Source organism: Lissotriton helveticus, chromosome 2_1, assembly GCF_964261635.1.
Source record: "Lissotriton helveticus chromosome 2_1, aLisHel1.1, whole genome shotgun sequence".
NCBI lineage: Eukaryota > Metazoa > Chordata > Amphibia > Caudata > Salamandridae > Lissotriton > Lissotriton helveticus.
The window spans coordinates 1,158,094,386-1,158,382,743 of record NC_136059.1 but is presented as its reverse complement, the minus strand read 5'-3'; the positions used below and the strand labels follow the sequence as shown (position 1 = coordinate 1,158,382,743).

General features: G+C 45.7%; 1 protein-coding gene across 2 annotated transcripts; it reads left to right on the top strand.

The window, feature by feature from the left end:
* Window positions 1-90,307: 90,307 nt before the first annotated feature.
* On the top strand, window positions 90,308-251,506 carry PLGRKT (plasminogen receptor with a C-terminal lysine). Of its 2 annotated transcripts, none has more exons than XM_078677452.1 (5): window positions 90,308-90,446; window positions 106,687-106,773; window positions 239,523-239,653; window positions 249,004-249,113; window positions 251,228-251,506. In XM_078677452.1, the coding sequence occupies exons 2-5, from the start codon at window positions 106,693-106,695 to the stop codon at window positions 251,347-251,349; spliced, it is 444 nt and encodes a 147-aa protein (XP_078533578.1). In that variant the 5' UTR covers window positions 90,308-90,446; window positions 106,687-106,692; the 3' UTR covers window positions 251,350-251,506. The 2 variants fall into 2 exon arrangements, with proteins under 2 accessions (XP_078533578.1, XP_078533577.1); XM_078677451.1 differs by having other exon boundaries at window positions 90,357-90,648.
* The last annotated feature ends 36,852 nt before the right edge of the window (window positions 251,507-288,358 follow it).

The window sequence follows — 288,358 nt, the reverse complement described above, 5'->3', positions numbered from 1 at the left end:
ACCAGTAATGATACAAGAGGAAACAATTGCAAATTAACAAATTACAAAAGCAAACGTTAAGTTACATGATCAAAAGTGACAATAGTGAGCAACCAAAATACATGAGGTAGCAATCGGTACATTACAGGAGAAAAAAGTGATATGTGTGCAGGTTACAAAAGCATACAAAGTACAAGTAGAGGTATAATACTGCAATAAATGGCAGACACTCCAGCACAAGAACAAACGTTACGTAGGCAATGGTGGCACTTGTGCAAGTATCTAAAGCAAACAAAATGTGAGAGGTAGCAAACAGTGTGTTACAAGAGAAAAGTGACATGTGCAAGTTACAAAAGGGTACCATAACAGGTACAAGGATAATACTGGAAAAAATGGTAAACATTCAAACTACCAGAACACACTCGGAAGGAACTTCCATAGTCCTGGACAATAGACTTTTCAATAATGGGAGGTCTTCCTTCAGATGATAGCGAGGGTGTGAGTTAGATTTGGAGGTGTCTTTGGAGGAGGAGTTGTAACGTAGTGGTTACCATAAATGAAGACACTGCAAGTGTAGAGGATTTGCGTCAGGTTTATTTAATTTATAACCTCTAAAGAGCGCCGAGCCGATGGTGCACCGCTCTCGGCTTTCGCGCTAATCCTGGCGCCTGTGCGCGCGCAGCCAGAACATGGCCGCCTGCACGTCACGTCGGTACGTGACGTGCATTAACTAGACTGCGCCACCACATAACTCGCCCTTTTTCCCAATACAGAAACTGTTAACTCACAGTCCGCCGTTCATGTCAAAGTCTCTGAACCAGGCTGTTTTGACCACCGCTCTCCCCCTCCGGGTCAGTCTCACCGGGGTGGATGGGGTACCTCCTTCCTGAGTCCTTTCATCGCTCCTTCCACTTCCAAATGCAGCCTCACTATTTTCTCTTCTATTCACGTTACCTTCACTCGCCAACGCTTGGTTGGCATCACCGGGTCTCTCTTCCTGCTGCTCTCGGCTCTTCTCATCCGGATGCATCTCAGAATGTTCTTGCTCTGCAGCTCCTTCCTCCTTGTCTTCCAGGTCTGCTCCAACCTGGTCCCAACGTAGCACTTTGTTGCATCTTGCCATGCGGTCCAGTGACCATACGTTTCCGTCACTTAGCAGAGCTGCTCTGCCCATCACTTCCTTGACCTGCATAGGCTTGCTATACTTGCTGTCTCCTTTCTTTTGCAGCGTTGCCAACTTTACTCGCACCCATTCTCCTTTTTCCAATCTTGTCTCCTTCACGTTTTTCCGGTTGTTGTAGTGTTTTGAGTAAATGGCTTGCGCCCTTTCAAAGTTGGCTCGCACCACTGCAGGGGACCATTCGCTCACTATGGTCTTTTCCTTCCACACTCTATTGTCTTGAGTGAATGGTTCGCGGCCTCTTAATATCTGGAAGGGGCTGTACCCTGTCCCTGTAGGGGTGATCCTGTACGCCCATACCAAGTGCCATATCTCCTTTTCCCAATCCTTGTTGTTGGAGATAGCTGCTTGAACGGACCCCATCACCACTCTATTAAATCTCTCCACCAGTCCGTTTCCTGCGGGGTGATATATTGATGTGTGCTTGACCAGTATGCCATTTCTCTGCATGAAATTGTTCCATTTCTCTGACCTGAATTGGGGACCATTGTCGCTCAGGATGGACTTAGGGATGCTTTCCCTCACAAATGTGTCGGCCAGGAACTTAATAATGGTCTCCGCATCCATCGCCTCATCTATTTTCAGCTCAGGCCACTTGGAGTACCTATCCATAAGAACACATACATACTTTTGGACTCCGTGTATGTCCAGTATCGGGCCCAGAATATCCGCTGATAACTCTTCCCATGGGTTCCTTGGGGGATCGAACTTGCCGAGAGCCGGGCGTAGTGGTTTAAGTGTCTTATCCGCCCCTTGGCACTGTGAGCAGTCCCTGACATGCCTCTCAGCCTTTACGTCCATCCCTGGCCACCAGTAGTTTTGCTTGGCTCTCAATTTCAATTTCCCTATCCCCAAGTGTCCTTCATGGAGAATGTCCAATAGTTTGGGGATGATTCCTGCCGGGGGGATGACTTTCTCCCCTCTGTATACAAACACTCCTAGGTCGTCCATCGACAACTCTTCTCTGACTTCGAAGTATGGGTTGAGGTCCCCACGGGTTTGTCTTTTGTCTGGCCATCCCTTCGTGATGTATGATTTTACTTCTTCTAGGATCTGGTCTTCTCCATATGCTTCCTTCCATTCCTGATGTTCTATGGTTTTCTCTTGGTCTTCTGTGAGTGCCACCATTTCTTCCGCCCCTGCTTGGTCTTCTCCACTCTGATCCATGGCCACTGCTCTACTCAGATAGTCTGCCACCCTGTTCCTACTGCCGGGGATGTGTTCGACATCGTATCTAAATTCTAGCAGTTTGAGAGTCATATTTGAGATTCTGGGCGTAGCACTTGCGTGTCCGCTGGACGTTAGTACCTTCAGTAAGGGTTTATGATCTGTTTTCAATAGGAAACGTGTGCCCCACAAAAACTGCCTGAATCTGGTCATGGCCCATACGACCGCTAGCATTTCTTTTTCAATTACGCTGTACTTCTTTTCAGTTTCACTCATTGCACGGGATGCGAAGCTGAGCGTTTCCATTCTCCCCTGACCTCGGTCTTGCATCAGGACGGCAACCAGCCCCTTGTCGCTGGCATCGGTGGTGAGCACTGTGTTACCTTGGGGGTCATATCCTTGGAGTGGTACTGCTCCTGCCACCTCTCTCTTGATGACTTCAAATTCGCCTTGCGCTTCCTCCGACCAGCAGAATTCTGTGTTGTCTCTCGTCAGTTGCCTCATGTGGTGGGTCTTGGAGGCGAAGTGCTGCACGAACTTACTATAATATTCCGCCATTCCAATGAACGATCGGACTTCTTCTTTGTTGGAGGGCGGTGGTGCTTCGCAAATGGCTCTCACGTTGTCTGCTTTCGGGGTAACCCCTCGCACCTCTATCTTGTGTCCTAGGTACGTCACGGACTCCATCCCTATCCGGCACTTGGTCCATTCAGCTGTGAGGCTCTTACCCTCAAGGATCTTTAGTACTTTTCCGAGTTTGTTGTCATGATCCTGTCTGTCCCATCCCATTACCAGGATGTCGTCCTGGAAGTATTGGACTTCATCTGTGTCTTTGAATAGTTGGTGCATCAGCTTTTGGAACACCGCAGCCGCTGATGCTAGCCCGAACGGCATGCGGCGGAACTGATAGCACCCAAATGGGGTGATACACGAGGTTAGTTTGCGGCTCTCCGGGTGCAGGGAAATCTGGTGGTAGGCGGAGGTCAAATCTATGGTTGAGTACCATTTGACCCCCCTTGTGCTGGCCAGCATTTCCTTGATCCTGGGCAAGGGAAATTTCCCCACCACAATGTTCTTGTTCAGTTCGCGTAGGTCGACACACAGCCTGACCTTCCCGCTTGGCTTCATCACTACTACCAAGGGCGTGAGCCACTCCGCGCATGTGATGGGTTCGATGATCCCTTTACTCTCCAGATCCTGTAGTTCCTCTTGCACTGCGTCTCTCACCGCCAATGGCACATTCCTCACCTTGTGGGCGACCGGTATGGCATCTTCCTTCAGGATTATCTTGTGCGCGAACTTCTCCATCCTTCCAACTGTGCCTCCGAAAACCTTAGGGTACTCACTTTTCCATTTGTCCAGGTCCGGCCATGTTCCCGGTTCCGTGAGTAGTATCTGTTCTTTGCCCCCTGGATCCAACTTGATGCCCAGGTCGCCTTGGTCAAGCCATCCTAGGACCGAGGGTCCTCTCTCTGATATGTAGAGTTTGCAGAACGCAGATCGGCCTCTGAACTCGAAATGTAATGGTCTGAACCCAGCCATGGGTATTCGGTCCCCATTGTACGTCACTGGTCGGAAGTCCAGCTTTTCCAGTTCTGGGCCTAGGTGTGGTGCAAAGCTCTCCTCCCATACTGCTCTCTGAATGATGGTGTAAGGTGAACCCGTGTCAGCCACCACGTTTATCGGTATTCCTCCAATCGACATCTCCAGGACGGGTTTCATTGTTCTCTTGCCGTCAACACTCAGCACTTGACCATCTACGCCTAGTACTTGATCCTCGATATAAATGACTGTGACGACATCTTCCTCCGTGCCCTCTTCTTGTTCTTCACTGTCCTGTCCGATGTATTTCACCACGCTCTTCGCGGCCTTTCTCCGACACACCTTCTCATAGTGGCCCACTATCCCGCAGTACATACATTTTGCGCGTAATGCTGGGCACTTCCTGTCGTGCGCCTCGTGGGACCAGCTCCCGCACCGGTAGCATGACTTCTTGTTGCTTCCCGCTTCTTTACCCGGAGGGCCTGGGTTGCCTTGCCATCTGTTGGGTCCCTTCGCCGCCGACCCCTTGTACTTGTGGTCCCGGCGCGGTTCCTCATCGTCTACTCTGTTCACCATGGCGGTGGGCGCCGTCTCCTTCCTCGTTGCTTCCGCACACCTGCGCGCCAGTTCTGCTCTTTTGACAATCACCATCACTTCCTTCAGGGTGGTGTCTCCGCTGGCCCACAGCTTGTCCTGCACTGCTGTGCTCATGGTGTGCATCACCACCTGGTCCTTGATGAACTCTTCTTCCCAATTATCGTACTTGCACGTGGACGCCAGTCTCTTCAGGGCTGCAACATATTCCTCCCCTGTCTCGCCTGGACGTTGTTTCCTCTGCTGGAAATTAAATCTGTCTACCGACACACACCGGGATGTATGGCATAATTACAGCACCAGGACGCCTCAGCGACCCATCATATTCAGAACACTGGTACTCACAACAGCAAGGAGGTAGGGAGAACGGTGGGACGGTAACTACTGCACACAAGTCTGTCTTCGTTTTGAACAAGAGATTGGCTTCTTTTTAGACAAGCAACCATCCTCAACTTGTCCCAAGTACAATATCACTCCTAATTGGAGTCCAAGGAGAAATAAAGTTGGTCGTGTCTCGGTTGCAAATTCGCAACCTTGACCGCCCCCCAAACTTGGGGGCTTATTTACAAGCCCCTTGCGCCACTTTTGCGTCATTTATAACATAGGAAAAGTGACGCTAAAGTGGCGCAAGGGGCTTTTAAATCTGCCCCTTGGTATTTAAGTCACCTGCACTTCTGTTGAATGTTGTAATACCTAAGAAAGGATTCTACTCTAATGTGAATTAAAATCTCCCGAGCTGATGCCGCAGCCATTCCTTTGAAGGGGAGGCTGAGGTCAGTCAGGAGAGCTGCTGGCTGCGCCTGGTGCCGCCTGCACAGCCAGTGACCGTAGCCGGTGCGTCGGACCCTGGCTCCCCGCTCCCCACAGGCCCCTCCCGGCGCGGCTCCGCTGCACTCATCGGTGTCCAGACGCACCACCTGGGGCAGCCGGTAGGAGCTGATTGTTGGTGGGCTGGTGAGCTGGTCCAGGGGCAGCGAGGCCGAATTCCAGCGCACCTCCTTGAGCGGGGGCACGGCGGCGGCGGCGGGCTCCATGCTCCCGGGCGGGGGAGAGGTGGCGGCAGCCCCGGGCTCCCCCCGTCAGCCGCAGTGGGACATGCTGCTGCTGCCACCGGTCAAAGCAGGGTCGCCTTAGCCGCGTCCGCCCGCAGCGCTGCCCCTCTGCTGCCTCTGGTAGGAAGCGCCATCGCAGCGCCTGCCAGAGCTGACTAATCACAGCGGCGGAGGAGCTCGCGCGCGCGACGGGCAACGTAGAACTGGCCCCACCCACACTTGCGTAAATGTGTGCACAAACAGGGGGTACAGTCCCTGATGGGCGGGGTAGTGAGACGTCATGAAAATTAAAATGCGCATGCGCACCATTAGTGTGCATGCGCACAACGATGAGGGGACACTGCCACATGGGGGACAGTGGATTATAGAACACCGGGCGACCATGTCTGAAGCGCTAAAGGGAGGGGTGGGGGGGGGTTGCAGGCATATTTTGTTCATGTACTTGGAGAGCATGGGATGTGCGTGTGTGAGGAGAAGTTCCTTAGACACGAATTTCTGCCAGTGTGACTGTGTGCTCCAGAAAGGCCGGGGGTGGCTGTAAACATCCGTGTTTTATTATTTATTTATTCATGCGTTTTTATATAGCGCGGACTTTACCCGAAGGCGTCGGAACGCTTCACAATAGGAACAGAACTGAAACATGAGGAGAACATTACACTTGAACAGATTACAAAAGCAGACATTAAGTTACATGAGGCAAAAGTGACAATTGTGAGCAAACAAAATACAAGAGGTAGCAAACGGTACATTACAGGAGGAAAAAGTGACAAGTGTGCAGGTTACAAGAGAAAACAAAGTACAATTAGAGTTATAATACTGCAATATTTGCTAGACACTCCGGCACAAGAACAAACGTTACGTAGGCAATGGTGGCACTTGTGCAAGTATCAAAGGCAAACAAAATGTGAGAGGTAGCAAACTGTATGACAGGCGGCCAATGGCCATGTCTGCAGCGCTGCGAGGTGTGGGCAGAACTGGTCCAGCCGCTTCCTATTCATGTACATAGAGAGTAAGGGTGGGTGGGGGGCTGTCTTAGGTGCGTTCCTGGCAGTCACCGGGAGCTCCAGAAAGGCATGGGTGGCTGTAAAACATTCCTGCAGGCCGGGCGGCCATGATGGCTGAACTGCTGGGTGGCGGAGGAGCAAGGGACCCGGCCGCCGTTTTGTGAGTGAGTCCACGGGGGAGGCACTGGGGCACTCTCGGGCTGTGTCCTTGTGCAGCTCGGTATTTCAGGGAGGTCACGGCAGCTTTAATCTCATTATTCACGGCAGAGAATCTCCTTGGACGGCGCTGGGATGGGTGGGCGCTCGGTGGGGGCATGGTTGCTTGTCATGTACTTGGTGGCCTGGCCGGGACGCGGGGCTTCTGGAGGCAGAGGGTGGCGGCGAGGACTGCAGCGGACCCCAGGGCCATGCCTCCAGTTTAGATGGTGTAATAATGCCCAACTGATCCCACACTACTCCGCTTCGGATAGATGGATTTCAAGACGGGAGTTTCTGGGCCCTGACAAGATGTCTACACAAAGTTATAGCTACACTGATAAGTCATGATTTAAGAAGGCCTGCAAAATTAAACCTCCTCACCTCCAAATAGCCTTGCACTCCGTCCTGACGCCACCAAAGACAGCGCGTGGTGTCATGCTGCGTCACTGCTGCACAGTACAGCGCGGGGGCGGCCAGGGCCGTCATTGGTAGCGCTTTCGCGCGCTACAAGATTGACGGCCCTGGGACCCACAGAAACAATAGGCAGCGCACCACCACACAACCACCACTAAGTTAGGTAGTGCGTGCATGCTGTCCCCTAGAGCCTTACAAGCATCACAGTGTCTACCTATCAAAGGTTTCAACAAAGTTCAGATGGCTGTTGTTGCCGCCATTGTAATGCTGCCCCCTAGAGCCTTCACCTGCTACTGCAGTGCCAGATAGTACTCGCCAGGCCGGTCAAGTAGGCCTTGAAACTGACTCGCCCTTCAGGAAATTCACTCGCATTTGCGAGCGGGCGAGTACATTTTACGACCCCTGCTAATGTTTTGGGCTGATTAAAACGTTACTGAATTTGAGCTTCAACTCGGGCACTTGCTTTATTTATATCTGTAAGTGCTTCCTGTTGAGGTTTAATTTTTGTGACAGAGGCCTCGTGCCAGAATGAATCCTGCCCTGCATAGTTATCCACGAAGATGCCACCGTTTTGTGCAATACCTCTACTCAACTGGAGTACTGTACTACTTTCTACTGGCTGATCAGTAAGTGCTACCTCGTTGGGTAAATGTATAGTGCTTTTCCTACACTGCAGCTGCGTAAAGGGCCAGATGATTTGTCTCCACTGACCATGTATGCCTGTAACTTTGCCACCGCGCCAAAAGGCGCCGAGGTCCCTTGAGTGAGCTGTCCATCATAGTTGGGAAAGGGTGGGAAGATGTTTGATACCGCTAGTGTGTGGTGCGGGGCGAAACGAGCGGGGCTTCTATGCGTGTCAACATGCCTCTTGTGTATAAAGGGTCAGAGAGCGAGCAGGGCAGCACGTGAGGAGAAAGCAGCCTCCTGGTCACAGGAACTACACGGGGTTGCGCTCGAGAAACTCAGGGATTTAAAGACCTCCCTCGAGTATGACAGCTAATTTTCTACGGCAGATATGGGGTTAAAGCACACTTGCCCAGCCTCGACCGTGCTCACTAATGTTTTGGGCTGATTAAAACGTTACTGAATCTGAGCTTCAACTCAGGCACCTGCTTTATTTATATCTGTAAGTGCTTCCTGTTGAGGTTTAATTTTTGGCCCACAGGAAGCACTTACAGAGTTAAGGCAGGTGCCCGAGTTGAAGCTAACTTTGTAACCATTTTAGAATGGCGCCGGCAAGCTGCCAGAGTTGCTTACTTGCAAGTTGCAACTCTGGCAGCTTGCCGGCGCCATTCTAAAATGGTTACAAAGTTAGCTTTCTTCAACTCGAGCACCTGCCTTAACTGAAATCCGCCCGCGAGCGGATTTGGGGATTTTTCGGCAATTTCGCGAGATTCGCGGATCGCAAAATTGCCGAAGATCCGCAAATTCCGTGCGCAGAATGGATTTTCCGCCCATAGTTAGTCTGAAATACCTTATAAGGACTACTCATGTGGGTGGCACAATCAGTGCTGCAGGCCCACTAGTAGCATTTGATTTACAGGCCCTGGCACACGTCAGTGCACTTAACTAGGGACTTACCAGTAAATCAAATATGACAATAAGGGAGAACCAATTGTTTTTTTCTTTTTAAAGTATTTTTATTGGCATTTTGTAATATATGACATACGAAGTATGAATTAGCAGACATCACAAGTGGAAACAATTTTGAAAATGGCAACGGTAAGCTGAGAGGTATACAACTCAATGTCCAGGAGCATAACCAAGGACTTGTTATGGCTATGTATCTCGCAGTCCATATATGTAACTGATTACATTCCAATAATTGTCCATCATATTACTGTTAGCCACAAGTGATGCCTATCTTTCCTAGTGCATGTTTCACTAAAGTTAGTCCAGAATAAATTACATGTGGGGGTTTTCACCAACGATCTCGAATACTAATATAACATTCGGAATTATCAAAGTGCTACTTCCTTTATTAAGAACAAACAATATAAAAAAAGAAAAGAGAAAAAAAATAACTAACGCAACTCAACCAATAAAAAAAAAAATAAACCTTGTGCAGAGAGGTGAAATATATTCCAGTTGATATAGCAGATGCATGGGGGAAGCGCAGCATGGCCGGGCCCCGGTAGGGACCGGAAAAGGGGAAGGGGGAGGAGCTCCTGGTTAACGTCGAAGCTACCATATCCATGCTGCAGGCAGTTTGTTCAGCGACCAGAGCTGTCTAAAGGTCCAATGGGACCCTCGCGCTGAAAGTTCTCTGGGCAGGGCCCCTGACCAGGATCCGAGCCTGTCGCTTGGGTCCTCAGGGTTTTCCCATGTTGCCATTACCTCCCTCCATTGCCCTGCTATTGGGTGTTTTCTCATGCCCTTAGACTCTTGCCAGCTGAGTGCTCTGCCTTATGCCCCAGCCCACATGATAACATCTCTATTCGAGGTCTCGGACAGGGGCCCACTCAGGGATTTCCATTCGATTGTAATTCTGCGCTTAGCCAGACCCAATGCGAGGTCTATCAACCTGTTCCCGACTTTACGCTTTGGGGGTCCGGAAAAAAAGGCCCAGGAAGCAAGTCTGCATGTGAGAGACAGCACTCTACCTAGCACTGCAGTAAGTTTTCCAAGCACAGTCTCCCAAAAAGGCAGCAGGCTCGGACACTCCCAAATCATATGCACAAAATCTGCATCCGGGTGCACGCATCTGGGACATAGATGGGCGTCTACCCCATAGGTCACATTAAGGCAGTGAAGTGTCATGTGGGCCATATGTGTGTAATTAAATTGTTTATACTTTAAGCGGGTATTGTGAGAAATCTTTTTCTGATAATGCAGGACCCTGCACCATTTCGCATCTGTTAATGCTCTGCCCACAATTCTATCCCATTTTGTCCCTAGTCTATTTGGGGTCCCATTGCTGCCGATAGCAGCACAACATAGAACCATTTCACCAGGTGTCCTGCCGTCCCTAGTGTAAACAGAGCATGCAACACTGGTTGAGTCTCTGACTCAGCTTTCTCCTAATTCTATAACTGCAGAAATGATCGTACTAAAGCCTCATATCGCAGGAACTGACCAGAAGGTAGACCACAGTCCTCTACAAGCCCCTCAAACTGGATCAGAGATTTGTCCAGGAAGCAGTCCCCAACATTCTCTAATCCTGCCTCTTTCCAGAGGACCATTTTCTCACACATGAATAGGGTCTGTGGGTCACCATGAGGCGATTCCTCGAGTGTTAGCATAGGGGTGTACTTGGTGATTCGCTGTTCTGAGCCCTGGCATCGCCTCCAAGTTTCGAAATCCGTACGCTGCAACAAGGAGCAGTACGGGGTGGAATTTGTCAGTATTAGTATTTTCGCCATCACTAGGTTAGGATGGGATTCAGGATGTGATAGGTATGTACCATCCTCAATCACCCCCTCCACCCATTGCGCCAGCCACTGCAGTTGAGCAGCAAACATATAAAATTCGAAATTCGGTACCCCAAACCCACCTTTGGACATAGGACGTTGCAACATTTGGAGTGACACCCTAGGACACCCATCGCCCCACACCAGGTCTTGTAGCAGGTCCTTCAAGGGACAAAACCATCTGCTGGGCATAAGGACCGGGAGATTGACAAAAAAGTACAACAAGCGCGGGAGCATGACCATTTTAGATAAGGAGATCCTAGCCATGACAGGTAATTGCAAAGTGCGCCAAAAGTGTACACAGGGGTGTAGCGAGTGCAGTGCTCTCCCCAAGTTGCCTTCATTTAAATCATCCAGTGAGTGAAATGTATGGATGCCCAAATATTTAAACTAATTCTGTGCCCATAAAATGTCCGGCATCAGTGTATTGGGCCTAAGCATTGGGCCTGCTATCGGGAAGAGATATGTCTTTGAGACCTGAGAGGCACACAAAATCATCTAGAATTTGTATGGCCACTGAGGTGCCTGCGACTGCATCCAACAAGTATAATAACAAGTCGTCGGCATAGAGGGAGACATGGTGCGTCCGCCCTCCGATAGGCAGCCCGATCCCATCACCTCCGCTGACGGAATCTGTCAGCAAGAGGCTCAATTGCCAAGGCAAACAGGAGGGCAGGAGGGGAGAAAGTGGGCACCCCTGTCAAGTTCCGCAAGATACCTTATACTGCCTAGAGATTGTTCTGCCCATTCTAACCCTCGCCGTAGGGGCAGCATACAGTAGCCACACCCATTCATCTCCCAGGCCCATGCGCAGCATCACCTCATATAAATAGTCCCACCCCGCCGCATCGAAAGCCATTTCTAGATCGACAGAAAGCACTGCCCAAACATGGTAAAGAATGGAGTAGAGCCTACGGAGATCATAAGAGGTGTTGCGAGAGGGGATGAATCCGTTCTGGTCAGGATGCACCAGAGTCTTCAAGTGTGGAATTAACCTACCTGCCAGCACCTTACTTAAAATCTTAAAATCCATGTTGAGCATGGAGAGAGGCCGGTAATCCTTAACACCTGTTCCAGATATTCTCGTATATGTAACCGGGTGGTCCAGTTCGGGGTCATGTATAACCGCTCATAGTATGTTAGGAAGGAGCCATTAGTCCCGTCCGGGTCGTACACCGCTTCTCCAGTTTGCAAGCTAATATGGGTGATTGGTGACCCCCTAATTCAGGTCTAATTAATCTCGCAAATAGCCGGCCTGCCTTTCCTTCCTCCCTCTGCACTCTGTCTAAATAGTCCTTGTAGTTATATAATTGCAGCCACCCCAGGGCATCATTATATTTGGCCCGCGCAGCCTGCAGGGCCACTCGTGCAGCGTCATCTGTAACCTGAACATTATCTAAACTACGGATGCTCCACTCCAGGTCTAATATTTCCTGACGGAGCTCCCTAAGGGCCCCCGCAGCCTGCCCCATGCAATGGCCCCATACTACCACCTTAAACGCCTCCCACTCCACCTGAGAGGAGGATGCTGTGTTGGCATTAATGGGGAAGTACGTGTCTAGGAGTGTGTGCAATTCTGTACGAAAAGGGGCATCATCCAGCAGTGCCGGATTGAGTTTCCAAGTAGGGATCGGAGGGCACCGTCCCGGCAGCAGATGTGTCATTAACAATGGGCTATGGTCTGACAGCTTACGCCCCAAATATTTGGTATGTGTAACAGTGCTATTAAAGGTAGGGGAGCACAAGAACATATCAAGCTTGCTGCACTGGCGAAAAGGAGAACTCCCTATCTGTATTGTTTTGCAACCTCCAGGTGTCTTCAAGGCCCCAATGTGCAATCCACATACGAAATCCAAGGGCTGTGCAGAGTGGCTGAGACCCTATCAGAGGAGGGTGCGAAAGGTCAGCGACAACATCCGCAACCCAGTTAAAATCTCCCCCTAGTATCAAGTTGCCCCGTAAGTTATCAGCAATACAGCGGAGAAGGAGTCCAGAAAGCCAATCTGGCCCTGGTTAGGAGCATAAACGTTGCCTAGAGGAACCTTTTGATCCGCCAGTCTCCCTGTAACCAGTGCATACCGGCCGCCTGCATCCAACCAGGACCGCTCAAGGGCAAAAGGTACCCTTGGATTAAGCCATATCAGTACCCCTCTGGCAAAAGCCGGACAGGTGGTCACAAAGACCTGGCCTCTCCAGCGTCTTTTCAGCCTCCCAGCTTCCTCACTATTCAAATGGGTTTCCTGAAGGAGTGCGATATGTATGTCTCAGCACCTCAAGTATGAATAAATATTATGGCGCTTTGAAATAGACCCCATTCCTCTGATGTTCCACGTGAGGAACCGTATAACACTACGAGTGCCCGCCATTCATGGTAAGTAGCACACAGCGCCTTATAGAAGTCCTCCCCTGTCACCCCCTCCGCCCCATCCCACGCCACCTCCCCTGCAAACATCAAAACATATAAAGCAAACAAAAGGACCTTTATGATGGTCAACTCCCCAACCCCAGGACAGTCCTACAATGGTCGACCGCCCAAACATCATGTGAAACAGGAAGTACTAAATGAGGCCCTAACCTAGAATGGCACTCAAGGGGGGGTTAGCAAAAAAAAGCTTAGAACAGGACGCTCCCACCAAGTAGAGCGCACCAGCCCCAAATAGAATGAAGCAGCGTGGGACCCAGGACAGTCAACTGCGAGACAACACCATTCTAAGTGGCACAGTCATCTCTTCTTACCAAGTTCTTCAGATAAGATCGTCCGCAATGTTTGGCGTCACCATCGGCATTTTCACACTGTCGCTGTGAGAGGTGTCCGTTTCATTGTCCGCAGTCTCTCTCGACGAGCCGGCCTCCACCTCCGGGGTAGGGCTCCGACCTTGCATGAGCGCCGCCACAGCTTGCAGCACTTCGGCCCTCTCCCTCTCTGCCTGTGATGAAGATGGTTTCTTCGAGGTCCCCCTGCGAGGCCGTTGTCTCTGGAATTTTCCAAGCTCAGTGGCCTTCTCCTCGGGAGCTCTGGGGCCCCTATCTCTTGGCATCTCACATTTGTAGGCCTCCAGCCAATCCCAGGCATACTTGGAACAATCAAAGTACTGAGTGTTGGGGGGCGTGGCTAGCCGAGCTGCGAAATGGCCGCTTCCTAAGCGAGCTCCGCCGGCTGGGGACGAAATCCTAAATTAATCCAGTACAAACGCTGATGTGGAGGTGTAGCTGCACGGCCCTGGGCTGACGTGACACCGGTGCATGAGGCGGTCTGTGTTTGATCGAGAGAGACGGAACGACTGGTGACCTGCGCTTAGCATTGTGTCAGCGGGGTAGAGGCGGTGCTGGGGTCTGGGAGTTGATCGGCTGGCATCAGACTCGCCCCAAAACTGAGCCCGTGGTCGAGGGGGCCCATGCCCGGAGGAGGCGTGCACTTAACGCATGGTCGGCCCGGACCGCGGGGGCAGGTGCGGAGCTAAGCTGCTAAGAAACGGTGGCTGATCGGATGCCTGGCATAGAGGCTGCTGGCGACAGGAAGCTGAAGGTACTGTTTTTGCACGCGAGTGAAACCCGAGCGAGGAGCGCCATTTTATGCATGTAGGTTTGGGTGCAGATGCGGCAGGCAAGCGGGACAGGACAGAGCGCGGAGAAGCCAAGAGAGTAGACAACGATTCACAGCTCCCCCCTCCAAATACCGTGCATGACGGTGCGAAGTGCCGTGAACATTAGCAGATACTGGATGGAGAGAGGGGTATATAGATGGCGAGGAGTGAATGAGTCGGCCCCACTCATGGCCGGATTGCGCTGGGTCTAACTTGCGCGCACTAGACACTTGCTGGCTGGCTGAGGTGCGACCGAGGGGACACGTTGTGACAGCTGAGGGTGAGGCCTGCTGCCCCTGAGACTAGTGAGGTTGCTGTGGGCGTTGATGGTTCCAGCCCGCTATCCTCTCTGACGGTACGTGGTGGTAAAAGGCCATTTCTGGAGGATTGGGTTGAGGACCTCTGCCGGCATTGGTTCCTGGGTGCAACCCCGGGCGGCTGTCGTTGAGCAGCGGTGCTACTTCTACAAACGGATAATACTCAGACATGCCGTAACGAGGGGACTGTGGTATATGTCTGAGTGGACTCTACATGGATTGCCCTGATTGCATATATCGCCCAGTAGCTTTAATGCGCCTTTAAGTGAGGTCCTTGGCCGTGCGCCTGCCCTGTGTGGTGGGGCGGGGGAAAGGTGCTAGCTGTGACCTGGAGGCGTGGCACTATCCAAGATAAATAGATCGTGGAGGTACCAATATCTGCGGTAAACGTCATCTGAGGAGACATACTGGACAGATCTGGCAAGTGACTCGCTGATTATTTGGGTGCACGACACGAAGCGCAGGCACCTTGTCGGGTGTCATTTGACCTCCCCTCTGAGAAACTACAGGTGACGGGCACAATGAGTAAAACCGACGCTAAGCAGCCTAAACTCACCTTTGAGAATAAGCGCAACACCAGGCAAGCCAATCAGGATCAAGATACCGTGGGCGCCGCGGGCCGGGATGCGACCTTGGAGGATCAGGGTGAGGACCTCCGCTCACTGATGTTGGAAATCGATCAAGCCTGAGGAATATTGATACGAAATTGGATGCTCTAACCTCACAGCTAGACTCTGTTAAAACCCAGGTGTCTACACACGAAACAAGGGTGGACTGTTTAGAAAATAGACACACTGAGTTCCATGAGTTCAGGATGGAAACAAACGAGCAGCTCTTGAATATGGATAAATTATTGACTGTTATAAGGGCAAATGGAGGTGTTTATTACGAACCTACTGCACAAACTCTTTGATCCGTACCTGTCTCCGGTGTTTGTGGTCGAACGGGCACACAGGGCACTCGGCCCGAAACTGCCGGTGGGTGGCACACCGAGGCCCATCCTGACCAAATTGCTAAACTACCAGGACAGGGACCCCGTACTGCGCTTGGCACGGGAGAAGGGACAGATAACTCATAAAGGAAACAATATCTCCTTTTACCCAGACTTCACCCCGGCGGTGCAGGCTGCGCGGAGGGTATTTATTCCAGCCAAATGCCTTTTAATGCAGGCGAAAATTCCCTACGCCCTTTTATACCCAGCGAAGCTCAAAGTTTCTCATGATGGTTCAGCCCATTTTTTTAATGATGCCAAATCTGCCCTTAAATTTGCAATGGTACAGACAAAGTGGTCCCAGAACAAAGTCAAGGATAATATGAACCATTCATTAAAAAAATTTACATCAAAATTTAAGAGTACGTCTACAGTGTTGTTTATTCACAATGTGCACAGATATTCAATAGTATAGTGTCTAGCAGACAGTCATTCAATTTAAACACAGTCAGTGCCCCAGATAGGTAAGGGAAGGGAAAGTGAAAGTGTGGGAGGAAGTGTCAGGAAGAAAATTTTTGACTTTTGCAATGATCAATCAATGATATTCATTAGCATTACAATCAATTGCATTTGCAAAAGGTGTTGAATTAATATCTCAAAGTATTAAACATAAAATGTATCATGCTTCCAAAGCTTTCATCAATAAATGATAAATATGGGAGGAAGCTGACGGGAAGAGACCTGTCGAGGTTTCGACCCAGTGCTGAATGCAGGCAGGTGCTGGCGCCTTGCTATAGGGTCTTCATCAGGACGGGTAGGGGCTTTTACCATGTGGTATAGGATACTCGGTACATGGTCTCTGCAGTCTCATAAACACGGTACACATCCAATGTGTAATGCCTGTAGATCAGGAGAGTTCACAATACAATAGGGGGAGGGGAGGATACACGTCTCCCGGTCATTCAAGTTCAGTGCGTTGAGGAAAATTGAATTTTGCCCTGCTATGTGTCCCCTACGTGTTCCCCATCATGTGGTATATGTGCATGATCTCTATGCATTTTCCATCCATGGCCGAAAATAAAGACGCATTTGCAGTTGCGTCCAACGTTAGTATGTCAGTTATCCAGTCCTCCGTGAAAGCAACGTGAATTAGGCTTTTAGGCCTATGTTGCCAACGTATTTACATGGTGCACGTTAAATCATCGAGATGCACCCGTTTCTAGGCTCCACGGGGCTCGGACACCAGATCCAGGCCTCAAGCCTCCTGAAAGATTCCGAGAGAAGCAGCCCCGCCCGCATCCCTGACCCTTCCCTTACTTCCTACCAAGCAACGCGGTGCCCGGCTCGGCCTGGCCTGCCTGCCAAGAATATGTTATGCCTACAGTTATCTGTTCAGCTCCCCGGATTCACATTCCTAGCTAACGAACAGGATAAACATATCCGTCTACAGTTCAGTCTTTCTGTCTCCATGCAAGTAATTTACTGAATTAGTATCCGTAGAAGATCCATAGACCACGCAATACATGAAGAAATATATGCATACACTAGCCTTTAGTGACAAGTAGCCTTTGCCCTGATGACTTTTAGAATCAAGCAAAATGTACTCCAAACACAAGATATCAGATACGCTATAGGTACAGGTCGTTCTGACATCCCAGACTTCAGTCTCCTCTACTAGTGCTAGAAGTCAGCGCTCCCCAGCCCTCCCCAGTTACACGTCATGACTCGTTTTGGGCGCACCAGTAGGTTAAAGGTTCCAGCTGCTCATGAAACCCCCTCCATATGTCCACCCACCTATGACACTTTCTGTGACGTCTACATCACACACCTCCGTGCACGCCCTGTGCACGCCTTCTTTCACGCCCATATGTTCTTATCTTTCTTTTTTTCACTTGTTACGCCTACTGTATTCAATGCAACTGTACAGTTCTACTATATATATTGTATGATGTTAATGAAATGTTGAATGTCCCTTCCTGAACCTTAGTAGGTGATGGAACCCGATGTCCATTGGCTCGAGCCACTTAATTAAAGCCCGTATGACTCAGATACCACGGACTCTGCCTCTCATTTATTGAGCTATCCTTTTCATTTAATGCATAGAAAAATAGTCCCGGTAATTATTATTTACCACATAATGGCGCCCGAATAGGGACGTCCCCTTCCCCACGCGCCGGCGATGTAACGCAGGCCCCCTGACCCCTTCTACAGCCGTGACGGACCCCTTCTGCGCACCTGCAGGTTTTCCTGCTAAACTCCCTCAGGCCCACGGAGGAGACGGAAACTGCGGTCCAGCATCCAGATGAGGCGGTGAGGAAGGCGGAGAGTCCCGACCAGAGCCCAAGCCGAGAGAGCAAGGTCCGAGGTACCTGGAGGCCCACCTGTTTCCGAAGCCCGAAGCGCATGCGTAGTGCGTAGCAGTAACCAGACGTCGTAGCAGTCCAGTCCAGTCCAGTCCAGTTTCCGAGGCCTTCAGTTTTGCTTCCCGGTGAGTACCATTGCTGGGAACGCATCTAGACGGGTTCATTAATTTGTGCCCGGTCCAGACGGGTCTGGGTACACAGATCCGGTCCGACGTGTTCACCTAGGTGGATACGGTATGACGTGTCTCTTTATGAGACCGGTATGTTCTGTACTGTCTGAGCAGTGCATCCAGTAATTCTGTTTTCTAGTATAGTTTCTCGAGATTTCCAGTATTATGTTTTCAATGTACTAGGTAGTATCTGTTCGAACTGTTTTTTAATGTGTTTTGATGTCGTGGTATGAATGATTTGTTTGCTATTTCATTACTGTGTTTACTGTGGTCATTGTGTTCAAGTTCAAGTACGTTCAAATATGCCTCTGTTTTCAAAGTTACGTCAGATAGGAACCAGAAAAGGGATACTCGAAGAATCAGTTCCTGTCCCACCTAGGGACAGTCCTGGACATTTCATGTATCATAAACATGGCTTAGATGCCATACTGTACTTAGACTTATGGGTAGATTATACCAAAAATCTGGAAGAGAAATATAGATGGCCTGTTTCAGGAACCTGGGATGCTGAGTGGATCATGAGAGTAGAAGAAGCATTATGGAGAAAGAAAGCCAGACAATCCCAGAAGGATGCCATAGAATTGTGGCGTAAAGAATCACATAAAAGAACAGAAAAAGAATTCAGGAAAGCAGAACTAAGTAGGGAAGCATCAGAAAAAGCCCAAGAAAGGGAACTACTAGAAGAAGGTGAACGAGTTAGAGCAGAACAGTTAGACAGACAAAGAAATGCCCTTGTTAAAGGCATGTATCCCCTTCTCGCCGAGGGCCTGCCTAAGGCGACCCCGGAAGCACCCTGTAATTTACCGCCACCATTGGTCCCGACTAAGCTACGTCATAAACCAACCGCAGCTGAAATTTTCCTTTCTTCCTATTTAGACGACACTGTCCCAGAATATACAAATCCGAATCCTCCTCCGCCTGCTCAACCTCACAACCCTGTTACTAACGCGATTACTGTTCCTCCAGCCACTGGTCCCGGGAATCCTTTTAATCCGCCAGTAACCCAGGACCAACCTACATTACGTATGCCTACTTTACCAGTCACACTACCAACAGCGACGGCACATCCAGTATTAGTTGATGATTCTGTTGCATGAGGAGCAGGGGGTGGTACCCCTATCACCCCGCCTCAAGTAAAACGAATGACGCTGAGAGACGCAGCATTACAACGCACGCCAAAAGTAGCTACATACGCAGCCCTCAAACAATACCCAGTGCCAGGCGAAGATCAGATGATATTATATTCCATACGTCTACGACATGTTACAAACTATTTGACTATCTTACCGGAAATGAGGGGACATTTAGACAACATATATCATTTCATCAGGACAGGGGAAAGACCAGAAAGTATTCACGAGGCTATGGCACACAGGAAAGTCGAGACTCAAAATATGATCTTGCAGTTTTTGATAAATTGTTTAATAAGAGAACAAGACCAGCCAGGTAAAAACAAGGACGAGATGAAGGTCCTGATAAAATGGAGTGACAACATAGCAGACGGAAAACACAGTAAACAAGGTTTTATAGAATCCATGTATAGAAAGATTCGTAAGGAAATTCTAGGCATACACGAAAGGGAGAAAGCAATAAGAGAAACCGAGAAAGAGAATGACACCTCTGACGAAGATGTAGACACAGAGAACCCAGATAGAATAGCGTACGTAGGTAGGGCGAAACCTTTTGACAGATCCACACGCCTAGAATGTAAGAAAACTTTTCTTCCTCCCGTACCAGAACAGTGTTCTCTTGAGCATTTATTCCAAACTACCGATAGAGTTTTGAAACAACGAATAGGTTACAGTGAGCTTAGTACCATGCATGAACAGGAACTAGCCCGATCAGCAGTTCAATGGACTAGTGATTCTAGCACATTTACAGACGAAGTAGTGGCCCAAACGTTTCTGAATCTTTCCCCAGACGAACAGCGACTGGTGGGTATGTACATGATCCAACACCTCATTACACTGTACGAAAGTCAGCATTCTGACCAAGGTCCCCTATATAATGTATTGGACGAGTTACTCCTAAACAAATGGAAAGGCCTAGGTACCGATTTGATTAATGTCGTTTTAGAACAACGCCACAAATACAGAACGTTCCTGACTCCACATTTTGTTCCTGTTCCACCCCCAGTAAGGAAGACATTTTACATAGACAGACAGAATCCCTTGCGAGAAGTCCATCCTGTTCGGACAGGGGGAGGTGCGCTCGAACGAGTATTTGTTTACACCCCTTTAACGAAAATAGAACTACTGGAAATGAAAAAGTTAGTGCCCTGTCACGATAAAGATCCAGCAGGGTTCCACCGTGAATTAAAAGACATGCTCCGCATGGGAGAATACACGTATCCCGATATCATTAAAATGTTAAAGGTCCTGTTGCCTGCGGGCATATATGAAAAACTTAAAGAAAAAGAATGGGAGGTGGGAGAGAAAAAGATTGACTGGGCAGAATTAGAAGACGAAGATAAAACACGAGTTCCTGGTACTGGTCTCGGGGAAAAAGCCAAAGCATTGCCCGAGTTGTTAATACAAGTCTTGCCAAGATTACTAACCACGAAAAAGGAAGACTGGGATGCCATCTCAGCCTGTAAACAGAAACAAGACGAAGACACTAGTGATTTTTATTCCAGATTTGAGAAATGTTTCATTATTAATAGCGGCTTGAAAACAAGTAGTGAGTCGTATCCACATCTTTTTGTTACCAAATTAGTAGAGAATTCCTTATCACAAGTTAAAAATCGAGTACTGAAAGTTGAAAGCACCTGGCAAGCTAATACCCCGTCCCAAATGTTACAAATGTTACAGTACCACCAGAACCGAATCAGAGAAGAGCAGGAACACGAAAGGAGACGTATGAAAGACACGAAAATGAAAGTACTAGTTGCACAGTCTGTTCCGGTGGATAGTCAGAAGAGGGGTACGACTCAGACCAGTCACTCTGCGGCTCCTGTAAAAGGGACATGCAATTACTGTAAACAGCCAGGTCACTATATAAACGAATGTGCCGTTCTGAAACACAACATAGCTACTGGTAAGACGAAAGAAAGACCGCGTCCTCCTAGACAGGAACATGTTCCACAAAACACGCAACCACCGCAGAACGCACAACAGACAGTAGCAGTACCGCAGCCTATAGCTGCCACACAACATGTTACACAGCAGATGTACCAGTACGCACAGTCAGATTATCCAGATTATCAGCAGTATTCATGAAACAGCCTAGAGAGAGAGGTTGGCTTGCCTCTTATCGAGGTTCCTGTAGATCAAGAGGGTCCCTATGTACACAGCCAGGTATTAGGGAAAGACAGAAAATTTCTGATTGATACAGGGGCAAGTAGAACTACCATCAGTCATGACGAGGTTCCAGGGGCCCCTCTCTCAGGCTCAAGAAATGTTTCCCTGGGATTTTCAGGAAAGCCTATTGTTAATGAAATATCGAAACCAGTTTCCCTAGAAGTTGGTCCATTGTCTCGAACTACAGACTTGTTACTTACGAAATCATGTCCAGAAAACTTACTTGGTATCAAAACATTGAAAGAATTGGGAGCAGTGATTTGTTGTTCTCCGGAAGGAGTGAGATTGTTTTTACGTGATTTTAAAGGACATTATGTGTTAAGAGATTTTGATCCAAGATTACTGAATGTACCACAGCATTTATGGGCGCAAGGTCCAACTGATGTAGGTTATATGCACATTACACCATATCGTGTCACTCTGAAACAAGGAATTATACTACCGCGAATCCGACAATACAAATTGCCACCTGAGGCTGTAGCAGCCTTATCGAAAATCATTGACAAGCTCATTGCTCAAGGAGTAGTTGTAGAAACTGACTCCAATGTATGTAATTCTCCTATCATTCCGATTCTTAAACGTACTGACCCAAATGCACCTCCAGTCTACAGACTAGTGATTGACCTTCGAGAACTTAATAAATGTATCATACCCCAGTACCCAGTGGTTCCAGATATCTCTTCCCTTTTGACTGCCATTGATTCCGAAGCTGCGTTCTTTACTGTTATCGATCTCAAGAACGCTTTCTTTAGTGTCCCCATCCATCCGGACAGCCAGTTCCTTTTCGGATTCTGTTTAAATGGACGAAGCTATAAATTTACACGTGCACCTCAAGGGTTCACAGAAAGTCCAAGTATTTACAGTCAAGCACTGAAACGACAACTAGATAGTATTCACATGCCAACTGACACTGCCCTGCTCCAGTATGTTGATGACCTATTGATTACAGCCCGTACAGAACGTGACTGCGAACGTGCGTCACTGACAGTCTTGTATTTTCTGGCAGAAATGGGGCACAAGGTATCCCCTTCGAAACTGCAATTCTGTGTCCAGCAAGTGGTATACCTTGGTCACTTACTGTCCAAGAGGGGTAGACAACTGACACCTGACCGTATCCAGTTAATTGCACATCTTCCACAGCCCAAGACACAGAAGGAGGTACGAGCTTTTATCGGCCTCACTTCTTACTGCAGACAATGGATCCCTCAGTACGCATATCTAGCCAAGCCACTGATACAGTTGACAACACAGGAGGCAGCGACATCGACTGTCCTCCCTTGGACCCAGGAACATACACTTGTTTTCGACGAATTAAAGAAAGCTTTATGTCAAGCACCTGTTTTAGCGACGCCATGCTACAGAAAACCTTTTACACTTTTTGTCACTGAACGTGATGGTACAGCATTATCTGTTCTCACACAAGATCAAGCAGGACAACACAAGCCTTGTGCTTATTTTTCTAGCACATTGGATCCAGTAGCCCAGGCTTTGCCTGCGTGCCTCAAATCAGTTGCAGCCACAGCTTTAGCTATCAGACAAAGTGATTCCATAGTGTTAGGACACCCCCTGACAGTACAGGTTCCACACTCCGTGGAGGTTCTTTTAAACCGAATACAGACTCAGCACTTGACCATAGCACGATTGACAGGATATGAATTGACACTGTTTCAGCCACACATAGAGATCAGACCCTGCAACATATTAAACCCTGCTACATTGTTACCCTCGATTACTTCAGACCCTGCAACACATGACTGTGTGGAAGTTATTAACACCATGACAAAGCCAAGACAAGACTTGACGGACATTGCATTACCTGACCCAGACCTGACACTTTATGTGGATGGTTCATGTATGAGAACAAGTACAGGAGAGTTAGTGGCAGCATATGCAGTGACTACTGAAACTGAAGTTATAGAAACACATCGTATTGACACCATGTCTGCCCAAGCAGCAGAGCTCATCGCTGTGACCCAAGCCTGCCTACGAGCCAAGAACCTGAAAGTAAACATATATACAGATTCACGTTATGCATTCGGAGTCGTTCACGACTTTGGAGTCCTCTGGCAAGAGAGAGGTTTTATGACCTCTCATGGAGCCAAGATTCAGCATGGCCCCCTCATTCAAGCTCTGTTAGAAGCAATACATTTACCTACAGCTATAGCCATCATGAAGTGCAAAGCACATACAAGAGTCACTGACACCATTTCCCAGGGTAACGACCTGGCAGATCGAACAGCCAAGCTTACAGCTCAGACTCCAGACATTCTAGCTGACTCGACAAAGACAGACGTTTCAGTCCTGACGACTTGCATGACAGTCAAGGATCCTACACAAGATGTACTAGACATACAGACACATGCTACTCCAGACGAAATCAAGAAATGGACTGAACAAGGAGGGGTCCAGACAGATCAGGGATGGTTGACGAAGGGAAAAGCCACATGGTTTCTCCCCGATTCTATGGTTCAAGTCATTATTAATACAGCACATAGTCCAGCACACTTAGGAGAAAAAGCCATGTTAGACAGCATCCAGAACCTCTGGTTTAACAAGCATTTACGAGCAGCAGCGAAGCAGAAAGTGCGTACCTGCATGATCTGTTGTCAGTTCAATCCAGGAAAAGGTGTTCCCGTGGAACAAGGTGGATTTCATCCTCCTGACCATCCTTTTGAAGTCCTCCAGATGGATTATATTCAGATGGATCGATGTCGAGGATTCAAGTATGTCCTCGTAGTTGCATGCGCTCTGTCCAGATGGACAGAAGCATATCCAGTCCCAGATTATACTGCCGTGACCACTGCCAAGCAGCTGGTTCGTGAGTTTTTCCCTCGATATGGTTTGCCCCGTGTCGTGTATTCAGATAATGGACAGCCATTCTCGTCCGAACTCATGAAACAGGTATCACTTCTGTTAGGGTACCAGTGGAAATTCCACTGCGTACGACACCCCGAGGCAGCTGGCCTCGTCGAGCGACACAATCAAACTCTGAAAACACGATTAGCGAAGGTCTGTGCAGAAAAAGGTGTAGATTGGATGGTAGCCCTGCCGGTTGCCCTCTTCTATATGCGAATGGTCGCCCACTCCAGATCTGGTTTGTCACCGTATGAGATTGTTTTTGGTCGTCCCCCAAACATGTGGGGTACACCTATGCCTCGTAAAATCACCGATGTTGACAGTAACATGCTGACAGATTACCTGGCTTGCTTGATGTCTGCACTACTCTCTTGTCGTTCACAGGTCGCGGCTGCCTTCCCGGACAACACCCAGGTGAAACCGCACGAGGTCGTTCCTGGAGATCTAGTTCTGGTACGAAATTTTGATCGCTCAAGCCCTCTGGAGCCCCGCTGGAAGGAGCCAAAACTCGTTCTGATGACCACAAGGACCGCCGTAAAACTGGAAGGAAGAAAAGGCTGGCTCCATTCCAGTCATATCAAGCGTTTCCATGGACCGTGTTCAAAGACTTTTTTCAAGGACTGCCCCGATACTGACTCTAAACTTCCCCTGTTAGAGAAAACTCCGCAACAGGAGTATAAAACCAAGCTGAGGTCTAGTAAGTCAGACAGCATTTAATTGTTTAAGTCCCCCTCGGGTGAAGCGGTTAGACAGGTTTCTGACATGTATGAGATAGACCCACATAGTGAGAGAGATAGACGAAACTTCAAGAAAATGAAATACTGTAAAAATCTCCGAAGCAGATGCATCGTTACATTATTGTTTATGTTTATTCTGAGTCTTACGATCACATGTATAAGTTGTATGTTACATGTATTTTTTCCTCCTCTTGGTTCACATTCACACCTTTCCTCTAATGATACTGTAGAGCACACATTTAGTGAACTACCCCCTCACGAGTTATCCTATCGACTTGCAATGCGCAACAATACTTTTATTCGTATGTTACACTATTCGCATCAGACCAGCAATGCCACTAATTGCTGGGTATGTGGCCGACTTCCCCCTTACCAGACACTGAAGGGAGTTCTGCCACTCTTTCCCTATCCGTTTTCACACAATGGTTCGTGTGGAGCAGGGTTTACATTGACGTCATCTTTAGACGACAAGTCCACTGTTTCCCTTCTGAATACAGTTATGAATAAAACTTGTTTCCCAGACAAGGACGGTCTTCCCCATAGGACAGGGATAGATCTAGAAAATGAAGTATATGATCTAGGTAATTTTTCCTCTAACCTCATGGTTTTGAATGTTCAGTCCGAGACTAATTCAGACTTGCCTTCTATAACAGTTCTACCAGTGAAAGGTGAATTATGTGTTAGAAAGAATGGTTCAGTACACCTAGGACACAGTGATTGTACTACTATGGTCGAATACAGTGACAAAGGGAAGTCTACTTTCAAAGCTTCACGTCATTCCTATTTTATATGCGGTCAGACCGCTTATGTACGTTTGCCCCTGGATTGGGATGGAACATGTTACATTGCATTCCTACTGCCACCAGTTTTCCTAGCCCCATCCGATTATCACCGAAATACCCATCTAGTACACATCAGACATAGGAGGGAGATTGAGTCCCCAATTGTCGATCAGACTGAAACTGCATTGGAACAGTATACGGATTTCAATAAAGGTTTCTTTTTCTTCATAGGTCCTGTCCAGAATAGTAAATTAATACGCAGGTTAACCAGAACCCTTGAAGCAGTAGTGAATGAGACTACTTCCGCCCTAGGTAACTTAACAGAAGAGCAGTCTGCTATGAGATTTGTTGTTCTTCAGAACCGCCTTGTCCTTGACGTCATCCTGGCCGATAGGGGCGGGGCTTGTAGAGTCATCGGATCTAGTTGTTGCGTTTTCATTCCTAATAACGCACCGTCTGTGTATTCAGCAATAACTAGACTTCATAAAATAGCTCATCAGCTACACCAGAATCCAGGCACCTGGACTTGGTCCGGCTGGCTCTGGAGTGTAATATCTGCATGGGGATGGAGAGTACTGTCATTCCTGGGAGTAATAGTAATGATCATATTCAGTTGTTGTCTCTGTTTACAATGTGGCCCGGCGATTTGCGGCTTGTGCACTACAGCCTGTATTCCACGTCCACGATCCCATACCCAAATGAAAAAAGACGAGCAAATGATGCTGTATGAACAGATAGATGGCCTCATGAATATTGATGTTTCCTGAAGGGAACGTAGGGAACAAGGAGGGAATGAGGAAAATTGAATTTTGCCCTGCTATGTGTCCCCTACGTGTTCCCCATCATGTGGTATATGTGCATGATCTCTATGCATTTTCCATCCATGGCCGAAAATAAAGACGCATTTGCAGTTGCGTCCAACGTTAGTATGTCAGGTATCCAGTCCTCCGTGAAAGCAACGTGAATTAGGCTTTTAGGCCTATGTTGCCAACGTATTTACATGGTGCACGTTAAATCATCGAGATGCACCCGTTTCTAGGCTCCACGGGGCTCGGACACCAGATCCAGGCCTCAAGCCTCCTGAAAGATTCCGAGAGAAGCAGCCCCGCCCGCATCCCTGACCCTTCCCTTACTTCCTACCAAGCAACGCGGTGCCCGGCTCGGCCTGGCCTGCCTGCCAAGAATATGTTATGCCTACAGTTATCTGTTCAGCTCCCCGGATTCACATTCCTAGCTAACGAACAGGATAAACATATCCGTCTACAGTTCAGTCTTTCTGTCTCCATGCAAGTAATTTACTGAATTAGTATCCATAGAAGATCCATAGACCACGCAATACATGAAGAAATATATGCATACACTAGCCTTTAGTGACAAGTAGCCTTTGCCCTGATGACTTTTAGAATCAAGCTTCATGTACTCCAAACACAAGATATCAGATACGCTATAGGTACAGGTCGTTCTGACATCCCAGACTTCAGTCTCCTCTACTAGTGCTAGAAGTCAGCGCTCCCCAGCCCTCCCCAGTTACACGTCATGACTCGTTTTGCGCGCACCAGTAGGTTAAAGGTTCCAGCTGCTCATGAAACCCCCTCCATATGTCCACCCACCTATGACACTTTCTGTGACGTCTACATCACACACCTCCGTGCACGCCCTGTGCACGCCTTCTTTCACGCCCAAATGTTCTTATCTTTCTTTTTTTCACTTGTTACGCCTACTGTATTCAATGCAACTGTACAGTTCTACTATATATATTGTATGATGTTAATGAAATGTTGAATGTCCCTTCCTGAACCTTAGTAGGTGATGGAACCCGATGTCCATTGGCTCGAGCCACTTAATTAAAGCCCGTATGACTCAGATACCACGGACTCTGCCTCTCATTTATTGAGCTATCCTTTTCATTTAATGCATAGAAAAATAGTCCCGGTAATTATTATTTACCACAGCGTGAGTAATGCGTTTGGATGCAAAAACACGGGTTACGCCGACAAATCGGGAATCTGTAGTGGTTGTGTCATCCACTGTGTCTGCGTATTCCGCCGGGCATCCGATCGGAAAACTGGTATGGGAAAACAATCCTCAATGTCGGGGTACGGTATGCGCGTCAGTCAGGAAACCGATTTGTGGTTGACTTCTTTGGGTTAACCCGTGTTTGCATAACACTTAAATTTGCAAAGCATTAAGGTTTTAGGGTGCACCACCGCAGACGCGTTCGCACTCCCAGCCACCCTGTGTCCACGGGGGTGTATGCCGGCGGCACCACGCCCTCACTGGAAGTTTCCCTATGTTTGTTTTCATCCACTTTAGTAGTGGTAATGGGGGGGATTCGACACAACCTGATTGGGGGGTTGGAGTGGGTGGGGGGTGGGAGGGGAAGTTCTGTTTGGTTAAAAGTTGCCAGTCTGCGCATTATATGCACAATACTTGGTTGAGATGGAAGGCTACTTATGCTTGGGTGTTGGGCGCTCATGCACCTATTACATGATTACTATAGGTACGCGCACGATAACATTTAATATCCTTACTTGGAATATCAGAGGACTCAACGATGGAAGGAAAGCTAGGCTAGTGCACGCCTATCTGGTGAGACATAATATAGATATTTGCTTACTGCAAGAAACGCACCTTAACGCACAACCTTCACCGAAATTGAGACACAGCAGGTGGGCGGGTATACTCTCTGCGGTCTACTCCAGTTATGCATGGGGAGTGGCAATACTAACTCAAAGGGGGCTGGACTGGAAGGAAGACGCGGTGTATACAAATCCCAAAGGGCGATGTGTGGTTCTGCGTGGCCGATTGGGGGGCAGGCCTGTGGTGCTGGCTGCTGTCTATGGTCCAAATGTAGATTCCCCTGATTTCTTTCGTGATGTCTGGTCAAGGATAGCCTCTACGAACTGCCACACGATAATATGGGGGGGAGATTTCAACGCAGTGCTAAATGATGGTCTGGATAGACAGGGTGCACCAAGACCTCTACATCCACAGGCCAGTTTGGCCCTGCGGGACCTCATATCAGAGGGCGACTTGGTAGACATTTGGAGAGTTAGACACCCCGGGTTAAAGGAGGGGACATACATCTCTAGTCAACATGCAGCCTGGTCGAGGTTAGATTATTGGTTGGTGTCATCAGGTATAGCCTCCTGGACGCTTGTAGTGTCTCATCTTGCACGTTCACTATCGGACCATGCCCCATGTCTCCTTACATTAACACTCCCAGACTCGCCAAAACGTGCCTTTAGCTGGAGGCTGCCCCCTCATGCCCTACTAGACGAAGCATTTCAAAGAAGAGATAAGAACTGATATTGTCGAATATTTTGACCTGAACTCTGGCTCGGTTTCTTCGGAAGCGACTTTATGGGAAGCCTTCAAGGTGGTCATAAGGGGAAAATGTATAGCGAGGCAGGCTGGAGTCCTGAGGGCCATCAGGGATACCATAGCCACGATTGAAAGCCAGATCAGGGACCTTGAGCAACGATTCTGCTCTGATACCAGTCCAGATACTGCGTCGGAGCTAAAGGGTAAGCTCTTGGAATTTGCAGAAGAGGCGCAGAGGGAACTTAAATTCCTAGGAAAATATGCTGAGGCCAGACGGTTTGGAGAGGGGGATAGGCCAGGTCGAACATTAGCGGGTATGATTCGCAAATCCAAACCCACTACATTCATTCATGCGATTAAAAACCCTGATGGAGATACCATTACGGGACAGACGGACGTCTTAAGGGAATTTGCTGCCTATTATTCTTCCTTATATATGGCCACTCATTCAACACATCTAGAGGGCCTGCAAGAGTTCCTAGAATCAGTAACATTAGTATGGTTCAGCGACACGCATAGGAAATACATGGACCTCCCCATAACAACAGACGATATCAAGCAAGTGATAAAAAGTTTACCGCTTAACAAAGTCCCAGGGCCCGATGGTCTGACAATTGCATTTTACAAAACTTATGGCGATGAATTGGCTTCGAAGCTGCTAGCGGTTTATGAAGAAGCATTAGAAGCAGAAATCCTTCCAGCCTCAATGCGAAAGGCACTGATCATAACTTTACTAAAGCCTGACAAAGAGGAAACGGAATTAGTCTCTTACCGACCACTGTCCTTAATCAACGTGGACGTCAAAATCTACGCTAAACTGCTGGCGAACCGCCTGCAGCCGCTCCTCCCAATGGTAGCACTCCCAGACCAGTCGGGGTTCATACCCGGGCGCTCCACGTCACACAACCTCAGAACACTATTCTCAGTCTTACACTACCTTCATCCCAGTGTCCAGGCGGCTGCCATATTTCTGGACGCAACGAAAGCGCTCGATCCACACGAGTGGCCATACCTATTTAGGATTTTGGCGCGAATGGGATTCAGCCCTCTGTTCATGAGACGCATTCAGTTGCTATATAATAAGCCACAGGCTCGGGTACGAGTGAACGGCCTAGTGTCTGAGATATTTGATGTAACTCGTGGCACCAGACAGGGGTGCCCGCTGTCACCTCTTTTGTTTGCCATCGCCATGGAGCCCCTTGCAGTCAGGATACGTCAGCACCATACTGCCAGAGGGATCGGCTTTAGCACTAGAAGCCTCTTGATAGCCCTTTACGCTGATGATGTGACTCTATACATCCTAAATCCCACAGTTAATCTGGACCCAGTGCTCCGCCAATTCATCAAATTCGGGGGCCTATCTGGCATCTCTATAAATTGGGCGAAATCTGTAATTTTTCCACTGACAGATGGCACTCCGGAAGTGTTGTCTGAATTCCCGCTGAGGTGGGAAGCAGAGGAAGTTAAGTACTTAGGAATCTGGCTCAGCCGTAGCTTGCAGGACATCTGGAATTTGACTTTTGGGCGAGCGATGGAGTGGCTTAAAAGTAAGGTGGCGATCTGGTCTAAACTACCTTTGTCTATCGCAGGGAGGGTGGCATTCGCCAAGATGGTCATTTTGCCGAAATGTTTGTTTTCGCTCCCAATTACTATCTCTGGTGTGGGCAAGGGGCCAGGTCAGAATGCCCTGGGCTCTTCTGACTCTGCCGTTGAGACAGGGAGGTTTAGGTGCTCCGGATATGCAACTTTATGCACTATGTGGGCAGGCTCAATTTCTGCATTTCTGGGTATACCAGTCGCCGTACCAGCCACATGTCGCAGTTGTGATAGACGCGGTAGCACCGACCCCGCTGAAGGTGGCGATCTATAAAAAACCACCGACCGAGGGAGGTCGTTGACACTGCAGAAACATTGAGATGGGCATGGCGTGAACTTCAGAAACGTGCTCACCTCCCACTACTTTACGCGCCGTCCGTACATTTGCGAAACAACCCGCTGTTGCCTTGTTTGGAAGACAGTGGGGGTGTGGTTGAAATCGGGTGCACACAGTTACTAACCTTTGCCGACCTGTACCCCGAAGGTAACTTCAGGCCCCCACCCATTGGAGTGGATGACCAGGAAGTGCCATTCACGGAGAGATTCGCTTATCACAGACTAAAAGCAGCATGCCATGCACTTTGGGAGGGTTTTCCCGAAGCGCCACCAACGCTACATGCTTTAGAAAACATTTTAGCGCGATACTCCCCACGTAAACTGGTAACTCGCCTATATACCACCATGCAAGATCAAGCCCCGATCACACAACCAAAGTCTTTGCAGTTATGGAAGAACAGTGGGACTTCTGCCGTAGGCAGCTACTGGAACTTTCCCCTAACTATAAACTGCGCCTAATCCATTTTAAATTTTTACATTGGTTCTATAGAACCCCTATCAGTCTCTATAGGATGCGCCTAAGAGAAGATGAGAGGTGCTGGAGATGTGGCTTTGAACCCGCATCCTTCTTGCACATGGCCTGGGACTCCCCTAAGTTGACAGAGTTCTGGAGAGACGTCTTTGACGCAGTAAACCAGATAGTTGAGAGAACTGATGATCCCTCCCCACTCTTGGGTCTCCTCGGCCTGGTTCGGGACACAGTGCCTCAAAAACGTAAATTACATGCCCTACTGTTGTTATATGCCCGGAGACAGATTGCTATTCGCTGGGGTAGGAGGTGGACAGCCAAATTTAAAGCGTGGCTAGCCGATGTAACTTACGAACACACTTAGCTGGGAACTTATTGGGAACTCATGCCACTGACTTCAAGACCCAAAAACATATGGGAACCCTTTTTGCAATGGTCGCGCGCCAGAGCGAGCACCCCCGCAGATAACACTAATATAGAAATCACTTGAACTCCGTATTCGCTATACTGTCCATGCCATACATGAAGCTGTTCCCCTACTGTTGTGCATTAGTTGACTATGTGGGTCTAGAAGTACCCCCCGAAAGAGGAAGGGTGGGGAGGTTCCTGCCTCTTGTGTTATCCGTTGAGTCTTGTGCGTTGCTCCAAAATTATGATGTGTGTCAACATGGCGCCCTAGACGTACCCATGATTACTTAATGATTCTATTGTACAGCAATAGCCTTTCTGTGATGCATATTATCTAACTGTGTGTAAAGTCGTTCTGACTGGCCTATGTTGTTCGTTTAAGTTTCTTTTTCTATTTTGCATTTTGTGAAATAGTATGAATAATGACTAAAACGGGATGCTATGTATCTACCTTGTTTTGATAAAATCAATAAACAAATAAAAAAAAAAAGTACTGAGTTTTCCCCTCAAGGATTATGCGCAACCAAGCCGGGAACATCATAGAGTATTGTAGGCCTTCCTCTCTCAATGCCTTCTTACTTCTTAACCTCAAGATATGAGGCTCGTTTTCTCTGCACCTCCAACGTGTAGTCTGGAAAAAGAGAAACCTTACTGGTATCCCTGGTGAGTGGGCCCTCTGCTCTCGCCTTTTGCAAGAGGAGGTCTCTGTCCCGGTAGTGAAGCAATCGGGCCACCACAGGCCGCAGAGGCCTCCTGGGGGCCAGTGGTCTGGCTGGCCCCCTATGAGCCCTCTCCAGGGTATAAAAGGTGGACAGGCCCTCCGGTGCCACCACCCTCCTGAGCCATTGCTCCAAGAAGGACACCATATCGTCGCCCTCTGACCCTTCCGGCAGGCCCAGAACTCTGATGTTGTTCCTTCTGTTGCGTCCTTCAGCATCTTCAGCCCTATGTTCTAACACGCACAGCCTGTCCGTGAGGGTCCCCATCAGCTGCTCCAATGCCTTTTGCGCTGGTGCCATTTCCGCAACAATAGACTCAGTCTCCTTAACCCTCTCTGACAATTTCTTGTGTTCTTCTCGCAATAGACCGAGTCCCAACGCAACAGTACTAATGTCTTGATGGAGGGTAGCCTTCGTGTCCACAATGGTCTCCAGTATTTTGTTGGATTGGCGAAGTTTAGCAATTTCAGGTCACTCTGCACACGATCCGCTCAAATGCAATTCCGGGAGCTTCCCAACTAGGTCGCTTGGTTATGACCCAACTTTGCGCGGGTTCTGCTCCACTGGCCTCCAAGGTCTGAACAATCCCCACCAACGCTGCCTGCCTCATTAGACGCGTTGGTAAGCAAAGAAATGCTGCTCCTGCTGACTACACCCAGCTCCACAACTCCCCGGTCACAGCGTCCGACATCAACCACAGACCAGGCAGGAGAGGGCACCACACCGTCCAACACCACTTCTTAGCTTGGCTCTCAGGGGCCCGGCCAGTTGGCCCACCACCAGGACCGTGAGGAGTGTCTCAGGCTCCGGCTCATTGAGTTCAGCGAGGGCCACAATCCCAGACGCTCCCCTCCCTGGGCATTCAGACGCCACACCAGCTTCAGAATGCAGCCCAATCCCGTAGAAGGCGCTCTATCATTGAAGCGCGGCTGGGCAGGGCACCAGTTACTACGTAGTCATTTGGCTCTGCAATGGCGGCCCTCCTGCATCCCCAAGGCTAGCGTCGGACTCACCCCAGGACCATAGCTTCTACCCCGCTCTCAAGGGCCGCCATGGCGCCTCCCTCTGCAAGTCTGATTAATGTACCACAGTGCGCAGAGGCGGCAGCAGTCGATCACTCCGGGCCAGTCACTCCACGCCCCCTAAGTGGAAGGTTCGCCGGGGAGGAGTCCACCTGCACTTCAACAGCAGTGTGCAAACCCACCTCAGGGCCACAGCGCTCCACTCCCTGCGGTCACCAATTCTTTTGCGGCCAGGGGCTGAGTAGTAGGACCTCCAGGGCCAGTCCACGGACACTCGCTGTCCTAGCCTCGCAATATCTCACCTTGGCTCTTCTCCAGGCAGCTCCGCCCAACTCTCCTGTGCTCCAGCCACCTTGGCCAGTAGAGAGTATAGCTCAGGGCAGGGGGGTCACCATGATGGCCCGTGCCACTTCTAGGCTCTTCCCACAGGGGCCCCGGTCAGACGCACCTCCGCTGATCCTGTGAGCAAGCTCTGGGCACCGGTGCTCTGTTCCGGACCGGGACCCCGGACTCAGAAGGTCCCCTCGCAGTGCGTTCAGTCAGGTACGTTGGACCCAGGGGACAGTACAGTACCGCAGAGCGCACCTCAGCAAGCGGATCCAGCCAGGTAGTCCGCCAGATGCTCCGCATTCCTGGCCAGCAGTGTCGTCAGGCAGAGCCTCTATGTGTCACACCAACGTCGTTAAGAGTTTGCCGCGAGGCCACAGCCTCAGCCCTGAGCTTGCAGACTTCTTCTGTACCTCTCACTGCCAAGCCGTACCACATACCTCGATGCACCGAGATAGCAGCGTTTGCCCATCTAGGACACAGCTGCAATTCTGGAGGAGCTCACGGGCATCGCAACGTTCTACACGACCGCCATTGCATCGGCCACAGCGGCATGCTCCACCCCGTAGATCGCCACTTTCAGCTGGAGCCTACAACGATCTCCAATCTCCTCTTGGAAACACCCCTCAAATGCACAGACCACTGAGGGGCAATTAAGCACTGTTTAGGCTGCCCCGGACGCCGATTTTATGAGGATTAACCGCGGGCTGGTGCGGATCTCTCGGCTCACCCGTCCGCTATGATCCTCAGCTAAGCCACGCCCCCCCCCAGGGAGAATTAATTGTAACAACACTTTACGCAGAGAGCACTTGCACTTTGACACTGATCAGCAGTGGCAAAGTGCCCAAAGCACCTAAGCCAGCACAGCATCAAAAATACAGGTGGTAGAGGCAAAAAGTCAGGGGAAACCACACCAAACATGGCAAGTCTAACACGTGTCCCCGCCAGCTGAAAGATGGGGAGAACTTCCCACCCTCTTGGGAGTTCTCAGCACTAAGGCGGAAGAATCTGGACAGACCATCTACATTGGCGTGTTCTGTACCAGGGGGGTGTTCCACCAGTAAAGTCCATTCCCTGTAGGGAGATGGACCACCACAACAGTTTTGGATTCTCACCCTTCATCACGGAAGACCGTTGTCTAAGCAACAGTCCACACAGTGTCACACATGACTTCAGTAAAGTCTTCTTGACTTCTTAAGAGAGATGTCCAATTACTTAAATTCAGTTTAAGAATGAAATGTCTGTAGGAATGAGATGCCATTGTGCTCCGGATTGATAGAGGCGGTTAATATATCTTTATTTACACACTCCAACAACGGGGATGAGTAGCAGCTTTGTTACCTTTGTGGTAAGATTTGCATGTAGCTCATTATTTTACTATGGAGCTAGCATGTACTTCACTCCACTAGCTGTTTATCACCACATTTGCAGACCTCTCTCTGGGCACTTTTACAAAATTAGAATTGATTGTGTTGTAAGCTAATGCTGTCAGTTTAATAGTTTTTTATTCGCAGGCCTACATTGTAGCTTATTAAGGCGGTTACTCAACATCACAGACTTTCAATGCAGGTTGGATTATTTTAATGCTACTTTCATATAATTTACCACCATTTACTGCAGAGAGGGCAACTTTAGTCCTGAAGAATGCCACTGACACCTCATCATAGTGTGAAATAGGCAGAAACATGTCAACCTTTACCAATGGGTAGAACTATTCCCCACTTTCTTTTAATTCTACCACTGGGAGGCCCAATAAAATTGTTTATTTCACCCAGGAGGTTGTTTTAACATTCATAATATCAATCCCTTCTGTGCATAACCTTCACATGCACCATCACATCTAGGGAGACCACATGAGTGGCATTGCGACAAACTTATTAAAATATCCCACAAGCTCCCCGTATTAGTAGATGAGCAGTAGCTAGCACAGAATTCCATAGGAAGGGTGCTAGGAGGGGCCCATTGATGAAGCATGCCATCCACTGTATGGGTGAAGAATGTTGTCATTAAGCATTACAAGTCCCAACCCTAGTACTCTCTATTTATTGAGTACTCTTCTGCACATTAGAGACACTCAGTTTGGGCGTGTATTGTGATGATTAGATAGGAAGTTTAACTGACAGCCTTGTCCCCTTTGTGTTAGATCATTCAGTGATGCTGACAGTGCAAGTGAGCATTTTACACAGCAGGACTATGTGTGTTTGTCACAGATGTGAAACCAGGTTTTATATCCTCATTAAGCCTTAGCAAAGTGACACTCATCCTTCTCCGGTGATGTCTTAGAACAAGTTTGTTGAGAAAACACTGTGTATTTGGTGCCCAATGAGCTGCGTATATCTATGCCGCAGTTTTCTGCCGATGGCAAGGTATTAATTAGTCCGCAGTGACTTCAATGCACGTTGGTTTGGATTCAAAGCTTGCCTTAAATTTCCTCATGGTTTATCAAATGGCTTTGAAAGATTTTGAAGTGCAAGTATGTGTCCAGTTTTCTCAGCAGCGGAATGTGAACAAGCAAAATGATAACTCCTTTCTAGCAGGAACTGTGTGACAAATCTCAATTCATCAATTAGGTGCGACTCAGGGACATTTTTAACACTATAATACACTGCATTTTAGGTCAAGATTAAAGGAGTTTACACAATGCCGCTGTTAAGTGTGCAGTTATCAGAATGTAAATAATCAGGAATCAGGAAGACACAGGGTCACAGGACAGACAGGAGTGATGGATTGCAATGTTATAGCAAGCGCTGTAGCAACTCGTATGACCAGCTTCATCTAAAGCACTATTTCAAAATATAGTCTAGGGGCGCAACTAGACCCGAACTTTGGGAGACGCAAACTGTTCAACCAAATTTGGGGCGAATAGTACTTTAAACAATCGGGAGGAGGTATCCTAGAGCTGACACATGAAAACAGAGTGATAAACGGTTCATTTTAAACATTTTGGTCAAACCAGATACAATTACAACAAACATGTTTTAGTGAATTTTAACAATGTTTATAGATTACTGCTAGAGATATTTGTAAAAATGGGAATGAGTGATTTGACAACTAAAAAACTGTTTCTATAGATTTCAATGAAAACACTTTAGAAGCAAGACTAGAACCCTTTTTGACATTCCCCAAAGCTTCTTTCTATGAAATGACAAAGAGCTCATGAAATATTTTAACTCCATTTTCAGAAAGCCACTTCTGTCCGACGGTTGACCAAAGATATGTTTTGCAGTCTGCTCATCGGTGGACATGTAGCAGTACGGAAGAGCCAAAATTAAAGGATCGCTTACACTTGGAAGCAATGCACAAGTAGCTTGGGAACTGTTTCATAGTCAGCTCCGTGGGCAAAGCAGAGCAACCTATAATGGATGCTTCTACAAACTGCAACCAGAGCAGCTTACAACGAGCCTCTGAGAACCTACCAAGTTTCCTTAATTTCATGACAAGCTAAGCTGCCATATTCTGATCACTTTAAAGCTTGTAAATAGCTGCATCAGGAAGGCCAACGTAGCGGGTATTGGCATAGGTCAATGAGGCAGGGTGAAGTAGGAGGCAGGATGAGACAAGTGGGAATGCCATCATTGTAATCTTGCCTTACTTCATTCAGTACAGCCACAGGGGTAGTATCAGTGGCTAAACCAAGCCTAAAACTCATCCAGCTAGCATCTAGTAACTGGTGCTCTTCAAGATGTTTAAAAAGCTGGTGAGCCAGAACTTCTCACTAATTTTAGTTGCTGCTGGCGAAAGAAAGATGAGCCGATAGTTAACTCTATGTTTGACTTCTCCTAAAGGAGCTTGACAACCCCTTTCTTCCATCTGTTAGTGTCAGTGCCTGAAACAGGTGGTAAGGGTGAAGGTAAAAGCAGATGTCACAATCGCAGATTAAGTTTTTAGAGTCCTGACATCTAGGCTATAAAGCCTATAAAGTTGCAGCAGTTAGAAAAATGGGCAAACTAGGTGTACTTAGTGACTCCAAACTAAGGGCCTGATTAAAAACGTTGGCGGAGAGGGTTCCTCCGTCACAAACTTGACGGATATCCCATATGCCAAATTACATTTCCATTATATCCTATGGACCTTGTAATATGCGCTGACGGGATATCTGTCATGTTTCTGACGAAGTATCCCATCCGCCAAGATCGCAATCGGGCACTAAGACTAAAATATTCTAAGTTTTATACCTTTTTGGCTATCATCATTATGGAAGCACAAAGACAGCTTTGGAGAATGGGGCTGTGGTTCCCAGTTATGTGGAATTCAGATGATAATTAGTACATATGATAACTGATGCTACCCTGGTGTGGGGTACTGGTTGGGTAATATGATTCACTTACCTGAGCTTCCCACCTCCGAATGTGGAATCTGCGATTTGCCTAGCTCTCTATTGCCATTAGTATGGTCTCACATTGCTTATGGGTTTGAGTACGTTGTATGTATTGTAGTTTAATCTACACAGTGTTTCATGCTCTTAATGAGGCACAATAGCGCATTTTTCACAGGAGTAGCACGCCACTTTGTAGAGTGTCATAGATAGAACAGTGCATTTGTCGAGTGGTTTATATAGGGAATTTTTGATGATGTACGTCAGGACCAGAACAATCAATTTAATAAGCTTTGATGCTGTGCCTCTGGTAAATTTGAAGAGAAAATGATTTCGGGATACATTTCTTTTTGTTTCAACATCTTTTTATTAAGTCTCATTCCGAGACACACATAATAAAAGGGTCACTTTGACACAGCGATAAGCCTACAACCCCCACGGGGCCGGCCGCGTTATATAACTCGTGGTGTGGACTCTGTGTGGACTCTGTGTGGGTTGGTACCCCCGATCATACTCGTCGACATGCACATCAAGGTCAGTCCAGATCCTCAGTAAGTCGCTCAAAAGGGGGGTCCATAAGTGCAGTCCATCACTCCCCAGTGATACCCCGCCTTATACATCATCCCGAGAGGCGGGCAGGTATGAACAATACAAACAGAAACAAACAACAGGCCTTAGGGGCCCAACACTCAACCAGAAGCCTATCAGAAGGCAGCGAAAAGAGTAGAGACAAAGATTAGAGGGAACAAAGAAGAAGAGCAGAGGGAGCTAGGGGGGACAGCCAGAGCAGCGAGGGCGGAAGAGCCCGGAGAAGGGGGGGCCGCAGTCATCGGATCATCCTACAGAAGGCCCATTCCCGTGTCACAGGTTGCGAGGGGTAAAGGGGAGCACTGCATCCTCCACCAATTGCAATGCTCGCAGCGCCGGGGGCATATTCCTAGCATATTCGCTCCTGCAAAGATAAGTCACTAGTGGTCGCCAAACCTTATCAAAGCGGGTCGTGCGAGATTGTAGCCTAGCCGAGAGTAGTTCCATAGTGATGACCTGCCACAATCTGCCAAACCATATAGCTAGAGGGGGAGCCTCCACCTTCTTCCAATACAGGGCAATAAGTTGCCTGGCGGCACCGAACATTTGCATCGCTATGGTCCAGTCACTGCGGGTCAGGGCCAGCAAGTCGACAGGTTTGATCCCCAGCAATATTGTACTAGCAGCATCAGGCAGAGGAAATCCCAGCACCCCCCGAATGTGGCTCAGCACCTCCTTCCAAAAGATAGCGATCACGGGGCAAGTCCACCAGATGTGTAAGAAGTCTCCAGGCACATGATGGCACCTCCAGCAACCGGGCGGCACAGAGGGGAACATCCTGTGCAGGCGCTGTGGCGTGTAGTACCACTGCGTCATTACTTTATACGAGTTTTCTTGTTGTGGCACGCTGCGATATATCTTAGGGACATCCCTCCAGAGGCGGGTCCATTGTGCATGATCGATATCAGTGCCCAGAGTCTCCTGCCATTGCCGCTGATACGGGTGAGCAGGGGGAGTATGTGGATGTTGCAGAATTCGATAGATTTTAGATATAAGGCCAGTCGTGCCCGCACCCGAGCGGGCTAGCCGCTCGAACGGGGTGAAGGCCCGGGTGGCCCCTGGGTATACTGCATCCGATAAGGCCCAATGACGCAGCTGTAGAAACTGCAATTCGGCCTCTGGGGGAAGATGGAACTCCTCCCGACAGTGGGCAAAGGACTTGACGGAGCTTCCATCAAAGAGATCCGTAAGGACTTTGCAGTCCTCTCGCGTCCACCTGCGAAAGGCGGGTGTGTGGTTGGCCGGCGGGAACCATGGGTTATCCTCTATGGGGGTGTGTGGTGAGGGGAAAGTCATCAGGCCTTTCCGTACCGCCACCTTGTCCCACACGTTCAGAACCGTCCTCGTAGGGACCGCCAAATAAGCACTAGGGGACCGTCCCGCCCTATGGGTCCAGGCCAGGTTCCAGATGGTGCGACCTGTGACCGCCCGATCCAGATGTAGCCACCCCTTCTCACTCCGCCTAATACCCCACTGAATCACAAACCGCAAGTGAGCGGCCCAATAATAGTCCACCAGATTTGGGCATCCCAGTCCTCCACGATCTCGCGGGGCCATAAGGAGTGCCTGAGAGAAGCGGGGTCTCCTGCCCCCCCAAATGAATTTAGTACAGTCCCTTTGCAAGGCTCTAATCTTCGGCAGTGGGATAGGCGTAGGAAGGCATTGAAACAGGTAGAGTATTTTGGGTAGTATAGACATTTTGATCGCGTTCAATCTACCCAACCAAGAGGGGATAAGAGGCTTCCACCGCTGCAGATCAGTGAGGACAGATTTGCGGCATTCCGCCCAATTGAGTGCCGACCAACCCTCCAATGAGGGAGTCAGGGAGAGACCGAGGTATCGGATATGTTGGTCCGTCCATCGGTAGGGGCACAGTCGCTCCAGGGGAGGAATATCGGCCTGAGGGATCGTTAGGTTAAGTACCCACGACTTCGAAGGAGCAGAGCACTGCATGGAGCGCCGGTAAGGACTGTCGGGGCTCCGTGAGAGTGAGGATGAGGTCGTCCGCATATAACGCCACCTTATGGACTTGCCCCCCCATCTGAACGCCATCTGAACGCCGCGAATGTCTGGGTTTCGCCTGATCAAATCCGCCAGCGGCTCAATCGCCAGGGCGAACAGCAGTGGCGAAAGAGGGCAGCCCTGCCTCGTCCCTCTGCCAATGGCGAACGGTTCTGTCAACCTCACATTCACCCTGACCCGTGCCCGCGGCGCAACATAAGGTGCCATGATCCTGGCAATCATCTTTGGGCCGAGCCCCATCTTACAGAGGACCGCTTGGAGGAACCCCCAGTCCACGCGATCAAACGCTTTCTCAGCGTCCAATGACAGGAGGCATGCCGGAATGTGCCAGTGATGCACCTTCCCCACCAAGTGCGCCAATCTCCGCACATTATCTGCCCCTTGACGGCCCCGAATGAAGCCCACTTGATCAGGGTCAACAAGGTCCGGCATGTGGGGATCAAGTCTTTTAGCCAGCACCTTCGTGTAAATTTTAAAATCAGTATTAAGCAGCGCAATCGGGCGATAGGACGAGCAGAGCGCCGGATCTTTCCCAGGCTTAGGGACTAGAGCTATTTCGGCCATTCCCATGTCCGGGGAGGGACCCTGGCCATTATCGAAGGAGGCAAAGAGTCTGAGAAGATAAGGACTTAATTGCCCCTGAAAAAGGCGGTAAAAGGAGAGCGGCAAGCCGTCCGGGCCCGGCGTCTTCCCCAAATTCAGATCTTTGATGGCCTCAGTCACCTCAGCAAGCGAGAGTGGCTCTTCTAACCTGTCCGCCGCTTCGGAATGTAAGCGCGTCCCACCATAATGCTCCAGAACCTCCTCTGATTGGGTAGGGGCCGGTGGAGCCGCCGCGTACAAGGAGGCGTAGTAGTCTCGGAACGCCTTCATTTTAGTCTCCATCGCCGTCGCCCGGGACCCGTCTGGGAGCATCACGTTTGCGATGTGGGATCTGGCCGCCTTGACCCTCAGTCGTCTCGCCAAAAGTTTCCCCACTTTATCCCCCCCGTCAAAGTGCAAGCGCTTTAGTGCCAAGAGAGATTTCTCCGCCCGATTCGCCCGTAGCATGCGCAATTGCCCCCGCAGATTAGCCAGGTGTCTCCGCGTCCTTAGAGTGGACTCCTCTTGATTCTGCGCCTCCGCCGCCCGCAGATCCGTCACCAGGCCCTCCTCCACTGCTCTCCTCTCCCGTGCCCTCGCAATCTCGAGGGAGGTGATATGTCCCCGAATCGTAGCCTTAAAGGCGTCCCACACCACCGGGAACGGCGTTTCCGGCAGATCGTTGAACTCAAAGTAGGAGGTAATGGCCATGCGGATGTCGTCAACCGACGCTGCATCTCTGAGGAGGTATGGGGGCAGATGCCATTTCCGTTCCCTAGGAGGGCCACTCCGCGGATCTCTAAGAAGCAGCTCCACATGTGCATGGTCCGAAATGGATATGTCCGACATTTCCACATCCATCACATCACAAAGCAAATCGTGAGATACGAACATATGATCGATGTGGGAATAAGAGGGGTGAGCACCAGAATAAAAAGAGTATTCCCTTTTTTCGGGGGAGAAGTAGCGCCACGCGTCGAAGAGACCCAAATCGCTTATCTGTTTGCGTAGAGCCGAGGACATCGCCCCTGCTCCATGAAAGGAGCCCGCACTTCAGTCCATCGTAGGGCACCATACCAGGTTAAGGTCGCCCCCTAGAACAATCGAGGGTCCACCCCGGAGGACGTGAGCACGCAGAAGATCCCGAAGGAAGCGATCCTGTGCCAGATTGGGCGCATACACATTGCACAGCGTAAGACGGCGGGAACCCACCTCGACCGACACCTTGAGGAAGCGACCATCACCACCCCGGAAGAGCTTGTCAGAACCCCGCCTGATGCCAGCTTTGCACAAAATTGCCACCCCTGCCGTTTTCGTATCCGCAGTAGCCCAGTATTGGAGGGGGTACCTAGGGTGCGCCATGCGCCTTGTATTCGCCTGGAGAAGGTGGGTCTCCTGTATGAAAATGATGTCTGGGTCATGTTGCAGGAAATAATGCCAGAGCTGTTGGCGCTTATTAGATGAATTAAGGCCTTTAACATTGAGTGATAAAATCTTAAGGGGTCTGGCTATATCACTCATCATCTTGGGGGTCCCTGAGGTTGGTACGCAAAGCTACGCGCAGCAGAGCACCCACCGGCCCAGAGCCCCACCCAGAGGGCCCACCTCCGCCCATCCCACCACCCCCCACCTCCAGCCCCTCATAATAGACAGAAAAAGGAAGGAAAGAGAGAAAAAAGAGAAAAAAGAAAGTCAAACGAAGAAGCCAAACTTTCAGCAGCCTGTAGGGCTGACGGCCTAGGCCGTTAAGGTGTGGCCAACTGGGCCAAATTACACTGTCCCCAAAGTAGGGCATCCTACACCCACAGGTTTGAATGTCCATCGGGATGTCACTCCCCAGGAGACAGTTCTGGTGGGACATGACTGGCCAGAAACACTAGGAGGCATGGAGCCCCCACCCTCCTAGGCCCAGCACAAGGGGATCAGGAGTCCAAGCAACTTCCCTCCCGCCCCACAACCATCCCCTGCCCTCCGGAGGGGTATAAGGGAACAGTACCTCGAGTAGCATGTCACATGTGCGCTGTCCATCTCACGGTGTAGAGGGCCGCTCCGCAGGGGAGCGTCCCGCATGGTCGATCTCCGCTTCCTCTAGCGCTCTAATGTGGGCGATGACATCCTGTCTGGCTTGGCTGGTTGTCGGTGCGTCAACAGGCGACGCTCGCTGTCTCCTTGGCACTGTGGTCCAGTCCGGGGCAAGCGGTGTCCTCTTGCTTGGAGGGTGTCTAGAGGGGCTCCCCGGAGGAGAGCCTGCAATGTTGAGGAGCCGCGCCGCCTCGTTGTAGGACCACAAGGATTTACGCTTCCCCTCCCATTGAAAGATAAGTGCAAAGGGATGGCCCCACTGATATGAGATGTTCATGGACCGCAGCTTCTCCGTTACTGGGCGAAAAGCGCGTCTTCGCTTCAGGGTGTTGGGCGCTAAATCTTGGAAGAGCTGAATCTTATGGCCCTTGTATTGCAGGTCCGGCTTGTCTCGAGCACGCTTCCAGATCTCCTCCTTCTCCACAAAGAAATGCACCCGCGTGATGATGTCCGGGAGAAGCCCTGATCTCCCCGCAGGCGCCGCCACCCGATGAGCCCGGTCTAGTGTGGGAGGTGATACATCCTCGTCGCCCCGCACCTCGTGGAGGAGTTGTGCCACAAAGTCCATTACGTCCTCCCCTTCTTCTCCGAGTGGCACGCCGCGGATGCGGAGGTTGTTTCGTCGACCCCGATTCTCTAAGTCTTCCTGCTTGATTTGGAGTTCAATATTTTGTTCCTCCAAGGCCGTTAAGCGCTGCCATAGATGTTCCTGGTCCTCGGTGCGCGTGTCCGCGGTTCTCTCCAGGCTGTCCACGCGGTCCCCCAGTTCCGTGACTTCCTTCCTGAGCTCAGTGACGCATGAGTGGACCTCCGTCCTCAGGGATCCGATCTCAGCCTTAAGGTCAGTCATGAAGGCGGCCATGAACGCTTGTGTGACCGGGGGGGAATCCGCCATCTCCGCAGGTGGGCCTCCACTGGCCGCTGGCACTCCCACTTTGCCCCACATGGCCGTCACCGGGTTCCCCTTGGGGGTCGGCGCTGGTTCCGCCTTGCTGTTCCTGTTCATGCGTGTCATCCTCCGTGCGGGCCAAAGAGTGCCGCCTAGGCCGTGCCAGGGCCCTTGCCCGATGTAGGCCGCGTGAGTGAAGGTAGAAGGGGGTGTGGGGGGGAGCACCGGCGCGAAGTCCCAACGCACCCAGGCGTTCCGGGCTCCGTACCGTCACTCCCCGCAGCAATGAGCCCCCAGCACACACCCCCCGTGGCAGAGCAGGCAGCCCAGGGATCTCCAGATCACGGTACCTCACTTTCAAACGCACCGACGTGAATCAGTCCTTCCGTATGCCTTAGGGATAGGAGGCCGGTCAGGCCAGGGAACAGACCCCTCTCAGCAGTGGGGACCCACGCAGCGCTCGTAGTCAGAGGAGGCCACTATCTCCCTAGGGCGGGGGCCAGCACCAGACAGTGCCACCCACAGCAGTCCCAAGCCTTCACTCACCCCCAGGGAGGAGCCGCTGTAGTGTCGCGCTGACACGGTGCCTTCGCGCGGGTCGTAGCTTGGCTGGCGCCGTCCGCTTTTCAAAGTGCCCCAGGGGCACCGTCCGCACCAGAGCTCCGCTCCGATCTTCCCCGCCGCAGTTCTGCAGTACCACTTCCCCTCTGCAGCACGCTGGGGAGGCGAGATCAGAAGTGCCTCCGACCCTCGTTGGGACCGGGTAGCGGGCCCCGCTGCCTCCCAGCTCCGCCCCGAAACGCGGGAGCCGGAGCGCACCAGACACAGAAGCTGCTCAGGGGTCCCAGCCCAATCACCCCGTCTCGCCGCAGCGGCCACAGGTAAGGGTGCGGTAGTTTCTCCGTGTGGGAAGGGCGGGGGTAGCTCCAGCCAGTGGCCGCCGATGTTCCCAGTGTCCGCTAGGCTCCGTAGTAGGCCGCTCCCTGCAGGGTCGCAAGATGGCGGACAGACCGGCCGGTCCCGCCCGGAGTGAGCCGACCGCTCGTTTCTGCCTTCCACCAGGCGGAGCACGGAGGTTTCACACCTAAAAGTACTGCCCAGCTGGTCAGGGGCACCGGGGAGGTGTGTGGCGGGTCTGGACACCCTGAAATCCGCTTTGATTGCCAAAGATAGGCCCAACGGCGGCGGGAGCTCCGCAGTCGTGCGTCTGCTCACATCGCCGGTCAAGCCACGCCCCCCGGGATACATTTCTTAAACATTCAATTCTAACTGATGGACAGAGGTGTGTGAGTGCAATTTGGCCGTGTTTCGGTGTGTGAATATAGCTAAAACTGTGTCATAAACAAGCATGTAACTATACTTAAAGATGGGTTTAGGAGAAAAGTGTGAGGATGGAGGTGGCCGTACAATCCAATACTTTGTATCTATTAAGTGGTCTGTGTGTATACAGTTCTAACCACATAGAATACAGGGCAAAGAAAGCAAACAGAGATGACAGGAGCTACCCTTAGGTGGTGCCGACTCAGGGTTTCAGGTTTGTACGAGGCCCAAGAGTGCCTTTAATATACCCCAAAACAGCATATACGAAAGGTGAAAGCAATATGAACTTTACAGTGAAACAGGACCCACAGCACCCACAATACATTTTGCTCTGGACAACAATTCATTGGGATCAGGAAAGGGGCAGGCTTTGGAAGGCTGGAACATTAATTAGGATGATTGCTAAAACCTGATGACAGAATATATCATTCTTACTTTCAGTTTTTATTTAAATAGTGTCTGTTGTTGTGAATGGATTCAAAGCATTTATAAAACAAAACAATTGTTCTGCCCCGTATGCACTTTGGGCCAGGAATGTGCAATACTGATGACCATGCAAAATGATATCACTGCCTGGCTCTATTACATTCTGATAAAGATGTGGTGGGATGTGATACCTGGGCCTTTCATCTATATTGATCAATCCTCAGGCACTTTAAGTAGCCCACCATGGCCCCAATTACAAGTTCCACAGTACTTGCAGGGTGCAAACTCGGCACCAGTAATTACTAGTACTGTGCGATAACACCCCACTATAACAGTGAAATTACGAGTTAAACCCCACAGAATGGGGAATTACTATGCGGACATGGATTTACCAAGTGGGACCCCACATGGTATTTTCTTTTCTGCAGGGTTTAATGCACATACTTACTGCCTGCTTTAAGGTAGGAGTCGGTGAGGATGGTGAAAAAAGGAGTGGAGAATGTTACCAGGCAGGGGGAGCATATAATGCTACCCCTCATGCCTTGACTGAGATTTGAGCAGGGGTCAGGGAAAGGGTCCTGGCTACATTGCAGCCTTTTCCCACAGTGAGTTTACTTGCTAGATTTTGCAGCCATTAAAATCGGATGTGTTGCTCTTGCCCACAGTAAATTCAGGTATAGCAACACTGAGCCTTTTATAGTTGTGTGGAACAGAATTCCACACTGGAATTGTTCTCCGTACACTTCCCCATTTGTGCCCATGTCTTTTATGGGCATCTTACAGTTGGGCTGTATAGGCGGAGTCATGTTAAGGACAACAAGGGGCTCCGAGTGAATCAGCATAGGACCTCGGGGAGCATATTTTATGAAACAACAGCGTCCATGCAAAAGAATTATATGTGAAACAATGAATATAGACAGAATCAATTCTATATTTGGAGCGACATGTCCAGCCGGACAGAGGTCTTCAATTCTTTACTAAATTGAACGTTTTATACAGAAGGAATACCTTCAACAAATCACCAGTGTGGGGCACAAGCCTGTACCCAGACACAATCAGATCAGTACAGAAGGTTGACAGAAGACAAACACAGGGCTTTTCAAGGCAAAAGCAACGATTTCTGTAAAAATTCGAGTGTACAGAAATATCAAGTAAGCACCATTACATATAACATATAAATCAAGTTTTTGTATAAGGTGCACAACAAGTCGACGGCGTTTCGGTCCCACTACTTAGTCATGGGGACCATCATCAGGACATTTAGTAATTGCCTTTAACATTATAAGCCTCTAATGCCTAGAGAAGGGAGGAAGGGAGAAAGTATACACACATTTAGGTTATGGACATGTACATAATAATATTTGCATATTTTAAGGTGGCTTAAGTGAATGGTGAGCATAATTACAGTGAAAACGCACAACGGGTTGTGCACCGCGTACGCTGGTAATTGGTGCGGAGTGTGATTCAGAAAAACAGGAAGCGTCGTGCTGACGATCGATAAACAGGGTGTTTTGGGAGCCAGCAGTAATTGGGGGACCTGCCAAGGCAATGTACACCTGTGTTAAGGTTCCTGTACTATAAGGGAACCGGCAGTGTGGGCGGCGCATTGAAAGTGAACTAAAAGCCATACCGTGCATTTGGTATAACGGCGAGATGTGTAAAGAGACAGGTGTGGAGATTCAAGGCTTAGTGGGGAAGTCTGAGTCCGAGGTGATTATTGTACATTAGACTAACCACGCATGCTGCATTCGGCACGAAGATTCAAGGCGCAGTGGGGGAGTCCGAATCCGAGGTGATAGATGTCGAATATACTAAACAAAACAGGCATGCTACATTCGGCGAGGTTCCGAAGAACGAGTGTGAGGAAACACGGCGCAGTAGGGGAATTAAAAGGTAGCTTACCGGGGTGGAATTAACCCGGTCGGTGCGTGCAGAGGCTAAGGAATTGGTAGCCTGGGGAAGCAACCCTGTAAGTGAAGGAGGGATGAAATTATTAAAACTGGGGAGGCCATAACCCAGAGGAGTGTTTGGGCGAGCGCGGTAGGGTTCTTACCGGAATCGGGCGCAATTCGGTTCGACCGCGCTTCAATGGTTAAAATCCGCGGTACCAGGAGTTAACCTGCAAGGGAAAACGGGTCATTAGGGAATTCAGCGAGGTGGAGGATAGGGGGATCCGTGCTCCAAGTGTCGCTTGACTTACCGGGTCAGTCGGTAGTAGGATCTGTTTCCTGGTTTCCTCGTGGGGAATGCCGGGGGAGGGATTAGAAGGGGTGAAAGGTTCCTGATTGGATGGCAGTGTCAGGGGAGTTCCAGAGTCCCAGGGCATAGAAATGGACAAGGGATTCAGAGCACAGCGGCCATATTGGGGTGGTAGGATCAGGGGAAGAGATGCTAGAGTGAAATAAGAAGTAGTGCATTGGTGCAGGTGAATAGTGTCCGGCGACAGTGAGCAGGTAGTTATTAGAAGAATCACAATTAATAAAACATAAACAAAATAAGGACAACGAATCATAGTATGATCAAGCAATTTCACAGGGCAACATTATGTACATCCGAGAAGCCCAAAGCAGAGGGCTTAGGTTGAGCACTCAATTGTTCAGTGGGTTAGAGCTTAGAGCAGGGCAGTCCAATCCTCTTGAAGGTTGAGTCCAGTGTTTAGACTGTCCGTTTTTTTTATCCTTTTTAGCTCTTCCTTGTTGAGCATCCGCGTCAGGTCACCACCTCTTGGTGGTATGATAACTTGACTGATTACAGTCCAACGTATGTCGTTTTCCGTATGCCCTTTGTTGGAGAAATGTTCGACCAAGGGAGCATTTGCTGTGCCGCATCGAATCCGGCTCCGATGTTGGGAGATTCGTAGCTGGATTTTTTGCTTGGTTTGGCCCACGTAAATTAAATCACAAGGACAAAAGATTGCATAGATAATGTTACAGCTATTGCAATTAGTAAAAGTCTTAAGTTCATTCTTCACATCTTTGAACACAAACTCCTTACAGTCAATGGAAAAGTCACAAACCACACATGACCCACACTTAGAATGGCCTCGGAGGGGTGATAGTGACCAGTGATCATTAAGTGTGGTATTCACTGGGGTTGAGGATGGAAGGGTTGCCCTGACTAACTGGTCCTTGAGGTTTTTGCTTTTTTTGAAAGCAAATGGGGAAATTCCCACTGCAGTTGTCCAGAGTTTAATATGTGCCAGTTCTTTTTTATACTTTGTTTAACACGGTTTGAGACGGTGGAAAAGGTAGTGACACAGACCATTTTGTCAGTTGTTTGTTTGGGTTTGGGTTCCAATAGAGTCTCACGGGGGCAGTACCAAGCCCTTTTCATTGAGTTTTTTACTAGGCGCCGTGGGTAGCCTCTAGTTCTTAATTTAGTAGACAGGATGTTGGCCTCAGCAAAATAGTCTTCTTTTTGGTAGCAGTTTCTCCTAAGTCTTAGGAATTGGGAGTATGGTAAGCTGTCTCTCAGGGCCCTGGGATGACAACTACCATAACTATGTAACGTATTTCTTTTGGTGGGCTTACGAAACAAGGATGTGTAGAGTATCCCATCTTTGTGTTGGATAGTTAAGTCAAGAAATGGGATATGGGTTTTGCTATGGGTAAGGGTGAATGTGAGGCCATTACAGTTGTTGTTGAGCCAATGCAGGAGGGCCGGAAAGGCATCTGGCGAGTCACCCCAAATGAGGAAAATATCGTCAATATAGCGTTTCCATGTTAGTAAACCCAGATGGAACGGGTTGCTGTCTGTAAGAATAGTATTACATTCTAGCCAGTCCATGTACAGGATCGCTAGAGTAGGTGCGAAAATAGCACCCATGGATGTACCACGGACCTGTTGGTAATACGGGGTGTCAAACATAAAGAAGTTCTGGGTGAGACAAATCTCAAGGAGTTGTACTATAAATAAAGTGGGTACCATATGTGGGCGTGGTCTGGTGTTAAGTATTGTCTCCATGACTAGAAGCGAGTCTCTCTGGGGTATATTTGTATAGAGAGACTCTACATCCAGGGTACATAGAGTCTCCTTTTCATGGTCGAAGGGATGATTCTCAATCAAGTTAATCATGTGCATGCTATCTCGGATGAAGCACTTGGTTTCAGGCACAAAATCTTTTAGAAAGAAATTGACATAGTGTCCTAAAGGTTCTAAAACAGAACCGCAACCAGACACAATCGGTCTGCCCAGGGGATTATCCAGTCTTTTATGAATCTTCGGGAGGGTATAAATGACTGGAGTTCTTGGGTTGGTAATGTTAAGAAAGTTAAACTCATGCTTACTCAGATAGCCATTCTCAAGGGCATCCGTGGTAAGTTGTTTAATCAGTGTCTGTATGCCTTTGGTGGGGTTACAAGGGAGTCTACAATAATGATAAGTGTTTGAGACTTGGCGTAGTAGCTCGTCTTTGTAGTTATCAATATTTTGCAACACTATCCCACCACCCTTGTCAGCTGGTTTGATAATCAGGTTGGTGTTATTTTTCAAAGTGAAGATGGCAGATTTTTCTCCCAGGGAGATGTTGTATGGTATAAACAGGTGTGTATTTGCCAAGTCTGAGGTCTCTGTTGTATGGTATAAACAGGTGTGTATTTGCCAAGTCTGAGGTCTCTTTAAGGATGACCTTTTCAAAGGTAATGATCTCTTTGGGGATCATGTTCGAGGTGGGCGAAAAGGTGGACGGGGGTCTGAAAGGTGTGACTACTGTTTTAGGCTCCGAGGGGTTAAGTTCAAAAAATGCCCGGAGTCTGAGTTTACGGAAAAAGCCCATTAATTCAGACTGGAGATCAAGGAAGTTGGGATAGGTAGTTGGAACAAACGACAAGCCTTTACTTAGGATAGAGATTTCTTGGCTGGACAGGGTGTGATTGGATATATTAAACACAGGAATGGTTTCAGTGTTGACACTCTCAACTACCATTGGTAAAACTTCTGTCTGGTTTGTCTCTCTCCTGGAGGATTGTGCCATCTTGATTGCTGTTTCACTCGTCCTCTCTTTGGAGGTTCGGAGTTGCCTCTGGCTAAAAAATGATTCTGATTAAGTGTAGGGCCGCTTAAACCCTCACCAGGGTCTGAGCTGTCAGATGATTCTGCCGAGGAATCGGTGAAGCCCACCACAGTGTTCCTTCTGTTGAACCGGCCCCAAGGTCTCGGGTCTGTTGATGAGAATTAAAGTTGCGGTTGGTATAGAAGTCTTTGTGCAGATAAGGGTAAGCACGTTCAAGAGTGAAAGATTTGATGTCTTTCTTCACTTTGTTTGACTTCTTGTTTTGTTCAATACGGTGGAATTCTTGCACCGTTTTCTCAACTGTCTCAAGTAGTTTTTTACCGTCAGGTACTGTGTTATTGTCAGTTATTTGTTTCTCGAGGTCTTTAATGATGTCGCCCAATTTTTTTAGTTCTTCACTTGCAGTTTCTATTCCTAGGACTAGCCAGTGCCTAGAGCAAGTGGTTCCTATACTACTGAATCCTGTGATGTACTTGGGATTATCGGTGAATACCCCCGGCATATTCCGAACTTGTAGACCTAGTGTACACTAGGTCTACAAGTTCGGAATATCCCGGGGGTAAACAGCAATCAAGATGGCACAATCCTCCAGGAGAGAGACAAACCAGACAGAAGTTTTACCAATGCTAGTTGAGAGTGTAAACACTGAAACCATTCCTGTCTTTAATATATCCAATCACACCCTGTCCAGCCAAGAAATCTCTATCCTAAGTAAAGGCTTGTCGTTTGTTCCAACTACCTATCCCAACTTCCTTGATCTCCAGTCTGAATTAATGGGCTTTTTCCGTAAACTCAGACTCCGGGCATTTTTTTAACTTAACCCCTCGGAGCCTAAAACAGTAGCCTTTCAGACCCCCGTCCACCTTTTCGCCCACCTCGAAAATGATCCCCAAAGAGATCATTACCTTTGAAAAGGTCATCCTTAAAGAGACCTCAGACTTGGCAAAAACACACCTGTTTATACCATACAACATCTCCCTGGGAGAAAAATCTGCCATCTCCACTTTGAAAAATAACACCAACCTGATTATCAAACCAGCTGACAAGGGTGGTGGGATAGTGTTGCAAAATATTGATAACTACAAAGACGAGCTACTATGCCAAGTCTGGGTTATGGCCCCCCCGGTTTTAATAATTTCATCCCTCCTTCACTTACAGGGTTCCTTCCCCAGGCTACCAATTCCTTAGCCTCTGCACGCACCAACCGGGTTAATTCCACCCTGGTAAGCTACCTTTTAATTCCCCTACTGCGCCGTGTTTCCTCACACTCGTTCTTCGGAACCTCGCCGAATGTAGCATGCCTGTTTTGTTTAGTATATTCAACATCTGTCACCTCAGATTCGGACTCCCCCACTGCGCCTTGAATCTCCGTGCCGAATGCAGCATGCATGGTTAGTCTAATGTACAATAATCACCTCGGACTCGGGCTTCCCCACTAAGCCTTGAATCTCCACACCTGTCTCTTTACACATCTCGCCGTTATACCAATTGCACGGTATGGCTTTTAGTTCACTTTCAATGCGCCGCCCACACTGCCGGTTCCCTTATAGTACAGGAACCTTAACACAGGTGTACATTGCCTTGCCAGGTCCCCCAATTACTGCTGGCTCCCAAAACACCCTGTTTATCGATCGTCAGCACGACGCTTCCTGTTTTTCTGAATCACACTCCGCACCAATTACCAGCGTACGCGGTGCACACCCCGTTGTGCGTTTTCACTGTAATTATGCTCACCATTCACTTAAGCCACCTTAAAATATGCAAATATTATTATGTACATGTCCATAACCTAAATGTGTGTATACTTTCTCCCTCCCTCCCTTCTCTAGGCATTAGAGGCTTATAATGTTAAAGGCAATTACTAAATGTCCTGATGATGGTCCCCATGACTAAGTAGTGGGACCGAAACGCCGTCGACTTGTGCACCTTATACAAAAACTTGATTTATATGTTATATGTAATGGTGCTTACTTGATATTTCTGTACACTCGAATTTTTACAGAAATGGCTGCTTTTGCCTTGAAAAGCCCTGTGTTTGTCTTCTGTCAACCTTCTGTACTGATCTGATTGTGTCTGGGTACAGGCTTGTGCCCCACACTGGTGATTTGTTGAAGGTATTCCTTCTGTATAAAACTTTCAATTAAGTAAAGAATTGAAGACCTCTGTCCGGCTGGACATGTCTCTCCAAATATAGAATTGATTCCGTCTATATTCATTGTTTCACATACAAGTATAGGCGGAGTCAGCATGAGAAGCAATTAAAAACAAGCAACACCTTCAATACCTATGAAAGTCTTTGGATGACCTCAGTGGCTTAAATGTGCTAGGTCTGTTAGGAATAACATTCTGAATCTTTTAAAATGTTACAATAACAGTTTCCATACTCTTTAAAAAAACCAATATGCTCCAGAACGGATAATGCGGACCTTCTAATGCTGCGGATTAAAAGGGAAAGGCAGGGGTCTCCTAAGCTGTGGAACTGATGGACAGACAGACAGCAAAAGCAAAAAGATTACTTCTCACCAAGATGTCTGCTACCTTAAAGAAATATATATGCCTGCAATTGGTTATTTTACAAAATTAAAGCCTGCGTGAGAGCCAGTACATGCTTTACTTGATAGAGCCATTCTAGGCCTTATGGTGAATAAACTATATTCTTTTTGAGTGGTAATGTAAGGGTTTTATCAGTGAAGTGTGTTCTTCTACAGAAAACTTATAAAAAGAGGTTTGTACTAGGCACAGAATGATTTTGTGTTGCTTAAGAAGTATATACTTTTACGACACATAAAAAAAAATCTTGAACACTAAGGGCCAGATTACGATGGCAGACGGACCTCAGTCCGTCCACCATTGCTTCGAATTTGGGACCGCCAGCCTACAAGGCGGCGGTCCCACGCGGAAAATTAGGATACAACCATGGGAGTTGCATTGCCCATGTTTTCTACTGCAGAGGGTGCTGGGCTCTGCAGCACCCTCTGCAGTACAAAACAAACACCCCACACATACCCCTGCACTATATGGCAGGCACCATGGTCAGGGATATGTAGGGGGGCACCATAGGTGCCCTCCAGGTCCCCTGTCTGTGGGCCAGGAGTAAAGGGGGCCAGCGGGCCCCCCAGTCTCCCTTTCCGCCAGCCTTTTCATGGTGCATTCACCGCCATGAATGGGCTGGCGGGAATGAGCATCATAATGCCTAAAACGGTGCCTGCTAGGTCCCGCCACCATTGTAGGTATTACTCAGCCTCCGATGGAACGACGAGCTCCAAGGATCCGTGGCGGTCTGTCTTTCCGACAGCCACACAGCCGCCCTCCATACATATGTGGTGAGCAGTAAAGTTGGTTAAAACGGCGGGGAGACCGCCATCAACAGCCTGTCGTTGGCGGTCTCTCCGCCGTTGTTATCGGACCCTAGATTTCTTATAATAATGTGTGTAATACAATTTTAAAATAATTATGCATATTCACAGTGCTTTCAGTCACAGTATACAAACTATTCCCCACTATACAAACCAGGATTCAGTTTTATGACTATTTGGTTAGACACACAGAATTCTGCAGGGAACATATTAGCCAACAAAGCTTTCATAAAATTTCCAATTGTTTACTTTATTTCAATTTTTTTTAATTTAATGTGTATGCGTTATATTTTGTTATGTATTTACCCGAAAGAGGAAGACCAACATACGTTTGGCTGAATATTTTGTTCTTTTTAGCCAAGTAACTGGCCTCATTGCACTCAAGATCACAGTTCCCAGGCTTCTTTAGGCTGATCAGCTGATGGATGACCTTCAAAATGCTTTATATGAGGTTAATATATGATTACATGATGAGGGAGCTAGCACTATGGGGCCGATTCCGATCCCGTTCGGAAGGGATACGAAACGGATTCGGGTTTCACGAATCCGACATGGAGCCCTTGTTTCCGACCGAATCGTACCCAGTTCCGAACGACCGATTACAATGCCCGGAAACCGTTAGGGCTGACCCAATTGGTTCCGAAAGGCATTCGTAAAGATCGAGCCTTTCTGAGCCGATTCGTACAGCTCTAAGTACATGGTTTCCGAACAAGCGTTTACGATGACAGATTCGGACAGCTGTTCCAATTCGGTTTGCCCAGAATGAAACGGCTGTTAGAATATGTCATTGGGGGCCCATAGCAGGCCCCCTTCACCCAAGGCCTTTGGAATGGGGGCAGTGGGGGTACCCATGGGACCTACCTTTCAGACAATGCACAGTGTGGCAAGCACCATGGGGTGCCTGCCACAGAGGTCATGATTTTCCCCAGACACCCCTTTCTTCCATGGGAGCCTGGAACACAGGCTCCCACTGAAGTTAATTGGAGTCCGACTGAATCGTATACAGATGCATCCCCCCCCGATCCGAGTCGTCCAAAAAGCATTCCGGAACCGATTCAGTCGGAATGATTTCTGGACGACATCGGAATCGGCCCCTATGTCTCTTTTTTGTGGATGACACCACTGCAGTTTTTTCTTTTTGGTTAATCGAGATTGGATGGGAAAACAGCAACTTTCACAACTAATCATGGACACTTAGGGCCTGATTACGATGTTGGTCAGAAAGGGGCCGTCTGACAGATTCTCCTAGACAGTGTCAGAACACATCCGCCGGCCCGGTCGGAAACATTTCTGAATGACCGATTACCATGCTTGCGGTCGGAAGGGGAACCGTTCAGTCAGCCCGAAACGATTCCGACCGGCATTTGGAGAATCTGAGTCGGTAGGAGTCGATTCATACAGCTCAACGGACAGCGTTTCCGACCGATTACAATGTCGGATTGCGACAGCCTTTCCGACTCGGTTTGTCAGACACCAAAAGGCTGTCGGAAACTGACAATGACGTCCAAATGACATCCCTGGACTCAAATTCAACAAAACCTGCGCCCATCTTGCATGACAGGGCGGGATGTCCGAGGGCGAACAAACAAGAAGTCAGGCAGACCAAAGAAAGACAATAGTACTAGTGGCCTGCTTGAGGCGGAGCAACTAGAGGAGGAGTCCAGGAACATTGAGGAGAGAAACCGAAAAATGAGGTATCACAGAGAATAGTAGACAAAACCCTATCACATAAGGATGCATTACTGATATACGAGCCATGGATGATAGATCGCAATTTTCATGTTACTCAGATGAATAATACTCTTCTCCAGCCCATGTGGGATGCCCAATTACTAGTTCTCAAAGAGTTCAAGGATCAGATCAAATTTTATGCTCATACCCATCTAGTGGCAGGTCATTCAGGGACAGAGAAAACAACTGGAGAAATCATTAGAAATTTCTTTTACCAAGTATTTTTGAAGACATAAACAAATACTGTCAGGAATGTGAAATTTCTCAATGAAAGAATTATCCACCCAAGGTCCCGCTACAACCTTTGCCTACTATAGGTATGCTGTTCGAAAGAATTGGAATGGATTTCATTGGCCCCCTCCTCAAATCATCCAAAGGTCAACAATTTGCCCTTGTACTGGTAGACTATGCTGCTAGATATCGTGACGCATTTTCCATACGTAGACCAGATACTAAAGCTATTGCACAACAGTAGATAGAGGTTTTATATCGAGTAGGATTTCCAAAAGGAATACTCACAGACCAGTGTACTTCTTTTGTTTCAAAATTAACGTCACTTATATGTAAGCAATTAGACATCAGGCACATCAAAACATTGGTATACCATCCTCAAATGGATGGATTAGTAGAACATTATAATTGTTCTCTTAAGCTTATACTGAAAAAGATGTTGTCGGGAGCAGATACACACTCTAGCCCGTTTTGTTTCGAGTTTTCAAGTGCAGAGTAGTTTAGGATGTTCTCCTTTTTAGTTGTTATATGGGCAGAAACCCCGTACCCTTTTTGTTATCACTCAGGAGCCCTGGGAAAATGACAGAATAAGAAACAGGTACTCCACTAGCATACATAAAACAGCTGAAGGACTGTTTTGCGAAATTACAGGAATTAGCCTACAAGAACTTAGACAAAAATAGGAAGGGACAAAAACAAGCACATGATAAGGGAAAGAAGTGGAGAATGTATCAGGCAGGTGATTGGGTACTTGTATTATAGCCTACATCAGGACACAAAATGAAGTCCGAATGGAAATGACGGTTTAAAATACTTGAAAGGATGGAAATATACATAGAAATTTAAAATTGATCCACAGAAAGAACTGATTTTTCATGTAAATCTTCTAAATAAATGAGTAGGTCCCATTCCAAAATCTGTACCAGTAATCTCGGGGAGAACCTACATACCACCCTCAAATGACTCCCTGTGAATGAGGACCACTCCAGAGCCAAAAAGATGAACTGAATAGCTGTACCACCCTTTTTCTCTGTTTTCTCCGACATACCCAGACTGAACATACTATCCATACCCAAGGAAAAGTGGTGAAACAAATACCTAGAGGATTCTGGCTGATAGAAGACTAGCCATCTGTACTAAAGAAGAGAAAATGGTAAAGATGGTAGTTATAGAACCCTCTCAGAGTAACTGGTCCTTTCCCATAGTTCTGGTCCATGAACCGGATGGGAGCATATGTTTTTGCATAGATTTTAGGGCTGTTATTAACATCTCTAAATTCGATGCAACACTACTTCCTATAATCAATTAATTGACTGAAAAATTAGGAGATGGCAAATATATAACCACTATAGACCTCACAAAAGGTTGTTGGCAGGTCCCCTTAAAAGCAGAAGATAGAGAGAAAACTGCCTTCTCTACGCCCTTCGGGTTATTCCAATTCAAAATACTTCCCTTCGGACTTCATGGTGGCCCTTCCAGTATCCTATGAATCAAGTATTAAAAGATCATCACGGGGGAGGAGCTTCACGTCGGACCAAGATGGCCAAGTGAAAGTCCAGCTCCGCCGGACCCGTCCCCCTACCCTAACATCCTGAGGCTAATTTTGGTTGTAGACCCTGCCGCTCATCAGCGGAGTGTAAGCGGTGCGCCTTCCAGCGACTCCGTCCCCCCTGCGACAACGGGGACTGGAGCTACACCTCCTGCAGATTGAGGCCTGACTGCTGGCGGGAGCCGGGGACTAGAGTCAGCGAGGGGGCCGGCCGCCAGTACAACAACACCGGGGCAGCAGACTGGAAGTCGTCGGTCGGGCCCCGGTACAGCTTGGCTGCTGCCCGCGATGTCAGCGGAGCAGCGGCAGACTCGTGAGCGGCAGATGGCCCCCCCTGCCTAAGACTGTCTGTGCGACGATGTGGCATTGTTTTTTTTTTTGTTTTTTTTTGGTTAAAGACTTTTATTGAGCAATCAGATAAGAAGTACAGAGATGGGCCTACAACCACACGGGCTGGCCGCTAATAGCAACGCACAACATAAGAAGCAAACGATCACTTCCGTGGCCAGGCACAAATCATATATCAATTATTGCTCAAAGCATAGGACAGGACATAACAATTTTCTGTATTAAACATAAAAACAACGAACTCTAAACAAGGCGAATGCACATTAATCAAGTCAGCCCAGAAGGCGGAGGGGAAAGCCACTAATCAGGAAGACAAAAGCAAATCAATGGGACTCGGCAAGGCCGGGGGGGGGGGGGGACAGCGGGGAGGACAGGAAAATCCTAAAACAGCATGAAAAATTTCGGGAACGTCAGCCTAGGGAGATAGGGTAACATCGGGAGTGTCAACCAAGGGAGGGGTACAAATATCTCCACGATATGCATTCCACTGACCCCAAATCTTCGTCCACGCCCTGGGTCTGCCCCTAGCCACATAGACGGTCTTCTCTCGGAACATGGACCAGTCCATGTTATCCTCCCACACCGAGACGTCGGGAGGTCTGGATGCGCCCCAGAGTTGCGCAATGTCCCGCTTCGCGACCATGTATCCCAAGGTCGCCCATCTGGTCTGGGCCACAGAATAGTCGGTGGGTTCCCACACGTTCAACAGGCATCGTCGGGCCTCAGGCCGCAGGGTAATACCAGTCACAACAGTCATCACCGCAAGCACATCGATCCAGTAGGCTGCTACCACTGGGCACTCCCAAAGAATATGCAGAATTGTAGCACTCATCCCACAACCACGGTTGCATAAGCCATCTGGGGAAAAACCCATTACAACCAGACGCGGACCAGTTACATACACCCGGTGGAGGATCTTAAGTTGAACCAAACGAAGACGGGCGGGGATGGCGACCTCTTTCGGAGAAGAGAGTGCCGACTGCCAATCCTCGTCATCCAAGTCCAATCCGTCACCGACCCAAACCTCCCTAAGTCGGACCAATAAGTCAGCGCGATTATTAATCAGTTTCTTGTAAATAAGGGAGATAGTGCTATCGGGCAGGTGTCCATCCAGTATGCGATCCTCAAGGGGGGAGGACTCGGGCAGGGTCACATCAGGAGTCAAAACTGAGGCCAGGGCATGCCGGACCTGCAGATACCGAAAAAACTCTCTATCACTCAAGTCATATTCTGCCTTAAGGGCCTGGAAAGACTTCACTCTACCCTTTACACAGACATCACCCACTTTACATATCCCAATCATATCCCAGCGGTCAAAGCCCTTAGTAGACCAGAGACACCCCAAACGTTCAGAAGCATAAAGCAGAGTCGCCATTGTCAGTCGATTCTCCCATCCCAAACTCACATTCGCGGCGCGCCACACATTGACTGCGATCCTGGACGGGCCCGTAAGATGGCGCCCGGCCGATCTGGAATAAAGCGCTCTATTAAAATCCCCTCCCGGCAGCTGGAGTCTATCCATCTCAAAGGCCGGATCTCGACCCGGGGAATACATAGAGTGGTTGATGGCAGACAGCTGGGCAGCCCAATAATATCTCTTGATGTCGGGGAGCGCCATGCCCCCGTCATACCAAGGGATGGTAAGTTTCGCAAGGGCAATACGTGGACGCCCGTCCCAGATCAGTTGCCTTTGAAGACTCTCGATCTCTCGGAAATAGGTAGCGGGAACGTCGTCATAAGAATTTTGAAGCGCGTATAGGAATCGCGGCAAAGACATCATTTTAAAAAGGGCAGCCCTGCCCAGAGGAGACAGGGGTAGCTTATGCCAACGGGCCACATCCAGTCGCAGTCTAAGAAGCGGGGGGAGGAGATTACGCTCGAACCGGAGTGAGGAGTCCAGCGTAATAAAGATCCCCAAATACTTGAAGCCAGACTGGACAACCTGGATAGGAAATCTGTCCGGTAATGGGGGCAAAACACCTGAGAGAACATACACACAGGACTTAGCCCAATTAATAACCAGACCCGAGTTAGCACCATACGAAGTAAGAACGTCAAATAAGACATTTAAAGATTTACGCGGGGAAGTAAGATACAGAAGAATGTCATCCGCGTAAAGCGAGACGCGGTCTTCAAAATCCGGTGACCAACGGATCCCTTTGAGTGAAGGTTCCCATTGAAGCCACGCAGCTAACGGTTCCAGGGCAAGCGCGAAAAGCAACGGAGACAAGGGGCATCCCTGACGGGTCCCCCTACCAAGACAGAAGGGGACAGAAACCCGACCGTTTACCACTACCTGTGCCAAGGGTTCGGCGTATAACAACTTCACCCAACCAATAAACTCAGGTCCAAAACCAAATTTCTCAAGAGCTGCCCAAAGATAGGGCCACTCTACCGTGTCAAAGGCCATCGAGGCGTCTAGCGAAGCCAAAATGTCCGGCTCCGTCAGAAGCCCCGCCCTCGCAACAGCTCCGTGGAGATGACGTAGGTTAAGAGCCGTGTTGCGATGCGGGATAAATCCGGATTGATCCGGATGAACCAAGCCACTAATGACCGTCAAGAGGCGGGTAGCCAGGAGCTTAGCCAGGACCTTGGGTTCAACATTCAACAGGGAAATGGGCCTATAAGACGAACAAAGGTCCCGAGGTTTACCTTCTTTGGGAATAACAACTATCGTAGCCAGACGCTGATCATATGGGAGAATACCCCGCTCCCGGGATTCCAAAAACATGGTACGAAGATAGGGCGCCACCCTGTCAGGACGTAGCTTGTACAATTCAATTGGCAACCCATTCGGGCCCAACGCTTTGCCCGAACGGAGTGAGCGAATGGCAGTCGCTATCTCGTCCGTAGTAAAAGGGGACTCCAAAGAAACTCGGTCTAAATCGGAAACACTGGGCAGAGCTATATCACGCAACAAAAGGCGAGAGTCATCAACATCCCGTTCAGACACGGAGGTATAAACCACACGAAAATAATCCGCAAAACATTCAACTATTCCAACCGGGTCCGTCACTCTCACACCATTCGAAGTCTGAATCACAGGCACCACACGATTCGCCCTCTCCTTCTTATCCAACCATGCCAGTAATTTACCCGCTTTGTCCCCCACATCATACAAACGACCCTGTTGCTCCCGAAACATCAGTTTAGCCGCATCTGTGACCAAAGACTTATAAGCAAATTGTTTCAGACCCAGGGCGTGGAGTTTATCAGATGTAACATCCGATTCTAGGTCAGCCTCTATCTCAGCAATCTCCCTCTCAAGGTCCACCACCTCCCGATTCCTCGCCTTTTTGGATTCAGCAATAAGGGAAAGGGCCTGCCCGCGAATCACTGTCTTAAAGGCCTCCCACAGGGATACCGCAGAGGAGACGGACCCCTCGTTGTCTAAAAAATAATTGTCCAAAGACTTAGTCAAGAGGTTGCGGGTCTCGGGGGAGGTGAGGTACCATGGGTTGATAGGAGCCACCCGGCCCGCCGCCTCCACCCCCATCTCAAAACAAAGCCAGAGCGGAGAATGATCGGAGATGCCCCGGGGGAGGTGTCTAATCTCACGAACCGCCGGCGACTGCGCCGCGGGCATCAGGAAATAATCCAGTCTAGACAGACTCCCATGGGCCCCAGAGTGGAAAGTGTATTGAAGCTGAGTAGGATGCATAAGCCTCCAGCAATCCACCAAGCCAAACGTATCCAGAAACCCACCCAGCCACTGTTGGGCCAAAGGAGTGTCCCTAGGGGGGTGACGATCGTGTAGACCGGAGAACACAGAATTAAAGTCACCTGCAATGAAGAGAGTACTATCAGGGAGGTTCAACAACACACGGCCCAAATCGGAAAAGGTAGAGGTCTGTAGACCCACGAGGACAGCATAACGCCCCCGATCATACAGGATCACATCATCAATAGCTAGGGGGAGGGAAGCCCGAACAAGGATACCCACCCCCCTGGAACCCGTGGTAAACCCCGAATGTGCGGCGAGGCGATAGCCCCACCTATTCATTGCACGACATGTATTGCCACCAAATGAGTCTTCTGTAGAAAAACAATATCTGGAGACAAACGTCGTAGACATCGCAACACCACACCCCGCTTAATACGATCCCCCAGACCATTAACATTCCACGAAATAAACCTCAACCCGCTACCCCCCATCCCACACAGCAACGCCGAAACCCCTCTCCAATGAGCATGACATCAAAAACATCATTAGCAAGATAGAATCGCCTTGAGAACACAACACACAAACATCAAACTTCCCATCCACCCACCCCCCAACAATCAAGGAAACACCCCCCACCCTGCACCCCTGCAAGAAGCTAAAAAGCCACCCCAACATGCAGTGTGCCTGTCGCCCAAGAACCCCCATTCTACAAAAAGACCCCGGAGGAGGAAAGGCTCTGGCCCACCCGCCACCCCGATCAAGACAAATAACGAGGAGAACACACAAACAGTAGAGGCACTTAGGCATAGAATCCCAGAAGAAGTTACTCTATACGAGGACCCGGGCAGAGACAAATTGTTCAGCTCTCTACACCACCCTCAGCACCACCCGGGTGGGCGGCGGACTCAGTCGCAGGAGGTCGGTCCGGCAGAGAGTCCAGCCAGTCATTCACAGAATCAGGCCGGTCAAAGAAAAAGGTTCGGTCATTGTACTCAACTCGCAGCCTGGTCGGAAAAAGCATAGCGTAGCGCAATCCCATGTCCCGAGACGCTTCTTGACTCCACGGAAGCCCATACGCTGTTTCTGGACCTGTTGAGAAAAGTCCGGATAAAAGTTCACCGTGGCATTCTCAAAGGCCACCGGGCCCTTCACACGTGATGCCTGCAGGATAGCGTCCCGATCCCTATAGTGGAAGAGTTTCGCAACAATAGGCCTCGGCGGGGCGCCTGGCTTGCCCTGGCCTCCCGGAACACGATGGGCACGCTCCACTGCGAAGAATTTACTCAGCCCAGACGGAGAGAGGTAGTTCTGGATCAGGTCCTCGACCAGGAGATCAACAGAGTGCGGTTCTGGATTCTCCGGAATGCCAACCACACGCACATTACAGCGACGTGCCCTGTTCTCAAAGTCCTCCAAGCGCCGGGTCATGAAATCGTTCACCCTACGGAGATTGCCAATCTCCGTCTGTATCTCCGAGACGTCTGCCGTGAGGCTGGATGACTTGAGATCCAATGACTTCACCTTCTCATTGGTTTTAGATAGGTCGGCCCGAATCAAGTTCACATCAATGGCCACGGTGTCGATTTTGTGGGCCAAAGCTTCATATTGTTGGCCTATCGTCTCCTTCATGCCAGAAATGGCGCCCATGATGTCCTGCAAGGACGGCTCCGTTGACGCGTCCACAATGTGGTCAACCGCACTTGGGCCAGGCAGGGCGGCTCCGGGGGACCCCTTCGAATGGGTGTAACGGTCCATAACGTTAGACTGGACCGGGCCCCCACGCAGGGGCGTCTTGGTCTTCCGTGTCTCTCGGTCCCCTCTGCCCGCCATGTCGGAAACCGCGTCACCAGGAGACTCACTCGACCCGATGGAAATGGCCACAGGAAAGTAGGGCGTCGGGACCAAAAAGCAGCTGCAAGGGTACCACTAGGATAGGACCAGCCTGAAAGGAGAATAAGCCAGCCAAAGGCCCGACAGCCGTCTCGTGCGCCGGACCCAGCCCAGGCTAGACTCCCCTGCCAGATGTCTCAGTCTGAGGCAGAATCGAAACCGAAACTTAAGAGGGGGACCCACAAGTCCAATCCCCCTGCCGCTGTTGTTCAACTCCGAGACGGCCACAGAGCCTCACCCAGTCCCGGGCGCACCTCAAGGGCGGACCCCGAAAGTTCGAATCGCCGCATCTTCGGCGCCCCGGGTCCAAATCAAATTCCAAAAATCCCAGGAAGATCAGCCCAGCGTCCTCTACACAAATCCTCGTGAAGAATCAGGATATGTTCAGGATATCATGCCGGGAGTGGCGGGGGTCCGGAGAGCGCTGTGCTCACGCGGCCATCACGGATGCCCGCCAAGCTCCTCCTCCGATGTGGCATTGTTGGTTCGGCAGGAAGAACAGCTGGCTTCCGGAGGAGCTGGGGCGATGCAGTGGTGGGGCTGAAGGCCCGGGAGCAACGCAAGGAAGTGTCTGGTGCCCCCAGCTGGTGTGGCCTGTGGCGGGTGCCTGTTTTTCTGCCTTTGCCCGGGGATCGCAGGTGGCGCTCCCCCCCCATCTACCAGAGGTGCCCCTTTTGATTGCAGGGCGCTTGTGGGGCCAGTGTGGCGGCTTGCTGGTCTTCGGGGTGGGGGCTGCTGCCTGAGTGCTCCGCCCTGACTGTATGCTGACTATTGGCGGCTTGGGGCCCCGCGGGTGAGACCTGCACATACCTCTGGTCCCTGACCCGGCGGGCACCTCAACTCCTGGTTCCTTGAGTGGCAAATGCCAACGTGGACGGAGGGAGTGGCACAGTGGCCCCATCAGGATACTGACTGAGTGGAGGAGCGCTCCCTCCCCTTGGGATATTTCTTTTGGGCATCTGGATTGTGGAGCTGACCCCTCCTGAGGCTGAGACATTGCGGGAGCCCCTGGCCATCCTTCGTTGGGCGTTGTGATCAGCTCGCTGGGTCTGGCCCCTGAAGCAGCTGTCCTGTGTGGGCGCGGCGGCACCTGTCTGCGCCGGCGGGTCCCCTGTGGCCGGAGATCGGATTTCCGGAGGTCCTGGTACTCCTTGGTGACGGTGACCTCGCGACTGGGCCTGTCTGGTGGCCCGTCCTGGGGGCTGGGACATTTGGTGGTGCTGTCGGGTTGCTCGTTGCTATTCAGCCGGAAGAAGCTGTGCGCCATTATTGTGCCTGGGTGAAGTGGTGTGGCCAGGGGTCCATTGAGGTGGCATCCACAATGGCATCTAAGCCCGAGACTGACAAGCAGCAGTCAAGAACCTCTAAGGGGTCACGACAAGTCCAGTCTAACAAACTGGATCGGTATACGATGCCTCAGGGGTCACCGCTAGAGTCGAAGGCGGATTCAGTCGAGCGGTGGAGGTCCTTCTGGCCAGCCTGCTGAACCAACGCTACTCAATGTGATGGCGGCAATAGACGGGGTCAAGTCTCACTGGGACAAAAGATGGAGATGCTGAACCACAAACTGAGTGCAAAAAAACGATGGATTTAGGCCCAGATCCTTGTACTGGGGTGAATGTATGACATTGTTCTACATTCTGTCCATCAACTGTGTTTTTTGCGAACCATAAACTAGACACTGTTACCATCTAAGTCAATCTCATACGGGCGGACCTTACCATAACAAGTGAGAAAGTCAAGTCTCTAGACATCAAGACCACCACTTTAACAGATGACGAGGCACAGCTCCAACAGGAACAGCGGGACCTTAAGGCCTCCAGTGTACTGACTAATCGGAAGTTGGACGATTATGAGGGACAGGCTCGCCGCAATAATGTCCGTATTATTGGCATTCCCGAGAAGGCTGAGGGCCTGGCCCCAGATCTGTTTGTCGAAGACATAATTCTCAATCATCTCAAGCCCAAGGGACTGGGTAACTTCTTTACGATTGAACGAGCGCATAGAGTGCCGGGGGGGAGACCCAGGCCTGGGGCCCCTCCTCGCCCAATGATAGCGAGAGCGTTAAACTTCAGAGCTAAGGACGCTATCCTGCAGGCCTCTCGGTTGGGAGGCCCCCTTAAATATAAAAACTATACTATCTCCTTTTTCCCGGACTTCACCCAGGCAGTCCAGAAACAGCATCATAGTTTCCTCGGAGTGAAGAAGAAGCTCAGAGATGGTGGTCTAAAGTATGCAATGATGTTCCCCGCCCGCTTGGGAGTGGAGACCGAAGGGAGGGTTTGGTTCTTCGATAACCCTGAGGTGGCTTCAGACTGGTTGGAAATTCGTCCCCCGAGTGGATCGGAGCGGCAAGACCGTGATGGAGGCGGTGGACTGGAGGAGCAGGAATGACGGCGGACACAGACTGTTTTGGGACTTTTGACATTTGTCAGGTAGTGGGCTCGACCCACGTGTATTTTGTTTGTATTGCTTCCCGAGTAGCGTACCGTCAAGGAAACATAATGAGGTGGATTAGATGGGATGGGGGTGGGTGCAGGGTCCTGGTTTCCTCCTCCTTTCTACTTTTAGTTAGTTAGTAGCTTAGTTTATGGGGCGACAGGCACACTGCCAGTTGGGTATGGGCGGAAGCCATAAGCAGGGGTGCAGGGAGGGGGGTGGGGGTTGAGGGTCCTTGCGAATCTGATGTTCAAGGGATTGTTGGTGATTGGTTTAGTTTCGTTAATGTCAGATGACGGGGGCTCAAGGGATTGTTTGTGTTTTGTTTGGCGTTGCTGTTCTCAGGTGACAAGACTGTGAGTGTATTCTTTCCATACCACCACGATGTCGAAAGTTACACAAGGATCGTGGATCAGTGTGCTTAGCTGAAATGTGATTGGCCTAGGGGACAAGATTAAGAGTGGGATGGTTAGTCAATTTATCCGGAGGCACTCCCCAGATGTGGCGCTGCTTCAGGAGACGCATCCTATTGGGAACCATTGTATGGCCTTGCATAGGGGGGGCTATAAGTTGGTGGCGCATGCGGGGTTCACTTCAGGGTCTAGGGGAGTTGGTATCTTGATTATAAACTCCTTTCCCCTGACTTTTCAGGCTACTTGGGTTGACAAGTGAGGCAGATACATTGGAATTTCAGAGCAGTGGGAGTGGAGGACGATTACCCTCGTACCCGTTTATGTCCCGCCAGCTTTGCAATCTGAAACATTTCGCGGTTTGGGTTCTATCTTCCTGACTCTACCCTTAGGCATCCTAGTCATGTGAGGTGACTATAATGCAGTCATGGACGGTGAGGTAGATCGAGAATCCGCCTGTGTGCTGCAGTCGGCACAGAGGTGGCTCCCAGATTTTCTCGAGACGACGGGGCTGGTGGATGGTTGGCGGGTACGCAATCCGATTGGGGCACACTACACGCATGTTTCCGCTGCACACCAAAGCCTGTCCAGGATAGATTACATGCTAGTACCAGCGGCTCAGGCTCACAATGTTCGAGAGGCGGGGCATCTGGGGAGAGGCATATCGGACCACGCGCCAGTTTGGCACCGGTTGGCGATAGACTGTTTACATGTAGGCAGAATTGCCCCCATTACTGCTTGGCAACTGAAAGACCCCGCCACTAAGAAGGAATTGATTAGTGTCACAGACATGTATTTTTAGGAAAACAGGGAAACGGTGGACTCTGCCCAGACTCTGTGGGAAGCATATAAAACGGTAGTCCGGGGAGGCCTTGTCCTTGATAGCCAAGAAGAGGAAGGAGCGTTTGGCGGATTTGGAAAAGGCGGAAGAGGAAGTGTTGAGATTGGAAAGAGAGGTGGTCGGGGCAGCCACACCGGAGGGCCTGCTCCAGTTAAAACTGTAGCAGGATGAGTTTAGAGGCCTCGCCAGGGCAAGGCCAAAGCACAGAATGAGGAGACACAGAGTAGAGAATATGAGCACGGAGATAAGGCGGGGAAGCTAATAGCCTGGCTTGAGAAGGGAGAGTGGGCGTCGCGGCTGGTACCGTAGTTGTTGATGGAGAATGCCTGTAAAATTACGCACCCGCAGGCAGTGGCAGATAGTTTTGCGGAGTACTATAGAGGGATATACACCTTTGAGGAGAGGTACACAGAGGCCGAGAATAGCGCAATGATCAGAGACATCAAATTACCCGAACTCTCGGAGGATGATAGGAAATATCTAGACTTGCCACTTACGGATGATGAGGTGGCGCAGGCCATAAGGGGTGTGCAATCAGGTAAGGCCATGGGTCCACACGGAATCCCTATAGAGCTGTACAAGTTGAGCGCCAACCGTCCCGCTCCGTTCCTCCGCTCTATGTATGAGGAGAGCAGAGAAGAGGGACTGCTCCCATACGACCAGCGAGTGGCCAATATTGTAGTCATACAAAAGGCGGGCAAATTCAAAACTTGTTGTTCATCTTACAGGCCCATCTCCTTATTGAATGCAGAGCCTAAGGTCTTGGCGAAGCTGTTGGCGACAAGGCTGATCGAAGTTATCACTTCCCTGATAAATGTGGACCAGTCAGGTTTCATGCTGTGTCGCAATACTGCCCTTAATTTGCGCAGCCTAAATGGGGAGCTGGGCAGGTCACCCACGATCCAGGAGCCAGCGGTACTGGTATCCTTGGATGCCACCATGGCTTTTGACAGGGTTGAATGGCAATACCTATTTGCGGTGTTGGGAAAGATGGGTTTTGGGTCTGAGTTTATTAATTGGGTGCGTCTCCTATATGCGGTCCCTCTGGCCAGGGTTGTTGTCAATAATCGAAAATCCTCCGACTTCCACCTCGGTAGGGGTACGAGGCAGGGTTGTCCCCTGTCCCCGCTTCTCTTTGCCCTGGCGTTGGAGCCGCTCGCGGCCTGGGTTCGGTGGGACCGATCGATTTATGGCCTGCGCTGGACAATGGATTGGGAGGACAAGATCTCTTTATACGCGGACGATATCTTGCTTTATCTTACTAATCCGAGGAGATCGCTGATATATTTCCTATATGTGCTTGCGATTTTTGGGAGATACTCAGGCTTCGCAATTAATTGATCAAAATCGGTCCTTTATGTACTCAGAGGGGATCCGCCGATAATTCTTCATACCTGTCCGATACGGATTGAGCCGGTTGGGTTTAAATACCTCGGCATATACGTAACGCTAGACCCGAAGCTACGATTTGCCAATAATTTGGGGCCCACCTGTCTCGGTTACGGGCGGATGTGGCGCGCTGGAAGGCGCTGCCGCTCTCCCTTCTGGGTAGAGCAGTGCTATTCAAAATGATGGCCCTTCTCCTGTTTTTGTATGCGCTCCAAAATGCTATGGACCCAGTCCCGGCCCCCTATTTTAAAGATATAGAGTCCCTACAGAGACAGCTATTGTGGGACGGAAAGCCCTGTATCACTTTCACTAAACTTACTCTTTCATGGTATGAAGGGGGATAGGTCTCCCAGACCTTTGTAAATATTATTGGGCCTCGCAGCTAGCCGCGGTGAACCACGCTATTTATGGTCCCCCTGGGGACCCGGGAAACGCCATGGACCGTTGGCAAGTGCCAGGGGGCAACTTCACGAGAGCGCTCTATGCCAGGCCCGATCGATTCCCCCTCGCGGGACCCACGGCACACGCTGTTCAGGTGTGGCACGCGACTAACAGATATCTGAAGTTGGAGGGGAGGCTGACACTCACCACCCCGCTGTGGAGCTCGGAGAGATTGGGCAGTCTGTGGCGGTGTAGGGGCTTCGATAAATGGGACCTTTTTGGGATCACACAGATCAAGGACGTCTGGGGTGGGGGCGCGGTGCACACGTTTCAATCTCTCCAGCAGCAGCACCACCTTCACGGCCGGGAACACTTTTGCTACCTTCACATTAGTCATGCATTGCGCACACATATTCCCAAAGATACATCGCTTCCCGACGCCTCCCCCCTTGAAGACCGGGTGTTGGATGGTCACCTCCCCGAGAAGACCATCTCTTTAATCTACAGGAAACTCATAAATAATATCGAGGATCCACTGATACTTATCAAGACACGCTGGAATGAGGATGGGCTGGAATTCGATGAGGACAGGAGGGAGGCGGTTTCCTCTCCACGGGTGGTTGCGATACAGATGCGGCTCAGGCTATCGCAATTTTTACACAGGTCCGTATGGGCCGTTCGGAGGGTGGGGAGTGCAGGAGTGGATGTGGGGAACTTGGAACGTTTATGTATATTTTGTGGCACTGCACAGGGGTACAGACATACTGGGAGAAGATCCACGATAGGATGCGGGAGGTCCTGGGGGTGGAGATGAGGCCGGAGGCCCGCAGATGCATTGTCAATGTCTGGGAGCCTACAGATTTGAATGCGCACAGGAAGCAGTGGGCAACATTGGCATACATGGTGGCGAAGCGTAATATTGCCCAGTTGTGGGGGGCAAGCCAGTCGCCCCAAGTAGAGAAATGGGCGGAAGACTTGGATTGGTGCATGTTTCGAGAACGCGCAGTATATGCGGCTAGGGGGTGTCCTGCAAAGTGGGGGAAGGTTTGGGAGGCTTGGAACCACTACCGTGGAGACATCTGTGACCCCCCGACGCGCCAAGAAGAAGATGAGGTGCACGAGTCCCCTTGATCTACTTTCACTATTCTGTATTCTATCTTCTGATGTATGGAAAGAAATGATGATGCCTGCAACAGTTTAAATTGTCACCTGATGTTTGTTTATTATTGATGGTTTAAATAAAAAGATTTTCAAAAAGAAAAAAAAAAAAAAAGATCATGAGTACTCATCAGCATATCTAGATGATATTTCTATTGTTAGCCTTACCTGGAAAGAACATCAAAAACATCTAACAAAAGTCCTGAATGAACTGCCAAGAGCCAATCTAATATAAACACAAAAATAAATTTAGAGCTTGTTTCAGTAAAGTGAAATACTTGGGGTATATCTTAGGAAATGGGGTTACTGAACCACAGTCAGAGAAAATTAAAGCTTTACTGAAGTCCTTTTTCCCAAAACCCCAAAAGAGGTCAGGGTCTTTCTAGGACTAGTGGGTTATCACCGGAGATTCATACCTCAATTTTCTACCATTGCTGCCCCTTTGACTGGTCTCTTAAAGAAAATAATCAAAAACTCAGATTTCCACCAACCACCCATTTAAGCAAAAGAAGCTATCCAAAACTGATGATTACATCTAGCCCGATATCCCCTGATTTTCAGAAACCTTTTCTACTACTAACGGATGCCTTCAATTATGGTATAAGAGCTGTTTTATTCCAAAGTAATGAAGAAGGTGTGGAGATGCCCAACTTGTACATCAGTCCCAAGTTATTCCCTCAAGAAATGTTCTATCCAACTATTGAAAAGGGGAGCTTGGCTATTAAATGGGCGGGAGAAAAGCTGCTTTGAGCGTAAGCAGTTCATTCTTTGTACTAATCATGCTACCTTAACCTGGTTGAGCCAAAATATAGGAAATAATCCAAGGGATCTCCGTTGGTTCCACTCACGGCAACCCTTCCAGTTTGAAGCCTGACACAAAAGAGGGAAGTACTTCCTTGCTGACTTCTTATTCCATTTTGTCCTTTTCCCCATTTGGGGAAATCCTGGGATGGGGTGTTTCACAATGCGGGAAACGAGAACTTAAGAAATCACGTCCCCAGACTCAAATTCAACAAAACCTGTGCCCTTCATGTTTTACAGATGCAAAAAGAACAATTGATGGACAGAATACAGAACAATGTCATACATTCACCCCAGTACAGAGATCTGGGCCTCAATACCTTGTTTTTTTGCTCCCCATGCCATTCCAGTTTGAACCCAGCCATATTCAAATCAGTCTTGACCCTGTGCCCAATCAATCAATCAGGGGATTGTAAGCGCGCTACTCACCCGTGAGGGTCTCAAGGCGCTGGGCGGGTGGGGTCCGCAGTTCTGTTCAGTCGAAGAGTCAGGTCTTAAAAGCCTTCCTGAAGGCATTCGGGGAGGGGGCGCGTCTGATGTCGATCGGGAGCTCTTTCCAGGTCTTGGACCCGATGTAGGAGAAGGCTCTTCTCCCTGATCTAGTTCTGCGTATGCGTGGGGTTTCGGTGAGGTTGGCGGAATGGAGGTTTCTTTTGGGTACGTCAAAGGTGAGTCTCTCGTTGAGGTAAGGGGTCCAGTGTTTTGGAGGCATTTGTAGGCGTGGGTGAGTATCTTCTGACGGGGAGCCAGTGGAGGTTCCGTAGGTGTTGGCTGATGTGTTTGTGTTGGGGGATGCCGAGGGCGAGTCTGGCGGCTGTGCTCTGTATCGTCTGGAGCTTGCGGAGTAGATACTTGTTGATGCCGGCGTACAGGGCATTTCTGTAGTCGAGTCTGCTGGTTATGAGTGCATGGGTGACTGTCTTCCTTGACTCGGAAGGTCCATTTGAAGGTCTTACAGAGGGTGTGGAGGGTATTGAAGCAGCTGGAGGCGACGGCATTGACCTGTCGGTTCTTGGAGAGGGAGGAGTCGAGAAGGATGCAGAGGTTTTTGGCGTGGTCCGTGGGGGTGGGTGGGGAGCCGCTGGCGGTGGGCCTGGAGCTGTGGGCGGTGGGCCACCAGGTGTTGTTCCATGCTGATGGGGTGTTTCAGAGGACGAGGACTTCTGTCTTCTCCGAGTTGAGCTTCAGGCAGCTGTTGCTCATCCAGGATGTGATGTCCTGCATTTCTTCCTGGAAACGTATTCTGGCGGTGGTTGGGTCCTTGGTGAGGGAGAGGATGAGCTGGATATCGTCGGCTTAGGATACTATGCTGAGGCCGTGATATCTGACGGCAAGGGGGGCCATGTAGATGTTGAAGAGGGTTGGGCTGAGTGATGATCCCTGGGATACTCCGCAGTTCATTTCCGTGAGTCGTAGCGGTGGATGGTCAGAGATCCAGGGTTCCTGTGCTGGTCGCAGATGGGCTTGTCTTTGGCACACCAGCGCACATCCGCGCAGCGGCTGCCACAAAATAGGGGAGGGGAGGGAAAGCGCAGCCGGGAGGCAGGAAGTGGCATGGGCCTGCAGGGGTAGCGGGGGGGGCGAGGGCTACGAGAACGGGCACAGGGGTACATGAAAACAGAAGCAGACGTCAACAATTAAAATGACAAAATAATCAAAAAATAAGTAACAAGGCAGGCAATACCGGCAGAGGACCAGGGGCAGGCAGAGAGCGAGTTGAGAGCGGTCTCAAACCCTGCTTGCACCAGGCAGCGGCAGCGATGGACAAGCGGAGCTGTGGGCAGAGAGAGCGGAAGGTCAGAGGACTCGCTCGATCATCCGCACAGCGGCTGCCATAAAATAGGGGAGGGGGAGGGAAAGCGCAGCTGGGAGGGGGAAACGGCAAGGGAGAGGGGCCGCAGGGTGGCAGCGCGGCAGGGGCTACGAGAACGGGAACAAGTGTACAAGAAAACAGAAGCAGATGGCAACAATTAAAATGACAAAATAATCAAAAGACAAGTAAAAAGGCAGGCAAGACCGGCAGGCCCAATGGGAACAGTCAGGCCCAAAATGCCAGGCCAGGTTCTGCCTGGACTGGAAATAAGCATCCTAGGACTGGTTTTGGGGTTTCAGCCCTCATCAGCCAAAATAGCTTGATTTCAGTGGCATGGAGAGCACGGGACCCACGTCTGGGCATACCCGTCCCACTCGGGAGACAAATGCAAAAAGAACAACTGATGGACAAAATGCAGAACAATGTCATACATTCACCCCAGTGCAGACATCTGGGCCTTCCAGTTTGAAACCAGCCATATGCAATCAGTCTTGACCCTGCGACCAATGGGAACAGTTCCAACGGTCCGGCAAAGCAAGGGAATGACAGGAGCACACACAAGCACAGCAGGACACCATATGCCTGAGTCAGTCCTCACAAACAAGAGCTGGCTTACATTAAACAAACCGGGCCCCGGACGTATGCTTCAAATCGATGGGGAGCTCAGCAGCGCCTCAAGCAGCTAGCAGGGTCCACAAGGGCCAGTGACTCCCTTTGCGTCATTCAGTGGGGCACACCGGAATTCGCCGTCACTAGAGCCATCCGACCTCACCCAAGGCCCCCAGACCGGCCCGAGCCGTCAAATATGCTCTGAGGCCTGCCCCCGGTCCCTCTCACCAGGGGGCCACCACAACCAACCCGGGCCAGTTTCGAGCAGCCCAGCAGGGCTGAAGGTATTATGTAGCAGGTGGGGGGGTACAAGCAAAGCGAGCTCACCTCAGGCGTGTGGAGCCCATGTGCTCCCTTCCTCCTTAAAAAAGATCGCTGGAATCTGCCTTGCATATTCGTATACGGCATAGCCCTGTCATGGCTGCGCCCCGCTGACTATGCCTGCCTCATGACTCGAAGGCCATCTCTGCGGTGGTCTCAGGCGCGCAGTTTCAAAAACGTCACTGAGTCATGTAGGAACCTTCATGGGGCCAGGGCAACCGTCTCAGGTGTGGTTGGGGCATGATGGCAGGATGGATGAAGTTTGCCGGGAACCCTGGCGGAGCCTAAATGCTGTGTGGCCATCTTGGTCGGCAGCTTGGCCACTCCCCACACTCTAAGCTCATGTTTGAAAACTATCATTTGGAATAAATACTTACTGAAGCGCTATTTTGAGACATATAAATGTAAAAGCTTCCATGTGTTAAAGAAATTCACTTTTTTAAATTTTATTTTACGTGATGTTTGTCGTATGTTTTACATAGCACACCTTTTCAGGGCTTGGCTTGTGCATGGGCTCTAAGAGTCAAGCCAGAGCCTTAGCTCAGCTCTACCTGTTAATGTGTCAGCTCTTCCATCTCTACTCCCACCTCGTTACCTTGAGAAATGGTGTCAGTAACTTTCGTATGTGCTTTGCACTTCATGATAGCGATAGATGTCGGTAAATGTATGGCATCTAACAGAGCTTGAATAAGGAGACCATGCTGAATCTTGGTTCCATGAGAAGTCATGAAACCTCTCTCCTGCCAGAGCACTCCGAAGTCGTGTACAACTCCAAATGCGTAGCGTGAATCTGTGTAAACATTAACTTTCAAGTTCTTGGCGTGTATGCAGGCTTGTGTCAGAGCAACTAGCTCTGCTGCTTGAGCGGACAGGGTGTCAATACGGTGTGTTTCAATAACTTCAGTGTCAGTAGTCACTGTATACGCGGCGACTAGTTCTCCTGTACTTGTTCTCATACATGAACCATCCACATAAAGTGTCAGGTCGGGGTCTGGTAACGGAATATCTGTCAGATCTTGTCTTGGCTTTGTCGTAATGTTAACTACTTCCACGCAGTCATGTGTGGCAGAATTCGGAGTAACTGATGGTAACAGTGTAGCAGGGTTCAGGATGTTGCAGCGTCTGATTTCTATGTGTGGCTGGAACAGTGTCAATTCATAACCTGTTAAACGTGCAATTGTCAAGTGCTGAGTTTGTGTTCGGTTTAAAAGAACTTCCACGGAATGTGGAACTTGTACTGTCAAGGAGTGTCCTAAGACTATGGAATCACTTTGTCTGATAGCTAGGGCTGTGGCTGCAACTGACTTGAGGCACGCAGGCAGAGCCTGGGCTACAGGATCTAATGTGCTCGAAAAATAAGCACAGGGCTTGTATTGTCCTGCTTGATCTTGTGTGAGAACAGATAATGCTGTACCTTCGCGTTCAGTGACGAAAAGTGTAAAAGGCTTACTGTAGTTCGGTGTAGCTAGAACTGGAGCTTGGCATAGGGCTTTCTTTAACTCATTGAAACTAAGTGTATGTTCAGATGTCCAAGGGAGGACAGTCGATACGGCTGCCTCCTGTGTCGTTAACTGTATCAGTGGCTTGGCTAGAAATGCATACTGAGGAATCCATTGTCTGCAGTAAGAAGTAAGGCCGATAAAAGCACGTACCTCCTTCTGGGTCTTGGGCTGAGGAAGACTCGCTATTAACTGGATACGGTCTGGTGTCAACTGCCTACCCCTCTTGGACAGTAAGTGTCCTAAGTAGACCACTTGCTGGACACAGAATTGAAGCTTAGAAGGGGACACCTTGTGCCCCATCTCGGCTAGGAAATACAAGACTGTAAGGGATGCTCGCTCGCAAGCACGTTCAGAACGGGCTGTGATCAGGAGATCATCGACATACTGGAGCAGGGCAGTGTCAGTTGGCATGTGAATGTTGTCTAGTTGTCTTTTAAGTGCTTGACTGTAAATGCTAGGGCTTTCTGTGAAACCTTGAGGAGCGCGTGTGAACATATAGCTCCTTCCATTTAAACAAAATCCGAAAAGGAACTGGCTGTCTGGATGAATAGGGACACTGAAAAACGCGTTCTTGAGGTCGATTACAGTAAAGAACGTGGCTTCGGAATCAATGGCTGTCAATAGGGAAGAGATATCTGGAACGACTGGGTACTGAGGAATAATACATTTATTAAGTTCTCGTAGGTCAATCACTAATCGATATACTGGGGGTGCATTTGGATCAGTACGTTTCATGACTGGAATGATCGGGGAATTGCATACATTGGAGTCAGTTTCTACAACCACTCCTTGAGCCATGAGCTCGTCAATAATTTTGGATAAGGCTGCTACAGCCTCAGGTGGCAATCTGTACTGTCTGATTCGTGGTAACACCACACCTGGCTTGAGAGTCACACGATAGGGTGTGATTTGCATATAACCAACATCAGTTGGACCTTGCGCCCATAGATGCTGCGGAACATTAGACAATCTGGGATCAAAATCTCGTAATACATAGTGACCCTTAAAGTCACGTAGGAACAATCGTATTCCCTCTGGGGAACAGCATATAACTGCACCTAACTCTTTCAGTGTTTTAATGCCTAATAGGTTTTCTGGACATGACTTAGTAAGTAACAGATCAGTAGTGCGGGACAATGGACCTACTTCTAGAGTAACTGGCTTTGATATTTTATTTACAATGGGTTTTCCTGAAAATCCAAGGGAAACATTTCTTGAGCCTGAGAGCGGAGCCCCTGGAACTTCGGCGTGACTAATTGTGGTCCTACTTGCCCCTGTATCAATCAAAAACTTTCTGTCTTTCCCTAATACTTGACTGTGAACATAGGGACCTTCTTGATCTACAGGTATCTCGATGAGAGGCAAGCCTACCTCCCTCTCTAGGCTGTTTCATGAATACTGCTGGTACTCTGGATACTCAGACTGTGCATACTGGTACATCTGCTGTGTAACGTGCTGTGTTGCAGCAATAGGCTGCGGTGCGGTAACTGTCTGTGGTGCATTCTGTGGCTGAGGAGTCTGTGAAACTTGTTCTTGTCTAGGCGGACGTGGTCTTTCTTTAGTCTTACCAGTAGCTATGTTGTGTTTCAGAACTGCACACTCGTTTATAAAATGACCTGGCTGTTTACAATAATTGCAGTTCCCTTTAACGGGAGCTGCAGGATGACTGGCTTGATTCGGACCCCTCTTCTGACTGTCTTGAGGAACAGATTGTGCAACTAGTACTTTCATTTTTGTGTCTTTCATACGTTTTCTCTCGTGTTCTTGTTCTTCCCTGATCCTATTCTGGTGGTATTGGAGCATCTGCAACATCTGGGACGGGGTATTAGCTTGCCAGGTACTTTCAACTTTCAAAACTCGATTTTTAATTTGTGGACTGGAATTCTCGACTAATTTAGTAACAAAAAGGTGAGGGTATGACTCACTACTTGTCTTGAGGCCACTGTTGATGCTAAAACATTTCTCAAATCTGGAATAAAAATCACTAATATCTTCGTCTTGTTTCTGTTTACAGGCTGAGATTGCATCCCAGTCTTCTTTTCTAGTTGTCAATAATCTAGGTAAAACTTGTATTAATAATTCTGGTAATTCTTTACATTTCGCTCCAAGACCGGTACCTGGTACTCGTGCCTTGTCTTCAGCTTCTAGAACTGCCCAATCGATCTTTTTCTCTCCCACCTCCCATTCTTTTTCCTTGAGCTTTTCATACACCCCTGCGGGCAGCAGAACCTTTAACATTTTAATTATATCTGGATACGTGTATTCTCCCATACGGAGCATGTCTTTTAATTCTCTATGGAACCCTGCTGGATCTTTATCATGACAGGGAATTAATTTCTTCATCTCTAGGAGTTCCATCTTTGTAATCGGAGTGTAAACAAACACTCGTTCTAGTTCGCCACCCGTTCCTCTAACTGGGTGGACTTCTCGTAACGGATTCTGTCGCTCTATGTAAAATGGTTTACTTTCTGGGGGTGAGACATGAACAAAATGCGGGTTCAGAAACGTTCTATATTTGTGACGCTGTTCTAGAATGACACTAATTAAGTCGGTACCTAAACCTTTCCATCTATACTGAAGTAACTCGTTCAGGATATCATGTAACGGGCCTGGATCAGAGTGCTGACCCTCATACAATGTAATGAGGTGCTGAATCATATACATACCCGCCAGTCGTTGTTCGGCTGGGGGCATTTTCAGAAACATTTGTGCCACTATTTCGTCTGGAAAAGTGGTAGAATCAGTAATCCATCGGACTGCTGATCGGGCTAGTTCTTGTTCATGCATGGTACTCAACTCACTGTAACCGATTCGTGATTTCAGAATGTGATCGGTAGCTTGAAACACTTGTTCTAGAGAACCTTGTTCTGGTGCTGGATGATGGAAAGTTGACTTGTGTTCTAGGCGTAAATGGCGATCTGGAAATCTAGATTTTCCTACATACGCTATTCTGTCGGGATTCTCGTCGTCTAACTCTTCAGGATCAGAGTTACTTTCTTTCTCGCTTACTTGTGCTGCTTTACGCTGTTCGTGTAACTTTATTATTTCTTTACGGATTTTCTTGTACATACTCTCCATAGCACCGACGGTCTTGTGCTTACCCTCGGCTATATTATCACTCCACCTTGTCAGGGTTTTCATTTCAGCCGGATCTTTAGACGGGTAATCTTGTTCTCTTATTAGACAATTGATCAGAAACTTTAATATCATGAGCTGGGTCTCAGCTTTCCTTTGAGACATGGCCTCGCCAATGCTTTCTGGATCATCCCCTGTACGGATGAAGCGATATATTCTGTCTAGATCTTCTTTCATATTCGGTAAGGTGACTAGATACTCGGTCACCTTTCTTACGCGGAATGAATATAAAACCATATTATCCTCGCCTGGGACTGGATCATAGCCGCATTCGGCAAGGGATTTTCTTATTTCTGCTACAGTCTGATGTCTGGGCGTACGCTGTGATGCTTGCATATGTAATTCGGCTGTCGTTAAACGCTTGTGTGGCGGCGGGGTTTGAGGAGTACCTCCCCCTGCGGCCCCTAAACTAGAGTCGTCTACTGAGGCTCTTCGTCCTGGCAGAGTGGGAAATGGAAATGTAGGCTGGACTTGTATGGCGGGCTGGACCGGGGGTACCGTAACAGGTACTCCGGTGTCTGGAGGAGCGGGAAGAGCCTGATTTACAGGGACTGGCGGAGCGCGAACAGGATTTGCATATTCTGGGACTGTGTCGTCCAAATAGGACGAAATAAAAATATCAGCTGCGGTCTGTTTGTGACGTAGCTTGGTCGGAACTAATGGTGGCGGGAAATTACTGGATGCCTCTGGGGTCGCTTTTGGCAAGCCCTCGGCAAGGAGAGGATACATACCCCTAATAAGGGCATGCCTCTGTCTGTCTGACTGTTCGGCTTTGACTTGTTCACCTATCTCGATTAGTTCTTTTTCTTGTGCTCGTTCTAAGGATTCTCTACTTAATTCTGACTTTCTGATTTCTTTTTCAGTTCTTTTATGAGCTTCTTTGTGCCATAACTCGATGGCATCTTTCTGTGACTGTCTGGCTTTCTTTTTCCATAATGCCTCTTCTACTCGCATGATGCACTCGGCATCCCATGTACCCGATACGGGCCATCTATACTTTTCTTCTAACTGTTTGGTATAATCTACCCATAAGTCTAGATACAAAATGGCGCTTATGCCATGCTTCTGATACATAAAATGACCTGGACTGTCCCTAGGCGGAACTGGAACTGCTGCTTCCAGCAGACCCTTTCTAGTTTTTAACTGTCGTAACTTAGAAAACAAGGGCATGACTGGACTGTAATCTAGACACAATACAATACACAATGAACACGATACTTATTCCCCATTCATACCACGACATTAAAATACATGAAGAACATTTAAAAATAACAGTTCGAACAGAATACTACCTGGAATACGGAACACAGAATACATGAATTTCCTCGAGAACAGAACTGACTGGAACAGAAACTAGGTGCACTGCTGAAACAGTACGAAACTTACCGGTCTCATAAAGAGACACGTCAGGACCCGCATCCACCGAAGTGGACACTTCGTTTGTGGGTCTGTGTACCACCAACCCACGGACCAGAGTCAATTAAATTGACCCTGTCTAGATACTACCCCAGTAACGGTACTCACCGGGCAGCAAGAACGGAAGGCCTCAGACTGGACGGGTCTGCTTGGACGCCGGACGGACAAACTTCGGACTTCTGTTACAGGTGGGCCTCTGGATACCTCGGACCTTGGACTCTCGGCTTGGGCTCTGGTCGGGACTCGCCGCGTTCCTCCACCGTCTCGTCTGGATGCTGGACCGCCTCCTCCGTCTCCTCCGTGGGCCTGAGGGATACTTGAAGCAGAAATATCTGCCGGTGCGCAGAAGAGTTCCGTCACGACTGCAGAGGGTCAGGGGGTCGGCGTGGCTTCACCGACGCGTGGGGAAAGGGCAAGTCCCTATTCGGGCGCCATTATGTGGTAAATAAATAAATAATACCCTATTTTTGAATGAATAAATGAATAACAGATAGCTCAATAAATAAGAGTCAAGATTCGAGGTAGTAGGAGTTTTGCAGGTTTAATACAGCAAATACAGGAATAGGATGGCAAGGCCCAGCAGCGCTGCCGGGGTCAGGATCGGGACAAGGGGAATAACTTTTAATAACAGTGCATGAGCATATATACATAACGCAAACACATAGCATTACATTGCAATAGGCGTAGCAGTGGGTGGAGCAAAAGGCGTGACGCGTAGCAGTCGCGAAAGATAAGGGTGAAAAGAGGTGTAACAGGGCGTATACATAGACATGTGATGCAAACGTAACAGAATATGTCATGAATGGGGCGGAAACCATGGAGGGGGCTACCTGAGGAGCCGGGACCTCTAACCTGATGGTGCGCGCAAACTAGCAATGACGTGTTACTAGGAGAAGCTGGGGGCTATGAACTCTGTGCTAGGAGCAGAGACTGAAGTCTGGAGAGTCAGGGCGACATGTACCTAAACAGCATCTAGTATCTGATGTTTAGAGAACATGTTGATATAAACTAGAAGTCAGGAGGGGAAAGGCTAACTTGATTCTAAGACTGGATCATGCATTATTCTACATGTAGTGCGTGATGAAGAATATTAAATGACCATTAAATGCAGTATTTCTCTAACGTGGAGACGTGAAGGCTAGACAATGACGGAAACTATCGATGCGATTCAGTAGCTTTAGGAATGCAGAGAAGGAGGACTGAACTGATAACTGGAATCATAACATATTCTTGGCAGACTCAGAGGCAGAGCCAGGGTGAGCCGGGCACTGCGAGGCAGGAAGTAAGTGAAGGGTCGAGGATACAGGTGGGGGCTGTATCGCTCCTCAGCGAGGCTTCAGGAGACAGGAGCTGAATCTGGTGTCCGGGCCCTTTTGAGGCCTAGAAACGGGGACTTTTCAATAGAATAACGTGCACACTGAGAAACGTGGCAACGTAGCTTTACATAGGCCTGATATTCGTAGTATTCACGAGAACTGGAAACTGGCATACTAGAGGTGGACACAACTGTAATTGCGTCATTAATCGAACATAGGGAATGCATATGCATATTTAATCATGCACACATAACATATGATGGATGACACGTAGGGACACAGAACATGGCAAAATTTACTTTTCCACAGACGTGAACAAGATCCTATTCCTGTATCTCTGCCTGTACTTCTGGTCAACTACCCGAATGCCTGTCCTTGAAGCCTGACTCTAAGATGGTGCCCATACCAGAGTTGATCTGAACAAGCAGTCTGCACTTAGCTCTGTTAACTAGGTCTCTACTCGTGTACAGCTATTGCGCAGAAACCTGCTAAAGGTACATGACAACCCTCAATGGTATCTATAAAACACCATTCTGCTCATCGAAACTAATAAGTGCCTGGGGTCTGCATCTACAGACTCATGGCTGCAAAATGACCAACCAGGAATGCTAGTTAACCAGATTTGAGTTGCACATGAGAATGTCAGTAAAAAAACGAATCTAACTCAGCTTACCTGGTGCCATTTTAGGGTGACCAAAACCAACGCAATCTCAGCGCAGTCCCAGGGTAATTCCACTGCTTCCACGATCATCTATAGTACCATCCTCAGTTGCTCACATCTCTAGCTCCTTTAGTCTCACAGCAGCAGTAAAAAATGGTGGAAAAGGACAATAAACAATCGCTAAAATGAGTGAAAGTGGACCGTCTGCACCCAGACTCTCCAGTAAAAGCTAAACAAGACAAACTCAACAATGGAAATAATCCTAAAAAAACTTGTGGATGTTCACGACTTGGTTAAATCGACATCTTGCAGAATGAAATCACAGCCATTCGTCAAGACATGAAGCAAACAAGCTCCAGAAAGGGAGGGGCGGAAAACAGGATCAGCCACCTAGAAGACAAGAGGAATATAATAAAAAAGTCCATTCAAAATCTCTGTAACGCTTCTCGTTCTTTAGCTAAAGATATATCAGAATTAGAAGACAGGAACAGGCGAGGCAACCTAGGTATTTTTGGCATGCCGGAAGGTGAAGAAGATTCAACCCACTCCTGCACTGCCTTTCTAGAGAAATGGTTCACCCAGGTTACCAACTTAAAGTTTGACAAGGATCTGGAATTTGATAGGGCCCACAGGGTCCCAACGCGGTTATCTCCAAACCACAAATAACCTAGACCAATAGTATGCAAACCACTAAGATATCAACATGTGGATCTCACCCTGAACCATATCAGGAAGCACAACCACATACTATGGAAAGGCACACACATTTTCATCTCTCAGGACTACTCAAAGTTGACTGTTGAAACACGCAATGGTTTCTTAAACCTAAGTCCTAAAATGAAAACAGCAGGAATACAAGGTTAATTCATTGCTCCAGCAAAATTCTGACTTATCTCACAAGGCATCTCTCACGCGTTCACGGATCCAGCCCTGCTCAACAAGTTCCTAGAAGAGAAAGGAGAAATGCAAATGGATACGTCGGTTCCCAAGGACTCGAACCCTACTACCGTCCACGACCGCTCTATCTCTTGAATGTGCTGTCTATTCTTGAACCTGTCTCTAACAGAACGTATGTTAACTGATAACAAGTAAGACTATGTATCTTGCACCGCTTACCCCAACATATGTCTATCTCAAACTGGTAAGGTGTTGATTGTCTGTTAATTAATAATAACTCTTTTTACCAACACTTGCCACCAATAACCAAGAATGTCATGTATCAACAAATAGGATAGTTGAGGATGGTGTCCCCCACAAGGTAAATTATCATGCTCCTACTCCTATACTAATCTCTGATTTGATAGGCACGAATAATACCTGTGTACATATACATATAGGTCACTATCCACAACGTTGCCTCTCTCAGTAATTGATGAAACAAAGTAACTAGTTTACATGCGTTTGTTGCTGATGGGTAGATAACCCCACTACACATACTGCACAAGGTTTTGTATGTCCTTCGCACACATTTATTACACACACTTTAGATTTTACTTGGAAGCATATGCACATGTACTTATAGCTACTCATTTTCACCGCAAACACCTGCTATGTGCGGTTATTACTTGTACACTAAATATGAGGACTACCCCTCTTATCAACTATATTATTAGCATATTGCCCATGACCCTAACAGAATAATTTTTTTAAAAGGTTGCCAAGACCTTTAGTAAATTCTTATGGCAGGGCACAAATCCCTAAATCTCTATGAAAAAGCTCAAGCTGGCAAGGACAAAGGGGGCCTATCCCTACCCATCTTCAGAAACTATCAAACGGCCTTTCTATGCAAACAGGGTACCAATTGGGCGGTAGAGTGAGGGCGGTAGAGTGAGGGCGTGAGGGCAGTAGAGTGGTAGAGTGAGGGCAGTAGAGTGGTATAGTGAGGGCGGTAGAGTGAGGGCGTGAGGGCCGTAGAGTGAGGGCCGTAGAGTGGTAGAGTGAGGGCGGTAGAGTGAGGGCGGTAGAGTGGTAGAGTGAGGGCGGTAGAGTGGTAGAGTGAGGGTGGTAGCGTGAGGGCAGTGGAGTGGTAGAGTGAGGGTGGTAGAGTGAGGGTGTGAGGGCGGTAGAGAGGTAGAGTGAGGGCAGTAGAGTGAGGGCGTGATGGCGGTAGAGTGAGGGCGTGAGGGCGGTAGAGTGGTAGAGTGAGGGCAGTAAAGTGAGGGCGGTAGAGTGGTAGAGTGAGGGTGAAGGGGAGTGAGGGTGAGGGGTGTGAGTGGGTGAGGAGTGTGAGGGCGAGGGGGGGTGAGGGTGTGTGAGGGTGGGTGAGAGGGTGTGTGAGGGTGAGAGGGTGTGTGAGGGTGAGAGAGAGGGTGTGTGTGAGGGTGAGAGGGTGTGTGAGGGTGAGGGAGTGTGAGGGTGAGGGGTGTGAGGGTGAGAGGGTGTGGGGGAGGGTGAGAGGGTGAGTGAGGGTGAGGGGGTGTGTGAGGGGGGTGAGGGTGTGAGGGAAGGTGAGGGGGTGTGAGGGAGGGTGAGGGGATGTGAGGGTGAGGGGATGTGAGGGTGAGAGGGTGTGTGAGGGTGAGGGGGTGTGTGAGGGTGAGGGGGTGTGAGGGTGAGGGGGTGTGAGGGTGAGAGGGCATGGGGGAGGGTGAGAGGGTGGGTGAGGGTGGGTGAGAGGGTGAGGGGGTGTGTGAGGGGGGTGAGGGTGTGAGGGAAGGTGAGGGCTTGTGAGGGAGGGTGGGAGGTGTGAGGGTGAGAGGGTGTGTGAGGGTGAGAGGGTGTGTGAGGGTGAGAGGGTGAGTGAGGGTGTGTGAGGGTGAGGGGGTGTGAGGGTGAAAGGGGGTGAGAGGGTGGGTGAGGGTGAGACGGTGGGTGAGGGTGAGAGGGTGGGTGAGGGGGTTTGTGAGGGTGAGGGGGTGTGTGAGGGTGAGGGGGTGTGTGAGGGTGAGGGGGTGTGAATGAGGGTGAGGGGATGTGAGGGTGAGGGGATGTGAGGGTGAGGAGGGTGAGGGGGGTGAGGGGGTGTGAGGGTGAGGGGGTGTGAGGGTGAGAGGGTGTGTGAGGGTGAGAGGGTGAGTGAGGGTGAGTGAGGGTGTGTGAGGGTGAGTGAGGGTGTGTGAGGGTGTGTGAGGGTGAGGGTGAAGGGGTGTGAGGGTGAGGGTGTGTGGGGCTGTGAGGGGGTGAGGGTGAGTGAGGGTGAGAGGGTTGTGAGGGTGTGAGGGTGAGTGAGGGTGAGAGGGTGTGTGAGGAGGTGTGAGGGTGAGGGTCCGAAGTAAATGGTGGCAGGGCAGACATCATAAGACAGAGAGAAGAGACTGTGCGGTGACTGCATTGGTCAGTTTCAGAATCAGGAGGGGCAGAGTCAGCACAGTCTGCGAGGGATCAACGTGTCTAGAGGCAAAGCATAGCGGATGTAGCATTGCAGCTAGCAAGTCGAGTGTTTTCAAGCTGAGTGCCCCTAGAGAGATGGCAACACAGCAACAGCATTTGAGGAGCAAGGCTACTGTAAACAAGCACGGTAGGCTTTCACTTTCGTCCAGAAAAAAAACCAAGAAAGGTGCAGAGAACGCCGAACAAAACCCAGCTTCCCCGCGAAATGGATGCAAAAAAAAACCAAGCCCTCGGTATTGCTGATGTGGGGGGGGGGGTGGCGGGCGAGCGGCAGCCTTTGAAGTCTGATGCTGAGGCACAAACAAATGGTGGTGTGCGATGTGCACACGGGGGGGGGCGGGGGAGCCGCAGCCTTTGAAGTCTGATGCCGAGGCACAGACAAATGGTGGTGTGTGATTTGGCTGACGATGTGCACGCGCATCAGATCAAAGGAAGGGTGGGAGAGACATTGGCGAGCGTGGGGTGAGGGGGTGTGCAGCCTGGTGAGCTGAAGTGGCAGCAGAGGTGGAGCGCACGCGCACGAGCGCTTGGTTGTGCTCACATGCGCTGTGTCCGATCCGCAGTTTTGTTAGACTTTTTAGGTCGCCTACTATAATCTCGCCAACAAGCATTGCTAAAGCAATGCCTTAGGCTCGACCTAAAAAGACAGTGGAAACATTTCGTTGTTCCAACATTGAAATGGAGGAAGCACTAAACAAGTGTTGTCTCCATTACCTCTTCTGCCGTGACTGGTTGTGCCAAAGGTCATGTTTGGGTGGGCCTGGCTATAACCGGGCCTGATCATCAATCTGATCATTCTTTTCCAGTCACAGTAAAAGGAATTTTAGTGAAAACTTTACACTAGCACAGACTTCCACCAAATGAGGTCTCAAGTTATTTCTTTAAACCCAGTGCTGAAAATGGAAAAATAGAAGTGCAGGTACTCCGTAGCAGAGTACCTGCTTGTTTCTGAGAAGTACCGGTACTCTCCAATCAAAAGTATAGCATTTCTCTTGACGGTACGCCCCCTCTCAAAATAAAAAAGTTCTGGTACTCCCTATCGGAGAGTACCAGGCCATTTAAAGCACTGTTTATACCACATGTGAATAGTTCATCCTGCTTTTATTTCCTTGCCTTTTAATTTTTTTCATCATAAATGCAGCAGTGCAAGATTCATTTTAAAAAAAAAAAAAATTTAATGATTTTTATTGATTTTTATATAAAATCATAGAATACATAAATTTACACTGAGAGAGTTCACCGTAACCCCCTAACCCTCCCCCCACCCCTTAGTCTGGCAGACTTCTATAGGAAAAGAAAAGATACAAAAAGAAAAATATGCAATATGGGTACCACATTATGCATCGTTTGGCCCAGTCTAATAACTGTGTGCTGTGCCCTAAAGTCAATCACAGAGCTGACATTTGAAAATAATAAATCAAGCTACATCAAGCTAGGCACATGTACAATAATAGCACGGCATAAAAAAAAAGTAAAATCTTCAAATAAGAATACAGAGGCCTTTGCCAGTTCAAATACAAGAGCAGTATTCAGTTCCTTTGTTCCTTACTACCTGGTTAAATAGTTAAATCCCATATATAGACTTCACTAAGAGTGACACCAATAAATCTAGATTATGTTTGAAGGAGTTCCCTGTCATTATTGTTATTATTGCCTTGATTATCACACCATTCCTGTAGCGGAGCCCAGATTTTCAGACCGGCACTGCGTTTCTTTCTACCTTTCCCTTTATAGATTGCAATTTCCAACTTAAATGTGGCTAGTAATCTGGCGAGCCATTGCTGAAATGAGGGTGCCAGTTCATCTAACCAGGCCGATGTAATACACATCCTAAAAACAGCCATTGACATAAATATAAATTCCGCCCCTTGTCGATTCCGGTTTGGGTCATTCGCTCCTAAAAGCATTGTTTCAATAGTCAAGGTAATGGGATTTTTCACCACCGCTGTTATAAACCTCTCAATATCGAGTTTCAGTTGGGATAGGCTGTCGCAGGTAGCAAAAATATGTATACAGTCTGCATTCGGAAAGTGGCACCGGGGACAGTGAGTTCCTTTACCCGAGCCCCATTTTGCAATTTTGTCAGGAGTGTAATATAACATAAAGAGGGTTTTATAAAACTGTGTTTGTAGTTTAGTTGATAGTAAATAATTTTGTGACATTGCCATTGTACTTTCAATTTCAGCTCGGGATATGCCAATTTTGTTTTCCCATTTCGAGGCTATCTTTCCTATATCATCAGGTACCGAGTTACTTAATAGGATTTTTTTTCACTAATGGTGTTAACCTTACTGGACGACAGTGTCTCAAATATCTCACATTTTATGCTGATGATTTCACAAAGATTTCTTTTTGTTATGAACTCCCGTATTTGTAGGTATTTGAAGAAGTCTCTGTTGTTAATTTGAAATTTCATTCTTAGTTCCTCGAATGTGTGAAACCCCGAAGAAGAGCAGAGATTGCCGAAGTGTGTAATTTCGGCTGCTTCCCATTTCTTCATACAGCTATCCCTGAAAATAGCGGGCAGATCTAAATTATCTTTAAAGAGTGTATAGTATGAGATTCGCCCAATATCCATTAGTTTTCTTATTTTTTGCAATATTTTAAAAGAATGTAGGAGCGGCTTAAATTTAACTTTTTTGTGATAGCTGTCATGTAGATGACGCCATAGATATCCAGAGTTTTTTTCACCTAACAACAGGTTATAAATAGATGGTTGACCACCCTGTGATGCTACATTCGCTGATTCTATTTGAAGAAGTTCTTGACTGTTAATCATATTTGCTGCCCAACAATAGAGCCGCAAGTTTGGTAAACCTAAGCCCCCCCCCCCCGTTCCTTTGGTAGTGTAAGGAATTTTAATGCGCGTCTTGGTTTGGAATATGACCAAATAAATTTTGAGAAGGTCTGTTCCATTGATTTTAAACAGGAGTCCGGGAATTCGAGGCATATTGCTCTAAATAGGTACAGCAATTTAGGGAAAAGCGCCATTTTAATGGCGTTTGCTCTACCAATCAGGGAAAGGTGCAGGTTATCTAGTCGGTGGAGATCCTTTTGTATTGTCCTTAAAACAGGTTTTACATTAATATCTACCAGATCTTCTAGTTTGGCGGTGATCGCAATCCCCAAATATGTTGCGTTTGTAGTAACTCTGGGGTCGGCAAAAGCTAAATTATCATTAATCACAATTTGGGTTTTACCTTGATTAAGAGCGTATCCGGAAACAACTGCAGTGCAAGATTCAAATGAAAGGAATAGGTCACTTCAGCATACCAAAAAAGATTAATTGTCCAATGATGTCACTTTCTGTGATGTCACATGCAAATTAGAGAGGCTTTTCACATCTCCCTTATTGGCCAGGCCCCAAAAGTCTTAGAACGGCACTGGCCCAGGAAAACTTCAGAGCGCTGCACTGAATGTTGGTATTGTTGGATCTTTCGGCGGCATTTGACACGGTCGATCATACTATTTTGATCGACCGTGTCAGAAATGCCGGCATCCAGGGCATCGCCCTGGACTGGGTGCGGTCCTTTCTGCAAGGCCGATCGCAGGCAGTTCACCTGTCGACCTTCGCTTCTTCTTTTTCCCCTCTCACCTGTGGTGTCCCCCAGGGTTCTGCCCTTTCTCCCCTCCTTTTTAATTTATACCTGCAACCACTTATGGTTTCCCTTCGTCACTACCCTGCCACTATTTACAATTATGCAGATGACCTTCAGTTGGTCTTTCCCTTGGACACTTCACTTTCCTCTAAACTTAATTTTCAAAACACTATGTTGTTCATCTCTGATTGGATGGCTCACAGCCAGCTCAAGCTGAATCCGTCAAAGACGGAACTTGTCCTGGTGGGTGGCCCCACTAATCCTTGGGATGACAGTTATTGGCCCCCCTCTCTTGGTTTCCCTCCTCGTCCGGTTAGCACTGTGAAAAGCCTTGGAGTGGTCATTTCTGCGGATTTGTCCATGAAACCCCAGATCTCGGCTGTGACATCATCCTGTTTTTTTCAACTACGCAGGATCCGTAAGATCTGTCGTTTTCTAACCAGAGAGGCACTAATTCTAGTCTTACCGGCTCTGGTCATCTCTAGGGTTGACTTCGCCAATCTCCTGTATGTGGGGATTCCTGCTTATCAGCTTCAAAAACTCCAGTTAATTCAGAACCAGGCGGCTCGTCTGGTGTTTCATCAACCCAAACACCAGCATGTTTCCCCTCTCCTGAGGAGCCTTCATTGGCTCCCAGTAGCCCAACGGTGCTCCTTTAAACTCGGATGCACTGTCTTCAAATCCCTTCACAATTCCGCCCCGGAATTTGTCTCCTCCAAACTAAAGAGATGTCTTCCTACCCGCAATCTTAGATCGTCTGCTGATAACCTTCTTTGCATTCCATCTCACCGCCGAAAAAAGCATGGCGGTTTGCGTTTTTCTTTTCTTGGCCCTTCCTTTTGGAATTCCCTGCCCTCTTCTTTTCGTCACTGTCCTACTTATGAGTCATTTAGGAAAACTCTGAAAACTTTTCTTTTCAAAGCGGCTGCAGTATGATATCCTTGCTCCTACTCGCTATGTCTGTTATGAGCGCCAAGAAACCGTTTCGGTGTATGTGCGCGGTATAAATATTTTAACATAACATAACAGTGGAATCAATATGTTGTTACCCGACACTGCGCTCCTCACACAAGGGCTCCTACACCTAAAGCCCTCGTGTCCTTGTGTAACTTAACTGGTGCTCATGTAAGGTGCTCCAATACTTTGTGGTCAGTTCGCGCTATATAAAAATTGGGGGAAACTCCCGCGGTTTACAATACCAGCCCCATTCAAGTTTGAGGGAGGTGGCTGCTACACAGTGTCTACACAGTAGTTCCCTTGTCTGCGGCCGCCATGACGAAACCACAGACTTTGCCCGTGCGTGAGGCCAGCCCGGTCTCCCTCCTACTGCTGCTGAAGCTGGCGGTAAGAGGCGGTACGGAGCGGAGTCTGGAGCGGCTGAGGATAAACTCAGGGATCGAGTCTGGTCGGCCACCAGCGCGGTGTACAGCAGCAGCGACCGCCGCCTTCGTGGAGACACTCCTCCGTCCATAGGTTTACCGCCGCTCCGTCCACGGCCTTGACTGCCGCAGAGACCGCCCGGCGTTTCCTAAGTGCCCCCGGTAAAATACAGCAACAGCGACGCGTGCAAAAGCCTAAATGGCAGCGTGTGGGTGACAGTCAGTGTTCGTCCTTGACTAATGCGTGTGCCTGTCTCGGCGCGTGGGAGGGAGTGTGTAAGAGAGTGCCCGGAATTGGCTGCAGGCGCTGGAGTGCGTTGGGACACCGGGCAGCGAGGCGCTGGATGAGGACGGGGGCTTCAAAGTGAGCTGCGTTTTATACACCATTGTCAGTCTGTGCTACAGGCAGCGTAGGTTTCAAGACGTCAGAATATGTAATTGGTTACATTGTGCAAACCCTTTGACATACACAGTCGTCAGAGAAATGGGACTGTAAAAACACCCAGTGGCATAGCCAATCAGGCTGGCATTAATGTGCTCATTAATGTGTTGCATGGATATAGATAGCATTTGTGCCTGTGTATTGCCTTTAAAAGCAGATTTTTTTTCCAGAGTTTGTCAAAAGTTTTATTTTTTTACAAGAAAATATAGAGGGAGAAAAGAGTTAATAACTAATATGGAGAAAACGATGACACTTCATAAAACGATAAACAACAGGAACTTTACATGCATTCAAAATCAGGAAAGACCGGTTGAAAGATCAAATCGATGGGTATGTCTGTCGGGTAAAAACATGCACATGAGTACTGACTAAAGCATAAAAAAAGGAATATTGCAGTTTAAAACAAACAAAAACAATTGCTTTCTGTGTACTATACGTGTGTGAGACAAATAATTTCGGTCTTATTTATGAGCGGTTTGCCTCACGTTTGCACCACTCAACATGCATGACCCATACCTTAAGTTAGATTTATGAAGCCATGCATGGCCACATGTGTAACGAGGCAAAATATCTTTATTTCTGCTCGTTACTTATTTCTATGTGTGGTGCATTCTGCAGCACCATAGAAATAGGAATATGCCTATCGGGCTTGTGTTTGTGCAGGAAGGTACCCCTGCCTGCACAAAAACAATCCTGCATGCACCACAGGCACCCTTGCATCATGGTGCAAAGGGGCCTGCGTTGGCGCTAGGCCGCCAAAAGGTTGCCAGCGTAGGGGAAAAAGCAAGAATGTGCTGTATTTCTTTAAATACAGCGCATTCCTGCCCTTTCTCCGTCACGCAGTGCAGTGAGGTGACTTGCTGCAATGCGTGACATTTTCGTAAATAGGCCCCTTCATCTCCGATGATTCAGTGTACCTTTGAAATGTGAAAAAGACTCGCATTTATTACAGTGCAAGTACTCCATAAGAGATGGAATGTTAAACTAAACACCCAGGACAGTAATACTTATTTGTGTGGCGTCAAATATTGTATGTATTTTTAAAGAAATAATAACAGTACTTATTGCAGACTAATGCATTGCCAAGTCAGACCTACTGAATAGGGCCCATCCGTTCCACATTCAAAATATCATACATTTTCCAACAAGGGCTGTGCATTTATTTTGATATTATTTTAAGGGGGTGCACATATTTATAAACAAAGAGGCATTTATTTCAATGTGGGCAAAGCATGTTTAGATGCTGTGTTATGCTATTTGTATAGTTTAACTGTGAGACACTTAAATGAGGTGGTTTAATTCCTTGTGTCACCCTCTAATTACACTGACAGACCTAAAACCAGCAAATAATTTTACTGTACCACACCTCCCCTTCTCAGTCATTAATTTCACACGCTTTGGCTTAATAGAGGTGTTAGACGCTGTTGGGGTGGGAGGGCACAAGGCAAGCAGGGGCTATTAGGCCTCACACTTGAGGAAGCTTGAGTAAATTGCATCTGGAGCTGTCCTACTATGGTTCTGCAAACTTAGACAAGTACAGCTTCTTCATCACCTTACTCTCAGTGGTAGTAGTGGCGAGCAGTTACAGCCTTCTCAGAGAGGGGTGCAGAAACTCAGATCTTAGCTATTACTTAGCACTTTAGCAATGCAATCACTGATTGTCTCTACCTATTACTTTATTTAGAAAAGTAAAGTACTTTAATTTATAAACTTAAAATGTAGTACTACATAGGAATTTATAGCAGATATAATGAAATGACACTGATGCTTGGGTTACTTTGCCCTGGATTCTGCCCTACCCCATCCCTTTTCCCGGGTGCCCGCCATCTTGTAAGTCTAGGCAGATCCCCATAGGATTTAGAGTGTCTATTATTCCGGTTTGGTATGTGAGCACTCAGTTCAAAAGAGTTATCTTTGATTCACTCCCATCACTGCACAAGTTTAAGTGATTTCTTTTGCCAGCTAGCAAGGTCCTGCAACATGTGTCTCTATTAGATTCTGCTTGAATGAATATCTATCTATCTATCTATCTATCTATCTATCTATCTCATGACTACTCAAAGGGTGTCCTGGCGCCGAGGTAAAAGATCGGGCGGGATGCAAGTCGTATAAGTTAATCGGATCCGTTTTTAGACTTTTTCGGAAAGTGGCCTCATCCAGAAGAAATCTTAGGTGAGAAGGAAGCTTACTCCAAATCTTGGCGACTAGTACCACAAAGAGGGTACCGCCCCATCTCTTTCTTCTAAAGTGGGGGACAGCTATCATCTGTGCATTCCTAGAGTAAAGGACCCTGGCAGGGCAGTATTTAAGAATCCTATCATTGAGTTATTTGGTGCCTGTTTTGTAGAAGGCTCAGTGTGCAATAGTTAAGGAATTACATATCACTGTCTTGCTAACTAGCAGCCAGTGCAGTCCAATTGTCACCTGAAATGGGACACATAGGGTTGTTTGGTCAGTTTAAACAAGAGGCGGATTGCAGTGTTCTGTATCACCAGAAGTTGGTGTGTTAGATATTTTGGATTTCCCCGAAAAAGGACATTAGTTTAGTCTAATCTGTATAAAATCAGCGTCCTGACCACTGATATCCGCGTGTCACATGGAAAAAAAAACAGGATTTTTTAAACATTCCTTACTTCCAGAAACAGGATTTCACAACCACAGATACCTGGGCCTTGAAGGAAAGCTGGACATCAAAAAGCTCTCCCAGGTTCCTCGCACTCTCTACGTAGGGGGATGAGAGGTGATAGCGTACTGCTGTTCGGCCAAGCACCCGTCTAATCTGGTACTGGGTTGGGGCCTAAAAGCATAATTTCAGTCTCATCCAAATTACACTGTAGGCAATCAAGTCTGAGCCAATCAAACAGTGCTGCCACACATGATGTAAAAGTTTGATTGGCAGAGGGAGAGTTGCCCTAATTAGAGAGCAATAGCTGCGTATCATGCGCATAGGAAGCAATTTTAATGCCGAATTACTCTACCAAATAAGTCTGGGGCACATAAAAATGTAAAACAAAAGTGGGTCTCAGTGCAGAGCTCTGTGGCACCCCACATTTGAATGTTTTCACATCTGAGTAAAAGGGCTTCATCCACGCTGCCTGTTCTCTGTGATACAGAAAAAAGGAAAGCCAGCTCAGCGCTGCTCCTCCCACTCCAATTGGATCCAGCCGTTGGAGCACGATCTTATTTGAAATGTCAAAAGCCACGGATAGATCAAGCAGAATCAAGGCGACAATATGGCCAAGATGTAAATTCCATCTTAATGGATTCTATGATTTCCAGCAAGGTTGCTTCCGTCCTATGCCAATGCTGAAACCCGACTCGGATGGATGCAGCAGGTTAAATAAAGGTTACTGAAAACTCAGGGAGTAGAGCATTCGCAATCTTTTCAAGAAACTTTGAGGTAGCTGGTAGCAGAGACTGGTCTAAAATTTAAATGGAACTTATGGTCAGTTTATGTATTTTTGTAAGCGGGGAATCACATTAGCCCTTTTCCAGGATTCCGCTCTGTCTCTGACTGCAGCTAGGCTGTGAATAACTCCAAGTACACTAGGCCTATAGACTCCGCTATTTGCCTCAGAATGTGTGGAGGGTACAAATCTACTAATTGTGGAAGTAGATACACTAGCTGTCAGCTCAGCTCATGATCAGGGTTGGTAACAATAGAGTACAGCAGTGGGGCTGCCACCCAACATCCTTGAAGATGGAAGCTGGCACTGGTGATCAGCAGGCTATCACAGTATGTGCCAGATCCACTTTTGGGTCTTCTGGTGAGGTGCAGCAAATAGTCCACCAAGGGATCGGGGGTCAAAGCGGCATAATAGCAGCCATGGGCGCGCTCTTCAAATGCGGCGGCATTGTCTACCTTGGGCATAGTTCTTAGTTGCTGCGGCACACTCTGCTTTGGGCACAGTTCTTGGTTGGAGCAGCATAGTCTGCCTCAACAGAACTCTGGTTACAGCGGTGAGTCCGCTTCCACTTCAGTGACACAGATAAAAAGGTCTGGTCACAGGTATGGATTCACAAAGCACAGTACTCTGCCATCACCAGTCTACATGCTAAACCAACAACAGGGACAGTAGTCCATTGTCATTAAAATTAGGGCTTGCTTGGTGCACTCCCCCATTCCACTGGACAGGTACAGGACCACACTCATGCCAACCGACAAGCCTAGGCCTCTGGACACAGTCTAGACTAGTGTGAGGCTGGGGGCAAAATAAAATGAAATCATTACATTAGACTCTCACATTAAGACATTCTGGGACGGATAATACCACTGTACACTATTTTTTGGGACATTCCCATCCCAATAAGTGATTAAACTGTTATTCATGCACAAAGGTATAGGTGAAAAATGCTGTCTTAATTCATACAACTCTAGTGCACTCTTAACACATTTCAGAAACTGTGCCAGCCTGTTAGACACAGTAGCTGCATAGTCATTGACATGTAAATAGCCTACTGTCCTGAGTGATTCCAGAATCTGGTCAAACTGGTCCTACAAGAAGACTGACAACTTACCCATGGAGGGCCCTATTCACAAAATTATTTCTTGAAGTTTCTGGAATTGAAAAAATGAAAAAAATTCGAAAACATTGTTATTTTTGGACTATCGCTGTTTGCATCTTTCCCTAGTTTTGTCCTGTAACGCAGTAATTGGTAGCACTTAGTGCTCTGATTTCCCTTTGTGGATGGTTGGTAGCGCTTTAAAAATTCCAAAAATAAAAGAAATTAAAATTATTTATTTATATGTTTACAGCTGAAAATGCCTCTATTTATTTATGCATGTCACGAAGTCACACATGGATTCCTTGTAGCATGCTACTACAGATTTCAAGTGCAAGGAAATCCACTGTAGTAAATCCCACTCAAGGAGTCGGTAAGGTTGTTCCCTTGCCTTTGAACTTTGAGAACACCCACCAACATGTACATATGTGCGTATTCTCTAATTGCCCCTTTCCCACCCTGGAAATAGTTGAGATTTACTCCAGCCAAAGGCTGGAGAAACTCTGTTTCCAGGATGGAAAAGGGAGTGGATCATCTCACATTTGATGGCGGTGTAAGCAAAGGGCTTCCTGCATGGAGAAGAATGGGTGCTTTTGCATAGGGTTTCCATTCTGCTCTATGTATTTTTCCGCACAGGAAATCGGACCCTATGGTATATGTCACATGACATTCCCTGAAGAAGACTTCAAAGCCTGCACCTGGACTCGTGTTCCACTGATACTTTTTGAAGTGTTTGTCAATAGAAGAAACTTGTTAAAGTACTCTTCAATGGGGATGTAAATCTCCACCTGCATATTCACACTTTTTTAATGAATAGGGCTCAGAGTGTCTGGACCCATGCACAAAGTAGATCATATATTACACCCGTCATTGAGCTCACCCTGTTTGCACCTATCTTGGTCAGACCTGTTTATAGTCCAAAAACAAAAGCAGAGGGTGCACACACAATCAGGCCAGCAAATCGCTTACAAGTACAGTTCTGTCTTCAAATGGATGAAATAATGCTGCCAGAGAATGGCCCTGTGAAATATGGGTTTTTATACAACAGCATTTTTACCTGCACCCAAATATGTATAATATATATTATCGCACTGGAGTCAGTGTGCTATTGTGGAGCGTCCTCAGTGTGGTATTGGGGAGCGTCCTCCTGATCGTGTGTCCTGGGGGACTAAAAAGACATCAAGATAAAAGGGCCAGCTTTCTAGCTGCGAAACACATATTGCTGTCTAATCAAGAACATGCAGGAGATTGCAACCCGCCTGTTACTATTGGTTGGCTTTATTGTTACTATTTTATACTTGTTTTTTCTTGGATGGCTTCTGTTTTGAAATTACCATCTTTTGCGTGGTATTCCCCCAGATTTTTGCCTTTCTCAACTGAACCCATTTTTGTTGTCCATAGGACTCTGCACACTTTACTCCTTCTTACTAGTGGTACATTGGTTGTGCTCTCCCTTTTAAATATGTTAAAATTGGCTTACACCTAATTTACACATTTAATTGACTTAAAAGTCCCTAGTACATGGTACTATGTGTACCTAGGGCCTGTAAATTAAATGCTACAAATCGGCTTCAGCACTCATCGTGCCACACTCTAAATTAGCTCCGTAAAACATGTTTCCAGGTCTTTCCTTGCAGCTTGTGTCTCTCTTTCTAAACTGCCATTTCAGCCTGGTAAAATACACTTTTTGTCAGGCCTTTTAAGGCTTATATGTCATCCCTAAGGTAGGTACTGTATGCCCAAGGGTGGGTGATTGGTATTTAAAAAGTAGGACATGTATAGTTAGAGGTTTGCATGGCCTGGCAGTGAAAAAACTCAAGTCATTTTCAGCAGTGGCAAGGTTGACTCTCCAATAGAAGAACACTGGGTTACACTGTAACAACTTACAGTGCTTAATTTCACAGGTGGGGGACTACATTGAGGATGAGATAGCAAAGGTCCAAGGATTTCAAGGCTTTAGACAACACTTCAATAAGTGTGGTTAGTTAGCGGATGGAGACACACTCGAAGCTCTGGACCTCTTGGGCTTCAAGGTTAAGGAAACAGTTTTAAGAAGTTGTGAGTGTGATCTCCACGTAGGATTGAATTTATTTGCCAGGATTAATATCCGTTTTTTCAGCTCGTGATATGAAGGACAAGAATCTTTCTGTTTGTAGAAAAATTACTTTATTTTAATTCATACGATGAGGACAGCCGACACGTGTTTCGCCCCCTCTTGGCGATTTGCGCCGGGGCTTTCTCAAGGCTAGATGAGTTAATTCACATCGAAAATTCCTGTTACAGAAGTATGTGCGTTATCCGTGGTATAAAATTACAATTCTTCAGTGATAAAACTTCCGTGGAAGGACACGAACGAGGAATCGCCATGCTGGGAGGACCTTAGGACTGTAGGCATTAGCCTAAAAAGAAATGTTTTATCACTGAAGAATTGTAATTTTATACCACGGATAACGCACATACTTCTGTAACAGGAATTTTCGATGTGAATTAACTCATCTAGCCTTGAGAAAGCCCCGGCGCAAATCGCCAAGAGGGGGCGAAACACGTGTCGGCTGTCCTCATCGTATGAATTAAAATAAAGTAATTTTTCTACAAACAGAAAGATTCTTGTCCTTCATATCACGAGCTGAAAAAACGGATATTAATCCTGGCAAATAAATTCAATCCTACGGGGGACTACATTGAGGCCTGTAAACCCAGCCTCCCCACAAAGGCATCAGATAGCACCCCTCCTAACAACAATGCAAGTCAACAAAAATGATCCAAGTCTCACTGCCATTCTTATGTTCCAGAATATATTCCTTTCTCATGCTGTATTTATAAAACATTATAAACACAATGTATCAGGTAAAAACATTTTAAGTAAAACCCTTTTCATACAAACGTACAATATGTACAGGAGAGAAACAGTTGATGATTTAATATAATACATTGAAATCTCCTACACACCTTCTTACATTTCTTAATCCCTGCCAGAGTCCTGATTGGCCACCTCTCAGGTTCCCTGTTGCATCACCTAGTTGAATTGACTTGGACACAGGAAAAATGCCCCCCCACTGAGCCACCATTAGCAGGCCTTTATAAGGCAAACCACCAGCTCTCTCAAGATAGATGGAGCATGGGCTAGCATGAAAGCTGGTCCCCCCAAAACAACCATGTGTTCCAGAGCCCCTCAAAAGTGGGAATCCCCCCTGGCAACCGAACAAGAGGTGGGCCTAGGCAACTGAGCTGTTCCTTTGTCCCCTGGCGCAGTCACCATCCACCATAACATTCCCAGGGGCGCGTAATGTGGTACCTTGTCTGGTTATGGGCAATCGCGGTTGCGGACTTCAACAGCCCTTTTCTAAAGACCATAGATTACTTGCCCTGAGTTGAGCAAACGGCTTAAACCCAATTCCATCTTGGATTTACCTGCACTTATATTCCTGATGCCAAGGTTGCTCACCTCTATTGTGGCCAAACATCCACCACAGGCATGGGTGGTTCCCTGACGAGCCAGGATTCCCCCCCACCGCCTAGGGTTGCGAGAAATGTTGTATGGCGAAAGCCACTAAGTTTTCCACAACTCATTGTCCTTAGTAGACACATGATATCCTGCCTTGTGAAAGAATGAGTCCCTTCGGAGGCATTTGTGGGGAATTGTCTTAAGCCAGCTGTACTGACCAACCTTCTCATTTTGCTGTTTAAGTGCCTGATCGATTCGTTGAGACCCTTGGAGGACCGGCTGACTTCCAAACCCTCCTTGGGGTGATGTGTGACCATGCAATGACTGCGCCTGGCCATGTCCTAGTTTTCCTAGAGATTTCAGCCATCAAGATCTTATATAGGGTCCTCCTGCCCATAGCTGCCAAGTCATTGTTGACGAAGTGGAGGATGAGTACCGGGGGTGGGAGCCCAATGTAGTCCACCTCTTCAAATAGCTGTCGTAGTCCATTCAAGCGAAGGCTGCCCTTACGGGCCCAGTGGAAAAGATTTGTTTTTGAAGCCTGCCTGTGGAACCGACTCTCAGTAATTGCTTACCTTTCCAGCCGCACAAATTAATTCCAGAGAATCCGCACACTGAATGTAGCCATGTGTCCTAATGCAATACTAACAGGAGAAAATAAATGTAATTACATCACATGTCTCAAGAGAAACATTCATACGTACAGCATATTGAGTCATACATAGCGCTTGTAGCAATCTGACCTCCACCTGCCAATTCTCTTGACTACTTCCGGGTCAAGCTCCGCTTTCACTGCAGATGTTGCTGCCCCAATTCTAAAGGAGTGGGAGCGGAAATCCCCTAGGATGCCCGCCGCCCAAAGGGATTTGCGCAGAAGCTGTGTGAACTTTAATCTTGTGAAGGAGATGCCAGTAACGTGGACTAGCTGGGAGGTAGCTGCCACTTTTGGACGTATCTGCAAGAATCTGCACACTGTGGCCACTGGACACACCGAGAACCTGTCTGCCATCCTCAATTTTCACTTTTTCTCAACTGATACCTCTTGGAGCGTGGAATGGTAATGACCAAGTCCTCCCCAAAGCAAGATATGCCACTGACCCAAATCAGCCCATGTAAGTCATGTTTGGACCTGTCCACAATCTCAGAAACCCTGAAGACTCCATAAAATGCGAGGGCAAATGCTGGTGTAAAAGCCACCTCGTATGCAGACTTGCATACCCCGTACAAGGCACCAATAATCGTCTCCAACTTGTCTGCATCAATGGACGCCTTTGATCTTGGTTTGACCCCTTCAACCTTTTCCATCCTTTCAGGACTTTCTTAATTAGAAAGGATTGTGAATGGTCTGAGTACCGCCCCAATTTTTTCGAAGAAGGCCACTGCTGATATGTGTCACTTAGCAAAAGCTGGTGATCTGCCCTGCATGTGCATGTATTCTATAAAACCCAGCCAATTAGTTAAACAGAAGAGCTGCGCCTCAGGTTTGTTTGTATGCCATGTAGCTGGCAAAGGGTCTTTTGTAAGCTTATGTTGTTTCGGATGCAAGCTTGGATGATATCAAATCCAAGACAGTTGAATTCAAAGGTTCCATAGATGTCTTCAACACTGCATGGGTTCTGCCTCTGCCCTTGGTTGAAAGTGTCTGAAATCGTTTAACATTAGACGAGACAAAGCTTAGGCTGCATTATTCAAGATACTTGGTACATGTTTCGCTTTAAACAGAATGTTATTTTTTAAACAAATCAAGACCATTTTTTTCAATATAACAAGTACTTTCTTGCACCGTTTGTGCGGAGAGTTGATGCATTCAACCACCGCCATGTTGTCTGACCAGAAAGTGATTGACTGGTTGCCAAACTGGTCAGTCCCAAAGTGCAGGGTCACCACGATGGGAAACAATTCCAGAAAGGTGATATTCCACCCAAAGCCTGAATCCAACCGAAACTACACCGCCTGCCACATGTGTAGCCAACCCAAAATGTTGGCTTGACCATAAGGGAGCTGGTCACACCCTCGAACCATTAGGTTTTTGTGAAAGGTCAACCAAAAACTCAAGTTCTGCTTCTGTAGGCAGATTCTGTGGTAATTTTCTTTCAGGCCATGGAGCGAGAAAAGGGGTGACCCATGAGTATTTAGCTGACCTACCAAAGTTTGTAACTGGTGTAAGGTGACCTTCTGTTAATCCCACCCCGGCACGACTCCAGGGAGGCCCTGAAGGTGTGCACTTTATCTGCTGGGAGTCTGCATCCCCTTGTAACCAAATGTATTTCTATAACCAGGAATACCAGGATTGTTGCTGCTCTTGTGTTTTTTTTTCCTGAGCTAAGGGAATTTTGAAATCTGACATTAAGCGCTGAAAGTTACCTGAAGATTTAGCACAGCAATCAGGCTTACTCGGCCCAAGGAATAGGAAATCGTCCAAATAGTGAATAACTGAACCAGAACCGATGCCTTTGTAAAAACCCATTCCAAAAAGGTGCTAGACTGTTTGAAGTATGCACAAGAGACCGAGCACAACATGGGCATGCACTTCTCATAGTAGAATTGTCCCTGAAATTGAAACCCAGTAAGTGATAGTCATCTGGGTGGACTGGAAATAGACGGATGGCTGACTTAATGTCTGTTTTGGCCATGAGGTCCCACGTGGTCTAATTCTCTTAACAAATCCGTTGCACATCCAAGGATGTCTATTTGTCCAAGCAGAGGGATGGGGCTTTGGTGTCATTAACAGAAGCACCTCACTGATAGGTTATGGATCAGCCTAAACTCCCCAGGGTCTTTCTTGGGAACCAAGCCCGAGGGGAACAAACAAGCCCTGCCAACAAGGGGCTTGCAAATGGTCCAGCCACCCATCCCAGTTTCAGTTCTTTCTCAATCTTCCGTTTTGCCTTGTCCATCCCTATGTCTAAGCAGATATTCTGAAACCATCACTGTTAGACTTGGCATCTTTTGGAATGTTTCCCCTGAGTTTTTGCTTTCTGACCTCCCTGTTTTTGAATCTGTTTTTACTGACATAGTGTTTCTGCGCACTTTTCTCACTGCCGATCAGTGGTAAAGTGCAAGTGCTCCTGTGGTAAATTGTGTTATGGATTGGTGTTTCAATGATTGGATATTTGATTTACTTGTTAGTCCCTAGTAAAGTGCACTGAGTGTGCCAGAGCCTGTGACTCGAATTCTACTAGCGGGCCTGCCGCACTGATTGCGCTACCCATGTGAGTAGCCCTGAAAAGGTAAGTCAGACCCGCCATTGCGGAGTCTGCTCACAGTTTGTCACTGCCATGTCAACTTGCCCAGAGCACACACTTGCCAGTCTCCCACCTTCCCTTTTCTTACATGTCAGCCACCCCTAAGGTAGGCCCAAGGTACCCCTGTGGGCCAGGTGCAGTGTATGTGAAAGGTAGGACATGCCCTGGTGTGTGTGTGGCATGTCCTGATACTGAATTACGTCCAATTTAATTTTTCGCTATTGCAAGGCTACCTATTCCCCATAGGACAGAATGAGGAGTTTGTTTATAACATCTTATAAACATAACTGGCACGGGAATTAGGTAGGAAAATAGTTTAGTATGCCTAAACTCCGAATCTTGTAAAGCGCTCTGATATCTGCAAAGATCTTGTTCGCGCTGTATAAAACTCTCAAAATAAATAAAATAAAAATAAATGCATCTTTTAGTGAAGGTGATTTTTACATTCTGTGTTTGAAAATACCACTTTTGTGTGCCTCTGCTGGAATGTGGATTGCGGATTGCCTGTCTGGTTTTTGGATGACAGAAGGCTGGTGAGCAGGAGTGGCTCCAGATGGTCTAGGTGGGTCAGGAAAGGGCAGAATACACCTGGGCTGCAATTGAGGAAGGGGGAGGAGATTTTCTTGCACCTCAAAGGGCCTGGTCTGCCTCTGACCATGCCGTCTCCACCTCCTGCCAGGAAGTCACACCAGAGAAGGCAGAACTGGTTCTGGCCGGGCACAGACACTCTCTGCCTAGGAGATCAAAGGATTTGGGTTATAAATATTGGGGCAAAAACAACAGTTGATGGACAGAAGGCAGAACAATGTCATACATTCACCCAGTACAGAAATCTGGGCCTAAATCCATAGTTTTTTTTGCTCACCATGCGATTCCAGTTTAAACCAAGCCATATGCAAATTAGTCTTGACCCTGTGCCTCATGGGAACAGTCCAGCCCGAACTGCCAAGCAAGGTCCTCCCTGGACTGGAAACAAGCATCCTAGGCCCGGTTTCACCCCTCTTCAGCCAGGATAGCTTGATTCCAGTGGCATAAATATTGGGGCCCAGATCCCTGAACTTCAGAACTCTTTTTGACCTAGAAGACTGCTAAGAAGAAGAGCTGGAGAAGCTGTGATGAAGAACTACCACTTTGCTGTGTGCTTTGCTGTTTTGTCCTGCAGTGCTTGCTTCTGTCTTGGGCAGGGAATGGACTGGACTGAACTTTCTGCAATCTACTTTTGTGAGTTTCTTCAAGGGCTAGACGTAGAGCTTGCCTACTGTTCAAGAAGTCTCAGGAACAGCAAAGACTTCAAGCTCTTCTGCCCTCAGCAGTGGGAACTGTGTGTTTTGTGCTGCAACAGAAGAAAAAGCAACCCAATGATGTAGATACCGCCTCTGCCGACTCCTGCCGACTCCTGCTGACGCCGCCACCGAGCTGCTGCTCGCATCGCGACCTGATGGCATCGACTCCACATCACCTCGCTTCACGACGACACCTTGGTATCCCAGACGACGACGCTCCACGCCGAAATCTACGCCACTGCTTGCACCGTGGTTTAAGGGCATGGCTCATAAAGTTACACGTTGCACTGCCCTTATCCCCCACCGCATCCTTGGCCTACTGACGCCGGCACCATCGACTCCAATTTGTCAGCCGACAACAGCACTTCAGCAACGACGCCACTGCTTGCACCGTGATCTGCCAGCTCAGCGATCAGCACAACATTCACTTCGCACCGACGACGCCATCTGACGCCACCACCAAGCTGTTGCTCGTACCGTGACATGACGGCACTGCATGCCGCACTGCTGCACTTCGCACTGCAGCACCCGACACCTGCCGACGCCAGCGCTCCTGACTTCAACAGAGAGGAGTTCGATCTGCAACGTGTGTGACTTTGAGGGCCCGGTGACTCCTGCACCGACCTCCGGAACCGACGCCTGCGGACGCCGTGCTTTCGGAAGTACTGTATTGTGGATTTTTATCGTTTTTAGTCTTGTCTTAAGTATATGAAATATTGGATATTTTTCTAAACTGGTTTGATGTCCTTTTGTAGTCTTACACTATATTACTGTTGGTTTTGTGCAAATGCTTTACACACTGCCTCTAAGATAATCCTGACTGCTCGTGCCAAGCTACCAAGGGGGTGAGCAGGGGTTATTTTAGGAGTGTAATTCCCTTATCCTGACTAGAGTGGTGGTTTCTGCCTGAGTTTGGCACATGCCCTAGTCTACCAAAAATCCAATTTCTAACAATCACAAAACCCCAAATACAATTGTCGCGCGGCAGCACTATGAAGAAACCGGTTCATCAAAGGATTCAAGACCAGTAGTGAAGCCGGAGAGGGATTAGCACATCCAAATGGTGAGAGGACCTACCTTTTGCCTATTCTTCTCCTTGGATTTTTAAAAGCATATAAACTTTGGGTGTCCTGCTGTCCCACAAAAGGATCAATTGTGCTTAAATTTGCAAGACCCTTGTGGTCTGATACAACTGTTCCTATTATATGCCCAACATGCACCCTTGCACTACCCTGGTCGCTGACCGAAAAGGCGACTGGCCACTACCCTCAGTTTTTTTTTTTTTAACATCATGCAATGCAACCATTAAGACCGAGACCGAAGAGCTATCCCTCTGGTTATGCTGCCTGATTAAATGTCACACAGATCTATGAGTGAGTTGCGCAAATGCCTGTTCTCTTCACACCTTCCCTCTTTGGCCATTTTCAGCTAAAATCTGACTTTTTCGGCGCTGAATATTTACTTGAAGAATTTTGATTACATATAATAGTTGTGCAGCAAATCTGGATGCATAATGAAGTAACATTTTACTTTCTGCACAATCTCTCTTTTTCCCCTGGTATCTCTTCTTGTTTCTCTTCTAAAACAACGTGGTCGGCTTCGAGGGCTGTCTGTACGATGCACATTCCTTGTGTGTGTTGTGTGGCCTAGTTAAAGCAATATTAGGTGCCCCATACAGTCTCCCCTGCTGGGAAACTTTCTTTCAAGCTTGTGAGAACACTAATGGGCTTTATTCTCTTGTATGTTGGTGGTGGTCCTAGAGATCTGCATGAAGCCCAAAGCCTCTCCGCTCAATCAAGTGAGGTTCGCAAATGGGGCATTACTCTCTGATTAAAAAGTCAAAACAGGAGTGGCACCCATATATTTCACTCCCTGATCCCTTAAGAGTGCCTCACCTATTCTCTGAAGAAAAGTTGGTTCAGCAGAATATTCTGAGAGTCCCATTACAAATTATGTATGGGGCCATACACAAATATCTAGAACAAAGTGATGTCCACTTGAATGCCTCTACAACACTTCCCTGTTGCAGTAGAATGTAAACACTTTTCATTTAATTTTAAAATTTTTGTCACACTGCCAAAAAATACCAATTGTGTTATCACTGAACATGCACCAATCGTTTTACAAAAAAAGTCTATTCTTTTGCCTAAAGAACAAATGTAGATGGCTGTCACCACATAACACATGCCGAAAACATCATGCTACATTCAAATATGTCCATTGTATTAATGTATTAAAACATGCATGATAACAGGTGCCAGCTTGTTCATGCACTTTTCAAAGAAAAAAAAATATTAACCCACCCTTGCCACTCTTCTCTTTATAGTTGTCACTCAGAGTCTCTCGTTTGCAATCTCTTTGCTCTCCCTTGACAACTTTACACTGTCTCCTTCCCCTGCTCTGTACCTCCGTGTTCCCGCCTCTCCACAGCCTTGCAGTTGCTCTAGCTCTCACCTCACTAAATTCCATAGCCCTTTCTCGCTGCATCTCTCCTACCGTTTCATGTCCTCTCTTCTCAGCCTGTCTCCTCCTTATGGTTTTCTTTCCTATCTCTTTTGGTTGTATGACAGAACCACGCACACCTAAACCACACACAACATAGTCACTACTGCATCGTTACCACACATTCCTTTAACACGCAAGTCTTTACAACATCTTGCGTTAGGGAGCCGCTGAAAGTTGGAATAGTATCATTTACTATTCCAACTTCAGTCGGTTTATCTTTAGGGAAGGTGTTGGACTTTAAATCCAGAACCAGTCCAACACCGCGTTCCCTAAAGCAAGTCGCTGTATCGACTTGCATGCTAAAGGAACGCATGGTAACAACGCGTTCGATGTAGTGCCCACGTTTTAAAGGCACTACTTGGTTTAGGCTGCATGGTAAAGGGTGTTTCTCATCTCTTTTGTCAATTGTCTTTCTATCGCTTGACCCTCTTTATCTATTTTCTTTTTCTCTCCTCCTCTACCTCTTTCTCTCGCTCCCTATTGCTTATTTTTTCTCGCTCCCTATTGCCTATTTTCTCTTTTACCTCTTGCTTCTCTCTCTTAAACTTGTCTCTGTGGCTCGTCTTCTTCTTTACTCCTGTCATTTCTCCCCACCCTGATTCATCCTCTGTCCCCTGTCTGCTGCTCTCCTGCCTCTGCTAGGATTGTTTCTTGGTCTGGCTTGGCCCAGAGGCGTCCCAAGCTGCTATTTACATCTGACTCCTACTCGATCAGATGGGACTGAGGGTGCCCCCACATCTTGGAGTGTATTTTCATAGTACATTGAGAGCAAATAATTTTACATATATTGACCCAGTAGAGTGTTCCATAGCATTTCAGCTAGGTTTGCGCAACATAACTGCGAACGCGGTCATTGATTGGCATTCTATATTTTCTCTCTTCCTGTGACCATAAATCTCTCTCTGTATTATTTATTTTGTAACTCACACCCTAAAATGTACAAATTTATATTATTAAATATAATTATTTTTTGTTTTAGTTCAACATGGGATTCTTATTTTCAAAATCGATGAATGAAAGCCTGAAGGAACAGCGGGAGTTCATGAGCATGAATTCTCGACTCCAGGTAAGCTGTAATTGGCGTTTGCTTTTCTTCGTTGTTTTTTACATTGATTTATGTGGTTTTTCCGCAAGCTGGTTATTATGTTAAGAATGCCTGTCTGTGCAATGGTAACAACCCTCTTCTGTGTACAGAAAATAATGTTACAGGAATCTGTATCAGGGGCTGTAAGTCACATATCTATACATCTACTGTCCACGGGGAACTCAGTAACGTGGTGCGTGAAACTGTCTGTTTCATTTGTGTTTGGTTGTCTGTAAGGTATGAGCTCCCACCTCTCAGGTTCAAAATTAGTGACAGAAGGAGCCTGCTGTGGTGTGGGTAGCCCATAAAGATTCAAGGAATATGAAGTGTTAGCACTAGCCCTTCTGCTACTGTAGCAGGCAACTGTTAGCTACTGTTTGGCAGATACATTATGTGGATCATCACAGAATAGCTATTCAGCCTACTAATGTGCCGTTACTTACCAGTAATTGTCGTTACCCCGATTACGGTCCTCCTCGTCCCAGTCCATACATTAGTGAAGTGATCCCACCTCCCGACAGGCCTTTGAAACACTAGTCCATTCTCTTATTTTAATATATAAACTCCTCCCACCCTCCACCATGCCTATTATTAACAAGACCAGTCAAAACCACAGCGGGAGGGCACAGGACTGGGATGAGGAGGACCTTAATTGGAGTAATGAAGATCACTGGTAAGTAACAACACATTACCCCCTCATAGGATCTCCTCGCCCCAGTCCTTACATTAGTGAGGATCTCACAAGCCAAAGCTTACAAAGAGAAAGCATGACACCAAAGATACATGCTGAATACAAAGTTTAATTAAAAAAAACAAGGTTCAAGACCAAGCTGCGTTCATAACGCCAACAGCAAAATTGTCCACAGAGCATGCAACACATGGAGACGGTAATGCTTGATGAAAGTATGATGCTACTCAAGGTAGCTGCCCTACAATTCTCTCTGATAGAGACACTTGCCGCCTCAGCCCAGGAAGCGGACACAGAGTGAGCAGACAGAGTGTCCCTGAACCTGAGTAGAAAGAGCCAGCCCTTCGACTTATAGGACTAGCAAACTGCCAAGCGCAGCCACTTACTGATGGTGGATATAGACACGTTCTTGCCCTTAGCCACTCTCCCATAGGACACAGGCAGAGCAGGGGAAAGACGAAAGGCCTGGGTACATTGCAGATAAATCTGAAGGGCTCTCCTAACAGGTAATACCGAATAAACCAGAGTACCCTCCTACCCGGGAAAATCAGGAAGAGCAATCTCTTGCTGCAAATGGAATTTAGAAGAGATTTTAGGGAGAAAAGCCAGATCCAACCGCAACACTACTCTGTCCTGTAGGAACTGCAAATAGGGAAAAGAGATAAGCAAAGCCCCTAAATCCCTCAATCTCCGAGTCAAGGTGATGGCCAACAGGAAGGCCAACTTAGCAGATAACCACAACAAATTGGCCTCCAACAAAGGCTCAAAAGGGGACAGTTGAGACCTTGCAGAACAGTTGGCAGATCCCTAGAAGTCACAACCACCGGAGTGACTAGACAACAAAGCTGAAAGCTCTGTCGCAGGCAAACCACCAAAGGAGCAACACCATCCAACACAGCTCCCAAACCCCTACAAGCACAGATTGTAGCCCACTGAGCAGCAAACGTAGAAGGTGAAAGATTCTTTAAAAAAACATCCCTGAGAAACTCAAGAAATGTTGTCAGTTCTCCAACCACAGGTTCCACCCCATGAGAGGCACACCACCTGTCAAAAGAGCTCGATGCTTACTGTAACACTTAAGGTTGGAAGCCCTGTGGGAACATTGAATATCCATTGCCACCAAAGAAGAACAACCCAAAGATTCTAACTTCAAACATTCAAGAGCCAGACTGTCAGTTTCAATTGATAAAGATGAGACAATGACAACATTAGTAGCGGTAACCAAAGGCAGTGAGGCCAGAGAAAAGCAATCAGGAGAACAGACACCCTCTCCATACAAAGCTTCTGCAGCACCTTCAGGAGGACGGGAATTGGAGAGAAAGCATACAGAAGACCCGAGGGCCAGGGGATCGACGGGACATCCACAGCCCATGCCTGAGGACAAACCACTTCAGAGGTCCACCCAAGGCTCCCCGACAAATGTCCTTGAACAGGGGTACTGAAAGATGATACGGGCCTTGACCCTCAACACTGGAGGGGTGTCGGAGGGGAGGGGGTTACCGCAAACTTGGGGGCGGGGGGGACACAAAGCGATAATAAAAAAAATTTACTTACCCACGTTTCGCTCTGCATTTTCTTCTTTCTTCTAGAGTTGAGCTCAAAAGCACCTCATGGAGCCTCATGCAACCCCCTTCTGTAAATCCTGATGCTGCTCTCATGCTGCAGATGAGCAGCATGACAGCAGCGCCAGGATTTGCTGAACCGGGCTGCCTCGATGCTCCAGCAGGCACAGTAGGCCTATTCCTGCTCTCCACCCAGCTGTCTGAGACAGCTAGCTAGAGAGGTTTACTCTGCGCAAGTCAGGCTGGCTGTCCAAAGACGGCCAATCAAAGTGACTTGCGCAGTGTAAACTGGTGGGGTGAGCATCACTCTCCTGCTGCCAGCCAGCAGAAGCCCCGGACCCCAAAACACTGCTCGGGCTGAGAGCAATGAAAAATAAAACGATGATTCATTTTATTACTGGTTTTTTTTCTTCATTTTAGCTGCATTGGCAACGGGGGGGGGGGATGACGCTCGTATGCCCTAATTGGGGGGCTGCCGCTGGGTACAGAATGAGAAGAGGGCAGTTGTGGCTCAGGATGTCTGCCTCATCCCCCCTTGGTGATTCAAGTAACAGCAATTTACCTGGTTGTCGGTGAAAGAACAGTATTGCCTGCCATATGGCTGCCAACTCCTGCCAATCGGGAGCGAGTGCTCTCTGCCTGAATCCATAGCCCTTGGCATCCAAGGACCCCAACGTGGCTCTCCAACCCCAAAGACTGGCATCAGTCGTTAGCAGTAGAGGAGGGAGTTGGAAACAGATCTCCTTCTCCGGATTGAGAGTGTGGAGCCACCAACCGAACTCCTGGACCAGAACAGGAGTAAGAGGAACCAGAGAATCATTATTTTTCAAGGGAGGGGTCCCAGTAACACACATATGATTCTCCGGAGGCCTGAGGTGCAAGCGAGCCCAGGGAACGACAGCTGTGGTGGCCTGCCCCAACCAAGTCTGAGTCAGAGCCGACTGCTGAGGCATGAGATCCAACAGAAGCAGCTGCAGGGTAGCAATGCGAGCAGGTGGGGGGGAACACTGCCCCTATCTGAGTGTTGAAAATACCACAGAGAAGCTGCAGTCTCTGAGCAGGTACCAGCTGCAACTTGGATAGATTCAACTTGAAGGCCAGGTGTTGGAACATGTTCATAGTAGATTCCACTGCCAGTAGAGCCTTAGGAATAGAGGAAGCAGAAATCAAACAATCATTCAATGTAGGGAAACATAGAGGAAACCCTGAAGTTGCAAAACACATCAGCTGGAGCCAATACCTTGGTAAATGTCTGGTAAGCGGTGGAGAGTCTGAAAGGCATCACCTGAAACTGGCAAATGAGCCCTGTTCTGGGCAAACCACAGAAACTGTTGGCTTTCTTGATGGACAGTGACATGTACGTGCACATAGGCATCCTCCAAGTCCAGGGAAGCCAGAAAGTCTCCTTGCTGGATGAGTGGAATGAACTACTACAATGTGGTCACCAGAGAATTATCCAGCTTCTCCGTCCTGTTCAAAGCCTTGAGTTTCAGAATTGGGCGGTGAGAACCATCTGGTTTGGGACCAAGAAGAGTGTTGCGCAGAAGCCCAGGCATCTTTCCTCCACTGGCACAGTGACAACTGTGCCCTTTGCGAGCAACTTTTCCATTCAAGACAACATAGTAGTCCTCTTCATGGTGTCTTCTGACAAAGGGGTAACCTGAAACTGACCCTGAGGAGATAGACCCCAGAACGGAATCCGATACCCCTGAATGATAACTGACAGAACCAACTGGTTGGAAATCAAGCTGGATCATTGATCCTGGAACACAAAGAGCCATGCTCCTATCCTGGCATAATCACTTCTGACCAACCCCTGGGACTGCTGATTCTTGGGGTTTGTTGGTAAATGTAGCCCTCAGACCACAGGCCTGTCCACGAAGGAACTGGGAATGGGAGAGACCGTCCTCCAAGTTCTTCTAATGGGAGAAATATTTCTACTTCTGGACAGACTGGAAAGGTTTCAGCAATTTATTCTCTTTTGCAGAAACGTTGAACCATTTTGTTGAATTTGTCCCCAAAAAGTTTTTGAATTAAGGCCTTTTGAGCTGCTTCCAGGCATCATGGTTTTGTCTACAGTGACCGTCTACGAGCCACTGATGCCCCGGCTGCTGAGGAGAAAGCTCACATTGTACCAAATGTGACATCGGACAGAAATTGAGCCAACATCTCCATCTGCGCCAAGATAGGCGTGGGATCCCCTTGATCCTGAAGACAGTCAAATAACTAATCAAAATCCATAATAGGAACTTGTGAGGCATATGTGGAATAAGTGCTTGCCTTGATCCTAAAATAAGATACATCGTATGCCCACTTCAAGGCAGTATCCTCCTTCCTTTCAACAGGATCAGAAAAGAAAGCCTTTTCAGAAGACGGGGAAGAGGAAGAAGCCATCAAGGACAACATGGAATTGTCTTGTGGATATTGTTCATCAAACTGCGCCAGGTGATACCTCTTGCCCAGAAAGCGAGGAATCCCTTTCTTGTAAATATCATGCCATTCCTTTGCCAGAGTTTCCTTAATGATGTTATGCAAGGGCAAATAATCCACCACCAAGGCACTATTCTGGGAATAGAAGCTATCATCCACCAAAGATTTAGGTTCAGATCCCAGCACCTCATGAATATGGGCCAACATGTCTGAAAAACATTCCCCATGACATATTTGTCCAGATCCTCAGCCTTATTCCCTTTAGGTTTCACTCAATCCAGCCTGAACCGCAGAATTGATCAAGTCCTGCACATCTGCCCTGGAGTTCTGCAACTGGTCGTCGTCTTGCAGCACCTGAATGTGTTTCCTTTTGGAAGTAGACTTGCCAGACACAGGCACCGACTCTTTATCCCCCATAATTGAAAGAGTCAAGCAGGAAGTGGACATATTCAACTTCCTTTTATTACTACATTCTAGCAACCAAGCCTGAAGCTCCAGAAGACTTTGGAAGCTAAAAGGCAGCCTTGCCGCCTTCCCCCCAGCCACATGCAAAGAAGACACAGCCACAGGAGCCAGGTGCTGCTGGAATCACCTCCGCACCTGAACGGCCTGCCTGCATCCGCCTAGAACGCTCCCTGCCACAGCCAAGCACATGCAGCGCGGTCCCGAGCAGAGCAAGGATGCAACCTACTGAAAGCCGGTCCGTGTGCTCCACATGTAAAGGCAGAATATTACAAGCAAGAACCAGAGAATGAAACAGACAAAAACGAGCATTGGCATAGCCAATAGGTCTCGTCTTTGGGACCATATAAGTGGTTACCCATGCAGCATACAAGCTGTGAATTTACAAACATTACAAAGAAGACAGAGCAACCAGTCACAATTCGTTTAACAGTGGTAGTTGCGCTAGACAATTTTTTAACCACGTGTGCTTGAAGCAAGGCGCTTATAAATTGGCTCAACGTAAAAAGAGGAGGAGGATGGAAAAACGCTGAGGGCGAGGAAGAAGTGGAGGTAAAAAAGCCATAGGTGGAGAAGAGGAAGCATAGAGACATGATGCAGTGATATGTAGAAAGATGGAGCAATACAAGTGAGAGTGGAGAGAGCAGGGCGGCGAGATGAAGGGGAGAAGGGATATTAGTGCAGAGATTAATGTTAAACGGTAATATGGAGGCAAAAGCAGTGAATAAAAAGAGAGAGCTCCTGGAGGCCACCTTGGTCAAATTTGGTATAGGGCCCAATTTTAAGCACTGGGTAGGACTTCTGTATAGGGACCCCTGGGCAAGGGTTAAGGTCAATGGTCCGATCTCCAGAGACTTCCCAATTCAAAGGGGCACCCACCAGGGTTGCCCGCTCTCTCTCCACTGCTCTTTGCCTCACGATTGAGACGGTGGCCTGTGCAGTAAGGCAAAACCCGGAGATTCAGGGATTTCGAATCAACCCAACGGATTTATGGGACGAAAAGATCTCGCTATATGCGGATAATATTTTGTTATATATTACCAACCCGACCACCACTATTCCCAAATTATTCAACACCATGGACGTATACGGGTCCTACTCAGGATACACCATTAACTGGCCTAAATCTGTAATCTACAGTCCAGGTGCCCTGTCCGCGCGGCCTACCCTTCCTGGGGCTCTCCAGATAGCTCATACTGGGTTCCCTTACCTGGGGATTTACCTCACTACAGATAGGATCGTCTCCTATCAGAGAAACATCCAACGGGTAATCACCAATTTAGTAGAAGACTCACAGAGACGGAGATTCCTTCCCCTCACGATTCTCGGATGGGCTGCCATGTTTTTCAAATGATTACTTTGCCCCGCTTTCTTTATGCCCTGCAGAACGCGTACTTCCATCTCCCTAGACAGACCATCCGTGCTATTAATGCGGAATTGCGCTCCCTCCTGTGGCTGGGGAAACAGCTGAGAATTGCTTTGACTGCGCTGTGCCGTAGCCAGTATAATGGGGGATCTCGTTACCAGATAGCAAGGCATACTACTGGGCAGAGCATTTAACCCCGGTGAATGATTGGATACATTTCCACGCAGACCATCCCACATTCAGGTTGGAGAGGGAAACCATGGCGAACCGTACCTGTCTGTATTATCTCTATGGGGGACGGGGTAGGGGGCGACTTCTCCCCGCCACCCAAGTCACGATAGCGGTGTGGGAAAGAGCAACGAAGGCACTTGAGTGGGAATGCAAACCTACCAAACAGACACCTCTTTGGGACTGTCCCTGGCTAAAGCAGCTCCAAAAACTGAGGGGCTTCAAGGGGCGGGACGCCATAGGCTTCTCAACTATAGGTAACATCACAGCCAAGGGTACGTTAAAAAATTACTTACCGGACTTTGAATATTAATACACCAGATAGGCTGGGTAAGCTGAGGGAAACCTGGGAGCGGGACCTGTTCGTACTCGACAATATAGACTGGGAAACAGCCTTGATGCACCACTGAGAGGTTGCTATCAAATCCCGTCTCCGCCTTATCCAATATAAAATACTCCATAGAGTTTATTATGATAAGGCCCGCCTTCACCGAATGGGCCGAGCCAGTGACCCTAGTTGTCAGAAATGTGGGTATGAGCAGGGAGATTTCTACCATACTATCTGGGACTGCACCGTAATACAGACATACTGGGACAAGGTGTTGGGGAATTGAGCAAGGTCCTTGAAACAACAGTACCGCTGGACCTTAAATTCATATTGCTGGGCATACCCGGAGATGTAGATTTAGGTCGTCCGCAGCTCATTTTTGCCATGTTAGCCCTGGTGAACGAGATGTAGCACGCGCTTGGGGAGCGGCAATAGCGTCCCAGCTTCGAGAGTGGAAGGCAGGAATGGATATGTACATTGCGGCAGAGAGGGTCACCTACAAGGCAAAAGGGTGCCTGAGGAAATTCCACAAGGTTTGGGGTAAATGGAGAGCATACTATGGTCTAGATAGGGGGCTGGGTGAAGGTTAGCGGATCATTGAGAGGCCCCTCCTCTGACTATATACATCAGCCCCGAAGCTTCTGTCTTCCAGCATTCCAGGACGGGATGGGAACTGGGACATTAAAACAGAGAAAAGTGATGGGCCGGGACTTGAGGGTTCAAGACGCCCTAATGGATTATGATGATGGATTGTGTGATATGTAGTATGTATGTCTCTGCTCAACTGTGATTAATTTTGGTATGGTCTTTGTTATGGTCTTTTTTGTTATTGGATTATTGCAAAAAATAATAAAAAGAGAAAAAAAGAGCACATTAAAGGCCACAAAGAGCTTTAAATTACTCTGCACATTGCCAGGCACGAGAAGGGGTAGCGGGTATGCGAGGGGGAGGGCAGGCGAAGGAGCGGGGGAAGACTGGGGCGAGAGGAAGGAAAATGTATGGGTATGGAGGAGGGGGAAATGTGGAGGTGAAGAGAAGGCTGAGGAGAGAGGAAGTGGGGGGAGAGGGTCAGCAAAAGAAGGTGCACGGCAGGGAGCTGAGAGGATGGGGGAGAGGAGAGAGGGGAGTGTGTATGGGGATGGGGTAGTGGTGAAATCGGTGTGATCCTGCAGGCATTTCTAGCTGGTGGCTCTTGTGAGCTGGAGGATGCAGGTGAATTGGGCTGTAGACTTTAGCTGTCGGATACGTGTTGGAAGTTCGCAGCGTAGCAAGGATGCCCTGGGCCTGGTGCAAGAAAGGATCATGTCCCCTTTGCTGCGGTTGGGTTAGTAAAAGATCGCAAGTACCAGGCTTCGCATGGCCCCGGTGCCGCTGCACCAATGGCTGCTGCGCCCCTACTGCATGTTGTAGTAGGCGCACTCTCGATAATGCTGTGGTTTTTAGGACGCTGGAGGATGCTCCAAGTACAAGCTAATACTAATAGGCTGCATGGAATCACACGAGACTGAGCACCTGGAGTGGTGTGCCCTGAAGCTGCAGTGCACAGCGCTGTACAAAATCGTCTAAACAAAGCACTAGACTATAGGCAGTTACAATTGTCGGTCACCATTACTGACTTCTCTATACCTCCCAAGGCGCATTGAGTGGAGTCGAAACGCAGCATACAGCGCTTGGTAAAAAAAAAAAAACATGAAAAACGTAACCGTATTAAACTCTGCTGAACGACACCCACAAACAGTGCCTTTAATATCCGAATGTCCGGTTTTGCATGACAATTTGTGACAGGAACTTTTAATCACACGTAAAACATCAAAGATTCTGAAGCACGTCCGCTCGCACGGAAAACATCAAAGACACTGAAGCACGTTTGCTCGCTCCCGCAGGCAAAACGCCATGTAAGTGAACCTTACAAATAGTAACCTGACGCAAGAGGACGAGAAATGCAGATAAAATACATAACCGTATTAAAATCTGCTGAACGACACCCACAAACTGCCTTTAATATCAGAATGTCCTGTTTTGAATGACAATTTGTGACAGGAACCCTTAATCACACGGAAAACATCAATGACGCTGAAGCACCTCCGCTCTCACAGGAAACATCAAAGACGCTGAAGCACATCCGAAAACATAAAAAAAGCGAGGCCACGAAAGTGAAAGCGACCACGCTGTATTTAATTAGTTACATGAGCCGCGATAAGGGAGGACTGCATCTGGCACAATGCGTGCCGCAGCTCGCTACCAAGACCCAAACGCAGTGGGAGGGAACCTTTAAAGAAAAGGTGGGACAAGCACACTCGTGTGGCCATTTGCATGCTTTCATTATTGAAAGCCACACACAAAGGCCAATAGAATGTGTGGGAGTTACCAAACTCACACAGAGAATTTTAGGGAAAGTTTGGAGTCCTCACAGGAAGTCTCCCATAGAGCAGCGCATGGGCTGTGCTAGACTCGACCTAACGAGTCACTTACTGTAGAAATCCATTTCAAAACAGACTCCCAATGCACGTCGCACTGCGTACAGCCTGCCTAAGAACAGGAAAAACAAGCATTTGCAATACAATTGGTCTCCCATTTGTGAAAATTAGAGCTATTGGCATTGTAAATGACAATGTTTTTAACTATGTTTTTTGGTCTACAGTGGAGCGATCATTTAGAAAACGAGAGCTAGAACTATTGGCATTGTAAATGTAACTATTTTTTACATGTGTGTTTTGGAGTGGATGTTGGTGGTGTGCGTGAATTATGTGGATAGCAATTATGTGCTATTTAGGGTGTCTGAATTATGTGGAGTTGGACTGTGTGTTATGGAGAGTAATTATATGATATGGCATTTTGTGTTGTGGAGTGTTCTGTTAAGGGCAAACATATTAGATTGGAGAGTTTCTGATAATTGTATGATATTGGTGATTGAATAAATGAAGAACAATATGGAGAGGCATGTTGTGGCCACACAGAGCCATAAAAAGTATTTAAAAATCCAAGATTCACCAGAATGATGACGTGAAACTAAGGGTCCCTATAAGCTTTGAATGTCTACTATTGGCAGTGCTTTAAATGGGCCGGTACTCACCGATACCGAGTACCGGCACTTTTTATTTTTAACCTCCTGAGTACCGCCACTTTTTTATTGCCACGGAGGGTACTGGTACTCATGACTGGTAGGCTCAGTAGTACTTGTGCTGCTGAGGATGTGGCTGTTCGAACACCACTCTCAACCAAAGCGCCTCCGTAGCCCTGTGCCGAGCCACTGCTGAATCATTCAGCAGCGGCTCATTTACATTTTGTTAATGTGGAAGGGGAGCAAGCTCAGTATCACGCTGTGAGTGACAGGGTCCGATCAGACCCTGCACTGTAAATCACAGGTGTGAAATTGCGTAGGCACTGAAAGTCCAGACAACTGGCTAAGAGTCTGCAAGAAGAAACCCGTGGGATGTAGGAAGTGTTAAAAATGTAAAAAAATATTTGTAAAGCGCAACGTTCACCGGATAGGTTTCTTGGCGCAAACAACGTCTTGAATTCTATTGTGAGCCTTTTGTGCCAGTGAATGCCTGCTTTTGTGTGTGAGTGCGGAAGCGACCGAGGGCGCATCAGGACATTCTGTGAAGGTATTTTAAAGAAAATGTGAGGAATGTTTTGTGTGTGCATGTCTGCTTGTTCTTGTGCCTGTGTGTAAGCACGTGCTTATGGGCAAGAGAATGTTTGAATGCTGTACCTAATAAAACAAATAAGAACTGCCCCTGAAATATAAGAAAAACGCAGAAACTAAAGCATAACGCATTGTTTGGCCTTCATTTAATTTTTTGTGAGGAATTAACCACTTTATGTTCATACATTTATCATGTGTTTTGGTGTGTGCTGAAACTGCTGTAACTAACATGTCCCTTTAAATGCAATGGGCGGCTTACACAGTTGAAAGGGGCATAGTAGGAGACCGGTTATTAATTGTCTACATATGCAATGCCCTTTCCCACATGTGCAGAGGTAATTTGCACATGCAGGCAATTTGAGACTATTGATCAGTGTAATTCACGGGCAAAAGGATTACTTGACAGATGGCAGTAGTGTCTTTATATAACCATGCCCGCCCTCCGCTCCGCCCCTTGCCACGCCCCAAGCTCAATTTGATGAGTACCTGCACATATTTTTACCCATTTAAAGCTCTGACTATTGGTAAAACATTCAGTATTCTGCTTGGCATACAGGCAGGTACATTTTGCAGTTTAGAAAATCTAGTCCTCGAAACCGTTCAAGAATATCGCTATGACTGCTTTCTGTAATTTGCTCCTTCCAAAATAATCAGAAAACTACGTAGGACGAACGACAGGAATTACTGGCAAAATGCGACAAGAGTTGCAGTGCTTTGTTTGGACGCTACTGCTGCAGGTTGCAATAGAACGTGTTTCTTCACGCTACCGGTAGCTTATAAAACAGTATTTCTCTGGCTACAGTAACTCGCCAGTTGAGTGTCCAAACCCATACACCAAAGTCGAAAACGCTGATAAAAGTTCCTCGTAAAAATTCTATCACTGCTTGAGTTTGCAGGTACAGAATCACCATAACCTGTGGCCATCGTGACTGCACCGGTGGCCATCGTGGCTGCACCGGTGGCCATCAACATTGACTCCAGGGTGTTTGCTGTTTTACTGAAATGAGTTAATAGTGGTCCATTGTTCCTGTTCATCCCACTGCAAAGGGATTATGTTTTGACTTGGCCTCTAAAGGGCGCTCGATTCTCGCTCTAGCAATTTAGTTACATGATGGAAAACATGTTCATAGAGGCTACACATTTTGGGATTTGGTTGCATTACTTCCGTGGGCGGTGAGCAATATTTTCTTTTGCATTTGTTGAGCCGTGAATTATGTATATTTGTAACCTTTTTTAGGTCTCGCCTAGACGAAAGCAAAAGCGAAGCTTTTGCTGTCTAGGGAGACTACTTATGTCGCCACTTTCCGGGGAATGTAGACTGCAGACTGTGACGAGCTTGTCCTCCTGGAGATTGTAGCTCGTGAGCGCGCACGTCGCGTCGCCGTGCCTGCTATTCCCATGCACAGAAAGGCTCCCGCACACATGTGCACATACACACACTGCATACACACACACACACACACACGCACCCCCCCTTTAACAGACACACGCGCAGACAGACACACGCACGCACAGACACACTACAACAGACACACGCGCACACCCCACCCCCACTCACCCCTCCGCAACACACTCACCTGTTCTGGCGGTGCTCGGCGTGCCTCTCGGGCGGCAGTTGCGCTTTGCGGGGCACTCTCACCTCATGAGAGCCCCGCCTTCTTCATGCGCCCGGCCGCTCTTCACCCGGTCCACCATCTCGGGACCGGGACTCGATCAGGAGCCCTCGGGGCTCCTCGGACAGTGGCTTCTCTCTCGCGCCGCGATGGGGGCGGGACTTCCGGTTGGGGCCGCGCTGCGATTGGCCGGCTGCCCAACCACTTCCGGGTCGTCGCAGGCAGCGCGGCGGCCCGGCGGGAAGCGGGAACTTGAAGAAACTCCGCTGGAACACACATTCCAACATGTAGCAAGCAGCAGCTACAACAACGCAAAGTGTTTTTTTTTTTCTTTTTTGTGTATGAAAACACTTTGAAATATGTGCGCTACCAGTTGTAGAAAACCTTCTCAGTGCAGAGCGATAACGTGCAGCATTAACACCAAGCCTTCACATTTTAAAGAACGACACCTTTTTTAAAGAGGCCGTCATATTTTGACGAACTCTCGTTATTTACCGAATCACATGCTCATGCTGCTGCCTGGTTTGTCTACATGCACACAGGCAGAATCACTCGGTACAAAATGGCTCCTGTTCACTCGTCAGTACGGTCTTGCGCCGCCCCACCTTCCCCCTGCCAAATACATTCATTCCAAATACTGCTTATTTTTATATCAGACTGACTTCTCACATCTGGTATAGCAGGGGCACCTTCCACAGTGATTAGTGCTTCACAAAAAATAATTCTCGGCTAGCGCTCAGAAGCCTTGAAGCTTTGATTGAATGACACTGCAGTTTGATGCCCCGCTCGTCTTTGATGCTATGCGTTCCACACACTGATTTTATTAAGACTCACTTGGAGCTCTAAACTGTCACTTGATCTTTCTTTGGGTCATTTCGTTTGCCCGGAAGGACTAACATATCTGTGAAACCCTCTTCTTTTATAGTTTGAGCATCGTCTTCGTTTAGCAGGATAACATTATATATTTGAAAATACAAATATCCAGGAAGAGCAGAGAGCAAATCTCCGTGATGTTGGGCATTCTCCTATCATAAAGGAAGCGTGTTGGTGGGACCTGTGGCATCTAACGCATCATTTAACCCTATATGCGTGGGCACCTACCACAAAAATGTATAGGATGAGTTTGTTCCGTTCCCGTTTTTAATTTGATGTAAAACTCAAATCACTGCACACTCTCGTACTACACACTCTCTACTACAGTCACTACTCTCTACTACACACTCTCTACTACAGTCACTACTCTCTACTACACACTCCCTACTACAGTCACTACTCTCTACTACACATTCTGCTACACACTCTCTACTACAGTCACTACTCTCTGCTACACACTCTACTCTCTACTACACACTCTACTACACACTCTACTACAGTCACTACTCTCTACTACACACTGTACTACACACTCTCTACTACACACTCTACTACAGTCACTACTCTCTACTACACACTCTCTACTACAGTCACTACTCTCTACTACACACTCTACTACACACTCTCTACACACTCACTACTACAGCCACTACTCTCTTCTACACACTCTATACTACACACTCTCTACTACACACTATCTACTACAGTCACTACTCTCTACTACACTCTCTACTACACACTCTCTACTACACACTCTACATTACACACTCTACATTACACACTCTACATTACACACTCTCTACTACACACTCTCTACTACACACTCTACACTACACACTCTACACTACACACTCTACTACACTCTACTACACACTCTGCTACACACACGCTCTACTACACACTCTACTACACACCCTATACTACTCTCTACTACTCTACTACACATTCTCTACTACTCTACTACACACTCACTACTTTCTACTACACTCTACTACAGACTCTCCACTCTCTACTCCACACTCTCTACTCCACACTCTCTACTTCAATCTCTCTACTTCAATCTCTCTACCTCAATCTCTCTACCTCAATCTCTCTACTTCAATCTCTCTACTTCAATCTCTCTACTTCAATCTCTCTACTTCACATTCGGTATTACACACTCTCTACACACTCACTACTCTCTACTACACACTCTCTACTACACACTCTACTACACTCCCTACTACACACTCTCCTACACACTCTACTACACACTCTACTACACACTCACCACTCTACTACACACTCACTACTCTCTACTGCACACTCTCTACTACACACTCTCTACTACACACTCTCTACTACACACTCTCTACTACACTCTCTAGTACACACTCTAGTACACACTCTAGTACACACTCACTACTCTACTACACACTCTACTACTCACTACTCTCTCTACTACTCACTCTCTACTACAGTCACTACTCTCTACTACACTCACTACTACACACTCTACTACACACTCACTACTCTACTACACACTCACTACTCTCTACTACACACTCTCTACTACACACTCACTACTCTCTACTACACACTCTACTACTCACTTACTACTCTCTACTCACTCTCTACTACTCACTACTACTCACTCTACTACTCTCTCTACTACTCCCTCTCTACTACTCACTCTCTACTGCTCATGACAATGCCATTTATTTATCTGTTTCCAAAACCAACACATAAATAAAACATTTGTCATTTACAATGCCAAAAGCGCTAACTTTTGCAAAGGCGAGACCGTTGCATTGTAAATGCTTGTTTGTTTATGCTAGAGTAGTGGAGTAGACGAGATACAGTGGACATCAAGGTTATTTATGTAATTCTGATTGAACAGTTATATTTTCTGTGTATTAATATATTTGATTATACATATTTTAATTACATGTTCAAAACTATAAGCAAACTGCAACTGGGGATACTCTGGTCGGTTAATACCTACTAGCAAACCTTTTATTTTTGCTAACACGCAGATCTACCCAGGGATTGCTCGACATGAAGCATATCCAAAAATGTATTGGGCACTTAAAACAGATTCAAATGCATGAAGTGCTTCAATTTCCTTAGCATCCATAAGTATTTCCAAATCAAAGGAACATGTGTCTAATGACATTTAGGTATAGGCAGCTCTACGGAAAGCAGTACTGGACAGAGCAGGCTGCCATATTACTCCAGACACACACAATCTCTTACTGAAGCAAAGTAGCAACTAAGACAATGGATATTCATGTCAGCAACAAAGAGAGGAGCATAGACCTATGTAAAATTATTGTCTTAATCTATTACAGAATATTTAGCTATATAAGATAGTTGAGATGGTTAAATAGAATGCTTTAGTGGATACAAAGAAGCACGCATGATTGATTGTATATGTGATCAGAAGTGCAAATGGAAATTGGCAGAATTGTGTAGTCTCTGCCAAGATGCGTAAACTGAAGACATTTTTGATGGTCCTTTTACATGCAATATTGGCATACAAATCTTTATTTGTAATGTTCATACAGCCTGATTCATCAATCTCCCATTTTGCGAGCCCCTAATAGCGATTCATAAGGAATCGCTATTAAGGACTTGCAAAACGGGATTCATGTAGGAATTGCAAAAAATATTGCTATTCCTACATGTTCCTTATTTGCGATTAGCAATTAGCTAATCGCAAATAAGGATGCGATTTCAAGGGTGCAGGGGTGTCCAAAGGACACCCTGTAGCACCCCTGAAATGTAATCTACATTGGTGTTGCGCACACACATGTCCAAAGGACATGTGTGTGTGTAACATGCAACTTAGAAAAATGCATTTAAATGCATTTTTCTAAGTTTTTGCTATTTACCACGAGGTCTGACCTCTCCGTAAATAGCGGCCCAAAATTGCAATTTCGCAATTTTAAAATGATTCATGAATTGCATTTAAGGAATCTCAAATAGAGATTCCTTAAATGCAATTCTTCGCAAATGTGAGAATTCTTTAATAGCGAATTTTGCATTTGGGATGATGAATCCCAAATGCAAAAATTGCACTTGCAAAAGGCAAGATTCTGAGAATCTTGCCCTTTGCAAGTGCAATTTAGCTTGATGAATCAGGCTGTTAGTCTCTAGGCCTCACAGATCTCGAATAGGTGGATTGTCTCCCAATTTACTGAGTATTAGGACTTAAATACACCTCTATATTATTCTTTTACTGTAATAGCACAAGACCGATTTTGTCCAGGAGTGACTATACTGAAAAGTAGTGTTTGCTATTCAAGGGGCATTCTAGTAAATAAATATGCAGAACCCTGAAGTCCAGTGTCGGTATTTTAAATAGAAGATGTTGCTTTGATGGATCAACTGCTCACTCTGTTCTGTTGTAAGAAAGGCAGTGCTTAATTTGAGCCAGTGGTTTCCGATGCTCGGCTCCGGCACTAATTATTTTAAATATAATTACTAAATATTGTCAACAACAGCGCTTTTGAGAGTCTGCCACAAGGTTGTGCTCTCTGGCTAATTTAGAGATGTACCAAGAAATACGAATTACGGATAAAGAACCTAGCTATGTTTTTTGAAAACACTATCATAGATGGATGTGAATTCCAGATTAAAGGGGGGAAATTGCCCTTTTTCTTGAGTCCCCTCACTCACCGGAGTTGCCTCACGGTGACATGCTTCATCATAGGGGCCCTCCCAACCCGCTGCGGGTTGAGGCGTGCTACAACTTGCGAGATACGTAGGAGCACTGTTAGTGATGACTATGTGTGGTGTGAAGTGATAAGTGGGTGGAGTGGTGTGAATTAAAAATATCTTACTGACAGTTGGCCCCAAGGAATAGCCTCATTTAATCCATTGTGGTCAGTTTTCAATTCGTACACCCAGCGTTGCTCTTTTTGTAACAGACGTTGTTCCAGGTTTTCGTGGCCGCTGAGGTGTTCAAGTATCACCCATTTCATGTCATTGGGTGTGTGATGTTTTTCAATGAAGTGCGAAGTCATCTTAGTTGTATTTTTCTTACATCTAATGTTACTTCTATGTTCCGCTATCCGGGTGCTTGCCTTTCTAGTGGTCATGCCGATGTAATGAAGATTACAGATGCATGTAATCATGTACACAACGCCTGAGGTATTGCAGTTCATGAAATTTCGAATTTCCCACGTCATCTTGTTATTGAATTCAATCTTTTTTGTGACTGAGGTCAAATGGCAGACGCTACAGTCACTGCAAGGGTAATGTCCTGTGGGCACCGTAGTGATTGTTCTCCGTTTGTTGATCTTGTTTTCCAGTTTAGGACGGGTGTGGAGGACTAGGTAGATTTAGAGATGCCCAAAAACAGTCAATATACAGTAAAAATTACTATTACCTGCTGCCCAAGCCTTCCATGTAGCTTGGGGGCCTGTAATAATCTGAAATGGTCACACTTGCGGAGTGTGATGGTTATTAGTTGTGCTGTTACTGTCATTGGCAGCATGGCAGGGGCAAGCAATGAGTGGTGCATGCTGCAGTGGTCTCCTGAAGGGAGTGCTGACACTTATTTGTTTTTTTTCTCTTTTTACAAATTAAGCACTGAAAAGGAGAATATTTGTGCCCAGATAGATGTTTTTTGTGAGTGCCATATGTATATTGGAAGTTACCCACACGTTTTCTCTCTTGTGCAGTGGCTCTCTAATCCCTAGGGCCCCCCTCCCATACAACACCTATGACCTCAGTTAAGCCTACCACTCTGCTTTCTGGTGGGAACTTTGCACTACCCCAGTGCCCTATACTTTTGGAAAGTTATAATTGCCTCATCCTCAAAAATGAAAGTGATCGACCATAGACCTACATGTTGAAGAAGAAGCTTGGGTAGCCTACTTTAGGAATACATTTTGGGTATCTGGTAAGGGCGGGGTCCCCCTCAATAGATTGCAGTAGGTAGAATTAAGGGGCAGCTGAGCTTTTTATCTGGCAGAGGCGAGGTGTGGGATGGCTCAGTGTAGTTCCGCAAAGGCCCGGATGGGGTCCCCATAGATTTGTTTTTAGAGCGCCAAGATCTGTGGGCACCATTATTGACAAATATATTTAATGATATACGGAAGATGGGACACACATAATCTTGGAAAAAAACAATAATGCCCATACATAAAAAAGGGATACGGCTTTGCCTCTCCATTATAGACCCAGCTCATTGATAGACCGTACAGCTAAATTGATGGGGTGCCTATTACTAAATGGGATGGAGAAATGGCCAGAGGGATGTAATGTATTGATAACAACACAGTATGGCTTTAAAAAGGGGAAAGGGACCATAGACTAATGTCTTAATTTGAGTCTTATAATCGCTAAATACACTGCGGTCAAAAATGGCCAAATATATATGGCCTCTATGGATCTTTCAGTCGCTTTCGACTGTACCACACACTAAATTATGGTCTGTTATGGAAGCCATGGGCATTGATGAAACGAAAATAGCCTTCATACAGCCGATGTATTCACAGGCCTCTGCTCAGTAGGGAAGGGATGGGGAATGTACGAGGCCCTTCAAGATCCAGAGGGGCTTCAAACAGGGATGCATCCTTGCCCCCTTTTATTTTTCAATTTATACTAATAGGGTGTAAGCCGCATTGATTGGATCTACTTGTGATGTCCCCTATATAAATTCTGTTCCCCTTTCAATATTTTAAATGTAGACGATGCTGCTTTATTTACCAGCACTGGAAAGGCGCTGCAGACACTTATTGAGGCATACACCTGCATTATGAAAAATTTGGATCTTCGAGTTAAAGGAACGAAAACATTTGTACTTGTGACAGGCGCTGGCCCAAAGAAACTGCCAGTATTCCACATAGATACACGAGGGTTGGGGGTGGTGCATACATTCTCTTATCCAGGAATTCTCTTTGATGGAAAGCATGCTTGAAATAACATGGTAGTTAACAGAGTCCTGTTACTGGAAAAAAGCATACCAGCCATGTTTAGCTTTATTAAGAAACTCGAGTATATCAGGCTAAAGCTATTTCCATTGCCACCTATGGGGCAGGTGTTTGTGGAATGGCAGAAATAGACTCCTTGCAGTGCACATATGATGGTTTTTATAAAAGGTTGTTAGCTTTGCCTCGTAGTTACTTGAATTTTAATTGGCACACTGAATTTGGTGCCCCATTTCTTTCTGATATTGTCTGTTTAGCGGCCATCCTACTGTGGTATTCGATTTGGAGAAGGGAGACTGTCAATCTAAATCAGAGCATTTTGGGGGATTGTTTAAACCTGGACTTGGCACATACAATCAGGTGGTTGCAATATGTAAAATGTTCATTGAGGTCTTTGGGTTTACTGGAGCTATATGAGATTCCACATTGCTGTACGTTAATTTACAATAAAGGAAATTTACTTATTAAATGCTGCGAGAGAGATGGGAGGCCAATTACATGAAACCCTCTGTGAAGCTGTATCAAAATGTCTCCCTCCATCACACAGGATATGCACTCATACCTAGCTACAGCGCCGAACCTCCAGCATGATTTTATTGTAGTGAGGTTCTGCCTAAACTGTATCCAGCTGATGTTGGGTTATCCCAGTAATATTTACTCTGTAGGAGATTTGACTTCATGCCCCTGTGATGGGATATCACCTCAAAAAGACTTACATATTTAATTTTTCTGTAGATTGTATAATGTACAAAGAAAAATATTTAATTTACCGCTCTTGCGCAAATATAATTATAGACAATGTCGGGCAGCTATATGTTTTATTCAAATGCTTGTTGATCCCTTTGTATGCTACTCCCTGGCGTCATTTCTTTGGTGCTCCTTGAAGAGCAGGAGATCCCAAATTGACTGTGGTTTTATATAATATAGCCATGTTCAACAAACTATATTGTTAATATGAACTTTATAGAAATTGAATAATGTTTTTTGACATGCATTTCTTTATGGTGAATGGCTTTTAATATAATAATTTATCATATTTTGTATTGTAACAAATCGTTTATAGCCTTGCTTTCCAGTTTTATTACATAACGTTCGATGTTGCATATATTTTATGTACTTTATATGCTACAGAAATATAGAGAAATAACGAATTTTGACTGGCTGACAGACAAGGCGCAGAAAATTGGAACACAGTTTCTACCCCCTATTTGCCACCTCCCTGTAACTTTATCAGGCCATAGGCCCCTTATCAAAATGGGTGGAGTTCAGGGCTTTTTCTTGGCATAGACTTCATGGGCCTTTGCTTCTGGTTCCATCTGCTGGGAAGTGTCACTGTCCCGTCATGCCAGATTGAGGCCTTCCTAATCCATTTATCTGTATGTTTTTATGTTGATTACCCTTTAAGGTGCTAACATCACAACCGATTGCTTAAATGCGAGCAGCAGATTGGACAAAAGTATTCCCATAAACATCAAACGTTGAAGGAAAATCCAAAGCTGCTAAAATCAACAATGACAACTTAAATAGTTACGTCTCACCAAACATTCATTAATAATTGCAACAGGAATAATTAACGAGTACAAGAAGCCTATTCAAATCACAATAAAGCATTGGACCTGATTCAGTGTTGTTAAAGGCCAACGTGCCATAGGTCAAGTAGCACAGAGGTACCGAAGTCGAAACCCAGCTATTAATCATGAAGATACAAAAATATCAAGTAGCAGACAGTACAGTAATTAAATTAAAGTTTTAAAAAGGCAAGTTTTTTCTCTTTCATGAGCAAGTCCAAATAAAGATTAAGAGTTTGTGGCGGATCATTCCAGAGCTTTGGTCCTTGAACATGTAGTCCCTTGCTACAGACATTAATATCGACAGTACTGAAAGATTTCTAATGCAGATTCAGTTGTATGTCTTACACCTAAACTGCTCTGGTATCCTTTAATTCTTTTTTTAGATCTCGCGACCTATCGATGCGCGCAAGAATTCAAGTAGCCAAAATCCTCATGAAACCACCAGCTTTTTGCAGGCGTTTTCATGAAGTTCACGTGGACACAGGCACGCGCTTTTGGGCCATAAACTAGCATTTCTCCTCCCCCTCCCCAGCCAGCTTCCCCCAGGCCGTAGCAGCACTCCTCCCACACCAGCACCTCCCCTCTCTCTCCCCGCAAACACAGCCTTGCCCTAGCAGCACTCCTCCCACACCAGCACCTCCCCCCTCCCACACCAGCACCTCCCCTCTCTCTCTCCCAAACACAGCCTTGCCCTAGCAGCACTCCTCCCACACCAGCACCTCCCCCTCCCACACCAGCACTCCTCCTCCTACACCAGCACCTCCCCCCTCCCACACCAGCACCTCCCCTCTCTTACACCAGCACTTGCTTTCTTAGCCTTCCCCCTGCTCGGTGTACCCTCTCCCCCAGCTCCTGTCGCTTCCTCCCCCCACCTCTCCCTCGAGCACGTTTTCAGCTCCTGTCGCTTCCTCCCCCCACCTCTCCCTCGAGCACGTTTTCGACACATCTTTGTCTTTTTAAACATTAAATAATGGCGGCCGCGCATCTTGTTTACCCTTCCTTCTCCTAGATACCTCCAATACGCCTTCTCAGGTAATTACCTTGGCTCCTTTTCATTAGTTCACGTTGCTATTCCCGGCTCACCACCACCCCGTTTGTATTTTTTCCGGCATTCCATGACCTTCACCCTTAATCACCCGCCATAGTTTTTCCGCACTGTCTACCCCCTTTCACTTGACGGCAGCTTCTCCACGGCGGGATTAGGGGACTCATGTCCTTTCATCATGACTCTGTTATCTCTCGCACTAGCCTGAGAAAACATCATCTAATGTGTACTCTCCTCGCTACAGAGGGTAAAATTGTCAGCTTCAGGTTTAATTCAACACTGTTACCAACTGTTGATTACTCCGCATGTGGTCAGTCCACCCGTGGTTCACCCTTTCTCACTAGCACATACTAGTTTTTGTTGCGACTCGACGTGCCCCGCTCCTCTGCTCACCCCCCGCCACACAATGCCGAGAGCTTGTTGCTCTTCCGTCTCCTCTTTCACTCCCACCCTCCCCACATTTCTCTCGCATTTTCTCTTTCTATCACCCATTCCCATCATGCCTATCGCGCCTCTCTCTCCTTCTCTCTTTCCATGCTCCTCCCTACTTGTTGCGTTCAAAGCACCATTTCGCTATTTGTCCACAAACTCAACTTATTTAGCAAACAGCGCAGTCCACTGTTGCTTCTACTCCTATTGTGCATCTCCCTGGCACGCACTTTATCTTTACCTTTACCTTTATATATTGCGTGGCGGCTACAGCTGCCCCTCACCCCTCTCCGATCCTTCCTCTTATTCCCTCTCTTTAAGTCCCCTTCTCACTTACTGAAAACAAATACTTTAGCTTCTCCTGCTCTGTCGCTATCAGCGCTTCCTCCCCCTCCCCCCGCTTCTTGACACTCTTATTCCCTCTCCTGCCTCTGTCTCGGTCCTCCTCCGTGGTCGCAAAGTACGCAGATTGGTTCAACTGTCATCCGGTAATAAACTGCACCATTCCCGGAGGTACTATATTATAAGTGGTGCAGCCTCGGAACAGACAAAAAAAGGGTGAAATTACAAATAGCTGCATATTAATTGTATTCACAACCACATTCATTCGTGCCGCGTGACAGGTTTTTCCTGTGGAGCACTAATTCGTTTTATCCTGTTTGTTTAAACAACAACGTTCACTTTCACTTTCCGCTAGCAGCTACCCCCCACCCTCTCTCTTTCTTCCAGGTATTCCTCTCCTATTTTGGTGACTCACAACCACACACATTAGCGCCACTTTACAGAGGTTACCAGTAAAGCGCTACTTCATTTCCTCTTTCTTAAAACAACATTGCTTTCCACGGACGAGAAGTGCACCATTTCAAGAGGTACTGCAATACCTGGTGCAGCTTGGGCCGAGATAAAAAACAAGCATTGGCATTGCCAATAGGTCTCGCTTGTGGGACCTTATAAGTATTTAGTTTTGCAGCACAATATCCTTGGTGCAACAAGGACATTGTGCTGCAAAACTAAATATTTATAAGGTCCCACAAGCGAGACCTATTGGCAATGCCAATGCTTGTTGTTAGCTTGACCTCATGTCACAACAGTGATCACCACCAGGCTAATAGTGAGCTTGGGTGGTGAAGTTTTATGATTTGTGTAATTTGCTAATTATTGTTCGTCAGTGAAATATTTTTCATTCACAGTAACCATTTAAAAAATTGTTAAAATAAAAAAGTGCATGAAAAAGGTACAAAGATCACTCAAAGTACATGACAAATGCTGGCTCTCTGTATAGGATGCACAATTGATGTGAACTACAACTAACCTTTGGTTGGTACAACAGGCTCATCACCTAGATAAACGCACATCCCTCGCTGAATGTGCCGTCGTCATACACAGAAAATAAGACCTTGTTTGTCCCGGCTGATCCCTAATAGTATGCACTTCAAATGTCTCCATTGTTTAGTCCTTTTCATTAGGATCAACCAGTGGTAGGAAGGGTTTACAATCATGGGCACTAGACTGATCTCAATAATTGTATTACAGTTCATACTCCCTACTTTAAATCCACCTTGCTAACTCTTCTTAACCACCACATTGACTAAGAAACTTGCTAAGATCATTGTTTAGATAACACAATGTTAAGTTAGGAGCTGATAAGACATAAGCGAAAGAGTTCAGGTCTACAAGGAGATGGCAGACCTTCGTTTTTGTTAGGTCTCGCTGGCGTTGCAGCGCGAAGCGCTGCCGCCAACGAGACTTATAGCCGCCTTCATCCCTGTCAAGGGAGTAACAGTTGTGAACGAGCCCGATACAGACCTGGGCACGAGCCGACCCAGGTCTGTGAACGCGCTTCAAGGTTGAGCAGCTTGTGCACGTTTGTTGGACGTCAGGCGCCGCAAGCGCCGCCAGACCAATTATCCCAGCATGAAACTCTACTTCCTGAGGCGCCACAAGACCAATTATCCCAGCAGGAGTCTCCACTTCCTCAGGCGCCGCAACAATTATCACAGCATGAGACCCACTTATCACAGCATGTCAACAGGCGCCTCAGGCTGCTGGAGCACTCAACTATAATTAATGCACAGTTGAGTGCTCCAGCAGCGTGGGGCCCTCTCGGCATGCTGTGATAATTGAGCAGGCATATTACTGGCGCCACCACCACGCTTTCGTTAGTCATAAAGGCTGCATAATTAGGGCGGCATGCTCTATTTAAACGTGCAGCACTGAACATTTTAGAAGGCGAATCAGCTACATTCATTGGAGGCACGACCTATTTGAAGACGCTTGTTTTACTGGGGTAAGTTCTGTGAACTGTTTAGTTTGTTTTTATTAGGTCTTGCTGGCGTTAACATTCATTGGAGACACTCACCCTCATGCCCTCACCCCCCCTGACCCCTCACACCCCCTGACCCCTCACACACCTCCTCACACCTCCTCACTCACACACCCTCACCCTCACACACCATCACCCTCACTCACCCTCTCACCCTCACACACCCTCTCACCCTCACACCCCCTCACACCCTCAGACCCCCTCACACCCTCACACCCCCTCACCTTCACACCCCCTCACCTTCACACCCCCTCACCCTCACTCACCCCCTCACCCTCACACCCCCTCACCCTCACACTGCCTCACCCTCACACCCCTCACCCTCACACCCCTCACCCTCACACCCCTCACACCCCTCACACCCCTCACACCCCCTCACCCCCCTCACCCTCACACACTCTCACCCTCACACACTCACCCTCACACACTCACCCTCACACACTCTCACCCCTCACATACCCTCACACCCCTCACATACCCTCACCCACCCTCACCCACCCTCACACACCCTCACTCACCCTTACACACCCTCACCCTCTCACCCTCACACACCCTCTCACCCTCACACACCCTCTCACCCTCACACACCCTCTCACCCTCACACCCTCACACCCCCTCACCTTCGCACCCCCTCACCCTCACTCACCCCCTCACCCTCACACCCTCACACCCCCTCACCTTCACACCCCCTCACCCTCACTCACCCCCTCACCCTCACACCCCCTCACCCTCACACCCCCTCACCCTCACACCCCCTCACCTTCACACCCCCTCACCCTCACTCACCCCCTCACCCTCACACCCCCTCACCTTCACACCCTCTCACCCTCACACCCTCTCACCCTCACACCCTCACACCCCCTCACCTTCACACCCCCTCACCCTCACTCACCCCCTCACCCTCACACTGCCTCACCCTCACACTGCCTCACCCTCACACCCCTCACCCTCACACCCCTCACCCTCACACCCCTCACCCTCACACCCCTCACACCCTCACACCCCTCACACCCTCACACACCATCACACACTCACCCTCACACCCTCACCCTCACACCCATCACATACCCTCACACCCCTCACATACCCTCACACACCCTCACACACCCTCACACACCCTCACACCCTCACACCCCCTCACCCTCACACCCCCTCACCCTCACACCCCCTCACCCTCACACCCCCTCACCCTCACACCCCCTCACCCTCACACCCCCTCACCCTCACACCCCCTCACCCTCTCACCCTCACACCCCCTCACCCTCACACACCCTCACCCCCCTCACTCACCCTCACACACACTCACACACCCTCACATACCCTTACCAGCATACCATAACAAAACATAGCATAGCATAACGAAACACAGCATAGCATAGCATAACAAACAAAAGCATAGGATAGCAAAAGCACAGCATAACAAAACAAAGCATAGGATAGCAAAACACAACAAAGCATAGCATAACAAAACACAACACCATAGCATAACAAAACAAAGCATAGCAAAACAAAGCATATCATACTAAAACAACAAAACATAGCATAACATAACACAACAAAACATAGCAGAACAAAACATAGCAGAACAAAACATAGCAGAACAAAACATAGCAGAACAAAACATAGCAGAACAAATCATAGCAGAACAAAACATAGCATAACAAAACATAGCATAACAAAACATAGCATAACAAAACATAGCATAACACAGCAAAACATAGAATAGCATAGCAAAACAAAACATAGCATAGTAAAACAAAACAAAACATAGCATAGCATAACATAACACAACAAAACAGCAGAACAAAACAGCAGAACATAACAAAACATAGCAAAACAAAGCATAGGATAGCAAAACAAAACATAGCATAGCAAAACATAGCATATCATAGTAAAACAACAAAACATAGCATAACATAACACAACAAACCATGGCATAACAAAACATAGCATAACAAACATAGCATAACAAAACATAGCATAACGAAACAAAACATAGCATAACGAAACATAGCATAACAAAACAGCAGAACATAACAAAACATAGCATAACACAGCAAAACATAAAATAGCATAACAAAACAAACCATAGCATAACATAGAATAGCATAACAAAACAAAACATAGCATAATATAACAAAGAATAGCAAAACAAACCATAGCATAACACAACAAAACAGCAGAACAAAACAGCAGAACATAACAAAACGTAGCAAAACAAAGCATAGGATAGCATAGCAAAACATAGCATAACATAACTTAAAACAAAACATAGCATAGCAAAACATAGAATAGTATAGCATAGCAAAACATAGAATAGCAAAACAAAACAAAACATAGCATAGCATAACATAACACAACAAAACAGCAGAACAAAACAGCAGAACATAACAAAACATAGCAAAACAAAGCATAGGATAGCAAAACAAAACATAGCATAGCAAAACATAGCATATCATAGTAAAACAACAAAGCATAACAAAACACAGCAAAGCATAACACAGCAAAGCATAGGATAGCAAAACACAGCAAAGCATAGGATAGCAAAACACAGCAAAGCATAGGATAGCAAAACACAGCAAAGCATAGGATAGCAAAAACAGCATAACATAGCGCATAACATAGCGCATAACATAGCGCATAACATAGCGCATAACATAGCGCAAAGCGCATAACCGCGCAAAGCGCATAACAGCGCATAACATAGCGCATAACATAGCGCATAACATAGCGCAACATAGCGCATAAAATAGCGCATAACAGCGCAACACATAGCGCATAGCGCATAACATAGCGCATAACATAGCGCATAACATAGCGCATAGCACATAACATAGCGCATAACATTGCGCATAGCGCAGAACATAGCGCAGAACATAGCGCATAACATAGCGCATAGCGCATAACATAGCGCATAGCATAGCGCATAACATAGCGCTTAGCATAGCGCATAACATAGCGCATAGCATAGCATAGCGCATAGCATAGCGCATAGCATAGCGCATACCGTAGCGCATAACATAGCGCATACCGTAGCGCATAACATAGCGCATAACATAGCGCATAACATAGCGCATAGCATAGCGCATAACATAGCGCATAGCATAGCGCATAGCATAGCGCATAGCATAGCGCAAAGCGCATAACATAGCGCATAACATAGCGCATAACATAGCGCAACATAGCGCATAACAGCGCAGCGCATAGCGCATAACATAGCGCATAACATAACGCATAGCGCATAACATAGCGCATAACATAGCGCATAACATAGCGCATAACATAGCGCATAGCGCAGAACATAGCGCAGAACATAGCGCATAGCGCATAGCATAGCGCATAGCATAGCGCATAGCATAGCGCATAACATAGCGCATAACATAGCGCATAGCATAGCGCATAGCATAGCGCATAGCATAGCGCATAACAGCGCATAACATAGCGCATAACATAGCGCATAGCATAGCGCATAACATAGTGCATAGCATAGCGCATAACATAGCGCATAACATAGCGCATAACATAGCGCATAACATAGCGCATAACATAGCGCATAACATAGCGCATAACATAGCGCATAACATAGCGCATAACATAGCGCATAACATAGCGCATAACATAGCGCATAGCGCATAACATAGCGCATAGCGCATAACATAGCGCATAACATAGCGCATAACATAGCGCATAACATAGCGCATAACATAGCGCATAACATAACGCATAACATAACGCATAACATAACGCATAACATAGCGCATAACATAGCGCATAACATAGCACATAACATAACGCATAGCGCATAACATAGCGCAGCGGATAACATAGCGCATAACATAGCGCATAGCGCATAACCTAGCGCATAACATAGCGCAACACATAGCGCATAGCGTATAACATAGCGCATAACATAGCGCATAGTGCATAACATAGCGCATAGCGCATAACATAGCGCATAACATAGCGCATAGCGCATAACATAGTGCATAGCGCATAACATAGCGCATAGCGCATAACATAGTGCATAACATAGCGCATAACATAGCGCATAACATAGCACATAACATAGCGCATAACATAGCGCATAACATAGCGCATAACATAGCGCATAGCGCATAACATAGTGCATAACATAGCGCATAACATAGCGCATAACATAGCACATAACATAGCGCATAACATAGCGCATAACATAACGCATAACATAACGCATAGCGCATAACATAGCGCATAGCGCATAACATAGCGCATAACATAGCGCATAGCGCATAACATAGCACAGCGGATAACATAGCGCATAGCACATAGCGCATAACATAGCGCATAGCGCATAACATAGCGCATAACAGCGCATAGCGCATAACATAGCGCATAACATAGCGCATAACGCATAACATAGCGCATAACTTAACCAAGCATAGCGCATAACCTAACCTAACCAAGCATAGCGCATAACCTAACCTAACCAAGCATAGCGCATAACCTAACCTAACCAAGCATAGCGCATAACCTAACCAAGCATAGCGCATAACCTAACCTAACCAAGCATAGCGCATAACCTAACCTAACCAAGCATGGAGCATAACCTAACCAAGCATGGAGCATAACCTAACCAAGCATAGAGCATAACCTTACCAAGCATAGCATACTCTAACCAAGCATAGCATAGACCAACAAAACACAACAAAACATAGCATAACATAACAAAACATAGCATAGCTTAACAAAACACAGCATAACAAAACAAAACATATCATAGCCTAGCAAAACATAGCATAGCATTCCAAACACAACAAAACATAGCATAGCATAACAAAACATAGCAAAACAAAGCATAACACACACCACACACACAACCACGCACACACAACCACAACCACACAAACTATCTATCTATCTATCTATCGCCCTCACTCTACCTGTCTATCTATCTATCGCCCTCACTCTATCTGTCTATCTATCTATCGCCCTCACTCTATCTGTCTATCTACCTATCGCCCTCACTCTATCTGTCTATCTATCTATCACCCTCACTCTATCTATCGCCCTCACTCTATCTATCTATCGCCCTAACTCTATCTACCTATCGCCCTAACTCTTATCTATCTATCGCCCTCACTCTATCTATCTAATCGCCCTCACTCTATCTATCAATCTATCAATCTATCGCCCTCACTCTATCTATCGCCCTCACTCTATCTATCGGCCTCACTCTATCTATCGGCCTCACTCTATCTATCGGCCTCACTCTATCTATCGGCCTCACTCTATCTATCGGCCTCACTCTATCTATCAGCCTCACTCTATCTATCGGCCTCACTCTATCTATCGCCCTCACTCTATCTTGCTATTGCCCTCACTCTATCTATCTTGCTATTGCCCTCACTATCTATCTATCGCCCTCACTCTATCCATCTCCCTCTATATATCTATCTATCGATCTATCTAACACCCTCACTCTATCTAACACCCTCACTCTATCTAACACCCTCACTCTATCTATCGCCCTCACTCTATCTATCGCCCTCACGCTATCTATCGCCCTCACTCTATCTACCTATCGCCCTCACTCTATCTACCTATCGCCCTCATTCTATCTATCTATCTATCTATCTATCTATCTATCTATCTATCTATCTATCTATCTATCTATCTATCTATCGCCCTCATTCTATCTATCTGTCTAGCTATCTATCGCCCTCACTCCTATCTATCGCCCTCCCTCTATCTATCTATCGCCCTCACTCTATCTATCTATCCCACTCACTCTATCTATCGCATAACCACAGCATCACTCAGCACCACCACAGCATCACTAAGGGGCACAACAACATCACTATGCGCTACCACAGGATTATTGAATGCAACAGCATCACTAGTCGCCACCACATCACTCAGCGCCACTACAGCATCAATCTGTGCAACCATTCAACAACAACTGGGTCAAATATGATCTCTCAATGTTTCAAGCTTTATTACAAATGTCACAAAAAGAGGTTAGTATTTCACTTCTGTTCTTGGATTTTCGTCACAATAAAATACACTGAACATATTCTTCACAAAAGTTATTTACAAAAGTTTAAGCTATTGCTATTATAAATTACAATAACTTTTATTTAAGTATTAATTATTAAAAAAATTCAAAGCCATTGTTTTTTGTAATATCAATACATCTAAGTTACCTGAATACAACACATATTGCATTACAAATGCTATAGGTGTCACAAGGTATAACTATTGGCATTGTAAATGACAAAGCTATTATTTTTGCTATTTTCAAAACCAACACATATATAAAAAATGTGTCATTAACAATACCAATAGCTCAAACTTTCCTAATGCGAGACCTTATGCATTGCAAATGCTTGTTAGTGATGGGTCCTGCTGACATGTAGTTTGGTATCAGAGCACTTTGCTTATATGCAGTAAATGCCTTCTGCACATCCTGTTTATTTGCGCTAAATGACATGGAGATTTGTTCTAATTGTGAGTCATTTACAGCACACAGTAGCTTGGGAATTCTTGCATCCTACCATGTCCGGGACAACATCTGCATAAAGTTATAGAACATTTAATGCATGCTTGATGCTATGCCTTGTGGCTTTGCTAATGTTTCTGTTAGCTTACTGATCTCACACCACTCATTTAGTTAACTTGCTTCTGTTACACTGAAACATTCACTTGATGCTATCATAGCGCTTAAGAAAGTCTTCATAGGGGGGAGGAGCTACGCTAGCAAGCAAGATGGCCACATAAGCTCCCGGCTCCGCCGACCTCCGCCAGCAGCTCGTATATCCTGCAAGTTATCCTGTTTTCCAACCGAACTCCCATATATATGAGGAGTGACTGACTCTGAAGGCGCAACCCCGAACTTTTTATCACACCGGATGACGGAGATACGCCGTGTTTCATTTTCGGCCTACCTGGGAGTGGAAGCCGGGGCCTCGATTTCTAACCCATCCGGGCTGGAATTGAACAACATCGGCTGTGAACCTTGGGCTTTGTCCGGTCTCCCGAACGGGGACATAATCTACCTGTTTTAAACGGCGATTTCGTATCCTGCCTGCAACGCACACGCCACGGTGTGACACATCGTTTGCTGCGGCCCTGTATCCGACGCCCGGAGACATAGTAAGCTTGTCGGGGGGGGTGCGGACGGGAGCCCCGACCAGCGGCGAAGGTGCAAAACTGTGAGGTGAGAGCGCCCGTGGTTGGTGTCCGCTCCAGATTTGCCTGCTTCCCCGGAGTAGCCGGCCTCCGGGGTCTGCATCCTGATCTGTTGCTTACGAGAGGAGATGGAGGGGACGAAAGACACACCACCGCTGCGCGCCGTAATGGCGGCCATTAGAGCGCTCCACTCACAGATCATCGTCAACTACCAGGCACTGTCGGTAACAATGGATGATCTTTGCCGGAGACCGGACAGCGGCTTTTTGCCATCATCGCAGCCAGCGGTGCCACCAACGAAACATCGTGTATCCAACTTCGAGGTCCCTGTGCAGACGCCGGATCCCTTTCGCGCTGCTGATTCCTATGAGACAGATCGCACGCCCGTGGACATTGTCAGCGTCCCTTGCTTGAACCCTATCTCGCCGAATATCACTAATGACAACCTTGACTGCCTTAACAAGATCACCTGTGACTATTGGAAAGTTTTATCATCCTTCCACGCTTTTCCTAGCTTGTTCTGTGGAGATCGTGAACTTTTATCCTTTATTTGGCTTGCTCATACTGACTTGAACTTTCATGAAACCTTCACCTCTCTCATTGTTGCAGTGACCTGGGTTATAAGTGCTCCAGTGGACATTCGCACTGGCCAGGGTTAACTTGTGGGACCTTTTAGGATACGGGAAAATAATTTAATTTGTTGCTGGGATTGTGACCTGTGAAATGCGGGAGTCGGGTGGTATGTTTCGTACTTACCCGGATTGATTGTGCATCTCGCTACATTTATTTTGCACTCTTTTCCGGGTGGTCGCGTCTGGTGGAGGGTAAGGGAGTCCGGGAGTGTGTTTTTTTTGTCTCTCCTCCTCCACTTCTTTCTCTCTTTTAGGGACGTTCTGGGCGACAGGCACGCTGCTAGTGGGTTAGGCCGTAGCCATTGCAGGGGTGCAGGGTGGTGGGGGGTTTGTTATTTTGCCTTTGTTTTGTTCTATGGCCCCTTCTTTCTTCTCTTTCTCTCTCTTTAGGGTAATCCTCTGGGCGACAGGCACGCTGCTAGTGGGGTAGGCCGTAGCCATTGCAGGGGTGCAGGGTGGGGGGTGCGGGGGGGGTTTGTTATTTTGCCTTTGTTGTGTTCTATGGCCCCTTTTCTTTTTTCTCACAGGGTCCGGTAGCGGGGTTTGGGGTGGGTGGTTATGATGATAGATTGGTAGCTTTGTTCTTCTCCCTTAGTGAACATACTGGTGCTTGCATTTTTATTGTTGGTCCATCTTGATCCATGACTGCCTTTTAACGCCTACCCGCATTTTTATACCTCCAGTGTGTAGCTCCGGATATCCTGTAACTTCTTCTTTATCTTGTTCTTGGGGGGGGGGGGTTAATTATAAAATGAAACCTTAGGCATATCCTTGATCTCGAAATGTTTTCAATACATCGTCTATCCTCTACCGCTGCTGGACCCATGGGTTGTCGGCTGAAGAGCTGTGTTATTGGATTTCCTGATACGTTCTGCATACATGTGGTGACCGGCCCCTGTCGATGCAGGGCTACTTCTGTATTTTGTGTTGAACGATATAATAAAGGTTTTAAAAAAAAAAAAAAAAAAAAGAAAGTCTTCATAAGAGATTTGTCTTATTTTGCCCCACTTAAGGCATCTTCTCTAATAAAATGTCCATACCTCTGACAATGACATACCTGATCCAACCTTTGAGGACCTATCCTACCTCTTCCTATTCCTCCTCGTCCTCCTTTACTACTTCCCTGCATCCTTACATTTATTATCCTGCTGATGTGGCTGCCTTTGTTGGGTGCTCCCTGGAACCTATCCCACTGACATTGCAGTTATCTGAGTGGCGGCTGCCACTACAGCTCCTTCCGCTGCTCTTTTCTTTGCCAGCTTATGCTGCACTAACTTGACTGCTGCTTTCTCTTTCATCTCCGGCTTGTTACTTCCTTTCTCCTGTTTTTTCTTGCAAAATTGGATTATGTACTCTTGTATTTTTTTCCAATGCTTGTCTTTTAATGCCACTATATTATCTAAGCTATCCTGTACATCAGAGGGCAACCTTTTTTTACACTATGTTATAACATATTATGGCATTTCCTCCTGTTACCGCCCAACCCTGTCCTACTTCTTGGGTACATTTTTATTTCATCCAGTTAAGGAACTGAGCGGAATCCTCATTTGACTGCATTGATTGAGCCATGAGAGCTCCAATGTCTGCCCTATCAGTGTAAATTTTTCTCAGCTGATCCCTAATTACAGTTCTAACCAAATTAAATGGAGATGTGTCAAATCTAGTCTCAGTGAGGGTTACATTTCTCTCTCCAGCCTTTTGAAAAACAATGTCCGTTTCATCTCCTCTAAGAAAACTAAGCAGACTCTTTATGTCCCCTAACGCTAAGGTTGAAAAGCTCTAATCCATTTCCCTGCTCCCTCTATAAGCAGCATCAACAATGTTCTAAGATTTTCCTTGTCCATTTGTGGTCAAGGAATATTATGTGGTGCCCCAGGTCCTTTGCTTATTAGGGACATTTGATGTAAGGGAATGGTAGAACGCTGGGGACTATGCTGTCTAACATATTTCTGCCATGCACGCAAGCATTTCCGCATATTGGGATAATCCCAATCTGGATCTCCCTCACCATAAAGAATGTAATCCTCTGCATCCAACATATCGTGTGGATCAAAGGACCCTTCTTGTGGCCATGGAGCCCTTCGTGAAGCTAACTGCTCAGTTCAATCTACTAAATTATCTACATATAGCACAACATTGTACCAGCTGTTCTCTCCTTCAGCAACTATCTCACTAGTGGTGAGACCTGTGCTGTGCAAAAGTGATTGAACCCTCATTTGTTGTGCTGATATATCGTGCAGTGTCAGTCCTCTCACAAGATCCCATCCTGGGGTCTGGCTGACCATGTGTTCCCTGAAACTGCAACCGCTCAAGCTCTGTCGCTCGAGATTTCCTATCTCTAGAATGAATATCCTGCTTTCTTACTTTAGGGTCTGTATATTTAGGCAATCTTCTTGCACTTTTTGTGTGGTCCAAAACAAGAAGGCGTCTATTTTGGATACCAACGTCATTGGTAGGGTTCTTAGCTTTTTGAAAAAGAAACATTTTATTGGATTTTCAAGGTACATATTGATCCATTGCCTGCAGTGAACATGTGATACATCGGATATATCCAAGGTATCTGCGTTTGTGAAAAAACTGGAACCCCTGCATAACATTCAGGCAACACAACATAAACATGACACAGAGCATTTTAAACCCCACAAAATAGATTTCGTTAGGATAAGGGTCCCTAGCGGTTCACTCATACTATCCACAGGCTTATGTATAGATTCTATCCTATCTGTTATTTTCCCAAAACTTCCCTGAATTTGTCCTGAAAAGTCATTGTTGTATCCTTCTCTCCTCACTTCACTTGCATCTTCCTACAATCACTTCACAATAGCCATTCTTGTACACTTACTGGTGAATCGATTATTCCCCCTATCTCCTTCTGCCAAGGTGGTAAACTGTCTTCAGTCCTTCTAAGATCCTCACCTCTTCCTTGAGCTACTGGTGATTGTGCCATACTTACAGCCTTATCCACATAGTCACTCCTTCTTGCATCATATGCATCTTTTCTCTGTGGGGTAGGCCGTGGCTCTCTAACTACCCTTCCTGTGGTGTTCCTTCTCTGCAACACATGTGATGTTGCTGATGAAATATATGACTGGTCATCACTATATCCTGGACCTTGCTCTTAATTCTATCCTTCTGGGGAGAGGCTGGGTCTCGATGCAGTGTAAACTGCGCTTCTATTTGTCCTGAGAATTGGGGGGGTCACCTACCCTTGTTTACTGCCTAGGTGTACTCACATGTTTTGGGTTTGGCATGTGTAGAGCGACATTAGAGATAACTTTTGGAGACTGTGAAGGGGTCTCATTTTCAGGGTTCTCAAATCCCTGTGCAGCTTACTGTAGCTGCACCAGTGGATAGATACTAGGTACCTTGGGAGAGGTGCTCATAGGATCACATGGGGTGGGGGAACAGATGGGGTACTGGGTGTATCATCTTTTGAGGAGTCCTTAAATTTTCCACAAAAAATGCGCCATAAAGCTTAAGTATCTTCTTTCTTCTGTCATTTGGTTCCTGTATATATACTTCTAATACATGTAATATTGTGCTCAATTATTTTGTCATTGAATGTCACTTCCTTTGGCCAGGGATACATATGTTTTTGGGTTGCTTTAAACCATTCTCAGTTATGTTGTTGCAATTTTCTCTGATCATGTGGAGAAGTCTTTTGCATATGTGTTAAGGGAGTCTCCATGATCACTCATATTTCTAATGCTTTCTACAATGTAACTTTTTATCTATCTGGACAAATACTATTCCTCTTTTAAAGCTTACTCGGTATTAAAAAACAGGAAAATTCATCAACTTTTTGTCTTACCACTTATGCGATGCACATTAAAATAACGTCATGTTTATTATGCAACATTACATAACATCATACTGTGGCCACATTTAATTCATACACATACACACATTCACCATTAGCATAAAAATATGAATATAATAAGAATTTAGGTCATGAAGAGGATCTTGCAGAAACACATGGAGGGAGTAAGCCGAACTACACGTGTTTAGAGAGTGAACCGACTATTACAGGTCTTACGTCCCAAAGAGAAACAGGGCATCCTAAAGTTGTGGATAATTTTAAGTGTGATTATAAATGCTTAGAAACCAGATATGACATAAAGAATTTAGGGCCTGATATATTTTGGTGGAAAGGGTACTCTGTCACAATAGTAAAAGAGTTTCCTCCTCGCCAATATAGTGGTCCGCCGGCCGCATTAATATGCGGACGGAGTTTAGGGTTAATCATGGCGGCGGCTACTCTCTCTGTCGTAATTTATCCCCTGCGATGGCCCTTGGGAGTAAGGACCGTTGAAAAATGGCTACATGTCTCCCCACCCAGTTAGGAAGGGAAGACATGTAGATGTTTTACTGTTTCTTACTGCCAAGTCAGGAACAGTAAAACCATCGGAGAAGGCTCAGTTGGCAATTGGAGCATTATATTTTTCTTTTCAAAAAGAAAATTCCATTTTGGGATTTAAAAAACAAAAAGAAAAAAACATAATATCCTGCTGATGTAGCCCTTTAGCCCTTGAGCAACGGCAGTTTCTGGCAAAGCTTTTTATAAATCACTGCCTGCCTGACAGTCATTTATAAATCTGGCGGCATTTAATTTCTTCTTTCAGTGATGCTTGATTGGTTTTTGTGCAATCTTTTTATTGAGTTTTATTTCACACAGATTTGTCATGTTATTTGAGTTACATTGGTCATATGTGTCAATCTGCTCATCACATTTCTAGTATTCGCCATTTGCAGTATATAAGCATATACATAATACAGCAAAGAGGAAAAAAAGTTAAAAACCCACACAACTCTGACTTCATCCCCCCTGTGATACAGTGCGGTCACACCCCTCCCACTGACTTTCCTCCGGTTCCCTCTGGAGCTGTACATTCTTTAAACTGAACCCCTCATCTCACCCATTGCCTGTATTCTCCACCCCACATTTGTTCTGTGCCCGACTTATAGGCAATGCGTCTGGCATAACTTACCCTTGATAGACCTAACTTGACTGTGTCTCTTGGGTGTCCCCTCGTCTTGAGCCATCCTCCTTCTCCGTTTCCGTGTCTCTCTCTCTCCCTTATCCTGGGACATACTGCCCACTCTATTAAGTCTTCCTGCAACTTATCATCTCCGCGAGTCTTTTTCATAAACATTTCTTCCGCCCGTGCCCAGCTATCATGTCCTTGTGCCACAGTTCTATGGAGGGCGTCCATAAACTCAGCCATCCAGTGGGCACCCTCCTCTTTACCAGTACCAACGCCAACTGCAGGAATTCCAACCTATTCTGCCCTCTCTGGGTTTCTTAACTATCCCCAATAGGCAGACCCTTGGAACAGCCGACTGGATCAACCCGCTCACCTCCTCATTCGTTCTGGCACTACCTGTTAGTATTGTAGGATTGACTGGCATTCCCATGCCATATATAAAAACGAGGCCACATCCACTCCGCACCTCGGACAGGTAGCCCCCCCACATATATTCTTATAAGTTTGATAGGTGTTAGATAGGTTCGAAGAAAAAAGTTAAAGTGCGTAAATTTAAAAGTGCATTGCAGGATATCTTTCAGACTAATTCACATGCTGCACTCCATTCGGTGTCTTCTAAGGGGGCTCCTAAGTCTTCCTCCCATGCCCTTCTGGCAGGTATACCCCGCACTCCTCTGTCCTCTCGCAGTGTTCTGAATAGAAAGGTGATCATATGTCTCGTAGCCCCCTCTGATAACATAAGCTTTAAGGTGGCAGTCTCCCTCAGGGCATTTGGGAAGTATGTCCATATGTCTGTCACCGTATGTGTTATTTTAGCATATTGAAGGAACTGGCCCTTTGTTAACCTGAATGTCTCCTGTGCCTCTCCAAATGTCAGACATGTCTCTCCCAGGTATAAGTCCCCTAAAGTGATGCAGCCACCCTCCCTCCATCGGGCCATCGTCATCTCTTGGTCTATACGACGAAATGGTAGTAGCGTCCAAATGTCTAGATCTCTGACGAAGGGTGGTTTCTTAAACACCCTCTTATTTATTCGTTCCCATATCCCATATTTGACGTATGAGGTATGGGGTTCCCTGAGGTACTGTTTCCCAGCATGAGTAAATCCATCATGGAAACCATTGCATGTGTTCCCCAAAACATTCTTTTTTCACCATTATCCTCTTCTGCCGCTTATTGTGCCACATATTGTAGTTTGGAGGCATAATAATACAGTTCTAAGTCTGGGAGACCCATCCCCATGTCTCGTGTGTCATGTTTAAGCTGTGATAATGCAACCCTACTCCTCTCTCCCGCCCACACCACTAGTGTCAAGAAGATATCCAGTTTTGGGAATAAGCTACAGAGGAGAGTGTACAATACGTTGTACTCACTACTTCTGTCAATCTCCCTGACAATATCAGTGATGCTTGCTTGTTAAATCTTCTATGTGCATTTCAGTTCTTCAAAGTTCTTACTCTCTCCTCAGAATCTTGTACCCTATCTTTTAAAGTTTGCTAATGTACGTGCGCTACATTTTTAAAATATTTTGATCAATCACTTTCCTTACACAGATTATTTCTGCTCATCCTATAGAATTCCACTCTTTTCTCTGGCTTTCGTGTTTTTCAGCCGTGGCTTGGACCAAATTTTGCATTCAACCGCATATTGTTAATTTTAGTTTCTTAACCTTCCATCTGAATCCGATCCGTGACCATTCCGCGTGCGCACAAATGTGTAAAGGGGTTCTGACTTAATTATTAATTGCTCTCTAATTTATTTGGAATGAATTTCATGAAGCACGCACTGTCTCAATACCTGACAAATGTCAAGAATTGTAACATAAAATTGACCTCCACTTGGTAATATTTAATTAATCCCTACAGATAAAGTATTTAACTATTGTAATGTGACTTACGGAAATATTTAATGAAACATTACCACTTGTGTGCGTCATACTGAGATCTAGATTTTGCAAATAGAGCCCTCTCCGTTCGAGATTCCCCATGTTTAGTTATAATGTTGAGTAATAGGCACATTCAGTCCTCATTAAATCTGTGTCCTTGAGATATGTACTTGCTCTGAGCACCAGAAAAGGGATATTAAACAGAAAACTGCCAAAAATGTGATTCAAGTGCTATTAAGTAAAATGGAATTAATGACGTTTCGTTAAATTGTCTGCATACTAGTAAAAGCCACGATAATTAAAGTACTGACTTTGTGCTGTTCATTGGGATGGGAGTTGGAAGTAGGAGTTTCTGTGTGGGAGGAACATTATCTGGAGATATTTTATCAAAATCAACAGATAGCTAGAGTGTGTATGCAACGTTAAAATAATTTCAGGTTTCCTGACAGAAATGTAATTATTGTTATTCTCAATGTTTTAAAGCAGTGATCCTAATTATTCAAATTGGCAACCATATTACCCCATTTAATGTTCAATGCGAGGGCCTCTACTCTACCCCAGTTTCAGGCCTAAGCTGCAGGGTGGGGGTTGGGGGGCGCAGGGCTATAATTGAGGGAGTGGTCCGTTGGCATAGCCCGAACGAGAAGTTAGAACATTTAACCCACTGAGGCAATATTATTATATATGACACAGGGAGAAACGGAAAAAAAGAATTTGCAAGTTGAATTAAAATGTTTACATCAGCCATTATTAGCTCTTTGCTACCATCATTTCAGTGTTGTATTGAAAACCCATGATACACTTTTTTCAAGATCCATCTTAAATGAAACACTGCCCAGTGATGTCCTTATGACTGAGGTTCCAGCAGGGCTCTGTTGGATGGAAAGCATATCCTGAATTTAAAATATGACTAGCAAGCCAGCGGCCTCTTGTTGAATGCTATGGTCATACTTTTTACTTGTATATGACCACATTATTGTTTTCATATATCACAAGTTATTGCTGTGTATTCGTTTTATAATTATTATATATGAGTTTTTGAAACCAGTGTTTTTAGTGTCTAACTTTTCAGAGTTGTTTTTAGCCAAAAGATCTTTCCGACCGTATACTCGTGCAATTTCACAAAGTAGTGATTGGTTTTCTCATGTAAATAGAAACGTGTCTATTTTTTTAATTTCAAAATAATTTGGGTGGAGCAGGGGATGTTAGAGGCTTCTACAGCATGGCTCACTATCAGTCTGTTACTATTTAGCAGTTTGCCACAGAGCTATACGGAATGCCTCTAGTTGAAGCATGATGGTATGGTGAATGTAGGGGTATTGCACTAGATGCATTTTGGTGGTGCCTAGAGCTGGCAGTTTGAAGATGATTTAAAGCAGTAACAGTGATGGTATAGGGCAATATTTATGGGCTCTTTCCCAGTAAGGAACATTTTATTTTTTTTCTTATTTCTGAGGGGCACTGTTGCCAAAATGCATCTTTTGGTTAGGACTTCATGTTACACAGCCAAATAGATAAGACAAATATTGACAAGGTTTATAAAAAACAAAGGATTTCAGACATTTTTAGAATAGGAACTAGTCTTCAATCAGATGGAGATGGAGTGGCAGGTCACGCCATAGAGCTGCGGGACCTAGATCCTTCCTGTTTTCTTTCCACATCATACTAGCTTAACGCTGGAAATGTTTGAAAGTCAAAGTGAACAGGATCTTGGACAGCATGAGGAGAAATGAATACAAATTAGATGCAACAGAAACATTTGGCCAATGTAGAGGACGGCCCGATGAACAAATGATAGAATCTTAAAGTCCGTCCCCTTCTTGATAGTGAGCTGGTGCAGGGAGCAGCAGACCTCTGACACCTTTTCAGATTTTCATAGTCCAAACATGAGCTGAATTGTCATGGTCTGGATACACTGACCTCTTGCTGATGTCTTACAAACCCTTGCCAGACAATGCTGATGAAGACATGATGATGGGGTTGCAAAAAGAGAGGCAGTGGGGTCTAGCCAACCCGAAGAAAAAGCTCTAGAAAAGAGCAGACGTCTGGCATTGAAATCTGGGGGTTCCCTGCCATATTCTCTATTCCTCTATCTGCCACTTTTCACCTGGGTTTTCAATGGACCCGCAAGACCCCAACTGTCCAAAAAACAGCAATGATAAGTATTTTAAGGAGCAAATAAAACGGAGCACAAAATCGTTTGAGGGAATGAGGTAACACTATGGGTGCGCCAGGCATGACCTCAAGTGGTTGGAAAACTGAGCTTCCTGTCAAAATGTCCTCTTCCTGGTTTGCCAAAGATGTTAATAATGGTGCCACCTGCTTTTTTGTCAGTTTGAAGATAAGACTTTATGTAAGATGGAAATATTGGTGACCCAGGGTTGGTGGTTCCCTTCCAACATCCTTTTATCCACTGCTCTTTGAGTCTCTGGTTGTCTGCCAGGGCTTGACACTTCCTCTGAGAAATATAACCTGGGATCATGTATCCAAAATCATTCCACGAGGGGACCTATTGCACCAGTTCTTTATCTACTTGCTATGATCTTCTCATATTTTATGCAAGATCTTTAAATTAACTTTTCATGGGGATCGCTCTAGAGACATAGATATTTATCTACAATTCCAGTGCTCATAACACCTGTCATTGTTTAGGTCTTTTTGTAATAGTTAAAACAATGACACCAAGAGTGAAAAAAGTAGAAACTAGTGAAGAAATAGCCAGACATTCATCCATTGAGTGCTAGTTCAATGTCCCATTAACAACCCCATGATATGCTACCCGGTAATCCACCATTTAGACAAATATCAAAAATAAGGAAGAAGGCTTAATGAAAACGGGCTGACAAAACTTCATTTTAGAGAAAATTTTACATAACAAAATACCTTCTCCACAAAAAAAATAATGTTTTTGTGGGAAAGGTAAATGTTAATTGCAAAGGACAGCATGACGAGGTATGAAAGGAAAAGAATAGGAGTGTAGTGTGGATGGGGAAACTCGTAGTAAAAAAGTGGCCAATATGGGGTTTGTAAAAAAAAAAAAAGAAATTTTAAAATCTGAAAAAGCAGGAGGGGGCCTAAGGGGTCTGTTAAAAAAAGAGCAAGTGGTAGAGAGAGTAAGGGTCTTGTCCAAAAAATTAAAAGGGAACAAATCCAGAAGGGGAGTTTCACAAGGGCCATGGAAGCCAGGGAAAAGGGTCTTTAATGAAAAAAATGAAAGAAGAATGGAGGGATTAAAGAGGGGAACTGCCCCTTAGAAGGGTCAAAAGTAAGAGCCGTTAGAACGCATTTTACCACATTGTTTTTGTCAACCTGGTGAAACTTATAGTTGATAATAGAAATGTCAACATTGGTTCCACAAAAACATTTCTCCACAGATCCGCCGCTACCAGAAGTCTACCGAGCTCCTCATCCGCAAGATGGCTTCCATAGTGGTCCCCTACACATTGCTTTACTTCCCTGGGACAACAATTGGACATTGACCAGACCTTGAACCTATCCCCTAACCTGCCTACACATCAGGACTTGGAACTTGCGGAACTTACCCCAGACTGTGGAGACCTAGCGATTTGGCTAATGCCCGGTGGAGCTCCCATATAGCTAAAGAGGAGATGGGTTGTGGACTCCCCCTCCCTGCCGTCACCTACCCAGCCGGACCTTGGGCAGATTTTCCCCTCGTCTCTACATCTGGTCTTCCTCCTACCCCTTTATCCTATCCCCTTACCCTTCCTGCTCCATTCACCTTGTCCCCTATGTTCTTTAAATGCTTTTCTTGATACTTATGTAACTTTTAACTGATGTAATTTGCAACATTATTGTCCCTCATGTAAAGTGCTCTGATTCCATCGGGTCTAGCCAGCACTAAATAATAACTCATTAATTAAATTTGTTCCCATTTAGTACTCTTTCTTCCTTCGTCTACCTCCCTAGCTCCTATCCACCCTCCCCTGAATCTCTCACCTTGCCTGCTAGTCTGCCTAGCCCCCTATCCTTTGTGCCCTTTGACTAAGCACTCCTTCTCCCCTTGTTGGGTAAAGATCCAATATTTATACCCTGGAGTATCAGCGTACCCTTTTTGGGGAAGGATCCAGTATGTAAGCCTTGGAGTCTCAGAGACCCCTCTGAGAGAGTCCACTGCGTAAAGGGAGCCTCCTGCAACAGAGATAGGGAAGTGATACCACTTCCCCTGGGATCACAGCTTACTGTACTTTGGACGTTGCTTTGACTCGTCTACCGGTTTGTGTCCCCGTCGCCCTTCCCCTTCTCTTTCCATGCGATGTCCTTCACCCTCCCCTCCTCTTTCCTGCCTTCATTACCTGTCTACTTCCCCAGATCCTTCCCCTTCCCCTGAATCTTTCCTCTTGCCTGCTTTTCCCTTTACATATTTGTGCTTATTGTTTATCTTGACCTTACAAGTAACTATGTTGCCATGATCTAATAACTGTGTAACCTTTGTAACGATGTAACCTGTAACTATGATCTGATGCTCATGTAAAGCGCTCTGATACCTCCGGGTCTAGCCAGCGCTATTTAAAATATTTAAAATAAAGAAATAAAACCACTGTCGTAACCTGTCTTTCCATCCAAAGCACATACCACACTGCTACCCTTTATGGTGCTTTTTTGAATCCTGACTTTGTTCACATTTTCCGTTCCCAGAGGTTCTGGTCTTAACATGCGCAAGTGCATTTGTCTGTTTCTGGAATTTATACTTCTCCATTCAAAAGCATTCTGCAAAAGAGGCTTTTCTGAGGCACATGTACAGTAAATTCTTTTCCCGAGGGAAATAAACTCTAGATTAGACCACAGAGCCACTTGTCCCTGAGTTAAACAGTTGTAATAGGGTCAACAGATATGGCATTTAAAGTCAAACTTTCAACAGAATCATTTTCCACATTCATATTGAAAACCTCTGCCTCAAAAGTAATAACTACAAGTAGGGTTGGGATTGTGATAGAAGGATGCAATCTCTTATAAACATCTTTAGGTCTCGCCTACACAGCGCGCAAACTTTGCTTAGGGGGACCTTTAGCCATCGCTCAGGACTTTTGCCTAAATTCATGCATGTTTTCCATTTGTTTGTATTGCAACTCGTGCACGTTTGGTGTTTCCCTTGCGGGAGCGAGCAGCGGTGCCATCTGTTCTTAATTATCTTGATCGCGCTTTCATAACCGATGGTGCCGCTGCTCGCTCCCGCAAGGAAAAACTTAAAACGTGCACGAGTGGCAAAACAACCCAATGCAAAACATGCACGCGTTTAAGCAAAAGTAAATGCTGTGCGTGTCTGGTACCTGTTACCATGCAGAGACTGCTTGTTGTTTCTAATATTCTGCCTCTTTCTGCTCACCCATGTGCCCCCTTCGAGATCCCCCTCTCCTTCCGCATTCTGCCAGCATCCTCCTACCCAATAGTCGTCCACCACCATCACCATGTCCACCACCACCACCACCACGTCCACCACTACCACCACGTCCACCACCACCACCACATCCACCACGTCCACCACATCCACCATCACCACCACGTCCACCACCACCATGTCCACCACCATGTCTACCATCACTTCCACACCACCATGTCCACCACCACGTCCACCATGTCCACCACCACTACGTCCACTACCACGTCCACCTCCATCACCACGTCCACCTCCACATCCACCATCACCACCACGTCCACCACCACCTCCACATCCACCACCACCCGTGACGGGTAAAGTGTCACTGGAGGGCAGGGGTAATAGGAGTGTCAACCCAGGCTGTACATGGGACATTTAAGGATGCATTGGGTGGAGAGACACAGTCCATACACACAGCGAGAGTTAATAGGTTTCCTAGTTGACAGCAGCGTGGGGTGGGAGGGGGCTGTTGGGGAAGTTGAGGGGGAGGGATTTTGAAGCAACATACGAGGACCAATACACACATAAAACTGACGTCCTAAGATATGCTTGACGAAAACCAGGGTATACAACAAGTAGAGAGAATAGATGTAACCTAGCTTAGTGGCCTTTGACTAAAATGTTATTACCAGTGCCATGAGAATAAGATTTGTATTATGAATGCCTTGACAGAACTGAAAATGCTAATAAAATCTGTTTTTAAAAAAAAGGTTGCATTGGGTGCGAGAAGACGGGAATAGGGGCTAGAAGTATTACACCGGACCCAAGATACATTTTGAAGAGGCGCAATGTCACAGGGGCTCCTGTAAAAGCACTCGCAGCATCTCTACTTCACAGTGGCATACCTGCACAAGCCATTCACTCAAAACAAGCATTGACATAGCCAATAGGTCTCGCCTTTGGGACCTTATAAGTGTTTAGCCATCCAACACTTGATGTTGTTGCACCAAGGATATTGTGCTCGATAACTAAACACTTATAAGGTCCTAAAGGCGAGACCTATTGGCTATGCCAATGCTTGTTTATAAATGTTATAATTTGAAAGTAAAAAAGCAGATTCTTCTCAAACATATTTATGAACCTCTGTAGGGCAGAAAAAATACACTTACACCTGTTAAATCTATGCAGTCTGCTCTCAGGAGGTGCTTGTAATCCTGCAGAGTAATTTTTACCAGACAAGATCATTAAACATTTGTTCTAACATAAACCGAATCAGACTTTCACTTCTAAAAAGTAGTTCCTTTGCTCAAAGGCTATTTATCCTGTAAAAGACATCTATAACATCACATGATAAATCCAAGTCTTGCAGAATCAAAATTAAGAAATATTAATATTCTGGACGAAGATGACGACTTCCCACGGATCTAATTGCCTGCTCCTTGGCTGCTGTCGTGATAAAGCTCATCTCTAGAATGTACTGGTATACGAAGTTCATATGTTCAGATTTATTACTTACCGCAAAGTGATATATCACAAGAAACATCAAGCCTGTTAGCTTTTACCTACGTAAATGATGTTATGAAAAAGTACTTTGTCGAGTGGTTAAAAAGCTGATCTAAACAAATTCTTCCTTTTGCCTATTCACTCATATATTGTGTGCAATAGTCTGACCTTGGTGTTTGTTTCTGGAGTAAGCATCCTAAAACAAATCGTGCTGAAGCTGAGAACTTATAGATGTGGCATCCAACCATTACTCTAACTCACAGAACCCCCAAACACACTGTTTCAACATAATTTTAACCCCAGCTTCCTGGAGATTTTTTTTTTAACATTTTGAACCTTTTTGCACTCAAGCCAATCCATTCTTGTCCTGTGTCCTTAAAAAATGCTCAGAACGTTGTTGCAAACTTTATCAGTGACTTGTTATCACTGTTCACCATGATACTTTATCTAATGTTTTGTACTTCAAAAATGTTGTTTCAATCTCATCAATGTTCTGAGGGAGCTGTTCTCCATTGAGAACTTTGCTTCCACCAGTGTGCTACCTTTGTCTCTAATTCGAGCTGAGACTGTTCTGTATGTTTTAGAGACGAGCATACTACTAGGCCAGTGTTTCCCAAACTTTTGAGACCCATGACCAACTTTCTAAATTGACAAACGTTGGTGATACACCTATCTTTAATGGACATGAGGCAGTACCTTATTTTAATGTAACTAAACATTGTGTAGTATTGCATAGTCATTTAGAGACAGCATATTATCCACTGAAATGGCCCCCAACTTTGCACAGACATACGGTTTTGCTGATAAAACTACATAGCACACAGCTGATAATGTGTGGACATCGTGTTTCTGTGAATATTTATCATTTGTGCATCACCAAGTATAGTGTCTTTATTTGTTTTGATCCTATTAAATTCTCTTTTTCCAGCACACTTCAGAATTACAAAAAATGTACTTCAATTTTGCTTTCCTGACTGCTGAATTCATGCAGTGTATTTACAGGTGTTTTCATTTTGTTGTGTGCTGCACAAAATATCTTAGTCTCTTTTTCACACGCCCTGTACTCCAGAAAGATTATCACATAATTCCCTTTAAATACTCATCTTTCTTTGCAGTCAGAGAAAGAAAAGTAATCTTCAATCCCCAAGTTAAAATAAACATCAATTTGGCAGAAGAAGAAGCTTGACATTTGGCCTCTGTCTTTGAAGCACCAGCAAATGTGACAAGATAAACACAGAACTTGAATGAATCCTTTTTTTTTTTTGCTTGAACTTTCCCAACCCACCGAAAATCGACTTGAGACCCACCTGTGAGTCACTACCCACAGTTTGGGAACCTCTGTACTAGACTATCGCACATGCATCACCATCACTAAAGCAACAATAGTCCTGTTCCGGCACATAAAGTAAACTGCTGTTTAGCTTACAAAAAATAAACCACCACAACTCATGACAGTAACACACATTGGCATGTGGAGCTTACCAGGAGACACTTGCATCAACTTCAGAAGATTCATGAGGCTGGAAGGTGCTGTAAGCTGTTTCCAGCGAGAGCGTCAATTGCCTAGCAACCAATTAATTTTTGATCAGAAGCTTACATCTTGAACAACATAATCTGCGTCTAAATGACATCATCATGCTTGACTTCAGAATTGCATCAGCAATGCTCTTCTTAGAAATCTAAAAACGTTACATTACCAGTAGATGGTGATGTTATTAAGGTAACAAGCCATAGACTTAAGGGCCCACTGTTTTGGGAACATATTGGAAGTGTTATCATGGAAGATTCAGGGTTTTCAACACCATCTTGACTAATATTGAATTTGCTGAATTTAAAAAGGGTAAAACATTGGCACAAACTTGAACTTTAAGGCTTTTGGGAATATCGATATAAATTTGTTGGACTACTTCTGGGACGTTGTGAAGTTTGTGGGAAGAGAGACTGACTCAAATATATATGTAACTGAACATCGTTGAAACATCTTGGAATTTGCAAGGTCGAGTTATAGATGAGATATAGTACTTTCTCTTCATTCAATAACAGTTAACAAAGGTTTTTTAATCCAAATGTAGATGCATACAGATTTTAAATATCTCATCATGGTAAAGAAATACACTATTTGTATGGCTAATCATATCTGTTTGACTGTGTGATGTTTTGAAGTTATTAGAACAATTGTGTAAGGAAGGTATATAGCAGCCCATGAACGCACCTAAATGCGTCTCTGCTGTCATGATAACCTGCAAAAATATGGGCTAGATATATCTTTTTTGTAGACTTGCGATCGCTAACAACAATATAGTTGTGGATTTCCACCCATTGCCCAAAATTCATGAAACGCTAACTACATTGGGGAAAGAAGTATTTTTTAAAATATTGCCCTGAAAACTGCACACCACCAGGTTGCTATTTCAAAAGATTTACATGATCTCACAACTTTTTCCACTTCTTTGTGGTGTCTACAAATATTAGCGCTTACCTTCTGGAGTGACATCTGCTGCACTGTTTTTCAAAAGTAAATAGACATTTGATATTTAGGGAGGTTGAGGGCACACAATCCTTTCAAGATGACACTCTCATCTCTGCTAACACATCTTAAGAGAAAATGTTAGACTTGACAGGGTTATTATAGTCCTGAGGGCTAGATGAATTTCTGAAATGATAGCGAAGTGTTGTTTTTTAACAGAAACTGTGGGATATTTAGGACACTTAATAACGCCTTCAGAAAATAAGCCTAAATACCATTTAGTGGGAGTTATTTGTAATGCACCCCAACCTAAGGATAAAGATATCATGAGGTGTTTCCTGGACATATGTGAATATTATACAAGATTTGAACATGGCTATGTGTTCATTGTTGAACCACTACAAGCAGTATGAGGAAGAAGGGAAAGGTTCAGTTGGTTGGAGGCCCAAGTAAGTCCTAAGGAAATTAATAATCTGAAAATTAACCCTACGCCATTTACAAAAAAACGGGGTAGTAAAAACAAATACATTGTTACTGTAGATACCAGCTCCATCAGTCTGGGTGCAGTTTTTATGTCAGTGGGTAGAAAGGATGGAACAATCTGTAACTTTCATATCTCGTAGAATGAAGGGGTCTCAATCATATTACAGTACTATTAAATATGTGTCACTTGCATGTGAATGTCTGGGCAGTATTAAAAATTATCTTTATGGGGTGCACACTTTAATTTAGACACTGACCCTGAGCTTGTTATTTACATTGTGGCAGGGAATGTGAAAGTCTGCAAGTCTAGGATATGTGATCTTCAAATTGCAAGACTTCAACTTTGCTATCCAGTATGTGTCAGGTGGGAATAATGTCTGCTCAAATTGTCTATCAAGATTGCCTACTAATGTAGCTGGAGTGGATGATAAACAAGAGTGTGCTGTGGCTGCCTTGGGCATTGTTTAGAAGTGTGTTGAAGCTGTGTCAGAGGGTGAGTGGTTGAAAGCTTGTGTGGATGACCCCATTCTTGAGGAAGTTAATGTTTATTGTTCATGGTTGCTGCTGACGTAATAAGCGTAAGTGGAAAAATTATGTGGTTGTGCACAGGTTATTGTTATTGAAGATGACAAGGTCGTCAGACAAATTGTTTTTGTTCCACCAGATACGAGTCTGTATAGCTGATAGTGGCCATTCAGAGGTTACAGCCACCAAGAAACAAACTTTTGAGAAAATATTATTAGTGACAGCCTATTGAGTCATATGGAGTGTTTTGTAAATAATTGTAAAGATTACTTATCGTGGGACAAACACTGTAACAGCATGGACAAGACTCTCTATCCTGTAACTTTACCAGATGTTCCATGGGAAAAGCTAGCTATTCATTTTGACAGCCTTAAGGACTACTACCCATGGATGGGGAGTTTTTAATTGCGCACATGAGGACAGTTGATTTAGGAAGTATTTAATTGTGCACATGAGGTCAGTGGATTATTTTACTAAGTGGTCTTATAATGCTTTCTTAAGCTCAGTAGTGTAGTGACTGACTTTTTCAAAGGGGTTTTGCAGTGGAAGATGTACCAAAACCTTGCTCTCAGACAATAGGATGACATTTTTGCCTGATAAGATGGTATGAAATGCTACAGAGCAAACACAAGGAGATGATGGACGGAGAGCTGAAACTTTTTAGACACTCATCCCCAGTTACTATGAGATCTGGGTTGAATCCATCATCGTTATTTACCTCACTTCGCCACCCCAGCTAAGACCCAGCCATATGCAATTCAGGCGTGACCCTGTTCCTCATGGGAACAGTCCAGCCCGAACTGCAAAGCCAGGTCTTCCCTGGACCGGAACCAAGCATGCTGGGACTGGTTTCGGTGTAACACCCCTCATCAGGCAGGCTAGCTTGAAACCAGTGGTAAAGTGAGCAAGGGACCCACGTCTGGGCATACCCTGCCAACTCAGGGTGCTCAAAGTAAACACAAGGAGATGATGGACAGAGCGCTAAAACGTTTCCAGTGGCAAAGTGAGCAAGCTTGTGTTTGACATGCTATTGAAAACACTCACTTTAATATAGCATTGTATCGTCCTTCCTCAAATGGGTTGGTAGAAGAGAACAATCACTTCCTGTGATGGGTTGGTAGAAGAGACCAATTGATTCCTGAAAGAGGGAATACAAAAAACACTAATGTGAAGGCTTATTTGTGAGAGAAGGTTTGCAATAATATAACGTGGCACACACTACCACAGGTGCTACTTCTTTCTTTCTCTCTTTCTTTCTTGAGGGAGCTAGAAAGGCTAAACTAGATTAGCATCTGGTTGGCTAAAAAATGCGAAATACAATGAAAGAGGTTTATCTTTTGAACGTTTGTAGCAAGTTAATGAGATTTACAGATGAGCATTGTTAATGTAAAGTGCACTAAGATAGGGACAAGAAAGTAAAAGCGTCCCCTCTACTGACTGGACCCTGGATAGTCATTACAAATGTGTAAAGTTGGCAACGGTGAATCTAGGTATTCTGGATATATCAGATTGGACAAAGTAACTTGAAGATCTATTTTATTGAAAAATTGTGCCGTTCACAGGGCCAAATTCTGCTTAAATCTACTGCTGATAGCCCACATTTTGATTGGACCGGCATTGATAATGCTCACACAGTTGGAAGAGCAAAATGTACAGGTGACTATCTTCTTGGAGATTTGCATGCCGTGTTGGATGGATAAGCAGCTTTGGAGTGTAACTCGTCTGTTCTTAGGTTTCTTGAGGTCATCATAGATTTGGAGTGGTGACTGAAAATTATGGCAGGTGCAATGGTAGTCTACAAGAAACACATCTAGAGAAAGAGTGTCTAGGATACGTAGTAGGTGGCACGTTTTTCTTTGATCAGCTTCCCTGGTCACACTCTACACTGGTGTCACTTTTGGAGCAGTCTTCTTGCTCATTCTGGAATTTCACCTTTTGGCTTTTAACCAGGGACCACATTACCATTGGCCCTTGTTCAAATCACCTTTATAAAAAAATAAATCATCATCCGTTTTGATCACAATGGGGCTGGCCAACTGGGAACTAAAGGCAGCTTTGAAAATCTATCCAATGCAGCCTCTGCTCCCTTCCACTCTCTCTTTCATTCCTCTGTCTCTCCTGCTGCTGGGGGCAGGACAGAGGCAGCAGCCATCAACCTTCCAAAACCAGGCTCCAGTGGCTCCAGCCTTCCTGCTGAAATGTTTGATGAGATAAAATGACAATCTGGACCTAAAGACAAATAAGCGGCGAATCTCCCCAGTGGATTTTATGGGGCAAAGAGCACCAAATGGTGAACTTTGAAGCCCAATAGACAGTAACATTGGATATAAACACCACTTGAAATGAGTTTTGATTTCCACCAAAGTATATTATTAAAAAGACAAGCACTGACTAAGCTAATAGTTCTGGCTTATAAATGGAAGTGCTTCTTCAGTAACTGAAGTGTTTAGACTCTTAATAAGTCACCATACATGCAGTCTGCCACGCATCCATGCTCTCATGGATCCATTTGTCCAAGAACTGACTCATTCTTGCATTCACTCACACAACCATTTTTTTTAAAATAAATATATTCTTATTGTTTTAATACAAACCACACATATAAATTCAATCTACAAAGAAATATACAATCAGGGTAGTATGTAATGAGGCGTGGCATAATCAAGGACCATTACTAACATCAGGCAAAGGCTCATATCACTATAAGTACAGTCTCAAGAAACTGCTATTCATATGTCCTCGTCGCCCAACCTGGTGAGCAAGTGTAAGTATCTCTACCCTGGCAGTGCTGAGAAATAAACTCCAGTCCCTCCCTTGAATCCCACCCCCCTCCCTAGTGGTGTACCAACTATATACATTCATTTGTACTCACATGAGCTAGGTGGGTCAGCATTAAGCAAAAGTACAACATCAAGCATTGACACGGTTTATGGCTGTCAGAGGTAGCCCCCAAGCAAGGCAACAGAGTGCCCATCTCCCCCAGGTGGGGCAAACCCTCAAGGCAGCACATCTAAAGCTGGCTCGTCTGAATCCAGGTCAGAGTCTGTGTCTGGAATTTTCAATGATGCCACCAGTGACTCCCATGCCTCGCCAGTGCCAGTGCCTTTTCGCTGTTGGTGCAGGTCGCCAACTGCAGTCTTGTAGTCCCTTTGCATTCCGCCCACTTAAGAAATTCGGCATGCCGTCTGCGATAAATAGGACCCTTCCTGGCCTTCCAGTGACTTGTGATTTCCCTCTTTGCTAGCAAAAGCCCTAAGTCTATGAATTTGCTTGTCACCTTGTTCCTAGAGCTGCGTGGAAACCAATGTAACAAACAGAGGCCTATGGTGGGCTCTATGTCTCTAGTCGTGACATCCTGCAGAAGTGTTACCACCTCCTCCCAATACATCCCCAGTTAAGGGCACCCCCACATCATGTGGGAGAAGTCCTCCGCTCCCACTGCACTACAGCGCGGGCACATTGCCGAATTCACTCTAAAATGCTGGTTATTTTTTGCCGCTGTAAGATTTAGCCCTGTGGAGCATAAAAAAATGTATCAATTGGAAGCGTTTGATCCTCGTGCTTTTCCATGCTTACTCCAGTAAACCTGCCCATGTTTTCTCAGATATTTCCGCACCTAAGTCTTTCTCCTATTTTTGTCGAAGTGAACACAGAGTGAGTTTCTCGTGTGTCATTCGACGGTACAGGCACGTAACCGCCATAAAGGTGCCGGCTGCCATAACTACGTATTAGCATGCCATTGAGGTTGAAGGTTCTCTCAGCCCCTCCTTCTAATGCGCTTGAATGGCTGTTGTGAGCGCCATATGCAGTAAATAGTCCCCCCGGGCCGGTTAAAACCTGTCTTGCAGTGTCTCATAAGGAAGTACAGCACCATCCTCGTAAAGATCCCCCATGGTAGTCAGGCCCCTCGATGCCCAGGCAGTCAGTGCCCCCCAATCTCCCCCGTGTGGTAGGACAGATCACATTACTAGCAGGATCTCGGGAACATATGGTGGCACAATGTGTGCTCGGTGTTGGCTTCTGTTCCAGCAGAGTTGAAAAGTCATCATTTCTTGAGTGAGAGAGGAGGCCGGAATCGGCAATTGCAATATCAATCTGGACAGTGTCTGTCTAGTTCCCGGAGTCTCGTCTACAGCAGGTGGGTCCTAAAATATCTGTGCAACCATCTGAGTAAGCCACTGCAACTGCGCCGCTATGTAATATGTTACATAGTTTGGGACTGCTAAGCCGCCCTCCGATCTCTGTCTCATCAGCGTGCTAAGTGCCACTCTCCGCCTGTCCGATGCCCATAGAAACCCAACCATCATTGATCGAAGCTGTTTAAAAACAGAGGTCGGGATCCAGATAGGTAGCGTTCTAAAATAATACAACAGCCGGGGAAGTGCTATTCACTCACACAACCATGGTGAAACCTGCACACACATAGCATATACAAGATAAATTAGAAAAATTAAGTAGAAAAAAGAAAACATGCTGCCATCCAAACATAGCAAATATATGTCTACAATTCTAAATTAAACAAAGCAGTGTGTGGCTACCTTGCAATTGTATTGTATATAGTAAATTGTTCTTTAAAAGATCCAACATCACTGCCACATTTCGATCTTTGTCGTCCATCTTGGAATGGTAAAACAATGACACACCATGGATAATACCTTTCTATGATGGTCGTCTACTAAAAGACAGTAGCTGCCAGGGATGTGTCACACTGCAAATGAACTCACCTGCAAACAAGCAGCAAATTAGCATTGTCTGGGGGCGGGGAAGCTTTAGTAAGCTTTAAAGGATGAGCTAATGAGAAAATGAAGAAAAATAAGAGGGGTCTATAAAAAGATGAAATGAAAAACTAAAGGACTGGCCCACCAGGCTTGGCACAAAAGTGCACTAATTTTCAGGAGGATGTGCACATGAGGTCAGACAATTGGCAACACTTACCGGTCAACAGAGCCAATGCCTGAAGTGGGATGACCCATTGCCCTATGCAGTGTGATGTCAAGGATGGCAGTCGAATGTAAATGGCACTAACACACACACCACAAAAAGAAGAAAGCTGATTCAATGCTCATCTTTGTATGTACGTCTGTATGGTGTGTATGTACATATACAATATATACTATATATTGCATTTCAATTTTGTGATTGTGTGATTACAAGTTGCAGGCTGTCAGCTAAACCTGTCATGCCTTCTGAACAGATTATAGCAAGAATTATTACAGTTCAAACCTTCTACCTCTAGGTGTTGGCAGAAAGGCAATCCACATCAAAATCCTTGTCTACTAAGATAATTGTGATATTTAACATACCAAAGTACCCGAAAACACAATGTTTTAACACTCTAACCGTAAAAGACTATTTCCTTAACCACATGCATCTCATAATCAGCAATTCAGGCCAGCTGGATTTATAGCTGGATCAAACTTATGGAATCGGACATAAACTTTCCCAAGTAACCCATGATGCCAATAGACTTGGTCATTCACTTGGCACCATAACCAACACAGCCCTGCTGTATTGAGCATGAACTTTCCCACAAGGCAAGAAGTACAGTAAAAACACTTATTTTCAGTGTAAGCACACAACTTCTGCCAACTAAATGCTTTACTAAGCGAAATCAACATGTGGACAGAGACCAATCCTCCCTCTTAGTGGTACTTCTGAAAGATCTTTTTCCATATAAGGTCTAGTGACAGCTGTGCACTTAAGATTGACCTAAAAGACATTGCTGCTTTTGAATACATCTTGGGCAATAACAAAGAAGAGAACCTGATCTTTTCAAAAATCAGTTTACGCAAAGTTCCTGTGCATGAATTACTGGCATTCAAATATTTATTAAATATATCTTACCCCGGAGAGAGAAATAAGGTGCAGTACTAGTGGGCACAACCAATGGCAGCCGGCACAGATCGCGAGTGGCGGGGCAGGCACGGGGAGCATGGGGGGGTGGGGGGGGGGGGGGACACAATGTATATTTTTTTTATAAATACCTACCTTGACACCGGGTCCGGCGTCTTTGCTCCTGCTCTTCTCCATCGGACATGATTGGTTAGTACCCAGGCTCCCCAGACCAATCGCAAAGCTCAATTCAGTGTTGTGATTGGTCTGAGCATTGTAGTTCGGCGCTCTGCCAAGGAATGGGGGCCTGGGCATGTTCTCCACGCAGGCAGGTAAGGGCGCATTACTGTGTGGCTGGTCCCAGAGGGCCGGCCAAACAATCATTTGCACTTAGGAGTGGGCAAACCACTCCTCCTCTGCCCTGCTCCGAGAGCTGAGCAGCCGTCTGCCCGCCAGCAAATCAGCACAAAAACATAAAATGATAATAGCTCAAATTTATCATCGTTTTGTGTTTTATTTATTTGCACTGCTTTAAAGCAGTGGGGTGACACTCTGCCATTTTAGCGGAGGAGCCGCCACTGGGCACAGTCTTCCAAATATGTTTAATAAATGAAGTACATTTTTAATTTTTTTTTATTTAGAGTTTTATATAGTTCGAACTAGACCCGAGACATTGGGTATCAGAGTGCTTTACATAGCACCAGTTTCGTTATAGAAGGACACATTCTCGGGGAGATTAAGTGATTTGCCCAGAATCACAAGATGTTGAGCGTCGTTGCCGAGACTCGAACCCGGTTACCCAACTTCGAGGTCGACTGCTCCAGCTGTAAGGCTACATCCTCTCTTCCTACATTGTGTGACTGCAGCTCTGCAATATGAGGGTGATGCTATTTTGTTGGTTTTTCAATCAACCAATGTTTTTATTGTTTACATTCTGCCTTGTACCAAAACTTGATTGAGTCAGGGAGAGTAGCCCACGTCTTAGTGAGCTATCATTTTTCTAAAGGGCATGACCCTTCTATAACATTGACTGGTCCTCCAGGGTAGACCATAGATCAGAGATGTTTAAAGAAAAATCTTGTACAAAATCAAATGTAGAATGCGAAGTGGGAGGGAAGTCCTTTCTATATATTGGAAGGAAAGAAGAGGAGAAATTAAAGAACGTGTTTCCTTCCTTCACAATCTGTTACAACCTAGCAACTTATAAAGATGTTCTTGTAATGAGAATAACATCTTAATAAGAGTATCTTCGAAAACTACGCACTCATGTGTTGGCTACTGTAATTTCAAAGACTAAAAGAAACAGTTCTTCTCCCATGCTTCTCTTCTCATATTTGTTTGTTGCCATTGTAAAACCTGAAGAAGAGCCATGTGTACTTGTAAGAGCCTATAAAGGTACACCAGTATACTTCAAGGAGCTTACCTGCAGTAACTGCCAACAGCATTGGCTGTCACATTCCATAGCCTGCCTTTCCAGGAGCGATGCAACACAGAATTTGTTGCAAGGTGGTGGACTTTCAGGTTGGTTAGCAGAGAAGTAATGTGAACCACTTGTGGTATCCTGCTTTCAGTCTCATCCAAGGCTACATCATTGCCCTGGATCTGAGACTGCACATCTAAAACAGTTCTCAAAATGACAGCAAAATTACACTATGAGCTGGCTCGTGCTAAGGCAGCCGAGAATTTTAAGATTTCTGGTGCAGCGTGAACTCACTAAATGTCAGCTGTGGATGCATGCTATGCAAGCCTAATATCTCTATCTGTTAACCCAGAGTCTCCATTTATTTTAGGTTTATATAGCACGAACTTGACCCGAATTGGGTATCAGAGCGCTTTACATAGCACCGGTTGCATTACATGAGGACACATTCATTTTTGTTAGGCACAGGGAGATTAAGTGATTTGCCCAGAATCACAGGATGTTCATTGCTGAGACTCAAACCCAGTTCCCCAGATTCGAGGTTGAGCACCCTAGCCGGGAGGCCAACCCTCTCCCAAATGAATGCCTTGATATCATTGTACTTGACTTGAATCTCTGGTTGATAATCTTGAGGCTCTTCAAGGTTAAAGAAGAGGAAACGAGGGTGGGTTCTTCCATGTGCTCTTGCAAACTTTGTGAGGTGGTCCCTCCCAGCACGTGCAGGATAGAAAATTGGTGAGAGTATCGGCTAGTGTGTTCTTGAGCTGTACCCTGTGTCATAGGAATAGATGAGGACAAACAAGCAAAGACCTGATCATGGTGACTAGAGTTATGTCTTCAACTGGAGGGCCCCTTTATGTCTTTTGCCTTTGCGATAGATAGAGAAGAACATAAGGAAACCTATGACACTGGGCAGATCCAATAGCATATAATAGCTTCCATAATTTTTCTCAATGAGTCTACGGGTCTCAAACAAAGACTTAGAGGGAACAAACAACATCTTAAATTGGAAATTTACGCTATCCTAGTCCGTGTGAGTTTTGGTGGGGCATAACCCACTATCTTCCTCAATAGGCATGCTTATTCTAACCCTGGCCGGTGAACTCCGCTCCGCTTGCAGAGTTTGTGGAGTTTTCTGCACTCTGGAGCTCGCTGAGTTTTGTTCCTCGCTCACATTCGTCAACGTCAAGTTGGTAACCGCAAGCGTGGAAAATCAACCTTCCGGCAAGATTTTTCCTCGTTCGCGATTGTCAACATCAAGTTGGCGAGTGCGAGCGTAATAAATCAACATCCCGGCGAGATTTCTCAACGCGGGGGAGTTTGGTTTCTCATTGTGAGTGGTTGCGTATGCTCGCAACAGCATGTGTTGAGAAACTGCCCGTTCACGTTGAGAAAGCTGCCTCTCGAGTAAAAATCTACTCGAGCGGCAGAAAAGGAAAGCAGAGACCGCTTGCATTGTACAAGGTGCTGTTCGCAGTGATTACACACTGCGGACAAGCTTCTGGCACTGTGCAATTTCCGCAAACGCCATTTTTCTATCGTACTCCGCCGCTTGCGGAGATCCGCGTAGTGCAGCAGATTTTTTTACGCACTTCATGGAGTTTCCCGTAGTGCAACTCTGCGAACTCCGCCCAGGGTTAGCTTATTCTAGAAGGCTAGCCCAGCAGGAGATAAATGTGCAGTTGTTTACATCAATCTCACACCTGGCCAACCCCTTGCCAAGAAGCAAATGAGTAGCAGCTCATACATACCCCATACATACATACCCCAAAGCTTTTGAAAAGCACGAGACAGTAAAAAAAAAGCTAAAAGGGTATAAGTGGTATCCCTGCCATGATATTAGGCAAGGGAAATCCTATACCCAGAAGATACAAACAAAACAGGAGAAGGTCCCAGAGCATCCATGTTGCAATAAATAAATTGAGGGGACCTCTTGCTCTTCACCCAGTTAGGAGCTCTGAGTGCACGGTCCTGCCGCTCGTGTAAAATGCCGGAGAGGGCCCCCTGCACCGCAGGGGCTAAGTTTACACCACTGGTGCTAGTCTTTTTTTTCTGTCTGTGGAGCAATGCTGACTCCTCCCCGTAGGCAGAAAAAAATTGGGCGAATTTTGCCTGTATCAAACTTTATCAGAGTATTTTACCCACCTTAGTCACAATTTTCTAAAGATGCCAACAGTATGCTAATAATGGGTTCAGTGGTATCAGAGCCCACCTTAGGCCCGGTGTGGGAACCATCATTCTAGAGGTGTCACAAAATACCTAGAATGGCCCATATTACGCGAGGTGTGCACAATGATGCAATGATCACCAGAATATGGCAAAAGGCTAACATAATTCCATGGTGGTCCCCATAATTCCAGAGATTGTACCCATATGCAAGGGTCAGATGCTGTGGGTTGAGAGAAGGACACCATACTAGGCACATGCGCACTCTCATTTTTACACATGCATACATACAGATGATACTCCAGCATACGTGTGCCTGCACACAGGCATATTTGGGAGCACTCATACTGTCACCCCAGCCACAAGCATACTTATCACTCCATAGAATCTTGACTCGTCTCCTTGGCCTCTGCGCTTCCGCCATAGTTCCCAGTCCATTTGAGCCAGTAAGGACCTAAAGCATCCAGGGCAAGTAGTGTCCTCGGTGACCGGTTATAAGCTCATACATTTACATTTGACTGACAGGCCTGCCATGGATTTCCAGTCACTATTTGGCCCGTTTGATGGTCAGCCAGATATTGCTGGCTCCACACTGACATCGCATGGAGGAGCATCTCTATTGGCTGAAGGGTCTAGGGTGAAAACTGCTCTGTTAGAGAGCGGCGCACTATGACGTCACCTTCAGCCCTCTAACAGTCCTCTGAATGATTCTGCCCCCATCAAGTCTAAACAGTGCATCTGCCTTAGGCCACTTGGGCTACCACGCTTGTGTTGTTTACTTTGTACGTAGGCTGTCTGTTACAGGGACTAAAGTTGTGAGGCGTTGGCGATTGTGGTGTACCCACAGTCCTAGTCACTATGACGGTCACTCAGGGATTCTGATTTGACTATGCCACCGCTCACTATGGATGAGCTGCCATTGCTTGGAGACTTCATGAAACCTACCACTTTCCGGCAGTAGTCAAATGCTTAATATGAACACTTGAAGAATTTCCATTAGGTGAAACAAGTGTTTAATTGAGCAACTAACTTTTTATTCCATCCACAAGGAAAATATTTTCCCCACTCCTTTGCTCTAAACCTTTATAAATTATGGGTGTGTTACTTCCCCACTTCCATCCTGGAAAGGTGATTTCCCCCGCCTTTGATAGGAGCAAACGTGTGCTTTTTTAGAGTAGGACAATGTTTCCAGTGAGTGTACTAACACCTGCAAACTTGCACGTTCGTGAGTGGTACTCTTCATTTTCAGGCTTGTCCATTCAGAACCTCTCACATTCCGACCCTGAGCGCTCACTTGTTGATGCTTTAATTCTGCTACTTTGGTGGAATCTGCAATCCTAAATGCAATATTAAATCCGCCCTGTGACTGCAAAATCCCACCAATTAAGACCCTGCGAGTCAGCATTGACAATTTACGTTCCTAAATTGTTTTTGTGCCTCTCAGTTTAATCTAACTGTACAAGACATTGTGAATTGGGTAAAAAGAACTTATCCATGCTACTGTAATGCGACATCTGTAATAAAGGAAGAAACGCACACATAGGTAGTGGTAATGTGCTTTCTTTATTCCGGAGCGCCGGGGCTCTGACTGTGTTACTTGCGGTCGGCGCCAAGCAACAATATGGCTGCCTTCCGCTTCCTGCTCACTACATCCAGTTCCGGCATCGGAACACGAGAGCGCTACCACATATCTCCCCCCTTTATGCAAAATCAACAATTGTAACAAAAGCCTTACTTCCAGTCCATATCATAGTCCTTGAATCTCTCAGGTACCTTTACTCTTCTTCCTACTCGCGTCTCCACTCTCTCATCCTTTCTCTCTCCTCCTGTCGTCTTGTTCTCCATACGCTCTCTCGTTCCTTCTCCTTCTCTGTCCTTTGCCCTTTTCTCATTACCTTCTTCGCTTCTGCTTCTTTCCTCTGTTGTCTCTCTCTGCTCTCTTTCCTCACTTGCTGTTTGTCCCTCTTTACTTTCGACTTTCTCTCCTTGCCTTTCTCTACCTTCACTTTCTCCTTCCTCGAAGACATGCTCTGCTCCTTCTTCCGTCTCCTCTTCCCACTTCAGTATCTTGCTGCACTTCGCCATTCTGTCCATAGACCAAATCTTTCCGTCGCTCAATAGGGCTGACCGGGCATAGGGCTCCACCACCTTGAGGGGAGGTGAGAACTTGCTTTCCCCTTTCCTCTTCATGATGGCCAGCTTCACCCTCACCCAATCACCCTTGTCGAGTTCTGCCTCTCGAGTGTTTCGTCTTTTGTTGTAATGAGCAGTGTAGACTTCTTGTGCTCTCTCTAGATTCTTCCTGACCACCGCTGGTGACCACCTGCTCTGCACAACCAACTTCCTCCATGCTGTGTTGTCTTTGATGAAGGCCTCCCTACCCCTTAAGATTTTGAAGGGGCTGTAGCCTGTGCACCCTGGTGTGATGCGGTAGGCCCAAATCATTTTCTCCAGCTCTTTCTCCCAGTCCAGACCATCCTCAATGGCTGCTTGTTTTGTGCCCATTATCACATGATTAAAACGCTCCACTGGGCCATTGCCCGCGGGGTGATAGATCGGTGTGTGCTTCACTTCGATTCCATTTCTGTTGGTAACTGCGATCCACTTCGCTGAAGTGAATTGGGGGCCATTGTCACAGGTGATGATCTTGGGATGCCTTCCCTGACAAACGTGGCACGCAAGAAACGTATTACCGCTTCAGTATCTGCATGTTCCAAGACTTCTAATTCTGGCCATTTTGAGTACTTATCAATGATTACTACCGCATACTTCTGCGTTCCCTCCTTATCCAGAACTGGACCCATTATGTCCACCGAAATCATCTGCCAAGGGCCATCCGGGATCGGGAATCTTCCCAAGGGCGGTCTCAACATGCTCTGAGACTTGTCTGACTTCGCACAAGACTCGCATGTGCGCACATGCCGTTCCACTTGCGCATCGATGGCTGGCCACCAGTACGCTTGCCTGGCAAGTGCTTTCGTTTTCGTAATTCCTTGGTGCCCTTCATGTAGTAAGGACATGAGACGATCTAGAATGTTCTGTGGCGGGACTACTTTGTCACCTCGGAGTAGGAACACTGGATTCTCTGCCAATGACAGCTCCTCTCTGACCTCCCAGTATCTCTTCAATTCTTCCTTCAAGTGCCTTTTTTCTGGCCATCCATGGACGACGTACCCTTTCACTGCCTCTAGGTCCGTGTCTTCCTTGTAGGCCTTTTCCCAGTCCAGGGCGCTTATCACTTCTTCTGTGTCCTGGATGGTGGCCACCACGTAGCCTTCCCATTCTTGTCTCTCTTCGCCCTTTGCCTCGTCCATGGCTGCCGCCCTACTAAGGAAGTCCGCAACTTTGTTCTGTGGTCCCGGAATGTGTTCAACCTCATAGACGTAGTCCAATAGCCGGAGGGTCATCTTGGCGATTCTGGGTGTTGCGTGATCATGTCCGCTTGATGTCAGGACACGAACCAGGGGCTTGTGGTCGGTTTTCACTAGGAACTTGGCTCCCCACAAGTATTGCCTGAATTTCTCCACCGCCCAGACCACTGCCAGCATTTCTTTCTCCACCACGCTGAACTTCTCTTCGTTGGGGGCCAGCGAGCGGGAGGCGAAACTGATAGTTGACATCTCCCCGGATTCAGCCTTCTGCATCAGTACCGCCCCTAGGCCGCGGTCACTGGCGTCAGTGGTGAGAATAGACTCTGCGCTTGGGTCAAATCCTTTGAGGGGAATGGCCGTGCTCATTTCTTGCTTGAGTGCCTCGAATTCCCTTTGCTCCTCTTTTCCCCACTGGAATCTATTTCTTTCCTTGAGCAATTGTCGAATAAAGTGCGTTTTCGTTGCAAAGTGTGGAATAAACTTGCTGTAATACTCGGCCATTCCTAGGAATGACCGAACATCTTCCTTCTTTCCCGGAGTGGGTGCCTCCATAATGGCTTTCATGTTAGTCTTCTTGGGGGTTATTCCTTGTCCGCTCACTTCATGGCCAAGGTACGTGACAGATTGGACTCCCAAGTTGCATTTGGACCATTCAGCAGTCAGCCCGTTGTCTTGCAGTCTCTGCAACACCTTGTGGAGCTTCACGTTGTGATCTTGCCTCGACTTCCCCATTACAAGAATGTCGTCCTGAAAGAAAAGGACATCTTTCAAGTCTTTTAAGAGCTTGTGCATAATCTTCTGGAACACTGCCGCGGCTGAAGCTAGGCCAAAGGGCATCCTCACGAACTCGTAGCACCCGAATGGCGTGATGAATGACGTGAGGTGGCTGCACGACGGATGTAGCTTCACTTGATGATAGGCCGACGACAAGTCCACCGTGGAGAACCATTTGACATCTTTTGTCTTCGCCAACATTTCATTGATGCGTGGTAGAGGGAATTTGTCTATGACAATGTTCTTGTTTAATTCTCTGAGGTCCACGCAGAGACGTACCTTGCCGTTGGGCTTTTGGGCTACAACCAGGGGAGATAGCCACTCCGCGCTTTCAATCGCTCTGATGACACCTTCCCTTTCCAGCCTGTCCAGTTCTGTTTGCACTGCCTCTCTACTGCGGAACGGGATATTCCTCACTTTGTGCACCACCGGCACCGCTCCCTCTTTAAGTTTGATGAGGTGTGTGTATTTGCCCAGTTCGCCAATCTGCCCGTTGAATACCTTGGGATACGCCGTCTGCCATAACTTCACATCTTCCTTGATCTCTATATCCATGAGTAAGATTTTCTCAATACCTCCCGGGTTGAGTTGAATCCCCAATGCTCCTTGGTCCTTCCAACTCAGCACGGATGGGCCTCGCTCTGCGACATACAGCTTGCAATTTGCGTGACGGCCTCGGAATTCAAACATGAGTGGACAGTATCCCAACATGGGAATCTTTTGTCCAGTATATGTGACTGGCCTCACGTCCATGGGTAGTAGGGTTTCTTTGAATTTTTGACGCAAAGTTGTCTTCCCAAACTTGTCTTTGAATGATGGATATGGGCGCCCCACTGTCTGCGATCATCTCCAGGGGTATCCCCCCTATGTGCATGTCGAGCCGGGGTCTATCTGCGTTGGAGCCATCCATTTCTAGTATCTGGACATCAATGTACAGGAATTCCTCTTCTTCCACCGTGTCTTCCTGATCGCTGGACTCTTCCCGCTGTTCTTGGTCCACTAAACGTACCATGGTGTTCTTGGGTTTCCTGAATGAATGAATGAATGAATGAATGAATGAATGAATGAATGAATGAATGAATGAAAATATTTGTAAAGCGCGCGATGGCCAAACGGCTTCCTGGCGCTGAGAGCTCTAAAGAACCGGACAGACAGGGCCAGGAGGTTTAGCGGGGGTAGGCCTGGGCAAAGAGGAAAGTTTTTAGCGCTTTACGGAAATGAGAAAAAATAGGAATCGAACGCATAGAAAGAGGGAGGGAGTTCCAGAACCGGGGAGCAAGAACAGAAAAACGGGTTCCACCAGTGCGAGATTTGCGGAAGCGGGGAACAGTGAGAAGGGCAGAGGATGATGAACGAAGAGTGCGGGCAGGGGTGTGAAGGGAGATCAGAGAATTGATGAAAGCCGGTCCAGAGTGGTCAAGGGCCCGGTAAACGAGGCACCCCAATTTGAACAGGGATCTCTGCAAGATGGGCAACCAGTGAAGGGATTTGAGGACTGGGGTGATGTGATGGGTTTTGGGCAAGTGAAAGATGAGACGGGCAGCCTGATTCTGGATAGCTTGTAGGCGGCGGGTTTCATAGGCAGGAATGCCAGCGAACAAGCTATTGCCATAATCAAGGCGGGAAGTGATGAGGGCAGAAATAATAATTTTAAGGGAGTCAGGAGAGAAAAAGCGAGAGATTTTCCGGATCATCCGGAGGGAGAGAAAACAGGAGGACACCACGGCACTGACCTGGCCATGCATGGACAGGTCCTGTCTGACCTTGATGCCCAGGGTTTTAACAGAGGGAACGGGGGTGGGGGAAGGGCCAAGAATGGGAGGCCAGAAAGCAGAGGACCAGGGGCTGGATGAGCCGCCAATCAGAACAAGCTCAGTCTTATCTGGATTGAGCTTGAGGTGGTTGGCGCTCATCCACCCAGAAATAAAAGCCATGGTGGAGTGAAAAAAGGATAGAGTGTGAGAAGAGGAGGAAAGGTCAAAAACGAGCTGGAGGTCGTCAGCGTAGTTATACACAGAGACCCCCAGCTCAAGAAGGGAGGAGATAAGAGGGTGAATGTAGAGATTGAAAAGAAGGGGAGAGAGGGAGGACCCTTGGGGGACTCCACAGGGCACCGGGAGGGGAGAAGCAGAAAAGCCGGGAAGGTGGACAGCTTGAGAGCGACCCGTCAAAAAGGAGGTAATCCAAGAGAGGACAGTACCTCGTATGCCCGCTGCGCTGACACGGTCCAAAAGAATATTATGGTCGACCGTGTCAAACGCAGCGGACAAATTGAGGAGGATCAAAGCCTGGGGAGAGTTGACATCGGCCTTGGCTTTAAGCTCGTCAAGGACGGCTAACACCACGGTTTCGGTCGAGTGACCTGAGCGGAAACCAGCTTGGTGGGATGCCAGAAGCTGGTTCCGTTCAACATAAGCAGAAAGACAAGAAGTAACATAAGATTCAAGAATTTTAGCAAGATAGGGGAGAAGAGAGATAGGTCTGAAGTTAGAAGGAAGAGAGGAGTCGAGGCCAGGTTTTTTAAGAATTGGAGAAACAATAGCAAATTTAAAGGAAGAAGGGACCAATCCGGTGGAAAGAGAGGCATTGAGAAGAGAGAGGGGGGTGTCAGGGCAAGAGGAAAAAAGGGTTTTGAGGATGCGGGCAGGAGCACAATCAGTGGGGGAGCCAGACTTGATATTAGAGAGCAGAGCTAGGAAGGTGTCCAAAGAGAGGGGAGGAAAAAAAGAAAAAGAAGATTTAGGCGCAGAGGGGACAGAGTGAAGAGGGGTAAAAGGAGTGACCAGGATGTTAGATTTAATATTAACAATCTTCTCAATAAAGAAATCGTTAAGAGAAGAGCAGAGGGCCTGAGAGGGAATGAAGTGAGGGCAGGCACGATCAGAGGTGGCCAAGTTCTTAACCAAAGAAAAAATGTCTTTGGATTTGTTAGCCGCGAGCGCCACTTGTTCGGAGAAGTATTTTGTCTTGGCGGTCAAGATGGCCTTCTTATACTCCCTATGAAGTAGTTTGTATTTGGCCTTATCGTCCGGGCAGTAGCCACGGCGCCAAAGGCGCTCTGAGCGTCTAAGCTCTAATTTGAGAATCTTAAGCTCCGGGCTAAACCAACGGTGAGCCTCATGAGGGCGTAGGGACTTGACTAACTTGAGGGGGGCTACTAGGTCGCATGCGGAGGAAAGCCAATTACCAACTGCAACAGCCTGAGAATCAGGGGAGATGTCAGTTAGGTCTGGGGAGGAAGAAGCAAGGGAGTGAGAGAGGGAGGCCAAGTCAACATGGTTCCAGCTACGGGTGAAGACGTTCTTGGGACGAAGGGGCTGGTGAGGGGGACCGGTAGTGATAGAAAAGGAAATGAGAGAGTGATCAGACCATGGGCATGGGAGAATGCTGGGAGAGGAAACTATGTCCTGAGATGACCAGACTTGGTCCAGAGCGTGTCCAAGATTGTGGGTAGGGACCAAAACATGAGACTTCAGGTTGAGGCAAAGGAGAGTGGCAGTGAAGTCCTTGGATGCTGAGTCCTCCCTGGGGTCGCCAGGCCAGTAGTTAAAATCCCCCAACAGGAGTACAGAGGAGTTATTCACCACCAGCGTGGCGAGGAGTTCCTGCAGGGAGGCCACAAATAGGGGCATGTTCAAGGGAGGACGATAAACAAGGACAACAGTGAGAGGTGCAGGCAGATTGGAGGAGCGGGCGACTAAGAAGTCCACTCCAGCAATGGGTGCTTGGGGGAGAAGCTGAAATTGAATAGTGGAACGGACAATCATGGCACATACCTTTTCGTAGTGTCCAAAGATGTTGCAGTAGGAGCATTTAGCTCTGAAGGCGGGACACGCCTTGTCGTTACCTAGATGGGCACTGCTACCACACCTGTAACACTGGGTTTTTCCTCCTTTGTGGGACTTACTGTCCGCCTGTGGTCTGGTGGTGAAATCAGCTCTTCCTCCTCCTTGGTTCCTCCGTGTCTCGTTCGGCTTCCAACGGTCGTTTCTATTTGGCACCATTACTTTGCACACGGTTTGCGACTCCTGGACATCTTTCTTCGCCGCCTGAGCACACCTTCTTGATAACTCGGCCTTCTTGACCATCGCCCAGATTTCTTTGAGAGGAGCGTCGCCATTCACCCACAACTTTTCTTGTATGTGAGAGCTGGAAGTGTGCATGATAATCTGGTCCCTGATTAGTTCATCATGCAGTCCCCCAAATTTGCACGTGAGGGCTAACTTCCGCAACGCTACGACGTACTCGTCCACTGTCTCGCCGCTTTTTTGCTTCCTCTGAAAGAAGTTGAATCTGTCGATGGCGACGCACACTACCGGTCTGTAATGCGCGTCTAGGTCAGCGATGGCATGATCAAACACCTCAGTGTCTGCTGCGCCTCTCTCACCTTTCACAATGGTGTCGTATAGCCTGAGCCCTTCTGGGCCTAAGTTATGAAGCAAGATCTTTTTCTTTCTTTTGCTTGTAAACGGGGTGTCACCCTCTTCTTCCAGTGCCTCCAGATAGTTAAGGAAGTACCTCTTCCAGTCTTCCCATTTCCTTTCTGGTTCGCCACTTTTTGGTAGGAATGGTACCAGTTGGGTGAGGGATGTGCTCTGGGCGGCCATCGCTGGCGCGTTCCTTCTGGCTCCTGCTGAAGCGACTGTCCGTCTGGTCGGACTCCCTGGGGCGTCCTGTCCCCCTTCGTCTTCCTCCCTGTTCTCTTCGTCGCTTTCCCCCCTTTGTCTACTCTCAGTGGGGTTAGAGAATGCCTGTGGGTTGCCTCCTGTCCCTGGGTGCGATGAGCCTGGTGTTTCCGCCAGTGTGTGCTGCTCTGCCAGGGTGCCTGGACACTAACAAGGGACCACTGTGGTCTACTGTGCTGGGTACCTTGGTGCCTCTGCCTGGGTGTCCTCCGATGCCCTGCCGAGCTCTCTGTCCACTCTGGGCGTAGTTCCACTGGGCAGTGTCTCTTCCTGAGCCCTGGTAGCAGATTAGGGCGCCACTCTGGCCTGAGGGTGTGCTGGCTCCCCTTCGCGCCAATTTGCTGTGTCTGGTCGGCTCCTCTGCCACGCTCCGGTGAGATATCGATGTATCACGCAAAATGCGTGCGCTCGCGATGGTGTCGCGTGTGTGTTCGGGTGTTAAATCCCCCAACTTGTCGCCATTGTAATAGAGGAAGAAACGCACACATAGGTAGTGGTAATGTGCTTTCTTTATTCCGGAGCGCCGGGGCTCTGACTGTGTTACTTGCGGTCGGCGCCAAGCAACAATATGGCTGCCTTCCGCTTCCTGCTCACTACATCCGGTTCCGGCATCGGAACACTAGAGCGCTACCACAACATCCACATTTTTCAGTCGGACTGCTATAGTTTAAATGGTACGTAATCAACACTGCTTCTCAAGACTGTGTAGTGTAATTATTTTAAGGTAGTGCTGATACTACTCAAAAGTGCTGCTAATTTAAATTGGCAATGTTGATGCTTCTCAATAGGGGTGGGTGAAACTTGTGGAGTTTCACTCTGTGGAATTCCACGGATTTACATGAAAACTTCATGCAATTCCGCAATTCTGCAATTGGGTGAAATCAGCACTCGACGCTGCTTACGCTGATTTTCACTGCCGGGAGCTTGTTCCACTCTGCAAAATCAGCAGGAACTGCACCATGCGGCGTGCCAGAGGGCACTGCTCTTTGCTGCCGCTCATGTCGATTTTCTACTCGAGCAGTAGCTTTCTCACCTCGCTCGAACGGACCTCCTGTTTTGAGAAAATCTTGCGGGGTGCCTCCTGGCACCCGAAAAATAATGCTAGGCGATGGCAATTCTCACTCGCCAACTTACCGTTGGTGAGCCTCACGTGAGAAAAACCCCACCACGTGGCGATTGGCAGAGTAACCTAAATTCCGTGAACTCTGCCAGCAGAGCTAAATTCATTGCTCACCCCTTCTTCCCCTTTAGGGATATTCTGCTTTCTGGGTGAGTGTTCCAACATGTAGTAGGAGGCCCACTCTGTTTTGTGGTTATTTCCTGTACGTCACTAGGGCTGATGTATTATTAAAAAAACAGAAAGAATACTTTATTAAAGGGCACTCCTTTTCATTAGGACAATACCCCTCTTTCTCAGCATAGATTATATAACATAACATGTGTATTTGTAAAAACGGACGTTCACCCCCAAAGGGGCATCTTGGCACTGAATAATAGATGTTTATTGTTACCCAACTCAATGGTACTCATTGTATCGACCTCAGAAAGGATGAAAGGCTGAGCAGACCTGCTGGTATTTGAACCTGTGACCATGTGGTCGAACACAGGCCCCTGCAGTGGATGCATTAGTCGACTAAGCCACCAGACCAGACTCATATGGATCATGTACTTACAGCAAGGCACGTATGATACTGTTTCACTTCAGGATTAGTTCGTTACTGAGGTCAGAGTATTTCGCAGTCAAAATCTAACACTGAATCTTTTGTAGCAATGGTTTTAGGACAGTTCTACTGCGTCTCGGCAGGAATGCTCTGCTTTGAGTTAACACTGGGACTACTCATCTGTATGGCTTTACTTAGACTTGCAAAGTATGCTTACATCTCAGCAGTATTTTCTTTACTTTTAATGGAAAAGTGCCACTGTTTCTTAGTAGGCATACTGCCTGTTTAAGAAAGGAGTACCGACTTGTCAATGGATGATGCACCTTGAGTAGGACAGTTCTAGCAATTCTCAGTAGCAGTAAGACTTTAATGAAGGATGTGCAATGCCAGATCAGACCTCAGAGCACCTGTAATTAAGGTGTTCCCCCACATCTGATCATTGCCCGTAGAAAAGAGAAACCTAAATTAGGAAGAGCTGAAGTAAAGTGTGAATAAGGGTAGCACTGTTTGACCGGTCATTAAAGCACTCTCCAAGACAAGGATGTCTGGTGTTGGCTATCATTGTACAAAAGTTCTCAAGTAGTGAGTTCAAACACAGGTATGTATTGTGGGAAAACTCCAAGTAACACCTAACTTCCTTGATGAAGGATTCTCCAGAAGAAAAGTTATTGAAGAAAAACCCGGCTTGTGCAAAAACTTTCTCTTGTGAGCAATTTTTGATCACAGATGACGTTTTGAGAGACGGCCAGCTCTATAGCTTCATTAAGTTACAGATTGTGTCATCGAAGCAAAAGTTTGCCAGTGAAATTATAATTTTGCAACTCCTATTTCTGAGTTGAAGCAAAGTGGGACAGTTTTTCAGTAGAGAGATCAGTAAACTGAGACTGATCGTTGCTTCATTTGAGGGGATTTAAAGACTGAGATGACCAGGTTATTGCTTGTTGACAAAGGAATGATTCAGTAGGCAGGTAGTGCTGGATCAGATGTTTCAGTTATGGTTCAACTACTAATAATACTAGTATATTTAATGCACCAACGAGACACACTCTTTATGCAATACTCCAACCTCACAAACATCATAGCTTATATATAGAAATTATGCTCCGAAAACACATTCAGACAGTGAGATCCAATACACAATACATATGCTCAAGAAAGTAAAACCTTTTGGCTTTGTTGATCTTGTTTCAATGTTATTATACATTGATGCTTCGTGGCATGTGCATGACGTATAACCTTGTCCTTAGTCTGTGCTTATTGGTCAGTGCAAGGCCTCATCATTAATAAGTGCTCAACAAGCTTAATTTTTCATTTTGCAGCTCTAGCTTCACCACCTGATCCCTGTAACCTAAACAGATCATTTTGTTCAATAAACCTAAATTCAATGCCCCTTTATATGTACTCCTTGCACTGTTGGAACATCTGCTGTAGAACAAAACGATTACATAATATGTCTATAAATGCAATTTTCTGTTCCAGTAAGATGTCCTTGTCCATGCTATTTTTCATTTTCAATATAAAGCAATATTTAAGTTCATTACTTTGCATATATGACGGTGGAAATCTATACATGGTCTAACCACAGTTTTTGTTAATATAAAAACTCATTATATCCCTCTCCAGGTGTATGGACCTTGGTGCTGAATATATCTATAAATGTGTAATTTATTTTTAAACCGGAACACAAAGTATTAAAACTAAATAACAGATTGTGATACAAGTGTAAATTGAAGATAGTGAGATTGCCTTCTGATTAATATTTCAGAAGAATGTGGTTGCTTGTCATTGACTTATATGCATTTTGCAGAAAATAAAATTGAGTTATGCGATAGCATGATAGATGGGTTAACTCTGTGATTAGACTTCTGAAGGTCATAAAAGAAATTTGATTTTATTCCAACTTCAGCTTGAAATGCTGGGCATGGAGCAGGTGCAGTCTACACAGGCTCAGGTTGGTGAGAGAGTACTGCAGTGGGTAGAATAAATTAAAAGTAAGGAGCTCATATACTTCATCTTTTTGTCGACAGGACCGCAAATTCCTTTGTCCACAGATGTTTTCCTAAGAAGTCCTGCCTTCCTTAAAAGAGGTTCAGGTCTCCATAGCCGGTCTGTGCATGACCATTTACATCACTGACATACACAGCACACTCTTGACTTGTCACCAGTGACTAGCCCCTTTGAGCCTTTGGTTGACATCCAGCTTTTCAATCTAAGAGCTCTTTGTGCTGTTTGTCTGTATAAAGGTGACGTGGCCTACAAATTACATACTCTGAGTCTAGCGGTGTAACTACTTTAGGGCATCTGGTCATACAATTGACATAGTAATAAAGTATGATAGTTGTGGAGTGTGATATTGCATCAAAGTCTTGGGGGCTTTGGCACTTGCAAGTAAAATTGGACTGTATACCAATAAGTTAGAGTAAGTATCGGTGTAAGATTGATTTTATTTTGAGGTAGAAATAGAGTGGGGCCAGAGAAGAATTTCTTGAAAAAAGCATCCTGCTTCCTGAACCTGGCATCTACCAGCCAACCCTTACAAGAGATATGGTGACTTGGTGGATGTCATACAAATCAAGTGTGCAGTTCCAATAAACATTTTTCCACAGGATACCTCAATTGGGGGTGACATTATCGCATGCAAGTAACATGTGTTTTCCTAATTAGGATATTTAGTTTGGAATACAGAACACCGTGGGCTACCACCATAAAGTATACCGGCCTCTCAAGTAGATTAGGAGTACCCTTTTGGTCCTGATCAATTGCCATTGATCCCTGTTGGGACACCCAGGAAAGTAACATGTTGACTATGTATTGAACTCAAGAAACAATATTTCCAGCTGTGTTCAATCATTTGTTCTTAACCTTAACAAGGACATTTAGAGACATTTAAATTAGTTTTGAGGTCCTTAGTTAATTTTAACTTATTACTACCTAACCCTCCAATCTACTCTCATCATGCCTATAGAACTCTAGCTGGCATGTTTGTTGACTGAGAACGTTCAGCCACGCAGACAGTCCAAGAAAAGATCTCCGGCCAAAGCCCCCTTTGAGGGGCCTGTTGGGCACTGCAGCGCACAACAAACGAGGAGCACGGCCCGATGATGAAGCATGCCACCTCGTTGGTGAAGGCTTGTGCATCCTGAAAGGGATGCCTTGGACCAGTGAGAAGTGCCTAGAGCATCAGTATGGCTGGTGAAGCTGCCCATGTGTATCGGGAATTCAACCTTGATTTACGTGATATTACTAGGGGAGGATGTGTGCTGGACCATCAATTCCTCTCAAAATCTCCCTTTATTTTTTACTTGATAGGAGGATCATGTGCCCCTGATCAGTGTTTTTTAAACCTGTGCCCTGTGGCCTAGAAGCTGACAATATATGGGACTTTCGAAGAGTCTGGTAGATATACTGATATCTGATAACCGAAACGTAAACCTCTTGAGATAGCGCTTCCATTTGTTGGAAGAGAAGGCAGGATCAGAGTAACGGCTAGGAAGAGCCACCAGCCCAAGGCAATTCCCAGGTAAGAGGGACCATGTCTCTCTCAAATTATAGATATCTTTGCAATATCATTGGAAGGTTTGTGATACTCCGTTCCACACTACCAAATAATCGATTGAAAACAGTAAGTGTGCATTTTGAAATACGTTCTAGTTGTGCGTCAGTATATGACAGTGTTAACACAGTTTCTGCATATATGCAATTTATCTCAGATTAACACTTTTAGCACATGAGGACTTCTACAGAAGGTGAAATAATTGTGATGTGATACTATACCGCCCTTGCCTAAACGCTGCCTTTGCAAATACATGTGGCGCTGTAAATACAAAAACTGGTTAACATGGTATAAGGTGGCATCAATCCTAGAATACATACAGAAGCTCCAATTGCAAACCCAGTGTGCCCATAGATCTCCCAATATGTGCTCTTTGCTTCAGGGTGCATTTATTAGGCCCTATTCAGTATGTTTCTGTGCAATAATCCCAGATTACATGCAACTATCACAGGGGGGTCCAACTAGAGTCCTTAACTTCCATGTAGCAGAAGGAATATCTAGAACATTCTGTGTGCAGTGGAACGGAATAGGAGGTGGTGGAAGGATATCAAAGAGTAACTAATCCACAGATATGACTTTGAGTCAAGCAATAGTGATCCTGCAACATGATTGGTCATGGTACTGACTCATTGGCAGGGGCTCATATGCTGCTTCACCTTTGGATTGGAATCGTGAGAAAGCTTCAGTTCCAGGCAGAATTGTAATAATGCTAATGTGGTTTTTGGTTACTGTGTTCAGATCACTTTACACTCGAATTAGAAGTTGACACAAGTATGAACAAGTATGGCGTAGAAGCAGAGAAAGATCCAATAAAAAAGCATGAGTGAGAAATTGACTTGCACAGAAAACTAGCTGGCACAGAGAGAGGACTTGTGCTCAACAGAGAAGTTTAAGGGGGATATTGTGATGGAGAAGAAGGCTGTTCACAAAGTTTAATCGAATGGCAATGCCTAGAGGGGTTGATGGTACTTGAAGGACACAGAAGAAAATTCATGGTTTTGAATTATGATTACTCCACCCACAATGGGCAATAAAAGATGTACCAGACTAGTTGCCACTCTCCTGATGGAAACGTTCCCTGTCTTGATTTGTTCTGGCGAAACAAAGAACATCTATTTGAAAGCCAGTAATCTACTTCATGGAAGCAAGGACGAGACCTTCATTCTCTTGCTAATTGTCTAATTTGGACCCTGTTGGCGAAGGTGCCTTTGCCTCTGAATCTTTCGCTTACCTACCCTGCTCTCAGTGATTTTCCTGACCTGCCACATTACATTCCAATGCGCCATTCCTCCCGGTCTCTTGTCTTCAATTCCCAGTCATAACCTCCTGCCATGCCTTTTTTTATAAACCCCTGGCACATCATTATTTGTTTTTGATCCTTATTCCCAGTCATAGCTCCCTTCTTTTTCTCTACGTTCCTGCCTCTTTGCTCCTCCAAGATTCTTCCTTTCATCCCCTCATATAATACATGTGTCTCGCCTTTAAAATAGGGATTCGGGACCCTGAAACAACAGGTGAATTGGAAGGATGGCCTGTATGGGCAAGTTTGTGGCGAGGAAATTTTAGGACGAGCCACCGTTTCATATGAAATGCAGCGTTACTGCAATGACTGTTGTCAAGATTGCAACATCCAAATATCCTAGTACCCTTTGTACCAGCTTGTGCTTCTCTGAATTGCTCTACAGTTCTTGACTTAATGCCATAGGTTACTTTGTTCTTCCTTTCATCTCCCAGGTTCATGAAAATTACTATCTTAGGAGAAATCCAAGAAGATATTAGTAAAATGTGAACACTTATGTGTATTATCTATTCTAAATGTCTTTTTTGGCTGACTATTATTGTACATAATCTGTTGGTGTGTTGTTACTCCAATATTCCTTTAGCACTTCCTGGCTTCCTCTTTTCTCTTAGTTCTTTAGTCCGTTTTCCTGTGGGACATCACTTGGAATAATTTCATATGCTTCCATTAAGAAGAAGCAATCCCTTCATTGGACCTATTCCCCAGTTAAAAAAGTAATTTAGGTAGGTTTATGTGCTACCTCTCGATGTTGCCATTAAAAAAATATATTTTTCAGAAAATCCTGTGATTTTTTTAAATTGCTTGTGATTTATTAGGAAAAACATAACATTTTTCTTTGACAAATTCTTGAAATACCTTTCCACAGGACTAGATTTTCCTAATTATGGTTTTGAAATCTGGAAGGCCATACCATCCATGGATCGCAAACACTGAGCTCATACTGGTCGCGTCACATGGTAGCTCTTGCCAGCTAATGGCATTTACCTTTGTGCAGAAATTGAATTCTATTGAACTAAACATTGTTATGCAAATTCAGTCCTTCATGTTTTATTTCTCTGTGGCTCAGAGCTGTAGAAGTGTATCTTTTAAAACAGTCTGAATAATAATGTGGACAGTGTTATTTTCCAGCTTGGAATTCCTGTGCAAAGGATTATCCCAAAAAATGCAGTTTGAGCCTTCCTTCTTATAGGTTTAATAGAAAGGCAGCGTGAAAGGTGAGACTTCAGTGTTGGGACTCATCAAACAAGAACTCCAGCAGGTCGCTGCATCCTTGCTGATCTATCTTGAAATGTAGGTCTATTTACTTACCTTAAAGTTGTTGTAAAACAAAGCTGAGTGCAGCGGGTTCTTAGTACAGTGAACGCTTTGAAGTTCTCTCTTTCACCGCCTCTGCGGATTTAGTTCATTGGCATCCTCAAGGTCAGTCTCGCAAGGCTAAGATCTCTCTCCTTTGTCCACCTAGCCCACTGTCTGAGAGAGTGGTTTACATAGAGAGCACAATTACCTTATTTCTGACGTGGCAACACTTGATGAACTGATGATTGAAGCTTCTGGTACACGTCCTCGTGCATCGATAATGTCCTGCGACCCAGGTACTGGATGGGGCTTACTCACTGAGATCATTTGTCAAACTGTGGTGAGATGTTTCTTTATATTCTCATAGCCAAAAGCATATTATAATAAAGGACTTGTCACAGTTAGTTGAGGGACTCGCTGAAGTGTTCATACCATAAATACATGATCATGTAGATAGAACCTACGAGTCCTGATAGCTGCCCTATAGGTTAGTCATTTTTTGATCCCTGAAGAAATGTCCAGATAGACTCCAGGATGGCACAGGAATTGTGGAATGTATAATTTCTCGAAATGTCTCTTTTAATAGTCTGCCCAAGACCGGTGTATAACATTGATGGCAGTCATCTAAGCCCTCATACGTATACCACTGAAAAATTGGTACTTTCCTCTCTGTGGAATGCTTTCATTTTGACTTGGCCTTGGAATTCCTTTAAATTTTCCCTCACTTACCTGTGATCCAAATTGTTCTTCAGACCACACAGAATCTTCAGTGGCACTCTGTGTTCTCTGTAGCATCAGCATTCTCATCCCAGCACCAGTTTTTGGACTACCTTCCCTCCCAGAACCTTTGAGTTTTCAGTTGTTCTTTGATCTTCCTGCTCCTCAAACAGGGCTTGGTTGTTCATCTGTGTTTCAACTTCAGGTTTTTTTCCCCTGTGGAGATGACCTCTGACCTTTTTAATCTGCAAAAATCTAATTTTAGGATACTGCCCACTACCAAGTGACATTCTGATTTTAGCTAAAAAGCAAATTGCTTTGGTGTTATTCCTAAGATGTAGACAGACAGGTTTACTCTGATAGACTAATGAAGTGAACATATTGAAACCCTACGAAGAGGCATCTGAATCTGTGCAAAAAAGTATCCCCTCCCCAAAGTCTGATTTAATTAAAAACCACCAATGAATTCTCAGGTTTTATTTAGATTTTTAGATCAAGTTCTCTCGTGGACATGGAAGCATGTTTTGCACTGAAACGGTTTTTAAGACTCCAGTCTAGGCTGTGTTAGGCTTCCACCTCGATTTCTGTGGTTTACCCTGCAGCAACCAAAAAAGGTATTTTGGCTCCAGATTGTTTTACACTTGGCATATTTCTCCTGAGAAGCCCCACAACACACACAGCTCATGTCCGTGTTGTCTTAGGGATTTTTCAGGGCTCTGGGCAAGACATATTTTTGGGGCCCCTACGCGTAACAACTTTACATTTTATTACCCATTTTCTACTAATTGAATCCTGCATAATGCTAAGCTAACTTTCTTAAAGAGGCTTCACAAAAAAACAGTTGGGAAATGTCTTAACAGAACTCCAAAAATACATAGGATGCCATTGGGCAAAGAGAAACAGCCTCAGTGGTAGGCAGAGAAGAGACATTGAGATAAATAGAAATATACAGAGGTGGGCTAGATAGAGAGGAAGTTTACTTTCCCAGGGGCAATAATTACCCACTTTGCCCATGCCTTATATCGTCCACTGCTGAGTGGAGCGTAGAAAAGGTAAATTCAAACCTATGACCGTTCTCCTTGGCGTCATTTAAAAACCGTTGCAAGCCTGAAAAAAAATCACCCTTCTTGATGTTCAGAAGAAATCCTGTAGAAATCGTTAATGGAATAATTGGAAAGGTTTTTATTTTTTGGAAAGAGCCACACACTACCGAAGCCTTCTCTGATACTAAGCACTTTTCTGAGTTAGTAGTTTTGTAAATGCAGCAAGTGGTTCTAGTTTTTTGGGAGACTATATGCACAGCTAAATAAGAAGTTCTGTACATTCATTTGTAAATGCATATTGAAACCAATATTTGTCACACTGGCAGATTTGTTTGAATGTTAGGAACTATTTAGCCCTGCTTGTTTTATTTATCGATAGGATTAGTGGAGTCAAGTTCAATTTATTTGAATTTCTGGACAGAACCGAAACTGTTTCGGCCGTATGATTTCAGTCTTTTGCGTCGCTTTTGTTACTGTACATTTCATCCGAGCCTTGAAAGATAAGGGAACATATTGACCTTCTTTATCATTTTTGGCCAGACAGAAGGAAGATTTTCAAGGTTTGTTTTAAGATGAGGACGCCACCTCGTAGATGTTCTCATTATTTAATATACCAGTCCACTTTAATGCACTCATCGCCAGTCACATAAACAGGGAGACCCTTGTAGCCCCGAAAATCATAAGTGGAAATAAGAGGGTGTTGGCGGTCCGTCACATGTATTCCTCGAAATTAACTGCTTACATTGAGAATAAAAAATCGAGCGGAAAATACTTCCTATTTATATTGTTAAAACAAGAATAAATTGGAACTATTTTCTTGCCTGTTTTTTTTTTTTTTTATCCTCAATATGGAGAAAAAGAAACCATGGAACGCGACATTTTTCTGTAGGCAGACTTTTTTCTATTAACATTCCAATATAAAGCAGTTGGAGTATTAAATACTAGTGCTTAATTTGTTAAAAAAAAAAAAAAAAAAAAAAAAGGGTAAGTTCTGGTATTTCTAGTTAGACCACCTCCAACCCTCACCACAGGCGTGGTCAGTGCTTGATGGACACCGTCCGAAAACTTCAGTGCTCTCACTACCCCTGTGGCTGTTGTGCATGTGGGGTGCGTGCAAAGACGGGCCATCATTCTAGGCCACACAACGGAATCTCACCTTACGCATCTGAGAAAAATGAATTGAAAGGCAGTGATCTGCTCCTGTCGGGTAAAGTGTGCAAAAATATCTCTTCAGATCTGTAGCAGTGAATGGAATATTTAAATGATTTGAGTCTCCTGAAGCTGCACTGTTTTTTCTGCCGTGAACTGTAGACCGCAGCTGTGTTGAGTAGAGTGGGGACTTGAGTGTGACTAACAACACATGTTTGGCCCAGCCCCTGCTCTCATCCCTGAAATGCATAGGTTCTCCCACAACATAACAAGGGCGGATTGTCTGAAGTCTTGTCCTTTATTTGGGAGTCCAGTTTGATACTAGTCTTTTTGCATTATTTGTGACGGATGTATGACGTTACTACGTGGTCAAAACACCGCACTACCATTACAACGCAGCTTTTACAACGCAAGTCGTTACCACGACTTGCGCTGTAGGGTGCTGGACTTAGGAATAGTACGATTTACTATTCCAACTCGAGCCTACGTACAGTAGGGAAGGTGTTGGAATAGTAAATCACACTGTTCCTTAGTCTAGACTGCCCTCAAGTGCAAGTCGTGGTAACGACTTTCGTTGTAAAATCTGCGTTGTGATGGTAGTGCGGTGTTTCAACCGCATAGTAAAGTTTGTTTCCCTTTTGACAGGTGCCTAATAAAGAGTACCGATTATGAAAACGCTTGGTTTCTTCATAAATCGTATTAGTCGCATGATGCACACACATGCACAGAGCACACAGCAGCCAAAGGCATCGTCACGACACACACACAGGTGCGCAGAAGTGGCAGAAAACGTGCAGGTTTTCCTCTCGTGCAAAACAGGTCCAGCCTAACTAGCAGCAGTTCAAGCTTCCTTTGCATTCACAGATGCGATAGTGCACAATGGGCAGCAGTAGTGCAACTTCCTTTGCATTCACAGATGCGATAGTGCACGATAGGCAGCAGTAGTGCAAGCCTCCTTTGCACTCACAGATGCGATAGTGCCCGATAGTGCAAGCCTCCTTTGCACTCACAGATGCGATAGTGCACGACAGACAGCAGCAGTGCAAGCTTCCTTTGCACTCACAGATGCGATAGTGCACGACAGACAGCAGCAGTGCAAGCTTCCTTTGCACTCACAGATGCGATAGTGCATGATAGGCAGCAGCAGCGCAAGCCTCCTTTGAACTCACAGATGCGATAGTGCACGAGGGCCAGCAGTAGTGCAAGCCTCCTTTGCATTCACAGGTGCGATAGTGAGCGATAGTGCGCGATAGGCAGCAGTAGTGCAAACCTCCTTTGCACTCACAGATGCGACAGTGCACGATAGTGCAAGCCTCCTTTGCACTCACAGATGCGATAGTGCACGACAGACAGTAGCAGTGCAAGCTTCCTTTGCACTCACAGATGCGATAGTGCACGACAGACAGCAGCAGTGCAAGCTTCCTTTGCACTCACAGATGCGATAGTGCATGATAGGCAGCAGCAGCGCAAGCCTCCTTTGAACTCACAGATGCGATAGTGCACGAGGGCCAGCAGTAGTGCAAGCCTCCTTTGCATTCACAGGTGCGATAGTGAGCGATAGTGCGCGATAGGTAGCAGTAGTGCAAACCTCCTTTGCACTCACAGATGCGATAGTGCATGATAGGCAGCAGCAGCGCAAGCCTCCTTTGCACTCACAGATGCGATAGTGCATGATAGGCAGCAGCAGTGCAAGAATCATCCAGGCATAAAACAGCCTCCTTTTTAATGCCACCTTTTTAGGTTTCGCCTGGGCCGGAGCTCCTACCTCCGCCCAGGAGAAATCTCATGTTCCTACAGTGTGGGGCTTAGTCCCGCCCCTGTCTTTCATTGGCTAGCTCCATAAATGGAGGCTAGCCATTGGGAGACAGAGGCTGTCAATCACGCTTTCTCGGGAAAACGCGATTTGGGGGCGTTTCTCGGGCTTTTTTTAAGTCCCGCCCCTTTGTCCCGGGCCGCGCTGTGATTGGCTGCCGGCCCAGGACACCCCCGTGACGTCATTTCCCGGGCTGTGCTGTGATTGGCTGCCGGCCCGGGACACCCCCGTGACGTCAGCCAATCACAGCACGGCCCGGGACCTGACTTGTTGTTGCTGCGGCTGAGGAGAACAGATTCGCCCTTGTTCTCCCTTATTGCTCTTTTTTTTATCTACAGCTTCTTGTTTTTTGTCGTTTAACAGTTCTTTGTATAGAACTAAGCATAAAACACCGTTTCTGTTCATCAGTAGGAAAGTGACTGCGTAGTGTTGTAGTGAATATTCTGAAAATGCACAGTGCCTGAATTATTATTAAAAATGTGCATCTTTCTCTTCTTCAGGGCCCTCAGCGCCCGGTGCCAGATGCGGTCCGTGATTAGAACAGACATGAATGCGGTGACGTTATTCATTTTATGCTGGGTTACATTTGATTTCCATGCAACAGTCAGTGCTAAAGGTCCTGTGAAACTTTTTTTTCTATTTATTAAGCTTCGCTGGGCATGAACGTTTCAGGCCGTGTTTACACTGTGTGGGATGGTTCGTCACCGAGTTAAAGGCCAGGCTGCTTGCTTGTGGTGTTTGCCAAGCACAGTGCGCGGAGGCTCGGGCGGCCTTGCGGAAGTCCTGTCGCCTCTCAGGTGCCGCTCCTGAGAATGCGAGCCCCGTTCCTCGTGAATGCCAGCTAGAGGCAGTGGCGTACCCCCACCTCCGGTCATAGCCCTGTACATTGTCGAAAGTGGAAGTGGACGGCTGCTCCTGAATAGCCCCTGGCGGCTGGAATCTTGGGAAACTCTGAGAAAGGGGGTGTCAAGGGAAGAGAGGAGGAGTACTTTCGCAGCATCGTCGGTAAGTCTAGCAGCCCTAACCGTGAGCTCCTTAAAAAACATAGGAATAATTAATGCGCAAAGAAAGAAACAGGTATAGATGAGTTTCAATGTAAATGTAAAAATAAAACGAAACAACGTTTTTTTTCTGGTTGTCAAAGAAGATCAAAATATCAGTTTTTAAATCTTTTTTAGAAGACGGCTAACTAGCCCTGTTAAACGTAGATTGTTTAAATGTCTTTAGAGCACATCGCAAGGAAACACGCTTTATGCACATTAATAGCTACGCGAAACATGAGGCTTTTTTATTATTTGTCAAAGCCGAATAAGCAGTCATTTGTATTTTGCAATATTAGTGTTCGGTTCTTAAAATAAAATATATTTGTTTTACTATGATGATATTTTTGTCTGTGCGCTTTTGCTGGTCCTTCACAAATACATTGCGTGTCTGTCGAGTCCTCTAGCAGTGTTCACACTTGCTGACCTGTCTACACCGCGTGCGTCATTTCCTGCATTAATTAGAATAAATATGAAACGCATTTGTTCGTTAAGGTTCTGTGCCAGGGTCCCAAAGACGGACAGACTGGTAGCAGGACGCCACTGATTGGATGGCACAGCGGGAGGTCGCTGTATCAGCACTGATGGTGTCATTACGTCGGGGCCAATCGGGTTACTGTTTAGTGTAGTTTTGTTCTCATGCAGTGTGAAGAGTGCCTGATGACCATATACCAGGTCTTAACAGCACAATATTAACATAGCTCTAACTTTTACAAAGGAGAAACCGTTGCATTGTAAATGCTTGTTATTTGACTGAGTACTCACAAACACGGAAACACCAGGACTTGAACACATTACCTTTGGAGAAAGAGTCTACTACCTAAACCACTAGGCCACGGTGACTCTTGAGTAGTCTGCACGAAAACCTATCTCTGGCATTCAAATCAAACACTCCAGTGTATGCAGTGGCATAGGTTAGAGTTCACCTATGTTGACATACAAAACAGCATCCTTGATCCCAAGCACAGTACTGCCTCTTTGGGTCCAGGCTATGCTTGGAAGCAAAAGATAAGGTGAAATACAGATGCCAAGTGTGATTAAATACTAAACGTGACGTTTTGAGGGGAGGAAGGAGAGGCTGGTAGCGAAGCAAGTAGCTTTTAGGTGCTGTAAGGCTTGTTGAAATAGGCAGACTAATTGTTGAAAGAGGCTGAGTAGAGGTCTGATTGCCTTTTAAAGCCACCCATGTTTTTCCTTTCCATTTAATTTTGCAATGGGGAGTGCTTCTATGCACTCAAGACGCATGGCCCCAAAAAATGTCCAGCCTACACCCTTGTCACACGATGCTCACATATTTACTGTGATTGTACTTTTCGAATTGTTTTGTTTTCTTACTTGCATACATTTTTGCAAAGCCTCTGAATGCTCTGAAGTTGGTGTGAGACATGTTCTTACTTGATGACACCCCCACTGCTGGTGTCTTATTGTCTGTGGCTTCAAAGCTAATGTCCTGTTTGACATAATGGAATATATGTAAGCTGGGATAGGGCTAAGTTATGGTTTATGTAATCAAACAAAGGAGGCTGACAGTTGGGAGGACTTTTCAAACGCTCATCAGTAGCTATCCCTTACTTAGCCAGCATCATGGTACATCCAAGGCCTCCTGCAGCAGACGGCCCAGATGTGCACCAAGGGTGGACAGACTGCACATGATGGATGGATGGCTGCTGCTGCTGGGAATGTGTTAGGCAGATCCTGAGGTGGACCGCAAGGCCTCAAGAGCTCGAGACAGGTGGGGCGGTCACCTCATGGCAACGCTCCTTCTGCACCTTACAGCATTGCGGTCAGGTCCTGGTGCCTGCCCCGTCCAGCAGAAGCACGGCCATCCCACTGTCTGTAGAGTCACCACGAATTTCGTTGCGCGCGCTGCATCGCAACAAAATTTGTTTTATTTATTTAAATGTTTCCTTCCCTCCGTTCATCCATATTCCGGTGTTTACTACCCCCCACCCTGCCCCTTCCCGCCTCACCGCCCCACGGATCTCCCTACAAGGGCCGTTACTGACCACAACTGAGAAAGTCTACTACCAACCCCCTGCTCAAAATACCTGCAGCTTTCCTTTATTAGAAAGAAAAATGCTATGTTCATCATTCTCCCTTTTAACTGGCATATTTCTCTGGGACTGGTCTTGTTGTCCTTGCATTCCTTAACCTGGATGCGCAAAAGAAGTGAATGACTACATGCTTTGCATCACACTTGACACATTTGTGTTTAAACATAATGCCTTCCTACAGAGGTCTATATGTAAGGATTAAAACTTTCTAACTGGCGTAAACTATTCCCTTGCAACCTACCTTGTCCTAATCCCCCTGTCCTAATTGAATGGCTATCCTTGAATTGGTCAACAATGTACCTGAAGGCAGCTAGAGTTGCGATTGCGATCATCAGCCCAATTGGTGCCATCCTCTGTAGCCAGAGGTTGAGTGCAACTCTCCTTGATGAACCTTTGTATTTTCTCCCAGTCTGACTCGGAACTCTGCATCATTCCTCACCCATGGTGTGCCCTTGACTTTTCTTAAGCTTTTCAAATCCCATACTTCTACCTAAAGTAATACGATGCACCATTATTGGTAGTATATAAGGAATGCTGATGTCCAATTCTTAATGTTGACCAGTACTCTCGTCCTTTTTTTTACAACTCACATTTTGAAACACTCTTTTGCAACACGATGTTGTCCTCATTTCTCTGTTTAATAGCTTGAACACATCAATGCATGCCTCTTCCTAGATTTTTCCTTATTGTCCCACGCAGATGTGCCACAGTGGTTTGTAATTTACATATGTTCTTCAGCCTTCCCCAACCACTATGGCATCATCCCAATCTTAAACTTAAGCTCTATGTAACACATTTTCCCCCCTCCTATTACCTCTCTCCTTCCGTTAACATTCCTAAAACCTCAATAATACCCGCTATGCCATTCTTTTTTCTCAGGTCTGAGATTCATATCCTACAGATACTAGCCCCAAACATGCCCCTCCCCCAAGCACCAGAATCCATCCTTCACCTTCAAATCCCCAACTTTCTTGCACACATCACCCTTTCTTCCACCGCCATTGGGTGCTTCTCAACTCTCCCACCTTCCCCTGTTACCTGGTGCTAGGTTGGCTGCACATTCCCTCATGACTTCAACCCAATACCGCCTTCCTTCTTGATCCTTTTTTCTCCCTGTGTAAGCTTATGTTTTTCTCCTTTTCATGAAGAACACCAGGATCCTTTAATTAGTTAGCCATCCTCCCCTTTATTTCCAGCATCCTTTCATTCCTTCTGTCTATCTCCCACCATCACCTGTCACTTTCCTCCTTAACCATTGGTCCCCAACGTTTGTTGCTTTACTGCCAAGCCGTTTTTGAACATACCCTTCAAACTTCACTCACCGAGGCCTCTCCAACGCCTGTTCCCCTATCAGACAAGTCCAGTGCTCTACACCTTGCCACCACCATCAATCTGATCTTAACAAGACCTCTCTTCATACCTGTGCCAAGGATCTGCCCTTGATATTACCCATGGCTGGACCACTCACAGACTTAAACTATCAGATTGTTCTGTCTTTTTTCTACTTGGCCACATGAACCAGACAGGCCTGAGCCACTGGGGTTGTATTTGGAACCCCCCCCCCCCATTCATTTGAAAAACCTGTCCTCTACCTGATTACGTTCCTCCTCCAACCAACCATACTTATCTGCTTGTCTACACCCCCTCCTTGAGACTTGCCTTTCTTCTGCCCCTATGTCCTCTTTCCCTTCACTCATAGGATTGCCACCTTTCTCAGAGAAAACAATGCAAGCCACTTGTTTGTGTTTTGAGGTTCTCAAGGGGCAGGGGGTAAAACTTGAATTAGAGTTTGTTTAGAATCCTCTGTATGTTTTGTAACATAGCAAATGTTTCTCTGTTTGCTTTAATAATGTAGGAATAGTTTAGGTAGCTATAAAATATTTCAAGTGGTTTATTGTACCTGCTTTTTGATTTTGTATATCTATGGGGAAGCACAGGTTTACTGATTTTTCCATCATCTTTAAATAAATATACTAATGAAACCAAAAATGTTATAGGATGAAAAACAACATAGCCTTTGGCTGAAAAAGTGCTTGTGAAACCAAAGACAGTGGAAAACAAGATAAGGACATGATTTGCAGCCCTCGGCTGAACATGTTCAGAAAGCTAAACAAGGCCAGGCAAAAGAAAAAGTAGTGTGCCAAAACTAACTTATATGGCCAATAGTGAAGTGATCCATGTAACAGGGCCAGTCTCCAGGGCATGACCAAAACAGCAATAGGAGGGATAAATGTAAACTATTTACCAATCAAAAAATAGGAATCTCAAAAGGCACATGAAGGAACAAATTGAAACGGATGGACATGCTAAAAGCCTATACAGTAGATACAACGTGTCTCGAGATACAGCACATGCACTGCCTAGGTGAGACCTAACAAAGGAAAGGGAAAATAAAGAAAAAGGCTTTTGGCCACTTAACTTACATAGAAATGTAGGTAACCTCAAGTTTATTTATTTATTTATTTTCAAAGTTTTATATAGCGCGAACAAGATCTTTGCAGATATCAGAGCGCTTTACAAGGACATGGGGTGGACAAGGACAAGCATAATAGTAGGTAATAGTTGAGGTAGTTAGATACAATATGCATAGTTACATAGTTACATAGGTAGGTCAAAATAAGAGGTAGGTCATAGTTGAGGTAGTGTAGGTACACGGTGCATAGTGCCAGGAAAAAGTGCCAGGAAAAAGAGGCCTGCATCTGCAGTTCATAGTATATAGTTACAGTTTAATGCAGGTGTGTCCAACATGGGCCTAGGATGACTGGATATTTCCCAGATTTTGAGGATATCCACATAGGATTAAGAAACATTCAATGAATTGAAATGAAACACAATTCAATTCAGTCCTAATCCTGAAAATCTAGCATGGATACAGCCATCCTGCAACACTGTTGGGCAATATTGGGGTTTTGGATTGTAGGTGGAAAAGAAGTGACATGGATAAAGATGGATATAACGCAGTGCTGTACGTTCAGAATTCCATATTACAATTGCAAAGTGATCCATAACCATGCTTATTCCGTCAGCCAGAAAATCTTTATTCGCATGCTAGACGCATTTATAAAAATAAATACACAACAATTCATTAATCTTAACATATACAACATAGAAATCCATATAATAGTGCAAAAGACAATAAAATTACCATAGCATAGTTTTCCTGGAGATAACAGATGATTTTAGGATAGTACTAATGCTAAAACAAACCTCTTCATTCTGAAGTAATTGAAAATGTCGATAGGCTACTCTTTATTCTAGAAAATAAAATTTTCTTAGATTAGGAAATATAAACCTTTTGGTATAAGGCATAAAAAATTGCAGAAAAACATGAAATGTAAAATAACGAGGGGATGCCCATCACAAGGACACACTTTAGATAACAGAGCGTGTTATACGCCTAATGGAAAACAGAATAATGATCGTCCTGGCCCTGAACCAAAATAATAGCAGCGTTTTTATTGACCCAGCGCTCACCTCTAATAATAACCCATGCCTCTGAACTTAAAAATAAAAATTCCTCCACGGTAGGTTTCACCATTTCAGCTTTTTCCCCCTTTAGGCGAACACTTGCAAAAAAAGTGGGGTCAGGATTAAGGAAGGCTATATAGAAAGGTGAGGAAAACTCAAGCTTTCCAGGGTTCCAGAGATGTATGACAGCCATGCTTAGACCATGAAGTCTTGTAGTGTCTGCAGTGCTCACAAGTGGTGAGATGGCATCTGCTTATTATATCAGTATATTAAGAAAAAATAACTTTTACCTTTTCTCCACGTCGTTGTGTTGTGGTTCTTTTTGGTATTCACATACCGTGCAAATTAAACCAAAGATGTATGTTAGTTTGTGAAATACATGACTGAATGTCCTTTTACCACACAGACTCTAACATAACACATGTGTTGCAGATTGCATAGGTATAAGACTCGAGCTGTGGGCTAGCCTTGAGAGAACCCATAGGGATCTTTATTGAGGACCTGATGAAAGCCACCAGGCCTGGTCTAGGCTTAAATGGCTGAAACATGTAGACCATTCCTGCTTGTGATTTTGGGCACCCTTAATTGTATTCTCTTGTTTTTACCCTTAGTCAAGCAGCCATAATCTCAATAAAAGCTTTACCAGGAGACTTGAGTTAATTTTAAACTTCCTAAATAGATCCCATAGGGCCCCCATTAGGATGGCGGGCGGACTTTGCCCGCCCGCCATCCCTGTGGAAAACGTGACCGCCCGTGACCTGAGCGGCAGTCCCGCCATGCCTATTATGATGTGACCGCCACACTGGCGGGCGGCATCATGCATTAGCATACACAAAGCGGCAGTCACCGCGCGGTGCCTGCCGCTTTGGGTATGCAAATGCTGGGGGGTACCACAGGTACCCCCCATGTGCACCCCCACCTCGCCTTCACCATGGGGGCCCGCAGGGGGCCCCCCAAAGTAAAGACCGCATGCCTGCCGCCACGGAAAGGCATCTGAATAAGGCCATCATAATATGGCTGCAAACACAACAATGATGGACAGAATGTGGATCAATGTCACACATTCACCCCAGTCCAAAGATCTGGGCCCAAATCCATCGTTTTTCCACTCCACACCACCCTGGGTTAGACAATGGCGATATGCAAATCAGCGCAGACCCTGTGCCCCATGGGAACAGTCCAGTCCGAACTACAAAAGCCATGTCCTTCCCAGAACGGAAACAAGCATCCGAGGACCGGCCCGGTTTCGAGGTAACACCTCTCATCAGCCCGGCTAGCTTGATTCCAGTGGTGTGGAGTGCCTGGGACTCACGTCTGAGCATCCCCAGTACACTTAGAGCGGTACCTGCAAACACAACAATGATGGACAGAATGTGGATCAATGTCACACATTCACCCCAGTCCAAAGATCTGGGCCCAAATCCATCGTTTTTCCACTCCACACCACCCTGGGTTAGACAATGGCGATATGCAAATCAGCGCAGACCCTGTGCCCCATGGGAACAGTCCAGTCCGAACTACAAAAGCCATGTCCTTCCCAGAACGGAAACAAGCATCCGAGGACCGGCCCGGTTTCGAGGTAACACCTCTCATCAGCCCGGCTAGCTTGATTCCAGTGGTGTGGAGTGCCTGGGACTCACGTCTGAGCATCCCCAGTACACTTAGAGCGGTACCTGCAAACACAACAATGATGGACAGAATGTGGATCAATGTCACACATTCACCCCAGTCCAAAGATCTGGGCCCAAATCCATCGTTTTTCCACTCCACACCACCCTGGGTTAGACAATGGCGATATGCAAATCAGCGCAGACCCTGTGCCCCATGGGAACAGTCCAGTCCGAACTACAAAAGCCATGTCCTTCCCAGAACGGAAACAAGCATCCGAGGACCGGCCCGGTTTCGAGGTAACACCTCTCATCAGCCCGGCTAGCTTGATTCCAGTGGTGTGGAGTGCCTGGGACTCACGTCTGAGCATCCCCAGTACACTTAGAGCGGTACCTGCAAACACAACAATGATGGACAGAATGTGCATCAATGTCACACATTCACCCCAGTCCAAAGATCTGGGCCCAAATCCATCGTTTTTCCACTCCACACCACCCTGGGTTAGACAATGGCGATATGCAAATCAGCGCAGACCCTGTGCCCCATGGGAACAGTCCAGTCCGAACTACAAAAGCCATGTCCTTCCCAGAACGGAAACAAGCATCCGAGGACCGGCCCGGTTTCGAGGTAACACCTCTCATCAGCCCGGCTAGCTTGATTCCAGTGGTGTGGAGTGCCTGGGACTCACGTCTGAGCATCCCCAGTACACTTAGAGCGGTACCTGCAAACACAACAATGATGGACAGAATGTGGATCAATGTCACACATTCACCCCAGTCCAAAGATCTGGGCCCAAATCCATCGTTTTTCCACTGATAGACACCACCAGCCATATGAACCCTTCTCCGCCCTGGCCGCAAGCCGACCGGGGCGGAAAAGCGCAGCGGTCCCCCCGCCATTGTAATATGGTGGGGGGGAATAGGTGGTGGGCGGTCATGGATGTCGGGCGGATCCCCACTGCCTGCATGGCGGGGGTGATCCGCCCGACATCCTAATGGGCCCCTAGGTGTTCTGGTTGAGGACTCAATGAAGCATGCCATTGGAGTAGCTTAGTGGGTGAGGGTCTTTTAAAAAAATTAAAAGGATTCGTAGGTCAAGAAAGGTGTCACCCTGGCTCCACTCCCTTTCTGTTGACCATTGGTGTTATTAGAAATTCAATGTTGCTGACAAATGGTAGTGAGCGGGAAGAGGGGAGTAACACAGGAGCCCGAGGGAACAATTGAAATAAAAAATAGCAGTGAGGAGTGAGGGAAGCAATGAAGCTGAGGGTGTAAGAACAACCTGGATAGTGTGGTGTGGGATTAGGATATGAACGGCCAAGCAGCACACAAAGAGGGTGAAAACAATATGAAAATGTATGTGCTTCCCTTGAGTGCTGAACATAGATAAGTGCGGGGGAAGGGGGGAGTATAAAAGTAATTCAATCAGAAGGATAGAAAAGAAGCTTTGCTCTGGAGGAGAGACAAACACAAGAAGAGGAAGGAAAAGCAATTGAATAAGCAGCAAGCAATTGAGATTGACTAGAAAGGCAACCAATGATGAGCAGTGAACTGACCCAAAACCTGATTTAAGTATTGGTATTGTACACAATTGATTTTTCTACAATAAACCGATATCTATTGGAGTGTCCTAAAATGGTTCTTTGCCAAACATTTTCACTGCTGGGAAAGAAATGAAAGACTTTTTGAATCTGAGAAAGATGTCAGTTGTGTTTCTAGGACTGACTTGGTTGGTTAAAACGATTTATTTATGTACTCAGTAGCGAACTGAAATGTTTGAAAGCAGGGCAGCAATACATAGCATTGAAGGCGGATGGGGTGGTTTACATGTGTCACAGTGAGAGTTGATAGTAAGGATCATTGATGCCATTTTGTAAGCATTACCAGCGAAGATGGACATTCATATGACCAATAACAAGCCAATAGATACAGATATACAATTTTTTAAGGCTACATGAGGTGGACGTCACCCATTACCTTCCGGTAGCAGAAGATTACTCGGGGCTGTATTTACTACCTGGTTTGAAGTGCTAGCCCTGATGACTGGAAGACGGGAGCTCCAGTAGATGGGATTTAGTATTGCAAAGAACAAGAATCCTAATGGAGGTAAGGCAAGTTGACAACTCCCTGTTCACCAGTTTGCCTTGGTCTTTATAGGCAGGCACTCTAGTTTTGATTATGGAGGAAAGAGCAGGTGACAACATTATTACTGGACAGGGGTGCCCTTTCCCACCCTTATTGTTCACTTGCTACATCGAACTGGTTGGCATGAAAATTGTGACATGCGTAGACGAGGAAGTCCTGAGGCATTGAGCGCATCCAAATCTGTTTGTATGAGGACGAGGTTACATTGTTCCCACGTCATGAGAAGGAAAATCTATCCCGACTATTAAAGGGGGTAGAGGCACAATTACTACGGTCAAATTGTAGAGTCGTCTCCCTGCTTTCGAATTATTTTCTGCCCCTGGATTTTCTGAAAGGATGGGACTCTACTCGCCCAGTTAGCTACCTGTGGGTTACAGTAAATAATGAAAATGATGATGTATGCTAATAATTTGGAAAAAATGTTTTTAGGACAAATTAAAAAAGAATTCCAGACTTGGCGAACAATCGGTTTATTACGGGAGGGAATCCCAATTCAACAAGCCAGATTACTGATCCTTGGAATGAGTTCTGGGTTGAGCAGGAAATCATCCATTTCAATCATATTTTGGAATTGGGTGACATTTGCAACTTTTTAAGAGTGCTTATTTAGCGTTCTGTCTGGAAGACTTCTCTTCTAAATATCTTCAAATAATGTGTTTTTATCTTCCATCATAAATGTTGAGAGAATGCTCAAGTAGATTATAAGCTTTTCCAATACAGGTTATTAAAAGGTCGTTGTAAAAAAAAAATCATTATAGGTATTTGAATAGGTGTTTCTAGAGTCGATGATAAAGAAATTCTGAAAATATGGAAAGACAAAGACAAAAATAAGATTAAAGAGGAAGAGCCGCATCAAGCTCATTAAATTCCTACTGTAGCCAGTTTGAAGAGGATGCAGGTTTTTTCCGGTTTCTACTTTATTATGCCCCTTGAGGGTCCCACAAGATAGGAGGAAAGGCTCCCTGGCCTATACCAGGGGTGGTTTGGAGCTGCCCTAAATTACTTTTTTGGCAGCAGGGTTTTCAGCTGTTAAAATGGATGGGTGAGATTACTTTAGTACCAGACAAAAGAGAGGGACTGTTATTGGAGACTACGTGAACATCCCAGGAAACTCTTTGGAACTACACTGCTTAATTCTCAAGGGGCTGTAGTAATAGTATGCAACTCTATTATTGTACAGTTGGGGAGGGCCACGGAATTCCCCAGTGGTGAAAAGTGGTGCTCGAAATTGAGAAACATGCACAGGGAGGAATGGTTTTATAAGCAGGTTGGTTTAATTGAGACATTCCAGAGAAAGAGTGCTTTGTGTCGAAAGATAGGAGCTGATTACATAAGAAATTGCCTCACCGCATTTAGGACTTTAGATTTTGTAATGCATTTTCAGAACTGTTCTTGAAAGATATGAGCGTTTTGGGAGGTTATAGGGCTGCGAACCACAAACGAAATTTTTTGCCTCAAAAAATGATTTATAATTTTAATTATGAGTTTTTAACATCGGCTAATATGTAGAGCGTCTTTGGGGTTTTGGGTGTTCTTGCTTAAATGGAGGATAGTCATTCAACAGAAACATATGTGCATGGACATCATACACACAACAAGCATTGGGATCGTGAACTGGGGTATTACATTTATTTTCTTTGGGGTTTTTTAACAAGCAAAGACAAACGAGTGTAGTCTGACTAGTACTATAAGTTACCTCGTTTTTCTTTCACATGGGAAGGAAGGTAGACATTTGGCATCGTATGCATTGACTATCCATGGGTGTGCACTGCAGTGTATGTGTAGGACAGCCAGATTCGTGTCAGATGTTTGTGCGAACCATTAATTAAAGACTTCCGTTCAGATTTATTGTACTCGAGCGTATTCTATGGAAATATTTTTAATGTCTGACCCCTCCAGGGCTCAGATGGGGACCGCAACACTAGTTCACTAAGTTCTAGCTCAAGAACGCCTCCTTCCAAATGCAGACACCACAATTTTGGGGTTTCTGCAAAAAAGTGTGAATTTAGGAGCATACAAGTTTTCAACATTTTTTTTTTTAGTAAAGTCATGCACTGATTATGAATGCGTTTTTGAGGTTGTGAAGTGTCTCATAGAGCAATCTAGTGTGCATTTGTTTTTATTAAGTTAGTTATTTATGACCCACTTTGAGTCGGACTGACTTTCGTTCTATGTATGGCAATGACAGAATCACTTGCAGTTTATGGTGGATACTGTGACTGGTGCAACTACGTCATTTACGACTTTCTGTGGGGTTGTACACCGACCATATCAACCAAGTACAATCAAGGTGCACAGTTGTACATAGGCAGAAAAACGCAGAACGTGTCGTGTGTAGGCCACAGAAAGGCGTGTTCGAGGAACGCTATACAATATTTCCTACTCTTAGATGAGCCAATTACGTTAGTTCTTTCGGTTGCGTCAGATGGCGGAGACAACTCGCTTTTGGGTCCGGTAATCCAACCCAGGCTGTCTCAAAGGATGCCAGGAGTCCATTGATTTACTGCTTCAAAAAACTGTTTGAACTTTTGCTGGGGAAAAAAAAAGGCAAAGATCAAATATCACTGCGCTTCAAGATGGTGGAAAAAGAGTGATTGCGGGAATGTGTCACTCGTGCCACCAATAATGATTTCCTGCAAAGGCGCTGCTGACGTACAGTGCACTGCACACCTGGTCTTCCTCGGTATTGATTGCTCCTTGAGGCAGAGGAAACATTTCATACGATGACTTTATGTACATCAGTGGAGCCCCTGGTTCATTGTGCAGTATTTAAAGATCAATAATGCCGTGCGTTCTTTTGTAGTTCTGCTGCAATTAAATTATTGGAACAGCACAAGTGCCAGTTATTATAGTTTCTTCTAATTTGTTTCTTCAGGCATGCCTTTCTAGAATCTGTCGTACCTGCTACTTGCAGCAAATATGTATAACACAACTTTACACCAGCTTGTGGAAGCGTTAATAAAAGTGGTTATTGTGGTATTTATATTATGTTTGAGACTTGAGATTTTTGCAATGGCATGAAAGTATATAGCTTACAATTTCAGCACCCCAATTTATGGTGCACATTTGCAAGTGCAAAAAAATATATATATTTTCGCAATTGTGCGGTGCTTACTACCGCTCTGTGGGGCGTTGAAGTGCTTACCAACGGTTTGAAAGTGTGTGTGGTTGGAAGAGTCTTGGGTTTTGTTTGAGCTTATGTGGGAAGTGTTTTCTTGTTGTGTGAAGTCCACTGAGGTGTGGTTTTCATGTTACGGGATACAGTGTCGGGCGGTGTGACGAGTAAGGGTATGTTAGCGATAAACACAAATTGTAATTGTTGTAAGAGATAAGATATAGGCAGCTTCACAGCGCTAGCCCATCCATAGTGACAGTGGGATACAGAATGCGTGTTTAGTTGGAAGTTTATTTATCCATATTGCAATATGCGCTGGGCAGAAATACTGTGGAATGAGTGAGTAAAAGGCATATATACCAACACACCCAATTCAGGTGCTAGACTACTATTTTTTAAGGCAAAATATGCTTTATTTTAGCTGCCTTAATTACCCATTTGTTCCAGTGACAGCCGATAGGGAAAATACATTCTCCCGATTGTGTTTTTCCATCTATCTCCCTCTTTCATGTTTCGAAAAGGATGCCACGATGGAAAGAATGGGAATGGGTGACATAAGCAGAAGTCATGCACCGGTTAATTTTATTATTAATACTCTTATTATTTAATAGCAGAGATACTTCCAACTGCTGTACAAATAAAATCCAAAAAAGGAGGAAGAAAGTTGATGATCAATTTAGGCTAGTGAGCTGAGCAGAAACTGCACAGTCTTTAAAAGGCCCATCCTCCTACTCCTGCTAGGCTGAAGGAAGCCTGATTTTGAGCAGGGTTTCCCCACCGAGTCCCTCTCAATCTCTCAAAGGCGGTGGGGCACCACTCAGGTGAGCAGAAGTTGGGTCGTGGCTCAGACCCTTGCCAGACTGGCACCCTACATATGCAAGTGTGAGAGACGAAGCTGAAAAGTAGTGTCAATTTATTATTCTTTTTCTTACAATGAAAACCCAATCGAGTTGAATATGCTGACATAGGCAGTTTATGCACATTAAAGCCAGATAATAAATGAAAGGTGGGCAAGCCCTATGCAGATTGTTGCTCAGACCCAAGCCAGACTAGCACCCTGCCTTGCATATGCGAGGGTGAGAGAGGGAGTACTTGGTAGCAGTGGCGGCCTGCCGTGGAAGTGCCGCGGGGCGGGGGGTAGTGGAGTCCGACATACGACAGACAGGAGTAAGGTAATTAAATGAATAAAACAATTTACCTTGTGCGCGCTGCATTGCCTGCTTGGTAGGACGGTGCCCTGGCAGTTCAAGATCGAATTGACATCCCTTGTGTTACCCTGCTGACTAAGCTATCATTATTTTACTATATAAGCAAGCATTGGCAAAGTTAATATGTCTGAGTTTAAATGCTGACACGAGCAGCTTCTGCACAGTAAGGTGGACTGTATGGAATGTTCAATGCCTTTGATATAGTCCTGTTTTTGTTTCTAATTCAAAGAGAATAGTGGGATGGCAAGAAAGCCTTCCTTATAGGCCTTCTTTAGTTTCTCTGACCTAAAAAGAAAGTAAGGACTATAATGATGCTTACCTTGTCACCACACCTTCTTCTGACTTAGAAATCAAGAGGACTGTACTGAAGGCAAGGGAGTTATCTCACAGAGACTTCTAGCTGCAGATTCCTTACCTTTGAGTTTCCCAGGCATCAGACTGGATCTAGAAGATTTTTTGAGTAGTACCCCTGTGTGCCGAGGTGGCATCGATTGCCTCCGCATCTGTCATCTGTGCAGGAGTGACGTCGCAGTACCTACTTTATCGCCACCCAGGCGCACTGACGTCAGTTCTTTTCTTTCTGCGCCTGCCAGCTCTGAACCGCAGAAGAGGTTACCCCTCTCGTTTTTTGACAGGGCGTTTGCGACTTTTTGTCGACTGTTTTTTTAGAGTTCCTCCTGATGTGTCGAGGATGTCATCCCTTAAGACAGGTTTTAAACTCTGCGGAGCCTGTTACCAGGCAATGTCGGTGATGAATTTGCTCCTTGTCTTTCTGTGATGCATGGAGCGCAACCGCAACACAGTTGTGCTCCGAATTCCAGGCCATGGTTGCGAAGGCTTTGAGAGGGTGGTCCCTGAAGCTGCCCGGGACCTGACTCTGCAGAAGTCAAGGTCCTGGCCGAGAGGAAGGTTCCGTGATCATTCACAGTCTGAAGTCCTGTTCATCCCATTCAAGATCATCGTGACATTCAGGTAAGAGGCACAAGAAGAAGAGTAAGCAGTCAAAGTGCTCTTCGACTTCTCCTTGTCTGACGCGACTAAGGAGCCTCGCCATCCGATGCTATGTTCTTCAGATCCTGTGGCTGGGTCGGCTCTGCCCCACCCCAACTATCCGGGACCCAAAGCGACTCTTGGCTAACTTAAAGAATTTTATGAGTCTCTGTGTCTCATATTTGGACGGCCCGACCCTGTCAAGGACCCTTTGGGCTTTGTGGGGTCAGGGGCCCCCCATCTAATTCTGCCCTGTCGGTTCCGGCTACAGTGGGCCCTTGCCTATCCCATAATGGATCTGGATCGACGCTGGTCGTATGACTCTGACACTCCCAGTGCCCACCGGCAATGCCAGCCCCATTATCATCCCTGAATCTGACACACAGGCGGGGGCGTCGCCAGATGTCGAAGCCAATGCTGGCCGGACCTTCGGGTGCTATATCAGATCCTGAGCCCTATTCCTATGGGCTAAGCCTTGGGGAGGAGTGGGAGGATCGCTGGACCCTCCTGAATACCAGCCATATGATTCCCAAATGGCTGGTGTGAGTAACTGTGTGATGCCAGTGGACTGGCTACCTCTCCAGATCTGGGCATGATTTCTCCCTCTAACATGGCTACGGAGGAGGGAGCTTCTTATGCTGTGGTCCTGCAAGCGTGGCTGAGGTCCTTGACCTTCAGCTGCCCTTGGTGGTTGTCAAGACTAATCTCTTGACTGAGGTGCTGCAACCGGGAGTCTCCTCCTCAGATACCCTACACCCATTCAATGAGGCCCTCACTGATGTCCTTCTGAGAACCTGGTCCAAACCGAGCACAGCGGCTCTTGTGAATAGGATGATTGCCCATTGCCAATACACCGCTCCTGGGGACTTAAACTTCCTCACCCAACACCCTACCCCTGAGAGCTTGGTGGTCCAAGCTTCGACATTCTAGGATGCATTACCTACCGCACCCCGGCCTGGGAATTCAAGAGGCTGGACTCTTTGGGAGGAAAACATGTTTTCTTCCGCCAGCCTGGCGTTGCGATCTGTGAACACTGCGTACCTGTTGGGCCGCTATTCCCACTCATTGTGGGATACGGTTGCGCAAGTGCTGCTTCTGGTCTCGGAGGATGCACAGGTCATTGTTAGAACTGGGGGTCTCTAGTTAGCAGAGGTAGGTACCACTGTCCAAATAGGGACCCTTGATTCTAGTCAGGGTAAGAAGGATACACTATTTAGATAACCCCTGGTCACCCCCTTGGTAGCTTGGCACAAGCAGTCAGGCTTATCAAAGGCAATGTGCGAAGTATTTGTACCAACACTCACAGTAACACAGTGAAAACACCTCAAATTGACTCCACAACAGTTTAGAAAAATAAAGGTGTTTAATCTAAACTACACAAGACTAAAATGACAAAAATCCAACATACACAATTCAAGAACATGGTTTCTAATGAGTTCTTAAGGTTGCATTAAAATAATCCACAGTTGTGTGAAAATAGTTCACGGTTGCATCACGTTTAGCCAACAGTACCTTTAGATGCGACTAAGTTCCAAAACAGAAGCTGGTGAGGTGGAAAACAAGCGATGTGTCACACCTGAGACCCTGGGAGGCGATGCAACAGCCCCGCTGGACACAGCGGGCATGATGCGATGAATCCGGTCTGTATGGGGATAGATTCCGGTGCGTCGTTTCCGTAAGGAGCGTCTCGCAAAGGCACAATGCGACGATCTTCGGGACGGCGACGATCTCAGGTGCAGCGGCGTTGCGTGGCGCAGCGTCGATCTTCTCCTCTCGCGGCCCCTAGATGCGATGGCTCTGCGATGATACTTGCAGCGACGTGATGCGGTCTGCAAGCAAGCGGTGCGGTGATCTCACCCAGCGATGACTGGCTCTGCGACGATACTCGCGGCGATGGTACTTTTCCCACACCGGAGCGATGCATTCCACAAGTGAAGTATGCGTCGGTCCTTGCAGTGGCAACAGGCGTTGCGATGATCTAGAAATTTTGCGGCGGCGGGAATTTCCTCGCACTGATGGGGATGCACTCCGCAAGCGAGCGATGCGTGAAAATTTGCAGATAGTCTTAGGGCCAGATGTAGGAGCCATTTACCGACCGGTAACGGCTGATTTCGGCCATTACCGACCGGTAAATGGGTTTTCAGTATGTAGGGGCACTTTTTTACAGAATCGGTAAATTTACCGATTCGGTAAATTTACCAATTCTGTAAAATACCGAATCGGTATTTTTACCGATTCAGTAAATCTCAGATGTAGGTGGGACTCTTCAGAGTCCCAAATGCCCTACAAATTCGGTATTTTACCACCCAATCCAATTGGGTGTTAAAATACCGAATTCAGGTGTGCAAGCACATGTGTGCATGCACACCTATGCCATGTGACAGACAGACATGCCCTTAGGGCATGTCTGTGTGCCACATGGCACAGGTGATTCCTATGGGCTTCACAGCCCATAGGAATCAATAGGAAATACCGATTCGGTATTTACCGAATCGGTATATACAGAATATTACCGATTCGGTAATTCCACATCTGGAATTACCTACATCTCCCCCCCTCTATTTTACCACTTCTTAAATACCGAATCGGTAAAATTCTGTATTTAAGAAGTGGTAAAATATATTTACCTACATTTAGCCCTTAGTTTCTTGTTCTCCAGCTTCCCAAACAGCAGGCCACAACTTCCAGATGCCCCTCAGTCGGATTCAGCACCCAGGAAGGGCAGAAATCTCTCAGCAGAGCTAAGGGAAAGCTGGGTTGTGAAGTCCTTTTTGTTCCTGGGACTTCTTAACAGGAGGCCAGCTCACAACAGGCCCTTGGATATCTCTTCAAGCAAGGGGACAAAGCAACAACAAAGTCCTTCCCCTCTCCTTGGCAGCAAAGCAATTGCAGGTCAGTTCAGCAAAGCAACAGCAGGACAGTCTTCCTTCTTCAGTCTTCCAGCTTTCTCCTTGGCAGAGGTTCCTTCTTGATTCCAGGATGATCTAATTTTCTGTAGTCAGGGGTCCTGTACTTATACCCCCCTTTGTTCCCTTTGTGCAGGAGGGCTCTGAGCCCGGTCTGAACCAGTTCTGGGTGTTCCTTGAGCACTTTGTTTTCCTGGCCTCTCCTTTCCTTTCAGAGAGAGGGGCAGGGTAGACAGCCACCCAGCAGAAGGTGGAGCCAGCATTGTGGAAGGCAGCCCTATTGAGGCCCAGGTGCTATCCCCTCCCACCACTCTAGATGCAGATGGAGCTATTCAGTCCAGGGAGGGCCCACTCAGCCTCTGGGAGACACCCAGTCCCTGTCACTCACAAACCAGACAGTCAATTCACTAACAGGCCAAGGCACACAGAAGCGTCAGACAAGAGAACATCCACTTTCTTAAAGTGCTGTTCTCAATCACAGGATCTAAAAACAACCTTTCCTAAAAGATGTGTTATTAAATTCTGAGTTCAGGGATACCAGACTTTTATGTCCTATCTTGCTCCTATGGGAAGATATGCTGGTCCTGACTAGACGCTGTGGGGGTAGGTGTTGACGGCGGTGACCGTGCACGATATAGGTACCTATTCCAAAGGTGCCGGATCCAGGGAAGCTGACTGCTGGGGCACCCTAGGGAATTTCTTAGGGTCACAACACTTAGGGCAGGACCAATTGGCCTGCACATATACCGACCACAAGGTTGTATATTGTTTTTCACTGTGTGTAGTACAGTTTCACTTAAGGTCCTGCCGAATTGCTTAGAATGCAAGAAACATGTTGACCTGATCAGAGGGTCGCAGATACTTCACTGTATCATTGCACCAGTGCATATCTCCCCTCCCACATTTTTTAACCAAGATAGCCAACCACATTAATAAAATTCACAGTCGATTGACCAATCTTTTTTAACTCACACTCACCTCACGAATACACAATCACTTGCGATAATTTTTACCCTCTTACCCGCATGCAAAATATGGCAGGAACAAAAGATCTCCGGTACCCGTCAGACATTGCAGTGCCAGTCTGACGAGGAGCAGAACCCATATGATGAAGCATGACACCTAGCTTGCTGGGTGTGTGAGGGTTTTAGTTCCAAAAAGGGAATTTCCCCTCCCCTTTTTTCTCCTCCCTTTGCTTCTACGCTAGCCTCACACTGCTTCCCACTCCACACTTCCACCGGGGAACTTTGTACCCTTCTTGTGTTAAAGATATGCTGGTAGCCACTGTAGCCAGCATTCCCCATGATAGCCTATGGGGCAAGATAGCCTTACAATAGTGAAAAGCATGTCACCTGCACTAGTACATGCTCTACCTTTCACATACACTGCACCCTGCCCAAGGGGGTACCTTGGGCTTTCCATAGGGGTGACCAATGTGCACAGAAAGGGTAGGGTTAGGCCTGGTCAGTGGGGACACTGACCAGGAGGACATGGCAGTTCACAGACTGCACACAGGCACTGCCGTGGCAGGCCTGAGACAACATTTTAGGGCTACTCATGTTGGTGGCACAATCAGTGCTACAGGCCCACTAGTAGCATTTGAATCACCAGCCCTGGCACTCTCAGTGCACTTTACTAGGGACTTCTTGGTAATACAAATATGCCAATCATGGATAACCAATCACAATAACAATTTATACAGCGAGCACTTGCACTTTGACACTGATCAGCAGTGGCAAAGTGCCCAAAGCATCTAAACCAACAAAAACGAAATCCAGCACAGCATCAACAATACAGGAGGTAGAGGCAAAAAATAAGGGGAAACCACGCCAAGGATGCCAGGTCTAACAGGATGCTCAGGTCATCCTCTCCCAAGCCGTTACAGATGGGAGAGATGCACCTAGGTTCACTATCTGTTGTGGTCTGGACACAACCGACTTACTGGGGAGCAGTTTCCTCGACGGAGGCCTTGAGGCCTAGCTGAGAACGACTGTCTTCTCGGGGGATGTCCAAGCTTCCCTTATGGAAATGCCCTTTGATGGCACTCATCTCTTCGGAGACAAGGGAGACTTGGTGCTGAAGCGATTTAAGGACTCACGGGCTGTGGCCAAGGCCTTGGGTCTATCAGCTGCCCCATGTCAGCCCCACTCTGACTTTCGCTTCTTTTGTCTCTACAAAAGGGGTTTTCAACATCGCCAACCCTATCCCAGCCACTGAGCCGCACAAGCTTCCCAGCCTTTCTACGGCCCTGCATCGTGGGTTAGGTAGCCAGCGGTTTGGTCCAACCATCACCCCCTGGCAGCTGCAGCCTCCAAACCTTTCTAATCTTGCCCTTTTAGATCATGGGCGTCCAGTTGGTGGCAGGATCCAACATCGCCTCTACCACTGGCAGTCCATAACATCAGACAGGTGGGTTTTGCAGATTATCCGAAGGGGCTAACCTCTCCCCTTCGAGACACCCCTCCCTCCATGCCTCCTTCGTACAGCCAGCTGACAGACGATCATTTGTCCTTGCTCCAAGAGGAAGTCATGGCTCTCTTGTCCAAGGGAGTCATAGAGAGGGTTCCAGGGCCAGAAATTGGCTGTGGTTGTTACTTCCACTTCTTTCTGGTCCACAAAATGGACAAGGGCCTTTGTCCTATCCTAGATCTCCGAGTCCTCAACCTCTTTTCCAGAAAGGAGAAATTCAAGATGCTTACGCTATCTCAGGTCTTGCCTGCCTTGAATCCAGAAGACTGGATAGTAGCGTTGGTCTTGCAGGATGCTTATTTCCATATCCCCATCCTGCCGGCCCACTGGCGTTATCTGCGGTTCACAGTAGGTCACAAGCACTTTCATTTCACCATGCTCCCTTTTGGCCTTACCAGAACCCTTGGTTGTTCACAAAAGTAAGTGAGGGCAGTGGTTGCAGCATATCTGCGGAGATCAGGGGTGTCAGTCTTCCCCTATCTCAACGACTGGCTGTTGAAGGCAGGCTCGCCCAAGACTGTCTCCCACCTCCATGCTACGTGGACCTCCTGCATTTGCTGTGGTTCACTATCAGGGTGTCAAAGTCACACTTTACTCCCTCTCAGATGCTGCCTTTCATCTGCGTTGTTCTGGACACTGCAGTTTCGGGTCAATCCTCCAGAGGAGGCCTCCGTAGCGCTGCGAGGCCTCCGGGTGGTTATGCGCTATATAAATGGAATTTTTCATTTCATTCAGCGGCAAGTCCAGGATATTCAGGCTATGATACAGATGTTTCATCCTCTATCCTGGATTTCAGTGATACTTACTCTTAGGCTGCTGGGCCTCAACACTCCTGCATTCTGCTGGTCACACATACCAGATGGCATATGCGGGCAGTGTAGTGGGACCTGAGGTTAGAGTGGGTGCATCATCAGAGGAATCTCTCTGACCCAGTCCAGATTTCAGAGGGGACTGTAAAGGATTTGCAGTGGTGGCTAACGAACCACGATTGGGTCAGAGGCAGACCCACACTCCCTTCCCCAACCAGATCTCTTAGTAGTGACAGATGCGTCACTCCTGGGATGGGGGGCCATTTCGGAGAGGTGGAGACCAGGGGAATCTGGTCTCCAGTGGAATCTATATTGACCTGTTGGAGCTTCATGCAATCTGATTGGCACTAAAGACCTTTCTACCCTCCATCAAGGAAAGGCTGGAACAAGTGTTCACAGACAACACCACATCCATTTGGTACTGCAACAAAGAGGGCGGGTGGAGTTGTGGATTATTTGTCAAGAGGCCCTGCATCTCTAGACATGGCTCGAACAGCAGGACATTTCCCTGGTGGTTTAACACCTGGCAGGTTCCCTGAATGCCAGGTCAGATTAACTTGGCCGTCAATGCCTAGCGGATCATGAATGCCGTCTCCTACCGGAGGTGGCGCAAGCTCTCTTTCAGAAGTGGGATGAGCCTTGGTTAGATCTGTTTTCCTCTACATAGAACGTGCAATGTCAGCAGTTTTGCTTGCTGGAGTTTCCAAGCCGGCACTTGCTGGGAGAAGCTTTTCGTCTCAAGTGGAACTTCAGTCTCCTGTATGCCTTTCTGCCCATACCACTCCTGCCCAGAGTGCTCAAGAATATCAGGAATGACCCGGCCCAAGTCATCCTTGTGGCTGCAGACTGGACACAGAGTCTGGTATCCCGATCTACTGAGCTTGGCCATTGATCCTCTGATTAAGCTGCCCCTTTGGGAGGATCTTCTGTCTCAGCAGTAGGGGAAGGTCCTCCGCCCGAACCTTTCATCTCTCCGCCTTCTTGCGTGGAGCTTGAGTGGCGGCAGTTAATAGCTTTTGAATTTCCACTCAAAGTCTGCAATGTTATTCTGGCAGCCAGGCATCCCTCCACTAAGACAGTTTACGCCTGCCATTGGAAGCGATGTACATCTTATTGTACAGAAAAGTCCATTGATCTACTTTCTGCCTCCTTTTCTGATATTTTGCATTTTATTATTACCCTTGCCCAGCAGGGCTCTCCTTTGGGTACACGGAAGAGTTATCTTTCTGCTCTGTCTGCCTTCTTGCAGCTTCCTGACCAACCCTCTTTATTTAAGTCCCCTATTCTAAATAGATTTTTGAAGGGCTTTGTACATATGTTTTCCTTTTCTACTTTTATTATCCCTCAGTGGGACCTTAATTTGGTCCTCACATTCTTGATGTGTGCTCCTTTCAAGCCCCTGCCCAATTGTCCCCACCGGCTGCGCACAGTTAAAACAGCCTTTCTCATGGCAATTACATCTGTCCGGAGGATGAGCGAGTTGCATGCTTTCTCAACCAAGCCTGCCTTTTTTCGGTTTACCCTGACAAACTGGTGCTTTGCAATAGGGCCTCTTTCTTGCCAAAAGTGGTCACACCATTTCATGTGGGCCAAACTGTCACCTTGCTGACTTTCTATGCTCCTCCACATCCTTCCAAAGAAGAGGAGTGACTCCACCGCCTGGACCCAAAAAGAGCGTTGTCGTCCCACGTTGACTGCACACAAGAGTTAAGAGTGGACAATGAACTCTTTGTGGAGTATGTTCGTGCAAAGAAGGATACAAGCTAGCCTGGCTGATAAGGGGCGATACCCCGAAACCGGTCCCATGATGCATGTTACCAGTCCAGGATAGACCTAGCCGACAGTTCGAGCTGGACTGTTCCCATGGGTGAGCAGCAGGGTAAAGACTGATTTGCATATAGCTTGGTTTAAATTGGAATGGCATGGTGAGCAAAAAAACTATGGATTTAAGTCCAGATCGCTGTACTGGGGTGAATGTTTGACATTTTTCAGTATTCTGTCCATCAATTGTTCATTTTGCATTTTTCTCACCGAGTGAGACCAGTATGCCCAGATGTGGGTCCTGTGCTCCACTTGCCACTGGAGTCAAGCAAACCTGGATGATGAGGGGTGATCCCCGAAACCGATCCAGGATGCTTGTTTCTGTTTCAGGGAGGGCCTGGCCCGGCATTTCGGGTTGGACTGTTCCCATGGGGAGCAAGGTCAAGACTGATGTTCATATGGCTGGGTTCAAACTGGAATGGCATGGTGAGCAAAAAAATTATGGATTTTAGCCCACATCTCTGTACTGGGGTGAATGTGTTACATTGTTCTGAATTCTGTCCATCAATTCTTCTTTTTGCATTTGTTGAAAAGTTGCCACTCATACAATTCAATCCAAGCACACAAGTGGAGGTGGAAGGATATATCGAAACAACCAATACCATTAGATGCGTAATGAATACTCCTCTGGGTTGAGCCAAGATTTAAGTAATATATCTGTTGGACACCTCTGCTGTAAAACCCAGACACAAAAAGAAAGATCAGACGTGTATTATTGAAGTCTAATAACAAAAATGGCAATACAACTTTAGGTATAGCTCACATATTAACACGGTATTGAGGCGAGCTGATGTTTTTTAATTTACTCAAATGTAAATAAAATCATGAACAAAGCAACGTTCAGTCAGCTCCAAAATAGATGTATGCAGGTTCGCCTCTTCAGGTTTGGCTTGACAGAGTTCTGTTGCCATAGTTCAAGTTTTTAATACAAAAAATATTAATAGAAATTATATAGAAAGGGTCTTGGGGTCAGCCTTCTTGGGTCATGGGTTTGTTTGGATCAATTTTATACACAAAAAGAAAAAGACAGGTCTCATATATGTTGCTGTACTAGTACCAGAGAAAGAAGGAAATCATGCAAAAAGAGTTCTAGATGGCTGAGATATTCCCATCAGACCACCCTTTGGCGGAGTCTCATCATATGGGGTATTTGTATTTGTATTTCATTTCTGGAAGGTGTTGCTGGGTGTCTACAGTGCAGCCCAGCTTTGAACACCCTGGGAAGCGCTTGGCTGCTTCAGATACTTGGGTACAGATTCTTGTTATGGGAGACAGCAGTTCTGCTGAGTATTTCCTAGGTTGCCTATACACTGGCTCGAGTACGAGAAGTGCGGTGTGGGTGGTGGGCTCTCCAACTCACTTGGTCGTGCCACTTGCTCACCACACTGCATCTGTCTTCCATCCAAATTTCGAAGGTGTCCCTTGTACTCCACTTCCTAAGTCGGCTATGTTTTTTTCCAACTCAACCAGCTGCCATTGCTGGGTGCCTGCTTCTGGTAGTGGCCACACTATCTCCAATGACAGCCTATCTATCTCTGGCCCGTTGAAAGTCCAGCAGCATCGCTGATCATGCTCAGGATGACCCATGCTCAGCAAGCCATCGCTTATCACCTTGGAGTCTAGGCAACATTCCCTCAGGACTTACCACTGCTCCTGCTGGATCTCCACCTTCGAGTGCAGCCGCTCCAAATCAGGGCTGAGACATGTACCTAGAAACTATCTAGCTGCTCAGAGTGACCCTGCAGCTGTCCCTTGTAAGAAATTGCTGCCATCTCTTCTCCACATCCTCTGTGTGACTGGCAGCGCGTGCCTTGCGTGGAGGTTCACGTGCGTGATAATTGGAGACTGGCAGCCGGCCAAGAATATGGCGTGAGCTCCTGCTGTTGTTGTTCAGTCACATGGTGATTTCACAGAACCTGAATAATGAATGGGGGACACAGGCGTAGCTGCCATTGGTGCAGCAGGTGCCCGGGGCCCAGGCCCCGAAGGGTCCATTGAACCCTGTTAATTGATGTATTTTACCACCACAACAGCTGTCACAGGGACATTTTCCTTGCTTGCACCAGGATCCACTGCATCTTTGCTATGGTACTGTTGAGGTTGGGAGGGGTAGGAGAATGGTGGAGAGAAGTCTTTACTTCTGAGAATTGGTCAGTCAGAAGTTCAAAGCAAGTATTTGCAATGCAATAGGTCTCGCATTACTGAAAGCTTGAGTTATTGGCATTGCAAATAATACTACCACGCCAATAGCTCAAACTTTCAGTAATGCAAGGCCTTTTGCATTGCAAATGCTTCTCCCTTTTACCCAATGTTCCCTATTTCAAAATGGTGAATGTGGGTCGTGCTTTATGCTGGGTGGGACCAAGGCTGCGAATGGTGCTGACATCTCATGGTGAGCCAGAGAATGGTTAAGTAGCAGGCGGGATTGTAGGGGACCTATTGTTTTAATAGCACCGCCTTAGGCAGTTTAACAGGGCGCTGGTTAAAGCAGATGAAAACAAGACTGTCACAGAAAAAGACATTGAAAACAGGCTACTTGCAAAGGTGTGGTAAGTAGAAAAAAGATGTGTGCAGTAAAGTGTCATAGGAAGAAAAGATGATGCATCCATATACATTAACTTTAGAAAAAAGCAACGGCATGGAGTATTGACAAGAATAATGAGCACAGCAAGTTGTGTTTAAACAACAGTGGAACAGGAGAACATAGCCCAATAGATTAAATGGCAAAGACCCAGATCGACTAGAAGAAACCGGGAATGGTCTGAAGGGCACGCGTCACTTTACAAAACCTACAAGTAAATAGACATAAGATTGCCACCAATTAGGAGCATACACAAGGGGAATTGTGATGGGGCATAGAGAAGACTATCCCATAATACTATACAGGGAAATAGCTTTTTACAGCCACAGCGAGGCACACTGAAAAAAAGCACATGCCCGGTGCTGCAGAAAAGAAGGGCAAGGCTCGCCAAACTCTATATTTTCAAAATTTTACGTTTTTCGTAAGCAGCGCAACACATACCACCTGTGCAGCGCTGCTTACTAAAAGGTTATAATATTGAAAAATAGAGTTTGGCGAGCCACGTCGAAGAAAAAGGCGTGGGCGCCATTGGTAAAGATGAAGGACAGAGGCATGCCACGCTGCTTACTTAATGCATATAATATTGAAAAAGTAGAGTTTGGAAAGCCGCGCCAAACAGAAGAAAAAAGCGACTTGCTAAACTATATTTGTTTCAATATTTTACGTTTTTTGTAAGCAGAGCAGCATGCTGCCTGTGCTGCGCTGCTTACTAAAAGCATATAATATTGAAAATACTGAGTTTGGCAAGCCGCGCCGAAAGAAAGATAGGTGCATCTGCCATTGTTAAAGATGAAGGCGTGGCTCGCTGCTTAAAATTAGGTTATGTCAACGGTGTAAGTGGGAGAGCTTGTACTGCCTGCAACATCAGCTAGGAGAAAGCTGTTAATAAAATATTTCCCACAGACTGTAGATAAAACATAGCAAGTAACAACACATGTTACAGGGGCAGTCCTTATTGGAGGTAACGAAAGGAGAAAAGGCGGTACTAAGGAGGGACTACCAAGTCTATTGATGATCCAAATGCATCCATTTACAAAGGACAGTAAGGGGAGCCAATTGAAAAGATTGTTGGAAAATGGGGGGAGCTTCAAGTCCATACCGGAATACAGCATGTCTAGAAGAGACAACATAATTGCTGCCTAAGCGAGACCTAAGCTTAGGGTGATCAGTAACTTCATGTCTCTGCGACACCACATTTCCTGAGGTGGAATGTAATGGGAACCAAAGCGAACCGAGACTGCTTTTACTCTTAAATAATTCCAATTTTTTTTAGAATGGTTTACACAGTTCCAGTACTATTTGTTGTATACAGTTGTAGTTGTATTTCCAGAGATTGAAACTGTAATCCATTTGAATAATTCCCGCCCCTTCTAGCAGTCTCCCCTTTCACACATCAGTGAAGTCCACAGAATTTGAAGTCTAGTTTGACAGTTTCTTGCTCTTCAGAGCTCATGTCCTTACCACAGGGCTTTAAGTGGGCCGGGTCCTGCCATGCTTAGCAGCGGCAGTCCTAAAAAGCAAGTGCTGAGACGGTTCCCTAGCAGGCTCCCTGTTTTTGCCCTCACCGTAAGGGTGAAAAACAAATCTTAACTCTGCAGCACTACCACTCTTCACTGCCTTTCATGTAACTTCAGAGACTCTTAGTTCTTTCACAGTCTCTTCATGTCAGAGCTGAAATATTTATATATACAATGAAGCTGCAACTTATTTGCAACTAGTAACCATTGACAAAGCCAGTAGTCCTGGTTTGTTGTAGATGTAATGTTGCTTGTTGTATTATATGTCTAGATACAATGACAGAAGCAGCAAAATATCAATGTGGTGGCACACTATGCTCAGCAAAGATTTTTAGCTTAGGTGTTTTTAAGCCACACCCTTCATTATATCGACCAACAAGACCCTTTTGAGAGCCCCCGGCACCGTTTTTCATCCCACTTAAAGCCCTGCCCTAATACAGCAAAATAATGCAAAAGGAAGAACATAAACCGGTTTTGGGGTCACGCCCCTTGAGCCCTTTGCTTGTCTGGTTCAGCCAGCTTGGGTGCCTGCAATAGTGGGGGGTGGGAGGGAAGCGAGGGGTTGCTCGAAGATCCAGCCCGAGACCTCTCCCAGCAGCAAATACACTGTCCATCACTTTGGCCAGGCAAGTGTTTAAAAAAAAAAACACAGTTCACAATGCAAAATATCACATGAGAGCCTGCTCCCAGCGCTTCTTTCGCCAAGGCACACTGAAGTGGTGACATAGTGAACGCAGATAACTCCCAGCTTGCAGGACCCAGCCCACTAAAACGTCCACCCAAAAACATGAACGCACCAGATGACACATAAGAGCCCAGTCTTAGCAATTAGAATTACATTAGACAATAAGTGCTAGGAATGTAAAGTAAATAGACAAAATGCTCCCTTGAAGCAAGTTATGTCTATTGCTGTAACTGCAGATTCATGTGTGTGCATCTAAATACATATTTCCTTGAATACTTGTATGCTAATTTGTATCGTGCTGTGAAACAAGCATAAATGGACCCACTGTCTAAATGCATATATATATATATATATATATATATATATATATATATATATAGACATTGATTCACACACAATCACACATGTACATGCATTTTTAACATAAATCTATTCCCGCTCCTATTTCCTTAGACACAGTCCCTACTGCCAACAGTGGGGGAGCAGCGGCCATACCATTCGCTCATCCCAGTATCCCTGCACTCACCGAGGGTCAAATGTACATAGACTTCCATTAGCGATATCCTAATAGCAATTGTTTGCGATTCTGCATTAGGAAATGGCACACGGCTATGTACAACAGTGTATTTTACACTGTTTGCATTTTACACTGTTTGTAATTCCCAATGGGTCGCAAGGGACCTGTCTCATTAATAGTAATGAGGCAGGTCATACATTGCGACCCAGTGGGAATGGCCAGCACTCACAGGGAGGGTGACCTGCTGGGGTCAGCAGATCACCATGTCTGTGACTGCATTTTAATTAAAGTCGTTTTTTTAATTTAAAAAGAAAAATGCAGTTTCCTTTTCATTTTTTAAGAATAGGCAGTGATCCGTGAGACCACTGCCTGCATTCAAAAAATGTTGGCACCCATATTCACAAAGGGGGAAGAGGTCCCTTTTGGACCCCTTCCCATTTGCAAATGGGTTACCACCAACTTGAAGTTGGTGGTAACTGTGAATGTTATGCAACCGCATTACCAGTTGCAAAACATTCCCACATACCAGTGCGACTCGCTATTAGGAAGAGACACATTTGGTACACCCCTTCCTAATAGCAACTCGCAAACTGAATGTAATAGTTTACGAATTGCAAACAGGGCTATGTACATTTAAAAAAGCTTTTTTCAGGTCGCAAATGGCCAGATTCTGCGAATTGGGCCGTTTGTGAGCAGAAAAAAGCGTTGTACATCTGTCCTGAGTGTCTGATAGGCCATATCATTGGTTGTAAGCCTTGTTTTGCTGCAGGATCTGACTCCATGCTGCATGGTGGGTGAGTGGGGGAAGGATACCAGATGTAAGTCTCAGGCACCCTTGAGTGCCAGGAGATGCAGGGCTGTTGATGAATCTGCATATAATCTGCTGGGCTGCCTCGTGCACATACACATTTGCAGAAGAACAATCACAGCCTAGCTAGCTGACATATATATTTTAGGTCTGGTGTTAACCAAGACCTTTTAATTTTAGTAAAGTTTGTTAAGCGCCGCTACTCACCCTTGAGGGTCTCAAGGCACTAAGGGGGGTGGAGGGGGCGGCTACTGGACCGTCTAAGTGCTGGAGTTCAGTCGAAAAGCCAGTTCTTGAGATCATTCCTGAATTGGGTCAGGGACGGGGATTGTTTGAGGTGGAGAGGCAGGGTGTTCCAGGTCTTGGCGGCAAGGTTAGAGAAGGATCTTCCTCCGGTTCTATTCTTTTGGATCTGAGGGACAGTGGGCAGGGCCAGCTGGGTGGAGCGGAGTTGTCTGGGGTGTACATGGAGTTGAAAGCCGGTGGCGCAGGTATGCTGGTTCTGCGTAGTGGAGGGCTTTGTATATAGAATATATGTGTAGAGATTTTCAACCAGCCCTCTTCGATAAGTCTGTTATTCTGTCATTCACATTGCTCTGCCACCCACATTAGCATGAGGCAAGGGATCAGCTCACTTTATCGTCTGTCTTCTTGCACTGTGAGCAAAAAGCACATCCATGCACAAGTAGTTCCATTTAGTGAGAGGGATTGCAATGGCTCTGAATGGTTTATGAGAACAAAATATTTTAGATTTTTAAAAAAATGTTGTTTGTTTATATTGGTGAGGCCCGTCAGCTCCAACAACAATGTTTTAAAAACCATAACACAACAAAACCAACATTGGCAAGGCTAACATGCTGGTGACCAAGACCCCATCAATTGACTTTGCCAAAGCTTGTTTGTGTTTGACATCCTAAGCAGACAGCCAGCTCTGCCAGGGCTGGGTTGGCATGAGCGTGCCTGGATATTGGTTACTTGCGCCATGCAGCACAACACATAAAACAAGCACTGGCAATGCCAATAATTGTGACTTGTATCGTAAAATAAAGGTCACTTGCTTTGCCAGTTCTACTTTACGTTGTCAGTGAGTATACTCTTGTGGTTCTGAAATCCTTAGAAAGGACAAAAATGTCCCAATCTGCACATATATCCCATTACCCCTACATCCGGGGCAGCTGATGCAGGTAAAGGAGAGATTCTTTACTGCGTTATTTACTGTTTGTTCTTCTCCTTCGGGTTTTCACTGTAGAAGAAGACCTTTTGCCTCATGTTTACCTTGCTCCTAATACTTTAAAGGTCATCTTTATTCTGGCAATCCTTGGATTCCTCTTTCAGGCTCAACTTTGCTGGCCCTTCAGCCTACGTGCACTGACCCAATGCCACTACACTTCATAGTTTATTTTATTATTACTCATATGTGCTGGTGGGGTTCTTGTGATGCATCACTTCTACAAGAGTTCTCCATCACCACATATATGACGTCATGAGTCTGGTTGGGATTAAGTTGGCAGAGCGCTTTCTGAACAACAAAGCGGCGCTGTGCAACCCTGCAGGTTCATTTAGCATTCCTCTTTTCTTATGCAACGTTAGCCAGAATTATTTCTGTCTACCTGTACTGCAGAGAATGTAGACAATACATACGTTCAGATCATCTGTTGTGTATCCTGGTGCCATTCAGCCCCTTAATGCATAGAGTAGATCATTATGACACACTGAAACACTCGGTCTGCAGTCTGCCTGTCTGTAGAGCGCTCTGACGAAGAAGCAAACTGTACTGGATCTGTGGGCAAAGATCTTGAATTGCCTGCTATTTTGGCACCGTAGACAACCACACACAATCACATTATTGCCATGCTGTAATCTTTAAATGTTTTTTATAAAAAGAGAAATGCTGGCCCTGCGATTTTTGATAGCTATATTTTGAGCAACAAACCAAATCCTTGTTATGATTTGTATGGTCGAATTTATTTAAACCATTTACTTTTTCATATAAATCTCATTAAGTTAAAGCATTGATTGCATGAGAAAAACACTACGTACATACAATTTATACAAAAACATTTGACAAAGAATTTTAACATAAATACATATGACAAAATGACATCCAATCATTTAGTGTACATAAATATACAAATACGGTCATACGAGAAGCATCAGTCGTTATGTAGTATTAAGCAATGAAGCTATTTGCAGTAAGGAAAAGAAAACAAAATGAATTGTAACAAATACAAATTTTCAATTGTCTGATAAATAAACTTGAATTCTTTCTGCTATTGCCAATTCCTTTCTGCTATTGCCGACGCGTTTCGAACTCGCTCTGGCATTTGGCAAGTTCTCATCAGGGCTTTCTCGTATTATTCTTCTTTATTTTCAAGTTGGCAACGGGTTTTCAATTTTCAAGAGATCTTATTCAATCAATGTAGATTCGGTTCTTCAAACCAGTAGTCTGCACTTCTGTTTGGTAAATATTTGAAACAGCCGTGCGTGGGACAAAAATCAGCTCCCACCCGCCAGCCGGCGGTGGACACGTCTTATTGCACCTTATTGTTGGCGCTTGGGCTGTTTAAATGCAGTTCCCCTGTTTTTCTAACTTCTAGCCGGTTTCAGTTCGTTTTTATGTTCGTTTTTATGTTCTAAATGTTGGTGATCTTGAAGAAACACACGCTCCTGTATCCTGGATTGGTTTGGAGTGCACTTGGGAGCGTGTGTTTCTTCAAGATCACCAACATTTAGAACATAAAAACGAACATAAAAACGAACTGAAACCGGCTAGAAGTTAGAAAAACAGGGGAACTGCATTTAAACAGCCCAAGCGCTGATTGGATGTCATTTTGTCATATGTATTTATGTTAAAATTCTTTGTCAAATGTTTTTGTATAAATTGTATGTACGTAGTGTTTTTCTCATGCAATCAATGCTTTAACTTAATGAGATTTATATGAAAAAGTAAATGGTTTAAATAAATTCGACCATACAAATCATAACAAGGATTTGGTTTGTTGCTCAAAATATAGCTATCAAAAATCGCAGGGCCAGCATTTCTCTTTTTATAAATTATTCTATGGTCCAGCTGACCCTGTGTCCCGGGACCTAACTCCTTATTTTCTGTAATCTTTAAATGTGGTAGGAGATGAGCAATGTCTTGGAACCCTTGTCAGCTCATAGATAGCCATGCTTCGGCAGAGGGCGCAGAAAAAATGACTCATATTAGAGTCACGTTTTTGATTGTGCCACCACCACAGTTAACATTTTTGAGGTAGAGCTCTTTTAGAACATGACCTAATCTTCCAGTTAACTTTCCCTGAGAAATATACACAGGAACCCCTGTCTCCTGGCCTGGGATGAGCACAGATTCTCTGAACCAGCCTCAAGAATAGCCTGAATGTCATAACGCCACCCAACCTACGACACCAGCAACATGTGTGATCATCTACCTACTGTTCTCCGAATGTTTCGCATTGGTTGATATCCAGTGTCTCTTGTTCATGAGATTCTATACGACTTGTTTCTAATTCTCTTTTATGTTTCAGTGATCAGTGTTCTATTGCTAGTATCTATGGAGTTTCTCCTGAACTAGGGGGGCACATATTCCCATGTACAGAACATTTCTGGATTAAATGCAATGAATGAACATTGTCCTATCATCACACTTCTGTGTGTTGATGTATGGATATGTACTGACTTTGTAGATGACAAGCACCATCCCCGCAGTTCTCCAGGGAATCTTTATTTTTACTGTACTTCACTATAATAGAGCTTGTCTTGTCCTTTTGAATGTGGGACTTTGGTGGGAGCTCGCCGAATGACTACCAAACATGCACAAAATGCTTGCGCAAACTGAAGCAGAAAGAAAAATCAATTAACTTATTTTATATCTTTTATTGTCAAATCGGAAGAAGTATGGACGCTTAATGGTAGAAATGTCTTTCTTTAGGCATGAAGCTGTAATGTTAGTAAAATGAAGGTGACAAGTAACCTGCAACTGTCTAGGCATCCTGGGCAATAGCATCAAGACTTTCCTGCCCATAGCAGGGAGCTGGCCCCTGCATAATGTGACTTCTTGGCCAGTACTGGCATCAGTACTCGCACTCCTGATAGGCATGCAGATTGAGCTCAAGTCTGTGTTCCCATGATTTTGCTGTAAAGTTGTAAGTAAGCATCTCAACTGCAACATGCAGCACATTGGTTGTCAGATGGAGAAAACTGGGAGAAGAATCTTCTCCTTGAAGATTCGAGAGAATCCACAATTGCTTCACAGTGGTGGAAGAGGTAGTCCCGCAGCCCCGCATATTATAATCCGGCTCACCACCTTGTTATGGCATTGAGGGGTGAAGGTGGTGCTGAGACACGCCCCCTTTGCACGCAAGTTTAACTTGTAGGATCTTCAAACATTCCGCCAGTTGACCACAATGGTGTATGTTACTGTCTGGAGGGAAGGGTGTTGTTTGACATTGGGAGGTTTGTACCCCAGTAAAACATTCATTACATTTGAGGCATCTCAGGAGGCCTTCGATCTTGGCCACGGACAGTTTTTGTTATACGCAAGTATTGTAGCTATAGTTTGGGATATCTGGCCTACATACCCAGAGGTCCCTATTTTATTTAGGACATTACTGTAGTTTGGTGGGGTAGACACTTCATATCCCACCTGTACAGGGTCATGATTGCTGATAAGCTGAGGACTGCATTTCAGGCTAAACTGGCCTGAGAGGAGGAGAGTGAAGTGGAAGGGTATTTGTGCGCTGGTTAAACAAGGAACCTGTAATGTGCAGTTTAAGTTTGGACATTTCAACTAAATACATTGCACATATATACCTCTGATCCTGTTACACAGAATAGACCCATACTAAGACAGATCGATGTCCCAGATGTTGGGGTGGCCCAGCTACCTTCCTCCACTTGGCATGGCATTTCCACCACGTGTGCAGCTTCTCGAACCTGGTCGTCCAAAGACTGAGATATATTGGGGGGCTGGTTCTCGACGTAGAACCAACCAAATGTCTTTTGGGAAACATCAAGATGCTAAAGGGTAGGAAATGGAGTGGAAATGTATGCAATTGGCCCTACTCCTGGCACAACAGGTTGCCATTTAGTGGATGGGTCTATTAGGTCCTAGCGAACAAGGATGGATGAAGGATGTTAAAGAATGAAGGACAGCAGAGGAGATTCGTCTTCGTCAGCGTAGAAGGGATTAAAAAGGTGGCAGAGGATTTGCAAACTTGGGGTCTACTCCTGATGGTGTTTGAAGAATGGGAGATGGGCACGGAAACCACTTGCAGGATTCTGATGCTTGACAACATAACTGTTGTTCATTTTCTACTCATGGATGAGTAGATGCTTATCCGGGGAGAAATAGCTTGGACGGTACTTACTACAGTAGTATTAGTTTTTGTCCTTATTGGTTTAATTGCATGGAATTACCAACTGCTTTATAACACATGTGGAGGGATTGCTATGTTGTTGCAAATAGGTCATGGTACAGAATTTGAGATGTACTGTATGTTAAAATGCAACAAAATTCAAATCTTTAAAAACAAAAAGATCCAATGTAGCGCTGTATCAATTCCTAAACAAACATCTACCTGGTGTGCTTCCTAAAGAATGCATATGCTCTTTCCTTTTTAAAAATGTCTGCTCCTTTTCTCACTTGCATGCAGCTACTTATAGATAAATGTCTTTTTTCAATGCCCTCCTCTTCCTAGAAGGCTCCAATCTCCTCACTCTCACGATGGTGGTTAAGCTCTGTGTATGGATTCAGGAAATCACACTAGAGGTAGATGTGGCCCCTGAATATTAAAGACAGAATATCATGGTATGGAAATATCGAGGACAACATTTTGAAGCTAAAATATAGAAAGGTTAATAAGTATATATTTTTGATACCCAACTCCAAATATAAGTACATTGACAATATATGTCTTCAAAATATGTAGATGTCGAGTTAGGAATAGCAAATCTAAACTTCCCTATTGCACTTACCTTTCAATATTTTAGCCCACCATATTTTGTCAACGATTTTCTTGCATCAAGAAATTTCTGTTAGATATTCAATATTCTTGTAGTGACACATTGTGTAGGCCCAACAACAATGCATGCATTGAAATAGCTAGCCTCACCTTTCTCACCTTTCTGGTATAGGTTAGTTATAGGTGAGGTGGCCTGCTGTACCCTTTTACTCAAGGGGCATCAGGAACACCCCCCCCCCCACACACACACACACACACACTTTTACCAGCTTGAACTGGGTATGGGTGCCTCTGGGAAGTGTCTGCAGTACAAAGCCTTTAAAACATTATTGCTCCCTTGACTTTGATCACTGAAGCTAAAAACTTGTCTAAGCCACTGCAAGAGGATAGCATAATGGATCTTTGAAGTAGGACGAAACATGCGATAAGAGTGAAGAAAGCGAAAGACAGAAGGGAAGGACAGAGCGATAGGGAGAAGGATGATTAGAAAGATTAAGGAACAGACAGATAGCTGGATGGGTGTAGGAAGAGATGATTGTAGATGAGGAAGAATATATTGAGAACAGGACCGAGAGATTGATGAGAAGGAAGATGGAAAGAAACTTGGAGAAGTGTGGATGAAGAGAAGAATCGATTAATCGGGGAGAAGAATGGATCAATTATAGGAGGAAAGTAAGGATGGATGGAAACAAGAAAGAAGGAAGGAAGTATGGTTGTATTTATTAAGATTCAAGGTGTGAAAGGTACCATTGGCAACGCTGATTTTAGAATTCCCTTGTGAAAGCAGGTTAAAGAGTACTGGGTTTGCTCGCTTCACTCATCCACAGACTGCCATTCGGGATATCGTTCAAAGTGGGGTGTATTTTATTTTTATGTCTTCGGCTTTGCTTTTCCTTATTTATTTTTGCTTTTCCTTATTTATTTTACGCATGTTGGGATATGTGTACTTTAGTTAGCTCTGGGAAAAATCATTTTAACTCCAATAAATGCGTTGTATAATATCCTCAGAACAAACCCATTTGTCATGCTCCTTTGGATGCACAGGTGGCACTGACTTACATCACATTCATGGCCCAGAAGCACCCTCCAAAGCACCAAATACACACACACAACTAAATCCTCTCTTCGTTTTCTGTACGGTGAAATATCTTACCTTCAATGAACTCTGCTACATGCAGCAAAGGAAAGTAGAAATATAAATCTGTGCCTGCTCTTATCTTATCGAGCCCTTTTGTTTGTTGTGCAGCAGTGACCAAAAATCGTGTCCTGCTTCAGAATTACATCTCCTGATTTACAGAAAGGGGACTAGTGGGATTTCAAAAGGATCAAGGAAGTGGATATTACCGCTAGGGCGACCCTGCAAAATGGACTGCATACACATCCACCCCCCTCAGATGTTTGTGGGGATTCAAAAGTTTTTTGTAGATAGATAACATCCCTAGAGGTGGTGGTGCCAGAAGATTTCCTGGATGGTAAAGAGTTGAGAATAAACCCCTATTTCATGAGGTTCTTAATGAAGGGCACTCAGTAGTGTAATAGAAATAGTTTTCTCTATGGAGTACACTTCTCTCCTGTGAGTAAATGTTTCCAAGCAGCCTCACTCCTGGAAATCTAGGCCCATTGGAGAAATCTAGATCTCCAGAGGTACTGCTTGGATTTACTGTGACTCTCCAAAAAGCCTGAATATGCTATCAACGAGTTACCTTAAGTGAGTAGATGTCGGACTTTTTTGTTTAGAAAAACTCCAACTCCTCCTATATACTTTCGCTAACGGCTAACAATAGCTCTGTGGGCTGCCCATTGCTATGCAGATCAGTCAAACGTCCGTTTATATTTATTGTTCATTTTATTATATTATTCAATTCCTTCTTATTTTCATCTGTGAAAGACAACTTTTAAAGATTTTTTTCCCCCCCATCAATTGTACAAAAATTAAAAACATGTAAGTGAAACTACTGAACCTTTTTTAAAGGCCAAATACAAAAAATACGAATGCCACATACATGACATATTGAGGTGTATCATCTCGTTAAAATTCGCGGGCACATTAGTTTGTATGTTCTTATGTTCTAATGTGCAGTCAAATTTTAACGAGATGATTTAATCTTCTGAACATCAGATCAAACCATTTTTCGGAATTTGACTGTTGTAATGCTCCTTGCACTCCTAACATAAATACAGATAATACTTAAAATGTCACCAATACAACTTCCTCTGTCCATTCGATACAATTCCCGTCAAGCACATAAACCTTTATTGTTTAGTCTATTTTTATGTCTACAAAAAAACAGTCTGAAATTACATGAGAGAAACTGACAGCGGAACAACACGAGCAGTTTTCCCCCTCGGTGATCTGTGATGGAGTTCAGGAAATAAATGTCCTCTTGTCACATCTCTGACGTATTATGATTTTGTATGCACCAAATAAAACCCAACAAGATGGATGACGCTTCAGTATCAGGAGATTGAAGCAATATATCTAACCGGAACAAGCCGCGTGGTGTAGAACAGTGTGAAAATACCTACACTGACTTCTGCGCGACAGATATGCTTATAGCACTTGCACTGTAAATGATGAGGGTGGTAAAACACTTGATCAGCTGCAAAAAATAATAATGGTGGTGTTGCAAGGGAATTTTACGCTCAAAAACAGACTAACAACCCTCAAGCGAAGTGAGAATGACAGCAAGACGTGTCTACTTCTAATTATTTGGATGGCGTGATGGGTGATGTGGTTGCGCCATTCTCTTGTGGACTCCATCTCAGGGTATTGATGGTATATTTAATTCATTCAGTAGCTGAGCTTTATGGGCTCCACGCGGAGGTCCATTATCATAGCTTCAAATTGTCTAGAAACTTTGCAAACGTTTTGTGGGCATTCTACATATTTCTAAGGTACTTATTGCTGGCGAAGGTGCTTAGCCTGCTTCACTATTGGGAAAATATCCATAACCTCAGCATTCCAACTCTTCCACAGAATCCCTGACATATCTACTTTAAGCTATAGTCTTATGCATTTGCCTTCCTACTGAAGCATATTGTTTTCTCCACAATGTTACCTGGCTCAGCACAACTTTCTGTATTACAGACTATAGTACACTTTTCAACACACAGTAACTTTCAGCATTGCCCTCTGCGCACCAGATATGACAGCCCTGCAATGTTCGCTTTCTTGGCCCAGAAGATGTCCTCAGACTTAGTGTTACTCTATTTCTGCTCCTCATCAAGGTATGTGCTTCAGGTGAAGATCTGTGCTCCAGGGGAGGAGTGGCACATCAGGCTTGGCAGGGCCGTAGTGTTCAATAGTGCAGCAGGTGAGTCCATGGAGACTGAGGGTCCTACTTCACTTATGTTATAGCTGTTTGTACTACCAAACCAGAGGTCATGAGGTCCCATCTACCTTCCTTGCATTAGGACTCCTGGGACCCTTGCTAAGCCACTGAGGCTGGACTGGAACATCAGGCATATATTTTGAAGCACTTCTGGGTTTTTTTTTTTGGGGGGGGGGAGAGTTAAGATCCATGCAAAGAGGTCAATAAGCAACAAGCTTCATTTTTTGACAAGTGACTTTCATTTGGAAAGGTTCTCCAATGTTCTGGCCTACACGATCTTTTGAGTCATTACTTTTCTCACTGCTGTGCGTGCGGGTTTAACCGCACCCATGCACAGAGGTGGGCACTGGCCACACCTCTTTGGGAGTGGAGGAAAAATCCAATAAAAAGGGACTTGTATTCAGATTTCACTATTATGATCAATGTTGATCACTTTGTGTTTGTTATCATCATTACAACTAGATAGATTTATATGAAGTTATCACTGACTATATTTTATTAAACAGCATTGTTGTAAGTGTGGAATGCCCAATAATTAATGTATTTCATATGCATTCCAAAAACCTTCTGGTTAGGAAATACACCTTTGTGGTCCACAACAATTTAAGAAGAAATACCAGTTGGCTTTGTCCTGTTTGTGGCTCCCACTCTTAATGCATTGCCATGAAAATGAACACTAATAGGTTGTGTTAGAGAGGCAAGGCTGCATAACAGAGGCTGGGAACCCCCCCCACATTGTGTTATTTAGGATTAAGGGAATCAGTGCAACACATAGGGGCCCATTAGGATGTCAGGCGGATTGCCCCCGCCAGGCTGGCAGTAGCCACCGCCGGCCTGGAGGGGGCAATCTGCCCGACATTCTCTCCTGAATGCCCCCCCGCCATATTAGTATGGCGGGGGGGAACCGCGGCAGACGGAAAGACCGTCGCCGCTTTTCCGCCCCGGTCGCCTTGCGGCTGGGGCGGAAAAGGTTTAATAAGGTGGCGGTGTCTATTAGACACCGCCAACCATATTAAGATGGGCCACGACAGATGCCTTTCCGTGGCGGCGATGCCTTCACTGAAAGGCATGCGGTCTTCACTTTGGGGGCCCACGGCGGGCCCCCAAAGTGAAGGAGGGGTAGGGGGAGCACACGGGGGGTACCTGTGGTACCCCCCTGCATTTACATAAACAAAGCGGCAGGCACCGTGCGGTGCCTGCCGCTTTGTTTATGCAAGTGCGTCACAAGCATGCTTAGCATTGTGGCGGGCTGGGCGGAGTGCACCGCCCGCCACAATGCTAAACATGCAGGATGCACCCGCCACAATCGTTTAGTTACACAGTGCACATGTCATAGTGCTATTTTAGGAGGTACCATCTCTGGCATTTGTACTGACTGCTCCTTAATGTTCGAACATATACAGCCTGTGGAGCTATGCATCATTACATTATGTCTTTCTCATGATCCCTTGATGAATTCAACCTTGAAGTCGAGCTTCTGTTTCAGATGACCCTATTCATGCACTCTAGGTGTGTACCATTCCCTTGGTGCTGCATAACAGCATATTTAGTACCGAATGACTGTGCTTGATGTTCACTATAGGTTATCCCTTCATCCCTGCAGTATAAGTGCCATCGTTTCAAGACACTGTCCACAAATGTATGTTTTTCTCTTTTTAAAGGTCTTTGTCTAGCGGATTAAACACATGCTAGCTGTCTCAGATCTCTTTTGAAAAATAAGGATTCAGAAGTAAAAAGCACACCGAAACAAGAAAATCCAAATACTTTTGACTGGTGCTGTATAAATATGATTTTGGTTTATTCAGTGCCTGTAAAGTATTGTGTTGGTGTGCAGCTAGCCATTATTGGTTCTCCGTTGCTTAAGTTAGTGGCAACCAGCAAGATAGACTGTCATTGAGATATTTTGACATCTCCAACAATAAAATAGCAACCAGTCGATGCTCATACATCTTAAGGACGGTCATTTGTGAAGGAGGATCACGAGGTTATGGTTATGCACGCGAGCACTGCATTGAGGTACCAGTAACACTTCATTGTGTTGTTGGGATAGATGTGTAGGGGCTCCACTGCCCTGTCTGGCACTCTGGTTGGAATATCAGGAGGTTTGGTAATGTAGAATGCTCTTAAAGGAAGTGTGTTAAGTTGCTTGGCCAACAGTGGACTGACCACACTGCCCACCAATCATGGCAACAAATTCCCTGGTTTAGCTGGAGGTTTGTCTTGTTTTCCTTCAAAACAAGAACAACAAAACGTGACACCCCCGTGCCTATTTTGAAGAGGGAAGAAAAGGCCGAATAATCACAAATTGGATCTTGAAATCAAACTAGGACAGGAATCTCTCCCAGATCCCTAAATCACCTTCAATCTCAACGCCTTGTTTATTTATCTCTCCCGCCTTCCGGAAGGGACATTTCCTCCCCTGCCTCTGTGGTGCTTTTCTTCACTTTGTAACTGTAACCTAATTTGATGTTAAAGCTCACACCTTTTCGGAGTTGCTACTCTAACTGTGTCTGTTTCTGTTCTCTGCCATTCAGACTATTTGGAGTCGAACACTTGGCATCTCATTTTTTAATCTAAAGGACAACGCGGATGAGTTTATTTAGGCTACGCTGCATTTGCTGAGAGCCCTTTAACCCACTTGTACATCCTACAACTGTTTCTTAAAGATTTGAAGACGTTATGCAATGTAAACAAGATAAGCAGGCATGGTATGTTCCCTTGATTTATGACGTGCATGGGCTTTCTTTGCTCACGTCAGTAATATGAAGGACACACTAGCTTCATTAAAGCGTCTTTCACCAAAACAAAATGGTTCGTTTACAGACAGCAATTTGGAAACGTCACGTGGCCAAAGTCACAAAACTAGAGATTTCGACATGTTTAAAAACAGCTGCACGTTTATTCCCTTTGGATTTTTCATGTACAGTTTTTTGCTGCGCAGATAATGCACATATGTTATAATGTATATGTATAGCACTGAAAGATTTTACCTATTTTTCTTTCCCTGCGTGTCCATTGTGTATGAAATGCATAGGTTTCGCATCAATAGGAGGGGGGATCTTGCATATTTTTGTGGCTTTTTCGTGTTGTATTGCACTTATTTTTGCTGTGCATAGCACCCCTTTACGTTTGCCTTATATAGATAGTAAATAGAAACACTGATGCACTTTCTAAGCGCACAACCCTCCCCTGATTTACTTCCCTAGTACACTGGCAACTTGGACTGGGAGAGAAGGTATTGTTTGTCCGACTCGGCTGGGAAAGTCTCCTCTTGATGACCAAGCCTGAAGGTCTTTATTATAGCAGAGAATAAACAGCAGGCACGATCACGTGATGTACGGCAATGTCACATCCAAGATGGATGACATAATCCATGTTGTCCTAGGTTAGCTAAACTTCCTTTTCACGGTCTACACATTAAAAATGTAATGGTCTACTTTCACAACTTTCCCATACTTTCTGCAATTATTGTGTCTGATAAAGGTGAGTGTAAGTTAAGTTCAGAGTAAAGCATAGAATGTGTATTCTTATATTTCCAAATACCAGTGCTTCATTTGTGAAAAAATAAGTGCCAAGGCCCTTGTCCGGAGGCGCTGCAGTTTGCACCATACGTTGCCCCCTGCCAGCACTGCAAAACACAACTACTAACCATAACACTACTACAAGTGTGACAATGCAGGCTATTCAAAGCCACTCAAGGCTATAAGAATGGCTTGGGCATCAGGTATTAGTAATTTGTATTGTATATAGCATTATTAAACAACTGTTGTGCTCAAAATGAGCTAAACAGCACCACCATGTGACAAACTGTCATAAATGGCAGTGTTGACAACTAGGTGCAGGTACGTACGGAGCACCAGCTCAAATCAAGCACTGTCAAATAACCCAAAAGTCAATATTTTGTGAATGGTAACCTAATTGGCATTCCATTCACCATGCCCTTCCATTACAGACCTTTGCTTACATGCAGTCATCGGGCATTTTCAAAATCTCAGTGTTCATTATATTTGCTAGTGCTGTGCACATTACACACAGGGCAACATTTCGCGTACATTACCATCAACAGAAATATATACAGGGCATTTGTTTCCAGGCATTCACCAGAATCCTGCCAGGAAAAAATCTTTGTGATCATCTTCTGAAAAGGTAAGCTGGTTAAGTGAACTGTGTTCAGGAGCAGTAGTTGGGTTGGCCGAGCCCTGCATTTCCAATTAAAAATACATACTTCATAACTTAGTTTTGTTCCAGCCCTTTTCAGATGAACCCTTACACCCAATGTAGGACACAAACTAGATCTAATTTTTCAAACTATAATGGTTGACCTTTTGTTAATGAATCAATTTTCTTCTTGTCATGGAGGAGCACAGGTTCGCTTGGAAGCCCCAGTTCTTCTGAGCACACCCATGCCTCCAGCAAACTCCTTAAGCATATTAGACTGTGTTTGACCAAGTATACGTTGCCTGGATCCCACTATCGTTTGAGTAACACATAAGCAAGTATTGAAGCCCCACTTGTATTGCCGCCCCTTTGGTGCCAGTGGCTTCCAAGAAGGGTACAGGGTGCATTTAATCGTTCAAAGGAGCAGCAAGCCAGAACCAAGCCCACCTCTCATCATAGTCCTTGTGTTGGAAGTCCACCCCCCCCCCCCCCCCCCCAAATTCAAAGCCACTTGGTGTTGCCTACGCATGGTACTGCTGTGGCAATATTCTTTAGCGATGTTGTGTGGCACTGGCTGTGTCCTAGAGTTTTTTTTCATTATAGTAGAGAAAAAGGAATAGAAAGCAGCACAAGGGGTCGAGGCAACAAGGAGGGCAACAGTTTTGGTGACAAAAAAAGGCTGTATGACTCAGCCAGCGGTGTCGATGTCAGTGCTTTTTTGTTAATCCTGGTAGGAGGCCCAACATGAACAACGGAAGGAGGTAGGATTCAGGGAAATACGACAAACGAAGGAGGAAGGGTGAGTCTAGGAAGGGCTAGCCAACATGGACAATAGACAGAGGAAGGGTGGAGGGCGAGCCAACGTGGACAACAAATGAACGGAGGAAGGATGAGTCAAGCTAACAAGACAACAGAGGGAGGGAAGGAGGATGGGGACTAACCAACACTGAAAACAAACTGGAGTAGAGAGTGACGGAGGGTGGGGGCAAGCCAATATGGGCAATGAACAGAGGGAGGATGGGAGCAAGTCAACACAGCAAAGGAAAGAGGCGTGGGGGTAAACAAACAGACAGTAAATGGAGGATGGGGCAAAACAACAGACAAAAAAGTAGGGGGCAAGCAAATGGACAGGGGAGTGGGGATAAGTACACAAGGGCGAAAGCTGCAAAAGAAACACACTGCTGAGCCCATGCTCTGTGTGAGGGGCAAACACGAAGAGGAAGGAGGCCTATGGCAGCTGACCAATATGAAGCAAGCAAACAAGAGTGATATTGCAGACAACCAATGTTAAGCAGTGTGCGGTCTCTCAGCCCACTGATAGACAACAAAAGGTCTTGAAGAGACAGAGCATGCACTGAGTCCTGAAAATCAAATTGTATTACAACTTGTACATACTAAAAGAAGAACCTTAAGCCAAAGTCATTTACCCCTTTTGGCACCAGTACAACAGTGTGAATTCAATGTTTAATACACAGTTATGGAGTCTAAAACCAAATAGACAATTATTTTGCACATTATATACGCTGCTGTTACATTTTTCTCCTTTGTAGGAAATTCTTTAGTTCATTCACCTTTGATTCAGCCTTAATTAAAAGGTACATCTTGGGTTATATAATGACAACTATAGTGACAAAATCTACCATTTTTTATCCTGGAACTTTGCCCAGACATGTTTCCTCCCTTACATTCCTACCCGCAACCTAAGATACAGGGATCAACTGTTATTACGCCCCCAGCGCATTCGTACGGTTAGGCACGGGGGCTCTTTTATTCTTTGTCCCCCCCCCCCCAATCAATGGAATCACCTGCCACTAAACCTATGCTCCTATGCTAATTTAGCTGTATTTAAAAAAAACTCTTAAAAACAGGGCTGTTTAATCTGTAAATTTCAATTCACTGATTCTGTCCTGTCTATTGGAGTGCCAAGAGACCCCTTAGCGGGGTGGTTTGAGAGCTTTACAAATATCAATAACATGGCAGAGTACAGAGCGAAAACAGCTGGATGTCTGCCGGTGAAGACTTCCTCCATACTTCATAGATTTAAAAGAAACACCATTCTGGCTCACCCTTAGTTAATTCTTGGGCAGCCTGTATATAATGTCGACAGATGAAGATATTCATGGTGGGAAATCAACCATCAAAGCCAGTGTTATTAATGACCTTACTCCACAAATTAAAGGAACACATTTTGTCTTACACCATGGATAAAGAGGTTCAATTATATGGGAACCAGAAGACAAATGTTGATAAAGAAGGGGCATTTACTATCTGGCGAGCAAAGTGAAAGCTGTCAAGGCCAGATATAATATCTGTTTATTGGATGAAATCAGCAGATATGCTAAGCTTGCCACACAAGTGGTTAGGGAGGAACAAAGCTCTGTGAGGCACAGACAATAATTTTGGGCTGACAGAAGCTCTTGATGACATCTACCTTATTAGTATTTCTTCAATGACAGTGTTTACATTCTTCCATAGGCTTCGGTGGGTTTGTATTCATGTGTCTTTCCTGAAGCAAAAAAGAAACATAAATTAATATATTTCCATTCAACACCATAAAATCCTCCTCTTCCAATCTACAGATGATGTTATGAATGAAACAATACTGTGGCACCCACCGCAAACTGGACTTGCAGCATATCTTTCCATGCAGGTCCACAACAGTCATGCCTACCTTTATCTTCAACATTTAAGCCAAAATATCAACCTAATTTTATATAGGAAGGATATCAAAGGCATCATGGGTGTTGGGAGTAGGTCTCGTCAGAGGGAGAGTTTTTTTTCTTCACCAACTGCCAAAGTTGTTACCTTAGACGACGGGCCTTGAGTCTGCTTCAGTTTCCTCCTTCTCTCACAGGTTCTATCAGAGATATAGAAACTTCTTTCAGGGTCAGGACAGTTTATCCATAACCTACCTTCAATAAGGGGTTTTAGTCCAATTGCATTTTACCTATATAATGAGGCTGTAAATACCCTATTTAAATGAATATAAGAAAGAAAAACAGCAGTGGGACCTGAACAGCCACACCTATTTAATATTTCTGTGTAAGAAGGTGTAGGCAATGTTGTCTCTGTCTGCGTGCACTCACTACAAGCACCGGCTGTCAAGTTGCAACCCTTAGGTCAAAATATATAATCCAGTCGAAGATAGAAGTGCACAGCAGGAAATATTAACATGAAGAAAAAAAGGTCCCAATTTCAAAGTCAAAATATTGTAAATTCTTCATTTTCTTTTCTTTCTCAAACATATCACATGTTATAGCGTAGGCAGCCAACACGTTTCGTGGACTTCTTCAGGGCACATTTATTCTAATAGTCACATTCATTTTGTGATGGTATATCCTTCAATTCCCACTTAACACAGTTACAAATGTAATGCCAATGATTTGGGCCAATACGCCCTGTATACAGTACCCAATTTAATTCTATTCATCAATCCTCCAATCATAGCATCTATCACTCGGCATCTGTGGGCCACCATTTGAATGTGACTTCATGGAAGATTGGGGCCAGTTTTTCCCAAGGTGGCACTCCAGTAGGTGCCCAGAGTAACGCACATGGATTCTCCTTGCCTCACAAGTGGAATAGGAGAAGATATACCTCTTTGCTCTCAGTTCCAGAAAAAGGAGGTGAACCAGTTAAGGATGGAACTTGATAGCCCCATCCTGAGTGCAAGACTGTCCCTGAGGCATTTTGGCTGACTGTGTCAGACGCCGCTGATAAACCTAAAAGTATTAGGAGACAGGATTTGTTTTGGTTCAGGATCTTTAGAATGGCGACCTCAGTATCATGACCAGGCCTGAACCCTGAATGGTGTTTGTCCAGTAGGTCAAAAATATTGGTGTCTTCACACAGCTGATTATGGGTGCGTTTTCTCTGACTCCTAAAACATCTTTTATTAGTGTTAATGCACATTTCAAGAGTAAATCAACACTTGTGAATGAAGTATAGCATTAAGCATTTAGGTTTTCTTGCTAATTTCGGTCGTCAGTTTTAACCTTTCTGCTGTGGATATTTAATTTTAAATTCCAGAGTTGTGTTGCCATTTTGGGAGATTCCAAAGCAGGTGTCAACCCAAGAAGAAAATTAGCCTTCACAAGTTGTCAAATGTAATTAATTCACTGAAGATGAATCTCTGTTCCCAAGGTGAAAATCAATGTCCTATGGGCAACTTATTGTAGAAGCTTGACATCACTCTGGGCACCTATTGGATAATCAATAGACCGGATCCACATGGTTACCTCTATTTGCATTTATCCGAACTATTGCTTTTTGATGCGCTAACCTTTCTTCATGTGTCACATTTAGTTCTTTTAGATTCATTTCCCTTTAGCCGTGCAGTTTGTGATGCGGATTCCAAAATGTCTGCTAGCAGTAGGTGCGTGCAGAGCCTTTTTAATCCAGGCTAATGAGAAACCACTAAACCATCCACCATGCATGATGATCAAGTCAAATTAATTTGAAATAAACCTTTTTGGTTGGATGGATCATTACTTTGAGAACATTCCAGCATAGCCCAAGACTGGCAATTTTTAATATGTTATCAAATTACTTTCCCGGCCACCTTTAAATTGCAGATAGGAAAAAAGGTCCTCCCTTCTGCGCCCTTTTTATGAGTTTAGTAGTATTTTTAAAGTTTCCTTTTTATATTCTTATCTCTCTCTACCAGGCACCACAGTTAACACATGGGATGCAGCTTCTTTTGTAAACACTTTTTTTCTCTGACGCAAATACTCTTCTTTTCATTTACGTGCCTCCTCCGGTGGCTGTGATTGAAAGTACAGCAGAGTGGGTGATGGCTGAACAGAAGCATGGCTACCAAACCCCAAGTGCAGATTAAAATAAAATACTAGTCTATAGACTGGCTACCTAGGGCAACTTCTGAAGACCTCATCAGACAAATGCATCTTTGAGTCCCGGTATCAGTTTTTATTCTTAAAGTCATATGCCATTTTAAGCTTATTACATTTTTCTTGTATGTTTTTGATTACAGGGGAGGAACAAACTCATCTGCTACACAGGGGCACTTTCCGGCTCAGGGCTAGCTAAACAGCTTTTTTGAAGGGTACTAGACACTAACAGAAGTTCACAACCACCTTGATATTAAAACTGGTTTGTTTGGAGTGTGTAAGGGTGTGAGGGTGCCATGGTATGGCTGGGTACTTATTTTGTGACTGAGGCTTTGTGTTAGGTTACTGTTTTAATTGTGATTGGCCTGTCCATATCCCTTTCTAGCTACAGGGCTTGTATTTGTACCTTTCTGTCCCAGCATTAATTATTTACAGGTTTTTTTTTCCAACACAACTTTAGTGGATTTTCTACAAAAGAAAACCTCAACACATTACAGTAATGGCGGTAATATCAATCACTTTGTGTGTGTACAAACAATTTGTATAGACATCAGTTCAATACAATATCTGGTCAATATACAATTCCAGCCATTGCTCCACTTTTGTGTTGAAACAAACCCCAGCCAACCCTCCACCCCCTAGCAGTCCATCAAATACCTGAAACAACTCCCCCTTCTCCCTCTCCTGTGGCGCCTCCCCGCCCTGAGCCGTCCAATGTGCTAACATGTATTTTTGGCAATGGCATGGGTCCTCAGTGACTATAGGACAAACAGTAGTCAGTTAAAGAACTACTTGAGGGGGGAGAGCCCACGCCTGCCACCCTATGAATTATTTACTGTTAGGGTATTTCCAGTCCAATGAAATAGCATTTCAGAACCCCCATCTCTTTTCCTCACATAGTTTTCAGATTTTAAAAGATTCATGTGGTCTGTGACACAGAGAGATAATATCTTTCGGGGTCAAAATAAAAATTCTTACCTTGATCCTCCTGTTTTGACGTTTTCACTGCTCTTCCTTCTTCACAAACTGATCAGATTTATATTCGTAGTAGTAGGTGTAGGGGATTTGGGGAGCTTTAATTTTAGGCAAAAGATTCTTTCCCCATAATCCTGTGAGCTTACAGAATATTTTAAAACAAAATTAACACAGACATTTCATGCAAATACTTGTTCTTGTATCCCTGCATGTTGCTGTGTACTTGCCAGGTGAGTTAGAAATGCAATTTTAACACTTTTTGTTGAGCTGAGAGCGCACCATTTCACATATTAAATGCCTTTAGCTTGTTGGAGATAAAAACACTTTTACAGTAGTTGTCCTTACCATCAGTACATACAGCATTTTTTTCTTCGCTCTCAAAAAGCTCAATAAGCCCATAATGTATCCAAAATGCTCGCTCATCCCAGCCCTGAATACATATGGGAACTATGGGTCTCATTACGATTGTGTAACGATCGCCACCGACCGTTACACCATCGTAACGAGTAATACCCCCGCCATGTTACGATGGCGGTGGGTATTGCGGCGGACGCAAAGTCCGTCCTCCGCTTTTCCGCTGGTAAGCAATCGCTACGATTGCCGGGGAGGCGGAGCTGGGCAAGTAATATCATGGCACCGCCAGCCATATTATGATGTGGGTTGCGCACAGGCCTTTCCATGGCGGAGGCTGGTGAGGATTGGCTTTGGGGGCCCATTGAGGGGGGAGCACTTGGGTGGTACCAGGTCCCTGCACCAGGTGGCATGCACCGCGTGGTGCCTGCCACGTGGTGCAGGGAAATGCTGTGCATGCCCTTATACCACTGCGAACGGCGCTGCAGCCAGCAGCACCATCTGCATTGGTGAAAGGGCAGGATCAGCCCGCCAGTATGGCAGGCGCATCCTAATTGGGCCGGTGGGACCGCCACACGTCTGGCGGTTGGTCCCATCCCCGTTATGATGGCGGGCGGACTAATGTCCGCTCGCCATCATAATGAGCCCCTATGTGAGCAAGAATATAGACGATCCTAAAAAAAGGCTCCCAACAAAAATCAAAAAACACAAGTAGCTTCAATGTGTTGAAATGCATGAAGTTAATTCGTTTGTATAAACACTAAAATATTTTCTACTTTGTCATATTTTACAAACATTTACAAGAAGCATTCGCGTTTTTACTAACCAGAGTTGTAAGTAAAAAAGCAACAGTACAAAACACAAATATTTAATGCAGGTGTTAGTAGGGTTATCAAAGTTGCAACAGTTGGTTTTAAATTAGTATGAAAGTAGCGCAAACATTCGGCATAACAGTCAAAGTCTAGTAGTAAAGATGTCTCTCATTTTGTTGAAATATAAGGAATAAGCATGGTAACAAAGGGTTCAGGCAAGGGTCAATTTAGCAATCCTAGGAGGAAGACTGGAAATGGTGGCAGGAGTAGACAATTGATAGGGGCTTGAAGTTTGAAACACGCTATTTTGTTAAATAGCAGAGATGTTTATGACACAGACATCATCTGTAGATGTGTGCTTCTTCTTTTACCATAATGCTCAGTTACCTGATTTTTATACTTTATTTTTTTTTTTTAAATATTGGTTGCTATATTAAAATTGCCACATTTTAAGGTTTCCCACTGGATTGCTTGCTTTACAAAGGTTAAATCTTCTGTTGGTAGTTTAATCCGAGTGTGGTTGTTTTTTTCAGTCGTTTGCGTTTGAAGTGCCTAAGACCTTTCTCTGGAGAATTTGAGCTTGTGTGTTGCTGTTTAGCTTTTAATGTAATCATCATTATTGACTCGCTTGCTCATAGGTAATAACGAGGATAGGTTTGTGATCCTCTTATGCTTTCTTTGTCCATTGATTTATTTTTTAACTTCTGGAAATGGCTCCTGGCCCTGATGAAAGCAGTAAACTGTTTGCAAAGCCATGCAGTGAAGAATGTTATTGAAATAGCAGAGAAGAGCAGTGAAGTCCACTCTCGATCATTAAATCCAATAGTAACCTCGCACTATGTGGTCGCACGTTATCTACCTCAGAAAGGTTTTACGAAGGTACAGAGCAAAGAACGAGCGAATTGCCGTGAACCTTAGCAGTGCCTGTTAGTGGATTAAATGAAAGCACATGGCATGTGCATTTAGGAGGAGCCTGAGATGTGGTAATGTTTCATCCACTAGACATTAAACATGTTTATCATTACTAGATCTTTTAATTGGGTCCTGTTGTCAGCAGAAAGTAAATGGAGCTTTCCTTTTCAAAGGCTGAGCTTCACTAGTCCATTTGCCCCTGTAGGTGGTCTCTAGTATAAAACGTTTAAGACCTGCGCTTTTTTTGTTTACTTTTTTTCTTTTCAGTCACTGTCCTACCTTACTGTGGTGCAGGGGGATACCTGAGCATACCTGAAATTTGTAACCAGTGTTATTTTGAGTTATCTGGTAGCTCTCAAACATCTGCATTTGAGGGGACCAAAAGTTGGCAAACATTATTTCATCAATCTCTGTGGGTCTTCTGAATTTGTTACCAGCTTCCAAACTTTGGAAGATAATACTATTTTGCTTTTATTGTGTTTCTCTGCAACTGCCCATACATGTATTCTTGCCCGTTAGTGCCCGAAATAATGGAAAGATAATTCCAAGTGGATACTGATCTACTGTTGTCATAGATTGACACTAAGATTAGATTGGGTTCAATGTATTTTACATTTGGTGCAGACCAGACTAAGTCATCTAAGCTTAGCTCAGTGATTGATTTGGGCCAGCCAGTTCCATTTGGACATATATTAGCTGTCCTAATTTGACTGTATTCGCTATTTCCAGGATACCCCTTATATCTTTCTGTATCATAGTGTCCCTTGTGCCTTTATTTAAACATTTGGGAACACAGCTAGGCATTAAACGGCTTTTACACAGGCGAAGCCCAAATGTCCTCCTCATCCGCTCATTAACCATCCCTCCCTTTGCCACATCTCTTTAATAATAATCTTTAATAATCTCCTTTGATCATGCTCCAAAGCCATGCCTGTACCTTAATTGAAATCTCCGCTCAATTGGAACCAATTGTTTGTAACAGAATTTAAGTGCTTCTTTGCATTTGCTAGAATAATTGTATTGTTTCTTAACATGTGTAGATCATTTTTTAGTTCCTATATCACTTTAAGGGTCAAACACTTATCACCCACATGAATTGGAATATAATCATGGACAGTAACACTACATGGAACCTTTACATGTTATTTTTTCCAAAGCTATTGATACTTTTAAATCTTGCAGCTAAACATTGATTCCCATACTTAAAGGCAATTTGTGACATGACCATTAGAAGGTGCTCTAAAGTACATCTAAAACATGGATAGGCAACTTTTGTCGGTGAGAGCTAGATTTAGCTGTAAAAATATTGCAATATATAGGTTATTGCATGGTAGATGTGATTCTGCAACATCAAACCAAACTTGTCCTTTTTCTTGTCTTTTCTGTTTCAGCTGGAGAGGCAGCTACAGATGCAGAATCAGATGCGTGAAAGGCAGATGGCAATGCAGGTTGCTTGGTCACGAGAATTCCTGAAATATTATGGAACGTTTTTTGGAATTGCAACTTTGGGATTAACAGCTGGGTACAGAATTTATAAATTAAATAAACCGTATTAGTAAATCGCTTGGCATGTTTATGTATTTTTAGGTATAGGCGAATGCTGTGTTTCAGTTATTGGGATCCATGTGTTTTTAAGTTGAGCTATAGAAAAGGCCTCTCGAGCCTCACAACCAAGACTACTTCAGATAAAAAATAACTTTAGATTTCGCATTTAATTATTCTTCCTCAAGCGGGAGCTATGTGGCTCACTTCCCTGTTTCACCCACACGCGACTGGTTTTCTATTGGATTAATGGCCTTCAAAGCATTGGAAGGCATAGATGCCCCATCTTCTGGTTGTGGGGTGCATTATGTATATATCAAGGCTGTGAAAGCTGTATGAAGGTAATTTTGCTTATTTCTACCCGGCCTTCTTTCGACTTACAATTTAATGCGCATGGTTTGTGTTATAATATATAAGGGGTGAAATAAGAAGTGTATATTAGTGCCATGAAATTGACTAAATTAGAGCCAGGTGTAGACAAGGTTCCTGGTTTTGGTTATATAGCTCCCTAGTCTGGTGAAAGTGTTATTCATGTTAGCTCACTTGCTCCTCTACCTCTCCTGCTTTACTAGGTGTCATCCAAATAGTATAGGTCGGCAGCCGCATTTACACGGGTTGGGGTGATCATGGCAAAAAAATGTTCTTAGTAGCTATCAGCAGAATAACTAATAAAAACTAGACCTGATTTAGAATTGGTTTGGAACAGAAACTCACCTGGTTTACGAAAGAAACAGTAAAGTCAAGAGCTGACAGAATCACTGATGGGAAACTGTCCTCCGGTGGAATTACCTTCTTCATACTAGCCCTTTGTCTGTGGTGATTCCACAAAAAAGATTCTGCACTGCAGTAAAATCCTCTGCTTTAGGATTGACCTATCTGAGGTCGTCTGCAACTACCCAGCTATAAATTGGGCCTCGAGATACAAACTACTTGTGCACTATATTTGATTGGAAATCACAAATATATTTGCTTTAAAAATAAGTGTTGGTGAACAGAATGCAGTGTACAACAACATTTGCAAGCAACAGTCTGCAATGTCAGCAGAGAGCAATATCACAATGTTTCACTTACAGTATGTTAACTTTTCTGATATAATAAAAATACCAATCTGTTTAATTCAATTTTTTCATTCTCACATGAAACATAACATAGAGCAACACAACTACAATGAAAGCTTCTCTTTGACTTAACGAGCAAAACAAGACCTGGGGCTGGGGGATGAGGAGGAAGAAAGGTAAAGAGAAATAAATGTGAATAGGGGTTCATCAAGATTTACAGTTTCTCCCATTAGAGCGCAGTTTTTTAGGTTTCTAATTTACTTGGTTTCGCATTGTCATTGCATCCTACTTTTTATCTTCTGCCCCTAACGAGCAGCAACCCTATCCTTAGAAGTCACTGAGGGTGTCACATGCCAGGGGTGGCTCCTACGTTTAAGCAGAGGAGCGTCGCCCCGCTAAATTGCCCCAGAGATTGAAAAGTAAAATGGTAATGAAGTTAATTCATTAACATTTTATTTTCCGTCAACCTGTCCTGAACCAAGTGTCAGGACGGGGCAGGGCCTGTTGAGTGGCAGTAGTGGCACCCCTAACTGTTGTGGGGGTGTGATGGCCCTGAAGACTCCTTTTAGAGGCCTTGATGCAGGGCTGTCCAGTTGGGTTGATTTGCCACATTCTGGTTGAGCAATGGAAGGTATGTGCTGAATCCTAATGACAGAAAATGCTTTAATCTGACAGCACTGCAAGACCAAACTAATGGCAATAGAGCACTATACAGATCTCTGGTAACATAAATTGAAAGGAGGGACTAGGGCTACCTGTGTGATTGATTGCCGGGACTAGGGTTGGGCTTTTTATTGGAAGTAGCGATTAGGGCTTCTTATGTGATTGGTTGCTGGACTAGGTGTGGGGCTAAGGCTAGGGTTAGGCTTTCTATTGGAAGTAGGGACTAGGGTTTCCTGTGTCATTGTATAGGTTGCTGGGACTAGGGTTGGGACTACTGCTAAGGCCTCTATTGGACATAGAGATTAGGGTTTTTGAACCTGATCAAGTGCTTGGACTAGAGCTAAGATTGGCTGTAAGGTCCTGGTCTCCTATTGGTCCTCGATATTAGGGCTAATGTTGTGATTGGATAGGGTTAGGGCTAGGGTTCCCATCAGCTGAAGGGGTCACCTGACTACTAGGGCTATAAAAGGCCATGGCTTAGGGTGTCTCAGCCCGGGCGGAGAGGCTAAAGGCGGAGAGGACAAGGGCAGTTGCCTGTTTGAGCCTGGTCGGGACTAGGGCCAGAAATGCTGCCCATTTTCACCTCCAGTAATACCCACCCTACACCATCCACATCCACAGAGTAACACACTTACACCAAATGTACACCACACACTTACTACAAACAAACCCTATGCACAAATCAATGTACCAGCATACACTGCTAAACCACTCAAACCACATCTATACACCCTTCTATCCCAGCTACCACACATTTCCACCATCACCTACAAACAGTACACAATTCTATCCTATACCACTAACCTACGCACTCATCGTTAACACAACCAAAATCCATACCATACCCAATGACAACCTGTCCAGATACACACTCCCCACTCTAATTACTCCTAACAGACCCCCTTTTATTATTAACAAACCCATACTCAATCTTCCATCATTTGTCAAACCAACACACTCTTAATTCTACCACAATAAGACAACAAAACAACACTTGCATGCCACAGCACCACACATTTTAACTCCTGCAGCAAACAGGTCTAAAACAAACTGTCTTAAATCTGCTTCATTCCCTCCTACACACAACATACACTCTACTCACAAACATATCACCACCCCTTTACCTTACAAATTCCACTCGCAAACAATAGTAGACAAACAAATCCATCGGATAAAACAAATACATCAGCACCTCATTTCGCTACTCCTCAAAAACAAAACATATCACACACATCAGCACAACAAAATCTCTCAAGCACAACACCTCAAAATACTTAGTCACAAAATACAATCATACACCCACCTTTCAAACTACACAAATGAACAAACTCCAATGCCAAGCTTTCTCTCTTCCACCGCACCTAACACACATACAGCATCACAGCAACTCTCTTCCAACCGCCTCTAATCCATTGGACAATTTAGAAGCTTTTTACATGACCCACATGCTGCACCACCTCCACTGACTCATACACCTTCTGCCCTAAACCTATGCAAACAATATAAGCAACGTGCCACACATCACAACTTAGCTTCTCCATGTCTACTGAACAACAAGGTTACACCACAAAAACAACACAGCACACCAACTCACTCTCAAAAACCGTCTCTACCACCTATGCACGCAGACCCATCAAAATGCCTTCTTAGCCTGCTGGACGAGGAACACTTTACAGAACAGCTACATGATTGCTACCCTAATACAGATAATACCAGCACTTAAGACACATCTGCTACTAACCCACACAATACTGACCACTCTTCTACAAAACAAAGTCTCGCTGTCACCAAAGTACATTCTCTAATCTGTTTACTAATAAATGCTTGATCGCTCTCTAAAAATAAACATCACATCTATGACCTTCTCACTGATGCAAAACCAGGAATACTATTCATAACTGAATCATGGTTGGGAGATGATATGGCTCCAGTCCTGCATGAAGCCATACTTCTAGGCTATCAAACAATCACCAAAAATTGTATAGGCAAAAAAGGAGGCGGTCTAGCTGTTGTATTCAGGCATACATTACATATCACTAAAGTTGATGACATCTCCATAAAGAATTGTGAGGCTCTTCTCACAAGATGCAATCCTACACCGTCTTCCTCCTGTTACTTCCTGTTCCTTTACAGACCTCCACCTAGCAAGGGGACATTCCCAGACACGCTTCTAGACACAGTTTCAAACCTGATAACAATACACTCGTTCTGGGTGACCTCAACATTTGGTTTGACAAACCCAATATGAACCATCGAAAAACAATAATCACTGGCCTAGACGCACTGAACCTGCATCAGATTGTTCACAAACCAACACACATCGCTGGACAGATCCTGGATGTCATTTTTGCTAATACCGAACTAGTTACCTTTCAAACTATAACTCCGGTCACATGGTCAGACCACCATTTGCTTTCTTTCCAACATAAAACAACACTAAGCGTCTCACCTAAAGCCACCTAACAGGCATCCACCTATTCACCGTGGAACAAGCTCAATTTGGACCATTTAGAAACACAACTAAAATCTAGTACAGAATAAATTCTGTTCATAAACTATGAGTGGCTACAGGAAGCTTTTGATATCCTGATACCACTCAAAACCACACAACAGAACAAAAGAAAACAAGCACCTTGGAGAAGTACAGATATAAAAGACAGAAAACTACAAATTAGAAAGCTGCAACGTGCCTGGCTCAAAACAAAAAACAAACCAGACTAACTTCACCTACAGAAAACTAACAGATTATAGGAGTCAGCTATCAAAAAAAGCAAAGAAAAGGTACTATTCAGACAGAATTCAAAATGCTAAATGTGCAAATAAAGAATTCTATAAAATACTCAATGAATTTCGTAAGCTAAATTGCCTAGAAGGAACTCAAGATTTCACAGATAAACAAACAAATCATTACACAGACAAAGTAGACACGTTGCCCTCCTTGCCATCTGGGATGATCTGAAGAATACAGTTGACCACAATGGGGTTGCTGCGCTACTCTTCTTGGACCTCTCGGTTGCCTTTTACATGGTTGACCTTGACACTCTGATACAAAGACTCTACGAAGCCAGCATAGAGGGGACTGCTTTAGACTGGATAGTGTCCTACCTTCAAAACAGAACTAATAAAATCCATACCCCATCTTTCTCGTCCAAACATTACTCCACAAAATCTGGGGTCCCTCGAGGCTCTATCATCTTGCCCATTCTTTTCAACATCTACATGAAGTAATTACTGGTACTGATCAATCAATTTCATTTCACGTGCTATTACTATGCAGACGACACACAAATACTCCTTCAACTGGAATGCCCCAAAGACATTGGAAACTCACCAATTTTCAGTTGTCTCAGAGCCGTGGACCAATGGATGACTTGGAGCCATCTCAAATTGAATGCTTCCAAAACGGAAATACTCATGTGTGGCAATTGGAAACAGTTTGACCCGCTTGCCATCTGGCCTGAAGAACTGGGATCACTGCCTAAAGTATCGAAGGAAGTAAGAAACCTCAGAATGACCATGGACTCCAAGCTATCGATGAATGCCCAAGTGGACAAACTAGCAAGATCAAGTTTTGTTATTATTAAAAACTCTGCAACGATTCTTTTTTCTCAGTTTGGATTTTCCACACAAAGTCCAAGCTACCATCTTCCTTGTTCTGTCCAAATTCGATTATATAAATAGCCTCTCCCACGGATCACCTTTAACGACTATGAAAAGACTACAACAGATTCAGAACTCCGCTGCCAGACTACTCTTGCATATCAAACCGCGAGACCACATCTCCCCTGCCTTGAAAGCCCTGCATTGGTTACCGGTTGACAGAAGATCCAAGTTCAAGCTGCTTTGTATCGCGATACATAGAATGGGACCGCTCTTCACAGGAATAAAATCACCAAACACATTAATCATAGAAACCTACACTCTAGAGTGGCACCTCACCTCAAAATCCCAATATACAAGAAAGAAACCATGGTGGCACATCCTTCTCTGTTCAAGCAGCCAAAATATGGAACTCTTTACCCCCCCATTATAAGATCCACCGACAACAATCTTATTTTCAGAAAACAACTCAACAATTGGCTCTTCCCCTCATAAGCACCATACGCAAACAGAAATATACAGCATATCCCTCTGTATATAAGCATTTATTTATACTACAGATATGTACCTATATATGTGTATTGCTTTGTATAAACATGTAGAATAATATGTTTTAAAAAAAGTACAACACTTGAAAATCAGAGTTTATGGAATGCATATTTAATCTATTTATACTTACTTCCTTTATGCATCTATGAACTTTCCATGTACTTATTGAACTATATATTTAACACTTTCTTCTAATTCAGCATATCCAATGCACTACCCTATTTCTCACCCTATACCTCATTCAATATATCTTCTACCTCAATTCTCTGACTCATCTCAAACCTCTTTCTACTACTCTTTCCAGTGCACTACCCTATTTCTCACCCTATACCTATAAATATATCCTCTACAACCACTTTCTCATTCATCTCAAACCCCATACCACTACTATGATCCCCAAAATAGGCTTTTCTAGACTCTCCCCCACTCTACCCCTCCTTGCACCATCTGACACCTCTTTTACTGGAGTGATCCCCAAAAACAAGCCTTTCTAAACTTTGCCCTCTGACTCTTCCCCTCCACATCCCTTTTTACTCATCTCAAGCCTCCCACTACTGCTATGACCTCCCCAAAAAAATAAAAAGTCTAAATGCTTCACTCTTCTCTCCCTCCACTATCCTTTTCAATCAGAAATAACAGACTAACATGTCCACTTCTCAAATTTCATATTTCACTAAACTAATTCACCACTAATACTTTATGGGTTCCAGAGTAGCGTGCTACTCACCGGAAAAACACTTCAACACCCCATCAGAGGTAACAAGTGCTATATATTTGCAAACCTTTGTCCCTCTTTTATCGCTCTGCTACCCTTCTCAATCCAAATAACTGACTAATATATCTGCCACTCAAATTACTGTCATAGTTCACTATACTAATTCACCACTAATCCTTATGGGCTCCGGAGTAGCATCCTACTCGCCAACAAAGCACTTCCACACCCCATCAGGGATAACAAGCGCTATATAAATGCAAACCTTTTTTCCCTCTTCTATCCCTCCGCTATCCTTCTCAATCAAAATAACTGACTAACCTATCCACCACTCATATTACTTTCATATTTCACTATACTTATTCAACACTAATCCTTTGTGGGTTCCGGAGTAGCGTGCTACTCACCGAAAAAGTGCTTTGACGCCTCGTCTGGGGTAGTAAACGCTATATAAATGCAATTACAATACAATACCTTGCATTTATAAAGGTTTAATGCCCTCTACCATTCCTGAATTGAGGAGGGAAAAAGTATGTTTTAAGAATTCTTTTTTCTGACTTTTTGTTTTGTGGTGACCCAGTATGCGTCGACTTGGCAGTCATTTATATCAGTTGACAAGCATGTGGCACCGAAACGACAAAGCACAAACACTGTGTAGCTAGAGAGGCCAAGACTGAAGAAGTATAAGACAAACATTCTCCCGGACTGATCCAATAGACTGTGGCTCTACCCTGTTCAAAGTTTGCCAAACTCCCTATATAATCTCATTCAGGAAAAGATTGCTGTTCGAGTCTCCTTTAAATATTGTCGTCTCACTTCTATGGGTAAAAGCACATTCGCTATTTTTTGTCCATTTTGGCTCTTCCCTTTCAGTAATATTTTAGGATTGCTTGCTGTTTGATTTGATTTGTCCCTTCTAAAACATACTGCCACCCAAGGATGTCCAGATGGCACAAGGAACATATACTGACTACAGTACTAGTTAGCAAATAAGAAGATTTTAATACGGGAAGGATTGCAAATCTAAGTGTTACTGAACGTTTATTCCACAGGGAACTTGCTACTACTAAAAAGAAAAATGCCTCTTTGCAAGAGATAACATTTGGGAGTTACCACTAGAGTTAGAATCGTGGAAGAGGAGCATAAAGTGTGAGCATAAAGTGTGTGAAACTCATAAGAAATTATCTTTCTTCGAAGATGGTATGGACCAGCATGGTGCACAGCACGATGAACCAATCACATCGTTTTAAAAAGAATGCACTTGTAACTGGAAGATATTGGGAATTAAATAGCATCTCGCAGAAGATCAATGGGAGAGCCCGATAATCGGTCAGGCATCAAATTTCCTGAAAATTGGCAGGTAGTTAATCAGCGATTTAGAAAGTCTCACTAATATGGTATTGCCACAATTTAGTCTTGAATAAATAGCTACCTGGATAACCGGTTCCTGCCCTCCAAATTTAGGAAAGGCAAAACCTGTGCAAAAGTTTGAAGAGCATGAGGAGGTGATTTTATTGACTTAATTTCGAACGGAGAGTGCCCCATCTCGACAAAATACAAAGGTTGTCAATGTAAGAGGTATGCACCAGAGTGGTGCTCAGTGATGATGGCTCCCGAGCATCATAGCAAAGAGTGGGAGGACTGACGAGGACAATAATTTCCGTTTTGTTTGAGTTAAGCTTTAAAGATCTTCCGTACATCCGGATTGTCATGGCGGACATACAGGTGTGAGACTTGGAGATATTATCAAATTGAATGAGGATTTCTGTATGGTCATCATCATTTTAAAATAAAAGAACTAAAACAACCTGGATAGACTATCCAGAGAGGTCATGTAGACATTGAAAAGGGTCAGGCGCATTGTGAAGCCTTGAGGTCGCATTCAGATACGCAGCAGATATGAAGAATGAAAAGGTGGAAGACACACAGCTTTACGACCATTAGTGAAGACAAATGTCAACCATTTCAAAGTGAAGGACCTTGCCCTCTTATCAGACAGCCTGGCTATGAGCCTGGAATGTTTGATATTGTCAAAGATGATTGTCATATCTAAAAAGTCATCGTCCTGAAGGCGCGTCCATACACAGACATCTTAAAGTCGACTAACATGGTTTTAGTTCCATGCCCTCGACTGAAACCTGATTGGGAGGAGTAGAAAACAGATTCTGCTTTCAGATGAGCAAACAGTTCAGCAATCTCGACTTTTTTTTTAAAGATCTTAGCAGGTATGGGCAATAAGGAAATTAGATCATAGTTACTCATGACTACAGAGCCAGCAGATGGTTTCTTAAGTAATGGTATCGCAGTGGCTTTCTTCAAAGAAGATCGAAGGTAAGGAAAATGATAGATTCAAATAGTGACACATGACAAAAGTGATAGTGTTAACTGGTCTTAATCTGGGACAGCAGACATGGTCTTGAGGTGATACAAATTTGAGTGATTGGAATCTCTTTTATCATGAAACTTGTTACTGAAGGTGAGGTGTGTGAATTGCCCCTTTGCTTGTAAGTTTAGGTGCTCTGTAAATATACCATTAATAGATAAATAATTAATGTATATTATGTTTATTTGCAAGCTGCCTCTTTCATGTTACATGTATTCCAAATTTAGTTTGCCTTCGAAAAAATACCTTTACAGCTAATCTCTGCTGTTATCAAAATGTTTGCATGAAGTTATTTGTTGCTGCACTTGTAGTTTTGAAATGGACACTGCTTTTAGTTTCACTGTTGTCTGTTTTGTTTTAAATAGAGCCATTAAAGGGAAGAGACCAGGACTGTTTCTGCCCGTCATTCCGCTGAGCTTCATCTTGGCTTATCAGTATGACATGGGTCATGGTACACTTTTACAAAGGATGAAAGGTGCAGTACACCTGTTTTATGTCCTATTCTTTTGCAAAGTATCCTAACCAAGAGCTTTTCTGAACATGTGTATAAAGTAATGAGGTAACTGAACTGAGAGGCTCCCCTCTCAACGGGTTTGCTGAGACTTTGCTGTCCATGAAACAGAGCTGAGGAATACACCCCTTTGCAATGTCTGTTGCTGGCCTATGTAATTGTATTATCTTTTGAAACCAAAGTGAACATTCTGGAATGCACACGTTAGCACCAATCGCCATTCGCCAAACTATTTAATGTTGTTGGTCTAGTCCCTGGGCACTCTGGCAAGTGGCTGTAGTACAAGTGCCGTTACATAACAATGGGGTAACCCAAAAATAACCCGAAGGACCTGCGTGAAATGCAATACGTAACAACAGTGCCCAATCGGAGACACAAGCAAAAAGGGTAAAGCTAAGTATATTAACCTCTTTCTTTCATTTAATGAAAAAAAAACACCTCTTACTCAGAGGAAGGGGGTGAAATGTTACTTCTATCAATACGGGAGAGCGTATATAACAATATCAACCCTTATCACCCACAAAGAAGTCAATGCATACATTTTTTTAATATGAATTTTCTTATATACGGCAATATGGCGCATTCCTGCCTTTTCACCTGCGCGGGTGCCCTATTGGCAGCCTAGCGCCAATGTAGGCACCCTTGCACCACCATGGTGCAAGGATGCCTACATTGCATTCAGGATTGTTTTCGTGCAGGAGTGTTTTTGTGCCTTCCTGCACAAAAGCAACCCTAAAAGGTGTAATCTTTTTCCCCGTGTGCTGCAGAACGCACCACACAGAGAAACAGGAAATAACAAGAAGAAATACAGATATTTCTCCTCATTGTGCCTTACCTGAGGATGCGTATATTTTTGGCGCGTTCCCAGGTCTACCAGTTCTGGTAAATCTGGGTATGCGTCAGACACTATGAGAGTTGCGTGGAAACTCCCATGCAACGCCCATGGATCGCCTTCTCAGGGCAGAGTGAGGCAACACAGCAATTTGCTCTGCATTGCCATACTCCAGATTTATGGAGCCACTTAGGGCCACACAAGGTGGCCTTGCATGACTTCATGCATCACATGTAAGGTTCGCGTCGCTCTTGCACCCTTGAATGGTGCATGAGCAACGTAAACCAGCTCAGCAATAGGCCCCATGTTGCATATAAAACCAACCAAAATCAGTCCCCATTCTTTACAACTAAAGACAGGGGTTCTTCACGGCCCGTCCCCTGGAGGAATATAGTATAGTATAGGATCATAGAAATTCGCATTCGTAGAATTTCGGCCTCTGCTAATGCGAATTTGCTAAATGGGATGTATGACTGAAAATCCGGCGCAAAATAAAGAATTGCAAAATTAGCGATTCCTTATTTTGCAATTGCATTTAAGGAATCGCAAATTACCACCAACTTCAAGTTGGTGGTAATTTGCGAATTTCTTGACAAATGCCCATTTTTGCATTTTTCAAAGTGCCATGTGACGCACATACATGCCCTTAGGGCATGTATGTGCACCACATGTGCACCCATGCTCAGGGGTGCAACAGGGTGTCCTTTGGACACCCCTGCTTCCTTGACATTATTCTCAATTTGCGATTAGCAAATTACGAATCGCAAATTGAGAATACATTCCCATTCCTTCTTATGGGCCTCCTGGCCCATAGAAATGAATGGGAAGTATTCCTTAATTGCTGAATTCGCAATTTGCGAATTCACAATTAAGTAATATCAAGAAATCGCCAAAAAATTGCAATTTTCTTGATACATACCAATTTGCGATTCTGAAATAGCAATTTCTTAAAAATCGCTATTACAGAATCGCAAATTGGTACCTTGATACATATGGCCCTGAATAGCTGAAGCATTTAGAGATCCGCGACTTAAAAAGACCTCTGCCACGAACTGAATGAAAGTTCAAAACCAAATTAAAGGTCTCGTTCACTCCAAGTTGTGCATTTGTTTGCATTGTATAAACACTAAGCACTGTGAAACGGAAGTTATTCTTATTGTTGTTATTATTACAGACCAGTGCATGTATTTCTTCATCCTCAGGCCTTTTCTTTGTGTCAGACCTCTGCTGTTTTCTTTTGTTGTAGGTGAAGCAGAGACTGTACTTGAAAAAGAAAGCTCTCTGCTTGAGCTGCCTGGCGGAGTGCCCACCTTTGAGACCATCGAAAAAGCCAGACGAGCCCAAAGCAAGTTTTATGTAGAAAAATAGAACTGTTCTCCAGCCGGAATATTTAAGCACAACTTCATAGTAAAAACTGATCTAAATCGAGCTTTTTATGTAACTGTCAGAAACGTGTTTTGGACATGAGTGGCTTTATAAAAAAAACAATGAATGTAATTACATTAAAAATAATGTTTGGCATATATCGTGTTTATTCTGTGTGGTGTCTTATCCTTTAACCTCTGGCGTGTATACTTTTTGGAGAGGGACAATACATTATCTTACAGGTTCTCTGTGGATTAAGTTGTTGGTGTGTGCATGGATTGTCTCTGTGGAGCTCTGTTTAGCTTGATGGGTTTAGACAGAATAAGTGATCACAGTCCATATTTGAGGGCATAAAAACAATTTTATTATGAAACATAAGTTTTAACATTTTGTTGTATATGGCTTTCATAGCAAGCCTTTACCGTGAATACTCGGATCGAAATAGGATTATTCTCCACAGTATTGTATTGTATTGTATTGTAATTGCATTTATAGAGCACTTACCACCCCTGACGAAGCCTCAAAGCTCTTTTTCGATGAGCAGCACACTATTCCGGAACCCATTAACGATTAATGGTGATTTAGTATAGTGAAATATGAAAGTAATTTGAGTGGTGGATATGTTAATTATTTGTATTGAGAAGGATAGTGGTGGGATAAAAAAGAGAAAAAGGTTTGCATTTATATATAGTGCTTGCAGCCCTTTTTCGGCTAGTTGGAGGCTACTCCGGAACCCATCAAGGATAAGTGGTGAATTAGTATAGTGAAATATTACATTCATTTGAGTGGTAGACCTGTTTTGTTAGGTCTCCTTGCCTGGGTCTCCAGAAACCGTGGATGTGGAATGGCAGCTGGCAAGTTCGCACACCTTCTCCTGCCTCCTGGGTTTCCACGGGCTTGAGGGTGAAGGGAGAACATTGCACTATGTCCAGCACATTCCATTTCCACCATGTGAGATCTCTCCCACTGTGTGGTCAGTTCTAGAACTGTACCTTTGCCTAGCAGTAGCAGGTCAAGGGCGGTTATTTCCATCTTGCCTTCCAACTTGACTGGCCACTTGTGTGCAGTCAATGGGCATACTACCAACCATTTCTGTTTTTATGCTGGCTCTTGTAGCCTTAACCCCTTGTCTTGATCATGTTCTGAGGCAAGTGCAGTATTTGTGGTTGCTTACTTTTCATGCATTTGGCCTCTGCCAATGCTGTATCTGTGATGTGAGTTACCTGTACTGAGTACACTACTTGAGTGCATCATTGAGTACCGATTCTTGACCGTGTTTTTTATTCTTGTATGTCTTCTTGCTGAACTGCAAGACTTTCAGCCAGATTCATGAGCAAAATTGCGATCGCAATAGCTGCGAATTAGCTATTGCGATTGCAATTTACAGAAAAGAAATTCATCATGTTAAAAACACAGAATTTGCGAAATCGCAAAAAGAAAATTGCGAAATCGCAAAATATTTCACAGAATTTAGGAGGAACCCCAATAGCGAGAATACATGGATTCTGCGAAATATTTTGCGATTCCGCTAAATATCCGCAAACGCTATTCATGAAAACTCGCAAATAGCGAAAAAGCCGAAAATCGCTATTTGCGAGGCGCAATTTAAGGAGAACCAAAAGCAGGTGGTAACCATTAAGGAAAAAAAAAATTTACAAAAAAAAAAACCTAACGAGCACAGGTGCAGTCCTGAACAAACACACTTAAGGAAACACAGTAGTAAGTAGCATGAGGACTCTCACAATGCCAGGACTCTACATGGTGGTCAGGCGGCGAAGGCTCCAGGCTGCTGCACGGAACAGACGCAGGATCCAGGAGCGAATATTCCGCCTGCGGGTCACCCTGCTGGGCCAAACTAGGGAGCAAATTTACTCTAAGTACCGCCTGAATGGGCCAATGATCATAAAGCTGATCCGGGACCTAGACCCCCTGATGCAGCACCTAACAAGGAGGACCAATGCCGTGCTCACCCATGTCCAGGTCTTGTGCTGCCTGCACCTACTGGCCTCCGGAAGCTTCCAGGGGATAGTCGCTTGTGCAGGGGGGATATCCCAGAGCACCATGTCCCGCTGCCTAAGGAGTTTCTTGGAGGCAATGGTGAGCCGGCTACACCACTACATCTCATTCCCAACCACCCAACAGGACTTGAATGAGACCAAGCTACATTTCTACAACGTTGCGCAATTTCCACATGTAATCGGATGCATTGACTGTACCCACATCCACATCTGCCCACCAGCACAAACGGAATATATGTACCGCAACCGCAAGTCCTAAGGCTCCCTCAATATTCAGATGGTGTGCAACGCTAAGACTTACATCACGGACATAGTGGCACAATACCCGGGGAGCACACATGACTCCTTCATATTCCGGCACAGCGGCATTCACACGCGACTGGCCAGGGGAGACTTTGGCGAAGGATACCTACTAGGTAAGTACACATGCCCCCATATAGTACACTGTGATCATGTAGCTGCGCAGAACAGGCACTCACCCTCTGCTCCTTTCATTTAGGTGACAGCGCCTACGGTCTCCGTGAGTACCTCCTCACCCCATACCTCAACCCTGCAACACCACAGTAACGGCGTTACAATGCTGCACACATACGCACAAGAAATTGCATTGAGAGAACATTTGGCCTTTTGAAGAGCAGATTCCGCATACTTCACAAGACTGGTGGGGCCATCAAATACGAGCCTGAGGTCTGCTGCCGCATCGTGGCCGTGTGTGCAAATCTCCACAACATTGCTACCAAACGCAGGATACCTGTCGAGATCTCTGGCAGTGAGTCGGAAGGGGACAACCGCCCACCTGCACATGTGCGTCATGCACGCGGGGAGAATCCTGCAGAAGGACACAGGCCCAGCAACCAAATCACATTGAACTGTTTCTAGTGCACCCACTGCCCTCACCCAACACTTTACTCATGCATGACAATAGGAATAATGACATGAGACAGATTAACTTGAACAGATAATTTGTTATTGTTATTTGCACAATAAAGTTGGAATTTTTCACACAGTAACATGAGAACCATATTGCGTCATATGTCCCATGTGTTTGAGGAGGGCATGCTTGTCGCAGCAGCATGGCCCTTCATGGCACTGTACAAATGTTCATTGGCGCCTCCGGGCGGACGCTCCTAATCTTCTTTCTGGCTCTTCCTCTGGAATTGTAGGTGAGGCAGCAGAGGGCCTGGTGCTGCGGCGGGGTGCTACCACCAGTGGCACGGATTGGCTGCTGAGGCTTGAATTAGCCTCACTAGTGTCATCTCCCCCACCCGCCTGGCCATGGCCAGTTGCCTGCATACCCTGCACGGCAGTGGTCACTTGTTCCAGTGCCCTTGCGACGTCCTGGCAGCACTGGACCATTTGCACTTGCATGGCCAAGGAGCGTCGTGAAAGCTGGGAGGTGGCATTCCCTATTAAATAATTTGACCGCGTGTACGCGGACAGGCGGGTCAGCAGCTGCCGGTGTCTGCGCCGGTTGATGTCCCGCTGGCTACACATGGCCTGTGTGTTGGCCTCCACTGCAGCGGTCATCCTCTCCATCCTGTCTGACAGCTGTCCAACATTCCTTGCGGTCTTGTTGAGCTGGAGATGTATTGCAGCAAGATGTCGGGCTTGTGTCTGATGGATGTGGAGCACACGGCACTCAATGGAGAGCCCAGGCGCACGCACATTCACCCCCCTGCCAGCGCGTGTTGTGGTATTGCGCGGCTCTCTCAGCAGTCTGCTGGACTGGCTCCTCACAGCGGCAGTGCGGCGGGTTTGTCTTCGCGCTGCAGCTGTTGTTGTCAGCCCCACTGGCGTGTCAGTCACACGCTGTGGTGCGCCTGTTGGCGCTGAGGTGGCACTGGCCACAGGGGCAGGTGGTCGTACTGCCGCTGGTGCGGCTGCTTGCCCTGATGGTCCTGGTTGTGTGGATGGATGGCCGTCTCCCTCTGTGTCCTCCGTAATGTCTTCTATTTGTAGGGCATCGCTGTCCGTACTGGGTACTTCAGCGCCACCTGTGATGTAAAGTGGACGTTGATTAATGACCTGTATCTTACACATTGAAGGTTGCTACATGCATGCAAGCTACCATTCCCTGACTCCTTGCAGGATTGACTATCACTGAACAGGTCTGGCTGTATGGGGCTACATGGTAATTGTGGTCAGACTACATGTCCCACAATGCAATAGGGCTTTTATGGTGTGCTTTGGCTGCATGACTGGGGTTTCTAATGGGATTATCTGGGGTCATGGCCATTGTTAGGGGACAGGGTCGCAGTCGCATGGCACTTACCTTGTGAATCTTGGGTGGGTCGGGAGGAGTCCAGCTGGGTTACCCCCACGCATGCCTGGGGATGCAGGGTGTCCTCTATTCGGTCCTCAAGTGGGGTGTTGGGTGGGACAGTAGGCTCTCCTCCTCCTGTTGCTGCACGCTCCCCCAGCCCCTCTGCGATCCACTCCTTGGCCCGCCCTCTGAGGTCGTACCACCGTTTTTTCAAATCGTCCACAGAGCGCTGGGTCAACCCCACAGAATTTAATTTTGCGCAGATGCGCACCCAAATCCTCCTTTTGTCCGCCTCTGGCACCCGTCTGGAGTCCTTGCCAAAGAGGCGGTCGTGGTCCTTGCACACTCCATCTATTAGATATTCCAGTTCTTGTTCCGAAAATTTTATTTTCCTTTTCCTTCCTGAGGAAGTTTCCCCTGCAGCTTCCTGTGACATGTTCTGCAGTGGGGTGTCTCCTGGTTTTCTGCTGGAGGTACTCTGGAGTGGAGCTCTGAGCAATGCTGCTTCCACTTCAGGCTCACAATGCAGAATTAGGGTGGGAACTGCCTAATTCCACTGATGTCATCACTGTGCTCAAAATGCGACTTCCCGTTTTTGCAATCTCGCAATTAGCGAGATCGCAATTTGCGATTTCGGTAATTGCGAGATCGCAATTTCAACAAGGGGATCGGCCGATTCTGCGAATTTTATGCGAGTTTCGGAAACTCGCAATCAGCGATTTCGCCCGATTGCGATTCACTTTTTTTTCTCGCAATTTTTCTTGAATCCCATTCTGCGATTTCTAAATTGCGATTCGCTATTTCTCGCAATTTAGGAATCGCAGAATTTGAGTTTGATGAATCTGTGTGTTTGTCTTTCTTCTAGCCCCCCTCCCCCTTTTAGTAAAGCTAGTTTTCTGTAATGCAACAGAGGGAGCTACTCTCCTAAACCTTACAGTGTGGGCAGCATCTCTCCCAGTGTCTTTTATGTATGGCACATAAACAAGAAGGATTCTAGTGGTATCCACATGCTGGAACATGCTGTATGCTAGATAGCTTGGTTTCTGAAAGATAGGGTGTCTTGGTTGCCACAATGTGACCATGGTCTGTTCACATAGGGAGAAATCAACTTTTTTCCTGCAGCTATGGTGGAGGTGACTCAGATGCTGCGAACTGCATACACTACTTCATTACCCATTGATTTGTTACACAAGGTTTTCTTCATATTCGGTCCTTCTACAGGTACTTTATTGTATACAGTGAGGATAAAGAGTTGAATGAATGGGATTTGTATAATGCAGAAATACCCAAGGGTACCTTGTGCTCAAATTCTTCATTTTTTTAAAACCGGTCTTGATTTCTTTTTCTTCTAAAAATGAAAGAGCTCTGATCTTTCTAATGGACTTTGGAAGTATTATTCAAACTGTACCTGAGAGGGAGGAGAAAGAGCTTCCTTCTTGTCAGCTCAGTTGAATTTTGCAAAGTGAAACTTTGAGAAGTGGGGCCAGAGACAAGATGAAGGAGCGAAAAGAGATGGGGTGTATTATTTTGAGTGCTTGACGGGTGATACATGAAGCCTTAAAAACCGACTTTCTGTTTCGGCTGCCATTGAAGTAACTCGATCTGGCCCCGTACAGGAACATGAGGAGAGTTTTTAAGGAGAAGCCTTGCAGGCCCATTCTTGGCAATTTGCAGCCAACTAACCTAGCAAAATGGGACACATAAAACATGTTACAACTGTTTAGGAATGTGGTTAGCAAAGTTGAATTTGACATCAAAGAAAACACCTACATTTCTGGCACAGCTAACTGAAACATGTACATAACAAAGTTCTTTGGGCCAGCAGCTTGGGGATCAGAGCAAAGGCTGCTACTCAATAATCAGCACGTCTGTGTTTTTTGCCATCCCATTAAATTTCGATGCAACCAGCTGGCCACTGAAGGTATACAGTTACAGAGACTGGATTGTGTAGTGGCGAAATGTTTTGATAGATGCGATGATCTGTGTATCTTCTGTGTGGAAAGTGATGTTAGGCCCATATGATCTTACCAAGTCTGCTAAGGGGGCAACATAAATGTTAAAAAAAGTGGGGCTCAGGGAAGTGCCTTAGGGTTCTCCACATTGTATTATAAAATCAGGAGATTGGAAGGGTGGACAGATACCTGCTTTACTTCTGTCATTAAAAAAGGATTGAACTAATTTCAGGTCATTCTTGCTGATACCTAACTCAATAAGTCAGGCTGATGGACCTGTATGAGAGACAGTCTGGAAGGCTACAGAGAGCTCGAGTAGGACCAAGCCTGCAGCCTCTCCTTGGTCCAGAATGCCTCTGATGCTATCTATCATGCTGTGAGCTGGCCTGAAACTGGTGTTCTGAAGATAAACTGATAACTGTAAATTCACAGCCTTCTCTAGAAATCTGCCAAGCAGAAGAAATAATTGTGAGAGTAAAGTCTGATCAGCACATATTTTTTCGCAAGTGAAACAATCATAGCTTTTCACCAGCAACCTGGACCTGTGGTGGTGAGAGGGTGTTCCACAACAACAGTACGGCTGATAGAATTTGGTGGGATAATAACTAGAGAATTTTGCTGGAACATCAATCCATTGAAGAACTGAATTTATTTTGTTCTTGTAAGTATTCACTTTGCTCCTCAGATAGCGAAGTAAACTCATAGAGGGAAACACCAGTTTTAGAGTCAGCGTAATGGTCTGACGGATTTCGAAAGCATTGATAGAGTTAAAGAAATCTTAATAGCATTCATTATATTTTCCTTGAAATCAGGGACCTAACATGATAGGGACTTTTCCCTGCAGTATTCTCAGGTTTTGCAACCCTTCCTTCCATCTTGTATAAGGATGGCATTCCTATGATGGAGGAGGTGGAGATTTTAGCGCAGAGGACTGTTAATGGATAAGGTTAGTATTGAAATATGAGACGTAATGGGGAATTCTTTTGTGGCTCTCTTTTTGGCAAGAATGTTCCAGAAACACTGAATGTCCCACCATAATAAATATGAAATGACAGACAGGGGCTTAGGAGACACTAAATTCCTGGGGGCGACAAGGACAACCTTTTGAATTTTCCAGTGACCCTATACAAGTCACCCATTGTCTGAGAGCAAGACGCTCCGTTAAACAAATACAATTGCATAGTTTTGTAGTGAAACATTGTTAAAGACAGATATGTAGTTACAGTTTGCAAATATGCTTTCATTGTTATTTACATTCACAAACTAATCAGACCAAATGTGAAAAAAAACATGTTTTTGAATCTTACACCTTCATGCACCAAGCAAACAGAGGTGGGACGAAAAAAGGAAGAATAAACAGAATGCTCTTCGCGACAGTCCTAAACTTCAAAATGCAATTGAACTAATATTGGAGTGTATTGGAAACAGGCTGCGGGCACACAGAACTATAAGAGTAGAGAAATGTCCACTTTCCAAAAGTAGCATATCTAAAATAGTAATGTGAAATCCAACCTTACTAGTAAAGAGGATTTATCATTGCCATTCCAAAGTTATAAAACATGACAGTGATACTCCTTTCTAACCAGGAATTACAGCTTAAAAGAGTGTATTAGAGAATTCACAATGTTAATCTAGGAGAGGAGTAGGCCTCACAGTAGTGAAAAACAAATGTAAGTGTTTTTCACTACAAGGACATGCCAAACTTAAAAGTACATGTCCTACCTTTTAGTAACCTAGCACCCTGCCCTATGGCCTATCTAAGACCTATATTAGGGGTGACTTATGTGTAATAAAAAGAAAGTTTAAGGCTTGTCAAGGGGTTTTTAATACCAAGTCGACATGGCAGTAAAACTGCAGACAAAGAATCTCCACTGAGACATGTTTAAAGGACTACTTGTGTGGGTGGCACAATCAGTGCTGCAGACCTACTAGTAGCATTTAACTTACAGGCTCTGGCTGTATGGCATATACAAGGTACTTCCAAGTAATTTAAAAAGGACAATTGTGTATACGCCAATGTTACCATGTTTAGGGGAGAAGGACATGCACTTTAGCAACGGTCAGCAGTGGCAAATTGCTCAGAGTCCTATGGACAACAAAATAAGTCCGCAAAAAGAGGAGGTAAGCAGGCAAAAAGGTTTGGGGGAAGACCACTCTAAGGCTGGCAGGTCTAATAGTATAGTATAGAATTCTGTGTGTCTTTTTGAGTATTGAAGTCAGTCGGATTTCTTTTGGAAGCCCCTGGGTTAGCAGGGCACAAGAAAGAGAGCGAGAATAGTTTCTCAAACACTTTAAGTTTATCACCTGCATTCTGTGGCTGGAGGGTGAAGAAACCCTAAATGTATCGCAAAGTATACAACACAATACAGAAACCACATTATTTTGCAAAAAAATATAAGAAGCTCTAAGAGATAAATTTGCAACAAGAATTAGCCTTGTGTGGGATGCTCCCAAAAACGAGATTTACTGTGCTTGTGTGGAAAAGAGATGCTTACCAATGTAAAAAAGCCTGCTGTGACCGACGCATATGAGAAGCCCACAGAAGATGGGTATAGTTAGATATGCAGAATGAGTTTGTGGGAAAGATCAGATATGAGGTGTAGTGATGAACACCAGACACATAGTGTTTGTGTGTGAAGTCAGTGGAAGGCTACAAATGAGTAGTGCGTGGGATGCATTAAAGCACAAAAACTTTGTGATATGGGAGGCTCACAAAAACTATAAAAATGCTCAAAACTAGAATAATCCTAGCACGAGGCATTTTTGCTAGTCAAAATATTGAGCATTTAATTGAAACAATGATTTAAGTGATTTAAGGCATGGAGGCCTTGCTCAAGACTATGATGATTTATTTACAAGGGGCATTTGGTGAGTTGCGTATTAACAGTGAAGTCATCTTTGGAGAATAGTTATTGCTACCAAGAAAAAAAGGTCAGATGGGCAGGATAATTTGGATATGGGTGGTGATGCTCCAGAAGAAAAGCCAGGGATGTCCAACACCCATGTCTCTGCTTCTGAACTCTTCCAGGAGGAGTCTGAAGACCCCTTTACTAGAGAACTCTACTCCCCAGGGAAAAGTTCTAGTGACACAGCGGGAGGCCCTATAGGTAGGACCCCCTTTATTCCTCCTAGGAGGGTTCAAAGGGTTCAGGGGTAGTTCAGGTTCTCCTCAGTTAATTAAACCTCCTCTGCCACTTTAATAGGGTCATCCATCTCTAGCAAGAGGGAGGATTCTTTAGAAAGTGAATACCACCTGCTAAAACTTGTGGGTGCCAATCTCACAATCAAGAAGGAACAGTTGGCCCTAGATAAGCACACCGAAGAAGTCCAGAGGGCTAGGAAGAATTTGGTATAATAATCCCATGGTGGCAGCACTAGTGAACCTTAGAGTTAGGGAACACCCCTTTGACACTAGTAACTTGAGCAGGATAGTTCCTCCTTACCAGGAGGGTGATGACATCCATAAGTGGACTACTGCTTTACAACAGGTCTGTAAAGTTCAGAAGGTTCCTCTGGGGCAGTGGGCAGCTTTCCTATAGCTATCCTACATAGATTCTGGTGCTGGAAGTATGATCCCATGTACAGGATAGCTCCTTAGGGGATCCACATGTACCCCCGGTAACAGCCTTGTAGCGTCTGCCAGCAAGCTAGTGCTGCTGCAGACTACAGACACAATTCTGCCCTCCTGCTGCTGAGCTGAGCTCACGATTTTGTGTAACTTAATATTTATAACATGCTCAATGGCAATGGAAACATTGGAGAAAGGGTGGCAGAAGAAAGAGAGACGCACACTTGTACCATGAAGGATATTTCCTTATATTTAAGAATTGATAATGAAAAATACATATAAATTACTTGCGACATACAAATATTGTACAAAGTGCAGTGTATCCCAAGTGAATATTAAACAAACCAAGAAAGTGTATAACAAAGTGAACTGTACAGGTTTCAGCTGTGAATATTTACAAAGAACAGGAAACTAGACTCTAAACCAAATATATCAACAAATGATTAGCCAGCTGCTATAAAATTATAGAAACTGTGTTGGTCTGATTTGTTTCCTAGGGCGTCGACGGCGTTTCGACCATTAGAATAGAGGTCTCATCAGGACTGGGCAGTGAGGGACATCTTGCACCAGGGTGTAAATAGCCCAAGCGTGACACTCCCCTTACCAGAGGATTGATCGGAGCCAGCCATCGAGCAGCACGATTTGAAAACGCCAAGCACATCTGTGAAACTTGGCGGCGGAACGGCATTGACCGCGAATATCTAAGACTAACTAAATAAATAAAAGAAAGACACGCTACCAACTGTGCCTACAGTGTGCCCGGCCGGGTTCACTGTAAGTAAATTCAGTTTACTTCCACACGCTTGGGCTATTTACACCCTGGTGCAAGATGTCCCTCACTGCCCAGTCCTGATGAGACCTCTATTCTAATGGTCGAAACGCCGTCGACGCCCTAGGAAACAAATCAGACCAACACAGTTTCTATAATTTTATAGCAGCTGGCTAATCATTTGTTGATATATTTGGTTTAGAGTCTAGTTTCCTGTTCTTTGTAAATATTCACAGCTGAAACCTGTACAGTTCACTTTGTTATACACTTTCTTGGTTTGTTTAATATTCACTTGGGATACACTGCACTTTGTACAATATTTGTATGTCGCAAGTAATTTATATGTATTTTTCATTATCAATTCTTAAATATAAGGAAATATCCTTCATGGTACAAGTGTGCGTCTCTCTTTCTTCTGCCACCCTTTCTCCAATGTTTCCATTGCCATTGAGCATGTTATAAATATTAAGTTACACAAAATCGTATGCCATAGGAACCATTGTTTTTCTATATAAACGTACTGCCCTGGTTCCTTGTGAGTAGGGTTTCCCTTGTTCTTACATTTCGCTGAGCTGAGCTCAAGCAGGGGAAGGTAGAACAATAGGTTTCCTGTCACAGGAGGTGTGACCACCTCCCAGACAGGACTTAGTTGGGCTGGAATGGGGGCACTTTCCAGGCAACCAGACTGCTTTGAAGAGCACATTTGGTGCCCTCCATGCATACTCCTGTTCGATCCAGTTGAGGAACCCTTGGTTTCCACTCTGGCAAGAAACTGGACAAAGGACAGAGGGGAGTATCCTACACTCTGTCCGCCCCTACTCTGGGAAGGACCCCGAGCCGTTCCGTTCTGATCTTTTCCCTAGGCAACTTAAGGACTCCCCTGTGGGTGGGTCCTCAGATTCATCAAGGATCACGACTCAACTCTAAAACCAAGATGACACTCTTCGACCGTCTGGACAGTTGGATTTCAACTAGAACCAAGACTGCATCAAGGAAGGCTCCTGCTGCTACTGGTCTCGCTGTTTTTCAAGTCATCTGTGCTTCATCCAGGTTCTCCAGAGGACCAGTGGGCATCAAGGACATCTGAAGTAATCTCCCTTAGTGTGAAGGAATCACACCCCTGCATCTGCACGCACCGCAATGAAGTTGACTGGTGTGTTGCTCCTGTTGTCCTACGGGCTTCGCGAGGCCCAGAAACACATGTGAAGGTACTGCAGCTTCCTGTAGGCCTGGCCTGTCTTCTATGCAATTTTGAGGACAGTATCCCTCGTCGGAGCTGCTGGGACTGTGCCCCTGTGCACCGCGTCAACTTGCCAAGGCTTGTTGGCTCTGAATTCCAAAGATCTTCGGGCTACAAGAAGCTAAAGCCTCCAGTATCCCATCCGTCGAAGATCTGCATCCTCACTGCATCCTCTGCCCCATGGGCCTCCATCTTTGGTGAGCTGCCTGAGGTCCTCTTATGACTCCTGTGTCTTCGGCCTGTGGGTCCTCTCTAGGGTCTTCCTTTGCTTCAGTGGGCTCCCCTGCTTGGTCAGCACCTGCTCTGACTCTCCTAATTTTGGTGAGACCCTTGGACCTTGCTGGCCCAAATATTTGCATCTTTTCGTTTTCTATGCCAGGGCTTGTTGCTGCTCCCGCTGGACGCCATCCACCTGGACACTGACACTCGATGTGGGCCAGCTCGTTCATGGCTCCTGGTCTTCCTCAGCCCTGCTGGGTCCACACAGCTGCTTGGACATGGTCACTGTCTTCACTCCTGACCCTCCCACCATAGATGGGCATTGTGTTTCCATGCCTCTTGGTCACTTCCAAGTGGCATAGACTCTGTCCCCTCTGCTTGCAGATTCTCCTCTTCAAGAGTCCACTCTTGTATTCCACCGGACTCCTTCACAGGATAGGCTTCTCCAGAGGCATCTTCGAAGTCTTCCATTGTCGTCTACGGCACGTTCCGATGTCACTTCACCCCTAAGCACCTGGCTTCCCTTTTGCAGGCAAACTGGTTCCTGGGACATCCACTGGTGGGGTGGCTATCCAACCTCCCTTCTTCCAAAGGGTTTCTTCAGGATCCTCTGGGAAGGCTCCTTCTTTAAAACTGCAACCACGACTTCTCCAGCCCACAGCCTCTGTGGGGTTCCACGGTACTTATCTTGGGTGGTTCCTTGTGTCCCCAGCTCCTCTGAGTTTTCTGGTCCAAGTTCCATTGTCATTTGCAGTTCGCATTCCACTGTCTTAGTATATGGTTTGCTCTCCCCCTGGAGACAAGTGTATATTTGTGCTACTTACCTGATTATTTTGAGATATTCTTGTGTGCATTGTTGATATCTCCGGGTAAGAGATATACCAATGTGTTAGTGATTGTGTTGCATAATAAATAGACATATTTTTATAAACACTGTTTGGTTCTTTTCCATCTCATCCACACTGTTGGTTAAATGTGGTAGAGCAAGCAGCTTTACACTCCTTCAAAATAAGCCTGAAGGCTGCTCTCCACAGCTACCACTTAGAGAGTTTTTATGGTTATCAAAGACCACAAAATTTACCATAAGGGTTGTCTGGATTAGTGCTATGTGCATCATTCCTGAGAGTGTGCACCATATACTAAGCCAGCCTCCTACAACCGCCAACACCGGTTCTTCATTATACTTCTCCCACCAGGGTACAAGTCCTAAAAAAAAAAGTGGGACACTAACCAAGTTAGGCAGTCTGTAAGTGGAATTACACCACTTGACAGTGCATGTGAGATCACTACCCATGACCTCACAGGAAGTGATGCCATAAAAAAATGACATCACATTTTAAGACCTCGCATATGCTAAGCAGGTCTGGCATGAGTACATTTGAGCGCATTACAATATTTAACAAATTCGATTTTGCATCAGAGTTGTGCCAAAAAAGTAATACAAACCAGGCGCAAGATCTAGGCCTCAACTTACACGTTTATTTATTAAAACTCTGCCAGAAAGAAATTGGCAACAAGGAGAAAATTGGCAGTATATCTGTTCTGCTTAATTGCTTGCAAATTCTGCATTTTAAAATACCTTATGGGGTTAATGCACCTGCTGCATAGATCTTTATGTACCCAGTAAATTTGAGGGAACAATAATAATGGTCAGATAACTCTGGAGGTTAATTCACTTGCTGGAGAGACAGGTGTTTTGTCTAGTCCCCGTTTTAAATCAAAGTATCATAGAGGATTAATGTGTCTCCTAGAAAACACATCATGTGACACACAGATGATGGATTTTATATGAATGGGTAAGTGTGTTATTGCTTTTAACACAGAGTTCCTTTTGTTACTTGCAGTTCACAAATTGTAATCCTTCTAATATAGCACAGTGAACTATGAAGGAAAGGACGTGACTCCTAATCCTTGTAACCCTGTCTAATATAACAGATCCTATAACTTGATTTACACACATATGCTTTGTTGTCAATGTGTATGCGTGATGTAAAGTGCTCTGACACCCTGGATTGGGTTGAGTAGTGCTATAAAAGAAATAAGTCAAAATTGTGGTATTTAATTTGCTATTTGTATAAATACTCATCCTGGCCACCATGGCTTCCTGCATTCTGCACTTTCAAGACAAAGGATGAGAGGCAGTTTGTTGATTGCTGTCTGCATCATGCACCTCCTAAGCCCCAACCCTACCTTATTTGACTGTTTCACACTGCGCAATTCAGCCACTCAAAGGTTAATGTTTGTTGAGGGAGAGGATGTGGCCTAACAGCTAGGGCGGTTGACCTCAAATGTGGGGAACTGGGTTCAAGACTAGGTAAGGACGTGCAACATCCTGTGATTCTGGGCGAATCACTTAATCTCCCCCTGCCTAACAACAGCAAAAATGAATGTGTCCTGAAGCAACTCAGCTGGTGCTCGTGTAAAGTGCTCTGATACCTTCGGGTCAAGTTTGCGCTATATGAAACTCCGTAAAAAACAAAGTATTAGGACAGTACAACACATCTGACACACAACAGACTCTGTCTAATACTTATTGTTCTTATGTTCTGTGGGGAGGTACAACTGCTCAAAATAAACATTTCAACAAACATTAACCTTTGAGAGGATGAATTGTGCAGTGTGAAACAGTCAAATAAGACAGAATCAAGGTTGAGGAGGCGCAGGATGAAGACAGCAATCAACAAACTACCTCTCTTCCTTTGTCCTGGAAGTGCAGACCGAAGACAGCCATGGTGGCGAGGTGAGAAAATATACCTGGAACTTTGCAGCACAACAATAGGGAAGGTCACAGGTCAAGTGCAGGGCCATTGGCACGTCGAAGGTTTTGACAAAAGAATTTCCCCTCTCTCTTCTGTCAGTCACAGGGCTATTGGCACCTCAAAGCAATAGTGCTTTGATGTGCCAATGGCCCTGTGACTGACAGTAGAGAGAGGGGGAATTCTTTTGTACCCTTGTCCCTGTGTCCCCCACTACAAAATATGGGGGGATATACCCCCGCGTCTCCCGCACTGCCTACGCCCCTGATGACAGAGAAATCTCAGTAACTAACTAAGCTGTTGTGCATAAAGACAAAGACCATGTAAAATTAGTTTTGAAATCTCATTGTCCCCTTATCTACAATCCACTTCCAGAATTCTCTCCCCCATCTCCCCATTCTAAGTACTTAATTGCTAAAGAGAGTTAAAGTACACCCTAGTAGCTTAATAAACGCCACTATGTGATATCTTTTATTTCAGCTTCCATAATTGTTCTATTTTAATAAATCTGTTTGAATGTTACTGTCTTTATCTTATATGAGGAGGTTTGCTATAGCCTTTAAGACGTTCAGGAACAAGAGAACCAGATGCTGAAAAGAGAGCCAGGAACTGGGGTTTTGTCCTGACCACACACCTAAGGGATTTAAGCGAGATGCAGGGAGGTGGTGGCATTTCAAGATTGCATAGGCTGCAGCATCTGATCAACCACAGTTGGGACCATCTTCGAAGTCCATATTAGAATTTCTTGGGACCCCTCACAAGTATTTTGTCTTTGAAGTAAGCAGTGGAGTAGGGCCTGGTTAAGATGGCGGATGGGTAGGATGTGCTTCCCTGTCTCTCTGCCGCCTTCCGCTACGGGAATGCCCGCGACTACCGCCTATGTTCACCGCCCTGATCCCGCAATGCAGTTTCCATGATGGGACACCCCGTGCCCTGGCTGGCGCTGGCATGGGGAACTCCACTCCCTCCAGCGGACTTGTACAATGGGGTGACAGATGCTGCCAGATGAGGCCGTAAAATGGAGGCAATTGCGCAATAACAAATCGCGTGCCGGCCATGCATAATGGCACAAGGGCTCCTTGGGCTGCCAAACCGCACTGTCGGGCTCCAGATGAGTAACTTCAAGAGAGCTTAAGGGCCCAGATGGCCGCCGACTTCTGTTTTCTACTTGGCGGCGGCCCTGGGATATACATGCATGGACCGCCCGAAATGTGCCACGAGGACGCCCTGAAGAAAAGCAGCTGCCCGTGCTAAGGCCGCTGCCATGGGCTGCCTGGAGTCTGGGTATGGGACTGTGGCGGCTGTCTGCCAAGGTGAGAGGCCTGAAAGGGGCATGTGTGGAGCTCTGGGCACGCCATTAGCCAATGAACGCAGAGCATAGCCATAATAGAGCCAGAAGGGCCACACAGTTCTCACATCTGGCGAAGATGGAGCCTTCCTATATATCACAGTAGTAGTGGCTCTCACCAGGCCATCTCCCCGACGCATGAGTCCCCCAAAGACCGCTATGGAAGGGGGAGGGTCATAAAAGGAAAAGACAGTGAGCAGCAACCCCCCGCACCTGTGGACTGGCAGAGGCCTGCAACATGGCGAAGGATAGCACTAGCGTGGGGCACTCTTGCTGGGCTGTCGGATGCTGAACCTGCCCTGGCTGTAAGACTATGGTGCCTGTAGGGTCCTGTACTGCCCTGGGAGAGATCGACTTGTGGGGCTGTCGTACTTGGACTGTGTGGTAACCCACTCCGGTCGCAGGCCAGGTGGGGAGACTGAACCCTCTCCATCTCTTCAGCAGGGGCACTGCTCTGGTTCGTCGTGAAGAAAGGTGGTGCTCAACCACCCTACAGCTCTGTATTAAAGCGGTGCACTTGCCCTGGCAAGGCTCTGTGGCTCAGCGGCAGTGTGACTTCCTTATTTGGTCATTGCAGCGGTTCGGGGGAGGAAAGAAAGGTTCCTTGAGGAGATGCCCACTAAGCTAGAGGTCCAACGGAAGAGAGTGCCCAGTCCCAGAAACTGGGCCTAGCGGGTGGTGGCCCAGTGACCATATCCTTAATGTGGGTGCTATTCAATTTTCCTATGAGAGGATCTCCAGAGAGTAAAAAAAGGAGCTCTCCCACAACTTGAAAGATGGTCGCTGAGACTTGACAGGTGGGTGACAGTTTCAGCTCTTACGGATCATGAATCTAGTTGGGATAAGAACTTGAGCGGATCCAGCAGGAAGTGTTACACCTAAGAGATCAGCAGATGACCTTTCATGCCCATGCTGAAGTTTGTGAAAACCGCTAAGGGGAAACAATATTCGCATTTGTGGAGCATTGAATAAGGCGGAAGGCATGGATATCAAAGCTTATGTGAGGGCGCTCTTTGACCAGATCCTCAAAGCGCCAGCAGACGTGGAGATATAACTGGACACAGTTCACAGGGCGGGTCTGACAAGAACAGACAGCACCCATCCATCTGTTGTTCTTTTTTGTGTCCATGATTTCCAACTTGAAGAGACGAAATTGCGCACAGCATGGGACACACTCCCCATTCAGTTCATGGCCACAAGTTGGCATTATATCAAGATCTCTCTACACTCACTCTTCAGAAACACAGAGACTTCTGGCCTGGGATGACTTTCTTCACAATCAAGATGTCTACAACTGGGGGCACCCTTTCTGCGTTATCTTCCGGTGGGATGGGAAACTTCATCAACTGAAATCCCTGTCAGAGGCCTGCCACCTTCTGAACACCAAAGAGATTGAGGGGGTGAGCCCGCAGAACATCCCACGCAGAAAGAGGAAGCACAAACATCTCCGATGGAGCAAGTTCCCGACTTCCCCCAGGGACTACGGCCAAATGGAACAACTGTAGCTATGGAGTATTAAGCAGTCTTGGACAACCTGGATGGCGATCCAACGTGTTTGGAACCAACATGAAACTCATTCGGACCTGAAATTCACTCACTCCTTGTTGGAGAGGGGTATAATGCCTGGCTCCTGGGGCAGGGGTGGCGGGGAGGTGGGTTGCCTCACGTGGCAGTGCTGGAGGTAACTCTAATGGACCCCCCATCAGGGAATATACTCTGGACATTTCTGGCTTATGCCAGTTATCTGGTAGTTGTTGAAACTAGTTTGTTCCTTAGTTCATGGTTGCGGTTTCTGTTGGGGGCGATACTCAGATCCACGTATGGGGTCTCTACACGTGAGGTTTCTCCCCAGGACTTGCTTTCGCACACATATGGATAGGAGACCATGGCGGCCTCTGGCCTGCAAGCACTGCTTTAACTCACCCTCACTTCCCCACATGATAAGTTGAAAATAATCACCCTAAACGTGAAAGAATGTAACAGCCAAGCTCAAAGCTTTTTTTTATCTTACCTGGAGCAGGCCAGAGCTGACATCTACCTCCTACAGGAAACGCACTTGACACTTGGGGACTGGCACATACTAAAATTCTGTGCCTTCCCGCTACAATATTTTTCCTCTGCTACCATCAAGAAAGCTGGCCTGGCCATCCTGGTTTCTAGCTCCTTCTTGGGCACAGTGGGGTGTAAGCTTGCCAACATAACAGGGTGACTGTTCACATACCAGGTGCAAATAGGGGATGTAACCATCACATAGTCCTCTTTATACTCCTCTGATGATAGCCAGGAACGCTTTCTCAGATGCGCCATAGTGGAGGTGAAGGCTTCCCCTGATCGGAGGGCCTTAATCTCGTTTTCAGTAATGATTTGGACAGATCTGCGCAGTGGTACAGTCATACTAGGGCACTTTCACCAGAGGGAGTGCACTGGCTGCAGGAGATGGGTTTGCACAACATTTGGAAGAATAAACACCCCCACACAGGAGATTTTACCTTTTATTCACATAAAACATATGTTTGTCTTGACTACTTCTTGGGCACTGGTAGCGTCCAAACCCTTGCAGAGGCAGTCGAGATTGAACCGAGGTACCTTTCCAATCATGCTGCAGTGGCTCTAACACTTTGTGTACCCCCATCATGGCGGATCTCCCGCCCTTCGCGATTGCTTTCCTGTACTCTTCTTTAAAACATCTGTCAAGCACTTAGCCCTGTCCTCACCATGCTTTCCAATTCCCTAGCAGATTCCGGGGCCACACCACCCTCCACACTTCAGGACTTTATCATCGTCATTCCTAAACATGAGAAACGTGAGAGGCAATGTGGTTCTTACCACCCCTTATCACTTCTCAATATGGATGTAAAACTTTTCACCAACATCCTAGCAGCGCGCTTGGACCCTACATGCTGGGCCTGGAAGATCCAGATCAGGATGACTTCGTCCCTCATCGACAATGCGGAAATAACACCAAATGGATTCTTCACCTTGGCGACAAGACTAAACGTTCACAGAGAGAAATAATGATCCTTGCCATTGATGCTGAAAAGGCATTTGATCGGGTGCATTGTCCCTACCTAGAGGCAATGGTTCAACATTTCGGCATCCGGAAAAGATTCCACTGGGTCCTTTGTAATTATGGGATAAGCAAATTGTAGTGTTCTGAGTTTAGTGTTTATATTACTGCACTTCTCTGCATCTAGCTACTCAGCCAGTGAGTGCTCCAGGTTAGAATGTGAGTGTGATTGACATGGATGGAATGCTTGGGTGACTGGTATGAGGTTTGACAGTTGAGTATGGGCTGAGTAGCTAAGAGGCTGCTCCTGGTGGGGCTCCTTGTTCCAGCATAATACTTCCTGCAACTATATCTATGGTTGAATAAATCTACTTTACAACTCATCTACACCTGCCTCGGCTACATCTCTACATGTATGTATGACTTAAATACTACATTATTCTTGGCGACGAGGATGGGATTTTCCTGCGCAAAATATGCCTATTTACAAGAGATGGGAGTAACCTGCAACTAAAGTGGAACAAGCATCAATCATCAAAAGTAAGGAACCTCTACCAACACGTAAAGTAGCCCCACCAGTGCCGAACACACCAGGCAGCCCCAGCAAAAGCATGCTGTTGTGTCATCTCAGTGTCATCAACTTCAAGAAATTTGATATCAAAGCTGTCTACGTTTCTGAGGTGAACCAATTCATTCAAAAATGGTACAAGATGAAAAACCAACGTCAAGGCTCCCACAACTAATGGAGAATGTACCTAAGTAATCAAGGTAATTGGTGACTGCCTGTGTTTTTGATCTAGTGCTATGTAATAGACTCTACATTAAAAGGAGATCGACATTGTTACTATAATGAGATTTTTAAAAGAAGTTTGATGACTTCGTGGTTGACAGCAAGTTCTGGTTGCAATGACAGTTGTACTTCGTTTGAAAGTTCAAATCTAGCCATGTGAAACTGACCGAGAGCTGTTTTTTCATCATGCCTTGCCAGGGTTTAAAGGCAGATGTGGTGACATTATTTTGTATGTACTAGTCAAAGGCCTCAGCTCCCTTCACAATTAGCAGGGGGATGAGGCAAGGGTTTCCGCTGTCCCCCCTGCTATTTGGTCTCTACATGGAACCAATGTCCCAGAGGGTGTGCGATAATCCAGACATCACAGGGGTGCACTTTGGCGGGGGAAACATATCATAAGCTTTTATGCTGACAACGGAACAGTCACGCTCGGCAACCTATTACGGGCCCTGCTGGCATTTCAGGCAGACTTGGAGAGGCTGAGACACTAATTCCAAGACCAGAAGGTCTCAGGCGGGTAGAGAGGTCCTCAGTCAAGAGGATAGAAAGGATATATCCTCCCAATTCTATACACTTCTAACCAAAATAATATCCTTTCAAGGATTTATTCGTTGGTTCCTCTAGAACTAGGGGGTAGCAACACAGAAACTACCAAAAGTAAGGGGGGGGTTACCTCCTAGGTGTGTGATGGTAATACTCTCAAGAAACTTGAGAGAATTATGAGTATGACCAACCTGTTACAGGTGGGAAGGGAAAAAAGCCATTTTTTTAATAGGCCTCACTCTAATAGTGACATGCTTTGTCATAGGGCTCACCCCAACTCCCAAAGGTCGGGGTATGCTCAACCATGTTTCACCCACTCCTAAAGAAATCTTTAAAAATGGAGTGGGATTGGAGTTTAAAATATATACAAATAGGTGTTTAGGTTGTGATGGTCCTATGACCTTTGCCTCTGCACCATCATGTTTCAGCTCTTCCTATTTGGCCTAAATAGGTCCTCGGCTATCGTCAGGGTGGGACGTAACGAAGTTACTTCCCCCAAAGACTTGAGTGCATATGAACTATTTGTCTCAAGCTCCTCTAAGTGTTAAAAAATGGAACAAGCCTAATACTTGCCACTGGTCTGGATGAGAATTACCTATTCAGGAAAAAAGATATTTATTCATTGTTAAATACATTGCGATTTACATTAGATCACCATCATTACATTGATCCCCCTGGAGTCGTTGTTGTGGGGGTGTAGGCATTTTCACCCAGTACACCAACTCTTACTAACCCAGCATGTTGCTGTAGTGATTGAATCATATGCATATCAATTTTAACACTCCACATACATTCTTGTACCTTTCACATGTGCTATGGGACCATGCAAACATGCATTATTTCATTCACAATAAACATCCAGTATTTCCCTCAAAAGCACACATTCACTCCCATTTCTAATCTACTGTGATGGTTTTTATGGTTTCTTTGCACTCACCCCAACACCTTAAAGGCTAAGGATTCTCAAGGGAGCACAGGAAGGAGGCCTTGTAGTCACACTCTGTGGGTGACCAAGGTTATTATGGATTTTAAACATTATAGCAAAAGGTTGTAGTTTCGGAAGGTTTAGTTAAGTCAGGAGGTTACAACAAGAAGGTTTTGTTAACCGACAAGTTTTTCTCAACAACGAGGCTCTGAAAAAATAGCGGATGGATTTCAGTTTAGGTTCCTCCACCTTCGTTTAAGTAAAAGTCCTGTGTGTGACCGGCCCCCTCCAAACAACTTTGTCAAAGTTCCTGCCCTGCTTCCACCTACTGATGTTTGGGCTCCCCGGCTTGCACGAGTGCCCTGGATCGGGTCCGCAGCTAAATGCTGAGGATTTCGCGCTTCAGGGATTAAGTGCCTCTCGTTTTGACATGCCCACCGGGCGTGGTTCAACGTGTTCATAGGCTGTTGCTGGGGCCTTGTTGTGACGCGTACATGCCAGTACCATGATAGACAGGGTTTTGTCGATTTGCAATAAAGCATCTGTATTGTGTCACAATTATACTTGTCCAAATAGGCTTCTATCAACTCTATACATTTGCGGTTACCTAAATCAGAGAATAGAGTGTGACGGGGCTTGTATGGTTACGTTACATGTATCCTTTATGTCACATTCCCATTGGTCTCTCTATAAAGCTGGTTTAGCATGGGGCAAATTGGAGAGGCTACAGGCTTTTGGGTCAATCTCCAGAAGTCACAGACCCTCAACCTCTCGGTAATGCCCACTAAGCTGGCACAACTGGCTGCCCAATACTCGCTGCAGTTGTTTCCTATTCTATTCCCTATCTGGGTGTCCATATAGAATCCACTGTGAAGGAGACCGCTGTGATCAACTACCAGACCTTCCTTCAGCAGGTACGGGTGGGCCTTGCCTAATGGAAACACTACCGACTTTCATGGCTTGGACAAGTGGCAGGGCTGAAAATAACCATACTCCCGATGGCACTGTTCCAAGCTCTTCCTCTTCAGCCCCCATTAGCCAAGCTCCAATCACTGTCTGGGTGAGAGAGAGACCCCGCATGATTTGCGTACTGAGCTACGGCCTGTCCCGGACACGGGGATCCAAACCTCTTACTTTACTATCAGGCAGCAGAGCTTTGCTTCCTGGAGGAATGGAGCTGTGAAGAGTCTAAGAAGCATAGGCTCTTCGTAGGGCAGGGTCATAGCAGACAAACATCTTTGGAAGAGCCCTTTTCTGAGGTGCCTGCAGAGAGCATGGGGACTTTACTCATCCCACATCATCAAAGCCAATCTCGACGTATTGAAGAGAGTGGCGACTCGGAAGGCCCTGACATTGTTCCCGTCCCTGTTGACTCCTATCTTGTGTAACACAGTTTACCCCTGGGATGAATCAGAAAGCCTTTGCAATCTGGCAATAGGCCCTCTCGCTTTTGGGCAGGTCCAGACTGACATTGGGTTGCCGGAGTCAGGGAGGATAAGGTACCTTGAGCTCCGTATTTGGATTACCAATCCCATCATTCATAAAGGGGCACATTGCTCTTACCCAAAACTGACAGTCACCGCCTTATCACTGAACTATACGCCATCCTACAACAGTCCCATCCAGTGGTTCAAACTGCAGGGTAGAAGAGATTGCAGCTTGAGTTGGAATGGGAAAAGATCTACTGTAGAGCGAGGCACACCGCACACAACACTGCAAGATTTGAAACCGCCACTAAAATTGCGACCTACTGCTACCTCCCACCAGCATTACTTCACTGGGGTAAACCTATGTGTAGTGCTGATTGCTGGAGAGGCTGAGGATCCCCTGAGACATTGCTATACCTACTATGGGACTGTCAAAAGTTTATCCGTTATTAAGACACACTACTGGCTGACATTAAACAAAATTTTGAGACACAATTATCTTGCTTTCGCTCTTATGTTATCCTAGGCTTACCCAGTGAAGTAACATTCCCACTTAAATCTTGAAAAGGGCAACATATTGGTCTGGCATTGGGAGCGAACCCCCCTAAACCATCTTCTCCAACTGGGGTACGGAGAACCTCCCATCCCATACAGCATGGCATCACAGACTATGGCGGATCCTAGGAATGGAACAACTGATGCTTTCACTGACCAACCAGACGGACTCGTAAAGGGAGCTGTGGCATTCATACAAACCTCTCCTCTCTACTGAATTCAATGAACTCCCCTGCCCTTGTTACCTTCACTTATTACGCCTGATGGCATCTGACGTCCCTGAGCAGGAAGAGCAGCAGATTTGTGGAGCACAGGAAGATGGCCTCTAGTTCTCTTAGACACACTTTCTTGGCGTGAGTACCTGTACCCCCGGGGGAGGGGTCAGGGGAGACGTGGTTTGTGGTGACTGGGAGCTAGTTGTCTCCCCTTCCCTTTTTTTCAGTTGTCCAATACTCCCATTGGGAGTTTCTACTTAAAAGTGTGTTGTATTCTCTTGTGATATTGACGTGCAATAAAACAGATTTGAACAATGAAGTAAACTGACACCTCTTGACGGGACAATAAATAGACTTTCAATTGTGTCCTTAGACACCAAAATGGCGTTCGACAGGATGGAGTGGCCTTTTCTGTTTGCTTCTCTGGAACGGTACAGCTTTGGCCCACGTTTTATGTCCTGGGTGCTTCTATTATATGCTAAAACCCCTGGCTCGCATTTCAGTAAATGGTGGCAGATAGGCAATTTTTGAATTGGGGAAGGGTACGAGACAGGGCTGCCCCCTGTCACCGTTGTTATTCGCTCTGGCCCTAGAACCATTGGCGTTGTGGATCAGAGGTGGCCCTCTATCCGTGGACTGAAATGGGCTCCGGATTGGTCGGATAGGACCTCTCTCTACGCTGATGACATTCTCTTATATTTGGCCAAGTCTCTGACTTCACTTCACGAGGTGCTGCATATTCTCACTCTCTTCCGCAAGTACTCGGGCTACACCATTAATTGAGACAAGTCATTGATTTATGTCCTCAGTGGGGGGCCCCCACGGCTTACCCAGGCTGCAACGCTGGCATAGTTACAGACGGCCTTCGCTACTTGGGCATTTATGTCACGAGAGATGCCGATGTCTTCCACCAAAAAAACCTCCTCCCTCCCCTGCAGTGCCTACGGGCTGGCATGCACCATTGGAAGACACTACCCCTTACTCTACTGGGTAGAGCTGCCATTTTCAAAATGATTTTGAAAAATAGAGGAGTTAGGCCCAAGGGACGAGGACAAGGCAGGGCCTTATTACATATAGAGAAGGAAAAGATTAGCCTGTACCTCAAATTATTTAGAAGCATTTACAGTTTCTGCTTAATGGCCAAACACATTTCTTTAGGTTTGTACCAGTATTTTATTTATACCTTTTACTTTACACTTTTATATTTTTTATTAGATCATTTTAATATGAAAAAGACAATTGTCCAATTATTTGTACATTCCGTACATAAACATTTGACAAACCTTTTCAAATCCACATAAATGATAAAACATACTATACATAATACATCGCAATACACATTTTACTCAAAAAGACTGAGAAAAACAAATCATAGAAGCATCCAATACTTATATATCTTTTCTTTACCAATTATGGTGGACAAGTCAATGATCCTAGACTGTTTTTTAGAAAAAAATGTCTATAACTGATATCCGTAGTTGCACAGGGAAAATATTGAAGAATTACATAAATAGAAATTAATTCTAAGTTAGCAAAAAGTAGAATTTTAAATCATTGTTCCTCTGTGCTTCATTGTTGTGCCGACGCGTTTCGAATCCTAGGGGTTCAATGCCAGGATTCTCATCAGGGCTTTTTGATTTTTTGTACAGGATGTATAAAAAATAAAAAACGTTTTTTAGGGGCTTCATTCTTTTCTACTTTAATTTTACTAACACTTCATTCTAGTTTAGGATGTACCTGAAATATGCGATTTGTTTCTTTCTCGTCAAGCTTTTCAATGGCTATGCCACAAGCTTTCTCTGATTTAAGTGTTTTCTGTTGACAAACAGAAACATTTGTCAGTGATATTCATGTAGGACCCCTCAACAAAAATCGATGGCTTTTAGTTTTGCTGTTTCCTACCTTATGAGATGGCTTGTTATTCGTATAAGTGATCGTGGGGTCATGCAGTCATTTTCAATGTCTTGCGCCTTGTTTGTGAAGAATTATCCTCTTAAATCGTTCGTGTTGCTAAGGTATTTCCATACCGGCGTTTTATTTATCTACGGAAAAGACTTTGTTATTGAGTCTTCCCTTGCAACAATGTTTCTCGGTCTGACGGTTACAAAGAATCAAACGCGTACCTCATTAGATCGTGCTCACGAGTCACACCACTTCTAGTCCTGCATTCTGGATCTCTCACTTTGGCTTTCTAAAATGCTACAAGAGATTCTTGTTGACTGGTCACATTATCATTAAAACGAGAGCTTTTCAGACTCTTTCTTTCGAATCTCACGCTTACCTCAATTACAATTCCGATGTAGCTGCATTTTATGTCAGATTCGAGGGTACCATTATTCGCGGCAGGCCTTTTCGAGAATGAGCCTCAGCCTATTATAGTATTTTAATGAATTCTGGGAAGTGTGGTCTTGTTCTTAGTGGCCAATCAGGCAGATTTCACTTAGCGCGTTAAAAATGGTGCATTATGGGCCATGAAGTGGTTACACTTTCATTGGCTCTGTCATATTATTCGTTTGTGTCATACTCTTCTATCTCCTGAGACAGACTTCGCTCAATAAGCAACAATGGTGCATTATGGACTATAATTCCATTACACTTTAGTTAACTCTGTCATATCATTAATTCCTGTCAAAGGGCTATTAAACTTCAGGATTAAATACGCCTCTTTCTGAAGCAGTGCTTTTTCAATATCAAATGGGCGTTTAGCCACATTAATGGCAGCTAGGATTGTCCATTTAAATTTGTTTTCTCCATGGGATTTCTCATTAAAATGTTCAACCATTGGTGCAGTGACCACCTTCTTTTTTGTTCTCGATCTGTGTTTTACAATTCTAGTATTCGCCTGTTGATTTGTCTTCCCAATATAAATTATGGCGTAAACAAAATTTCTGGTTTTGCAATTGGTAAAGCCAGAATGTTTCCATTTTACGCCATTGTGATTACATTCTGTACCTTCCATTGTGTTGATGGAGGCCACACAATTGCCACACTTATGATGGCCTTCAACTGGTTTTAAATTCCATTGTGATAGCAAATCACGTTTTGGTTTCGGTAATGAACTATTTGCTGGCCTACACTGTGTTTTTTTTTCATAGCAAATATTGGTTTTGGAAATGGTCATTCAAGATTCTCAAGGAGATGCCAATATTTAAATATAATTTGTCTAAATTTGTTTGTATCAGGTCCAAACGTTGTCACACATACTAATCGGTCAAATTATTTATTCTCTTTCACTTGGAGGAGGCTTTCTCGGGGTGTAAACCGAGCTCTTTTTATAGAATGCTTTAATAGTTTTTTGGGGTAACCCCTTACAGTCATTTCTTTATAAAAGTTAGCCACATGTTCTTCAAACTTTCTAATATCAGTACAATTTCTTCTAATCCTTAAGAGCTGCCCATACGGGAGGTTTTCTTTGATACTCCTGGGATGAGCACTTTTGTGGTGCATAATTGTGTTTTTATCTGTCTCTGTTTTATAGAGAGATGTTTTTAACTGATTTCCCGCACAAGTGATCTCAACATACAAAAAAGTCATTTTACTTTTACTACACTGGATGGAAAACGTAATGTCCTCATGTCGGGCATTTAACCATTCGTGGAACGCCATCAACTCAATCTGGCTCCCCTGCCACAAGAGCCAGATATCGATGATGTATTGTAGCCACTGTATTATTTTGTCTCTGAAAGGATTGTTGTTTTCAACAAATCTTTTCTCATATTGGGCCATATACAAGGCTGCCATTTCTGGGACATAAGGACATCCCATAGCCGTACCCTTAACCTGTATAAAGAATTGATCTTCAAATCCAAAATAGTTCTTTTGAAGGGCTATCTCTGCTAATTGTAGGATGAATGTTGTTGGAACTCTGTGGGGTCGTTCACTACTCTCTAGGGATAGTTCCATCACTTCTAACGCCTCATCCTGAGGTATCTGTGTGTAGAGTGATGTGACGTCGTGTGTTACCATCATTGGTGTCTGTTCATCAAATGGTGTTCCTTCTACGTTTGTAATGAAAACCGTAGTGTCTCGTAAATGTGTATGGACTTCTTTCAAGAATGGTTTTAGAAAGAAGTCCACATATTTTGAGATAGGTTCCAAAATGGAATCACACCCCAAAACAATCGGTCTCCCCGGGGGGTTCTCAAGGTTTTTGATGAATATTTGGCAAGAAATACAAAATTGGGGTTCTGGGGAATTTTTTTACTATGAAATCATATTCTTTAGGTCCCTGGAATCCTCCTTCAATGCCCAATTGTAAAATGTTAGAGATTGTATCTTGTATGGACTGCACTGGATCTTCTTTAACTGGCCGATACCAGGTTTTGTTGTTAACCTGGTCTCGTCCTTCATTTAGATACATTTCACAGAGCCGCCCTTATCGGCCTGTTTGATAACCACTGAAGTGTCTGATGTGTCTGATATCAGATTTTGTATTGCTGTTTGTTGCTTCTAACTTATGTTCCTTTGAACATACCTCTTTGTTTTTTCTAATCTATTAATAGAGGATTGTACCGTTTGTTCAAACACGAATATTTGTTTAGGAATGTTTTGAGTTGGAAAAAATTTAGATTTATTCCTAAATCCAGTCACTTCCATATTTGCAGTTGGTTCTTTGTTGGCAAAAAAGGCTTTTAATCTAACTTTTCTATAAAACTCAATTGGTTCTAGTTTGAGCTTTGTATAGTCTGTTTATTTGCACGGGACACATTTGAACCCCAAATTTAGGACAGTCTCCTCATCTCTAGAAAGTTGTTATTGTGATAAATTGACCACTTTAGATGTTTCTATGATTTGTAGAAGCGATTTCTGGTTCTCATTTCCCATGGTGGTTTGAACCTTGCTTTTTGTTGCTGCCCGCCTTTGTCTAAAAAAGCCACCTGTTTTTTAGGATTACTTCCTCTGGAATCTGATCCTGAGGATTCAGAGGATGATGTATCTGAGAAAGTAGAGAAACGGTTCTTCGATTTTCCCTGGTAGGTAGTAAGGGCTCTACGAGATTCAATTGAAGTGTAATAGTCGTCTTTCAAAAATGGGTATACTTGCTCAATATTGAATGACTTCAAATCTTTTTCAAATTTGGCACTCCTAATGTTGATGGTATTATCCTTGAAAATTTGAATGTCCTTTTATATTTTATCAAGAAGAGCCCTTGCCTCTATAGCAGATTGATTATTTTTAATAGTCTGGGTAAGTTCTTCAAGTTCTTCCAGTTCTTTTTTGCACAGCCTTTGAGCTGTTTCTATCATGTGGACCATAAGGTCCCGGCTACACTTTGTGTTAATAAAACGAAACCCTCTCTTATATTCGGCGTCCTCTATGACTATCACTGGAACGTTTTTGACCTGGAGCCCCCAAGGAATGGTTCCTGCTTTTAAGTGCTCCAGGAGGAAATAGCCATGGAGCTCTGTACGAATATGTTTTTTATGAAGGCGTATTAGTTTTTCTGATTCATTCTGCTGTTTAGCAGAAGAGCTTATTGACATTGTAGAAAAGGGAAAAGTAGCAATTAGGTTTTGAATATGATTTTCTGTAAAGGACAATGTTTCTTATTCAGACAATATTTAAAGGAAGGTGCTATACCTTCCTAAATTCTACTTTTTCTATATTAGAAAAAACAGGCCAGCACGTCATATGTGCAGTCTCTACTCTCACGGATCAGCACCCGCTCAACAGTTTGAAAAATAGAGGAGTTAGGCTCAAGGGATGAGGACTAGGCAGGGCCGTATTACTATATAGCGAAGGAAAAGATTAGCCTGTACCGCAAATTATTTATAAGCATTTACAGTTTCTGCTTAATGGCCAAATACATTTCTTTAGGTTTGTACCGGTATTTTATTTATACCTTTTACTTTTCACTTTTATATTTTTCATTATATCATTTCATTATGAAAAAGAGAATTGTCCAATTATTTGTACATTCCATATATAAACATTTGACAAAACTTTTCAAATCCACATAAATGATAAAATGTACTATACATAATACATCACAATACACATTTTACACAAAAAGACTGAGAAAAACAAAACATAGAAGCACCCAATACTTATATCTTTTCTTTACCAATTACGGTGGACAAGTCAATGATCCTAGACTTTTTTAGAAAAAATGTCTATAACTGATATCCGTAGTTGCACAGGGAAAATATTGTAGAATTACATAAATAGAAATTAATTCTAAGGTAGCAAAAAGTAGAATTTTAAATCGTTGTTCCTCTGTGCTTCATCGTTGCGCTGACGCGTTTCGAATCCTAAGGGTTCAATGCCAGGATTCTCATCAGGGCTTTTTGATTTTCTGTACATGATGCATAAAAAATAAAAAACGTTTTTTAGGGGCTTTATTCTTTTCTACTTTAATTTTACTAACGCTTCATTCTAGTTTAGGATGTACCTGAAATATGCAATTTTTTCTTTCTCATCTCGTCTCGTCGTACAAACCTAAAGAAATGTGTTTGGCCATTAAGCAGAAACTGTAAATGCTTCTAAAAAATTTGAGGTACAGGCTAATCTTTTCCTTCTCTTTTCAAATTTATGGCACTTCCCTGTTTCCTATATGCCCTACAGAATACAACCTACCCCGTCCCACCTCAATACTTCCAAACAATTATTTCCCAGGTCCACTCACTACTATGGAATGGCTGCAAGCCCCGAATTGCCCTGACCAAACTAACATGCAGCTGGTATGACGGGGGTATTGCTTGCCCTGCAATTAAAACATATTATTGGGACTCACAATTAATGGTCCTCAATCACTGGGCCCACAGTCCCATTACGCACCCAGCAAACAGAATTGATAGGTTCAATATGGCGCCAGGCAATTATTTGCGGCTGTTATGTGGGGTGCCTGGGTATCACCCCATCTTCACCCCGACCTCTACCACAGTTTTGATCTGGGACATGGCAACTGCCACACTGGGCTGAATGGGTAAAATCACACGAGTTACTCAGTTGCTGGAATCCTGCCACTTGGGCATGCTGTCGGGTCAATCTGGATTTGACAAATGGGACCTGATTGGTCTTTCTGCAGTAGGGGACATGTGAGCGAAGGGTGTGGTGGTTCCATTCGGTAAGTTGCAAGAAAAATACCAGCTGCATGAGGGGAAACGTTCCGATATCGCGAGCAGCCCGGTGGCAGAGGGCTTGCGCGCGCCTGTCACTGTAATTTTATTTTAAATACCTTTTCTTTCTCTGCTGACTACGAGCAGTACAATCCAGCCTTCCTGTCCCGCTGACTACAAGCTGGCGACGTGATTTTTTTAAAAACGACTTCCTAACCCGCCCTGCTGACTCCGCCCACCCCCCTCGTCATCAGCCTACTTAGGCTCCACTCCCTCTTCCTTCAGTGATCGCGAGCAGCCCGGTGGCAGAGGGCTTGCGCGCGTCTGTCACTGTAATTTTATTTTAAATACCTTTTCTTTCTCTGCTGACTACGAGCAGTACAATCCAGCCTTCCTGTCCCGCTGACTACAAGCTGGCGACGTGATTTTTTAAAAACGACTTCCTAACCCGCCCTGCTGGCTCCGCCCACCCCCCTCATCATCAGCCTACTTAGGCTCCACTCCCTCTTCCTTCAGTGATCGCGAGCAGCCCGGTGGCAGAGGGCTTGCGCGCGTCTGTCACTGTAATTTTATTTTAAATACCTTTTCTTTCTCTGCTGACTACGAGCAGCACAATCCAGCCTTCCTGTCCCGCTGACTACAAGCTGGTGACGTGATTTTTTAAAAACGACTTCCTAACCCGCCCTGCTGACTCCGCCCACCCCCCTCGTCATCAGCCTACTTAGGCTCCACTCCCTTTTCCTTCAGTGATCGCGAGCAGCCCGGTGGCAGAGGGCTTGCGCGCGTCTGTCACTGTAATTTTATTTTAAATACCTTTTCTTTCTCTGCTGACTACGAGCAGTACAATCCAGCCTTCCTGTCCCGCTGACTACAAGCTGGCGACGTGATTTTTTAAAATGACTTCCTAACCCGCCCTGCTGACTCCGCCCACCCCCCTCGTCATCAGCCTACTTAAACGTCCCCTATGCGTCAGCGCAGCGGGCGCGCCGTAGGCGCGCCGGAGTTGCGCCAGAGTTAAGCGCGTCTGCGCCCGTCCGCGGCCGGACGGGCCTAGGGGCCAGGGACGCTGTTGTTGTTACATCTTACACATCAAGCGTCTTAAAGAGCCTACAATTTCATTCTTACTCCCTCTCGCCCGATGTCAAAGCGTGTATTTCCTCACTAGGAATCACAGGGAATACCTCATCCCACTTGGGACCGGACGTACCACATATCCCTCCTACCCCCTGCGAACCTCATATCCGACTATTATATCTCAACACTCGCTCCCTTGTAAAACACCAAACAGACATATTCCTCCTGCTCTCGGCTGAGAATCCTGACGTCCTTCTGCTATCCGAAACCTGGCTCACCGACGACTCCCTTCCGGATATTCTGGCGGCATTACCACCTGATTACTATCTGTTGAATGCCAATCGCCCTGGGGGCCGATCCGGTGGCGGGGTGGCAGCAGTTATACGTAAGAACCTAAAAATTATTGCCACTGCCTCCCTGATTCTCCCCGAAGTGGACAACCTGGTCCTCAGCCTAGGAACTGAGGTGGGTGCATTCACTGTCATAATTCTCTATCACCCCCCTTCCCCCATGCCCTCCTTTCCCTCTTCCCTCACTGAGCAGCTCGCTAATCTGATCACGTCCACCTCTCGTGTCGCCATTTTTGGCGATTTTAACTACTGGTTCCAACACAAAGAGGCCGGGCCGCACGCCACTGAGCTTTTTGAGACTCTCTCGAGCCTTAATTTTATCCAACTTATTAAACTCCCCACACACAGCGGTGGCCATATTCTTGACCACATATGGACTCTGGGGGTGAAGTCCTCTCGTCCGCAGATCACTCCCTGCGTGTGGTCTGACCACTTCCTGATCGATATTACAATCTCGGTCAGCGATAACATCAGAGCCCCCCCTTTAGAGGGTGGTGTGGCCCGCAAGTGGAGGACTGTTGACTCTTCCGCATTCCTCTCCCACCTGTCCCACTCCTGCCCCTCCCCTCTTAGTGACACCTGTATTGACGAGCTAGATGGTAATATCTCTGACTGGCTTACCTCTGCCAGTGACATCTTTGCTCCGCTCACCAAGTTTCCCCGCTCACGGCATAGCAACTCCCACAAATGGTTTGACCACCAACTAAAAACCCAACACCTGGAGCTACGCCAGCTGGAGCGCAAGTGGAGAAGAACTTATTGCTCCACGAGCAGAGACATCTATGTGACTGCTCGTAACAAATACAAAAAAGCCATTGCGATGGCCAAAACAGCCTATGCCTCTAACAAGATCCTATCTGCCCCCTGCAAATCTAAGGAGATCTTCAGAGTGCTTGAAGAATTTTCTTCCGACCCCAGGACGCTTCCTATCCAGGCCCCGACACAGGAGTCTTGCAATGCCCTTAGTTCGTTTTTTCTGGAGAAAATTGTTATGATCAAGGACACTATTCCGGCCACCTTTCCTGGCGCTGACTCTGTCTGCCCCCCTCCTAATGCCCTTGTCCTCACACATTTCCCTCCTCTAGATTCTAAATCTCTGGCCACATTGGCCGCCCGGGTTAAATCCGGTTCTCCGGACGATTGCTGTCCACCCTCCATATTACGGGACATCTGTCTCCATCTTCCCGATAATATTCTTCCTCTGCTGAATTCTTCTCTTTCCTCTGGCTCCGTACCCAACTCCTTCAAGGCAGCCGTCCTAGTGCCTTTACTGAAGAAACCTGGAGCGGACCCCGCGGTTTTGGCGAACTATCGGCCTATCTCCCTTCTGCCCTACTTCGCCAAAATTCTGGAAGCCCATATCACCGCCTGTCTCTCTCAGTTCATCGAGAGCTCCAACTTCCTCGAAGCCAACCAGGCCGGTTTCAGACCCGGCCACTCTACGGAGGTAGTAATCCTGGCCGTACTGGACGCCCTTCGAGCTGGCGTCGACAGGGGCACCCCTCAGGCCCTGGTTCTTCTAGATCTGCCGGCCGCCTTCGACACGGTGGATCACAACATCCTTCTCCACCGTGTCGAGCAGGCCGGCATCCAGGGCCTGGCGCTGACCTGGGTCAAATCCTTCCTGACTGGGAGGTCTCAGACTCTTAGCCTGGGTACTTTCAGGGCACCTAGGGAGCGCTCACTTTGCGGGGTCCCTCAAGGCTCCCCTTCTCTTCAATCTGTATCTGCAACCTCTTCTCTTTTCCTTGAGGCAGTGGGACGTCACCGTATTTAATTATGCTGACGACCTGCAACTCATCTTTCCTCTTGACTCTTCTTCTGCTATTTCTAACTTCCAGGCGGTTATGACCCACATTCTCCAGTGGATGAGTCAGAACCAGCTTAAATTAAACCCCGGGAAGACGGAGCTCCTTCTCCCCGGTAAGAGCTCTACCCACTGGGGCCCGCACTTTTGGCCGGGAGACCTCGGCCCTCCTCCCATCCCTGTGGCCTCAGTAAAGAGTCTCGGGGTCATCATTGACTCCGACCTATCTCTTAAACCCCAAATTGGGTCGGTGGTCTCCTCCTGCATGTACCAACTACGCAGGATCAGAAAGGTGGCCTACCTCCTGACGCCCGAAGCCTTGATCCTAGTCATCATGGCCCTTGTCCTCTCCCGTTTGGATTTCTCGAATTCACTCTATCACGGTCTGCCCAAGACTCTCATTTCTAGACTCCAGATCGTTCAGAATCAAGCGGCGAGACTGGCCTGCGGGATCCCGAAATGGCAATCTGCCAAACCTCTCCTCACTAAACTTCACTGGCTTCCTATTTCTTCGAGGGCAGCCTTTAAGATCGGCTGCCTCACCTTCAAATCTCTCACCGGCACCTGTCCTGCCTTCCTGAAATCCCTCATCAGTCCTTATTGCCCCTCCCGTAATCTCAGATCCTCTACCCTTCGCCTTCTGGTCGTTCCCTCTTTTAAACTCTGCAGAATGGGTGGACGGAGATTTGCTCTCCTTGCCCCCACATTCTGGAACTCTCTTCCTTCCTCACTCAAATTTTCTGACTCGCTCACCCAATTCCGTAAATCTCTAAAAACTTTGCTCTTTCCACACTCCGGTTAACTCCCTTCCTTTTCTCAGTGTCAGAACAGCGCCAGGAAACCCACGGTGACAGAGCGCTTTAAAAGCTCCCCTTAACATAACATAACATAACATATCTTCAGGCACGTAGTGCATTAAGTAAAGCCATTCCCAGGGGTTTCGATCTGCCTGTTTCTTCACATTTAGAGGATATGCTTCTAGACGACTACCTTCCGGATAAGGCCATCTCTTTGACCGACCGCAAAATACTCAATAACATACCTGAACCTCTTGATAAACTCCAAACGAAATGGCAATATAGCCAAAACGTGGAAGGGGGAGTTGTGTCCCGACATAAGGACTGAGCGGAGGACATGGACTGGTGCATGCAGGCTGAAAGGGTGGTATACGAGAGCAGGGGATGCCCAGGCAAATTGACTAAAATATGGGGTCCCTGGAACGAAAGCAGAGGGTTTTTGTGCACCCCTTTGATGATGATTCCCCTTACAATGTTGATGAAGAGACTCTTTAATGATTTAATGTCACTGTGTCCCTATACACTTATCTGTATTGTTTCTTTTCAGTTTATTGATCACATGTACAATGTGTCTAGTTTATGTGATATGCTCATTTTGACAACTGCTCTTCCTTTTTGTGTTCTTGTTTTTATTGGCTTCTTGTTTATTGTTTCTTTAATAAAAAAGATTTTTTTTAAAAAGGCCTTTCATGGAGTGTGGGGTTCTTCGTTGGTTGTATAGTATATTCAAGTTGCTCCACTAATATTCCATTACAGACAAATGATGGCCTTTCAACTTGCTATATTTGCGGAATGTGAACAGACTCTCGGCTTTACTTTAAGTTATTCCCAGGTTTACACTTTCGGTGACCCTGGTGAAGGAAGAAAAGGGAGAGGATGCTCCGTTCTACTATGTGCATGTTTTGCTATGTACTGTGTGAAGCATGCTCTCTTGTATCCTATGACAAGTGCATCTATGACCCACGGGGTATGGACTGGTATGAAGAGAAACCACCAGAGATGTAGTAAAACATGAAACGAAAGTACATTAGGCATAAAAAATTATGTGAACATTTGCAGAACTGTAAATAATTGCCTCTTTTTGACTAAACGGTTAAAAAGACAGGGGCAGATTTACAAGCCCCTTGCGCCTCTTTTACGCCACTGTTGCGTCACTTTTGTGATGCAGCGGTGGCGCAAAGCCAACGCCATGCTGTGGGGTATTTACAACGTGACGCATCTGGGAGATGCATCACATTGTAAAGCCCTACGCCAAATGTAGGCGTTCCGGCGCAGGGCGGGGGGGGGGGGGCATTGGGCGTTCTGGCGCAGGAACGCCTCCTAAAAGTGGCTGAGTGAAATCTACAAGATTTCACTCAGTCACTTTTAAGGCCATGCTGCGTCAAAACCCTGCGGATTGACGCAGCATGTTAGGGATTGGGCACCCCCGAGCCTTGCTGGAGCTGCGTCGCGCTTGCGACGCAACTCGAGCAATGCGCCGCCTTTCCGACGGGGATGCGACGCACATCTGCCCATCCATGCGCTACGGTGAGCCGCATTGCAAATGCGGTGCATCAGTGGTGGCACACGGGTGGGCAGATACATCGCAACTCTTCTGGCGAATCCCTGCTGATTAGCAGAGATGCGCCAAAAGTAGTAAATCTGCCCCACAATCTCTACTTAAAGTGCAGTAACTCACGCCAGCACCAAAAACCAATCAGATCAAGAAACCTTTGTTGGATTTGCAACGAACAGTCACTTCTTCAGAGAGGACTGGAGGTGTTTCAGTCTCAAAAGAGAATTGTCTCAGAGCTGTTCACTAATAGCTAGCAATTGTGGGTGTATGTCGCATTTTTAGAGCATCCGCCCAGAGGATAAGTGACCGCATCTGTCACTGATCGGAGGTGTATCGTCATAACTATTAGTAAGATCTGTGGTACATTTGGGTAACCACGATACTTTTATTACGAACTTGATAAAAACAGGTGTTAACGTCTGCCAAAAAAGAGCGACTTGTATAGACGCCTGGAATTTCCTCAATATGTATTTGCCTTTAATTGCATTTATGTCACAGTTTTCACAACTTTTGATAGCCTTAACCACTGTTTGTTCGACAAATCACTGAAAAGTTGAGCAGAGATTACTGTCAAAATTATGAACTGGCCGATGGTCAAATCCCCAAGTACAAAATAAAAGGCAGCACTTGCCTTTTCTTATCCGTATACACTAAAATGACCCATAATTCTTTTTTTATACGTTGGCGAAATTGAACCTTGCTTTTTTTCCTTTCCCTCAATTACATTGCAATTGGCTCTGAGGTATAGACCACGGATTTGGAGATGGTAACTAATT

Excerpts from the sequence above, each read along its gene's own strand:
- PLGRKT (XM_078677452.1), top strand. The coding sequence starts at position 106,693 with ATGGGATTCTTATTTTCAAAATCGATGAATGAAAGCCTGAAGGAACAG. Across the intron at positions 106,774-239,522 it reads GCATGAATTCTCGACTCCAG|CTGGAGAGGCAGCTACAGAT; the intron begins GTAAGCTGTAAT and ends TTTCTGTTTCAG. Across the intron at positions 249,114-251,227 it reads ACTTTTACAAAGGATGAAAG|GTGAAGCAGAGACTGTACTT; the intron begins GTGCAGTACACC and ends CTTTTGTTGTAG.